The sequence below is a fragment of the Balaenoptera borealis genome, assembly GCF_965194805.1.
Source record: "Balaenoptera borealis genome assembly, chromosome: 2".
Lineage (NCBI taxonomy): Eukaryota > Metazoa > Chordata > Mammalia > Artiodactyla > Balaenopteridae > Balaenoptera > Balaenoptera borealis.
In genome coordinates, this window is record NC_138867.1 from 95,757,283 (window position 1) to 95,992,174 (window position 234,892).

The 234,892-nt window shown below is 38.5% G+C and overlaps 4 protein-coding genes across 16 annotated transcripts; 1 reads left to right on the plus strand and 3 right to left on the minus strand.

The window, feature by feature from the left end:
- Window positions 1-58,619: 58,619 nt before the first annotated feature.
- On the minus strand, window positions 58,620-105,252 carry TRIM36 (tripartite motif containing 36). Of its 6 annotated transcripts, none has more exons than XM_082376661.1 (11): window positions 103,062-105,252; window positions 91,370-91,604; window positions 84,752-84,772; window positions 83,639-83,964; window positions 81,948-82,094; window positions 77,897-77,992; window positions 68,642-68,895; window positions 68,283-68,407; window positions 64,612-64,902; window positions 61,399-61,696; window positions 58,620-59,946 (listed from the first exon to the last, which is right to left on the minus strand). In XM_082376661.1, the coding sequence occupies exons 1-11, from the start codon at window positions 103,122-103,124 to the stop codon at window positions 59,592-59,594; spliced, it is 2,211 nt and encodes a 736-aa protein (XP_082232787.1). In that variant the 5' UTR covers window positions 103,125-105,252; the 3' UTR covers window positions 58,620-59,591. The 6 variants fall into 6 exon arrangements, with proteins under 6 accessions (XP_082232787.1, XP_082232788.1, XP_082232785.1 ...); XM_082376662.1 differs by lacking the exon at window positions 84,752-84,772 and adding an exon at window positions 87,964-88,014; XM_082376659.1 differs by lacking the exon at window positions 103,062-105,252 and adding an exon at window positions 93,693-93,818.
- On the plus strand, window positions 93,717-95,698 carry LOC309622461 (uncharacterized protein). Its single transcript, XM_082378518.1, has 2 exons — window positions 93,717-94,250; window positions 95,447-95,698. The coding sequence occupies exons 1-2, from the start codon at window positions 93,718-93,720 to the stop codon at window positions 95,448-95,450; spliced, it is 537 nt and encodes a 178-aa protein (XP_082234644.1). The 5' UTR covers window position 93,717; the 3' UTR covers window positions 95,451-95,698.
- Window positions 105,253-107,301: 2,049 nt separating the features above from the next.
- Window positions 107,302-192,189, minus strand: PGGT1B (protein geranylgeranyltransferase type I subunit beta). 3 transcript variants are annotated; one of them, XM_082378354.1, is made up of 13 exons: window positions 192,016-192,189; window positions 184,435-184,553; window positions 173,033-173,100; window positions 169,102-169,253; window positions 167,628-167,760; window positions 154,600-154,645; window positions 146,933-147,117; window positions 141,284-141,392; window positions 131,063-137,083; window positions 127,600-127,649; window positions 126,199-126,332; window positions 120,205-120,290; window positions 107,302-108,921 (listed from the first exon to the last, which is right to left on the minus strand). In XM_082378354.1, the coding sequence occupies exons 1-9, from the start codon at window positions 192,153-192,155 to the stop codon at window positions 136,902-136,904; spliced, it is 1,134 nt and encodes a 377-aa protein (XP_082234480.1). In that variant the 5' UTR covers window positions 192,156-192,189; the 3' UTR covers window positions 107,302-108,921; window positions 120,205-120,290; window positions 126,199-126,332; window positions 127,600-127,649; window positions 131,063-136,901. The 3 variants fall into 3 exon arrangements, with proteins under 3 accessions (XP_082234480.1, XP_082234479.1, XP_082234481.1); XM_082378353.1 differs by having other exon boundaries at window positions 120,205-126,332; XM_082378355.1 differs by lacking the exons at window positions 107,302-108,921; window positions 120,205-120,290; window positions 126,199-126,332; window positions 127,600-127,649; window positions 192,016-192,189 and having other exon boundaries at window positions 131,715-137,083; window positions 184,431-184,487.
- Window positions 192,190-195,043: 2,854 nt separating this feature from the next.
- Window positions 195,044-226,527, minus strand: CCDC112 (coiled-coil domain containing 112). 6 transcript variants are annotated; one of them, XM_082377541.1, is made up of 11 exons: window positions 226,239-226,342; window positions 225,675-225,802; window positions 213,518-213,639; window positions 209,772-209,893; window positions 206,491-206,580; window positions 202,692-202,767; window positions 201,904-202,294; window positions 198,361-198,774; window positions 196,803-196,913; window positions 195,986-196,104; window positions 195,044-195,772 (listed from the first exon to the last, which is right to left on the minus strand). In XM_082377541.1, exons 4-11 carry the CDS (start codon window positions 209,818-209,820, stop codon window positions 195,742-195,744), a joined length of 1,281 nt encoding a protein of 426 aa, XP_082233667.1. In that variant the 5' UTR covers window positions 209,821-209,893; window positions 213,518-213,639; window positions 225,675-225,802; window positions 226,239-226,342; the 3' UTR covers window positions 195,044-195,741. The 6 variants fall into 6 exon arrangements, with proteins under 6 accessions (XP_082233667.1, XP_082233663.1, XP_082233664.1 ...); XM_082377537.1 differs by lacking the exon at window positions 225,675-225,802 and having other exon boundaries at window positions 226,239-226,526; XM_082377538.1 differs by lacking the exon at window positions 225,675-225,802 and having other exon boundaries at window positions 196,818-196,913; window positions 226,239-226,524.
- Between the last annotated feature and the right edge of the window lie 8,365 nt (window positions 226,528-234,892).

The following is a 234,892-nucleotide window of genomic DNA, read 5'->3' on the forward strand; positions in this document are numbered from 1 at the left end:
GAAACAAGCGTTGTGAAGCACAAAGAAAGAAGATAAGGGAGCACAGCTGCTACCTTCTAGACTCTAAAATAGTAACTTGTCCTGTGTATTTCTAGACTCAAAAACTGGGTACTCTGAACAGAAGTTTCAGGAAAACAACTTTTAGCTCAATATAAAATTGAGGTTATCAACAACCAGAACTGCCCAACAATAGCATGGGCTCCCATTAAAGGCTGAGAGGTCCTTTTCACTCAAGGAGTTCACGTAAGGCTGGTGACAAGGAAATCTGCCCCAGGAGAAACACACTCAAGGCATTTTAATAACAGTACAACTCATTTTGACACGAAGCATCATGCTGGTAACTTATAAGGCTCAACGAGTGCTTGATCGTCATGTATAACATGCATTTATTTAAAGTTTCTTAAACCTGAAAAAGATTCCCCACTAAAATGTACAACCAGGAAGTTCCTGTGCATTGATGAAGTTAGGACATGGGTTCATTTCTTCTGTGTGAGTGGGTAAGGTGCAAAAGGATGGCCAAAACCAAACTCATCTTCCCCAAAGTCAGCACTGACTCTTGACTTTCCTACCTCAGCGCCATTCTCCTTGTCACCCAGGAGTAAGTCCTTGGAGTCAGAGGTCCTTTCCTTTCCCTCCCAACCAGCCAGCAAGCCATTTGAATGTGGCCTCCAAAATGCTTCTCACATTTATCACTTCCTCCCTTTCTGACTGATCCTCTGGTTCCGAGAATAATTATCTACCCCTTGAATTTATGCAATAACTTCCTGACTTGTGTCTCTGACCCAAATGTACTTCCTAAAGTTCAGCTTCAATGACATTACTCGTCTGCTCAAAACTTTCCATCAAGTAAGGACAGCTAAGCCTCCAGAGACACACATTATCCAAGAATAGCCGGGTCTAATTAAGGTACAATCCACACCTCCAGAGTAAGGGGGTCTTCACAATGTCTGCCCAGTGGGATTTCAGCATGCTGTAAACCAGTGACTGCTGTAGGCCTGCCATTCTTCCCCCTTCCAAATGGGAGTTTAAAAATGGCTCCACAATTATACATGAGGGGAGGGGGCAAAAATCTTATCTCTTTAGTTTATAGGAGGAAGGAGGTGTCCATTGAACTAATAGAAACTGTTGTGAATCACCTGGAGATCCTGGACTCAGAGCTGGGTAGAGTGACTGGATTTGTGTTTGGATTGTTTCCCTTGGAGAGGAGGTGACTATAATCGATTGTAAAAAGCTCATTGACAAAGCAGACTGAGCAGAGACAATTCCAACTTTTGACAAAATCCCATTTCGTATCCCTTTTCCCGAGCACACAGGAAGACCATGTTTCCCAGCCTCCCTTGTAGTTGGATGGGGCAATATGACTGGGTTCTAGCAAACAGGATGTTTACACAAGTCAAGCAGGACACTTCCAAGCCTTGCACTTAAAAACTTCTTGCAGGACCCTCCTTTCCCCTCCACTGTTTGCAGCAAACTAAGACTGTTCAAGTCAGTAAATTTCCGAGACGGTGGAGCCTCTATCAGCCTGAGTCTCAGAGTAACCACAAGGAACAGAGCCCCTCCCCCTATTTACTCTGGTTGGTTCCATTCTGTGCTTGAGAAATGTTCCTTCTGACGTTTGACATTTCAGGGTCAGTATAGCTGGTGCTGACTAGTCCATACACAATCCCCAACCAGATATTTCATAAACTATAATTTTGGTCAAAAAAGATCCAGAAGAAAGAGTATGGTTAAAATTAACCAAATTCATCCAACCTTCAGAAAAATTCTCCCAGGGTGTCAGGGTCCTCTTACTATTAAAAGTTAGCACAGGTTCATCATCATCTGCATGTTTTACCTTAATCACCAAAAATTGCCATTCTTGACCAAAAATTAATTTCACCAAACTTGAAGCTTTTCCTTACTTCATCAAAAAAAAAAAAAAAATGGGGAATACCTTTTCCCTTGAATATCTCAGGAAATTTTTACTACAAAATTAAAGTTAAAAAGTAGCTCAAACTGTTGAAAAAAAATTTTTTTAAGCAGCTCAACTGTAAAACTCACAAGCAGGAGTCCAAAAAGAGAAGACTAGTCCACATGTTAGGTTGTCTCTAATTTTTGGTTTAAAGTGATGTGGTTTTAACATTTATAAAATATCCAATCTTATTGTGGGAGGTAGGAAAACTTACTAACCTAAAAGATGAATACGACTTGAAAAAACAGCATTGATCTGTTCTCAAAGAGCAATGTTATGTATCTTTAAATACTAAAATCAAAGAAAAAGCTAGTTACTTAAAGCACTGAGGTAGCAGTTTTTAGATTTCAGTGTCAGGCAACAGTTGTAATTTTCAACAGTATAGACTCCCCTCTGTGTTTGTATGTGGTCCTATGAGCCCTCTTTGGATTGCCCCTTGGAATCTCAACACCCATGTTACCAGAATATACTTTAACTCCAATAATCCATTACAAACTTTCAAGTAGACAGACTTCATCCACATAGACAAAGACTAACCAAAGCAAGCCAACACATGAAATGAAAAAAAAAAAAAAAGAGTTAAGCAGAGAGAAAACCACAAGAATAGAGAAAAAAGAATAAATTGGGGAAAAGAGTGAAGCAAGGGAAGGTGTGTAAACGGAGAAATGCATTATCAGCATCCTTCAAGTTACCAGGAAAGGAAACAGGAGGAAAGGATAAACAACTGAGAATGGCCACGTGGAATCAGCTGGGCAGAAGTGTTCCCTGAGTCTGATGTCCTATGAAAAATTACCATCTCAGGCTTTTGTTTCTGTCTTATACCTGGTAGGACCACAGAATTTGTGAGTAGGAAGGTCCCAAACACCATACCTACCCCTGTCTGATGCAGAAATCTTCTTAAATGTCCCTGAAATGTTTTCCACTGGAACTGGAGATTGGGTATCCCAGCATCACTAAGCTGATGAAATTTCATAGGAGCCAGAGTAAGATTGAAAATGCCAGGCAAGTGTCTGCTTTTCTTTCTTTCTTTCCTCCTTTCTTTCTTTCTTTCCTTCCTTCCTTCCTTCCTTCCTCCCTCCCTCTCTCCCTCCCTCTCTCCCTCCCTTCCTTCCTTTTTCTTTCTTTCTTTCTTTTTTCCTGATTCCCAGGATGTGGGAGTAGCGTGTGATGCATTTCCTCTCCTCCAGGGAATGTCTCAGCAAAATTACAGACTTTCAAATTTGGAAGTAGACATTGAACATGGTCAAAGAAAGGAGGACAAACAGAGAAACGAAAAGTTTAGCAACAAAATTCACTGCAAAGTGAAAATACAAGATTGTTTTCCTGAGAAACTAGGTTTAGGGCAAGAGCTGGTCCCATCCTGGACAAAAGCCTTTAAAACTTTAGCTGATGTTAATGATCCCTCAGGGAACCTCTGAGATCCATCCTCAGTCACCCTCTCTTTTCACCCTACACACTCTCTGTTGACTCTTACTGCCCTACCCTCACTCCACTGGGAAGGCTTAACCTTTCTGAGTGGCAAAAAGAACAGGGTGAAGACAATTGTCATTGACCCAAATCGATTCACAAAAGCTACCATGTCAGGAGAATGAATTCTACATCCTCCCAGTCTTGGGGTTTCATTCTAAGCAAAAATGATCACCAGGGAGAAAGAAATGGCAACACAGATACATGAAAATATTCATCTTATTTTCATGACACCAAGCCAGCAAGAGACAGGACAGGTTATAATACAGAGGAAGTTCCAAGCATGAAAACTCAATTCTGTCCTTTGTTTACAACTCCAAGACTGCCACCCCTATGATCTCACCCTAATCACATCTCACGACCCTCGCAAATTCCTTTCCAGATCCTTCTCCAAGATGGAGCCAGATTGATCAAATACTGTCCATGTATAATTATTGTTTGATTTATTTACATTTGACTTGTCTCATTATAATATCATTTTCAAGGAAGAGACCTCTCATTCCAATAACCAGCTACTCTCTATTAAGACCTCTGTCCTATCTGGCTGCACTTTGAGTGTGTTCCTTGTTTATGTCACCCTTAGAGTTACAAGAATTCAGATGCTACTCGGCCTCCTCTTCATTATCTTAGTGAACTGAGTATTTCAACTTTAACTTTAAAAACCCCAAGTACTAAGGTCTACAAGTTTACCTCTTTACAAGGCCTTTTACCAAATGCCAAACAGTAACATGTATAGACCCACATACTACTATTGCTTCCACTCTCCTACAACAGACGTCCTCCTTCTCTTTGTCAGAATCTATCCTTCTCCCAGAGCAAACTCATCCAAGCATGGTTTCACTATTGTCCTTGGAGGGATGAGGTCCAAGTCTGTATCTGAAGCACAGACCTTTCTTCTAAATGCCAGCCTCTATTTTCAGCTATTTACCTGACATGTCCCTGAGCCATCTTGCTTAGCTTGGCTTCCCTGGAAAGCAGAATCTGAGATGGAGATTTCCACGTGGTGGTTTATTGGAGCTGCTCTTAGGAATACCACCTGTGAGGGAGCGCTGTCAGCAGGGAAGAGCAAGGAGAGGTTGAACGGTGATGCAGCCCCAACAAAGGCTCCCTCAGTCCCACAGGAACCAGATGATCCTTCAAATCTGTTCCAGACTGGGGCAAGGAGGCTCAGACTTCGTATCCCAAGATCTACCAGCCCTTGATTGTAGGCCGCCCCCAGAGAAGGGGGCATAATCTTCAGCGAAGCAGTGTCCTTCATGGCGATCTCCAGGGAGGAATTCAGCTATGAGCCATGGCAGCCAACTTCCCAGACAGCTGGGGAAATGAATATCTAGCAGCTTTACCTCCTCCTGATGATCAGAAGCAGGTGCTCCTGCTAAGACCGTGACTTCTTCCCTTGCCTCATGCTATATTGGCACGAGGAGCCTGAAGTAACTAAGTGAAGTCATAGCTGGAAGTTTAATAGAGACTCTTCTTGTGTTTCCTGATGGAAACATGTCCTTCTGAGAACCAGGACTTCTAAACCCGTGAAGCCCAGGGTTGCAGGGACAAGAAACACGAATTCCCCAAGTGGGTCAATGAAGCAATGGCAAGAGGGGCCACCTTCTACCTCTATCCCCTTGGTTTCCAGACTCATGTATTCTACCTTTTTGGGACACAGCACCACATATTGGTTGTTGATTTAGAATGCATATTGCGTCCTAGAGGATGACCCCATCCTGGCAAGGTATTATCTCAAGGTTGGTGCCACAGCTGTGCCTTTGAAAGGCCATTCTGTTGCTCTCTTTGGCTGCACCTTCTAGGTGGCATGGTATATTGGGGCTGGAGGTGCAGTATGTGGTGGATACAGTGGGTCCCACGGTCAGGGATGCATTGCTTCACTTCCTTTGTAGTAAGTAGGTGCGGGTGGCACATCACAGTAACACATCCAAACGGAACTCATCGTCATCTCTATCCCCACTCCCAATCCACTCCACATCCTACTTTTCCTATCTGTCACAAGCACACTGCCATGCTGCTCAAACGCGATGTTCCCAGGCAAGCAGTGCCACAGCCTGTGTAGCCCTGGCACTGCATCTTCTCTGGCACATGATTCCATATCCCAGAATATATTCAAAGCATCCTCCTGGAGCAGAAGTTCCTCTCCAAGATAAGTAGCTTTTAATAGCATTACTATATAGAAATAACAAATATGTTATACAGTAGGACAAGAAATCAGATGAATTTTCAAAAAACAGACAACTTCAAATAAATGCGGTGTCTTAGCAGATTGCTTTGGACTGGATGTCCAGAATGCCAGGGAAGTGTATGCACTGTCCTTTCTCCTTAGAAACGACTTAAGAGAAGGAAGCACTGCTTTGGGAAAGAGCACTGGAGTAATAACCAAGAGATCTGAAATCTAGAATTGGATTTTCAATTGATAATGATGTAATTTAGTTAAGACATTGAGCAACTTAGTCGTCCATTTCCTCATCTATGACCCTACCTACAAATATCTATTCCATGTCTTCTCTTGGATACCTCAAAGGTACCTCAAACTCAACACGTCCAAAACCTACATCATAATTTTTCCCCACAATCCAGTCCTTTTCTAATATTTCCAGTTCCTGCAAATGGTACCACCACCCATTCAATAGCTCAGGCCAAAAATCTAAGAATTATCCTTGACACCTATTTCTTCTTCAACCCCTATATTAAATCTATAACCAAGCCCTGCTGCTTTTACTTCCTGAAATCAGGATAGATGGTTCTAAAATTCATCCACTCCTGTCCATCTCCTCCACTACCATCAACACGCCCACACCTACTCTAGTCCCAGCCACTTCTCATCTGGACCAATGCAGGATCCTCCCAACTGTTCTACCTGCATTTACACTGTCTCCTCCCCATTCTCTTGAGATTCTGGGCATTTAGTCTAAATGCCCCACAGATGCAGATACACACACATACACACAAACACACAGATCAATTGTCTGCAATACAACCAGAGTAACCTTTTTTTTTTTTTTTTTTTTTGGCTGTGTTGGGTCTTCATTGCTGTGCTCTGGCTTTCTCTAGTTGCGGAAAGCGGGGGCTACTCTTTGTTGCGGTGGACAGGCTTCTCATTGCGGTGGCTTCTCTTGTTGCGGAGCATGGGCTCTAGGTGCGCAGGCTTCAGTAGCTGTGGCACACGGGCTCTAGAGCACAGGCTCAGTAGTTGTGGCACATGGGCTTAGCTGCTCCGCCGCACGTGGGCTCTTCCCAGACCAGGGCTCAAACCCATGTCCCCTGCATTGGCAGGTGGATTCTTAACCACTGCGCCACCAGGGAAGTCCCCAGAGTAACCTTTTGAAAAGCAAATCCCCTCCTGCCACCACTGCCTGCTTGTTTAACAGGACCTAAGAGGCAGGACACGGCCAGGTCCCTGCCTCCCTCTCCAGCTTAGTCTGAAATCAAGCTCCCACTCACTCTGCCTCCTGGAAAGCCTCCTCTGTTATGGGCGGAATTGTGCTCCCCTCACCCCAACCTACAAAACATGCATGTGTTAAAGTCATAACCCCCAGTATCTCAGAATGTTATTATATTTGGAGGTAGGGCTTTAAAGAAGTAATTAAGGTAAAGTGAAGTCCTATGGGTGGGTCCTAATCCAACCTGACTGGTAAGTAAAATCAGTAAGAGGAGATCAGCACACAGTCACACACAGAAGAAAGACCATGTGAAGACACAGAGAGAGGATGGTCAAATACAAGCCAAGGAGAGAGCCTCAGAAGAAACCAGCCCTCCTGACACCCCAATCTCTGACTTCCTGCCTCCAGACCTGTGAGAAAATAAATTACTGTTGTTTAAGCCACCCAGTCTATGATAATTTATTACAGTGGCCCTGGCAAACATCCTCCCCAAACAAAATTCCTAAATCACATCCAAAAATAACAGCCATCAGTTTCTGAGCACATGCCTTGTGCCAGGGCCTGCCCTTGGCCCTTTGTTACATTATCTCCTTTAACTCTGACAAGAACCATTGTCCCTAATGAGAAGGAACCTGGGAAGCTCATGGATTTGCAAAGACCACCTGGCTCCAGAGCCCCTGCTCTTCCACGCACGCCATGGCTTCCTGAGGAAAACTTGTCTAATGTTTCTGGAATTCTTGGGGATAATCTGGATTATTGCTTAAAGCATGAGTGTTATAAAAAGCCAAGTCCCCTTTCCACTTGGAAGCTGAAGAGTGGCTCTCAGCCCAGCTGGTGGAACACCACAGGAATTCACTATGATGGCCATGGAAGGAGGAGGAAGGTAGTAGGGATGGGGGGTGGGGTCTTTCCTTGGGGGAGCTTTGTGATCTAGCTAAGGTTCCCCCCAGCCCTCCCTCCATCCTCCTCTTCCTGTTTATCTGAAGGCAGGCCCTCAGTGACTGGACAGCAAGGTGGCCGTGTAAAGCCATCAGGGGAGTAAGATACTATCGGTGTATTAAAGCTGAGCCTCAGAAGGTACACTTACAACCATCCATGTCCCTCTGAATTTGCCTGGGAGAGTAAAGACTGCTTTAAGGTATTGCTTGAAAGCATGGAGTTTAGAGTCATGTCAGCCTAGGTCTGAATACTACTTCTATCTGTGAGAATTTGGGCAAGCCATTTAAATTCTTTAAAGTCACTTTCCTCATCCCTACAGTAAGAAGAGCAATTATAATAACATTATTATAGGGATATCATAATAATCAAATGAGATAATAAGTGTAAAGCGCTTACACAATACCTAGCATAGAGTAGGCTTAAATAAATAGTGTCTGTTATTAGAATTAATGAGAAAACATGCTTTCACATGGGGGTCTGTCTACAGTATTGTAGCATAATTTCTTACCTGTTTCAGACATTGTCAGTGCTCCTCCCACATCCCCTCAGTCTTTCCTGTCTGCCCCTCCCCTGGTCACTGTGTTCTCTGGCCTCTGACAGTCTGTACCTGGGCCTCTCTGGGTGACATCTCAGGCTACTGGAGCGTGAAGAATGACGGGCACAGAAGTATGAAAGCCCAGCTCTCTTGCTTTGCATGAGGACAAACTCTGAGTTCCCTGGTGGGATCAAGTTGAGGATGAATCTTTGTCTGAAATGTCATCCTTGCTTGACTCTTTCCCCCTCCCCATCCTGCCTCTACCCCCCCCCTCACCAGTTTCTCCTGGGATCATTTCCTCAGTAAATCTCCTGCACATGGACCCCTGTCTCAGGGTCCATGCTTCTGGGGAGTGCAGCCCAGGAAAGATCCCATCCTTCTGGTACTACAAAGAAGACTGACAACCTTTTCAAAGGTCCAGCTCTAAACCCTGCAGAAGAGGCAGGATGCAGGGCTTGAGGAGATGGGGTCCAGGCATTTAGCCCCTCCAGGTTCAGGATGTTGGTGCTTCACCAACACAACTAGTGAGTAAAAAGGACATGGGTTAAAATACTCTCTTTTGAAATCATCATGTTTGAAGTTGAAAATTTGAGAAATGGATGTTCTTACCCTTTTGACTGCTTTTTCTGAGCCTTAGCGTCTCCATCTATGAAATTTTATACTAACAAGTTTCACAGGGAGTTTATGGGGATGCCTGTACTTGTATCTTAACAAAATATTTTTAAGTTACTGTATTTTCTTTCTGCAACATCACCTTCTCGCATTTAGCCCACTGTCATAAAAGATGCTGCAACAAACCCCAGCCAGCACATGGTTACCTAGAGCACGGAGGAGGGAGTCATGCCGTGTAAAGCACACAGAGTCTCTACATACAAGGTCTCTACCATCACAGGGACCGAGACCACCAAGGTCTACACCATCACAGACACTGTGACTACCAAGGGGACCATTCTTTCTTCCCATTGGTCTGTGCAAATTCAACAAATTCTTACTGAACACTCTCTGTGCACCAAGCACTCTGCTATCTGCGGTGGTCACTGAAACTGACAGTTTTTGCCATTGTGGAATTAAAGACAAAAATTAATAACGAAGCAAAAAACACATAATTGCTAACTACTCTAAATGTCAAAAAAGGAAAAAGCCCAGGGTGCTGGGAGGGCTTATTATCGGGGATATGACCTATGGGAGTGGAGTGAAGGAAGGCATCCCTGAGGAAGCTAAGAGGGAGGGAAGGAAAGGAGGTAAACGAGCACTGAAGGAAGCATGTGCAAAGATCCTGAGGCAGCAAGAGGACTGCACATTAGAGGAAGTAAAAGAAAGCCGAAGGGGCTGGAGCACACAGTCAAATGAACGTGGTGGGAAACAGCACTGGAGAGGTGACGTGAAGCCTGGTGGCACAGGACAAAAGACCACCAAGCACCTTCCCCGCCAATGTCCCCTGCCTAACTGGACCGCCCCACCTCTGGGATGCATGACCCAAGCCCTCCCTAGCAGGTCTGCCTGGTCTCTGAAATCTAGTGCTTTCCACCTGGGTCCTTCCTGGTTTCATCCACATCCAATTTCTAACGTTACCTAAGACTGTATTTTATTGTGAATTGATACAAAGAGTGTGGTGCTCTGATGACAGAGGTGAGCTCATAACAGGGAGGGCAGAGGCTTTCAGCACAACAATTAGTAGCCAAACCATCAACAAGTGTTTTCCAGTGATAGCGATTAGGGGTCCATGTTGAGGAGCTGTGAATTGTGCCCCCTCCTTTCCTAGAGTATATAAATGCTCCTGCAAGACTCTTCTTCTGGTTTGCCGGTAAACAAGATCAGAACACCACTTAGCAAGAGAACTCCAAACACCGGATTTTGTTTTTTAATGCCATGCGTGGCATTCGGCATTAATGCTAAAAAAAAAAAATGCAACTTTGCCAACAATAACCCACGTAAATGTGAAGGACTCTTTACAGTGAATAACATCTGTGATGATGAAGAAAGTTCAAGGGAAAAAAGCCTCAGCTGCAGTCCCGCAGAGATGAAAGTGAATCCAGGAGAGGAGCAGACCTTGAGATTCAGCGCTCTTGAAAGGCAGCATTATCTTTCGCTCAGTCAGTTTAAAATCCTCACGCTATGTTTCAGGGACAGGGACACTAATGAATCCAGTGAAGCAAGTCACAAAAACCCCAGATGGAACCGAGGCAGCCCTTTGTCCAGGTCCCATTTTCACCCTATCCCCAGCTAGGACCTCAGCCAGCTGACCTCGGGCATCCTTATGCTTGGACCACCCCCCCCCCCGGCACACCCAGCTGGACCCAGACCACCAGAGAGGAAGGTCAAGATTACTGAAGACTTCTATTTTACAAGTAACTGTGCTGCTCAAGAGACAGAGGAAAAGTAGACTACACGAAAACTGTATGAAGATACCACTTTGTCAAATTCATTAGAAGTTAAAAAAATAATAAGACAAAAGAAGGGCAGAGGCTTTTTCAATCCCTAAAGAAAAGCAGTAGAGATTCACCTGAGGCTCGTAGTACTTAACTACGAGTTTATTTTGAACCAAAGTTGATCCTTTTTTACTATCAGTTTAAAAAGTAGCTCCTAAAGAAAGATAAGCTTCATATATTCCTAATTCAGAGCGTGTTTCATGGGGCTTGCCCACGATGAGACACACATACCGCAGCTCACCCTCTGTCTCCAATGAAGGGATTATCCAGCTGGGGGCGGTGGTTTCCAGGCCCCTCGGCAGCCCTGCGCTCAGCCATTTAGCTGAGCCCTTTCTCACCCTCCATAGCAAGGGCCTACCAAGCGCGGGCAGAGTTAGTTCAGGAGACCCGCCCAGCTCCATTCCGGAGGGCTCTGCTGGGAAAGCTAGCACACTCGTCCACACTGATGCTTTCCCTCCCACTCATCCAACAATCCAGAATCATGAGATGGTGGGATTCAGAGGGGGCAACGTCCAAGTAAACATGGTACTGTCTGTCAGGGCTTTAAGACAAATCCAGCAGAGGGTCCAAAAAAAATGTGTGTGCTTCCCCACGCTTTCTGAGCTTGACTGGGGCTCTCTGTTCCCAGAGGCAATAAATTCAGGAGCAACCGTATGCTTTCTTGACCTGACAATGGGGAAACTAAGAGAAGAAGATGACAAACAGAGGTAAGAAAGCAGCAGCTGCCGAAGGATGTCAGTGCAAACTGTGGGCGGGGTCGTTGGTTTAAAATAAAACTTAAAAAAAAAGGAAAAGTAGCCAGCTTAGCCTGAGCAAGGCTCTGAGTGCCAACTTGATCTTCTGAGTTCACACAGGGTCATCGAGGGTCAGCCTCTAGAGCACCATATTGATACTATCATCCCCATTTATTGAGCACCACTGGTATGCCAAGCAGAGTTTAAAATGCTTTATCTGCATGCTGTCATTTATTTCTCACTATAACCCCACAAGGTTGGTACTTTCACTACACCCATATCACAACTGAGGAGAACGAGGCTCAGAAAGGTCAAATCAATTGCTCCAGGTCACACAGCTAGAAAGCACAGACCTTCAGACCCGGGACTGCCCACCCCCAACAAGGCAGCATCTTGTTCATCTCTGCAGCATGGCCACCACGGCAGGATGTCAGCAAACAACATGGAGCCGAAATGACACAACCCCAGCTGCTTCCAGCTCACATCACAAGAGCCCCAGGTGAGTTTACAACACCTACCTGCTGGTCGGGACAATAAATGGGTTGGGGGGGGTTGGCGGGGAGTAACACAAGGCCCCCTCTGTTCCAAGAGTGAGGAGACCTAGGCCAAGTGGCTACCAGACCCTTCGGTGGGCCAGAAGGACAGACCCCCAGGGTGGAGCCAGCTTCCAGCTGTCACATCCACAGACACATGTCACCTGGCCCTGAAGGCCAGGGCAGAAGTTGTGACACTGTGAAGGGAGAAATGAGAATCCCTCTACAAGGAGTCTTACCCTCCATTGCAGGGTGGGTGTTAAGGAAGCACATAAAGCCAGCTGAGCTGACAAGTGACAGACCACAAGAGGCCACAACTCCAGCTGCCACCTCTCACTGCCAGAGCTCTGGGGAGATGCAGCCTTGGGGAGCACAGAAGGGGGCCTGAAAGGCCAAGGAGATGCAGTACTGGCAGCAGAGGCCCTGGCCTAGGACATGCTCCACAGATGCCCGATGAAGAAATGAACAAGGTAAGGAATTCAGAGGTGCAAACGACTATGTGTAAAATAAATAAGCTACAAGGATACACTGTGCAGCACAGGAAATACAGCCAATATTTTCCAATAACTATAAATGGAATATAACCTTTAAAAATTGTGAATCACTATGTCATACACCTGAAACATATAATATTGTATATCAATTATACCTCAATTTTTAAAAATCAGTTCTGTAACAAAAAAAATTGAACAAGTTGCAAACAAGACCTTGGACCTGGATGTGTTGCCTCGAAACCCCACATGAGATGGATTGCTGGAATTCTTCTGGCCTAAAGCAGGAATTTGGGACCAGGGTTCTAGATGGGGATGGGATGTGGAAAATGGCAGCATTTAGATAATTGATAGATTAAAAAACAGAGATGCCTCACCCGAGCTCACACAGGTCAGTGAGGGAAACAAGGTAAGAAGCCCAACCTCCAGGTGCCCCCTCCATAGTCTCACCTCCCCACAGGGTTTCCACACTTGCCTAAGCATAGGGTCACCTGGGGCACTTGTTTTAAAAATATGAATTCCTGGGCCTGACTCGACATTTACTGAATCTGAGTCCCCAGGGGCCGGGGCATGTGTCTTTTTCATAAGGACTGCAGGTCCTCGTAAGAGCAGACATGTCTGGGAAACACAGCAATACTCCAGGACCTTCTTGCAATGGCCTTTCTGACATGAGAGCCTCACCAGTGTAAAAATTTTGAAAGCTATTTCCTAGCTCAAATGAATGTTTAGTGGTTTCAGGTTTAAAAAAATTAAAATACAATACAATGAGAAAGTCATTTTTGAGAGAAGAGTAAGAATTAAATGAAAATGGACCACTTAGCAATTATTTTCAAAAGTCAGATGATTTTGAAGAAAACCGCCAGCACAGCAGAAGCTGAAGGTATCCATTGTGCTAATAAATATACAAATAAAGAAGATTTATTTGGAATTCAAATAAAAGTCAAAGAATAATCTCACTTGAGACCTGCCTGTATTTTTAGAGACTGTGCTTTCTTAGGAACTTTAGACCCGAAATTAGGAAAAGTCAGTGAATCCTCTAAGTAACTGAAAAAGGTCTTGATCCCAGCCTACCTCACAGAAAGCCCCATCATCTAGGCCCTACTAGATGGTAGATTTGGGACTCTCCTCTTTCCGTCTACTGGCTGGCCTGCGGGAGGCTGGGTGAGGGAATCCCTGAGGAAACAGGCAGACCTGGAGGGTTTCAAGTCCTGTCTCCATAACTATGCGTCCTTGGGCAAGTAATTTAAACTCTCTGGGTCTTGACTTCATCACCTATAAATTAGGGTAATAATGAAAGCTCATTCTCAGGGTCATTAGAAGTATGAAATGAAGGAAGTTAACACAGAATCTGCACTTAGTCAAAGCTCCGTAAGTATTAACCAGTTTCATTACTATTTTTATTGTGAAGTCTCAGTGTTACTCAGCTTTTTAATTAACACTGGCCTCATGTGGTCACTCACTGCTAAAATATTTTCTATTCCTGGCTTCCAAATTTGCTTGTATACCCGACATCTGAATTTTTACCCAGAACTAGTAGCACCATCCACATCAGCATCACAGCTTTTTAAAATCTCTCTCTCCAGGCGATAGGTTGCTCTGAGTTGCCCCATGATAAAAAAGTACTCCTAAAGGGGACTGGACTGAATTTTCCCATATTTAACTATGCTGAAGAGTCAGATCTTATAAGTACATTTCCTGTGATGGGATTCCCTCATTCACCATTCAGCCAAGTCTTACTTTTCCCTTAAAACCTCCTGTGTGAGGTCTTTCTTCCCAATGAACCTAACCTGTGATGGGGTCGCACTTCACTGATGACCTACATTCAGCATTCATTCATTCATTCATTCCTCAACAAAGATTTACCAAACACCTACTAACTGCAACATTGCTTTTGTCTGTATCTTTCATCTGGCACTCTCTTGTGATTAATAATAATTATTATTATTATATTATTCCCTCTCCACACTAAATTGTAACTCCCTCACCATCAGAGACCATGCTGAATTCCTCCCTAAATCCCTAGTGCCCAGCAAGTGCTTTCCATACAGCAGACTTCCAGGAAAAGCTTTCTCATTGACCATGATCCAGATCCTTATCCATGTGGGGCAGTTTCCCTCATGGTAGAGAAGATAGGCTGCTCAACCAGCTTGCATGGCCTTACTAGCAAGGTATATGACCTTAAGGTAAGTCACCATGTCTCTGAGATCCCCTCAAGCCTTAAGACTTGATGCAACTTAGATCCTTGTACTTCTAAAGCTTAGTTACTTCATCCTCGGCCTCAGAATTTCCACTAAAAATGCTTCTCTCTGGGCATCCCAACATAGAGGAAAGCCAAGGGACAAAGAGACCTGTACATCCTCAGAGAATGGTTTCTGAATTTTCCCAGTGAAGTCACATATTCTGTTTCATTTTATTAAAAAACTCAAAAACATTCTGCTGCTAATCTTATCCACTTTCCATCTCATCCTTTATCCTCTCCTTCCCCCCAGGAAAAGACAAATAAAAACATATTAAGACCAAGTTGACTCCAATCAGCACCACTTTCAGCATTCCCTGAAGAACAGTGAACTCAGTAGTTGGTCAGTGACCAAAGATAAGAAAATTACAAAAGTAAAAAGACCAATATCTGTCCTGAAGTAAACTGAAAATTCCCTGCCCGTCTGATTTGTTGCACTTTTCATTCAGATGATTTGGCATCATGGAGACACAGGTTTTTACTCTGTTTATATTTCATGCCTTCAAAGGCAATTCATAAAAAGTAAAATAAAAATTTTTAAAGCATAAGTCTTGGGTGATAGGAGTTTCATTAAGCCATATTTGTTACTTAGATTTGGCATCATAAATTGTATTTGAGTCTGATATTTGACTTCTTTCATCAACTTTCCTAGACCTCTAAAATGTAGAAGTTCATATTTTCTTCTTCACTCACAGATATCTTCCAGTGACATTCTAAGTTGGTGAATAAATTATTATAGAAGTTGTCTGAATTGCACAGCCTCATTGGAGACCAAGGTGAGTCTCTCTGGAGCCACTGGTCTTCACGCTGCACTCTGAGAGCACACCGTACCCATTGCCCTGCTCACAGCCCTGTCCTTGGGAACTGCTGGTCCTGAGGCAGAGAGAACAGGGTGTGGGTGAATTTCAACAAAGTCATCACCAAGGCTAGAGAAGCAAAGTACAGGTTGTGCTCATGGTGGGTGAAAGGCATCTTTGGACTCCGAGTACCACACACTTCACTTTCATAAAATATTACTGGGATGTTCTCAGACAACAAGTGATGCATTTGATTCCCACGCTAAGCTGCCCCAAAAGGCAATGATGAGAAAGTCTGGTCATAAGCTTGGGTACAGCAAATGCAAGAAAAATCACAGGAAGTTTATATTTCCTCAACTTGCTGGCTATTTCATGCTCAAGGAACATGAGATTACATTTCTCTTTCTCTTCAAACAAATTAAGCTACAGACTCCAGTTCCTGCAGCTGGAGCCATCTTATTGCTTCCATAGCCTCTTTTTGCTTCTCTTGGCTTAAAGTCTTGTCATGGGGGTGGATCGGACCAAAAGACCTACTACTCCTCTCATAGAAATAACCTTGCAGGGCTTCCCTGGTGGCGCAGAGGTTGAGAATCTGCCTGCCAATGCAGGGCACACGGGTTCGAGCCCTGGTCTGGGAAGATCCCACATGCTGCGGAGCAACTAGGCCCGTGAGCCACAATTACTGAGCCTGCGCGTCTGGAGCCTATGCTCCGCAACAAGAGAGGCCGCGATAGTGAGAGGCCCGCGCACCGCGATGAAGAGTGGCCCCTGCTTGCCACAACTGGAGAAAGCCCTCGCACAGAAACGAAGACCCAACACAGCCATAAAATAAAAAATAAATAAATAAATAGAAATTTTTAAAAAAAGAAAAAAGAACTAACCTTGCAGAAGATACAAAAAGAACTCTTGGTCATTTTTCTAAAACCTAAATGAGCACTTGATGCTGGGAATAGAAAAACTATTTTTACTGTTCTATCCCAATTCATGTACTCTTGTCTTGCCTGGTAGTGAAATTTGTAATGTGATTATAAAGCCATGAACTTGATACAATGTCCCTAAATTTAATAACTGGGCTCTGCAAGCAAAAACAGTAGGGAAAAAAAATAATAATAAACAATTGCCCTACAGCTGGAGTCTGATCTTTTCACCCGTTCTCTCTAGTTGGGAACAATGCTGGGTAGACTGGCATTTTAGGTACCATTTGGCAAATTCATTCTAACAGAACCCACACAGCCCCCAGACCAAAAATTAGTTCATTCATTTGGTAAAAGGAAGCACGCAGCTCTCAAAAGGTCAAAGTCATGTGAAATTCTTTCATTCCCCATTTAAATAATAAGCCCAGTTGGCTTAGGGAGTGAAGACAATGCTAGGTTACAAGAAACAATATTCATTTCCCTACTGCTCTTCAGTAACATCCTCTTCTCTCCCTTCTTTTTTCCTCCCATAATTTCCTCCCTGAAACTTCAGTTTGCCATTGTCATGAATGGACCCAGAGTCCCTCAGAACAGAGTGAATGTTCCTGAAGAAAGAGGAGTGAATGGGGCCACGTGAACGTAGACAGCCACAGCTCAATTCTTCAGGCAGTTCCTTACCTAACTTCATTCCTTACCTTACAAACCTAGATGGGTGGCACAAGAAGAACAAGGCTAAAAGTAAGAAGACATTTTAATCCAAATTAGAGAAATTCATGACTATTCAGAATCATCCGGGGTTCAGCATTGCTTTTCCACCCTTCTTTCTGAGTAGCAAATAAATTCTGTCAGAGGAAGTGAGATCTTATCAGTCCTCTCTGGGAGAAAACAGACAGTTATACTTTTCCAGTGAGGAAGTGCTAATGTTAAATATATCCATATAGATATAGATATATAAATATATAGATACAAAATATATTTCTATATAAATTTTTAATATTTATAAATATTTTATAAAATATAAATATATATTTATATGTAAATTATGTTTATATATAATATAAACATAATATTTTTATATTATATATAAAGTATATGTTTTATATTATATATAAATATATAATATTTAAAATATTTTCTAAATATATATTATATATAAATATATAGTTAGATACAAAAAATACAGATAGGTAGATATGGATAGATAGATCTAGATAGATAGAGCTAGATATAGGCAGGTTGATGATTGATTGATTGATAGGTAAATACATAGATAGGGAGATCAATTGATCATCATTCCTAGGACATCAATACAGAATTGAAAAACAGTACTGCAGGCTTGTACACAAATGCGGGAACATATGACGCCAAACCTAAAGAACACTAAGCTGCTTCCTAGAGGTTTTCAGGGGGAAATATTTTTCTTCTCAAATATCATCAGGTAGAGAACACTTGAAGCCAAACCAAATAACACTGAGCTACTTCCCAGAGGTTTTCATGGAACAATATTTTTCTTCTCAAAAACTATCAGATGGAAAACCCAATGACCACACAAGGAAGACCACAGTTGGTTACAACAAGCCACTTTACCATGAACAGGTTTTCCTGTCCTCACTGAACTGTTTTGGCAGATCATGCTGTAGTGTTTGAGGAGAAAGTAGATCCAAAACAAAGACCACCTAAATCACAATGGGTACTTTCCCTCCTTTGTCTCGCTAGAAAGAAAGGAGCTCAAAAGCAAACCGACTTCCATAGTCTGAGATAACTATGTCCCACTTCTTCCTCTTCCTACTAGTAGGACTGAAGTCTCTGTTTCCCCGTTAGGCAAATTAAACTGTTATCTATTTCACTGTATTATTATAAAATGTAAGATTAATACATATAAAGGACCTAGCCCACAGTACACAGTAAATTCTCTATAATACTAGCAATAGTTATTATCTTTTGATTATAATACTTGTAGTGAAGATTCTGTAAATCTTGATATTGTCATGACAATAAGAGGTTGGTTAAAAAGATTATGTATGTTGCACCCCTATATTCATAGCAGCACTATTTACAATAGCCAAGACATGGAAACAACCTAAATGTCCATCGATAGATGAACGGATAAAGAAGATGTGGTACATATATACAATGAAATGTTACTCAGCCATTAAAAACAATGAAATAATGCCATTTACAGCAACACGGATGGACCTAGAGATTATCGTACTAAGTGAAGTAAGTCAGAAACAGAAAGACAAATACCATATGATATCACTTATATGTGAAACCTAAAATATGACACAAATGAACATATCTATGAAACAGACTCACATAGACAACAGACTTGTGGTTGCCAAGGAGGATGTATTGGGAGTTTGGGATTAGCAGACGTAAACTAGTATATATAGGATGGATAAACAACAAGGTCCTACGTATAGAACAGGGAACTATATTCAATATCCTGTGATAAACCGTAATGGAAAAGAACATGAAAAAGTATATATATATATGTATGTATGTATTTATACATATATATAACTGAGTCTCTTTGCTGTACAGCAGAAATTAACACATTGTAAATCAACTATATTTCAATAAAATTAATTTTTTAAAAAGATCAGGTATCTCAGAATTTCCAGGACAACTTTAGTTTCAAATATCTTATGCTATGGTCATACATCCAAAGTATTGTCTTAGTAACTAGGGTACTCACTGATAGATATTGCAGGTTATTTGCAATGAAAGAAGGAAAGAAGAAAGGAGAAATTAAGAGAATACAGGATCTACTGAATATGCTGGTTTCCAAACTGGGGTTCCTGAACCCCTTAGAGATTAACGAGAGCAATCTTTTTGTGTTCCTAAAGTCATAATAGACATCTTACCAACTACACAGTCACAAAGATGCTAAAATATAACCAGCACATTAGACAAGTATACTGAATGCTTTAATGGAAAAGGAAATGAGAAATGCTTTCATAAATCCAGCTTGCCAAAAAAATAGTAATAAAAAGGGTGTTTAGTGATAGAAAACTTAGGAACCACCACTTCAGATGAAGTTCTTCCATGGCTCCAGGGAAATCCTCCCCAAGCTCCTCTTAAAGTAGCAAATCAGCGATTGTCTTCTTTTTAAACCATAACTAGATGTGAAGTGATATTTTTGCAGAATTGGTTCAATAAAATCACCCTGTAACAGTGACTAGAAAATGTAAAACATGTATTTTAAGTGAGGGTGCTGGCCTCTGTTTTAATAGATAACACAACCTCTATGTCTTGAATGGGATGGTGGTTCTAACAGTTACTTTTCAGTGACGCCTGGGTTCTCCGCCAGGGCTTTTATCCTTATGCCTCCCTCAAACCACGTACCTTTGTTGTCTGGATTCAGGAAGATTCTGTGGCTGTGGAGTGAGTTAACCTCTATGGGGCAGAACTGGCTAGCGATGGGGTGGAAGTCTCCATCTCTATCCCATTCGTGACTACCGGTTGTAACCAGCAGAGCCTCAGCACAGCACTTGGAAAAGAAGACAATGGGATCCCCCTAAATACATAAACTTATAGGTCAACCATCATTATCAGCTCTTAATTGCAGAGCACCAACAAGCTGGAGCACAATGAAATTAGAGGTGGGAGAGTTAAAAACCAGAATGTCTGTATCCCAAGTCAATAAGAGCTGGCTGTGACACTCAACACACCTGCACACAAAAGAAATTCCAGGGACTTCCCTGGTGGTCCAGTGGTTGAGAATCCACACTCCCAACACGGGAGGCAGGGGTTTGATCCCTGGTCAGGGAACTAGGATCCTGCATGCTGCCCAGTGAGGCCAAAAAAAAAAAAAGAAGAAGAAGAAATTCCATCCCCTGAGATAGCCAAACCTCTCCACAGCCTAGGCTGGTTTGTGGGTCTGAGGGGTGTTGCTGTCTACCCCAGAAGTGAAGAATTGGGTGGGAAGCCAAGAAAGAGGAGAGGAGTAATGTCCCTCTGCTTTGTGTCTGCCCTCCTTTATGTGGCTTCCTTATTTTATTTAAAAGTATATCTTGGAATGCTCTGAACACACTTCTGTATTTTCTTCCTAAATGAAGCTAAATATGTCTGGACTAGAAAATATTGTATTGTTACTATCTAAATAAACAGACAGAAATTAGGGACGTACCTCCTTACAAGCTCAACAGTGTTTTTTTCTGCCACCTTCAAGGTACACTGCTGCATCGTACTCAAGAGTTTTCCCACCCGTCACAAAGATATACTGCTCTCTGGAGGAAGATGGGAAGAGGGGAAACACCCTTTCAGGGAAGGGCAGCTGCTTAATGCTGTTTTCTCATATTTATTCCCCCTTGTGACCAAAGATTATGTTTATGAGATGCCTCTCTTTTTTACTTTTCCCATTTCATTATGCTATAATCCATGAATAACCATACTAAAAGATACCATTTCTAAAGTACCTATTCCATTCCAGGGTCAGTAATAAGCCCTTTCATTTAACTTTGACAACAACCCTTGAGCTAAGTATTATCACCACATCTGGATGATGAGAAGTCAAAGGCTCAGAGAAGGTGTGTAACATGCCACACTTCACAGTCCTAGGAGCCGCCAGAGCTGGAATTCAAACCCACGTCTCTTTGTCTACAAAACCTAAGTTCTTACCACCTCACCACATACACGTGCCAAGAGGCAGACTGGCAGACATGGAGTTAGCAGGATTACAGGGGCTGGTGCAAGGGACACCCCCAGACACGTCTTTCCTGGCCAGTCATGCCAGCTGGTAAGTCCACACAGCCGAATTCCCCTCTGTCTCCCCTTCCCCGAGTGGCTAGCCTGCCTTGACCCACCCGAGTCCTGACTTTGACTTGGTGAATCGACTCCAATCTCTTTGCTTCTGACATTGGTATCTAGTTTTGGGTCTCGTTTATTCCAAATCCTCACCTCTAATCTGAGCCTAATCAATCCTTCCCAAGTAGTTTTTCCAGTTGGTCTAGAACCCCATCTCATGAATTGGATGCCAGAAACAATCAGCACATGTGAGCTAAGAAAGTCTTCCTATTAAAGACTTATGAGTGTGTGTGTGTATGTGTGTGTTAGACATAGATACAAACACATTATTTATTTAAAACAAGACAAAACAAAACAAAACAGCTAATACTAAGATGACCCCCTAACTAGCCTGAGGATAGACCTCCCAGGAATCCTTTTGCTTCCTTCAGAGAATTCTTCACAGCCCCACATGTCTGGGGAAAACGGCCCTGCAAGATCAAACCTCCTCCACACAATCCTCACGTTCTTGCTGTTTTTCCCAGGCCTAGCTTGCCATCTACTGGCAAGAAGCAGCAGCAAGAATCCAGGGGCAAGGACACAAGAAAAGAAAGACAGGAGCGGAAACTGACAGCTGCCCTCTACCAAATATTCATGTCCTTAGATCTTCCAAGGCCCAGATCTGCTGGACAACCATGGAAAGGCTGGGAGCAAGGCAAGTTCTCACTCCCAAGCTGCTGGCAATACCTGTGTCTCCCTAAGGAAACACTATGAACAAGTGAGTGGTCCTTGTGTACTTCATTGGCAGAAAATTTTCTTCCATTTAAGAAACTGCATTTAAGGGGCTTCCCTGGTGGCACAGTAGTTGAGAATCTGCCTGCTAGTTCAGGGGACACAGGTTCGAGCCCTGGTCTAGGAAGATCCCACATGCCGCGGAGCAACTAGGCCCGTGAGCCACAACTACTGAGCCTGCGCATCTGGAGCCTGTGCTCCGCAACAAGAGAGGCCGCGATAGTGAGAGGCCCGTGCACCGCGATGAAGAGTGGCCCCCGCTCGCCGCAACTAGAGAAAGCCCTCGCACAGAAACGAAGACCCAACACAGCCAAAATAATTAATTAATTAATTAATTAATTAAAATGAATAATGCTTTAAAAAAAAAAAGAAACTGCATTTAAGAAAACGCATCAAAATCTAGTAGTAAGATGGCGAAGTAGAAGGACGTGCTCTCACTCCCTCTTACGAGAGCACCAGAATCACAACTGGCTGCTGGACAATCATTGACAGGAAGACCCTGGACTTCACCAAGGAGGATACCCCACGTCCAAGGACAGAGGAGAAGCCACAGTGAGACGGTAGGAGGGGCGCAATCAGAGTAAAATCAAATCCCATAACTGCTAGGTGGGTGACTCACAGACTGGCGAACACTTATACCACAGAAGTCCATCCACTGGAGTGAAGGTTCTGAGCCCCACGTCAGGCTTCCCAACCTGGGGGTCCGGCAACGGGAGGAGGAATTCCTAGAGAATCAGACTTTGAAACCTAGTGGGAATTGATTGCAGGACTTTGACAGGACTGGGGGAAACAGAGACCCCACTCTTGGAGGGCACACACAAAGTAATGTGTGCATCGGGACCCAGGGGAAGGAGCAGTGACCCTGGGGGAGACTGAACCAGACCTACCTGCTGGTGTTGGGGGGTCTCCTGCAGAGGTGAGTGGTGGCTCTGTTTCACCGTGGGGATAAGGACACTGGCAGCAGAGGTTCTGGGAAGTTCTCCTTGGCGTGAGCCCTCCCAGAGTCTGCCATTAATCCCACCAAAGAGCACGGGTACGCTCCAGTGTTGGGTTGCCTCGGGCAAAACAACCAACAGGGAGGGAACGCAGCCCCACCCATCAACAATCAAGTGGATTAAGGTTTTACTGAGCTCTGACCGCCACAGCAACAGTCAGCTCTACCCACCACCAGAGCCTCCCATCAAGCCTCTTAGATAGCCTCAACCACCAGAGGGCAGACAGCAGAAGCAAGAAAAACTACAATCCTGCAGCCTGTGGACCAAAAACCACAGTTACAGAAAGAGAGAGAGGATGAAAAGGCAGAGGGCTATGTACCAGATGAAGGAACAAGAAAAAACCCCAGAAAAACAACTAAAAGAAGTGGAGATAGGCAACCTTCCAGAAAAAGAATTCAGAATAATGAGAGTGAAGATGATCCAGGACCTCGGAATAAGAATGTAGGCAAAGATTGAGAAGATGCAAGAAATGATTAACAAAGACCTAGAAGAATTAAAGAACAAACAAACAGAGATGACCAATACAATAACTGAAATGAAAACTACACTAGAAGGAATCAATAGCAGAATAACTGAGGCAGAAGAACGGATAAGTGACCTGGAAGACAGAATGGTGGAATTCACTGCTGCAGAACAGACTAAAGAAAAAAGAATGAAAAGAAATGAAGACAGCCTAAGAGACCTCTGGGACAACATTAAACACAACAACATTCGCATTACAGGGGTCCCAGAAGGAGAAGAGAGAGAGAAAGGACCAGAGAAAATATTTGAAGAGATTATAGTTGAAAACTTCCCTAACATGGGAAAGGAAATAGCCACCCAAGTCCAGGAAGCGCAGAGAGTCCCATACAGAATAAACCCAAGGAGAAACACACCGAGACACATAGTAATCAAAGTGGCAAAAATTAAAGACAAAGAAAAATTATTGAAAGCAGCAAGGGAAAAACGACAAATAACATACAAGGGAACTCCCATAAGGTTAACAGCTGATTTCTCAGCAGAAACTCTGCAAGCCAGAAGGGAGTGGCATGATATACTTAAAGTGATGAAAGGGAAGAACCTACAACCAAGATTACTCTACCCGGCAAGGATCTCATTTAGATTTGATGGAGAAATCAAAAGCTCTACAGACAAGCAAAAGCTAAGAGAATTCAGCACCACCAAACCAGCTCTACAACAAATGCTAAAGGAACTTCTCTAAGTGGGAAACACAAGAGAAGAAAAGGACCTACAAAAACAAACCCAAAACAATTAAGAAAATGGTCATAGGAACATACATATCGATAATTACCTTAAACGTGAATGGATTAAATGCCCCAACCAAAAGACATAGACTGGCTGAATGGATACAAAAACAAGACCCATATATATGCTGTCTACAAGAGACCCACTTTAGACCTAGGGACACATACAGACTGAAAGTGAGGGGATGGAAAAAGATATTCCATGCAAATGGAAATCAAAAGAAAGCTGGAGTAGCTATACTCATATCAGATAAAATAGACTTTAAAATAAAGAGTGTTACAAGAGACAAGGAAGGACACTACTAATGATCCAGGGATCAATCCAAGAAGAAGATATAACAATTATAAATATATATGCACCCAACATAGGAGCACCTCAATACATCAGGCAACTGCTAACAGCTATAAAAGAGGAAAGCGACAGTAAAACAGTAATAGTGGGGGACTTTAACACCTCACTTACACCAATGGACAGATCATCCAAAATGAAAATAAATAAGGAAACAGAAGCTTTAAATGACACAATAGACCAGATAGATTTAATTGATATATATAGGACATTCCATCCAAAAACAGCAGATTACACGTTCTTCTCAAGTGCGCACGGAACATTCTCCAGGATAGATCACATCTTGGGTCACAAATCAAGCCTCAGTAAATTTAAGAAAATTGAAATCATATCAAGCATCTTTTCTGACCACAACGCTATGAGATTAGAAATGAATTACAGGGAAAAGAACGTAAAAAAGACAAACACATGGAGGCTAAACAATACGTTACTAAATAACCAAGAGATCACTGAAGAAATCAAAGAGGAAATAAAAAAATACCTAGAGGGCTTCCCTGGTGGCGCAGTGGTTGGGAATCTGCCTGCCGGTGCGGGGGACACAGGTTCGAGCCCTGGTCTGGGAGGATCCCGCATGCCGCGGAGCAGCTAGGCCCGTGAGCCACAATTGCTGAGCCTCCGCGTCTGAAGCCTGTGCTCCGCAACAGGAGAGGCCGCGATAGTGGGAGGCCCGTGCACGGCGATGAAGAGTGGCCCCCACTTGCCGCAGCTAGAGAGAGCCCTCGCACAGAAACGAAGACCCAACACAGCCATAAATAAATAAATAAATAAATAAATAATTAAAAAAAAAAATACCTAGAGACAAATGACAATGAAAACACGATGACCCAAAACCTATGGGATGCAGCAAAAGCAGTTCTAAGAGGGAAGTTTATAGCTATACAAGCCTACCTAAAGAAACAAGAAAAAGCTCAAGTAAACAATCTAACCTTACACCTAAAGAAACTAGAGAAAGAAGAACAAACAAAACCCAAAGTTAGCAGAAGGAAAGAAATCATAAAGATCAGAGCAGAAATAAATGAAATAGAAACAAAGAAAACAATAGCAAAGATCAATAAAACTAAAAGTTGGTTTTTTGAGAAGATAAACAAAATGGATAAGCCATTAGCCAGACTCATCAAGAAAAAGAGGGAGAGGACTCAAATCAATAAAATCAGAAATGAAAAAGGAGAAGTTACAACAGACACCGCAGAAATACAAGGCATCCTAAGAGACTACTACAAGCAACTTTATGCCAATAAAATGGACAACCTGGAAGAAATGGACAAATTCTTAGAAAGGTATAACCTTCCAAGACTGAACCAGGAAGAAACAGAAAATATGAACAGACCAATCACAAGTAATGAAATTGAAACTGTGATTAAAAATCTTCCAACAAACAAAAGTCCAGGACCAGATGGCTTCACAGGTGAATTCTATCAAACATTTAGAGAAGAGCTAACACCCATCCTTCTCAAACTCTTCCAAAACATTGCAGAGGAAGGAACACTCCCAAACTCATTCTATGAGGCCACCATCACCCTGATACCAAAACCAGACAAAGACACTACAAAAAAAGAAAATTACAGACCAATATCACTGATGAATACAGGTGCAAAAATCCTCAACAAAATACTAGCAAACAGAATCCAACAACACATTAAAAGGATCATACACCACGATCAAGTGGGATTTGTCCCAGGGATGCAAGGATTCTTCAATATACGCAAATCAATCAATGTGATACACCATATTAACAAATTGAAGAATAAAAACCATATGATCATCTCAATAGATGCAGAAAAAGCTTTTGACAAAATTCAACACCCATTTCTGATAAAAACTCTCCAGAAAGTGGGCATAGAGGGAACCTACCTCAACATAATAAAGGCCATATATGACAAACCCAAAGCAAACATCATTCTCAATGGTGAAAAACTGAAAGCATTTCCTCTAAGATCAGGAATGAGACAAGGATGTCCACTCTCACCACTATTATTCAACATAGTTCTGGAAGTCCTAGCCACGGCAATCAGAGACGAAAAAGAAATAAAAGGAATACAAATTGGAAAAGAAGAAGTAAAACTGTCACTGTTTGCGGATGACATGATACTATACATAGAGAATCCTAAAACTGCCACCAGAAAACTGCTAGAGCTAATTAATGAATATGGTAAAGTTGCAGGATACAAAATTAATGCACAGAAATCTCTTGCATTCCTATACACTAATGATGAAAAATCTGAAAGAGAAATTATGGAAACACTCCCATTTACCATTGCAACAAAAAGAATAAAATACCTAGGAATAAACCTACCTAGGGAGACAAAAGACCTGTATGCAGAAAACTATAAGACACTGATGAAAGAAATTAAAGATGATACCAACAGATGGAGAGATATACCATGTTCTTGGATTGGAAGAATCAACATTGTGAAAATGAGTATACTACCCAAAGCAATCTACAGATTCAATGCAATCCCTATCAATTTACCAATGGCATTTTTTATGGAGCTAGAACAAATCATCTTAAAATTTGTATGGAGACACAAAAGACCCCAAATAGCCAAAGCAGTCTTGAGGGAAAAAAATGGAGCTGGAGGAATCAGACTCCCTGACTTCAGACTATACTACAAAGCTACAGTCATCAAGACAATATGGTACTGGCACAAAAACAGAAACATAGATCAATGGAACAAGATAGACAGCCCAGAGATTAACCCACGCACCTATGGTCAACTAATCTATGACAAAGGAGGCAAAGATATACAATGGAGAAAAGACAGTCTCTTCAATAAGTGGTGCTGGGAAAACTGGACAGCTACATGTAAAAGAATGAAATTAGAATACTCCCTAACACCATACACAAAAATAAACTCAAAATGGATTAGAGACCGAAATATAAGACTGGACACTATAAAACTCTTAGAGGAAAACATAGGAAGAACACTCTTTGACATAAATCACAGCAGGATCTTTTTTGATCCACCTCCTAGAGTAATGGAAATAAAAACAAAAATAAACAAGTGGGACCTAATGAAACTTCAAAGCTTTTGCACAGCAAAGGAAACCATAAACAAGACAAAAAGACAACCCTCAGAATGGGAGAAAATATTTGCAAATGAATCAACGGACAAAGGATTAATCTCCAAAATATATAAACAGCTCATTCAGCTCAATATCAAAGAAACAAACACCCCAATCCAAAAATGGGCAGAAGACCTAAATAGACATTTCTCCAAAGAAGACATACAGACGGCCACGAAGCACATGAAAAGATGCTCAACATCACTAATTATTAGAGAAATGCAAATCAAAACTACAATGAGGTATCACCTCACTCCTGTTAGAATGGGCATCATCAGAAAATCTACAAACAACAAATGCTGGAGAGGGTGTGGAGAAAAGGGAACCCTCTTGCACTGTTGGTGGGAATGTAAATTGATACAGTCACTATGGAGAACAATATGGAGGTTCCTTAAAAAACTAAAAATAGAATTACCATATGACCCAGCAATCCCACTACTGGGCATATACCCAGAGAAAACCATAATTCAAAAAGACACATGCACCCGAATGTTCATTGCAGCACTATTTACAATAGCCAGGTCATGGAAGCAACCTAAATGCCCATCAACAGACGAATGGATAAAGAAGATGTGGTACATATATACAATGGAATATTACTCAGCCATAAAAAGGAACGAAATTGAGTCATTTGTTGAGACGTGGATGGATCTAGAGACTGTCATACAGAGTGAAGTAAGTCAGAAAGAGAAAAACAAATATCGTATATTAATGCATGTATGTGGAACCTAGAAAAATGGTACAGATGAGCCAGTTTGCAGGGCAGAAGTTGAGACACAGATGTAGAGAATGGACATATGGACACCAAGGGGGGGAAACTGCGGTGGGGTGGGGATGGTGGTGTGCTGAATTGGGCGATTGGGATTGACATGCATACACTGATGTGTATAAAATTGATGCCTAATAAGAACCTGCAGTATAAAAAAACAAACAAAACAACTAATACTAAACTTTCATTGGGTTATTTGTATGGAAATATGTTAATATAAATGTTTCAGACGTTACATGAAATTTCTAAAAATCTTATATTTGTATGTGTATGGAAATATGTATGGAAATATGTTAATATAAATGTTTCAGACATTACATGAAATTTCTAAAAATCTTATATGTTCTGGTATAATGTTATAAGTAATAATCCTAGTTATTACTTTAAAATGTATATCTCAGAAATAACTAATTTTCTTTTCAACTGCATTATTATGAACTTTCATCAAATCTTTAACCGTGGTCATTTTTAAGTCTTTTGTCATTTACAGACAGTTCTGGGTGTACTCTGATGATTTTGCAAATATGTTCCTATAAAAGGGTTTCATCTTCAAGAAATTCATGGAAAAGACTCTGACAAGTACAGGTTTCTGGTAACTGACTGTACTGCTGAACTGAATGAATAAGCATTTTCAGAACTCTAATGAAAAACTGATGAACTCATAAAAGTGCTAACAAAAGATCAAGATGAAAAAAAAAATTAATTACATGGGACTGAGTGAACTGATGAGGATGAGTATAATTTTTGTGACTTTCTGTCTGAATTAAAAAAAAAAAATCCCACAAGGACTGAGAGGCAAAGAATATACAAATCAATTTTCACTGCAAAGTAAAGGAGCTGTTACAGTGGAGGATTACTGGACTGAATGTCAATATTATGACATAGTATGAGTGTGTTTCATGTTTGGTAGTTGCAATCATTGTTGCTTTTATTGTGGTCATCCATGTACAATGCTTGGTGTCAGTCTATTTATCTCTTGTAAAAATAAAATACAGTGTGTGTGTGTGTGTGTGGAAAAAAAAAAAGTACAAAAAATGGGAAAATATGGTTAATACATGTGCCATTAAGGTTTGCTATTCAAGCCACCTAAAGCAGCCATTAGAACAACAACAGCTTCTTTTGCACTGTGCTGTACACAACCAGCACTGTCTCCAGAACTTTCTATGAATTAACTTTAATCTTCATTATTTCCATGTAAAGTAACTATCCTTATAGAAATATGAGCAGAAATTAAGCAGCCTGTGCAAGGCCACAAGCGTTGCTGTAGAACTGGTCTGGTAATTCAGAGCTCACCTGGCTCTGACACCTAAGCTCTTTCTTTTGTGCTGTCTTAACCATGCACAGCCTGGTTTAAAGTTAAGTAGTAAAGAAGATAGTGGACATGAGTCAGGTTCTGTCTTTTTTTTTTTTCCTTTGGTTTTTAATGGGATCACGTTTAGTGTTTTGCCATCAAATATGATGTTAGCTGTTGATTTTGGATAGATACCCTTTTGCAACAGAGGGTTTAATTTTCTAAATCTAGTTTCCTTAATGTGTTTGTATGTTTGCAAAAAAAATATTAAGAAACGTATTGATTGTTATCAAATATTTTACAGCATCTTTTAAGATTATTATGGGATTTTTTTTGTATTAGAGATATGGCATGTTATAATCATATCTCTTTTGATAATATACCAGCCTTTCAATCTTAGGACAAATCCTACTTGGTCATGGCAGATGATTATGTGAAGATACCCTGAATTTGATTTGCTAATAGTTTAAGAGTTTTGCATCATTTTTTCTCAGTGAACTCACATATAGGTTTTTGTTTTTTCTTTCCTGATGGGTGGGAGGGTTCTTGTACAAGTCTTTTTGTGTCATTTGAGCTTAAGAAAATGAAGTAGATAACACTGTCGTTTTCAATGGTTTAAAATAGTTTATGTAGCATGGAACTTATCTCCTCTGAAATTCTAATGGTAAAATTATTTGATTATTGAAAAAAAAAAAAAGAAAGAAAAGAAAACGCATCAGACAGAAGAGGCAAATATGAACATCCTAGAGAAAGCTCCAGAAAACAGCCCAGGAGGACTTTGATGCTTCCCAGTGTTCTGGCAGATGGCATGGAGAACGCACAAGCCCACGGTGGGCCAGCGGACAAAGTGGCGAGAAAGCAGGTCATTGCTCTTCCCAGGAACTTGAACTTGTGAGCCCAAACTTGAAGGAATGCCAGTAACGCTCTAGAGCCCAAACTAAAGCCTAATGTTAACTCTTTTACTGACCTTCAATGGAAACATTCTCTGAAAAATAATAATATCCTTGCCAAGCTCATATAAAATTAGAAATTTCTGCATTAAACATGTCAAAAACATATCACGCAAATCTGATTTCAAGGCCCACACCCTTGCGACACCCTGAGCTTCTCAGTAACAGCGAGTCCTTCCAAAAACGACTTTCTTTTTCAAGCTTTGATTTTGTTCCCTAATCTTCTCCACATCCTAAGAAAAGATGAGAATAAGGAAGAAAGACCGGCCAGTCTACCTCATTGCCCTGTGCTCTCACTTGTCAGAAACTGGCCTAATGGGCTTTAAATAAATTTTAAGTGTTGGGGTCTTTTCTCTGTGTAAAGTGCATGTGAATTTCTGGTTAATCGTGACAGACTGATCACACGTATTCATTTCCTTTCCCTCCCAACACTTGACTAAAATGACAATGACAAAATTAAAAAGATATTACCCACAAGGGCAAAGAGAACGAGAGAGGAGGCAACAGCAGACGAGGGATCCTGGCACACGTGTGGAACGCTGGGCACTGGTGGACGTTACAGAGCAGTGGTATTTCCAGCTAAGTGCCCACAGGGAACAGTGCTGCAGAGAAGCACAGAAGTTCAGTCTGCAGAATCACGGAGGAGAGCCGAGTGTCTGCAGGCACCTGCAATCCAAGGCAGGTAAAGCAAGAGGTACAGGAAAAGGACTTGGTTGAAAAGTCTAGAGACAGAGCAGTTAGAAGCCATTTCTCCCCAAACAACCCCATCCCCACAGAACAAGATGACTACCTTTCTCACCCACCACCGGGCTCCCTGCCCCACCCACACTGGAGACTGAGGTTTATTCTCTGGAGAAATCAAGCCTAAGAGAGGCTCAAAATTTTGGGGTGCCAAGCAGAGCAAAAAATTCCGATAGGGCATCAGGCAAAAAAAAAGACTTCAGAGTGAACTCAGCCCTGCACCCTGAATACCAGCAACCAGGTTTACATATCACTATGAATTCAAACGGTGTAAACACTAATTATTCAGTTATTCAAAACTATGTCACAATCATGACTGATTTAACCAAAAATTGTGGAATAACTATAGGGAGGATTGAGGGAGGGAAGGTGGCAGAGAGAAGAGAAGACAGCAGAGGCCTAAACTCCTCTCACAGAAGTGTAGAGATAAAGTGAAATTGATATATTTGAAAATAGTGGTAAAAACTTAATGTTTGTAAATATGCAGGTAAACATCAGAAGAAACCATTAAAAGAGTAGAAAGTAATTGCCTCTCAGATGAGTCAAGGAGATAGAGAAAAGGGGGGCACTGATCTTCTCTGTAAGACTTGCTGTACTATATTATTTTTAAATTATGTGCATGTGTTACTTTGATAAAAATATTTTTAATGAAAACAGCTAAGGAGCTTCATTTTGCAGAGATAAAAAAAATTCCAGAGATGAATGGTGGCGATGGTTTTACAACAATGGTAGTGTACTTAATGCCACTTAAAAATCATTTAAAAGGTAAATTTTATCTTATCTATTTTTACTACAATAAAAAATGTTAATTAAAATAGCATTTGGATGGATAAAGAAGATGTGGCACATATATACAATGGAATATTACTCAGCCATAAAAAGAAACGAAATTGAGTTGTTTGTAGGGAGGTGGATGGACCTAGAGTCTGTCATACAGAGTGAAGTAAGTCAGAAAGAGAAAAACAAATACCGTATGCTAACACATATATATGGAATCTAAAAAAAAAAAGAAATGGTCATGAAGAACCTAGGGGCAGGACGAGAATAAAGATGCAGATCTACTAGAGAATGGACTTGAGGACATGGGGAGGGGGAAGGGTAAACTGGGACAAAGTGAGAGTGTGGCATGTACATATATACACTACCAAATGTAAAACCGATAGCTAGTGGGAAGCAGCCGCATAGCACAGGGAGATCAGCTCGGTGCTTTGTGACCACCTAGGGGGGTGGGAGGGAGGGAGACGCAAGAGGGAAGAGATATGGGGATATATGTATATGCATAGCTGATTCACTTTGTTATAAAGCAGAAACTAACACACCACTGTAAAGCAATTATACTCCAATAAAGATGTAAAAAAAAATAGCATTTGGTAATTAAGTCAGGTATGACTGAACCATTGACCCACTGGTGATGATTGACCATTTGTTGCCATCTACAATATGCGGCAAGGCTAAGTGGTTTTTCTTATATATGTAAACTAACAGGCTCAAGCTGGTTGGTACAGGGCATTCATTAATTTCACTGAAAAGTTATCAAATGATACAGTAAGCACATGACTGAAAATGACGAGAACAATGGGAGACAAATTTTGACCTCAAAGAGTTTAGAGTTGAACATACAGAGAAGAGCGATCAACAATGTATTGCTAGACGTAAGAATCTAAGATGTAATCTGTGAAAAGATCTAGATGGTGCCTCATAGCAACCACTCCATGAGTGCTTGTCAGTGCTGAACAGAAACTGGAAACAGGTAACTGCTCTACTGTTGGTGGTAACAAAGTTTTGTAGAAACGTAATTCTACCCAAAGGACCAGGGGAGACTTTCCAGAGGAGATGCCTTTTGAACAGAGGTTTAAAGACCATTCCAAGCAGAAGCCAGTGGCCTCTCCCAGAGGTCCAGGCTATCCAAATACACCACAAATACTGGAACTGGTGAGGCTGCCATTTAAAGCTACAACAGCTTTACCCATAAAGGCTTTGAAATAAAGTCAACAACGAATGATTTTATAGGGCAAAACAATGCTTTCTCTGACAATCTGTTACCCTGAACAGAGAGGCTGACGGTCTGAGGCAGGGCAGGGAGACAAGGGCTTGGACGGAGCAGGGTGGGGGGAGATGGAAAGGAAAAATGTTGATCAGTGGCCTAGTATTTGCTAATTCTCTTGGTCTTACCATCCAGAAGCAATTACCCTTCAACTTCACTCACCTTTCCCTAGGTTAAACAAACCAAAAACTTCGCCTGAGAAAACTGCCCAGTTTTTCAAACCACCCAACAGAAGCAAACAAGACAATTCATAAGGAGACTCAGAACACAACATTGTAAAGCAAGTATACTCCAATAAAGATGTTAAAAGAAAAGGGGGGGGACTCAGTAGCTTAGAGGAGAGGTATATGGGTATATGCATGGCACCACCCTCCTTCTTCTGCTAGTCTCAGAGTTCATCTTTAACTCATGATTTCCCTACAGAAAGGCAAGCTTTTGATTTTTATTTTGATGGGCCTCCATGTCCTAAGACACACCAAGAACATGCTTTCTAGCAAAATATTAGATCTACTATGTTACCACTAAGACCAAACAAATTGTCTGATAGAGCTCCTTCCTATGGAATTTTACATGCTTATGGAGGCACTTACCTCCAAATCATCTAATTAACCCTACCAACTGACTTTCTCCAGTCCTGACCTGAAGAAATCTCATCATTTCAGGTATTCCTGGGAATTTTGAGAATTTGGTTTAGTTTCTCTATGGTGGAGGATCCCAAGAGCACTTTGATTCTATTACATTTCTACTGTAATGTTACTTGTGCCCTCTTTAGCTCCCCATGGAACCATGAGCTCCTCTGAGGAGGCACTGTGTTGTACTCATTGTGAAAGGAGTAAGAGTGGATAGAAACACAGAAGCATAAAGCTGATGCTATGGTACCCTGTGTTAATGACCTCAGCTGACCCTGGAGGGCACTTGTAGGTGGTTCTTATTCCCACTGCTGGCTTCAGGCATCTCTAGGCCCAGAGGGTGCCATCAGGCCATGGGAGTGTGTCAACCTACTTGTATAAGATGAAGTGTGAGGATTTAATGCCCCAACGAAGGAGGAAGGTTAGTGGATAAATGTCCTGGTCTCCTGACCCTCAGTGGGACAACTCAGAGCTATGCTCCAAACAGATTTCTCACGTGGTCCCCAGCACAATGAAGATCTGGTTGTCCATGGCTCATTAATGGCTTTCCTTGTCTTGTTCCCGCAATCCCTCATAGTAATTTCTGTAACCACCTCTCAAATAAACTTCCTATATGAAGTCTTTGGAAAAGCCCAATGGAAGAATCACAGTAAAGCAAATAGCAGTTCACCATTTGGAAAGCAGCTCTAACATGTTGCTAGAGGCTGAATGGCTGACCACAGAAAATCAAGAGACCGCGTGACCAGAGCTGCCATTCAGGAGCTGGGTATGGTCAGATCCATGAAGTCCTAAGGTCAGGCAGCCACAACATGAGTGGCTGGTACAAGAGAAGTGCTACTTTTAGGATTGAGCCCAAACAGGCTGGAAGACACAACAAATTTACACAAAAAGATGATCCAGACCCTAAGCTGCCAAACTGTTGTCCCTCCCTTAGTTCTTATCTATGATCCTGTGAGAGATTCCCAAACACCAGCCGATAAAGAAAGGAAAAAATGAATAACAGGCCTGGTTCATGGGTAGGTCATAAAAATGTACTGCTACCACAGTACAGGGCACCCCGGGAAATCCTCCAAGCAGCACACATGGTCATTAACTTTGTGTGGAGGGAGACGTGATCAGAAGTCAGGATATTCAAGAACTCCTGGGCAGTGGCAACTGACTCAGTATGTTGGTCAGGGGCCTAGAAGGAGCAAGAGAACAATATTCAGAAGTAGACACAAGAAGGTCTGGAGAGGAAGCACATAGATGGATCTAGGGGAACGGGCACAAAATGTAGGTCACTGTGAATCAGATCAATGTCCACCACCAGATCATCCACCATGAGATGTTGTACAGAAAGGCTCATCCCATGGATGACAGCGAGCCTCTGTCCTTGAGCACCCCAAGCATTCACACAATAGGTTCACAATGGAGTAGTCAGGGTGGCAGGTATGGAAGCTATGCATAGGCCCAGTAGCATGGGTGCCTTCTTATTAAAGATAACTAGTTATTCCCTCTGATAAATGTTAGCAGCAGAAGCTAATGTTGAGCCCTTGATATGATACATTCCCAAGGAGGCCAGGTCATCTGGCGGCAAGTTGATTTCATTGACCTCCTTCTACCCTAGAGAGGATAGTGATTCATCCTTACTAGGATTGACGTGTGTTCCAAGTATGAGGTTTGCCTTCTTTGCTTATGTTGCCTATACCAATATCACTATCAGAGAGTTCACGGAGTATCTGATTTACAGGTGTGGGATCCCGTATAACTTCTTCTTGGACCAAGGAACCCACTTTACAGCAATGCAACAATGGACACGTGATCAGAGGATCTACTGGCCCTATCATTTACCACTCCACCTAGAAGGCTGCCTGCCTGGTAGAACACTGAAATGACCTCTTAAAGGCACAGCTCACGTACTAATTTGGGAATGACACTCAATGAAGTTGGGGTGTGGCCTTCAATATGAGGTATAAACATTGAATCAATAACTCTTAGGAGGTCAGCGTCCCAACAGTTAGAATACACTGGTCTGGGAACTAAGGGGTAACAGCAGAATGACCCTCTCTCCATCACTTCCAATGAGCCACTTGTGGATTTGGGGCTTCCTGTCCTTGCAACTTCAGGTTTTGGGGGATATAGAAGTTATAGCCCATGGGGGTGGAATACACATGTGAGGGGACACAGTGTAGAATTCCACTGAACCTAGTTACCACTGCCACTTGGCCATTTGGGGCTCCTCTATAGGAGTTCATATACTACTAGGGGTAGACGGTGATAAGGTGGGTACCACATAATGGGGGCAGGAAGGAATATGCCTGAGAACATGGGTGATTCACTGGGGTGTCTCTTAATGCTTCCACAGCCTTACAAGGGCAAAATAACCAGGGAGTCTCAGCAGGGCAGAAGGTCTGGGTCATCCCATCAAGCTAGCAATCTACAGTGAAAATGTTAACCAAAGGCAAGAAGAATCCAGAATAAGCATCTGTGAGGGAGAGGATGAATATCTTCTTAGCCTAGGGAACACTGCAGCAGTGCCCTACCAACTCTCCTGCTGTTAATTCCTTATATTAGAGATATGACTACAAACCATCTTGAAGAAGAATCAGTGCCAGAGTGACTTAATGTGGGGCATGATGGTGAGCAGTACAAGGGAGGCACCAGGGAAGGTGTATCCATGCCCTGCTCTTATCCCCTTGACACACCCTGGAGTTCATGTGAAAATGATAATTCCCGCATGGTCCATTGGCTTCCTGCATCTCTCTGAGTCTGAGGGCTTTCTCCACCTGGGAAGTGTGCTTGGCTCTCCCATGTAGGGTAAGCTGGTAGTACCAGGGAGTTAACAACCCCGGAGTGACTCAACCAATGAGAGGCGTTGATAATGACCCCAGCTTTCTCACCTTTTGGTGGCACAATTCTGAGCTGTGTTTCACACTGTTTCTTAGAGGGATCCCAATAAGACTGAGCCCCAGTTACCCCCAGATGTAACTCTTGATTAATGCCACCCAAATTGTTTTCTTCCTTTTCCTGTCTCACTTCCCCATTCCTTCTGAGTGCTTCCTAGGATCACCTCCCAAATCAACTTCTTAACTCCCAAATCCTTGACTAAGGTCTACTTTAGGGGAAATCCAGGCTAGGGCCAGAAAGTGAAGGAAATGTTGATATATCCAATTAATAGAATAATATGTGGTCAATGAAAGTGATAAGTATATAGGAATATGAAAAGACATATGCATTATAATGTTGACTGAAAGACAACTGTTTATTCTGTTTACAACCGAAAGCATGTGAAAACATATGCTTAGAAAGAGAATAGAGAGACTGACCACTGCTTTGTTGGAGCTGAAGGAAGAAAGTCTCTCAAGGAGGGAGAACAGTAGCGTCAAGGTGCTGAGGGTTCTAATGAGAGCATTGGTCTCAAAGTTCTCAGCAGTCACAAACCACAAATCAGGGGCAAGATCACCACCATCCTGGGTACTGCCAGTCCTTTTCCCCAAAGCTGGTCATTTGCTCCCAGAGAGAAGGCTGGGGAAGCTCAGCTGATTCTGCTGTGGCTTTAGAAAGCCTAGATGGGAGAAACCAAACTAACCACATGCAGTGTTTGTAAACCAACCACAGTTTGGAAGAAAAGCTTGACCTCTATGTTGGGATACTCAGTAGCAAAACTCACTACCCCACAGACTCCGAGCAATTCTGACCCACCTTCTGAGTCCAACAGGGCAGAAGGTACCTAAGCCACAAAAAAATGGCTTCTGTCAATGGAAGTTTTCCTTTTTACTGAGAGAAAACAGATTAGCGTTATGTCACAGACCAGACCATAAATGAAAAAGATTTAAAAATTTACCATATAAAAATGTAAGACAACTGGGGGGAAAAAAACACACCATAAAAAGAAAGTCAAAAGCTAAACAATAAACTGGAAAAAACACTTGTAATATATACTATGACAAAGGGTTAATATCTTTAATAAACAAAAACAGGAGACAGATGGTGAATAATCTTTATTCATAAGCTTCACCAACATATTTGAGATTGTCAGCGCTCAGCAGATATTTGGAATTCTATGCTGACCTAAGAGAAAACTTTAAATGCTTTAAGAAGTCAGCATTTATCAATGGCAGTGGAACTGCTAGATTTTGTGAAGGAATCCAGGAAAAGCATTGGCTCATTTCCATGGTTTTACACTGAGCAAAATAAGGAAAGGAAAGTGTTATGCTGGGGCTGAAGTCGTATATTTAAACATAAAGCCCTGTGACCTAGGGCTTTCTAAAAGTTAACAAAGTCCTGGCAAGCTATAGGGAAAATAAATAATAAGGAAATCATTCAATAATAGCTCTGTTTTTAATAAGCTAATGATTTGACAGTTCTATAGGTTGGTTTGTTTTGGCAAGCTTGGAAATAATCACAGAATAAAATGTGAGATAATTATTTGGATAAAAATAAAAGCAACAACAAAGCCCAAGATTTCATATAGCACAAAGGAAAACAACACCTTGTATTCCTCAGGGACTGAAAACCACACAGAAGCAGATACCCATACTGTAATTTGAGGGACCCTAGAAGCTTCCAGTGGAGAGTGTGTCCTTCATTTCCTCCACTGAAATTCAACCTTTGAAATTCAATTCACCGAGATCTCAAAGGCCTTTGGTTTCTTATGCAAATAGCAACAAAGCTATCAATCGACAGTCATTTCCAACTATCACCTTTTGGGGAGGATATTTTTCAACTTAGAGTCAGACCCCAAGGGAAGGAGAGTTGAGATGGAGATTGAGGTGAGAACCCCAAAACGGGAAGACCTGGGAGGGGGAAAATACACATTTTGAGCCATTCCAGTTGTGCCAACCAGGCTTCCGCTGGGTATGCATACTCACAGGCACATCTGGAAGGCGTATGGCTCAGAAGAAAATGCCTCTGGATTGCAGAGTAAGGTGATTGCTAAAGTGTGATTTACTGGCTTAGATAAGGCCCACCTAAAACACATAATGGACAAGCCTAGGTCTTAACTCCGCCCACTCACCCGCAGTCTTTGGGGCCTCTCCGGAGTTTCACAAACACACCCGTTTCACAAGATGAATAAAATGCCCCAGCAGTGGGTTTCCAATTTCACCACAGCCGCTGCATGCCCTTCTCTGTATTTGCACACCTTGCTGGGTTTTAACAGTGAGGACAATTGGTCACAGATCAGTTAGCACCTCAGCAAAGGCAAGAAAGCTATTCTGAGAAAAGAAAGAGAGAAAGTTTGCAAAGCCTCCAGGTGCTGACCACCTCAGAAGAATTGCTTTGCACTGCTTTGAACTGAGCATTCCAAACAGCTGAGAATTTTCCTCATTCTAAACCACCTCCCACCAACCCAGGGATATTCAGGCCATTCCCATTTCCTTCTGGGGATATCTCCCTTGTTCAGAAACCAAGAACATTAAATTCGAAAGAAAACTAACATTCTTTAGCACCTACCCATATCAGGCACTGTAAAAGGTGACTTACATGCCTTTAATCCTCAATTTATCTCCATTTTGAGTGTGGGTGTTATTGCCCCTATTTCATCAAGGGAGGAACCGGTGCTCCTAGGGCTCAAACCCCTGCCCAAAGTCAGCAACTGGGGTGGAGTCAGAAAGCAACGAAAAAAACAATCTGACACTAAACCTGAAGCCTTTTCCACTTCATCACCCTACTCTTAGGTTTGTCGCTATGAAAAAAAAATGCACCTAAACTGGGTTAAGGTCCACACAAGTCAACTTAATAGAGGAACTGGGTATACTCCTAAGATCCTCACTGGGGAAGAAAAGAGGGAGAGATGAGAAGTGGCCCCTGCACTAATTCAATATCATCGATACATTCATTCATTCAACAAGTATTTACTGAGTGTTTTAAATGCTAGAGGATGTTCTAGGTGCTGGAGATAGCCTGGATGGGGACAGACAAAATCCCTAGCCTCACAGAACTTATATTTTAGTCAGGGAGAGAGATGATAAACACAAGGAAGTCATGACAGGTGGCGACAAGGGCAATGAAGAAAAATATGCAGCGGTGGGCCAAGGGGACAGGACAAGTGATGTTGGAAGGGTGGCTAGGGCAAGCCCTTTGAGGAGATGAGCCTTGAGCACAGCCCTGCCTACAGTGAGGAGGGAGCCATCACGTGGCTGGGGAGGAGGGGAGGGGCTGGGGGAGCACAAGTGCCAAAGCTGGGAGGATTTCACTTGTCATGTTCCCGGAGCAGGAGAGGGAGGAGGGAGGGGCAGGGCTCGGAGCTGAGGGCAGAGGACAGGCCACGGGCCAGCCCATGCAGACCCATGGGGCCACCCAGAGGGTGGCTGGAAACACAGGTTGCTGGCCGCCCTCAGAGCTACTGCTTCAATAGGTGGGGCCTGAGAATGTGCATTTCTACCAAGTTCCCAGGTGATGCCGATGCTGCCGGCCTGGGGACCACGCTCTGAGCGCCACTGATGTGGAGCCTTGCAGATCATGATAAGGCTTTGAATTACGTTCTCAACGTGTCAGGAAGGCACTGGAGGACTCCAAGCAGGCGATGAAGGGAAACTGTCTGTACGGGGCAAGGGTGGAAGTAGGGAACCAGCTGGGGAGCAACGACACCAGCTCAGGCAGTGATAGTGAAGGTCTTGAACTAGGGTGGCTGGAGTGGGAGGGGGAGGGGGAAATGGTCAGACTCAGAATATACTTTGAAGGTAGGACTGACAGCACTTGCCAATGGACTGATGTGTATGAGAAGCAAAGAGAGACATCAAATGATGACTCCTTGGTTTTAGAGCAACCTGCTGAGTAACGGTGGAGGCATTTGCAAAATTGGGGAAGACAGCTTTGGGACTGGGGTTCATTTTGAACATACTGATTTTCTGAGATGAATCAGAAAATTTGAATCCAAGCAGGATAGCAAGTAGGTAAATAACTTACATGTCTCAAGCTCTGGGAGAGGTCCAGACCAGAGGTATAAATTTGGGAGGCACCATTTTCTAACCAGTACATGCAATGGTACGGCTGGATGTGATCACTAGAGAGTATAAACCAGCAACAGCCAGTACTGAGCCCCGCAGCACACAAAGGAGATGGAGAAGGAACCGCCGATAAAAAGGGAAAAACCCAGGAGAATATGAAGTTGTGGCAACCAAGAGAGAAAGTGTTTCCCTGAGAAGGGAGTGACCCAGTCCTGGTGACAGAAGAGGAATGTTGAGTGGCCGCTGGGCTTAGCAACCTGCACATGGAGTAGTTGGGTGGTGGGAGAGACAAGGCTCAAAATATATGGAGAGAGAAATGAGTTTGTGCAAAGTTCCCATTTATAAGCAGGGTGTTCATTTTCATCAACACATTGTCAAAATGGAAATTCTCTCCTGTCAAGAATATACTTGAAAAAAAAAGAATATACTTGATATTGCTGTGAAGACAATTATTAATATAGGCTATTTATTTGCTTTTTTCTGTGAATCATGTAAGATAGTTTATCAGAGTCCCTATGTTTGTTGGGTACAAACCTGCAGCAATAATACAAATGATGAAAGTACCTTTATGTCAAGTTGTATGTTCTATGTATCCCAAGTACCAATAATAAAAACAAATGTTGGTCAATTATGCTAGAGGAAAGACTAAACCGACTTTATATTCTCTCTGTAGAAAATTATATTACAGAATTTTGTCATGTGAGGAAACAAAGAACATGCAGAACCAAGAAAGGTAAGGGACAAGTTATATAAAAGTGCATCAGACACTTAAGTAATAAAAAAGACTTTTTTTGGATTTTGTAATGTTTGTGATCTCTACCAGCTTTTTAAAATTCTTAATTCGTTGTGACTTATTTTCTCATTCCACATATTTATTTTCATGACTAGTTTTGTATTCATAATTTGATACTCTTACAGAGGCTTCCCCACCCAGAAAGTTGTATAAGCTTCAGGTCCACGAAACCTGCATCCATCCCTGAATGGAGGGTACAAAAACCAGAATGGGATATATTCAAGAAATGGTGGGAAGAAAAGAAGTACAGACAGCAAGTATGAAAGCTCTTCAGTGGCATAGGAGTAAGGCCGGGGGGCGAGGGCGGGGAGCGTGGAGGAGGGGTTACAAAAGGAAAGTTAAATCATGGGAGGAGTGCCTGGGAAATGACACCACAGATGTCTCACATCAATTGGAGATCCTTGGCTGTCACATCTTCTGGAGTTTTCAGTGATGGATAACAAGGGAGTTGGGAGCTTGGAAGATAGACCACACACAACTGGGCATCACCAAAGAGCCTGTATCTCCAGAATTTCTCCTGGTACCAGCCTTACACTCTGACCTTGTGTGGGCACCAGAGAGAAAGGGAGGTTTGGCAGGAGCTGTATTCTAAATCACCTCAGGCACACAATTTCAGTGGGTTTTTAGCCATTGCTAAATGGCATTTGATTTTTGTTTAAGTAAAAGAGCCTGTTCCATCAAAATCTTATGGGCATACCCAATATATATCAGAGATTAAAACACAGAGATCAAGGAGCTGCCAGATTTGGTGTCTGATGAGGGCCCACTTCCTGGTTCATAAACAGTCGTCTTCTTGCTGTGCCTTCACACGGTGGAAGGGGTGAGGGAGTTCTCGGGGTATTTTTGTAAGGGTACTGCCCTCATTCATGAAGGTTCTGTCCTTTTTACTCCTTACTAGCCAATTCCCTGTTACTCCAACCCCCAGTAATAGTTAATATTTACGCTTAACTTTTCCTTTTCAAAATACTATGTGGTCTTTGTCTCCCGGTTGGACCCTGACCGATACAGGTGCTCAGAGGGAGGAGCCATTCTAATACACTCGCTCTCCCTGATAACAAAACCCAGAGAAGCCTTCAGCCTGGCCAGTTTTCCAAATTAAAAAAACTGAATCCAACATCCTGATGTTGTGTATAGAATCTGACACCAGCGATATTTAATACAAGGTACATAAAAGGTATAAAAAAGATTTTCTTCCATGAAGGACAATAGGTTCCATATCCTAGTGGCAAAACTCATGCCACAAAGTAAGCAAACACTTATCACAAATGTGAAAGAAAACCTTGTGAGCCGAAACTCGTCTCTGAAATGAGCTGCTCCTCCTAAAGGTGCCGCCATCTCTTATACTCACAGGAGATCTCAGTCCCTGGAAATGTCCACGCTTGGGTTCCAACCAGTACCCCAATGGGCAATAGTTACTGTTAGTTACAGGTTTCCCTTACACCACATAATTATCATTAGTTCTTTTGAGCATCCACTAATAAGTCAAAATCAGGGCAATAGTCTGGGTCCTCGGGCAAACATGAAAAGCTCAAAAGTGTTCAGCTGTGGTTTGAGGAGGGGGCACTCCTGGCTGGGCTACATTTCAGCACTAGGGGGCACTATCCTCATTTAGAATCTGCTCTCCCCTTAAACACACCTAATACATCTTTGTTGTGGCTTTATTCCTCCCAGTTAGGGCATTTGTCCAGTTAAAGGGAAGAATCCCAAGAGTAAAAGAAAATAAAAGGCCGTTCAGAGTTCACTTGGGGACTGTGAAAGACTTGCTCTCCAGCTAGTTTCAAAACTCCCAAGAGTGGTCACTGAATTCTGATTTTTACCTGAGCAGTTAGGACGTGTGATTTCCGCTGTGAATGACTCCCGGTCTTACCCATTCAGCACTGCCCCGGCCCTCATCATAACTTGTTCTGCTAACCCCAAGGCACCCCTGGCTCCCACCTAGCAGGTACATGGACCACAGTTTCAGTTCAACTCCCATTGTGACGATGAGGAAACTGAAAATCAGTTACTCTTCAGAGCTTCCAGATCCAGCTCTGAGACCAGAGCCAATGGTCTGGAGAATCCCCAAACACTGCTCGTTCCAGTGAAGTTGTATTTAAAAACATCGTAATAGAGTTGACAGAAAACGATTCCTCCAGGTGGTGTAAAAAACTTCTCCAACAGAAAGAATTGAGGCTCTATTTCCACCATGGTAATTCAGCTGATTGCTGGTACACGGATCATGTTTGGAGTGGATAGCAATTTGCATCTATATCACGGCAGTTACACTAAACATCTACTCTTTGCCAAACGCCAAGGCGAATGCAGAGAGTTCTGCAGTTTATTTACTGCACAGCAGTACTCAGCTCAGGGGCCCACACTCAGCACTGCCTCTTTTGATAACCGACACAATGGTGTCATCTGCTCACCAAGCTGTGTACCCCGCAAGGCAGTGTCTGTGAGGAGGAGGGTGCCTCTTCTAATTCACACAAAAGCACCCCATGGACTGGCAGAGGGCCTCACAGTGGAAATGGCTTACACGGTTTATCTTAACCCTCATTTAATTACTGCAGCCTCATGAGGTGGCTCTTATCATGCACACTTCACAGCTGAGGAACCCGCCTCGTTCTAGGTTTCCCACATTACACAGCCAGTAGGTGGTAAAGCAGGAATCGAACCCAGGTCTGCAGTGCCTAAGCATCTACAAAGACGTTCTGGTGCAGACGATGAAAAGCTGTATGATTACCGGTGTCAATCTGACCTCACAACATTTACATACAGTCCCAGGGAGAATAGTCGCCATGGGATCTTCCCCAAGTCCCCGTATGCCCCTTCCTCTCAACTATGCGCCAAAATAAGCATGTAAAAATGAAACCAAATAAATTGGAAGGCTGTTGCATTAGCTATTTCATTGTGAAACATCACATATAAGAAAGTACATAAAACAAATGTATATGCCACTACAGATGATCATACTAAGTGAAGGAAGTCAGAAAGAGAAAGACAAATACCATATGATATCACTTACCTGTGGAATCTAAAATATGGCACAAATGAACCTATCTACAAAACAGAAGCAGACTCACAGACATAGAGATCAGACCTGTGGTTGCCAAGGGGGGCGGGGGGAGGGAGAGGGATGGACTGGGAGGCTGGGGTTGGTAGATGCAAACTATTACACTTAAGATGGATAAACAACAAGGTCCTACTGTATAGCACAGGGAACTATATTCAATATCCTGATAAACCATAATGGAAAAGAATATAAAAAAAGAACGTACATCTGTGTATAACTGAGTCACTTTGCTGTACAGAAGAGATTGGCACAGCATTGTAAATCAACTATACTTCAGTAAAAAAAAGAAGAAACAAACAAATGTATAGTTTAAATAATAAAGTGAACACTCCTATAATCACCACCTAAGTCAAGAAATTACCAGCACTTCCGGAGACACCTTCCTATTAGTTCCTTCCCAGTCATAACTTCTGCCCACATCCCTAGAGGTAACCTTCCCCTGACTTTTATGTTAAGGGTTTATCTTTTTTGATATCCACATATACATACCTGAAGAATATGGTTAAGGTCACTTGGGCCAGAGTCTCTGCTCTAGGCATTTGAAATAAGATCCTTCCCCTCATGGGCCTTATGTTCTAGCAAATTTGTGTCTGTTTTTGAACTTGATACAAATATCATGCAGACATATAGCACCGTATTTCTTCTGCACAACATTGTGATATTCACTCACTTTGTTATATGTTAGTTGTAGTTACCTTTCATTGCTCTCTATAGTATCCCACATACAAATGTTTCATAATTTATTTCTTCATTCTGCTGTTGATGGACACCTGGGTTGTTTCCAGTTTGGGACTATGAGCTTTCTCGTACATGTATCCAGATGGACATGAGAATGAAATCTCTAGTACATAGACCTATGAGTAGAATTGCTAGACCATTAGATATGCAAATCTTCAAATTTATGACATAAGAAAACTACTGTCCAAAAATGTTTGTACCTATCTACCATCTCACCAACCATGTATGAGTTCCTAGTAATCCACAATTTTGCAAGTACTTGTTATTGTCAGACTTTAAAATGTTTGCTAATCTGATGTGTTAGTGATATCTCAGTGTGATCTTGTTTTGCATATCTCCAAACATGTATTGTTGGATTTCCTCTTTTGAGAAGTGTCTCTTCTAGTCTTTTGCTCACTGACAGTGAAATACAGAAGCAAACCTCATCTTGAGTATACGTCTGATACTGTCAGGCTACAGGCTGCCATTATAATTTAGATGGTATTTTTTTTTTTTGGGCCACGCCATGTGGCACACGGGCTCTTAGTTCTCCAACCAGGGAACAAACCCTTATCCCCTGCAGTGGAAGTGAGGAGTCTTAACCACTGGACCACCAGGGAAGTCCCTAGATATTATTGTTGACATGATGACAGTTGTACCACAGGCTGATGGGGTCTAGAATTTGCTGAGCACCTACTATATGCCAGACACTATGCCAAGGAAGCTACAGCGGAAACTCACCTCAAAAGGTAATTCCAAGGTAATTGTAAATAGAAGCAAAACAACAATGTAAAGACAACTTTTTATCATCTAATTCAAGATATTGGTCTCGCTAGAAAAATAAAATTGTTAAATTATAATGAAAAAAATTCATTTTTCTTTGAACATACTCTACTGATAGGACACTTGACTACAGGAGAACAACAGCAACAACAAAAAAATGGAAAACAGAGGAAAAAAATCTTACTTCCTCAATCTACCAAGATCAAAAGAGAATCTCATGTTATTGAAGAGAGCCAACGAGTACATTCCACTATGTGAGAGAATTATAGAGAAACCCCAGGGGCTTCTAGAGAAACTGGGACTTTGTGACATTTGCTCCCAGTTTGTGAAAGTAGGAGGGAATTAATATTGTGTATACACCAGGCATACATTACTTCATCTAATCTTCACAAACACTACAAGATAGGTATTTTTTCATCTTATGGGTGAGGAAACAGTAGTTTGAGGGGTTATGACACTTTGCGGCGGTTACTCCCTAAAAAGTAGTGGATCTGCGAATTGAACTTGTCTACCTCGCTCCAGAGTTCTTTACATGTCACCACAATCCCTAGGCAGTGGGTCCAGAAAGCATGCCAAATGAGGACATTGTTGCCAAAGTCCAGGAGACCAACTGAGTCAGAACTTAAGCAACACTGACAGGAGGCGGGGAGGTGGGGAGAATTTACCACAGAAGCCATTATTCTTTACAATTTATTAGGCTTTCAGAAGTGGGATGGCGAATTCCTGACATGATTTTCTGGTGCACTTTGATGAGCAGCTGAGGATACCAAAAGGACCCTCTCTCTAAATTACCTCTCTAACCCACTATTCTATCTTTTTTAAAAAAAAATTAATAGCTCTCCTTTTAAAATGAATTGCCTAGTTGGGGAGAGCAAGGGTCAAGAGCCCTGGGAAACTGCAGCTTAGTTTTGAGAAACTCTTGAGACCTCCAGTGTCCATGGCAAGTAGGCGGTTATATAAATGGATTTGGGACACAGAGGAGAGGTACAGGCTGGAGAAAATAAACTGTGGAACCATGACTGAAGTCACGTGCAAAGATGAGAGCACCTAAGGGATTAGGATAATCCCCAGGGCTCCACTATGTTCCTAGTGTTAATCAATTAATAGTCTGGAATTGGAAAATCCTAAAACACCAAAAGCAAACACAGATGGTCGAAAATGACTCAAGATCCTCTCCCAGAATGTCAGTAGGAGAAAAATGCAATGATCTGGAGTCTCTATTTTTCCTCTAAAGACTTAACTGTTTCTAAGAGATCTGATCTCTTCAAATTTAACTCATTTGCAATCCAATCTCTTAGTACAGGAGACCAGGATAGGCAGCCTAATTTCAGTTATCTTTTTACAGTAAGAACCTAATCCTTCAGTCTGCATTTCTTTGTCATGCTGCACCCATGTCTTCTATTAATACAAGTGTAGATTCCTCAGATGTCTAGATCCAAACCTAAAGTCATCTAACTGCCAAAGGCTGTTTCATGTCCCTATTCACGGGGAATCTAGGTAAATATCGTTGGAAATATCGTTTGAAAAATGATCATTTGGGCAAAAAATGTCAAACTCATGGGCCAACATAATCCAAGAATATTAAAAGCCATAATTTAAGTCCAGGTGAGTCAATTACATTCCTAGATAAATTAGGAACTGATGCAAATGATTCAAATAATTGCTCTTTATTTCATTTACCTCCCTCATCAAAATATTTGGACTATCTTCGATGTGATTATTTTGTTTAAATCAATATTTTTTTCATTTCAGTTGCCCCTAAATTAAACTATACATCAGTGGAATGCCAACATATAGAGAGAAGGAAGTTAATATAGACTGGAAACCTTTCTAGTTTCACAAATAACCTTTTAAAGTATAAAGTAATTTTACTAACTACATACAAATGAACTGTGAACAGGTTGGAAAACTGGAGAGAAGTGGTTGTGGCTCTTGGTTGAATTAAAACTGATGAAACAAAAAAGTCTTTGGAGGAGTTAGGGAAATGATCTCAAAGAACTCAACTGAGACTATTCACAGATTAAATTAAAATCTTTTCTGAAGCAACTTACATTTTAGGGAAAAGGCAAAGGGTACTGTAGACTAAGCAAATAATAAAGACAGATCTGGGGACTCTCACCAAGGTACACACATCTCTAATAATGGCAAGGCAAGGTGCTACCTAGAATAAATCTAAACTTTGTAGATAACGAGATTTTCCTTAACTGGAATCTAATAACTCCATCCATTTTAGAATTGATTATATAAATCTGAAAATTGTCTATGAAAAAGATTTCTTACCACCAGAATCCTTGCCAAACCATCTGCATTACAAACTTCACGGGTATGGTTTCTCTTGAAAATACTTAAACGCTGAGTCTACTAAAGATACTGAAAAGATAGAGAACTTCTCATCTTCCCAACTGACAATACATCTCTTCAAAACTCTATGTGAGCCTTGAAAAACTCAAAGGCTTTCAGAGGCAGGGCAAGTTACAAAGGTGAGAAGTGATCCTGAAATGGAAGGGTACATGCCCTGCCCCAAAGCAGAAAGGCGTTCAAATTCAAGTTTTGTTTTGTTTACAAGATAGGTATTTTTCCCATTTACAGTTGAGGAAACAAAACATATACAGGTACATTCCTCCTGGAGTGGCCACTTTCAAACCCATGTAACAAGGACATTCTCCGAAGCATTATGTACAAGAGACTAGAAAATCTAATGACCCAACAATTAAATTCTATGCAGTCATTTAAAACTTGTTTTCTAAGAGTTAATGATAGAACCTATTTTTTCAATTTTTGTCATCATTTTACTTGCAAACATTCCTCAGTATTTAAATGGGTTTAACAGGAAAGTTGGATACTGTTTCAATAGTTAGATTTTGGGATAAGTTTTGAATTCAAATCCCCCCTCTGCCACCAATTAGCTTTGAGACCCTAGGGAGGTTATTTAATCTCTAAGTTTCCTCACCTGTAAAATAGGTAAAATGATACACTCTTGTGAATGTTATGAGAATTAAAATAAGATCTACATAAAGCAATATGCATAAGTTCCTATAATACAGCAGTCAACAAATGATAATAAATAATAAATTCTAACGAATCTTTTAGCTAATCGTGGCTATATTTCACAATTACCTCATTCTGGTATTACCAAGGACCAAGGGTTAGGATCAAGCAAATTCTATACAAGACACATTCTGGCAGATATATGTTGAGATTGGTTGGTTTGTTTTAAATAGATGTGTTCTATAACCCCTACACTTAATTTGGGACGTCCAAACTCACTCTATTATACTGTATGACCCAGTAGCTTGGAAATTTCAATTGAATGTTTACCTAAGTGCCCGAGCTGATTCAAAGCTTTTTTAAAAGATAATTTTGGTCTTACCTGTAAATCTCATGAGGCCAACCTCAGATGACAGTTCCCATTCCAGTTGAGCTGAGACTGCTAAGTTTTCACTGCAAACTTTATGCTGTCATACCTCCTACCCCGGCTCCCCAGCCATACACGCACAGAGGAACCGTCCTGCTCTCTCCAGCCCGGCTACTCACACTGTGATCTATAGATGAGCACTGTTGGCTTCACCTGGAGCTAATTAGCAATGCAGAGTTTTAAGCTCCCTCTCAGCCCTCCTGAATAAAAATCTGCATTTTAACTAGATCCCCAGGTGACCCATATGCATGTTAACACTGGAGAAGCACTGCCCCACAGTTCCTGCTGCTTTTTAATTAACAAGATCATCAGCAGGTTCCAGGAGCCACTGAGAGATACACAGTGAACTGAGTTTATGAGACCCTGAATAGGTGACACAGACTACATGTCCTTTTCCTTTGTGTTTTATGTTCTCTTGCTCATTTTTATGTAACAGCAAAGAAACACACCTGGACCATATTATCGTGACCTCACAGAAAACTGAATTGTCTGACTGGCTGAATTATACCTCAAGTTAATTATTCATTTACAATAGTTCCCCCCTTATCCACAGTTACACTTTCTGGTTTCAGTTACCCACAGTCAACCAGAGTCCAAAAATATTAAATGGAAAATTCCAGAGAGAAACAATTCATGAGTTTTAAATTGTGCGCCGTTCTGAGTAACATGATATCTCACGCTGTCCTGCTGCATCCTGCCCAGGACCCTCAACCATTGACATTGTCCACTCTTGACATCTAAGATCAAGCACGATATGATCATGGCTTGATGATCCAGGATCACCCAAAGCAGATGATCCTCCTTCTCTCGTATGGTCAGAAGATCAATAGTAGCCTAATGATATTCACAACGCCTGCGTCACTCACATCACTTCATCTCATCATGTAGGCATTTTAACATCTCACATCATCACAAGAAGGATGAGTCTGTAAATAATATATTTTGGGAGACCACATTCAGGTAACTTTTATTACAGGATAGTGTTACAAATGTTTTATTTTATTATTGTTGTTGTTAATCTCTTACCGTGCCTAATTTATAAGTTAAACTTTATCATAGGTATGTATGTATAGGAAAAAAAACATAGTATATATAGGGTTCAGTACTGTTTGCAGCTTCAGGTATCCCCAGAGGGTCTTGGAACATATCCCATTTGGATAAGGGGGGACAAGGGGGGACTACTGTACCTCTCCAGTTTGGTTTTGGACATTAAAAGAAAATAACATCAGTTGAAAACTCTGAGTCCCCTAGTACAATTTTGTATTCAAATATATTCCCATCATTTGTAAAAGATATCTTATGAGGTTAAATACTATTTTCAGAAATGCTATTTAAAAGCAGAATGTATATGTGAAGTCACCATATAGTGAGTACTTACTATATACAAGACACTGTGCTAACTATTTTGTATACATTATCTTATTTACTTAAGTACACAGTGCTAGAACTATTTCACAGATAAGATGAAGCTCACAGGTTATGAACTTGTCTAAGATCACACAATTGCTAAATGACAAACCTCAGATATAAATCCAAACCAAAACTTCATACTAAACACTACTGCTCTGTCCATGTGATCCACAAAATTCTCTGTGAGACTGAGCCATGTAGGCAGTAAATGCTGTGAGAATTCCTGCAGTCAAAAACACATCAAATATCTAATTTTGCGTAATGGAGTATCACCCAAACTTATTTGCTCATGGAGTCCCCTCCTTTCCCCCAAACCTATAAACTACTGTTAGATCACCCTTTAGACATGTACCACAATGTACTAACCTTTACAACATTTTAAAATGTTTTTAGAACTCTCTGTCACTCAACAGTTTTAAGGCATATTAGGGACGCTCCAAGAAGGAATTCAAATGCTTACATGTCAAACATATGGGCAGAACTGGTAACCCAAGAAATTTTACCAGGAAAATAACTTCTGGAATACAAATATTTCCACTTAGTCAGACGTGCTTTGTTTAAAATATGGAGGGACTATCTAGGGCACAAAGAATCCAAATGGGAAAACAAATTAAGGTGTCATACAGCACCTTAAAACACTCAGATTTTATAAAATACTGAATCTACTCACCAAATACAAGTTCAATTTACCCCTGATTTTCCAAAAAATATCTTCTACCAAACAAAGTACATCTCTACACTATACTATAGCTCCATCATTTAAAATAAACAAATAAAACCTTAAGAGTCAAGGAGGGACTTCTCTCGTGGCACAGTGGTTAAGAATCCGCCTGCCAACGCAGGGGACACGGGTTTGAGCCCTGGTCCGGGAAGATCCCACATGTTGCAGAGCAACTAAGCCCCTGTGCTACAACTACTGAGCCTGCGCTCTAGAGCCCGCAAGCCACAACTACTGCAGCCCGTGTGCCACAACTACTGAAGCCAACGCGCCCTAGAGCCCGTGCTCCGCAACAAGAGAAGCCACCGCAAGGAGAAGCCCGTGCACTGCAACAAAGAGTAGCTCCCGCTCGTTGCAACTAGAGAAAACCCACACGCAGCAACGAAGAACAAACGCAGCCAAAAATAAATAACATTAAAAAAAAAAAAACTTTAAAAAAATGAGTCAAGGAGTTATTTTCTAGAGCATTATAAAATGAAGATCTGAAAAAGATACTAATTATATGGATCCACCATTCCCAAAATAATACTTTATCTAGTTTCAAGATGGCAAAGTCCTATCCACCGCCTCCTCTTGAAAATCACCCCCAAAATGAACAAGAAACTGAAAAGCAAACTCAATTACAGTGCAACTAGGAGACATTATAACTGCAAACTATAATGAAAAGAGAACAGATGGAGGAATGGCAAATGCCTTAGTGAAGGAAGGTCAAATCTAAATGCTTGCAGAGGGAGCAGCCCATGAGAAGCAGGCTGATTAACTCACACAGACCCCAGACGGGCTCAGGAATTGCAGGGACCATGTACCACAAAGGCAGAGGTGAGTCACAGGGCTGAAAACCAAGGGAGACTCAAGGTGCTGGGATCCAGCAGTGATAAAAACTGGGTAAAACTCCTGCCCTCGTGAAGCTGCGTTAGAGGATGCAGGCAAAAGTTAAACTTATAAGTGCTTTGGAAAACAAAGCAGGGAATGAAAAGTATGGGGGGGGAGGATGGTGTGGGCACAATTTAAATAGAATGGTACCTGATTCTCATTGAGAAAGTGACATCTAAAAAAAGACAAAGGTAGGGAAGAACGTGTGGATACCTGGAACAGCAGGAGTAGTATGAAATGCTTCACTTTTTTTCAAAAGGCTTATTCTGATTTTTTAATCGAGAAAAAGTAACGGTGTGAGGGCTTGAGGTATAACATTGTTAGTCCTCACTCATATCTGGTTGTCTTCTTCCTGAGCACTCAGAAGATAACACACCCATGCCTATTAGTTAGCACCATGCAATTAGTTCTAGCCAATAAAACATGAATGGAAAGCATGTACTGAGGAATTATTATCTGCTGGGACTCCTCCATGCTCTTTCCCTGCTGTAGTAACTTTAGAAACCATGAGCTTGGAAGGTGGTGTCACAGAATGTAGGGATCCTGATCCCTGTATCATCAGTGGAGGAGAGCTTTACTGATCTACAATAGATTTTGTGAGAGCAAGAAATAAATTTTGGTTAAATCCAGAGGTTTCAGGGTTTATTAGTAGTAGAACTTAGCTATCCAACTAATTCTTGGCTAAAGAAAGAAGACCTGTTAGGAAAATATTATAATGATCAGGTTAGAATGTTGGTAACTGTGGAGGTGGGAGAAGCTGGATTCTGGGTATTCTGAAAGTCGAGCCAACAGGGACTGTTGGAAAATTAGTATATATAAGGAACAGTTAAACCCCACCTTCCAGTTTCCCAGCTCCACCCTATGTTATCAGATGATGACCCTCCTTCTCACCTCTCTCCTCATCCACCTGAGCCTCAACCACCACCACCACCAATCACTTCAAAAGAAGATAGAAGAGAAAGTCTCTGAAGAAAATTGGAAGAGTTCCTTATTCAGGGACAGTAAGTCCTCAGTTCCTAAGGATCACTATTCCAACAGAAGATTGAAGAACTCTTCTTTGGAGAAAAATGGATATCCCCAGAAGAAAGACCTGCAGAGTGATTTGGGGGATCTGGGGGGTGGAATCCAACAAAAGCCACCTCATCACTTGATTAAGTGATAGTGAAGTCCAATAATCAATAATCAGCCTTTAGTGCTTCAATCTTTAATAGAAATAGCCAAAAACATGTAAACAGTTGAGAAAATGCTCTAACAGGGAAGTCAGGAAAAAAGAGTGGAAAACTCAAAGGAATAGAATAACAAAGGGAGGAAAAAATTTTTCAAAAAAATAATTTAAAGTCTAAGAGTAGTAAAAAAAATACTGTGTCAGTGAAACAAGAACAGGATGCTATCAAAAAGAATAAGAATATGAAGTAGTCTAATAGTCACTAGTAAGACAGTTTCAAAAAGGTAGTGATATGAAATTAAGGGGAAGAAATCACCAAAGAAATAATACAAGAATGCTTCCCAGAACTGAAGGAAATAACCAAATTTCCAAAACATGGAACAGGGGAAAATAACACACACTAAGAAACATTATAAATTTTCAAAACAACAGAGAGAAAAACAGAAGCTAAAAGCTTCCAAAGAGGAAAAACAAGTCACAAACAAAAAAACCGATAATCAAAATGGCATCAGACTTTAATAGCAAGACTGGGTGCTAGGACACAACAGAACAATGCCTTGAAAAATAGGAAAATGATTTCAAACGGTTAAGTGGGAGGTTAGAATAAAGAAATTTTAGAACGCAAGATTTCCAAAAATTCTACCTTCTCCAAACCCTTTCTCAAGATACTTACTGGAGAATATGCTCACTAAAACTAGGGCATAAACCAAGTCAAAGAAAAACATAGGATCCAGGAAATGGGGTTCAACTCAGAAGAGAAGGATGGGTTATTCCTGGCATAAGGGCAAAGGGAAGCCCCAAGAGAGCTATGTAACAAGCTGAGGAACCAACTAGCCCATATTGGAACAGGATGACAAAGAGCTCTAAGAAAGATTCCCCAGGAAAAATAAAAACATAGAAATATGTTTGATCTGTGAAAATGCCATATTAGAGGCATTTTATAGAGCTTATGGAAGATGTAGGACAATTTAGCTAGAGAGCCAAAGAAAATTACGTAAACAAAATAGGCACTTATTAACTCCAAGGGAAAAAAGAAGTTGTACAAGAAAGGTAGACATAACAGACCTACTTAGCTGAATATCGAACAATATTTACTTAGAGAGTTAAAATCCTCATTTAATATTATAGGATGTTGGTAAGTAATGTCTAAAATTATTAGGAGAAAATGAACATTACTATAAATGCAGAAAAAACAAGTAAGAGTTAATGTCACAGACTCTAGGGAGCTGGAAGGGGTAGAGGTGGGGGATTGGGAGCCCTCTGTTTTTTGGTATGCATCTTTTACCGTTATTGGACTTTATAAACCCTGCATTTATTATTTTGGAGATATATAGATATACTATATACATATTACTTAGAAGAGATAAAATAAGAGATAAAATACTTTTACAGCAGCTAACAGTACTCACGACTCTACCAAGGAAAGAAAGTTAGAAAATCAATGTTGCTCCAATAGTCTTAATAACACATGACAGGTGTACTATTCCATAGGACGTTAGCTCTGCACTTAAAAGACTTAAGGTCTTTTAAGGAGACCAAGACTTAGAAAAAAAGAAAACAGATCTTCAGAAGCAGTCATATAATCTGGCCAGTGAGCATAGATTCAAACTCATCTGAACCACATTCCAACATAAACAAAACTAAGGAACTTTTTTAGGTCTTCTAAAAGCATGCAGTATGGCATTTGAAAAACTAACAAACCACTGCATTCAGATAAGATAAACAAAGGAATCTAGGGGGAAAAAAAGTATTTTTTATTATCCACAGGCAGTCAGACTATAGTCTATAATTCACTTATGGCACATTTCAATTTTATTTTGACAGTATGTTACAAACTTACTTCTACATGCAGGCATCAGTCTAGCCAGAACTTTAAGGGCACGTTTTTCTTAACCATAACACTTATTCTTCTCTATCCGAAGATATTTCAGACAAGAGATGGCAAACTCAGAAAAGAAGCAACTCCATTAGTCTCAAAGATGAATGATCTCAGCATAGAATGGCCAACGGGGAAGAGACATACTAAAAAAAAAAAAAAAAAAAAAGCTAAAAGGAAAAAGTGCATTAGCTTTCTTAATCTTTAGGAATCAAAATGCTTCCTTTCAAAAAAAAAAAAAAAAATGCTTCCTTTCATTTTTATGTGTTTTAGCATTTCAGAACATTATAAATACCCTCATTTAAGCGGCCAGCCAGCACAATGGCCCATAGCCTCCCTTCTTTTCCCTCAAATACACCAAACTCCTCCCCAATTGTGCCAGTTATTCTCCCTCTATGCCACCCGCACAACCACCACCAGATCCCTGCCTTCCCATCTCTGCCCCCAGGAAGATGATCCCTGCTGTGTGCATCTCTAGAGAGCACTTGCTGACTGGCTGCCAGTTGGGTTTGGTCAGCAGGCAGCCCCAGCAGATCCAGTGGAGGATCTTTCTTTCTGACTCCCTCCCTGTCTTGGGCACCACATCTTTGGCAACCGCTGCATCCCACGGCAACCCTTCCTTCCTGTTCTCTCTCCCTGAGATCTAGTAACACTATTTCCCCTTGTCCCCCTTGCTCTAGAGGCGGTAATGGCTTCAGGCTGTGGCTAGTCTATCCCAGCCTTTCACCACTGCTCGTTTCTTCCTTTCAGGCTGCCCATATCTCTAAGCAACTCTTCCATTAACTTCTTCAGAACTCTGACCAATTCATTATCTCAAAGCCTTTTTGCACTTCATGTTCACTATACCTTACATGTTCTTCACTTAGCCCTTCTGTATACTGGCTCCTTAGAGATCAGGTGTCAAGCTCCTATCACCTTCCTCAGAGGGGCTTCCCTGACCACCAAATCTAGTATTAGCTCCCACCTCAAGCACTCTCTTAGTCCCTTCCATTTTTATCATCTCTCTTTCCTAGAAATTCAGTTCCTAAAAGTAGGAACCTAACCAGGCTGTCTAGTTCACCTTTTACCCAGTGCACAGCATGGAGTCTAATAAGAGCAGGAGTTAAAGACTTCTTGTGAAATGACGTGGTTTCAAATCAAACTTTAAAAAAAAATTCCTTCAAGTTTAATTTTTAAAGCAAAAGAGTCCCAAGACAATCTCCAACTCTTATGGGATGTTATTCCCATAAGCAAGTAAAACTCATTTAAAATGAATACAAATGTTTGGTAGAACAGCATTTCTTAAGACTATTCCCGCCTATAACACTAGTTACTAGATTGTTTTCTGTAGCAATCCAATGATTGATTATATTCCCACATGGGATACACTGTCAGGGCCTATCAGATAACGGGGGCTAGTCCAAAGATTTAACAGGCTCAGATGGTGTTCAATCCCCCAAAGGTAGCTCTAATTCCTACTACTTTCAAGAAAGCAATTGTGAATATGAAAATTAAGTTATTATACAGTATCATAGGGATATGCATGAGTCAACTCTTATTTATTTTAAAATTAAGACCCATCAAGCATTTGTAACAATTCCCTGCAGTTCAGACTTAACTACCAGAGCCCCATAACCCAAGAGTATGAATGTGAACTAAAGGGCCACTCATCTAAACCAAAATCTGACCTATTATGGATCAGAAAAGAAATATTAGACAAACAGATCAGTTTAGACAGTTGATCCTTCTACAACACAGGTTTAAACTGCATAGGTCCACTTATACGTGGATTTATTTTCAGTAAACATGTTCTACAGTACTACACAACCCCCGGTTGGTTGGATCTTCAGATGTAGAACCGAGGATGCAGAGGGCCAACCATAAATTTATACTCGGCCTTTCAACCGCATGCAGGGTGGACACCCCTAACCCCTGCATTATGCAAGGGTCAACTGTAAATTAGTTTCATGTTACGCTTTTCTAATGATCATCTCCACAAGAATTAAAGCTAGTAAATCCCCAAAATAATTTTATATAGAACTTTAGCTCTAAGTTAATATATTCAGTCAAACATCTTTTCATAAACTGTTCCTATTTTCCGTATAAACACAGAGAATTCCTGGAATGCAGATTTCAATAATTATACTTAACTTACTTTAAGTTTTTATTAAAAATGAAAGAAGTCCAAGAGAACAATTTATATGCAACTATACAATGTTTTAAGTGGCTTTCCTATTCCTATTAAAGCTTTATATTTAAAATGTCTACATAATATGTGCTTAACAGGCTTGACACTATCAAACTTTACCACACATGTGACTTTAGCAGCTTTATTGCACAATGATCCACGTTAACACTGCATATTTGTTTAGTTCACCCAATGTCATAAAGTGCTATTCATAGGTGGGAAAGGAACAAAGCTTACTAAACACTGAAATTCTCCATGATATTTCCTACCTCAGTCAGGGAAAAGAAAGCTAATTTAGTGTTACCAACCTGAATAGCAGATTTCCATTTACATACATATATAACCAGAAAGAAAAAAAAAAAAAACCAGATCTAAGAGTTTTGTTTAGTCAATTAAAATATGTCAAAAGAATTTCAAGATGATTAATGCTAAATGCCTAACAGTCTAGTTTCTGAATACTCCAACTTTAAAAAAACTAACCAGTTTAAATAAAACCACCCAAGAAAGAATCTTTCAAAAATGAAGATAAAATTTAGATATGAGATTCTTCAAATTCAAAGAACTTTTAACTTTAAAAAAGGGTACACACAGTCATTATGATTTTAATTATTATTCCTAAACAATTAAATTTGTATTTTTACTTGCTTATATGACAAATGCTTATTACCAATGAGCCATAGAAAATGCCATACAACTGACCGGATAGTTACTTCACATTTTATAATATGTTTAATGACACTAAAAATGTATCAAGAACTTTTCAAACATGTAAACATAAACCAGGACAATCTGATATATAATATTTGTGCCAAAGAATGAAAATTACAAGACACAAAAAGAAAGCAAAAGAATATGACAATTATCAGTGTATCTTCACTAATATTTATGAAAAATAATGATTTGATATAAGCGCAAATATTTTCATAGAGAAACTAAAAAAAAAATTGAAGAAAAAAAATTTCCCCAAAAATCATATGAAGTGAAAAGCTTCGTGTGTTAGCCAAGAATTTTGTGTTTCCTGCAAGAAACCATGTTTCCTACACATGCAAGTATGGGCATTACAGCTAAGAGAACTCTTAAAAATGTCCTTAAGAATACAGTTTGTGGTCTTAAAAAAAACCCAGCAGTATTCATTTTCCAGGCAATATATTCTGAATATTAAATACATAATTTTCCATTTAAATATACTACCGTTTCTATGGCCTTTTTTTACCTATCTATACCTTTGTTTTCCGATTAAAAACGAATGCACAACACAATGCTTAGTACTAATTTCTATCCAGAAGGCATTTAAAAAATATCTTCTCTTAGGACATAAACATGATATAAAAATGAAAAACCAAACACAAAAGAAGCATAATAAATACTTTTGTATCCCTTCCCCCAACCCCGAAACAAGGAATGTAAGTATCAGCAACGCAAGCTGACATAAATAAATTAGATTTCCCGGGGGTAAGAAGATAATCCAGTTAACCATTTCAGTATTAACTATGAAAAAAGTATCTTTTTCCCCGGTGTTTGTAAAAGGCAGGAAGCCTGTTTAGGCTTTCTGTTTTAAGAAGAAACATACACAAAAAACAAGTGTAGCGACCAGATACTTAGATGATATGTAATTAGTTACAAAGGTTAACACCAAGGCATTACTTTGCTCACATTTTTTATCCTAAGTCACATCAGATGCTTAAACTACATGGTCTCTTGGTGTTCTAGATATGTTGCTGTGATGGGTTCTTCAAGCTGAATTCCTCCACTGCCCATTAATGCAAATGCTGGATACATAGTATGTGAACAGTCCACTTGGCGCTCATAAAGGCATTTCATGTGATCCATATCATAGAAACCCACTTTGCCTTTATCGTAGTCGAGGAAAACCCCTATACTTGTTGGCATGGGGAGAACTCGATTTTCAGGTTCATTAGAAGAAGTAGGTGACTTGGGAATAAAAAATTTCTTCATGCCTATAGTAACTAACGTAAAGGGTTGTGAAGAATCAAAACAGGTATCCTCACTTCCGCTGTCATGCCCACTGTCTTGCTCGTATCTAAAATACAACACAAACAGACAAAGCAGAATCTTATCTGTATCAGCATAGGCTTTCAAGTAGCTTCGAGACATTTCCACAAGATAATATACATTGAGTTAAAATTAAAATCAATTGTACATCAAAACCTTTCTGGTAAACCATAATCAATTGAAAACATAAGGACTTCACATTGCCACTTAGAATTACGCCACAAACTCAGCCCCAAATTCTGTCATTAAGTAGCATCCATTTTTACCTATATACCTGAGAACCTAAAAATAATAATTTTGGCCTATCAAAAATAAAGCAGGGGGAAGGAAACTGAAGGGACTTGACAAAGATTAAATATTTCTAGCACAAAAATCATATATAAAAAAATTAAAAACCAAGACAGGCCCCCTAATCCAAGGAATTTTCAGACTAAGTAAAATAAATGGGCACTGCAAAATAATGCAGGAGAAAAAACCATGTTTCATTCTCCTGCTAAGAACTATATTTCCTGGTTGGGAGTTCTACATGGATCTATGATGCAAGCAAGTATTATAAAGGTTTTTTTTTCCCCCCCTTGATTATAAAACAGTAACACCTTGAAGAAAATTTTGATACAAAGTTCCTTCCATTTTTTCCCTATGCATAGATTGCTTCTTATATATTTGTGATAATACTACATCAACAACTTTAATCAGGTCTTTTCACTTCTAATATTTCTCATGTTGTAAACTTTTTTAGCATTATTAACAATAATCTACCAAGTAGACATACCACTATGTTTAAGTGACTATTTTCCTATTTCAGTTTTCGCTCTTATTTCAATTTCTCATCTTAGTGCAAAAAGTTTTTCCTATCACTCAGATTGTTAATCTGGGATTTCTGTAGACATAAATGGTCAAAAATTACTTGCCTGGACTGGTGCACACTATACCATCTAACAAAAATAAACTGTACAGTCTCCACTAAATAGTCAAACTCAAGAAACTGGAATTCTCTGCCATGGAAACACGTTTAACATGACCCAATTTTGTAAGTACTTACGGGACAGTTTAAAGAATTGTATCCCTTAACAAAAGAACAACTTAATATCAATTGTGAAATATGGCATTTAGAGGCATTTCACTATTTATGCAATTTTATCACATCATTAAGGTAATTGATATGAAAGACTTTGAAAATTCTAAATTGCGAAGCTATACCATAATCAAGAGGTGTACCCAAAACAGACTTATTTCCTCACAGCATGAGAAATTAACTGCTGAATCTCATTATTCACTGTGTGAATACAAGACAACCTGACTCCTTTTCTTAGCCAGCCACATAAGCACAGCCAAAACACCTGAGTCTAAGAAATGTATACTCTAAATACTAAATACTCTAAATGCAACAAGTAAATCCAAGTCTATTTTCAGTCTCACCTTGCTAAACCAGGATGTTTACTTCCTAAAGAACTAAAGAATTATCAGTAGAAGAATCTACCTTGGACTAACTGCATCCCGGGGAGACCGGAGCCATTCTTGTAGTTTATCACTGGAAGCAACTCCCACTTTTACCAGGTATGAATATGGTTCTACACGGAAGGCCCAAAAGTGTTTCCCTTTTGTAATTCCAACATCTCCAATGATGTAGTCTAAGCTTGTGAAGTAACCCACTTGGATCCGCTCCGCAGCAAGGAGAAGATTAAATCCAGCTCTGCTCTCTACACGGTCTCTCTTCAAGTTCAGCAAGAGGTGTTCATTATTATAGCCACATTTTTCATCAAAAAGGAAACTGAAAACTGTAAATAGAGCAGAAAATTAGTCTGCAAATTATTAGCATTTCTACAATCTATGGTTAAATTTAACAGGTTTTTCAAACAGAAATTACTAAAAAGATATAGGAAGAGGAATATATCATTCTACCCTACACAAACTATGACAAAACAAAACCCCAACTTAGAAATAATTTCCAGTAAATTCTCTGTACCTGAAAATCTTCATAAATTTCAAAGCAGAAGAAACATTTTAAATGCATGAGAAATTTATGAATGTAGTTCCTTGGAATAGATATAGCAAATCTATCCTAAGTATTTTACAGTCTTGAATCTGTCCTTTTATCCCTAAAATAAGGGGCTGTACATTTTCAAAAATATCTATGTATTTTATTAAAACTTTATTCCAAATTTTATAAATATGGAAACTATTAGCAATTTTAGTAAGGTCTTTTCCTTATCAATCAAGATGGCAAACATGAGAAACAGTGTACAGTGTAAAAAAAAAAAAAAACACACACAGGCTTTGGGTTCAGAGAGACCTGGGTTTGATGCCTGGCGCAAGCATTTAACTAGAGTTTAACCTAAACTTTGATTTCCTCAACTACAGAATGGAGATAATGTTGCCGGTGAATTTAACGTTCCTTCTTCGTCGCGAAAGAATTTGGAGAATTCCAAATTCAAGAAGTGGATTTATTTGTAGAGAAACACACTCCACAGACAGAGTGCGGGCCATCTTGGAAGACAAGAAGCAAGAGGCCTCGAAATAGGGCGTGGTAGGTTTTTACGGGCTGGATAATTTCATAGGCTAATGAGTAGGAGGATTGTTCCAATTATTTTGGGGAAGGGGCAGGGATAGCCAGGAATTGGGCTACCACCCCCTTTTTTTTTTTTTTAACATCTTCATTGGAGTATAATTGCTTTACAGTGGTGTGTTACCACCCACTTTTTGACCTTTTATGGTTGGCCTCAAAACTGTCATGATGCTGGCAGATGTGTCATTAACATGCTAATGTATTACAATGAGCGTATGAGGCTCAAGGTCTACTGGAAGTCGAATCTTCCGCCATCTTGGACCTAGTTGGTTCTCACTAGTTTTCATCATGTACTATGGGCTATGTCTTTCTTTTAAAGGTTGTGCCCTGCCCCTTCCCTCCTGTTTCAATAACACTATTCTTCTATCAACTTAAACCCATTCAGCCTAACATTTAGTGGCTGCTAGCCCAAAAAGTGGAAACATTCCAAACGCCCATCAATAGATGAATAGATAAAGAAAATGTGGTATATACATACAATGGAATACTATTCAGCCTAAAAAAGTAAGGAAATTGATACATGCTACAACATGCATGAACCTTGAAATAAGCCAGTCACAAAAGGATTATGTGAATCCATTCACATGAGGTACTTAGAATAGGCAAATTCATAGAGGCAGAGGTAGAACAAAGGTTACCAAGCTCTGGGGGAAGGGTGGATGGGGAGTTACTGTTTAATGGGCACAGAGTGTCAGTTTGGAAAAATGAAAAAGTTCCAGAGATTGTGAGTGGTGATGGTTGCACAACACTGTTGAATGTACTTAATGCCACTGATCTGTAAAAATGGTTAAAATGGCAAATTTTAACTATATAATACCACAATTGTAAAAAACTGTCGGCTAACAAGCTAAAACTATTCTCCATATGTGATTTGACCAGTCTTCCTGGGAATGCCTAATGCCCTGGCATGGCATTTCACACTTTCTCTCAATCTCAAAAGTCTCCCAGTTTGCAAAATAAATTTAAATGGTCACCCTATTCATGTGGTTTCTCTTGGAGAAAAGAAAGACAGCTTTTAATGTTTCCTTTCCTCCATCCCCCTTCACTTTGTCACTGAAAACAGTAGCTACTTTCAGGTTTCCTTTTTCTTCCAATTTCAGTCAGAGACTAGAAAAGAAAGCGGAAACTACATAAACAGTAGAATATTTACTTAATACTTGCAAATGGATCCTAAAACTCTCTTTTGGATATTATTAAAATTCAAGAAAAATAATTTGAGCCAACCCTATTTATTTGTATTTCTTTTTAATTAGTCACAATGTACATGAAAAACAGAGTGAATAGTACACTCTGGACAAAAAGGGAAGGATGGGCAGAGTGCACAAAATACGGGTACATAAGCCACTAAAAATGGGCGGGAACAATGAGGTCTAAAAGCCAAATGAAGGAACCTCTGAGGCCGTGACCAACTGGGCAGAATGATTTCCTGCTCACCAGGATGAGCACAACTTTGGTTCTAAATGTCCCTTATCCATGGAGACACTGTAGTGAACATCAACTCACCTGTAAGTCATTCTCATTCTATAAAAATTTACAGGTGCTGTTTAAGTAGAATCAGTGGTTATTAACTTGGAAGGGGGAGGGAGGATTGCTGGGCAGGAGGAGCTTTTAGTGTAGGAAAAAGCTATCCATGTGGTTCTAATACCTGCCTTCCATCCCCATGTGCTCGTAATTACTGAGTGAGAAAAGCCAGACAAGTCAGAATTAGGTAAATTAAAATTATTCTTCACGTTATTGTACCAATAAATTTTTAAAATATCTGCCTAGATCCTATGTTAATAGAGATTTCTATAAACTGATCAAAAATACAGAATTATACTATTTAATACTTGTAAGGTAGCATTTATGCTATTTTAATCCCAAATTAATAGCCCTGCTCACTCAAATGTCATGTTTTTCTGTATCTGATGTCAGTCAGAAATCTAATCCTGTTCTCAGCCTAGATGGTGAAATTCAAGTATTCAGTCTATTTCTAAATCCTAGCTGGGTATGGAATCTACTTTTCTAGAGTATTTTACAGATGAGAGGTGGTTTTAATGTAGGTCTGCATGGACACATTAACTGGTTTATTTTTTATCATGGTCTCTTCCAACTCTATGCTTTTCTTATTCCCACTATTCACAATACCTGGAGCTGGAGGAGTATGAAGAATCAATTCCCTGCTGCAAGGACTGCAGATTGAACCCTTGTAGGCTCTTACTCTGAAAGCATAGTTACAATTACTTTCAAGATCGGAAATGACTTTACTTGTGCCACACACTTCTATCTCATTCCAAGACAACATTTCCTCATCTCTATTAATCTTCCGATATTCGAGGACATAGCTATCAGCTTTATCCTTTTCTGGATGGTGCCAATTTATCAAAGCATTGTTATAAACTTTGCTCTGTTCCTCATTGATCTCTGGCACATCTATGCCTGAAAGAATTATGAAATAGAAAACAATGTTAAAATATTATTTCAGAACCTTTATTTTTCCTTTTATTTCAGTAAAAATGATTTATTGAAAATACTTAAAGGATTTCTCTGCTGTTCAAGAACTTTCTACATTTATAATACTGTGTATAAGAAAAAGAATAAATCCTGCAAATACAACAGGATGTTGGACTTTGAGGACACGCTAAGTGAAATAAGTGAGACATAGAAAAACAAATGCTGACTGCGTGATTCCACTTTCGTGAGGTATCTAAAGTAGCCAAATTCATAAAATCAAAGACTGGAGTGGTGGTTACCAGGGGCTGAGGAGCAGGGAGAAATGGGCGCTTATTAATCAACAGGCATAAAGTTTCAGTTAAGCAAGATGAATAAGTTCTAGAGATGTGCTGTACAACTTCTGTCTACAGACAACAATACTGTATTGTATACCAGAAATTTAAGAGGCTAGATCTCAGGGTAAGTTTTATCATAATAAAATTTAAAAAGGAAAGTAAATTGAGATTTTAAAAGGTATATTTATGTTTATAACTGAAAGGGGAAAGAAGAATGAAAAATAAGACAGACAAAATAAGTAAAACTCAATTTTAGCTTTACATATTAATGCTGAAACACCATAAATTAAAATTTTTAACCACATACTCTTCAATTTCCATCTACTGAATAACAACCCTAGACTTGAAATTTATAATATGTGTCCTCCTATAAATTATTTTAATAAATACTTTTAAATCTAAGTTTGGTCAGTATAATAATAAACAAACTTCAATAAAACATTATATAGTTCTCTTTCATATTATCTTCCACAGAGTTGCAAAGCAATTTATTTATTTATTTTAAAATTTATTTATTTATTTATTTATTTGGCTGCACCAGGTCTTAGTTGGGCATGCGGGATCTTCGTTGCAGCGTGCAGGATCTTTAGTTGCAGCATGCGGACTCTTAGTTGCGTCATGTGGGATTCAGTTCCCTGACCAGGGATCGAACCCAGGCCCCCTGCATTGGGAGCATGGAGTCTTAACCACTGGACCACCAGGGAAGTCTGGCAAAGCAATTTAAATGACTTTTTCTTGGTATAAACAAGATACATATTTTTTTAAGAAAATCAGAAACTACATAAAACACACACAAATTAAGTAACTCAAAGATTATCACTACAATAATTTTGTGTAGCTCCTGCCAGTATTTTTCTCCCAGTGGCATTCCACTGTAGCAACATTTAACTATTTTCAGAAACATGTTTCTAATTTCTCACTAAAAATACAATGATTAAAATATCACAGCTAAATCTTTGTGCATATTCATAATCTTTTCCTTAGAATAAATTCCAAACAGCTTAACTGCTTTGGTCATATGGTAAAAATAAGCTATAGGAGTTACACATGCACATGCACACATAAATAAAAGCACATTTATATCAAATCACAGAGAAATACACGAAATGAAAAGCAGAAGTCTCCCTCTTCTCCTTGTCCTCCAGCTATGTACAAGCAGTGTACAGCACAGGTATGTCTATGTGTGCATTTGTGCAACTGAATGTTATGCAGCCATGGGATCTGAAAAGCCATCCAAACTACATTTTAAAGTTAAAAAAAAAAAAAAGCTAGTTAAAGGATAACATGACTGGAATGCTCTATGTGCGTGCAGGAAAAAATGAGGAGAGCATCCACCAGTAAGAAGCTGGGTGACCAGCAGCTTTCCATTCTGACCCACCCGTTTTACTGGTCCTTTGTTACGCACTGGTATAACCCGAGATTACCCACACTCAACTTCCTTTTTCCAAAGACTGTTGTGGGACCCCCAGGGAAGGGAGGACCTTGTACTCCTAAGTAAACTAGCGTGTATATAAAAAACAATTCAAGTATACATTTTGGAAAAAGAGGAAAGTACAGTACATGAAATAGAATCAGCATTTCAAATATCACCACATATTTGGAAAAACAAGATCATCATAATAGACAAGAAAAGTATGTACCTGACAGAGATTCAGGTATTGATCGGAAGAGAAAGGTGGTCATAGTAATAATCCTTCAGTGTGTTTAACTTTTAAACAAGACAAATTTCCTTTGACTGAATACAAATCTATGCATCTATACCTGTACAGTAATTAAACTGTAAGTGTACTTTTCCAAGGACTGTAATTGTTCACCATTATTAGAAGAGAAATCTGAGGGAGATGAACAAGGTGAGAAGAAAAAAGGAAAGGAAGACCTCCCTGCTGCGGAGCAGCAGAACACAAACACAAGCAAATGTTAGGGGCCGAGCTGCCCGCCCTAAAACTCATATGTTGAAGTTCTAGGCCCTAGTACCTCAGAATGGGCCTTTATTTGGAGAGAGGGTCTTTAAAGAAGTAACACAGTTAAAAACAGGTCGTTAAGGTGGAGCCTAGTCCACTATGACTAATAGGACTGGAGTCCTTATAAGAGGAAATTTGGACTCAGATATGTATAGAGGGAAGACCACGTGAAGACACGAGAAGACGGCCATGTGCACACCTAGGAGAGAGACCTCAGAAGAAACCAACCCTGACGACAGCTTCATCTCAGACTTCTAGCCTCCAGAATCCAACAGGAATTCCCTGGCGGTCCAGTGGTTAAGATGTGGGCTTTTACTGCCAAGGACCTGGGTTTGATCCCTGGTCGGGGAACTAATATCCTGCAAGCCCCAAGGTGTGATTGATAGATAGATAGATAGATAGATAGATAGATAGATAGATAGATAGATAGCTAAATAAATAAATAAAACCTTTTACTGCCAGAATCCTATGAAATTAAATTTCTGTTGGTATGTCACCCAGTCTGTGGTATTTAGTTTTGGCAGCCCTGGCAAACTCATACAGCAATGTAAACACTTAAACATCTTAGAATCATTTTTAGCCTGGAGATATCATTTCTAGGTTTCTGCCCTAGGGAAACTCATACACACGCACAAAGAAACACTGACAAAGATGTTCAATAGAGCATTGCTTACAACAGATAAAAAAACAGGAACAGACTGTCTCTTAGTGGGAAACTTACTTACATAATGGAATACTGTAAAGTTAACATATAGCTGTAAACCAGAACTTCATGTATTAACAAATATTTATCTTAAACTTAATTTCTCAAAAAAATAATTTACAAAAAAAAGATACATACAATGTGGTGCCATTCACACAATGTTTAAAAACATACAAACCAAAAGAATCTAGCTTCTGTGCATAAAAACATGGTTATAAAAACATAAATGGCATATGATTTTAGCGTATGATGGTCTGGGCAACTGAGATGCTGCATTATAATGTCAAACTGAAGAGAATTTGTGTTTCTCCTACACAATGTGAATTCAAACTAAAAACATGAAGGTATGCTGTTACTAAAACTCACCACTAGAGAAAAAGGACAATTCTCCAAGAAGTTCTGTTTGTTTAGATGTATTAACAACATAGTCTTCAAAAGAAGTCTGAGCCGCAGGTCTAAAGCTCTTCAAAGATTCTGTAGCTTTCTGTATTCTACAGACAGATATAAAATATTTTATACAAAAATGATTCTTTAAAAAGGCAAATCAGACTAAATATTTTCAATGAGATTAACAAAAGAAAACTTCACTCAACAGTCAAGCTAAGAGTGAAGCAAGAGATACTGCACATAACACAGCACTCTGAACCACTCAGAGCTACAGCTGAAACATAAAGCAGCATTTAATGACACTGCTAGAGAGAGACTGTCAGTTCAAAGTTAAATACCTGAGGTGGAGCTGTTTTGCGGTCTGAACAAAGCAAGACTGATCTGTCTCTTTCAGCACTTCTTGAGCGTATCCCACGAGTCCGTTGTTCTCTAGCAGCCCCTGATACTCTTCCATTTGAGTCTGAAATTTGTCTAATCTTAGTTTCTTAGAAGCATCAATTGCCTTCAAAACAGATGATTTCCTCTCTCCTAGGATTTCAAAGAGCTTTCCAAAATGTGTAATTGCTTCTTCTTTAGCCCGCTCTCCATTACACTATTATAAAACAAGCAAAGCGTTACCTCATCTGCTAAATCCAAATGTCTTTTCAAGAAAGAGTCGCAATTCAACAAAACGAACCCAAATACTGGAAAGAAAAAGATTTTGTCTGACTCCTTGATGTTTTCAGAACAATAATTTGGCATCAAATATGCTTACTAAGGAATGATCAGCAACTTTGAGACATACTTTGTAATTTTATAATACTATATTTCCTTAAGCTTTCAATCTCCAAAGTCCAGCAATAAACAACTTATTCAATGAAATAAGAAAGCAACATTCAATTTGTATACAAAGGAACTTGAGGCAGAAATGAACTGATTTAACCAAAGACACAGGAAAATACAATCTTGCACTTATTTATTTTTATTCATTTCTAATTCAGGAAATTTTATCCTTTCTACCATATACCAATTTTTTAAAAAGTTAAACCACAGCTATGAAACTCAAAAAAATTACATCCTATACTAAGTAATAAAAATGTAACTCTTCTCTTCAAATTAATATTTAGTTATATATAATTATAATTAAACTGTAATTTAATTAATATTTAATTATAAGTTATGCAAATTAACTTTTTTATGCTTGAGTTTTTCTTTTCTGAAAACTAGGGGTAAGAGAGACCATTTAGGTTTTTCTGAAGATTGAAAAAGATTATTTACATAAAATGCCCACCACAACGTCACATACTCTCAATAAACATTATTATCACTGCACACATAGCTATTCCTATACTTTGCCAAAAAATGATCCTCTCTATAGTGCTTATTAAACATTTTGCATGTCCACAAAATCACACCTTGACCTGATTTTGAAAATAAGACCAGCAAAGCACTTACAAGCATTTATCATAATAGACTCATAGCAGCAGCCAACAGAAAAGAGTCTTCAAGAACATTCTTAAAAGCTGACAATATATGGTAGAAGTGCATTGCGCATTTTCCAATGGCTTCTGGCCAACATTTAAAATGAAAGGAAATTTTTTCCAGGTTGCCTTCTCTGATTCCTAACCTCAACAGCCAATTTTTTAAAAGGAGGATAGGAGGAGAGAACAGAGGGTGGTGACATTCTGGTAGTATTTCAGTGACATATCACATTAAGTTCAGAAATATCATTATACATAGATCAAGAGGAGACTTTTTCCAGCTAAGTATAATTATAGATAAAAAGACAGTGTCACAGTCTTCACTGAGTAAAATTCAAGAATGGAGATAAATTTTCTACTGCAGAAGATTCTTACTGATAAGCCTACAAACGCAGCTTAGGTCAAAGGTACAAGAAGGAGTTAAATAATTTCTCCAGAATCCCAAGGCATCAATGCCTACATGAATACTTGATGCCTGAGTTCTTCAGTTTTCAACCTACTGAATGACAAACTCAAAAACAAGCACTGGGTTTCCTTATCTCAGAAGTAAAGGCAGCCTGACTGAGAAAACCAATAAAGACAAATCTAAAATAACCACAGACACAATCCCTGAAGCAACCTACTATCTAGATGATAATGTGCTATGTGTTCAGGGATTATAGTAAACTGAGAGAGTTTGTCAATCAAATACAAATGCGAGAAACAGAATCCTACTTTTAAATTACATGAAAATGCAATCAGTGACTATCAGAAAAATAATATTTAAAATATTAAAGCAATATTGGTAATATGGAGATTGGTTCAAGATGGCAGAGTAGAAGGATGTACTCTCACTCCCTCTTGCAAGAACAACAGAATCACAACTAACTGCTGAACAATCATCAACAGGAAGACACTGGAACTCACCAAAAAAGATACCCCACATCCAAAGACAAGGGAGAAGCCACAATGAGATGGTAGGAGGGGTGCAATCACAATAAAATCAAATCCCATAACTGCTGGGTGGGTGACTCACAAACTGGAGAACACTTATACCACAGAAGTCCACCCACTGGGGTGAAGGTTCTGAGACCCACATCAGGCTTCCCAACCTGGGGGTCCGGCAAGGGGAGAAGGAATTCCTAGAGAATCAGACTTTGAAGGTTAGTGGGATTTGATTGCAGGACTTCGACAGGACTGGAGGAAACAGAGACTCCACTCTTGGAAGGCACACACAAAGTAGTGTGTACATCAGGAACCAGTGGGAAAGAGCAGTGACCCATAGGAGACTGAACCAGACCTACCTGCTAGTGTTGGAGGGTCTCCTGCAGAGGCGGGGTGTGGCTATGTCTCACCATGAGGACAAGGACACTGGCAGCAGAAGTTCTGGGAAGTACTCCTTGGCGTGAGCCCTCCCAGAGTCCGCCATTAGCCCCACCAAAGAGCCTGGGTAGGCAGGCTCCAGTGTTGGGTCACCTCAGGCCAAACAACCAACAGGGAGGGAACCCAGCCCCACCCATCAGCAGAAAATCGGATTAAAGACTTACTGAGCTCTGCCCACCAAAGCAACAGCCAGCTCTACCCACCACCAGTCCCTCTCATCAGGAAACTTGCACAAGCCTCTTAGATAGCCTCATCCACCAGAGGGCAGACAGCAGAAGCAAGAACTACAATCCGGCAGCCTGTGGAACAAAAACCACATTCACAGAAAGATAGACAAGATGAAAAGGCAGAGGGCTATGTACCAGATGAAGGAACAAGATAAAACCCCAGAAAAACAACTAAATGAAGTGGAGATAGGCAACCTTCCAGAAAAAGATTTCAGAATAATGATAGTGAAGATGCTCCAGGACCTCAGAAAAAGAATGGAGGCAAACATCAAGAAGATGCAAGAAATGTTTAACAAACATCTAGAAGAATTAAAGAACAAACAAACAGAGATGAACAACACAATAACTGAAATGAAAAATACACTGAAAGGAATCAATAGCAGAATAACTGAGGCAGGAGAATGGATAAGTGACCTGGAAGACAGAATGGTGGAATTCACTGCTGCGGAATAGAATAAAGAAAAAAGAATGAAAAGAAATGAAGACAGCATAAGAGACCTCTGGGACAATATTAAACACAACAGCATTCGCATTATAGGGGTCCCAGAAGGAGAAGAGAAAGAGAAAGGACCTGAGAAAATATTTGAACAGATTATAGTCTAAAACTTCCCTAACATGGGAAAGGAAATAGCCACCCAAGTCCAGGAAGTGCAGAGAGTCCCATACAGGATAAACCCAAGGAGAAACATGCCGAGACACATAGTAATCAAATTGGCAAAAATTAAAGACAAAGGAAAATTATTGAAAGCAGCAAGGGAAAAACAAGAAATAACATACAAGGGAACTCCCATAAGGTTAACAGCTGATTTCTCAGCAGAAACTCTACAAGCCAGAAGGGAGCGACATGACATACTTAAAGTGATGAAAGGGAAGAACCTACAACCAAGATTACTCTACCCGCCAAGGATCTCATTCAGATTCGATGGAGAAATCAAAAGCTCTACAGACAAGCAAAAGCTAAGAGAATTCAGCACCACCAAACCAGTTCTACAACAAATGCTAAAGGAACTTCCCTAAGTGGGAAACAAAAGAGAAGAAAAGAACCTAAAAAACAAACCCAAAACAATTAAGAAAATGGTAATAGGAACATACATAGCGATAATTACCTTAAAAGTGAATGGATTAAATGCTCCAACCAAAAGACACAGCCTTGCTGAATGGATACAAAAACAAGACCCATACATATGCTGTCTACAAGAGACCCACTTCAGACCTAGGGACACATTCAGACTGAAAGTGAGGGGATGGAAAAAGATATTCCATGCAAATGGAAATCAAAAGAAAGCTGGAGTAGCAATACTCATATCAGATAAAATAGACTTTAAAATAAAGACTATTACAAGAGACAAAGGACTCTACATAATGATCAAGGGATCAATCCAAGAAGAAGATATAACAATTATAAATATATATGAACCCATCACAGGAGCACCTCAATACATAAGGCAACTGCTAACAGCTATAAAAGAAGAAATTGACAGTAACACAGTAACAGTGGGGGACTTTAACACCTCACTTATACCAATGGACAGATCATCCAGACAGAAAATTAATAAGGAAACACAAGCTTTAAATGACACAATAGACTAGATAGATTTAATTGACATTTATAGGACATTCTATCCAAAAACAGCAGATTACACTTTTTCTCAAGTGCACATGGAACATTCTCCAGGATGGATCACATCTTGGGTCGCAAATCAAGCCTCAGTAAATTTAAGAAAATTGAAATCATATCAAGCATCTTTTCTGACCACAATGCTATGAGATTAGAAATCAATTACAGGGGAAAAAAAGTAAAAAACACAAACACATGGGGGCTAAACAATATGTTATTAAATAACCAAGAGATCACTGGAGAAATCAAAGAGGAAATCAAAAAATACCTAGAGAAAAATGATAATGAAAAGACAACGATACAAAACCAACGGGATGCAGCAAAAGCAGTTCTAAGAGGGAAGTTTATAGCTATACAAGCCTACCTCAAGAAACAAGAAAAATCCCAAACAAACAACCTAAACTTACACCTAAAGGAACTAGAGAAAGAAGAACAAACAAAACCCAAAGTTAGCAGAAGGGAAGAAGTCATAAAGATCAGAGCAGAAATAAATGAAATAGAAAACAATAGCAAAGATCAATAAAACTAAAAGCTGGTTCTTTAAGAAGATAAACAAAATTGATAAACGATTAGCCAGACTCATCAAGAAAAAGAGGGAGAGGACTCAAATCAATAAAATTAGAAATGAAAAAAGAGAAGTTACAACAGACACTGCAGAAATACAAAGCATCCTAAGAGACCACTACAAGCAACTCTATGCCAACAAAATGGACAACCTGGAAGAAATGGACAAATTCTTAGAGAGGTATAACCTTCTAAGACCAAACCAGGAAGAAATAGAAAATATGAACAGACCAATCACAAGCAATGAAACTGAAACTGTGATTAAAAATCTTCCAACAGGGCTTCCCTGGCGGCGGAGTGGTTAAGAATCCGCCTGCCAATGCAGGGGACACAGGTTCAAGCCCTGGTCCGGTAAGATCCCACATGCCGTGGAGCAACTAAGCCCATGTGCCACAACTACTGAGCCTACACTCCAGAGCCCGAGAGCCACAACTACTGAAGCACGCACACCTAGAGCCCGTGATCCGCAAAAAGAGAAGCCACCGCAATGAGAAACCCGCACACCGCAACGAAGAGTAGCCCCCACTCACTGCAACTAGAGAAAGACTGCATGCAGTAACGAAGACCCAACGCAGCCAAAAATAAATAATAAAATAAAATTAATTAATTAAAAAAAAAAATCTTCCAACAAACAAAAGTCCAGAACCAGACGGCTTCACAGGTGAATTCTATCAACCATTTAGAGAAGAGCTAACACCCATCCTTCTCAAACTCTTCCAAAAAATTGCAGAGGAAGGAACACTCCCAAACTCATTTTATGGGGCCACCATCACCCTGATACCAAAACCAGACAAAGATACTACAAAAGAAGAAAATTACAGGCCAATATCACTGATGAATATAGATGCAAAAATCCTCAACAAAATACTAGCAAACAGAATCCAACAACACATTAAAAGGATCATACACCGTGATCAAGTGGGATTTATCCCAGGGATGCAAAGATTCTTCAATATATGCAAATCAATCAATGTGATACACCATATTAACAAATTGAAGAAGAAAAACCATATGATCATCTCAATAGATGCAGAAAAAGCTTTTGACAAAATTCAACACCCATTTATGATAAAAACTCTCCAGAAAGTGGGCATAGAGGGAACCCACCTCAACATAATAAAGGCCATATATGACAAACCCACAGCAAACATCATTCTCAATGGTGAAAAACTGAAAGCATTTCCTCTAAGATCAGGAACAAGACAAGGATGTCCACTCTCACCACTATTATTCAACATAGTTTTGGAAGTCCTAGTCACGGCAATCAGAAGAAAAAGAAATAAAAGGAATACAAATTGGAAAAGAAGAAGTAAAACTGTCACTGTTTGCAGATGACATGATACTATACATAGAGAATCCTAAAGATGCCACCAGAAAACTGCTAGAGCTAATCAATGAATTTGGTAAAGGTGCAGGATACAAAATTAATGCACAGAAATCTCTTGCATTCCTATACACTAATGATGAAAAATCTGAAAGAGAAATTATGGAAACACTCCCATTCACCATTGCCACAAAAAGAATAAAATACCTAGGAATAAACCTACCTAGGGAGAAATAAGATCTGTATGCAGAAAACTATAAGACACTGTTGAAAGAAATTAAAGAAGATACCAACAGATGGAGAGATATACTATTTTCTTGGATTGGAAGAATCAATATTGTGAAAAGGACTATACTACCCACAGCAATCTACAGATTCAATGCCATCCCTATCAAATTACCAATGGCATTTTTTACAGAACTAGAACAAAAAATCTTAAAATTTGTATGGATACACAGAAGACCCCAAATAGCCAAAGCAGTCTTGAGGAAAAAAACGGAGCTGGAGGAATCAGACTCCCTGACTTCAGACTATACCACAAAGCTACAGTAATCAAGACAATATGGTACTGGCACAAAAACAGAAATATAGATCAATGGAACAGGATAGAAAGCCCAGAGATAAACCCACACACCTATGGTCAACTAATCTATGACAAAGGAGGCAAGGATATACAATGGAGAAAAGACAGTCTCTTCAATAAGTGGTGCTGGGAAAACTGGACAGCTACATGTGAAAGAATGAAATTAGAACACTCCCTAACACCATACAGAAAAATAAACTCAAAATGGATTAGAGACCTAAATGTAAGACTGGACACTATAAAACTCTTAGAGGAAAGCATAGGAAGAACACTCTTTGACATCAATCACAGCAAGATCTTTTTTGATCCACCTCCTAGAGTAATGTAAATAAAAACAAAAATAAACAAATGGGACCTAATGAAACTTAAAAGCTTTTGTAAAAGAAAGGAAACTACAAACAAGACGAAAAGACAACCCTCAGAATGGGAGAAAATATTTGCAAACGAATCTACAGACAAAGGATTAATCTCCAAAGTATATAAACAGCTCATGCAGCTCAATATTAAAAAAACAAACAACCCAATCAAAAAATGGGCAGAAGACCTCAATAGACATTTCTCCAAAGAGGACAGACAGATGGCCAAGAAGCACATGAATAGCTGCTCAACATCACTAATTATTAGAGAAATGCAAATCAAAACTACAATGAGGTATCACCTCACACCAGTTAGAATGGGCATCATCAGAAAATCTACAAACAACAAATGCTGGAGAGGGTATGGAGAAAAGGGAACCCTCTTGCACTGTTGGTGGGAATGTAAATTGATACAGCCACTATGGAGAACGGTATGGAGGTTCCTTAAAAAACTAAAAATAGAATTACCATATGACCCAGCAATCCCACTACTGGGCATATACTCAGAGGAAACCATAATTCAAAAAGACACATGCACCCCAATGTTCATTGCAGCACTATTTACAATAGCCAGGTCATGGAAGCAACCTAAATGCCCATCGACAGACGAATGGATAAAGAAGATGTGGTACATTATACAGTGGAATATTACTCAGCCATGAAAAGGAACGAAATTGGGTCATTTGTAGAGACGTGGATGAATCTAGAGACTGTCATACAGAGTGAAGTAAGTCAGAAAGAGAAAAACAAATATCATATATTAACGCATATATATATGCATTAACCTAGAAAAATGGTACAGATGATCCTGTTTGTAGGGCAGAAGTTGAGACACATGTAGAGAACAAACGTATGGACACAAAGGGGGGAAAGCAGCCGTGGGTGGGGGTGGGGGTGTGATGAATTGGGAGATTTGGATTGACAAGTATACACTGATGTGTATAAAATGGATGACTAATAAGAATCTGCTGTATAAAAAAATAAATGAAATAAAATTAAAAAAAAAATACTGGTAATATGGTGCTAATTCACATAATTTTTCAATGATTTTAACCCATTTTTGAAAAAAATTTGTAAGAAATGACAGTCTCATACTAGCCAGAATATTTTTACATTTAATTACAAAACATAAAGTGATCAAGGGTAATGGCTCTTCAGTTTATTTCAAATAGAGAAAAGAAATAGGGATCAAAATCAATGAAGACTATTAGGAATTTTAAAATAACCCAGTTCTATCCTCTCTTACTATATTTTTAAAGTGCTATCAGTTTTTAAAATTTTTTACTGAAGTATAATATGCAAAGAGGAAAATGTACATGTAAGTGTAAGGATCAATGAGGCTTTGCAACCACACCCATGTAACCAGCATCTAGACTGAACAATATTACCAGTATCCCAGAAGCCACCCTTATAACCTTTCCAGGCACTAATCCTCCCTCTCTTCAATAACTCCTATCCTGAACAACACAGTCTAGTTTCACCTGTCTTGGAATCACCCAGCATGTACTCCTTTGTATTTTGCATCTTCCTTTCAATATTAGTGCCAGACTTATCTACATTGTTGCACATAGTTGTAGATATTCATCCTTCACTGCTATTTATATTCCACTGTTAATGAACATTTGAGTACTTTCCATTTTGTGGCTATCACAAATAATGCAGCTAAGAACATCTTAATACATGTCTTCTGGTGAACATATGTGACAGGAATATACTTTGGAGTATCTGGAAACTTAAATAAACCTGGTCCTACCGACACATAGTACATTTTTCAAATGCAATCTGTTAGTTTTATAAGATACAGATAATCATAAAAGCTATTATTTTCCTTATATTGCTACTTTGGAGAACTCGTTAACTGCCACATAAAGAATGTCATTCTTTCCTCTGTGTTCCAATATCATTTACTCACAACGTCTATCAGCACGGATCACATAGCATTATTTTTTACATTTGTCTTCTTAGTCCCAGAAAAGCAGGAGTGAAATCTAACACAACTTTGTACTCCCAGCTCAAATAATACCCTCTGGATTTTATGAATGAATAAATGAATGTCTAAATGAATAAATGAAAAATATGCAAACCAGCTTATCACTTACCTCCGTTTCTTTCATTAACAAGTTTAGTTCAGAAATCTGACTCTTCACCTGGCTCTCCTTGCCAATAAGGTAATCAATATCTTTTGAAAGCTTTTCCTATTGGAATATATTAGAAACAGAAATAGAAGTGTAACAAAGGCCTTCCAGAATTTCTTTTAACACAGTACCCTCTTCTCTAGCCTATGATGAACAGACAGTAAAATCAACAATGGTAATTATCATTATTAACCCAGGGTAAACAGTCACTGGCCTTGAGCACACAGGCCTAAAGATACATGAGGGATTAGAAGCAGTTAGAAAAAAGAACAAGGTAGTGATGCTCAGATTAGTAAAAACTCTTGAATACACAAATGGCATATTTTTGTTGTCTCATCATCACTCCCAGAATGCTTCCTCCCAAGGCTTCTAAGTAAATGGAAGGGCAGCAATCCAAATAGTGTTGTCTTCCACCAGATTTTATAATTCACTCTCTCACACACACACCCCACACACAACAGGAAAAACAACAAAGACCCTTCCAAAATAATCTTCATAGTCCATCCCAGCCTAGACGGTCATTAAACAATTACACAATACACAATAATGAAAACACAGATTTATAAAAATAGGTAACTTCAAGAGCTTATTGAATAGTTTGTTCATAAAGTAGTCATTTTGAAACTGGTATAGTTTATCATAGAGATAATGTCATAGATTTTGGTGAGATCACTAGTGTAGCCCAGAAAACATTAATATACCTGAAATACATTTAAAAACAAACAATAATACCCTGACGCACCACGGGGTACAAAGTAGTAAGAGACAATGTATCCTGAGACTAAGAACAAGAACATCCAGAAAACACTTCCCATGCTGTTGCCCTGACAGGAGGATCTGAACATTTCTTGCTCACAACTGGTGACTAAGCGTTGAAAAGAGTTAGGAAGAAGAGGGGCAAAGCTCTTAGGAATTAAAGAAGTGAGTCTCCTTCTTATATCATGGTCCTCTTTTTTTACTTAGACCATGTTACAGGGTAAGAGAACGTATGCAGAAATCAAAGTGACAGGTCTCCAGCATGGCCCATCTTTAACTCTTTGGGACACCCAGCAATCAGACCCAGTGAGTTTCCTTGATGGCTCACTGGAGGGACAGAGGAAAGACCTGTTAGGCAGAGGAACAAGATTTCTGAGAACTCAAGGCACGACGGGACCAAGAAGGAAATCATAGGATGTTAAGGACAGGAAGAGACATTAAAATCCTGCATTTTAATCCAGCATTTTACAGATGAGGAAACCAAAGCTCACTGAGTACAAATATCACATAGTCAATAGCTGAACTAGAAACCTCCTCACCACACATTAACCATGATGTCACAGGCTGAGAGGTGCTTCCTCAGCACCAAGCTGCAAGGAAGATGATAGTTCCTCCGATACCACCGCTGTCAGGCCCATGTTAGGACCAGACCTACGGGGTATGAGTGCTGGCACTCTTTTTAGCTATAGTAGCAAAGAAAGGAATTTGGCCATTTAAACTGAAGTAGGGCTTAGTTCTGAAACAGCTTAAGTTAACAGTGCTAAATAGGCTAGAGAAGAATAGAGGACAGAATTCAGAAACACCGTCCAAGGTCTAAGTGGTTCCAGTGAGCTGTGATGCTTAAACCAAGTCTCTGGCCAACCACAGCCTTTATCTGAGACGGCTCCAGTCTTCTCAGTCCCCTTAAACTTAGGCAGTCTGTGTTAAGACTAGATCTGTCTTAACCAAGAATCAGTGGTCCATTTATTCATAATCCTCCAAAAAGTATATGCACCAGACACTGATACTAGGCATTTTATCCAGGAAGTTCATCTAACGTGAGAAGCAGGTTTAAATCCTTTAGTTCTATCAGGACCCCAGTTCTCTAGGAACTGATCAGAGGCTAAATTCTCAAGGACCCCAAAGTTGCTCAAAGCTTCCTCTAGAGCAGTGGTTCTCAAATGCTGGTGTGCATCAGTCTCCTGAGTGTCCATAAAGAACACAAGAGGCCCAAGGTCATGAAAGTAGTACAGGCCTGGCTTCCATAGTTTTACCAAGCGTTCCAGGTGATTCTAACACCCAGCAGAGTTTGAGCTCTCTCCCTGCAACACTCAAGTGAGTAAAAATGAAAATGATATTATAAACCTATGTCACCTAGATCATGAAGGCCTCTGGCTTAACATCTAAAACAAGTAAAAAGGAAGATCTAAGGAGATCTGTTTGCTACTTTCAGCAAAACTGAATAATTTTACTCTTACTAAAAAGTGAATAAATTGAAAAATCCATTATGGAGTCTCATTTTTAAAAGTGTGAAACATAAATGGGAGAAATTAACAACAAGGCAAAGTATAACTTAAGTGTATGCTATTGTCAAATATTGATTCCAAGTAACAGAAAAGAAAATTTTGGACAACTTATATAATATCCAACCAATAAGAAACAAACAAAAAGGTGTCAAAGTTAAAATTAGCAAACAGTGTTATTGCCACTGTGAGGCACAACAGAGAAACAAAGACTGGATTTACTCACTCACTTGAAACAACTAAAAAAACCTAACAGAATAAATGAAACAGCTCTCAAGACACTGGACATCAAGAAACAAAAAACAGTGTCCCTGAGGGATGGGAAACAAGATGAGCCTATGATTGCTCTCAGCTTATTGTCAGGAGAAGGCTTCCCAGGCCTGGTGCAGAGAACTCAAATGGGGCCCAGGATCTCCCGTGAGATGAGGCGATGAAGCTGGGAGTCTGGGGAGGTCAGAGTTTATAAAACATGACACCTAAGAACAGGTGGCCATAAAGAGAAAGAACTCCAGAGATTTACCAAGCAGCCCCCTTGCTTATTCATATGAGCTTTGATCAATTTTTATGTGTGAGGAAATTGCCACAGGCCAGGGCAAGTATCACCCAAAAGAATTAAAAGGAACAATTTCAGAGCTCACACATGCCGGAAATAGTGCCTGTTCCCCACCAGCCAGACTAAAACAAAAAAAAAAAACCCTCAAAATTCATAGGGCATTGGGAAGAGTAAACAAATGGCTTTACTTCAATAATCACATAAAATTAGTCCTAGAACAAAATGCTGCTCTGTCCTAACAAAGCTTAACAGCAAGACCAAAAAGGAACAAATTGTTCTAACTTAATCACACAACAGAAGAAAACTCAAGAATATCTTTAGGAATATAAAAATATCCACTGCCCAACAAGGTAAGCTTTACAATACCTGGCAGCCAATCAAAAGTTGGCAGGCTTGCAAAGGAGGAGGGGAATACAACTCATAATGATAAGAAAAATCAGTCAAAATTGACCTAGTAATGACACAGATAACAGAATTAGTAAATGAGGACAGACAATGAAACAACAATACTTGTAACCCATGTGTTCAATGTAGAGGGAGGACTGAGCATGTCAGACATACAAAATACAAAATATGAAACTGTATGTATAGATGCAAAATAGATACAGGTCAAAAAATGCATACACATATTGTTAAAGGAATCAAAAATTTAAATGGGTAGTAGATTTATAAATGAATTGATTCCCTTTTAAAAAGGAAAAAAGAATGAAACAAAAAAAATAGCATTATACCACTGCCTACTTGGCTGTAGATTATCAAATTTGAAAGTTTTAAAAGGGCCATGTATAAGGTTAACAGACAGTAAATAGTTTTAGCTGGAACCCACCAGAATAAACAAAAATGTTTATACTAATTCTATTGGCAGCAATAAGAATCAAGTGTCTTAAAACAGCTACTACCCTTCAAAGTGTGTCACTCCCATAACCACACTCAATGTCGTGGCATTGGGCTTATGTAGGGATGGATCATAATGAAGTGTCCTTCATCCCTCTCTTTCCTCAGAACTAGATATCAGTAGGACAAAGAGTTCCCTGGTCAGAAATACTAACAACCTAATATTAATAGATCATTAAGTAACACTTTAGATTATTAACTAATTTCAGTAAAACAGACCACACAATATGCACAATATGATTTTATACAGAAAAAGTTAAAGTTCTAAAGTTATAAAGGATCAAAATTTAGTTCTAAAAATAAGTTCTACCTTTAAGGTTTTGTAGGCACTGCTCATAGTGGTTACACGGTGGTTGGAATGATTACCACCCAACTTACAGAGATGACAAACTGGCCTCCTACATAATTCACAGTACATATTTATTCTCTCCGTTTCATGTTCTGGGCACATTAAAATCTATTGAATAAAGAATAAAAGTGGGATTAAGGGTCTTCATAGCTTACATGGCACTCAAAAGATTTCAAGTAATTGGATAAAGTCCCAAAACACAAAGATTTGCTTTATGATATCACTAAATAAAGCCATTTAAAGTAATGAAAGTGTAAAAAGAAATAAAAGCATTTGGTACATTACATGAGAATTCTCTACATTAGAATTACTGTTTTTCAATTTGAGGGTTCAAATGGTCAATTAATTATGTGTTATTTCCTCTAAACTTGGTGATAAGAAGGGAAAAATTTACTTCCTATAAGACTTAAGTGAAATGCTTAAACAAGCTAGAAAGGTCCACTGATCATAATGACTACGTAAATTCTTAATGATCATGATCAATATTTTTTAAGGTATCATAACAAATAACTTATGAGGACCCATAGCCTCATTATCCTCACAAGAAATCTGTTACTAAGAGAGTCTTGGAACACTTTATAAGCTTCCAGATGTTTGCTTTTACATATTGATTGCACGCACATTGACCAAATTTAGAACTGTGTTCTCCTGATTTAAGTTTCTACCTTTTTGTTTACTCTGTAAACTATCATCATAGTTACACTGAATTTTTACATAATATAGCTGTTTTCATTTGGAAAAGAAGGAGGATTCTTTTAAACTAGTGTGTTAATGGAAATCAAAAAGCTGCCCATTACTCCAAAAGATTAGATTTTAAGCAACTACAACTGGTCTGATAACTTAGAAATTTTTTTTTAATTCCATTATAAAAAGTCCTAATACCAATGTGTAGCTCCAGGAGAAAAACTGGAAAAGATTTCAAATTTCTAAGCATGTCCAGGTTCCTACATTCTCAAAGCCATTACATTTAAAATAGAATATAAAGTCAGGCTTTCTGCAAGGAATGCAAGAACTCAAAATTATAAGGCAAATATTCTATAGGATGAGACACCTCTTTAGAATTTGACTATAGTGAATTACACTATTCACTATTTTGTTTCATCTATAACTTCATTCATTCATAAAGTTCTTCTGTACGTTACTATAGAAATTACCCAGAATATTTAAGAAATGCAAATTCCACTTCAAATACTATATAACCATTATATCATAAGCTTCAGACTATTAGGCTGTAGTTACTCTTATTTATTCATAATACAATTTTAGGTAACCAAAAATGTCAGAATGTTTCCCAATCACATCTTTTAGACAATTATGGATTTATCATATTAAAGCACAAAAGCTTTTTAACTTTAACCATTTCAATCTTAGAGAGTATATCTGACATCACCTTTCCTCTCTTACTCAGTTATCATTACAAACATTCATATATTGTATTGTATCACAATGTATTGTAATAGAGTGAACCATAATATTGCCTTCTAAGCTCTGGAGATGTTTAGCAACATACTAAATAACTCCAACTACTAGGCCTTCATTTCTTGTTCCAGCTTTTAAAGTTATTGCCCTTCTTACTGTCAGGTTCTAGACTTGTTACAATTTATCTTATCATATTAAGTTTAATACTCTAACTTAATAGAAACTTCACTTACCTTGGGTCTAAAATTCGTAGTTGGGCCCACATACTCATGCTGCGCTTTTACAGTACCCCAAGGATGATAAATTTTGAAGCATTCATTGCAGTAGCTTGCACTACAGTCCATGCAACTTTTTGTGGATTCTTGAGGTGGTGGTTTACAAAGGTCACACATAATGGCTGTGGCTGCCCTCGCTGCCTGACGATACCTTTCAACAATAGTTTCCAAAGTGAAATTTCGAAACAGACCGTTGATTCCCCGTTCTCCAAGATCCACATCATGTTCACAGCCAGGACAAGGAAAAGTAGTTGTCCTAGGGGTCAATGAATTGCGCTTCCAGCCTGTGTAATTAGTTAAGTCCTTGTTTAGTTACATCAGTAGGAAAATGGATAGAATGAAAACTAAGGAGTCATGTTTTGGAAAGATACATATCTACAAATATATTGCAAAAACATAATACTCAAAGTGGCTCCATATAAATCAATTTATGTACTGAAAATGCTTTTTTTAAAATGGCTTTTCCTTGGCATACAAAAGATAAGCCCAAGTTATTAAACAGTGATCAAATCAAAAAGGAATGAAATTATTCTATAATAAATCCCATATAAAAACCATATTAAATCAAACAGATATGTGGACAAAACATATAATACAATACTACACAGGGTCAAGATCTTTTGAAATTATACAATTAACACTTATAGATAATTTCATATATCATTCCCAAAGGAATTTGGCTTGCATTTAAATGAACACAGCCTTGGCTCATTGATAGGAACTGAGTTTATACATAAAAGAGCAAGAGTCCTTAACCCAGCCAGGGTCCATTGACTGACTCCAGGAAGATTCAAATAGTTTGGTAAACTATTTGAAATTATATGCAAAATTTTGCATGTATGTATCCACACATATTTTCTGGTTAAACAACCCATAGCTTTTATCAGGTTCTCAAAAGAATATGTGACCACAAAACTGTTAAGAACCACCGCAAGAGAGGGTATCCCACTGTAGTATTGTTTTATCTAGAAAATTCAGTAGGCAAAATCATTAGTTAATTGAGTGCAATCTATAAAAGAGTAAAAAGCTCATTCATAGATCTAGAATCTAGTGACTTTAAGAGGAACCAACCATTTAATATCTTCTTACGACCTGAAAAAAAGAATCATTAAGATTATTTAATTCAGTAAGCCAGAAGATACACCAAAAAAATTACAGATAACTTTACAATATATAAATAATACAATGCATGACCTTAAACATCACACTCTTCTTCAGTATTATCCTGATTTTAACAAATCAAGAAACCAAGGCATGACAGTCCTTACCCACAGGTTCACAAGAATCTGGGGTGGTCTGTTTAACACAGGTGTATGCCTATCATGTTCCCTCCTCTTCTGTATAAATTTGAGTACGTAGCCTTGGTTGCCCACAAAATAACTTCCTAAATATAAACACAAACTTTTTAACCTACAGCCTTCTTTCATACTACTATGTAACCAGTACCAAAAGTGAATGGTTAAACTTAGTATACGACATTTAGAAAAGGTCTCTAAACAGCTATATTAATATTGCCTTGGCAACATTACTATCATCACTGAAGACTGTCTTAAAAGATGTCTGGCATATCACTACATAAATCACTACAGGTAAAATTTAGTGATCAGCCCACGATATTATTCATTTGAAGAGACTTTACACCATGCAAAATGGCATTAGGCCCCCAAAGCTACTTATGCAACAAACATGCAGCTGCACTATTTTAAATTTTAAATATTTTCAAAATATTTAAAGATATTTTTAACCTTCACATTTTAAAATATACCCAAAAAAGCATACAAATAAAGCTGCCCCATAAAAACTTGAAAATCCTACATAAAATATACTCTTGTAATAATTCTAAAAACATGCAATACAGTACAAGATATTTCACAGCACAGCAGGCACATAATAAAGTAAGCAGCAGGGCTACTTTTAAAACACATGCCAATGAAAATTTTGTTTAGTGAAAAAACAAGCCAAATAATTCTGGAAGTGATATAGTACAGTGGTCAAGTTTAAACAAATGGAAATTCATATTTACTTGCATGCTTCCACACATGAACTAGGTGATAGAAATTTAAATGGATAACTAATCTCAACAGTCAATGTTTTTAAAAAAATGAATTATTGGTTTTATGAATAGAAGATTGTGATCAATTAAGTAATGGGGAAAAACAAAAGTAAATTATGCCAGTAAAATCACACTTTAACACTATACACTGGTGACACCCAGATTTTGGCCTCATGTTCAGAAATTTCAGAAAAAAAGTTTTATCCCTTTTCTGTAAACCTCTTTTAACTTGTCTTTATAATAAAAAAAAAAAAACAAGGTGTAAAGCATCACACTGAACTCCTTATATCAGACAAAATATTAAATCAATATATCTGCTAAAGAGCTTTTATTTCATCTGTCTTAACTTCTACCATTGTTTTCATAAAAACAATCAACAGAATATATATTCAGGGCAATAAAGAAAACAGGACAGATCTAAGGATACTCTGGGAAGTAAGCTGGATGGAAAAAAATCAAGACGGTAGAATTAAGAATAAAACATAACAGAATCAATCTTTCTCTATAACTCTGCTAATATAGTAAACATTAGCCAAACGTGGCTATTTAAATTTAATTAAAATTTAATTTAAAATTCATTTCCTTAGTTGTAGTACCCACATTTAAAATTCTCAAGAGCCACATATGGCTAGTGGCTACCATCTTGTATGGTGCAGGGTCAAACATTTCTATGATTATAGAAAGGTCTATGGGACAGTACTACCCAGTAGCATGATATAATGGGGAAAAAAAGTAATGATGTCTTAGAAAGGTAAAGAAGCAATATAGGCCAAGCAATGCAATTTTCTATGTCAAACTCCATTTGCGGGGTCAATAATAGTTGCTAATTATCTGAACACTGCCACCTCACAGAATCAATTCTTTCCCCCATACCTTTAACTTCAAAGACAGATTAAACTCGTTAAGCATAAACCATGACACAATTATAAAATGAAGACGCCAAAAAAATTTCAAACTCGTTTATAGCAAATCCCCCCCAAAAAGTCAGCTTTCCATCATATGTTTTACCGTTTAAATGATCAAAGAGAATAATAAAGTATTTCAAAACAAAGAGAGTCAATTCATAACAGGTTCCAAACCTGTGCCAGCTGCAACTTCTCCCATATCCTGGCTGCAAACAACTTCCCCACTGTTACCACCTGGACACGTTAAGTAGACTATTTCTCCTCATGCTGGACCCTCATGTTGGGCTTCCTGGTGTTGTGCATTGGGCTGATGCCTTATGCTTCCACCTTAATGCTTCCACATTCTGACCATCTGATGCCTATGAGTTACATTTACCCTTTGAGTATTAGCATTTTCAAACTGCAAAAACTTTTTCTCGACTACCCTCTGAATCAAAAGTAGGTAACAAGGTAATTTTTTAAGCAAACTGTTCCTATCTTTCCTCCTAATTATTAAATTTCAACACTTAAAATTCTCAGGGACTCACTAAAGCCTGTAAGAGAATGGATTACATGTGGCTTCTAGAAGTGGCTGTAAGATTTTAAAATCGAGGCATGTAGAAGAAGGTGAGGAAACCAGAAAAGGGATACATTTCAGGTGTTTATTTTCTCCACTAAAATTTAAGGTATCACCAGCATTCCTGAAAAAAAGTAGCCAATTTTACTTTAAAGGTCAACTGGAGTAAAAAAAAAAAATTATTTTAATAAAATGGGTTGGCCCACCTTTCACACAAAAGCAATGTACATTATTTACCCACAAGTGAGACCTGACTGTTAAAACTCTGATCCCAAATACCTTAAAATAAAAACAAAAAAATACACCATATGCACAAACAAGCAAAGATTATGGTATTAACTACAAAAATTATCAATACCTTTAAGTAAATTTTTAAATACAGAAGAAAGTACTGGCTTATTTAACCTCCCAAAGGGTAATATGGCTGTTAACGTAAGCTTTGTTCCACTAAGTAAACGTAAAGCATTTTTAAGGTAACATTAAAAAAAAACAAGGGGATGTCATTTTCTTTAAAAATATCCCATCATGGATATGTGTGTGTGTGTGTGTATACATGGCAAAATGCAAGCACTAATAATCAGAGCTCCATTTTAAAACATCAGAAATTGCTTGGAAATTTAGTCCTGTTGACCTTTAAGTCATGCCAGCCAAATTTGTTCACTTTCTACATGATTTTGAAGACTTGACCACTGATGTTTATTTTTAAAAAAACTTTATCTATATAAAGTTATTTGATTTAAATCTAACACTATACTGCCTGCGGCCACACAAGCAATAAAGCATTTTCTACCTCTCCACCCCAAAGATCTCCGTTGTGATGCTGTGAACAATGAACAGAAAGCTGGATTTAGAATTTAATTTCAAAGAGAAGATTCACAACCTGTTAACAAAAGATAAAGCAGTAACTGCGTCCTACACATAATACAATTATTGAATTAACAGTAAAAAAAAAAAGGTTTTTCCTGGTACACATGGTATTTATATAAAGCCACCAATGTAAAACAGTCATCAAGCTTATCCTCTCACAGTTCAGAATTAATCACTGTTGGTGCATCACTTAAGAGACCTATACTTTATCCTATAGATTTGTATTTTTAAACAATCATACTTCTGGAAACTGTTGAATATATAAAGTAAAAATCAAGCATCTTTTTTTTGGTTTTTTTAAGTGATCTAAATCAACACAGTAAGTAAACATTACTAACAATGATTGTATCTTAATGACAACAGGTAATACAGAATGGGAGAAAAGCTTGTATATATATGACCAAAAGTGAACAGTTACATAGCTCTTTTATTTTTACACAATTTAACATGCTAGTGTTATACACACAAATCTTACTCTCCTTTCAAGGCATCCTTCTATTTTAAAATCTGTCAAATGACCCACGCAATGCTATTTGAAAGGAATATGTGTGAAAGTGTAAGCCACATACGTCATTTTACATTTTCCAGTAGCCACAAAAAAGTAAAAATAAGTGAAATTAATTTTAGTAATACATATTTAACACAATATATCCAAAAACTATCATTTTAAAATATAATATAAAATTATTAGAGATATTTTATATTCACTTTTTCACTCTAAGAGGTACAAGTGCATATCTCAATTCAGACTAATGTGTTTCAAGCACTCAACAGCCATATGTGGCTAGTGTACTGGACAGATCTGGAATTTTTGCTGTGAAGATACCCAGAGTGCTACTACTCTTCCACAAGGCAGCCATCATATTCTGCAGTCATCCCTTCACCAAGTTAAATATTCTTATTTCCTATAATTGATCTCCACAGAGAAGCTTTCTAACTTGCCCCCCATTGAGGACATAATACAGCTTAACAGGGTTCTTCCTAAAGAAGAGGGAGGAACATCTCGGTAAATCTATTTCTGATCTCTTGTTCTGGAAAAAATGCCATCATTGATAAATATAAGCCATCATGGCATGCTCTGTACAAATCTTATAGCAAACGTTTGTCATTCAACATCCACTCAACACATATTTATTAAACATCTACCAACTACTGTGCTAGGTAAGTTCCTGAAAACAGAAACAGTTAACTATTTTTCATCTATATTTCATTCATACTTTATATCGATCACAAAAAAACTAACCAAATCTTAAGATTCAAAGCCTATATAAAACACAGAATTTCATGAAATACACATGTGACCTCAATCTAATGATCAGTAGAAATACTAGTATTTAACTAGAATTTTATTTAATGGTCTGTGCTGAATATTAATATACAAAAACTGAATCTTGTTGGTCAATCAAGCCAGGGTCCCTAATTATCCAATGAGGATCTACCAACAGAATATGAATTTTTATCTGGTAGAATGATTTCAAGCTATCACTGTCTTTCCTCCCCTCCTCAGCATGCCAGTTTCCGAACAGGGACGAAAACATAAAAGTGATGACTTCGCAAAGAGCATGACCCTCTCCAACCTCATACATCCTGCACTCCCGCAGTTACCTAATGCTCCCTTTTTTGTATATACGTATAATTTTTATGTGTGTAAAATATCCTCCAAGGAATTGGTGATTACCATTTTTTAAAAAATCATGTTTTTAAAATACCATAATACCACTCTTAGAATAAATCTCCTCTTATCCACTCTCTGATGGAGCACATAGACACAAATATTGCTCAAGGAGACTCCATATCCCAGCATGGACCAAAAAAGATGACATTCTCTAAAATGCAAATGAGGAGAAAAAGATTCTTCTCTGACTTAAAAAAAAAGGGTTTTTTTTACAGTATTAAAAAGTTACTCCTATACTAAGGAGGGAGAAATGGACAGAGTGGACAAAAGGATTAAACTGAAAACCTCAAAGCCCAAACTGGGCAGAGCGGAAGCCCTGAAGTCTGGTGCTCACGGCCGCTCGAGGACTCTCCTCCATAGGAAGGAAGTGCTGAACATGATGCTGTGGTATTTCTACCCAAACCTCTGCCTCCCCTTGACCCTTACTGCTGATTTTGGCCCTTAACTTCCCAGTGGCCCTGTTCCCAATGATTTTAAATTAATTTTGATCTACATTAATTCTGCAATAGATGTTCAGAAGAAAGAAACATCATCCCAAGAGGAAAAAATTTAAACACCGGCTATATAATAATAGTATAGGACTTCCCTGGTGCCGCAGTGGTTAAGAATCCGCCTGCCAATGCAGGGGACACGGGTTCGAGCCCTGGTCTGGGAAGATCTCACATGCCACAGAAGCAACTAAGCCTGTGTGCCACAACTACTGAGCCAGCGCTCTAGAGCCCGTGAGCCACAACTACTGAGCTTGCGCACCATAACTACTGAAGTCCGTGTGCCTAGAGCCCAAGCTCCACAACGAGAAGCCACCGCAATGAGAAGCCCACGCACTGCAATGAAGAGTAGCCCCCACTCACTGCAAATAGAGAAAGCCCGCGCGCAGCAATGAAGACCCGACGCAGCCAAAAATAAATAAATTCATTTTTAAAAAAATAAATAAATTTATTTTTAAAAAAATAAATTTATTTCTAAAAGTAAATAAATTTATTTTAAAAAATAAATAAATTTATTTTTAAAAATAAACAAATTTATTTTTAAAAAATAAATAAATAATGGTATAGTACATGTGCTATACATCTAATTAGATCTACTTCTACATACTACTACAGAATTCCACTACTGTTTAGCTGATGTTCAAAATTCTTATTTTAAAATTTGGATTAAAAAATGGCTGAAGAATAAAATGGAATAAAATGATACCAAATAACATTCCTCTAAAAAGTCTTCTAGAACTGGGCATTACGTAGTCTCATCCCTTAATTCTGCATATTTATTTACCTATTACCATACATAGATGGTTCCCTAGTAAGTACTTCAGTAGTCCATTATTTCATTCCTCATATAAAGGACTTCACAGGGTCAGAACACCCCCTAAAATACAGGCACAGTTAATAATGGGTTTAATACAAAATTCGTGTTCAATATCCAATATCCATTTTAAATGCATACCAAAAGACAATAAAAGTTCATTTTGACGTTTTAAAAGTTCATTTTAAAAGAGAGAGGGATTCTTTTCTAACTATAGTTTTAACTTATTCACCTGGAATGATTAACCCCCAAAACAACGAAAATAATTTCCCTTCCACAATTATCACTGAACATATAACCAAACTCCACCACCCCAGGTTCTACCACATACCTGGTCTGCTAATTCTGTCAATTTTATCCATACTAGGGGAAGGAAGCCGAAGTCGAGGACTGCTCTGATTGGAGGTGTCTGATCCCACGTCATTGAATGAATCATCAAGCATCAGTAAGAGTTCTTTTACACATTTATGACAGATACTATGTTGACAAGGGAGAATCAATGGGTGGGTAAACAGCTCCTTGCATGCCGGGCAAATGAGCTCTCTTTCGATATTCTTAATGGTAACCTTAAGTTGAGAAAAAGAAATCAGAATCAAAGCCTTTTAGTGTGTAAATACATTAACATGCTTATACCTCTTGTATAAGTACATGTGTTTACCTTTCAAAAAAGAATTAAACAGATTTTTTTAAAGTCTGAAGTTTCGTTTTGGCTATGAAAGTCTATACCATTAATTATGTCCCCCTCATCATCCAATGCCTAGTGGTGAAGGGACATGAAATGGTTAAAGAAAAAAAAAAAGAGAAAACCGGAAGTATGAGAAAAATTAGCATAAAGTATTAGGGGACCATAATATTTCATCAATAATTATTAAGTTATTCAAATCATTATTAATTAACTGATTTAGGAATTCAATGAAATCCTGAAAGTAGATTACTGCAATAAAAATTAAGTATATAGCACTAAGAATAGGATTATTTCTATTTAGCACATTAGCTCTGTAACTGGCAAGTAACAAGAGCTGGTAAAAACTGGGTTAGCCATTATGTTCATGGAACTCTACTTGAAATCTATTTACAAGCTGAATTATCAGCAACTTTCTACATTAAATGTGACCATTTTCCATGTGCTGCAACTGTAATGTAGGTAAGAGGTTCTCAGGCTGCATATCAAAGCAGTTATCTTAAAAGCACTTTATGAATACTAAAAGGGTATAGGGGATTAGAAGGAACCATTATAAGCGCTCTCTCGATACTACAGGCTTGCAATATTTTCAGTGAGAAACATTTAGACTCATCACAACTAAAAAGGTCTGATGACCTCATACCAGTTTTCCCATCCTTTGCCTGTGTAGTTTTTCCCCACGGACCCCAAACTTCAGGTGCTATGAATCTATATTTAGCATTCCTGCAATTTTAATGATGGTATAATTTTAAAGTACTCGTAACCCCGTACAATCATTTCAACTACTGGAAACACACAGAAAATTAAAACTGAATTAATTCACTTGTTTTAGTTAAATAAAAATGCATGCGAGTATTCCCCTTAAAACGACACCAAGTGCTTTAATAATCCCTGACAATAGCACTTCAGCCAACTGGCTTTATCACTGTCAATGGGTCTTGCGATGCAGCGTTTCTTGATGCATCACACAAATGTTTAAAAAAAGCCCACATCACGTCATAGTTTTAGTAAATTTGGAGGATATCCACACCTCACAATTCACATCAAAGAATACAGAATATTCATATCCTCTCTCATTTCGTAAAGAATTTGACATCTGATTCAAAAGGAAATTATTGTCCTGAACGTTCAAAACAGGCTCTCACGCCCCATTTTATGAGAGGTTTACTTCCCACTGAAAGATCTAAAATCATTTCCACTTTTCTTGTACACAGAGCAGTGCATAAGCTTTCTAATCACAATGGATATAAAGCAATTCTTACGCAAAAGAAAAATTTAGTGCTCATTTTACATTCACTGAGAGGAAACAATCTGATTAAGAGAAATGTGATGTGCTGGCTCCCCCAATTAAGCTATTTCAAAATAAATGAGGTTCGACGGGAAACTAGCAAGTTGGAAAGAATTGCATATCCGACCCCTTGAAACAAAAACACTTGTACCCCGACAGCTGCTGGAGTAAGCCCGCCTCCCGAGAGCAGGCAAAAGCGGGGAGGAGCCATTGCTCGAGGCGACTGCGGGCCCGAGGGTCCGAGGGGGACTGGAGAGCCGGCGCCACCGCGCTCCCAGACAAAGGAAGGCGGGACACGCGCGGGACACGCGCCCCGGGCCTTGACGGGCACCCGACTCCCTAAAGCGAATTAATTCTACAATCTGAATACCATTAAAGAGCCCCGCCCAAACTCCCCGAGGTTCTCAGGTGAGCCATCACCGCACAGGAGTGGCGCACTCTTCCGGGTCCCGGTGACCCCGAGTCCGACCGTCCCCACTGAGGGGCAGAAAGGAGGTGCCCCGGGCTGCGGAACCCTGCCCGGGGCGGGAAAGGCGAAGAGGAAGCGGGGCCACCACACGTCCGCCCTCGCTCCTCCGAGGGGAGAGGGTCCCTCACGGCTCAGGGCAGAGGGGAAAGAGAAACCCAGGGGACCCGGCGCGCCGCCACCGAGGCGTTAGGCGGCCGTCCCTCTCCCACACTCACCAGCGAGTCTGAACCATCCCCCTCCATGGTAGCCTTCTGCCAGGTGTCATCAACCGCAGGATCCAAACAGGCAGACGGGCGGCCCCTGGCTGGGTCTGGTGGGCGGGTCCCTGTGGCTGCCGTGGAACCTCGGTTCGGAGCCGGAGGGCGAGCTGGTCAGCCAGACCCGACCAGCGGACCGACGCGGCGAGGAGGCCAGGGCGGGCGAAAGCAAAGACGCGGAGAGCTGAGCTTTGCTCCCTGCGATGGCCCCGTGAATCCCGCCCTGCATCCGGCTGCAGCGGCAGCTCCTGCGGCCTGCGGCTGGGCGGGCAGCCACGCGGAGACCAAGGCCAGGGAGCCGCGGAGGGCGGGGCCTGGGCGGGGCGGCGCCGTCGCCCGGGCAACAGCGCCCACCGCACAAAGGAGGAGGGGCCGCGGGCGGGTGGGAGACCCAGCGGCGGAGCAGCAGGCGGGGGTGTGGCAGTCGGCGGGGTTCCAGCTAGCTCCGCCACCGCCTTTGACCCTTCCCCGCCGCTCCATACTGCCGCCCGAGCCTCCACCTTCGCCCCCTGCCGGGTAGGAAGCCTCGGAGGGTCGGAAGTGAGGGCGGGGAAGGGGCGGTGGAGGCCGAGGGCCGAGCCGGGGCGGGGCCGCGGTGGAGCGGTCCGGCGGTGCTGCCCCTGAACTACTGCCCTGGCCACTGCTCCGCGCCGACCCTCTGCTCTTCATTTTGCTTTCCGTGCGCTTTGCTAAAGCGCGGACTAACCATTCAGAGACAAGCTCCATTTCCTGACTCTAGCCGGGGCGGCGGGGCGAGGGCTGGCCCAGGCCGCCTTCCCGTGCCGTCGCACCCGGCACACAAGAGTCGCGCGCGGGGGAGGCGACCAGGGCGAGACCCGGCTCACCCCACCCCAACCGGGGCCGGGGGTTTCCCCTAGAGGGTCCCTGTCCCCGCCCCGCTCTCCTCCTTCTCTTCCGGCCCCATTCGTAGCGTGAACTTCACATTCCCTGACTGGTCACCAGCCACTCGTTGTCTGCTTCTGCTTTTACACACCAGGGCGCCGCGCTGCCAAGCACGGCACGTTCTTGCCAAGTGGCGCGGGGACAAGCCGCAGCGTAGGGGTCCCTCTCCCGGGTACTGGCCGGGAATTAGAGGCGGCAGCCCCCTGCCCCGCCTGGTGTTGCGTCCCGCCGCCGCCGCCGCCGCCGCCGCGCGGTTCCCACCCCCGGGCACAGAGGGTGCGGGGAAATCGGGACAGCTGGTTGGTCTTTAACGGCTCCGGCACCCACGCACCCAGGCGGTGGGCGCCCGCCCTGTGTTCAGGCACCGCTTTTCCAGCTCGGAGACTAGCCGCGTCAAATTCACCTGCTGCGGTTCAAGCGCGTTTCTTCCAGATTTCAAGGCAAACCGAAAACACATTAACGTGGGGTTGTTGGAAGCCGTATTGTTAGATCACGCCACCGCCCTCCCAGCTGGCTAAATAATTCCATCTCTTATGTATAGACTGAGAAAACAGAAGCTCTAAGCAGCTGGGCGAAGGGACCACAGAGCTGTAGCGCGGCATCCCGTTTAGGTTTTGACACGCTTCCCACTTTTATTTCCCATTTGGGACAAGTCTCTGTCTGTGGCAAGTTCCGCCGTCTTCCCACAGCTCTGTCAGCAGTAATAGCCTCTTCTCCAGCCGACAATTAAATAACGCTGTGGCAGTGTAGAATTAACAACAGCAAGGGACCGTAGCAATTGTCTTTAATGGAATACCCTCAATTTACAGATGAGGTGCAGAGAGGATGAACACCTTGCCAAATAATGACTGGACTGTTCTGATCCAGATTAATGCCCGCTGCGTGGCCGAACATGCTGGAGTTGAGGCTGCTTCCTCCCCACGGGTTCTGAAGCGTCCTAATCAGAAGGGAACTGAGGAAGATAACAAATGCGTGTGTAATTTAGTTACCTATATGATGTCCTACACCATGTTCCCATATAGATTTTAAAAGGCTCGACCATTAAAAAGCATTATAAGTCGGTTTCTGTTTTTAATTCTGGTCTTTGGGTTCAACAATACCCCTTTGGCTGTAATCTCACATCAGCACACTTGAATAGCGCTTTGGTCTGAAACTAACGAAAGTACAGAGTATAAGAGATTAGAAGGTTTCATAAACATGAACTAAAGAAAAAAACTGTATAGACAATACTTGCCTGAAAATAAATTTGAAAGCCCTTCCATTATGCAAATCAAATGACAATGAGTTATTTTCCACCTGATTCTCAAAGTTCAAAAAATATGTTAATACACTTGGTAAGAATGTGGGAAAGTAGACACTTTCAAACTTTTTTGTAACAGTGTAGATTGGTCCAGCTTATTTGAAGGGAAATTTTGTAAAACCTATCAAAAAATTTCAGTGTTTCTACCTTTAACTAAACAATTCCACTTCTAGTAACTTTCCCACTGAAAGACTTGCATTGTACACTAAAACGTGTACAAAGATCTCAGGGGGACTTCATAGAAATTAAATATCAACCATCCATAATGTACATCCATGCCATGAAAAATATTTCAGCATTGCAGCAGTTAAAATGAATGCACTGATGAGAAAGGATTTCTAAAATAGTGTAAAACAAATACAAAACCATATGGATTCTGTATGTTGCCACTTTGGGAAAAAAAAAAAAGGTGAGACAGGCAGGCATATTGCTTACATAGGCAAATAAGTAAATAAAAGTAAGTCTGAAATGGAGCACAAAAATTGGTAACAGTGTTGTGGAGAAGTAAGGGGATGGAGTCGGGTGCAGAAGACACTTTCCACCCACATTGTATTGTATTATTTGCTCTTTAAAATATGTGTATGTTTTACTTCTAGAAACTTTTTAATGTAACTTAATCCATAAACTTTTAAATCCATATTTATTTAAACTATTTAACCCATATACTTTTAAAAGCAAAACGGTGGAGGGGGAATATTGGTAAGATAGCAAATATGAAAACCACCAGTCTAAATGACCACTCTCCCATTTGCCTAGTCATTTCTCCCCCCTTGGCTGCCATGCTTTGGGGCATCTCATCACTTTCTCTCAACATCCATCCATCTCAGCCTCCCAGTTATCAAAGATACCAAGAGCCTTCCCAGTTCCTCAACTTAAAATCTTGTGTGGTTTGGGTTTTTGTTTTTGTTTTTTTAATTCTTCTCTTTCCTTTCCCCGTACCTCTCTCTGACAGCCTTCAAATCCTCTTACAACAAGTCAAAATGAATCTAGTATAGTATGGAGGGCCTAGAATTACCATGCTTCTTCTCTGTAGACATTTGAAGGCGTTTATGTAGGAATGACATGAAAGATGTGTTTTGTTTTGTTTTTTAAATCATTATTCCCCCAATTTGTATTGCATATACCATCCCTTGGTGCCTGCCCCTCCCCAGTTTGGAGTATCCTAGCACCTTCTTTTCCAGTAGTTTCTTTTAAAACATGGGTCAAAATTCAACACAAGGAAGCCTCTTCCACATCTATCACCCCCTCCAGTCCACAGACCTTCAATACTCCTGCCTATATTATGATATCTTGTGCTTGGTGGTGTTGTGTAATTGCTCTTCTATCACAGGGGTGTGAGCTGTCTCAAATCTATCTGCTTCATGAAGTCCAAAAGGTCAATTTCTCCTCCTTCACCTGCCATCAACCACCACTCCCGAAACACACACACACACACACACACACACACACACACACACTATTCAGGTCTGGTAAAATAGACGTTCAATAAATGTTCATTACCTCACACTTAAAATATAAACCTGATACCCTTTAGTTTCTACACTATTCACTAAACTGACCTGCTCTCTTTCCACACTGACTCCTAATACCCAACAAGAGCTTAAATTCCTGGCCAAGTCAGGTCCTAATGACCCTGGTGCATATTTGCGTCAGTGCCGTGAGGCACCACTGGCTCTTAATCTGTTTGGTCTGAGGTCAAACAGCCAGGGTACTGTTCTGTTAGTATAGCTTGAACAGAACAAGCAACAAGGTCCCATGGCCAGCATACTTCTAAACCTTGCCCCCTGGTGGAAACAACCTGGGTTTTCAATTAAGAGAGCCCCTGGACTTAGGGGAAGTAAAGAAGGTGGCAATGAAGTCAATCGATGAAGTCAATCACAGGGTTTCACAGTAGACTGGCACATGCACTGTCTAAGCTGCTGGGTATCAGGAGGGACAACAAATGACATTTACCAATTATTGACCCAAGCATCTGACAAGCCAAGCTTACCTGTCATAAAGTGTTTCTGTGGGAACAACCTCAGGGGAGAGGAGTCCAGCAAGCCAGGAAGTTCGGATTTCCCTTGCCGAGCCAACTCCAGCTCATCTTTCAAGGTGCAAATCTAGAGCCTCCATCCTCATTAGTCTAGTTCTCATTGATCAGCTCCCTTTACTCTGAGTTCCTCTAGCACTTAGAGTCTTACCGCTCAGTTTAACACCATTACATGCTCTCATTTCGTACACTCATTTTTGATGTTTTGTAAGCCTTATCTTCCCATCCATTTCAAGCTTTTGTTTGTTTAAGAGAAAATCCAGGAGGCATTTATCTGCTAACTGGTAACACCAGACCAACAATTTGAGAGTTGATGAGAGATACAGTGCTGCTCTGGCAGACGTTTCCCCATTAAAGGCAGGAGTGTATTGGCTGCACAACTGGTGGGCAAAGGGGTCCCTTAGCCAACTTGGGGTGTGAACAATATCGATAATATTCAGAGGTTGTTAGCAGGTCCCCTTTGACCGCATCTTATTATTCCTACACTTAGGGTTGCTAGGTTTAGCAAATAAAAACACAGGACACCCTGTTAAATTTGAATTTCAGATACATAATGAACTTTTTTAGTATATGTCCCAAATATTGAATGGGATATATTTACATTAAAAAATCTGTTGTTTAACTGAAATTGAAATTTAACTCTACATCCTGTATTTTATCTGGCATCTCTACCTCCCATTGTTAATGATCATAGTTTGCATATAAGGTGTCTCAAGACCCAACCCTGTTGTCAAAGTAGCTAGATGTAATAGCTTTACTTATTGAAGGCCTACTATGTGCCAATAACTGTATTAGGAACTTCGCACAAAATATTCATTTAATCCTTGCAATAACCCTGTGAAATAGGTATAATTCCCTTCAGAGGGGACATGTAACAGTCACAAGTCCTCTCCACCTCTATCCGGAGATCAAGTAATACCCTCAAGGTCACATGGCTAGATACCAAGAGCCAAGATTCAAACCTGGGTCTCACTCCAGCATCCCTACTCAGGCCCACAGGAGTGTCTAACATGCAATTTCAATTTCATAGAAAATATGATTTAAACATTCTTTGACAAAGGAGTTTCAGAGACAGTTTTTTCCCCCAAAATTATCTTTCGAGTAATGTAGTAAAAACATCAGAGGAAAATTCTGATATTTATAAAATTAGCTACATTCAAGTGATCCTGCTATCATCTAAATCTTCTCTTCGCCTTTCCTCCTCCCCACAACACACACACTTTACCCAATCCCAAGATATAAAAAAATATTTTAAAGGATACTTTGCAGTGGGCACAACATTAGTATTATCACCCAGTTTAGATTCAGTTGTGTGAGCAACTATCTATTGAGCCTTCTGAAACAGATCATTTGGTGGTATTTTTGTTTTGGTTCCAGGAGATGTTTAAGACTTTACGTTAGTTGAGATGTGAGGATTTTCTAAACGTAATTCTTTCAGAGTATAAGCATCTTCTTGAAAGCAAATTTTGTGTTTATAAAAGTTCTTGAATCTTTTGTGCCTCAAAGACATTCAAAGTTAAAAGTAATAATTCACCAAGTAATGGACTCATCGCCTGTTTCTCTATTAAAATTAAATGTAAGCTTTCCAAAGCCTCTTTATTTTGCTCAAACTATTGTACTCCTTGGATGTGCCTGAACAGTAACTATTGAACTGTGGGAAACAAGAAGTGCTTTCTGGCTGTGAATATATAAAAATAAGTATGTTTAAATGCTAAATAAGGAAGCATACTGAATTTAAATTCTTCTATGTTCCTTGTCATCAAATCTTCATTATATGATTCTAGAACAGTGTGTGACAGTGTGAAGAAAAGAAGTGTATGAAGATGATAAAAAATTAATAAGATAAATCTTTCTAGAGATCAAAACAGTTTGAAAATACTGCTTTGTGTAATCCTAGATATTGATCACAGAGTTGGAAAGCTCTCTTTTAGCCCAAAGAGATGAGTTACAAAAGAAAAACCAAACCAAACCAAAACAAAACAAAACAACAAAAAACAAAACCTCAGAAAGCAGCTTCCAGAAACGGTACAAATTTCTGTATTTCTGTGATAGTGAAATATAAGCAAGTCCATTTACATTGATTTTTAAACCTCTTGAGAATTATCATAGGTATTAACCATACTCATAGGGTATTGTTTGATGAACAGAAAGACCACAATGGTAGAGATCACTGTGTACTTTAAATATTAAAGTAATCATCACAATAGAGTAAAACTAGATGATCAACTTTGTCATGTGGGTTTTATATTACTCTAAGATGAAAGGCTCACCTCCCACATTCAAGAACACAGCAGTAAGCTAATTTAATTTGAAATAGACACACAGCAAACTGCTGCCACTGGGAAATGCAGTAGATTGGAGGTGGAAGTGAAGTTCCACCTTTTACTCTGTAAAATTTTCTGTAAAGTTTGAATATTTTGCAATGAGCATGTATTAAACATTGTAAAATTTTAAAGCCGTCAGAGACAAGTGAAAGAAATTATGATGATGGTCAACCCCTCAACTTTGAAGGAAGGGAAGGAAAGGGCAGGGGGTTAGGAAGACAAGAGCCTCTGCTCTTTTTTTTTTTTTTTTAACTCCATGAGCTTGGTGTAATTAGATCAGTTTCACATTATTCTTTACCTTACCAACTTGAGCTACAAAGTGGAACCTAACTTCTCAGAGGAAAATAAAGCAAGTCAAAGGTCCGGTAGTCCATGGCTAATACTCAGCGAGGTATTCTGTGTTCAAATCCTGTATAATCACATATATAAGCAGGGTTTTAAATAGAGTTAGGAGGCGGAGCTGTGAGGAAAGTGGGCAGAGAATAAGCTTGAGTTGTAATCGTTAGGAGGCTACTCCTGACCCCTCACGCCCCACCCCGCCAAATAAAAGGCAGAGGGAGGAACTGTCCTAAGATCTCACTGTGAGAGCCTACTTTCCAACTCAAGACATTTCACAGGGATACCTGCCTCTCTAACTTTGGAAGTCAGCTGAGCTCCTGCTCCTGCTTTTGCTGCAGGCCCATTACTGAAACCTAGTGAAGAGGGTCCACCTAATGGAGAGCGAGGCAGAGAAATTCAGTGGATGAAGCCAGAAGGTTACTTGGGTTTTGTTTTTTCATTACAGTGAGCATATTGTGAAACACAATGCTAATTCTGAGAGGTTTTTGTTCACCTGACTTTATTATAAGAAGTTTTAAGGGTTCACTAGTGATTCTGCCCTACTCGCCCATTTAGTATTCATGAGAAGTTCACCTGCCTGCTTCATAATCACGTGGGATGTCAACTTGCAGATCCCTGGGTCCCACCTCAAAACTATTCTCTCCGTATATCAAGTGTTGCCTGCTATTGAAGGAAAGTATTAGGCAACTAATACAATTCTGGCTTTCTCTGAAGAATGTCTGAGCACCACGGGCCTAAACTCACCTCTCCATCATCCTATTCCCGATCCCATCAAGAGTGGTACATTTATTTTGCAATCAACAAAAGGCATCCTCTTTCCTTCTCCCCGCCCCCCCCCCCCCCGAGTTCCTAGGCAACCAGGGTCCTGCTGTGTGCTTTAGACAGCCAGTTTCTGGCCCTCTGGCGGCAAGGCTCCTCGCTCAGAGCCAGCACTTCCTTCTGGACTTCTTTCCCCAGGGTCGGTCCTCCAGAGGGTAGAGAGGGTTGTAGTACGCATCCCAGACGGGGCGGGGAGGGGGAAGGTGCTGGTGGCCAAGGGGAAGCTGTTTGGGGCGACAAGGAGCTTGGAGATACTGGTCAGGATGTCCCTATGCATGTGCAGGAGGCCCCTCGAATTGTAGGATGGAGCCCCAGGATTCGAAGAAAAGTAGAACCAGGGTCCTCCATTTGTACTTCTGGTCCGGGGTGTAAATGATAGGGACGGCCCGAAGCACAGCCTCTACCTTCGAAATGTTCATAAGTATTCTGTTTCGGATGAGTGTATTCCGTGTTTGCAGAACAGGAGAGAGAATTCAGGGAGGCTCACAGTTCGCCGGGGATGCTTCCGTCTGGGAGGGCGTTAACCGGCTCCCCAGCACCGGGAGCCGCGGGACTGTCTGGCCTGAAGCATCCACGGAGTTGGGGTTAGTGAGGTATGAGACTGGTGTTTCAGGTGCTCGCACCAGAGCTACAGATCATCCTTCTCCTTTCTGATGACCTTGCGCAGGGCCTCCTTTTCTCGTCTGTGCCACAACCTTTTCTCGAAACTCCAGGTGCAGAAAACAAACGCGGACGCCGTTTCTCGCCTTCTAGCCACAGGCGAATCCCGGCAGGCCGCGCACCGCGCAGCTTTCGCATTTCCCGACACTTCCCGCCTGTAAACCAATTAGGTGCCTCTCCAGGCACTTTCTCTGATGCAGCGCGGAGGCCCGCCTCCCCGCAAGGCTTTCAGCTTAGGCGCGGCGCCACCTGGCCCGGCCGAGGGCGCGGTCACCACGCGCCACCGACAGCGCCAGCCTGGGTTTCTAAAGGGCTCCGGGACAGGTGCCTGGCTGAAATCCGGTGCCTTAGCATCTCCTCCCCACCAAAGGAAGGATGTTTGAAATGTTCCCGACCTGGGACAACGGCCAAGGACCTGGAAGGAGTGCTGATAATGCCAAGGCTTGGCGAACGGGGGTTCTGCTCCTATTTATCCGCCACAAGGTCGGACTGCTTGCTGAACCCGATCCCACCCTCCTCGCCTATTCACCGTCTGGTCCGACCCTCCCTCCTCGCTCCGCGCCTGGACGGGCGAGGTCAACCCCTCGATGTCACCACGCTTAGGAGCCCTGGGGGCGTCAAGGAGAGCCCCCTGGCCAATGCCCGGCCCTCCTCCCCATCTTCGAAGGCTGAGATCTTGACCCTCGCCGTCCCGAGAGCCCCCGCGGTCGCCCAGCGGGCCAAGTGCCTTTTGGCTCATTTCAGAAATGCCGCGCAATTAAAAAAAAAAAAAAAGAAGGCGTCTACTTTGCGTTCTGCAGCTGCTGGGGCGCCCTGGCTGAGAGCGCGGACCTGGGACTGCAGCCCCGCCCTCCCCGGCGGCTTCAAGGGCCCGGGACGCCTACAGCCACAGGCCGTGTAGTGCCTGGAGTGGGGGCGCAGGCCGCGGCTCCGCGCGCCCCGGCACTTACCTTGCCTCTGGCTAGCAATTCCATGATGTAGCCAAATTCACTTATCTCCCCCGACTCAGACATGGTTACGACCCTTCGCAAACTCGGGAGGAACCAGGCAGGTGCATCGAATACGTTCTTTTTCTCTCTCTTGCTCTGTTTTTAGTCTGAGTTTTGCCAAGCGCCCCGCTTGTATGCTGTTAACGAGGAAAAATGAGAAAGCGGGGGGAAAAAGCAAAAAAGGGGTTGGGTGGGATGAAGGCCATAGAGGGCTCCTGGGCAGCCACGTCTGGCGTTCTTAGCTCCGGGCAGGGCGACGTAAAGGAACAAACGAGGGCGGCGGAGGCGGTGGCGACCGTGAAATCCTCACCGGGCGGAGCAGGGCGCGGAGGCCCCGCCTCCTCGGGGGTCGCGGCCCGCGCCTCCTGCCGGGGGTCGGACGGCTGCGGAGACAAACACCTACACAAAAGCTTGTCTGCTCCCGGCGTGGCGCCGCCCCAGCCCGGACACCCACTGGATAGTTAAAGCCGTCCTTTATGCGATGGCTGAGACGGTGGCTGTCTGGAGCTCTCAACGCAGAAAGGACCAGGAAAAATCCTCATCCCACTGTCTGGAGGTGCGAGGGCAGAGAGAATGAGTGCAGAGCAGGCACAACAAAGGATCTGGCTGACAGCGCCGGAAAAAAAAATAAGTGAGGGCCCAGGAAGCGGCAACGCCGCATCTCAAGTCAGCCTTCCTGAAATCCAATAGGTAACAAAGACCAAGCCAGCGCTTCTGAGACGAGAACAAACACCAGGATTGTATTTTAAACACTCTAAGTGTGTAAGGTCGATTGTATCTCTATATCCTCTTGATACTCAACTTTCCTTTAATTTGAAAAAAAAAAAAAAAAAGGATTCCTGCCAGCAAGATTCCTGGACATTCTCACCCCTAGTTACTGACTCACTTTCCAATTATTTATTTCATTGATTGAGTTAAACATTCAGTGCATGTTTCTCACATTTTATACTTCTTTTTAAAATAGCAGCTCCCCTAGGAGGCTGCAGCTGAAACGGCCTCTTAGTCTTCTCCCTGCTTCACTCATACCTGACTATCTTTGCTTCTCTTGAGAAGAAAACTTGGCGGAACAAAGTCAGGACTACTCTATTCCTCCACTATAGGCAGCCTCTTATCGTTCCTGAAAAGGAGGAAAGTGATAAGGGCATGAGCTTTTCTTTAAAAAAAAAAAAAAAAAGAAAGAAAGAAAGAAGAAAAGAAAAGAAATGCCAGCTATGATTAGATTAGACACAACTATAAGATTTACTGCAAGAATGAAACCATTTTCCTTAGGGATTTTTCTTGTTTGCCTTTTCTTTTGGTCATTTTCTGATTTCTCTTCTCTGGTCCAGAAATCCAAAAGTATATAATGATTTCTTTCTTTTTTTTCCTGCACATAAAGCTCCAATAATGTTGCTCCTTGACTCTTCTTCCACTAGAACTTTGCTCCTTCTTCAGTGTGTTAACTTTTCTCTCTGAGTTGGTGCCGATCGCCTCTTACAGCAAGCAGCAAAAGTTAATGTGTTGGGTGTTCGCAGTTGGGCTCAGTAGGAGATAAGACAAAATCATAATGCTTCTTGTTTAGAAGCTTCTTGTCCTTCTCAAGTTCTGCAGAACCTTGTGTATGCCCTTTGCTTCCATAAGGAAAACTAAACAGAATTCAAGTAAGGTCTGTAGCATCCATGAATGCATTCCTCCCCAATATTAGCAATACTTGACAGATTGCCAGAAAGAGGTATTGCTTTAAAAGAGAAAGTTTTTCACACCCAGAAAGAATTTGGGCACATAATAAAAATCACGATGTTAGAGCCAAACTAGTCTTATGTCAGGCATGACAAGCAGGAAGAAGGGAGAGACAAAGGAACAAAAAAAGCCAAATGTTTCCCCTTAAAAAGCTTTCCCCCAAAACCCCATCCAATGACCTCCACTTACATCTCCCGTGTGAGAACAAGGACATATGTCCACCCATAGTTACAAGGAAGGCTGGGAAGGTGATTATTTTACTCTGGGAACATTGCCACTCTAAACAAAATCAAGGATTTATTAGTGAGGAAGAAGAAGAAAGAGATATTGAGCAGGAAACTGTCGGTTTCTGCTACCCCTGGGGTAAGTCCATTCAGTTTCCTGAGTTTCTTTCTTCTTTTTTTTCACTTTTTTGGCTGCACCACGCGGCACGTGGGATAACCACTAGACTGCCAGGGAAGTCCCAGTTTGCTGAGTTTCAATTTTCTCTTCTGTAAAATGACTGGTTTTGAACTAAATGGTGTTCCTCTTCTGGTTTTGAACTAAATGGTCTAACCTCTTCCTGCTCTTAATGCTAATGTCTCCAATCTAAGGATCCCTTTACCATCTGGCAGCACTAGCTGCTCCTCTTTTCCCTGAATAAGTTGCTGTTACAAAAGATCTGTCCACCCGATCACTTGCTATTAGGAAATACTCCAGGCAAAATATGCTTAACAGTTGCCTGGATTCCCACCCAAGGCCAAGATGGGGCTGGGGGCAAGGGTCTTAGAATCAGCTGCTGTAGTGGCAAGAAGTGGAACTGCCCATGAGAGTCCAGATAGGTGCCCACAAGTTGGACACTGAGCATTTACTCAGATGCCTGGTGGTACTTACCACTCTTTATTTAGTCACTGAGTGAACAGCACTATGGAGCATTAAGAACCTTTCAAAGATGACAGGCATACAAAATGAAGACTGCATTAACATTTCCCTTGAAATTCTCTGTACAGACTTCAAAGACACAGGATCAGTCAGTAGGTGCCAAACAAAATTTGCTTTATTATTTCTCTTACTTCTAAGAACAAAATAAGATTAATATCATACAGATTAATATCTAACTTCATTCCCCATAGGAACCAAAATTAAGAAAAAAGTTAATTCACATTTCTCAAAAATAATAAAAGTAGCATGACAGATGCTGCTTCACATGGAACTTCCCCACCTAAAAGAAGATATTTAATAGAGGGATTACGTGATGTGTGAATTTTTCACACTGAGAAGTCTAGCAATATTAAAGAGTCCCTCACTGTGGGAAATCTAATTGTCAGTTTCCATCTAATGGAGAAAACTTTTCAATATAACTGCTTAATTGCCATGCGGATTACTGAAATAACTCTAACTTATAGAGAGCCACAGCTTTTGCCTTCATTTTCATCCATGATACCCTATTTTCCCCTCCTTATAGTAAACAACATAACACAATAGTTTTAACAAATAACACACAAAATACACATTCCAAGTTTTTCTTAGCTGTGGACACAAATAAATAATTGTACAAATTTAGAAGTTGAAATCTATGATGATGAATGTTTAGCAGTTTAAGAGTTAGAGACTGGAATTAGTAATATAAAAATATCCTGGTTTTAATAGACCCTCATATTTACTTCAACAGTCTTTATTTCAAAATTGGAAACATAAAATGTAGCTTTCTGACACAAATGCATCCTAGCACCTATATCTAGAAAGGTCATTTAAAATACCTAATTTTTTAACAGCTTTATTGAGGTATGATTTACATACCATAAAATTCACCAATTGTAAGTGTACAGTTTAGTAATTTTTATTAAATTATGGAGTTATGCAATCATCTCATAATCCAGTTCTAAAACATTGGAATATCTCTCCATTTATTGAGATTTTCTCTTATTTCTCTTAGCTGTGCTCTATAGTGTTCAGATATATTGCACTGCTTTTGTTAAATGCGTTGCTAAGTATCTTATTATTGTGAATGAACTTGATTTCTTAATTTCATTTTTGGGTTGTTTATTGCTTGTACACAGAAATGCAACTAATAATTGCATAATAAACTGTATCTTGCAATGTTGTAAAATTCAATAATCCGTAATTAAAGAAAGTTTTACTTTTTCCTTTCCAGTCTGTATGCCTTTATTTTTCTTGCCTCATAGCTCTAGTTAGAACCTCCATTATAATACTGAATAAAAGTGACAGGAGTTGACATCCTTGCCTCATTCCCAATAGTAGCAGAGAAACAGTCCATCTTTAACCATTAAATATTGGTTTAGCTACATTCCATAACTTTTGATACATTGTGGGTTTGTTTTTATTCATTTAGAAATATTTTCTAATTTTTCCTTGTGACAGGCCATCTAGAAATATGTTGTTTAATTTCCAAATTATTCCAAATTTCTAAATAATTTAGATTTCCCATATTTCTTCCTGTTGATTTCTAATCTAATTTGGTTTTAAACAAAGACCATTTAAAAAATTTTTTTCAATGTTTTTAAAATATATTGAGGCTTTTTTATGGGCTAACATGGGAGTTAGCAAACCTTCTCTTACTGGGTGAGATATTAGTTAAACATTTAGCACTTGCAGCAATACAGTCTTTTTGATGAAAGCACAGTCAACAATAGATAAACAAGTGGGTGAGGCTATGTTCCAATAAACATTTATTTATAAAAATAGGCAACTGAATAAGCACATGAAAAGGTGCTCAACCATCATTAGTCATTAGGGAAATGCAACCCAATACCACTTCATACCTACTGGGATGCTTATAATTTAAAAGAAATGGAAAATAAGTGTTCGTGATGATGTGGAGAAATTGGAAGCCTTGTACATAGCTGATGGGAATATAAAATGATGCAGTGGGAAACAGTTTAGTGGTACCTCAAGAAGTTAAACATAAAACTACCAGCAATTCCACTTCTAGGTAGATACTCAAAAGAACTGAAAGCAGGGACTCAAAGAGATACTTGTTTGTACACAAGTGTTCATTGCTGCATTTTTCACAATCAACAAAAGACATAAACAACCCAAGTGTTGATCAACACATGATTGGATAAACAAAATGTAGTATATACATATAATGGAATTTTTTTGTCTATAATATGGAATGAACTTCTGATATATGGTACAATATGGATAGACCTTGAAAACATTAGGCTAAGTGAAATAAGCTAGACACAGAAGGACAAATACTACATAATTTTCTTTATATAAAATGTCTAGGATAGGCAAATTCATAGGGACAGAAAGTAGATTAGACAGACCGGAGGGAGAGGGGAATGGGGAGTTACTGTTTAATGGGTACAGAGATTATGTTGTGGATGATGAAAAATTTGGGGTATAGTTAATGGTGATGGTTGCACAACATTACGAATGTAAATAATGCCACTGAACTTCACACTTAAAAATGGTTTTAAAAAATTAGGTGTCTGGCTCTTGAGTTGTAGTTTACTGATTGTTTCCTAAAATATTATCTGTTTTGGGTAATATTCCATGTATGCTTAAAAGGCATGTGTATTCTTCTGTTGGGTGGAGCATTCCATGAATCAGCTAGGTAAAGTTGGTTTTCCATGTCTTAGGTCTTTGTTCTTCCTCTGTTTCTCCTCTACTGTATTCTTTTGCGTTAAATTTTTTTTAGTGAACCTATTTCATTCTTCTGTTGATTTTAACAAAATTACTACTTCTTAATAGTTACTCTAGGAATTATGATATAAGTATTAACTGAGCGCTATCTACTTTAGGTTAATACTGACTTAATACCAGTAAAATACAGCAACTTAACAATACAGTTCCAATCCTCCTCCCTCCACTGCCATACATATTATGTATATATAACACCTATGTATGTTATAAACCCAAGAATACATTCTTATAATTACTGCTTTACACAATCTAACACAAGATTGCTGTGTTTTTAAAGAAATTAAGAGAAGATGAAAAAAATATATGTACACAATTTATTTATTCACAGTTTATCATTTCTGGTACCTATCATTTCCTGCTATCTATAGTCATTTCCTTTCATTCTGAAGACCTCCTTTAGTATATTTGTAAGACAATGTGTTAGCAATGTTTCTTCAGTCTTTTAATGAATCTGTAAATCCAAAATAATCACAATAAAATTACTTTCAGGATTTTCTAGGAACATGTCAAGTTAATTCTAAAATTAATTCAAAAGACCAGTGGGTAAGACTCTGTACTCCCAATGTAGGGGGCCCGGGTTTGATCTGTGGTCAGGGAGCTAGATCCCACATGCATGCTGCAACTAAGAGTTTGCATGCCGCAACAAAGAAGTCCGCATGCCACAACTAAACATGCCACAACGAAGATTCCACATGCCACAACTAAGACCCACTGCAGCCAAAATAAATAAATATTTTTTTTTTTAAAAGAGAGAAATGCACAAGATTGGCCAAGATAATTTATAAAAGTACAATGCTGTAGCAAATACAAAAATGAAGCCATAATAATTAGAACAACTGGTATAAGAATAGACGAATAGATCAATAACACAGAATAGAAAATCTAGATTAAAACTTATGATTAGATTTTACATGATTTCTGCTTATTTACTAAGTAATAAAGGTGATATTTCAAATCAGTGATGAAAGGGAGGAGATCGAGATGGCAGAGTAGGAGGATGTGGAACTCACCTACCCCCACGAACACATCAAAAATACAACTACATGTGGAACAATTCTCACTGAAAACTAACTGGAGACTGGCAGAAGGACTGCTGTACAACCAAGCCTGTAAGAAAGCTACACACAGAATCAGGTAGAAAGGGAAGAGAAAGAGTCAGGTTGGGACCTGCGCTCCTGGGAGAGGTCTCAGAGGAAAAAGGAGATTACACAGGTGGAGATTTGCCCTGGGAGTGAGTGGTTCAAGCCACATATTGGGCGCCTTGGCCCTGGGGTCCAACACAGGGAAGACAAGCCGCTTGCCTGGTTGGAGGGCCGGTGGCACTAACAGGAGGGCTGTGGGAAGCCTGGACTCCACTTGTGAGGAGTGCGCAAACACTTGCTTGCTCTTGAAGCAGGGTAGAGACAGTGGATTGAGACAGCATACCACTGCCCCTGCATGTACCCCAGCCTGAGATGAATGATAGCTCCAGACACTCGCATCATGACACAGCTCTACACTAGGGCAAGGTCTGCCAAGGCCCAAGGAGAGAGCTCAGCAGTGAGACAAAAATGTGGCTGATGTGACGTCTGAGCAGGGCGGGGGCAGCCATTACTGGTGCTTACATAGGCAGCACATCAGAAGCAGTCTGGGTCTCTGACCCCAGCCGAACTGCGACAGGCCACACCCTGACTCATGCCAAGTGCCCACACTAGCCCCTCTTGCTCCAGCACTGCTTCCCTCTGGGGTGAGGGTACTGGTGCTGGGAGGGGAGAGAGCACACACTTAAAGGGAACAGAACCGGCTCAGACCCAATCCTCAAGACTTCTGCTCCAGTAACTTGGGACCAACCCCACCCCTGATAGGGTGATGATGGTCACAGAAAAGTCGGGAAGACCTAGCTCACACCTGGCTCCAGCCCTAGCCTCTCCATCTCAAGCCCCACCTCCTACCATGGTGATAGCTACCGGCACACCCTGGGGAAAGATGTGACTTGTGATCACATGAGATTCAGCTTCCCCCACCAAAGCCACTGGGCACACACAGACTGAGTGAGGATGCTCCCGCATAAGGACACTACTTCAAGACCACAATAGGTAACTGTTTCACCCAATTTCAGAGTGACAAAGAAAGTCAAACAAAATGAGAAGACAACGGAGTTTGTCCCAATTGAAAGAGCAAGAGAAAACCCCTGGGAAAAAACAAGAAATGAAACAGAAATAAACAATTTACCAGACAAAGAATTCAAAGAATTAGTAATAAAAATGCTAACTGAAGTATGGAAAAGGATACATGAACACAATGAGAATTTTAACAAGGAACTAGAAAACATAAAGAAGTATCAGTCAGCGCTGAAAAATACAATAACTGAAACGAAAAACATACTAAAAGGAATTAACAGCAGACTAGGTGATACAGAAGAACTCATAAGTGATCTGGAAGATAGAATAATGGAAATCACCCAATCAACCACCAAAAGGAAAAACAAATTTAAAAAATGAGAACAGTTTAGGAGGTCCCTGGGACAACGTCAAGTGTACCAACAATTGCATTATAGGGGTCCCAGAAGGAGAAGAGAAAGAGAAGGGAATTGAAAATATATTTGACAAAACCATGGCTGAAAACTTCCCAAACCTGAAGAAGGAAAAAAATATCCAGGTATAGGAAACAGAGGGTCCCAAACCAGATGAACTCAACAGACCCACACCAAGACATATCATAATTAAAATGGCAAAAGTAAAAGAAAAGAGAGAATTCTAAAGGTAGCAAGAGAACAACAAAGAATCACACACAAGGGAAACTCCAAAAGGCTATCAGCTGACTTCTCTGCAGAAACGTTGCAGACCAGAAGGGAGTGGCATGATGTATTCAAAGAACTGAAAGGGAAAAATCTGCAACCTAGGATACTCTACCCAGCAAGATTATTATTTAGAATTGAAGGAGAGATAAAGAACTTCTCAGACAAGCAAAAACTAAAAGAGTTCATCAATGCTAAACCTACTCTAAAAGAAGTCTTAAAGGGTCTTCTATAGGAAAGGCAAATACATAGTAAAGGCTGAAGATCAACCACTTAAATAAGCTAATATGAAAATTAAAAGACAAAAAAATTATAAAATCAACTATAATTATAATAATTATTAAAAAGATAAACATGAAATTGTTAAATATGACATCAAAAACACAAAATGGGGGCTTCCCTGGTGGTGCAGTGGTTGAGAATCTGCCTGCCAATGCAGGGGACACGGGTTCGAGCCCTGGTCTGGGAAGATCCCACATGCCACGGAGCAACTGGGCCCGTGAGCCACAATTACTGAGCCTGTGCGTCTGGAGCCTGTGCTCCGCAACAAGAGAGGCCGCGATAGTGAGAGGCCCGCGCACCGCGATGAAGAGTGGTCCCCACTTGCCGCAACTAGAGAAAGCCCTCGCACAGAAACGAAGACTCAACACAGTCATAAATAAATAAATAAATAAATAAATAAATAAAACAACGTGAATTTCTTTTAAAAAAAAAAACACAAAATGTTGGGGAGGGGAGTAAAAAAATGTAGATCTTTTAGAATGTGTTTGAACCTGAAGGACTACTTGTTTGAAACAAGTAGACATAGTTATAGGTCAACATATATGAACCTCATGGTAACCACAAATCAAAAACCTACAACAGATACACAAAAAAAGAAAGAAAGGAACACCAGCATACCACTAAAGAAAATCATCGAAACACAAAAGAAGAAACTAAAAGAAGAAAAAGAGAAGAAATACAGAAACAACCAGAAAACAAGTAACAAAACAGCAATAAGTATGTAGCTATCAATAATTACTTTAAATATCAATGGACTAAATGCTCCAATCAAAAGATATTAGGTGGCTGGTTGGATAAAAAACAAGACCCATTTATATGCTGCTTGCAAGAGACTCACTTCAGAGCTAAATACATACACAGACTGAAAGTGAGGGAATGGAAAAAGATATTTCATGCAAATGGAAATGACAAGAAAGCAGGGGTAGCAATACTCATATCAGACTTTAAAACAAAGTTTATAACAAAAGAAAAGGAAGGGCATTAGGGATCAATACAAAAAGAGGATATTACACTTGTTAACATATATGCACCTAGTACAGGAGCACCTAAATATGTAAAGCAAATATTAACAGACATAAAGGGAGAAAGTGACAATAATCCAATAACAGTGGACTATTAACACCCCACTTATATCAATGGTCAGATCTTCCAGACAGAAAATCAATAAGGGAACAGTGGTCTTAAATGATACAATAGAATAGTTGGGCTTAAGAGATATCTATCGGACATTCCATCCCCAAATGGCAGAATACACATTCTTTCAAAGTGCATATGGAACATTCTCCAGGATGGATCACATGCTAGGCCACAAAACAAGTCTCAACAAATTTAAGGTGAGAGAAATTATATCAAGCATTTTTTCAGACCACAACAGTCTTAAACTAGAAATCAATTACAGGGAGAAAAATGGGGAAAGCACAAACACTTGGAGACCAAACAACATGCTACTAAAAAAAACAATGGAACAATGAAGAAATCAAAGAGGAAATCCGAAAATACCCCAAGACAAATGAACATGGAAACACAATTTTCTAAAATCTATGAGATACAGTAAAAGCAGTTCTAAGAGGGAAGTTTATAGTGATACAGGCCTACCTCAAGAAATACCAAAAATCTCAAATAAACAGCCTAACCTAATTACAAAAAGAAGAACAAAGTCCAAAGTCAGCAGAAGGGAGGAAATAATAAAGATAAGAGAGGAAATAAATAAAATAGAGAACAACAACAACAACAAAAAAAAAACAATTGAAAAGACCAATGAAATCAAGAACTGGTTTTGTGAAAGGATAAACAAAATTAATAAACCTTTAGCCAGGCTCATTAAGAAAAAGAGAGGATGCAGATAAACAAAATAAGAAATGAAAGAGGAGAAATAACAACAGATATCACAGAGATACAAAGAACTATGAGAGAATACTACAAACAGTTGTATGTCCAAAAACTGGAAAACCTAGAAGAAACACATGAAATGAACACATTTCTAGAAACATTCAGTTCCAAGACTGAATCAGAAAGAAAAAGAAATAGACAATCTGAACAGACAGATCACTAGTAGTGAAATTGAATTTGTAATTTAAAAAAAAAATCCCAGCAAACAAAAGCCAGGACCCGACAACTTCATAGGGGAATTCTATCAAACATATAAAGAAGAGCTAATACCCATCCTTCTCAAACTATTCCAAAAAATTAAAGAGGATGGAACACTCCTAAATTCATTCTACAAGGTCACCGTTACTCAATACCAAAACCAGACAAAAATGCTACCAAAAAAAAAAAATTTACAAGCCGATATCTCTGATGAATAGAGATGCAATAATTCTCAACAAAATATTAGCAAACCAAATTCAACAATATATAAAAAGGATCATACACCATGATCCCACCAAAAAACTACTAGAGTTCATCAAGGAATTCAGTAAAGCTGCAGGATACAAAACTGATATACAGAAATCTATTGCTCCTCTATACACTAAAAACGAACTATCAGAAAGAGAAAGCAAGAAAAAAATCCCATTTAAAATAGCATCAAGAAGAATAAAATACCTAGGAATAAACTTAACCAAGGAGATGAAAGACCTAAACTCTGAAAACTATAAAACACTGATGAAGGAAATTGAAGATGACACAGAGAAATGGAAAGATATCCCATGTTCTTAGATTGGAAGATTAATGTTGTTAAAATGTCCATACTACCCAAACCAATCTACAGACTTAATGTCATCCCTATCAAAATACCCATGACATTTTTCGTGAAAGAAAAATATCTCTTTCATAGATGCCACTAATCTCATTTTTGAGGTCCTATCTTCTAATACCAAAGGTCCTATCTTTTAATACCATCACACTGGGGGTTAGTATTTCAATACAAGAAGTTTTTTGCTTTTGTTTTTTTAAAATTTATTTTATTTATTTATTTATGACTGTGTTGGGTCCTCGTTTCTGTGCGAGGGCTTTCTCTAATTGCGGCAAGCGGGTGCCACTCCTCATCGTGGCGCACAGGCCTCTTACCATCGCGGCCTCTCTTGTTGCGGAGCACAGGCTCCAGACGCACAGGCTCAGTAATTGTGGCTCACGGGCCCAGCCACTACGCGGCACGTGGGATCCTCCCAGACCAGGGCTCGAACCCGTGTCCCCTGCATTGGCAGGCAGACTCTCAACCACTGCGCCACCAGGGAAGCCTACAAGAAGTTTTGAGGGGACACATACATTCAGTCTAAGGCTGAAGATTTTGTCTATTGATTTTGTTTCTGGTCACATTGTTGGGCTCTGTTACTATTTCTAATAGTTTGTTAGTTGATTCTCCTGGAATTAAAAAAAAATTATCTGAATAAACATAGGTCATTTTTCTTATTTGTTGCCAATATTTAGAGATTTTTTTTTCTTATTTTGTTATAACTTTCATTATAATGTTGGATAGCAGAAATGATAACAGTCATTCTAGATTTATTTCTGACTTTAATGGAAACCATTCAAATAATTCACCTTTGTACCTGCGGATCTTGTGGGTTGAGGATTTTGGGTTAATAATACCCTTTATTGGGTTAAGAAGGTTTTTTCTATTCCTACTATGCTAAAAAGAATTTTTTTATTAGATATACATGTTGAAATTTATCAAATTCTTTTATGAGGCATCTATTTACATGACTGTATGATTTCCATTTTTAATCTAGTAATAGAGTGAATTACATTAATTTTTTTTCCAGTGTTGAACCTCTTCTGGGATAAATCCTGCTTGGTTATAATACATAAATCTATTAATACATTACTGAATCTGATGTACCAACATGTTCTTCAGCATTTTTGCTTTAATGTCCACATTTGTCCCAACTGGTCACTTTCTGGTGGCCTAGGATTCTTCCTGTTCCCTGTATCTGCCCTGAGTCAGTAGCACATTTGCAGTCATTTCCATTTTTAGGTAGTAGCTTTTCTCTGTTAACATTATTCCATCTGCTTTGCATACTTCAGGATTCCTTATAATAATTTCTGGCCCGTCCTGTGTATCCATTTCTGTTTTCTAGTACTACTATGAATTTTTTAAAAAAACAAAAAAAGATCTGTCATTTCCACGAATTTGGAATGGGAGGGACAGAGGCCTTTGCATGGCTCTATCTTCCACCTTGTTCAAAATTCAAAATTGATGCCATTTTTAGATTCTTGCTGGAACCTGATTATTTCTAGTACTCTCCAATCAGTTTAAATACCACCAGAAAACTAAGCACATCTACCTAACATTTTCTTCCCTTTCCATAATATGCTTTTTGGTTTAATTCCATAAAATGTTAACTGTTAGGAAGAAAGGCAGTAATACATTAGCCAAAGTTGTCTGTTATGGAGATATGTCACAATATGCCTTTCCTACACGACTTTTCAACACCCATTTGGGACAAATTCTTAAAATTTCTTCTTAGAATGAACCAACTTGGTCAGCTACCAACATTTTTTTTCTCCTCTGCATCAGAATAAGGATTTTTTTTTTTTCTCCAAATGAAATGCTGGTTACCTCAGCAACATTAAGAAGAGTTTTCTTTTTAAATCCCCTTTCCCTTGAGGTAAAAAGGATATTGTATTTTCTAGCAGTTTCTTTTCTTTAGAAGTTTATCACAGACAATGTGTGGCCCAAAGAGGGGGGCAAACTGCTTTGGGGTGGTTTGTTTAAGGACAGAGGATCAATTCTTGTCTCAGAGTTTCCCAAATTGCAAAGTTGGAACTGCGTGCGCATATCCTAAATTCGTCCTCGGAGGACACTTATTTCTCTAGCAAGCAAGACTTGGCCCAGGAGGAAGCCTAGGATGGCCAACTCAGGCTATCTTAGGAGACTGCGGTTGCACAAGACTCGCTGCTGAGCGGAGACTGCACTGCCTGCATCCCACCTCCATTCACTGAGTCTTGATATGTATACCAACAACACTCATTCATTCATTAAATATGACTGACCGCCTACTGTGTGCCTGGCAGTGTTCTGGCAGTGCAGATTCAGCAGTGAACAAGATAAACAAGGTTCTTAAAATATAAATGTCCTTTTAATACCATGCTGTGTTTTGAAAGCTTCAATTTTGTATGAGATTTTTTGATGCTGAGGTAATATGATCTTGGTAGGGAGGGCAGAACCTTTTTTTCCTGCAAGGTACACTGTGAAATGATATACCATTTCTTTCCTAGGAAATGAGATATGCACAGAGATCATTGGTTTGTTTGTCATTAGATATGCTAGAACTATATTGGATAACCAGGTTTCTCTTAACTAAGGTCCTAATCACTAATTCCACCCCTATCCCCCAACCTGTTCACATTGGGGCATAATTCTTTGGCGGATGACACCTTCTATAGGTACGGGGAAGGGAGGGTTAAGAGAGAAAACTGCCTCTGATCAATACAGCTGCATCATCATCATAACTAATTTAACCACATACTCCGTTTTTAGTTTCTTTGATCTGCTTCTATCATCATGCCTGGTTGTGTTACTGCCACAGAAGTTTGCTCTTTGCGAGGCTAAAGAATCTCCTTGCAGGACCTCAGTCATCCTCCTGGGGCAAAGGTCCACTTGTATTATTCCTCCTGCCTCATAGCTCAGCATCGATGTTTTTTAACCATCCTGAAGGATCTTGAGTACATTGTTGCTTTGAGATGTTATAAGCCAGGGATAAAGGAAGTTACTTATTAGTGCTGGAAATAAGATAAGTGGGCTGGTTCTAACAACCATCTTCCTCTAATAATTCCTTGTTTATTTTAGAGGGTTGTTTGTTTTGTGAGACTTAGGGGAGTGAAGATATAGGAGGAAGGAGAAGGGATCATTTTCAGGACCTCAGATTCAGATCTGGTATTGGTTTTGGTGGCAGTGAGTGAGGAGATGGGGGTGTATTCTGAGGAAGAAATTAGTGTAAGATTATCACGTAGCAGAGTTCATTGGCTCTGGCAAAAGTGATAAAGTGTGGCTTTGTTTTATTTTGCCACAAAGACATATTTTGAAAATCTCCTTCTTGTGTCACTGGTCCTCAACAAAGAACACAGCTCATATCTCCATTAATTTGGAGTTAAAAATGTTAACAACATCAATACTGGCCACTGACTTACTGCTTAACCTAAGTATTTGCTAGGGCTTCGAGCACTGCTGTTCTATTACAGAGGGGAGAAATATCTGGGAAGGAATTTGCAGAGTAGAATAAAATGCTAAGAAAGGGATTCTATAAGCATCATACTATAAAAATAGTGTTGACCTTGAGCAGTAGGAAGGACAAGCTTTTGGCCAAGAAGCAGGCACATTTTCACCTACAAACTGGCCAGCCAAGGCAGAGGGAAGCTATGGTGTATGCTTAAAAGTTTTAAAAGAGCACCTTTTTCTGAATAAGATTAATGGCACAACGGGAAAGCACATTGAGAATTGTATCTATGAACCTGTCTGCTGCTTTTCTGTAACTACGATATGTACTCCCTTCCCACAGAACATCTCCTTCAGAATCTGGCTTTTCTTGCTACCTCAGTTCTCCTCACCGACTTGGCTTTACTTCACCTGCTTCTTATTTGAATCCATAATTGAAATGGAGGGATCTGAGTCTTTCGTGATGTGAAACAGATATACTCTCTTTTAAGGGCTCAAACCACTTTTGCGGCCCCTTTCCTAATGCCCACAGGTCTTCAACTACGTCCCGAAGCTCCCAGGAGCTCCAAGGTTCCCCCACAGACACTGCTGCCCATGTACCCTGGCAAAAGAAAGTGGGGAATTCCATAGTTTGACTGGCGTGGCCAGTGTCAGAAGGTAATTACAATCAGTAACAAACTGAGAATAAACCGCAATACCCCAGGCACAGCCTCAGGCTCTGACTCTGAACTCCTATCTCTTCATTTACTGAGACATGCACAATTTTGAATTCTATCAGGGGAAACATTATTATGACATTTCCCATTATAGAGGATTCTACTATGATTTTCTTTCTAACATAATTTCTGGAACACAGTGACACTATTTATAAGGTATTTCCCTAGAGAAGCAGCAATATAGCTACATTAATATAAATGAGAAGAATATTTGCTGCAGGTATATCTATTTTAGAGTTCCGTCAGCTTGCTAGGGGGGAACGCTGTATTTCACACAGGCATTTCATAGTATATTGTTTACTCTTAAAAAGGAAAATTGTTAATATTTATCTTCCAGTATCCTTTCATGTAAACATTCACAATACGTGTTTTACTATGTGTAATGGTACCTAGCTGAAATCTTTCTATCTCATGATTCCAGAAGGAGTTTTAAGTTTCTTTTTTCAATATTCCAAATTTGGTTTACCTGTATGAAAAGAAGTACTTTCTATTTAACTGTAAAAGTACTCACTGAGTAACAAACTCTAAATAATTTGTTACATGTTACCCCATTATTTTGTTAACAATGAGACAAAAATGACTATCATATATAAAGTATCCAACACCTACTAAGCCCACAAATATATATTCAATGAATGAATGAACATATCTACCTTACAAATGGAGAAACTGAGGTCAAAAGAAAGGTTTTAGCCATAATCATGCATAACTCAAGAAATCCCCTGAAAATCTGATTCAAATATTCTTTTCCTTTCTTTCCTTAAAAGACAAGTGAAAGTTCTAATAATGGACATTTACTCTTTGAAAGGGAAATCTGAGAGTAATGTTTTGTAGATAAAAAACCTTCAGATTAAAATTTCATAATAAAAATAAGGAAGCAAATTATTTCATCTAAACACCACTTTTGTCTTTCTTTTACTCTTAATTGTAAAATTCTGAAAAAAACCATTTAAATACTATGAAGTTACAGAGTCTCATCAATTATAACTCGAAATTGTGGATAAGAAAAAGCTGGAAATCTTAGTAAAGTTCTAACTTTTTAAAAATTGCATATTCCACCTTGTATTTTCTAAATGACTACTGCAAGTGGGAAATAAAACCAGAAATACAGCCTTGTCTTCACCTGCTACCAGCACCACAGTTCTAGTCTGAAAAACTATTTTATGGCACTTCAGTCCAAAATTTATTTCCTCCCCCTTCTTTGTTACAAAACCTTGATAAATGTGCCCAACTTAACAAACAAATGAACAAACAAAAAACAAGCAAAAACCCAGCCTTCTTTGCAGCTAGGGGTAGCCAATGAGATGTCACTGGAAGTTGTTAGGTGGGGCTTCTGGGAAAGCCCTCTGCCCCCTCCTTCCTTCTCTTCTAACTGAAACATAGTTCTGAGGCCTGGCATTCCAATCCCCATCTTGGATTCCTGAGGAGAACCTGAGGATAGAAGTCATGCACTAGGACGACTAGAGAAGAGAAAGAGACGAGCCCAAGTCTCTAGGAATCGTGGGGCTTCCATTCTAGCCTTGGACTACCTACCGCCCACCTTCTTTCACTCAAGAGAAAATAAAACTCTAACTTGTTTAAACCATGTTATTTAAGTTTTCTGTTACATGCAACCAAATCTAGTCCCAACTGATAAAGCCACATTATAGCTATTTGACCTTCAGCTATTCATTTAACTTCTCTGTATCTCAGTTTATTCATCTATAGAAATGGGCACAATAATAGTCCTGGCTCAGAGAGTTGTTATAAGGATTAAATGAATTAGTACATGTAAAGTGATTAGAATTGTAACCAGAGCAGACTGACCGCTCAATGAATCCCATCTGTTACTGTTATTCACTTGCACCATCTATAATATCATACCTGGAGTTTAAATGTGAAGGGAGAGGGTGTGTGAAGAAACAAAGTCACTGCATTTGTTTCTTGCCCCATTCTTCAGGGACAGAGACCTGGGCAAAGAGCATAACAGAACCCTGATAATACGATAATGCACACTTCTCAATTAAAATCACTTTACAGATTACCAAGCACCTTCAGATAACTGAGTTCCTCTAAGCCTTACCAGAGCTCTGAGATGAGGGTGAACGTTGACGCTTGTTTGTGTTGGCAGGTCATTAGCTGACTGGCTCAGTGGCCAGAGTCCAAGTTCACCGTTCCAGTGAGGGCCAGTTGGCTGGATTCCATTTCATAGCCCTAGATTGTGCAGCATACTTAGCCGTGGTTAATTGCTCTCTGATCATGATTCCAAGTTTAAATCGTGTGGGAGAAGACATGAGGGAGTATAACTCAGCCGTGCTGGAGAAACTGTCTGCCTTCTCCACCTGCCAGCAGGTACATGTGGGTTGTAAGTGAGGCTTTTTTTTAAAAGAGAGATTTCCTGAATCTTTTTCAGAAATCTGACTTTTTTTCAGCTAGTTTATTTAGAAAGCTTCTGAGCCTTAGGGTTTTGGGTTTTTTTAAAGAATTTATTTATTTATTTATTTATTTATTATTTATTTTTGGCTGTGTTGGGTCTTCGTTGCTACGTGCGGGCTTTTCTCTAGTGGCGGCGAGCGGGGGCTACGCTTCATTGCAGTGCACGGGCTTCTCATCGTGGTGGATTCTCTTGTTGCAGAGCACGGGCTCTAGGCACGCGGGCTTCAGTAGTTGTGGCATGCGGGCTCAGCAGTTGTGGCTCGTGGGCTCTAGAGTGCTGGCTCAGTAGTTGTGGCGCAGAGGCTTAGTTGCTCTGTGGCATGTGGGATCTTCCCAGACCAGGGCTCAAACCCGTGTCCCCTGCATTGGCAGGCGGATTCTTAACCACTGCGCCACCAGGGAAGCCCGAGCCTTAGGGTTTTAACTTGAGAATGCCTCTCAGATTAGCTCCACTCTAATCTTAATATAATAATGATAACAGCTGATATGTACTAAGGCACTCACTCTGAGTCAGCACTATAGTAAGCACTTACTCTTACCATCCCATTTGATTCTCACGAAACTCTACAAGGTAGGTACTATTATATCCGCCCTTCAGAGAAGGTCATCCTAAGCCACAAACAGTGGAGTGACTTGCCCAGCATCACCGGGAGAGGCAGTGGCAGAGCCAGGAGAGAGCCCATGCTTTTAGCCAGCACCTTGTATCTGTCTTAGAGTCATAAACTCTCCACTTTCTGCCTTTACTCTCCAAGCTTCAGCCCCTGTGGAGGGAGGGCAGAGGTGTGATTCTTTGACCAAGTGCCTTTGATTGTGGCCATATTTTTATCACTTGTTATTCCGTATTCCACTCTCTCTTTACTCACAAATGATGGTAAAATCTCTCAGGCAGTGCTTCTACCAGATCAAATTCCAGGATTGTACTGTTTTCTGTGCTGGGGGTGCTTACTGCCTTTGGTTGATCCTTCATCTGAGCTCACTATCAAAAGCCCATGAGAACCTCTGGTCTGCGTCTCCAAGTCAGCTTCTCCAGGGAGATTTTTTTTCTGAAGAGTCCATTCCTGCTAGTGATACCCAACTGGGGAGAAAGATTTCCTGTAACACATGCAAGAACAGAGCCTATTTCCTTGACCCTAACTGGCACTATCAATGTAATAACAGCGTTTTGGCAGAGTCAGGGAGGAAGTGACACAGAATTTTTAAAAATCAGAAAAGTATAAAAATGTACTTTACTTCTGTGATCTTCCTCCCAAAACCCATAAACCCAGTCTAATAATGAGAAAAACATCAAACAAATCCCAACGGAAGAACATTCTACAAAATACCTGACCAGTACTCCTCAAAACTGTCAACGTTATGAAGAAAAGTCTGAAAAACTGTCACAGCCAAGAGGAGACATGATAACTAAATGTAATGTGGTATCTTGGATGGGATCCTGGAACAGAAAAAGGACACCAGGCAAAACCTAAGGAAATCTGAATAGAGTTAATAATGATAAGAATGCATTAATATTGGTTAAGTAATTGTAGCAAATATACCTTGCTAATGTAAGATGTTAATAATATGGGAAACTGGGTGCAGAGTGTTTGGGAACTCTCTATTTATCTTTGCAATTTTTCTGTAAATCTAAAACTTCTAAAATAAAGTTTATTAAAAAAACAAAGCAAACATGGGCAGTGTTGTCATGTCCTATCGTATATGTAAAATTCTACTGGGCTGGCTGACATACTGTCCTCACATTTATAGAAACCCTGAACCCAACACCCCTCCTCTCCTCTGAAGAGCTTTATAGAGGGCACTTTATAGAGAGAGACACCTCAGTTTTTGTTATTTGTACCAATCTACATGGCACATTTTATGATCCCCGTGTTATAAAGTAATGAGATCTGGCACATGCAATGGCTTGCTCAAGGTTACCAGGATGGGGGCAGAGCTGGGCGTGGAGCCCTGTTTACCTTTCCTGGTACCACTGCAGGCTGGGCAGGGAAACCAGCTTAGATGAATTCAATTCCATTCAATTCAACCGACGTTAGCTAACACGTACTAGTATTGTGAGCACTGGGAATCTTAAACTGAATGAAATTCAGCTCCCTGCTCAAGGGCCATGTTGTGGTGCAGTGGGGAGAGACAACTACATCAAGAGTTATTTTCAATACAAGAAGCTAAGTGCCAAGGCAGACACGTGGAGAGTGTTGAGGGAGCCGGGAGGAAAGGCTCCCCCAGACAGGAGTTGGCTATTTAGCCCTAGGAAAAATCTCAGCCTGAAGTGCAGGTGAGCCCTGATTAGGGAAAATGTGTTTCTTGGTTCCTTAGGGGCCCTGTTGCATCTGATTTCTTACAGTCCCAAAGGCTCTTCTGAAAGTTCACTTGGTGGCAGGAGTGGGACAGCAGCACTGAAGCCCATTTTCTGGCAGGGCATAAATCTTACATTCAGTGGCCCAGATCTTGTGAGAACATGAAAGGGCTTTGATATACACGAATAGCAAAATAGCAAAAAAAAGAAAAAAGGCAAAAAAAGTTACAGTCCAATTTACTCGGCTTCCTCCTGTGTCTGTGAGGAATAAATGAAGGGAGATCCGTGCAGGATTTCCTTGACTGTGAGGTATGTTGGCATTCCTAAGAGAGTGTGACAGCCTGAATTTTCTGTTTGTGCTTTTAGTGACTGATCAGCTAGTCGGGACAACGTAAATTAATGCTATTTTCTTATACCCTTTGATAGTGGGGCATAGGCATTTCTTCTGTAGGTTGTGAACCACTCCCTGGGCCCATTTCCTCCCTGTGGGAGATTTGAGGAGCCATGGTAACTCGTCAGTCCCCTAGGCCATGATCTGAGGCACTGTACAAAGCCCATTTTGCAAACGCAAGAGATTTTTTTCTTTCTTTTTAATAGTGAGTGTCTGAATTAAAGAAGCAATTTCCCAAACTGGAGGTTCCAAATCAGTTGTTTCTGCTAGTTTTATTCTGTATATTTTTGAAATTATTTGCTCCCTCTCCATGTTTTCTGAAGATGGCAAGCAGCCAGCTGTTGGGTCCTCTTCTGTCTCTGCTTGGAGTCTTCTCTGTCACCACCAGGTCCTCTCTGGTGTCCTAGAACTTCCTGCTCTCAAAGACGATGCCCACGTCATATCCTGAGAGAGTTAACATCCTTCCCTTCACACTCATTTTCCTAAACTCAGAAGAGAAAAGAAACTCTATATGCTTGGCTTTGTTCAGCAGCTGGTGTGGTCTCACAGGCTGCAATTCCTTGGTAAATTACCCCAATGATTGTTCAGCCATCAGGGGGAAATTCGTCTTTTATAACATCTTCCTTTAATGAGTCTTCCTAACACCATGAAATGACCTTAACACCCAGAAGAGGGTTTTAAAAATGGTGTGTAGAAAAAGCTGGCTGAGGATGTGGGTGGAGGTAAGTTCACAATACTTGGGGAAGAAAAAGGATACAATACAAGAATGTGATTTTTAAAGTGGATGCAGACCAGCTAGGAGTCAGGATTTTTTTTTAGTATTTTTAAGGAAAAAGTGATCAGTCTTTAGTGTTACATTTTTGGAAAATAAGCAATGAACGGTGACTTAGTAGACAGCAGTCATATCAGAAGATGTTTTTCATCCATAACTTATTTGATATGATTTAATTTCTCTTTTCAATAACTTTGTTACATTTAAAGTATATTAAATGTAACAAAGATAGAACATAATTTTACATCTGGCCTGAGGGATAAGAAATGGGTTTACATGCTATCCTGCATTTCATGAAACTGGCCACAAATCAGAAGAATAAAAACAGAAATATTTTGAAATGATTTATAAATATTATATACACTACTGTTTTAGGAAAATTACTTTCCAGTAAAAATGGCCAAGATTCACTGATTGATTTTTCCAATAAGCATGACTTTCACACCTACCATGTGCTGTGTCACAACTTTGAAATTCAAAAAAGAAAAAGAGATGAATAAACCAAAGCTGCTGACAGCAAGCGCTCACGGTCTGCCTGAGACAATGGACAGTAAACAGGTAATTACTGCCCAGCGTGGGAAGCTCTTTAGCAGAAGCACATAAGCAGAACCAGGGAGCAACAGGGTAGGAGAAAGACCATAAGGGGCCAGTGTCTTGCTCTGTCTAATTCAGCTGGGCAGGTGAAATTGGACTTTTAAGTTGACAGTTGAAGGATAAGTAAGAGTTCAGAAGGGCAGGTAGAGGACGTTCTAGGCTGACAGGCGGTCTGTGCAAAGTCAAGAACAGAGAGAGCAGAGTGCCTTCAGGTATCACGGGTTGGGCAGAGGGAAATGACCAAAGGTGAGGTTGGAAAGGGAGGCAGGGCTTAGGTCTCCAGGGCCTGACACAGCATTATGCTAAGGAGATACATGTTACCCCGCGGACAGCACTTCTCAAACTTTAACGTTCACAAGACTCACTGGGGAGCTGATTAAAATAGATGCTGATTCTATGGGTCCGAGCGTTACCGTTTCTAACAAGTGCCAGGTGATGCTGCTTCTGCAATGAAGTGGTTTTCAGGCCTCACTGAGGCAGCAGATAGTCGCCAATTCCAACAGCTGGAATGGGTCACCTGTGTGCTAAGATATGCCACCTTTAATCCTTTGAGAGGAAGGGTTTGGGGTGGGACCTCGGCCAACAGAGCCTCTAGGATTGTGCCCATAAGCTGCCTCCTGGGCTTACTGTGGGTGCCCTAGCATCTTTCCTGTGTGTTCTATGATGTGAGGAGGGTGGAGAAGCCAAGCCAGTCCAAACAAGCAGCTCTGCACTCTAAGAACCACAATCTGGTTTTCTACGGAGAAAACACAGTGCTGCAACAAATAGCCCGTTACCCAAAGCAGCTGATATTGCTTGTCGGCGTGGCCCAGAGCCTTCCCTCCTCAAGCATTAAGCGTTAGGAGGTTGAAATCTTGGTTCTAGTTCACCTCTGCAGGAGACTCAGTTCATCCAGGCTGTGGTGGTGTCTGCGGCAGCCCAGCTCTACCAGGCTCAAAGTTTCCACTACGCAGGGGCAACAAAGGAGTGGTGGAAATGAGAAATGAAACTCTTGTCCTATGACTTTCCAGATATAATTGTTTAATTATTTTTTATAAGTTATTTTAAGTCATTCCTTAGTCCTTTCTCAAATTATAACAGAGATGATTAAATTGGCCATTTTTCCTAATAACCGGTAATAGAAATCTGGAAAAGGAAAATGCCAGGCTGCGTAAAATAAATGAAAACTTGAATTTCTGCTGAGTTGATTGGTCTTGAGGTCACCATCATATGTAAGCGTGTGAGTATAAACACATTCACACGTATGTGGTTGCATGTGCAGGTCCTTTTATAGAAGCTGGTCACACATGTTGCCTCTGCAGAGGGCTGCAGAATGGGGGTTGGTGTGGGAGGAGAGTTCTTCATCAGCAGTACCCTTTTTGTCCTGTTTAAAGTTTTTCTGATATAATTGCTTACCTTTAAAAAAAAAAAGAGAAGACAGATGTCTCAGTGGTTGAAAAGCATGATGACACTTGCAGCACCCTTTAGTCTGCTAGTTTGGGCAGTAACACTTTCCTCCTGGGTCACCTCGTCTTGAAGCTCTTCTTGTTCTGTGTGTTTAAGGGGAAAAGATGAAAGTCATCAGGTCTCCCGAAGCTAAATTACCCAGAGCCTGAGTAATTTATTAAGGAACTAAACCTTTGAAATAAATTCCTTGTAAGTCAGAATTTTTTTCAATTGTGTCCTCAGTTGACAGTTTCTGTCCTCTCTTCAGAAAACGGTGAAACATAATTGAAATGAGATGTAAGATTACAAAATAAAAATGAACTGGAAGGAAAGACATATCTTTTTAACACAGGCAAACATCTTCATTGATGCCCTTCCTACCACCTCCTCTTCCCCAAACACACTATGACAGATCTCTGGGGAAAAGCATATTCCAGGTAGATGCCATACTGACTATTAACATTTAATGGATAACTTTCATTATGGTATTATATATTTATAAGCAGAGAAGAAGCATCGTGTCTTCCATAAACACTGAGTATTAAACACACAAGTTATAACCCAGTTTGCAACCTGCTCTGACTTAAATAAAATCTCATTTTAGTGAATTGGTGTAAGCTCTCTGAAGTCATTTAGACACTAAAGTAATATTGGTACACGCCTGTTGTAGAAATGAAAGCTGAAATAATTTGGTTTGGAGCTCTACGTTCTGTAATCTGTATTTCCTCTCCTCAGAGGAGGTAGTACAATGTTTGAAAAAAACTTAGAAGTAGTGCTTCCAGAAACTCATTTGTCTACTTACATATTAATAGGCCTTCCACCTAGAAATTCTTCCTGCATTTTTAGGTTTCATCTAGGAGGGATTTAGAGATAAAATCTAAATATTTCAATATAGTAATTAACATCGAGCCAGTCCCCACTTCCTCAATGTTTTCAATAAAAACATCTTCCTTCTCCAGTGTTGGACATAACCTCATCTAGCTAGGTCTGCCAGAGAAAATCCAAGAGCTGCTGGGATCCTTACCTCTTTTGTTCTCTTCCAAATCTTCAGGCTTCTTAGTACTGATGGACTTCTGGGGTTGGGCAGGGCTGGGCGGGGCCGCGTGGGGCCGCGGGGGGAGGGGCAGGGGGAGGTACATATATATACTTTGCCTCCTAAAGACCCTGCTCCCAATTACCATTTAAGAGACATACATTTGTCAGCCTGAAGTCACCTTAAGCTCATCTACTCTCCATGTTAGAATGGACCTTTTGAGTTATTTAATAGTGATTCTTAAACCTGGCTTCTCATCAGAATTACCTGTGGAACTTAAAAAGATTCCTGTCTCTACCATAACCTTCTGAATGAAAAGCTTTGGAGGTGAGTCTCACCTTTTTAAAGTGCAGCTCTGAATTTGTCAATCCAAATTCTGAATGTATCTCTATAATATGAGAAAAAAATTTTGTATAACACAAACCATTATCACAACTAACAAAATTTAAAATAATTATTTAATATCACTAAATATCTAGTTCATATCAAATTTCCCTAGTCCTCTCAAAAATGTCTTTTGAAAGTTAGTTTGCTTAAATTAGGACCCAAGCCCAAGTCAGGTCCATGTGTTCCTGTGTCTCTTACATTTCTTTTAATCTAGAACAGTCTACCTTATCCCTCTCCTTCCACTTCCTTATGCCATTGGCTTGTTGAAGAAACCAGATTTATCTTTAGGATGTGCTACCTCTGACACAGCTGGATGCCTCCTCGTGGTGCCATTTTACTTTTCCCATTTCACTGGTGAGATCTAGACATTAGCTCTACAGATTGACTAGCTTCAGTCTCTGCTGTTTTTGGCAAGGATACTTTGTAGCTAGTACTGTGTACCTCACTGAGGCATTAATCAGGAGGCTCTTACTGTCTGATTGTTCTCCTTTTAGAGACTGCAGGGTTGATTAGTGGATTCAGGTGCTGGCAGCATGAGCCTTCCATTTTAACATTCTCCATCACCTTTTCTCCCAATGGTTTCAGTATCCACTGATGGTTTTAGCCTAGAATCTATGAGCATTTGCAAAATAGTTCTTTTCTGCCCCCACCATTCCTTTTACATTTAAACTGAGAATTTTTCTGAAAACTGGATCTTTCCCTCATCAACTAGGATGATTTGTTTACTCTGAAAATGCAGGTTGTTCAAGAACAGGCAATAGGAATGCTGACTTTTAGAGAAATGGGGTAATGCTCTAAAATAATGGTGTCTGTTTTCCTGTTTTGACACTTCCTTGTCCAAACTGACTGTCACCTGAAAGTGAGTCTAGCTATGCACTGCCAGCCTGCAGTCCTCTGCTTCCTCCCTGTCTTCCAGCTGAGCTTACCTTCTCCAGGGCAGGGAGCTTACTGGTTCCATTCCAGCTTCACACAGCTCTGACGTTGCAGTCCTTTATCTTTCTCACATACTGATTCATTTATCAACTCCACTATTCGAAAAATATTATTTGTTGTGCATGTTTAAAGTTTTGAGCAGTCCAGTTACTGGTGGAGCCAGAATGTGACTAAGGAGGGGTATACATTAAGATTAACCCCTAATCCTCACATGCTCTAAAGCCAGCTCAAATGATCACACAATAAAGAGTCGGTGATATGCAAATCAACTTCAAGGCAAGTCCCCTAGGCCTCCCCTTCTTACGCTGGCCACCCCCTAAGCCCCCACTAAACAGAAATTCTAGAGTTGGCACTGAATCTAAACCTTATTCCACAGAACGGCTCTTCAGCTATTTGAATATGATAAATATGGCCCATTTCTCCTTGCCCCCCTAGAAAGCCTGATCTTCCCACTTCTGACCTTTTTAATATGTGGTACCTTGAAACCAACAGTACACAGTGGTGTCATCACCTCCTTCATTTTAGCTGCCCTACTTCTATTAAAATGATACTTTAATAGGCAGGGATAGTAACTTTGAAAAACTGTGATTTTTTTTGCCTTTGCATTTCCTGTTCCACCAGAGGCACTCATTTACCTTGAGAGGTTTAGCATATTACAGCAATGAGGAAGAGAGGGAATAAGCAGCTTTAGAGTTTGCAGCAAAATAAGAATCATTAAAGCTAGCCTTTGTCACTTGAGAAAGGATTTTATAAATTAAACTCCAGTTAAGGACTTCCCTGGTGGCGCAGTGGTTAAGAATCTGCCTGCCAATGCAGGGGACACAGGTTCCAGCCCTGCTCCGGGAGGATTCCACATGCCGATGAGCCACTAAGCCCGTGCGCCACAACTACTGAGCCTGCACTCTAGAGGCCGCATGTCACAACTACTGAAGCCTATGCGCCTAGAGCCCGTGCTCCGCAACACGAGAAGCCACCGCAATGAGAAGCCCGCTCACCGCAACTAGAGAAAGCCCACGCACAGCAACGAAGACCCAATGCAGCCAAAAATAAATAAATTAAAAACAAAACCAAAAAAAGCCCTCCAATTAACATGTCAAGGCAATGGTAGAGAGAACTCAGAAAATGAAGAAAGTCCCCGCCACAAACGAAGGGGAGAAATCTTACTTACTCCCAGCCCTGGGAAAGTGTGGAAAGGATGAAAGAGATGGGCAGAGGAGAGGAGGTGCGTGGAATGCTAGTAGGTGTGAAGGAAACTAAGGACGTAGCGGCTGGTAGTCTGTCAGTACTGCCCTTAGATCCGGGCAAGGGGGCCCCATTCCACTGCTCCCCAAAAGACTGGTGGGCCCCCTTTCTAGAGCATGCCCCCAGCTACCAGAGATCGTGGAATTCCCACGTGAGCCCACTTCCAGGGCCTGCAAGGGGTTCTCTCCTGGGTCCTTTTTGGACTGTGCTGCCAGGGTGTGTGTACACACTTGGGTCCAAGGTGTGATGATGGAGCAGCTGCCTGGGGGAGTTGGAGATGATATAGAGCTTGTCATAAGCATAAGGGAGCCCCTCAAGGTGTGGGAGGGGGCCTAGGGTGGGGAAAGAGGGCTGGCCATGGGCTGGGAACCCTGAGGAGGCCAAGATTTCTAGATGTGAGCCTCAGTTTCCTTTGAGATGCTCGATAGGGTGATGTTGGTAGGGTAGGAGGCTGGACACGTATGTGGGCGAAGATCACCTGACTCAGACTGTGTGGAGTAAAGAGAACCTGTGCTCAGATGCAGGAGGTGCAGGGGGTGGAGAGAGATCAAGTGGGTGTGAAAGAGCCACCCCCTACACTCCCTCCAAGAAGAAGAAGTGGATGTGTAATCTGTGGATCTCTCTAAGGACTGCAGGGAGCCAGGGCGGGCAAGCCAGCAAATCAGGGAGAAATCTTTCCCCTTTGCCTGCTCTGCTCCAGCCCAGCAGCACCGACTGCCAAATCACGGCCTGGGGTGGAAAGTGAAGTTAATTGTGCATTTATGCTATTCACAATTATTCGGTATGACTTGCTTTTTTTCCCCCCAAATCTGTTATTATGATATATTTGTCAGTCTAGGAGGATAGAACATAATTTTCTGGTGTGATTTGTAACTCTTAAATATTTAGACATGTGGTACGTGAGGTGGCCTTCTGACCTGCTTCTCCAGGCTTCCTAGAAGAGGCTGCAGTCCTAGGAGAAATAGTTTTAGCTTACCTCTACATCCAGGGTGGCTCAGTACCATTGAAGTGGGAGGGGAGGTTACTAGATATATGAAATGAAGACAGTGTTTCAGGAATAAAGACCTAGGAGCTTCTGCATAGGCCCAAGAGATGGGGTGGGGTGTGTGTGTGTGAAGGAGACAGGAGGGTGCAGATACAGCGTCACTAAAATCAGGGAGATTGGCGGTGGCCTGGGATTAGAGCAAAAAGGCCACAGTGCTGGGACTGTGCAATTAGTGGCAAATGGCAGCAACCCACCTGCAAAGGCCACACGAGACCGGCGGCAGACACCTTAGTAGACACCAGATCAGAGCAGCAACCTGCAACAGAGGCCCCCACGAACTGCCAGGAGGCACATATACTCAGCCAACAAGGAGCAAGAGAGAAAAAAAAAACACTGATATCAGAAGAGACTGAGATTGTTTGTTAGCTGACAAATATAAATGGCCCCGCTCTTTAGCCTCCGCTACCTCTTGACAGATGAAGATACGGGCAAATGAAGATTGGGTCCATTTGAGAAAATAAATGTCATATTTTCTTTGCATAGCTGAGCATTCATTACATTTCAACCCTATTACCACAGACTAAGATCACATTAGCTTTTTTGGGGTGGGAGCAAAGATCACATTGTTGAATCGCACTCAGCTGTTAACTGAAACTTCTTTTTAAAATTTACATTTGCAAATAATTATGGGGTTCTTACTTGCTTCTCCTACCCAAGCTGCTTTTTCTAAATCAGTGATTGGTTCTCAAATTTCAGCGTGCACCAGAGCCACGTGAGGGCTTTCAAGAGTTTTAAGATTTTCTCATACAGGTTTTGGACGTCAAGTTTACATATACGTTTCTTGTTTTTGTTTCTTTTTTTGCAATCATAAAAGGGATCTTCTCTTCAAGAACATCTTCTAACTAGTTTAGGTTTATATACATAGTCTTTTATTCTTTTTAGTAAACATTTTTATTGAACTGTAATTACACATACAGGAAAGTGCACAAATCATAAGTGTACAGCTTGATAAATATTCATAAAGTGAATGCACCTATGTAACCAGCACCTAAGTTATGAAACAGAACATCGCCAGCACCACAGACTCTGCCTTGTACTCTTCCAGTCCCTGTGGAGCAAAAGAAACCAGCTGAAAACTAATGTTTCGATTATGATTCCACTTACAGAAAGTTCAAAGCCAGACATAACTGATGGTGACTGAAGTCATGATAGTGCTTACCTTTGAGGAGGGAGGTAGTGATTGAATGGGGGCACTGATTTCTGACACCATAGACAATTTTGCCCATTTTGAACTTCATCTAAATGGAATCAGAGTGTGCACTCTCTTGTGTCTGGTGAAGGCTGATAGCTGTAAGTTACTTGTATGCAATTGCTACTTTACTAAGTTCTCTTACAGCTTTTCAACAAATTCCTTTGTTTTCCAGATATAAAATCATATTCAAAAATAGTTTTCCTCTTCCTTTTCAATTCATGTCTTTGTTTTCTTTTGTCTAATCTCATTGACTAAATCCCCCAACACAAAGTTAAATAGTAGAGGAGATAGTGGGCCTTGTTCCTGACTTTAGTATCGACATTAAGATGCTGGCTTTTGGGCAGAGGTACAATGTCAACGAATTACTCATCAATTTCTACTTATTGAGTATATTTAACATAAATGAGGCTCAATTTTGTCAAGTGTCTTTTCTGCAAAGATGGAGATAATCATATGATTTTTCTCCTTAACTCTTTTAATATTATGAATATTAATGGATTGTCTAATAATAGTCTTGCAGATTCCTATAATAAATCCAACTTACTCATGACTTAATATTTTTTGAAAGTGTTGTTGAATTGTTTGCTAATGTACTGTTAACATTTATGTACTGATATATTCATAAGTGAGAACGGTCTATAATTTTCTCTTTGGTACAAACTTTGTCAGGTTTTAGAAACAATGCTTATCATGTTCACTTTACAAAATGAATTTAGAAGCCTTTTTTGTGTTTTTTGCCCTTTGAGGTTCAAGAGTCTCTTTATAGCCCCTGGAATTGTTTAAACAACATTAGGATTATTTAATCATGACAGTTTGGTAGAAATACCCTTGAAACAATCTGGGCCTGATTTTTTTTTTTTGTAAAGAGTCCATTTGTTTTGAATTTCTGTATCTACTTCGGTAATCTTGGCAATTGGCATTTTTCTAAGAAAGGTTATTATTTTCTAATTTATTATATAAAATTACTCAAAGTAGTGTTATAATTTTGAAAATTTTCCTGTTTTATGGTTATTTCTCTCTTGTCATTTAAACTTTTGTGTTTTTGTTTCCTCCCTTTTTTTCTTGAAAAGATTGTCTGGTGGTTTGTCTATCTTGTCTTCCCTCCTTTCCCCTTTTTATTAAACCCTTCCTTCTACTTCCTTTTGGTTTGCTTTTTCCTCCAGTTTTTAAGACTCGATTGTGTAATTCTTAGCTTTTCTCATTTTTATTGATATTGCTCTAAAACTATAAATTTCCTGTCATAATGGCTTTTTTAAAATCAATAAATACTAGGTTTTCATCAGTCTTGTGGTCATGTCCTTCTGGTGTGCTTCCAATGTCTGTGGGGATATTGGGCTGCTTATTCTTTTATTCCTTAAAACAACTTTGAATGGGCTTTGACTGTAATCCTTCTCAGGTTTTGGTTTTGTTTTTGGGTGAAATGAGTTTTCCTGTACTTTAAGGAGGAAGTGGTGCCCTAGGATGACTTTTCTTTGCTCTATCGCCCTAAAGTTCCTGTTTCATTTTCACAAAGTTATTTAAAAAATTATCTATGTCCACATATAATGTCTAGGTATACTGACTTTCCTTCCCAACATTTATCTGGACTCTCTCTTCTCTTTGTCCTATTGTACCTATCCTGCCCAATTTGGATTCTATTTCTAGCTAGGCTTTATCTCATTAGTTTTAAGATGTATACAGGACAGGGCCCAGACTGCTCTAGCACAATCATCAGACCATATCATATTGCTCTAACACTTACCTGCAAATGGGGACCTGTAGAACCCCTCCCAGTTTCAGCTTTTGTTCTCAGACTGGCCCACTGTACTTTCTAGTGAGAAAATGGGGGCAATGTTATAGTTCTATTCTCAAGGCTGTCAGAAACCAGCTGCCTGCCTTTCACTTCCTCCCACACAGATGCTGAAACTATGTTGGTCAGTGGTTTGTCCTTATAAAACTGTATTCTGAAGTTCATGGGGACACCCTGTCATCTAGTTTTGTAGAATAGCTATCCTAGTTACTCTGGATTCGAATGGGGAGATTGAGAAACTACAATGCTGCCATCATCTTCCTCGAGTTTAAACTGTGGGATCTCTATTACAGAAAAGAGAGGTTTTAAAAACAATTTTATGATGGTTATGACACAAATTATAATTAGGAATTTACTTTATTTCAGGAATTTACTTTATTTACTTAGTACTATGCTAAGTACTTTATATGTATTACCTCATTTGATCTTCAAACAATCTTGTGAGTTAGATTTTTCCCCCCTCATTTTATCAAAGGGGAAGTTAGGGTCCAAGATTACACTGGTGAACTGGCAGATCTAGGATTTAAACCCAAGTCATCTGACTCCAGAGCACCTCCTTACTACACTGACTCTCAAAGATTATCAGGCCCGACAGTTTCAGACTATGTACCACTGTCGGCAAAACTTCTATTTGAATTTGAATATTTATAAATAATTATTTAAAGATCTAATTAAAATGTACACATATTATAGGTCAAATCTAAAAGCACTGTAGATGATAAATAGGTTGATATTCTGTTATATGACCTGATGAACCTTGTTTTCATGCATATGCTCAAAACAAGGCCTCTCCTACCATAGTCTAAAAAATACCATACTGGAGTTGGCCGTACAGCATAGGGAACAGAGTTACTGAGACTTCATATTCCCCTTCTTATTCTATCACCACTGCTAAAGAACCAAGTATATATATGAAATAGTGCTTATAATTTATTTTATTAATACTTTTCTTGTAGGTAACTATTTAGAAAAAGTTGGTAATAGTTTCTCCACAATTCACAATGGGCTGGTATTTTTTTGGTCAATATGCTGCTTGGAATGTGAACATTCACTGGTCCATAAAGTTTCACAAGGAGGTCTCCCACGAGTATATCAATTAGAATCATATTGTAATATATAATCTTATGCTATTAAATTACACAAGGAGTTAGAAAATATTTAGTAGTTTTTTGAAATACTTTGACCTTGGAATTCTGCTTCATATGAATACGGCTACTATTACTAACTTTTTAAGCTTCCAACCATGAACGGCAATTCAGGAAAAAAAAAACTGGGGCTTTTTAAATAGTTCTAAAGCCGTTACATATATGCCATTTTAACTCCTGATGTCTACAAAATGAGTTAGTTTGAGATGTAGGTGTCAATTTGTCAGAATTTAAACTGGTACAAACTGGAATAACTCATGGAAGGATGACATCTGTTGTTAGGCTTATTTTATCCCCACCATCTGAAAACTGATTTTATTTCTAATTAAAAAAAAAATTTTTTTTGACTTTGGCAAATTGGGATTTAAAACTAAGCATGCCAATAATAAATGAATCATTTCTCCAAGTATATACTAGGTTTCCTTTGGGAAGGACCATTATTTAAGGGTATTTCTTCTCCACTCTAGGAAAGAAATTAAAATAAAAATTTAAATATTACAATACCTAAACAGTGATACTAGTAACTTAGTTTTTACACTGATACTTGTAAAACTAATAATCCAACATTTATTATCACCAAGACTTTAAATGAAACCCAGTCCCTCTGGTGAAGAGATTTCCTTCTCCATTTCAGCACTACTCTCATAACTTTGAACGTCATAGAGCAACAGTGACAGATGTAATTTACTGATAAATTGATTACTAATAAAGATGAGTTTTTATACTAACTCCTTTACAATTAGCTAGGTCACAGAATGAAGAAAACAAAACAAAGAAAAGCAAAACCCCAGTCCTTAACCCCTAAATGGTACATTTCCTTCCCACTTACCTGAAAATACAAAAATATGAATGACCGTGTATGGAGCTACACCATTAACTTTACTTGAGTGGTGCTATTTTTTTTACTTAAATGTTTACTTATTTCATTTGAAAAAATTAGAAAATCATCAGTTTGAAATTAGAGTAGCTAACACACTGGGGCAACAAACTAAAAATAAGAATCCAAATGGCTAAAAATAACTCAGTTATAAAAGTACAAGTATAATTTACAGTATCACATATCTCAGAAAAAGAAACAAAACCATTAAATGGCTTTCCTTCTAGATAAGACTTTTTTCTCTGCAGAAAGGAAAAAAAGCAACTAATGATTTGAGAGTAAAATCAAACATAACTGTTATTTACCCCAGCAACATCTAAAATAAATGACCCACACAGCACAAAACTTTCCCATTCACAATCACATACAGTTATATTACTTGTCCCTCAGTTACATAATAGTCTTCTTAAAACAATCTCCCTTTAGAAAATTATTGTATTAGTTAAGCCTATTCATTCTTGCTATGAAGTTAATTTCATTTGTATAGGCCACAAAAGTTTAATTGGCACATTTTACTTAAGTCAAAATAAGTCTTCTTTTTAAAAATTATGGGATCATCTGTTTTCAAAGAATAATCCCAGATGCTTGATTCATTAAAGCAATGTTCTACCATCAGCAGTCAAGCTTTTTAAATGATCACTAAGTGTTCACCTGAAGATTATCAATGCTATGTGAACTGTAAACTCCTTTTGAAGATTTGTATTTATGATACAATTTTGTACTGAAGAGCTTTTTAAAAAGATAACCTTCATACATACAGTTAGTTTGCCTCAAAGAACTTAGAAATACAGTATATAAACATTTAAGAACCACAACAGAGTCCACTGTGGTTCAAACTTCAACAAAGATTTCCTTGAAACCTAGTACGAAGGTTACTGGCTCAAGACCATATACCAAAGTGACATCAGCACAAGATTCAATTGTAAGACTCTACCTCTTAAAAAAAAGAGCACACTTGGTTATACATGGCTTTTAACCTTGAGCTACAGTTAGGCTACAAATCCCCCCCACCCTCCCAATCTAAAGTTAGTCATGTGGAGATGTGTACATTCTCTGAGCACTGTTTAGAGTCCTTGGTTTTCCAGCTCTGATGGAGATCTCGAAGGCGCTCAGAAGTCCGTGTGCTTACGTTCAGGGCAGGATGAACTTTACAAATGCCACTTTCCTCCATTAGTGACAGGCCACAAATTCCAAAGTATGCATGCAAAGCATCTGAAAATAAGGCAGTTTTATCACAACAGGCATTCTTATTTGTACAAAATATTTTAGCTACTTATCAGCCCATCACTACATTAAAAAGAAATTTAGAAAAATACTAAATACAGTTTTTGAAATATTTGCTTTCTCAAAGTCTCAAACCCCAAATTTTTAAAAACCAGGTGACCAAAATCAGATGATACATTATCAAGAAAACATCACTAACAAAGAACAGTTCCTAGCTGAAGAAGTGACATTACCAACATCCTCTGTGATTAAAGAACAAAAAGGAAAAGTACCAGTGATATAAAAGACTTCTCACTCTAATGGGTTTTCCCTTTTGCTTACTATAGAATATGGAAACAAGGAGCTTTATATCATAAACAGAAATTTTTTTCTTAAAAGTGAAAATAAACCTCAGAATCTAAGTAGCATTAGCCCTCCCCCTTAAGTTTTACCTCTGACAGTTCCTAAACCATATACGATGACAATACTATGTTAAGTGAAAGAAGCTTAGGCAAAATAATCCATTCTGGAATGCTGTACCATATTTAATTTCCCTATTTCAGGTAATGTCAGTCATTCTAAAAATATCTGATCTGACAATAAAAACAAACTCACACATTCTATTTGGTCATAATAATGTGAGTGTTCATACCATAACAATTCTTCTACAGTGGCCTCACTACCGTTTCCCATCTTTCAGGGGGCAGCAACTTTCTTCCATTAAATGGCTACTGAACTCACATGGCTGTTGCTTGCCTGAGACTGAAAGAGCTCAGAGAACTGCAGTTATGGGAACACTACAAAAAGCAGATTTTGTAGCAGTCAAAATTTTTTTCTGTTTTTGAGTTTGTCATCATTTATGGTCTCATGAGCTATTAAAGTTCAAAACATCTTTTGTGTCAAAAGAATTAAAGAGAAAGTTTTACTTACAAAAGTATCATTTACTTTTCAAAAAAGGAATGACAGATAGTTGTGCTTACTCAATGTTATTTGTGAAAAAGTTATTTCACCAATCAAGGTCCATGTTAATCCCCTTTTATGTCTTTTTCAGAGAATACTTAGGTTTCTTCTAGCTCATTTTCCTCTAATTTTCAGACCACAAAAAATAAACTTGATTTTTCCTATACTATTACAGTTTTCTTGCAGTTTTTCTAAAATTAAAAAGCAACATTAAATTTTATTGTGTAGAAATAAGGAAACATTTCTAGGAAAAGAATGCAACAGAAGGGCTTCCCCGGTGGCGCAGTGGTTGAGGGTCTGCCTGCCGATACAGGGGACACGGGTTCGAGCCCTGGTCTGGGAGGATCCCACATGCCGCGGAGCAGCTAGGCCCGTGAGCCACAACTACTGAGCCTGCGCGTCTGGAGCCTGTGCTCCGCAACAAGAGAGGCCGCCATAGTGAGAGGCCCGCGCACCGCGATGAAGAGTGGGCCCCGCTTGCCGCAACTAGAGAAAGCCCTCGCACAGAAACGAAGGCCCAACACAGCCAAAAATAAATAAATTAATAATAATAAAAAAAAAGAATGCAACAGAAAATACACTTAGAATAAATAAAATAGGATCTTACACTTTCCAGTAATGTAAGAATAATTTTTTTTCTCAAAAGGATTTTTTGTAAAAGCTAATGAAATAGAAGTTAAACGTTTCAATCCTCAAAAACAAATTAAAAAAAACTCTTTGTAGGTAGTGACGTATTCAAGCACTTTAGATGCTGAAATATATATTTTCCTCATAATAAAACTTCATTCTTTTCATAAGTTTTTCCTATAAATGTATATAAAATCTCTGTCAAATCTGCTACTAGATTGATTTATTAGAACCAAGAATAAGCTAATTTTAAAAACTCTTACTAAAATGATTTTTATAACAGCTCTGGGAACAGATCTTTTCCACATAAATTCAATTTATCATACAAAGACTTCCTATGCTCTGTAATGTACAGGATCTGAAGACATTGTAACATATCTATAAAAAATATTACATCCAAGTATTTACTCAAATGTTAAACTTAACAACTGATCTCTCTAGGAAAAAGCTCCAAGAATTTTCTTTTAAAAAAGCTACTGTAAAAAATAAAAATGTATCTCAATACGTTTATATAACAAATGCTTTTCAAGAGACTGTCATTTCCCTATTCCCATTATTTGTTAAAACAGTACATTATTTTTTAAAATAGTACCATGTACTGATTGAAAACAATGGAATCAATACCAAAAGAATTGTTTTCTTGAGGCACTTTTCAAACATATTTATAGCTATGTGTTATAGATACCAAATTTAAAAATATTATTTTGCTTTAGAAATTAAAAGCATTGTACATTTTTTTAAAAAGAAGTATATTTTGCATGAAAATACATATTAATATGGATGTCAGGAAATATTCCTGCTCACTTCAGGTAAAAAAACATGATTCCATGCGCCCCTTATCTGTATCTCGATTCAGGTACATATTCTGACCGTAACTGTTCCATGACAAGAGAGGAGGTGAAGAGGTTCTAGACTCATAATGAAAACCATGACACTACTGCAATGCTGCAAAAACAATCCTTCCTTCAATCCACTGTCATATATTTATAGCTAATACTTAGTCAATTTGCTTATCAAAAGTGTCAGTGTTCTGACTTATTGTTAACAAAGTCTTGAATTGAGTTTTTTGGAAGTTATAAATAGATTCATTTTGCTGGTGGTGAACCCTAAGGGAGAAGGGCAAGTAGCTTGGAGAATGATGCTAGAGGTGGGAGAGGAGCCAAATCTTGGGAGGGCCTTGTGTGCCATGCCACCTGACTCTGAGTGCTAAGAAAGTTTTTGAACAATTTTAACAGACTTAATAGAAGAGTTTAGATTAGAGGTTCTCTTTTGCATCAGAGATCCCTTTGGGAGTCTGAAAAGAGCTTTGGCCCCTTTCCTCTCATTTAAGCAAATGTACATACACACACACAAAAGTGTCACTAGGAGGGGCACTGGACTAGAGGAAGACTGGTAAGACATCTGCAGAATCCTAGGCCTGAACTTGGGCCTAGTGCCACCAAAGGTTTGGGGCAGGACATGGAGATGATGAGCTGTGCTGGCAGGCTAGGCCTGAGGGGTCTGTAGATGGCATCCACGTAGTTACTGACTTTATTATATTAGAGCATGCGGCTTAGACTATGGCCTGTCTAGGTTTGGAAAATAGCAGAATTATCCACATATTTTGAAGAAACGTCATTATTTCTGAAGAACTCTTTTAAAAGTACTTATGAAATACAAGAATCCTCTGTTCTTCACATCCATGCCTTTCCTGAGCTGGGAAAGCATGGAATATTATATTGTCTGAATCTATTTGGTTCCTGAGTTTTACAGAGTGAATGGTTTGAGAGTTCATATAGCAAAAGTATTCATCTAAAAAAAATAACCTGAATCTGCCAAAATTCAGAGAATAAGAGTATGGACAGTGAGGGACACCTGTATTCAGGATTTGAGATTTCTGATTTAATGACTTATGAAAAGGGTAAGAACTAGCTCCCTTTTGGATTTAAGAGTAATTTATTCTGCAGAGCTCAAGTGATAGCTAGTAATCCTAAAGATCTTGGATGAACCAATTCTATTTTGGACAGGGACCATTCAGACCATCTGCCTTACTGCCCGCAACAAAATGAAACACTGCTAAGTGAAATATATGGAAAAAAGGGCAAACTATACCAATACATCTTGATAATCAAATCCTTCCTTTACACCCCAAAGACCCTAAATCTACCGTAAACTTAAACAATTTACCTTTTTAAAAACATTATTTAAAGTAAGTTTACAACTGTGCCTATATTTTCTATCATATGCCCTTTCTGACAAAGATGCTTGAAGATCTACTCAAAAAATAAACAAAACAGGGGCTTCCATGGTGGCACAGTGGTTGAGAATCTGCCTGCCAATGCAGGGGACACGGGTTCGAGCCCTGGTCTGGGAAGATCCCACATGCCGCGGAGCAACTGGGCCCGTGGGCCACAACTGCTGAGCCTGCGCGTCTGGAGCCTGTGCTCCGCAACAAGAGAGGCCGCGATAGTGAGAGGCCCGCGCACCGCGATGAAGGGTGGCCCCCGCTCGCCGCAACTAGAGAAAGCCCTCGCGCAGAAACGGGGACCCAACACAGCCATAAATGAATAAAATAAAATTTAAACAAAAAAAAAAAATAAATAAAACAAAAGTTGCTCTGGATTTATACAAAAAATAAATTACCTGGATGACTATCTGGCCACTTGGCAAATCCCCCTACGAGGCGATCTTGAGTTGATAAGATATAATTTCTATTTTTCTCGAAGTTGGTATACTGGAAAATTTTCAGAAGCTGAAATGACATGACAAATATAAATTTATTGACATAAAACTTTCATATTGATCTTTGGCTCAATTTTCAGATATATGTAATTTAAATATGCTTTTCACTAATTAAGTAAGGCTCTCAGAGCAAGCCTAGGGGGCTTAAGCATTTAAAATTCTCAAGCACATTAACTTTCTTTTATCATCTTATCAAATATACTCTCCTTTTCTTGACCCACTCACTATTTCCTTCTTTTGAACCATACCCAACTGACTTCTCTGCATCACATTTAGCTACATTCAAAACACAACTTCCCAGTATGTTCAACTTCATCAGTTATTTTTAAAAGGGCAATTTTATTAACCTATATTCTAACTCTTATGACAGGCTTTTGAACTATTAGTTACAAATTGCTGGTAATGAAAACTAAAAATATTTCAAAAAAGAGCAACAAAAATTATTAACCACGTGCTAGAGACAGTTTTGTTTGAGAATAGTAAAAAATTAAAGCTCTTTAATTAGGAAAGATACAAGGTGAGACAAATACAATTTTAGCATAAAAAACTATGCAGCTTAAAGATTTAGGACATGTATTTGTCCTTTCTCTGAAGATCCCATTCAATAGAAAAAAATAAAGGATTGTCAAACTGTGAAGAGAACAGGGTCGGGGGGTGCTGAGCAGTAGATAGGAAAGTTCAATAAGTGTCACAAAGCAGCTGAAAGTGTGTCAATAAATCAGAGAGCCACGAAAGGTATTAATGATTAATAAAGAAGCATTATTTCTCAAAAAGAGAAACAAAACCAATAATAAGGTTATGGTACAAATAAGAAACCAACTTATTCATTCATTTGGTTTAATTAACAGAATATAAGCAGAGACTCTTTAGACTCCTGATGCTAGAAACATTTTTCATTAAGTGGCAAATAGGTCATTACACAGAAAGAAGGAACAATAATCTTAACACTGTACTTGGTTTAGCAATAAAAAATATTTATAAGCCCTAATATGTGATTACTGGTTTTCAAATTTTAAAATCAACCTACAGGCAAAGCATAAAATATTTGATCACTGTTACTGAACAAAATATGAATGTTACCTAAGTTGACGTTGTAAAAGTAAAGGTAAACTGAAAGGTTTAGAAGGGAGAGGAAGAGAAATGGTTCAGAACTAAAAAAAATATATACCAGTAACAATTTGCTGGAAAAAGGGGAGGCCAAATCTTCATTTTTCATAGTTGGGAATATGTTTTCATAGCTGGGATAATGTCTAAAGGTGTTAAGTCAAGAAATCAGCATATTTAAAGTTATTATTTAAAGTTATCCATAAGAATTAAAATTTTTAAAAAGGTTTAAAAGTAGTTGCCTTTAGAAAGTTGTCAAAGACCACCAAGGTCATATCAAAAAGACTCAAGAAACAACTTGAAGGGGCTCCTACTGGCTAAAGATGGGACAATTTGAGCATTAAAAAGAACAATGTAATGGACTAAAATGGATAAAATATATTAAAATCTATGAGTTCACAGTGATACTCAAAGGGTAAAAAAGAAAAAACCCTAAAACCCAATTATTTTATTGGAAAACTTTAGAGGATGCTAGGGAACCAACTCACTGACTGAATGAACATTATTAAAATTAAGAGAAGAATCATCTGCCTTTCTCTGTACAACCATACCTTAAAGTGAAATTCTTCTTTATAAAAGAATCCTAGTTAATAAATTTAGAGGGAATGATAGAATATCACCATTTAGCAACCCCCAATGACATAATGGACCTAAGTAATGATCCTCAACGGCTGCTAAAACCATTCCATATGAAGATGATGCTTTTATACATCAGCAACAAACAATCCAAAAGGAAACTAAGAAAGCAATTCCACTCATAATAGCTTCCAAAAGAATTTAAATACTTAGGAATAAACCTATCTAGGCAGGTGAAAGATCTGTATACAAAAAACTATAAAACACTGGTGAAAGATTAAAGATCTAAATAAATGGATAAACATTCCATCATCATGGATAGGAAGACCTGACATTGTTAAGATGTCAACACTACTCAAAGCAATCTACAGATTCAATGTAAACTCTATCAAACTTTCAACAGCCTTTTTCCTAAGAAATGGGAAAGCCAATCCTTAAATTCACATGAAACTGAAAGGGGCCCTGAAGAGCCAAAACAATCTTTAAAAAGAAAAATGTCGAGGACTCATACTTCCTAACGTTGAAACTTACTACAAAGCTACAGTAATTAAAACAGTAAGGACCAATGTAATAGAATGGAGAGCCCAGAAATAAACAGGCAATTTTTGACAAAGGTGCCAAGAACATTTAATGGGTAAAGAACTGTCTTTACAACAAACGGTATTGGGAAAGCTGGATGTCCACATGTAAAAGGATGAAGCTGAAGCTCTTGCTTTATACCATATACAAAAATCACCTCAAAGTGGATCAAAGACCTACGCTCAAGAACTAAAACTATAAAACTGTTGGAATAAAACATTGGGGAAAATCTTCATAACATTGGATTTGGCAATGATTTCATGGAATAACAACCAAAAGCACAGGCAACAAAAGAAAAAAATAGATAAATTGGACATTTCTCCGAAGAAGATACACAGGATGGCCAATAAGCACATCAAAAGATGCTCAATATCACTAATCATTAGGGAAATGCAAATCAAAACCACAATGAGATGTCACCGCATAGCCATTAGGATGGTATTATGAAAAAAAAAACAGAAAAAACAAGTATTGGTGAGAATGTAGAGAAATTGAAACCCTTATACATTGCTAGTGGGAATGTAAAATGGTGCAGCCACTGTGGAAAATAGTTTGGTGGTTTCTCAAAAAATTGAACACATAATTACCATGTAATCCACAGATTCCACTCCTAGGTAATTATCCAGAAACAGATATTTATTTTACACCAGTGCTCATTGCCACCGTATTTACAATAGCCAAAAGGTGAAAACAATCCAAGTGTCCATCAACAGATGAACAGAAAAACAAAATGTGGTATATACATACAACAGGTATATTTACTCAACCATAAGAAGGAACGAAATTTTGATATATGTGACAATATGGATGGAGCTTGAGAAATATAAGCCAGACACAGGACACAGTAGATTATATGATTCTACTTATATGATGTACCTAGAATAAGTAAATTCACAGAGACAAAAAGTAGAATAGAGGTTAGCAGGGCTGGAGGGATGGGAGAATGGGGAGTTATTGTTTAATGAGCACATTTTATGTTTAGGATGATGACAATGTTTGGGGTATGGACAGTGGTAATGGTTACACAACGCTGTGATTTGTACACTTATAGTTAAACTTTATTACATTACATATATTTTAACACCATAAAAAAAGTGAACAAAGAAGGCTGATGGGAACTTTATAATGGATTAATCAGTTTTGACAACTCTGGAGCCCTTTGATCAAAAGGAGAGACAGCCAGAGATTATATTATATGCCTCTTGATGTGACGCAATAGGAAATATATATCATCCTGACTTGATATTTAATGATAAGGAATTATGGCTGATTTCTTAGAAGTGACATTACGGTTCCATTTTTAAAAAAGCTATTTATGTTTAGCGATTATACTGAAAAATTTCCAGATAATATAGAAAATGGTATCTGGGATTTGCTTTAAAATATTAGTCAGTGAGGGTGAGGGAAGTGGGTAGGTATATGGATGAACGAAGGCTGGCTTTGTTTGGGATGAAAACTGTTGAGATTGGTTGATGAACATATTAAGGGTTCATTATACACTATTTTCTCTTCTTTTGAGTATGTTTGAAATTTTTCATAATTAAAAAAATTAAAATGGTGCACCTGAGGAATGGCACTAGAAGTGAGAAGAGAGACAGAGGCTACTGCCTTCACTTTAAATTGTTCTATTTTCCCAATTCATTTCAACCACATGTATGAATTTTGTTTAAGAGAAAAAATTAGGATATTATAGTTAAGTCCCCACAAACGAACCTTCAAGTTGTGAACATTCAAAGATGCGAACGTGCATTCACACGTCCAATCCTGTAAGTCAGTTCACATGTCTGGCGTACATTGTCACATGCGTGCATCCTCTACAAGTGGTTGTGCTTTTTGTGTACTCTACTGTACAGTACTGTATAGAGTACAGTAGTACAGTATCTTTATTTCAAGCTAGATCTGCAAGAGGACGACTTCATTGAATTCCTTGCTGTGCAACATGAGAAGTTTACTAATGAAGACCTGATGGAACTGGAGGCCCAGAGAAAGGATAAAGAGAGACAAGAGGAAGAAGTAGTAACTGAAGAACCGAAGAGATTCATGATGCAGGAAATGGCAAGGGGATTTTCTTTATTTGAGGAGGTACTGTTAGTTTTTGAGGCACAGGACCCGAATGTAGAACGGTACACGAAGGTTGCAGCAGCCGTTCAGAATGCAATCCAGTGCTAGCGTGTCATCTGTGATGAGAAAAAAAGAGCTACTACCCAGACATCACTGGATCGTTTTTTCAAGAGGGTAGATAGAATTGAATCCAGCAAGGAACCAGAACCTGTGCCATCCACATCAGGCATGAGTGAAACTGCAGCTTGCCCTCCGTCTCCTATTGCCGACGATCCCTCAGCTCTACCATCTCCCACCTCCTCTCCCTCCTCCAGTCAGTAACTCTTCTTGCCTGTTCACTCAATGCCAGCCCATGTGCCAGCTGTTGTACTGTACTATTGTACTTTTCAAAGTACTATACTGTAGGATTAAAAATGTTTTACTTTTTCTGTTTGTTTTTTACATATTATTTGTGTGAAAAGTATTATAAACCTATTACAGTACAGTACTATAGAGCTGATTGTGTTAATTGGGTACCTAGGCTAACTCTGTTAGACTTACGAACAAACTGGACTTACGAACGCACTCTCGGAATGCAACTTGTTCATATGCAGGGGACTTACTGTGTATAGATGATGAACATAGACTTTGGTTAGATTCCTGAATATCAGGCCTAGGTGATATGTTTTTAAAGGCAAAAAAGGCAATTTTAAGGTATTGAAAACTTGTGGGTACTCAATGGCTAATAAGCTTATGTATTTAGGTACATCAAAAGGTAGCAGAGATGGGGAAAATGTATGAACATATTCATCAATAATTTCAGAAGGCTTACACAAATAAATTAATACAAAATAGAAAACCTTAGATGGTTTTTAAAGGAATGACCCATGGTTTATCTTTTAAGATTAAATTTTCCCATAAATCCTTTACTGGTATGTTCAGACAGATCTCCTCACTAGATAGACCACTGATCAGTTCCAGGTACAAGTTTTTTATGACATTACACCTACTTTCTTACATAGGTTCTGGGACACTAGAGCTTTATAAGAATAGAAATTTTTAAGTAGCACAACAGATAACTGAATTCTGTGGAAAAACCATACAGAGACTAGCTTTGCCAGAGCAAAAGGAAAAACCTTTTGCCCTAAAGCTAACAATATTTAATGAACATTACAAAGACCAAACCCTTTAAGCACAGTTTTTTTTTATTAACAAAGAGTAAAGGTTTCTCATTTTTATTATTTCTCTTACCTTTAGAGTTGCTCCCACCCAAAAAGAATAACAGGTGTCGACAGGCTTATTAGGTCTTCCATGATAACCGTTTTGTTGTCTCATTATACACCACCTCTTTATCCTGTTCAATTCTTTTTCTGAAAAAACTTCTTCTAGTTTACCCATCAGGCACAGTGATGCAATGCCACAAAAAGTTGATCCTCCTGTTAATTAAAACCACACAATACTTTAAACTTATTAGATGTCTAGGAAAATAATATGAAATGATTGAAGAAAAAAAGGGTTAAATAACTCCAGAAAATAGTGAAATAAAAGTAAAATTAAAAGACAATTAATTTTACTTTTATTTCACTATTTTATTTACCTTAATTTCACTATTTAAAATAACCACTAAGCACTGGAGTCTTCAATATGAACTTGATGAAATAGAAAAAAATTTTAAAATAACTTAAAGCTGTAAGAACAATTTTTTAAATGAAGAGATTTAGAAAGTAGTTCAAAATTATATGGTTAATGGGAGAGTTGAAACTAAAATCTAGAACTCCTACTCCCTACTACTCTATCACCTGAGTCTGATTTTAATTCCCTTAAAGACAGTATATTGCTTATGAATTGAGGTTCCATCTGCCTAAAGCTGCAGACTGATTTTCACATATAACATAAACTAGAAGCTTATATGTCAGCTTAAGAAATTTAAGGAAGAAAAGTTTCAGCAAAAGGAAAGAGTGTGTGTGTGTGTTGGGGATGGGGGTAGTGTGGAGAAGAAAACTGTATCTGGAAGTAGATGCACAATACATGTCCATGCTCACTATGATAGACTGACTAATGCCCCCCAGTGATATCCAGGTCCTAATCCCTGAACATGGGCATGCTACCTTATATGGCAAAAAGGACTCTGCAAATGTGATGGAAGTTAAGGATCTTGAGACAGGGAGATCATCCTGGATGGGGTGTACCCTAAGTGTAACCACAAGTGTCCCTATAAAAGTGGGGCAGAGGGAGATTAAACTACAGTCAAAGAGGAGGCATTGTGACTATGGAAGCAGAGACTAAAGTGATGAGACAAGAAGTCAAAGAATGTCAGCAGCCACCAGAAGCTGAAAGAGACAAAGGAACAGATTATCTCCTGGAGCCTCCAGAAAAAACCTGCCCTGCTGACACCTTGATTTGAAGCCCTGTAAGATGCAGTTCAGACTTCTGGCCTCTGGAACTGTAAGAGAATAAATTTGTGTTGTTTTATACCCCTAAGTTTATTAAAATGTTATAGCATCAATAGAACCAGTATAGTCACAAAGGTAATTACTTTCCTCGGGAAATGAAAAGTCAGTATTTTTCCATAAAGGAAAAAACAACAACAAAAAAACCCCCACCGCTTTCCATTGGCGTTATCTGCTGTCAACTCCAAACAGTTTGAAAATACTTATATTTCCAATTTATTACAACTTGACCTAGTGATTTTTATTAATTCCATCTCTTTAAATAGATTGTTCCTAATATGCCTCATCCTGTAACTTTCCTTTTGGTGTTACAAATCTTGGTTGCATTCTCTGGCAAAGGAAAAGTGAGCATTCTCTCTAGAAAATGTAAGGCAGCTATCACATTAAAAGGGTCACTGTCAAAAAAATAAAAATAAATAAATAAAAGGGTCACACTGTAAGAACTATTTAGTCTTCAGAATTTTTCCCAATGGAAAAAAATAAGGGAGATCTATGTTAGTCATGAGTGAATTAAAACAAAAAACAAATTTATCATAACCTTTTAGAATAATTTCTATTCAGCAACTATCAATCTTATTTCCCCTTCAATGACCTACTAGTTTCAATTTCTCTTTCATGACAAGCTGGCCATGACTTCAGGTATTATTACATCATTAAATATAAAGCCTCTAAGAGAAAGTACATAGTCTTTAAAACTATCTACCAAGAAATAAAGACACATTTAATTGTTACTCTCCAAAATAACTGTTCGGATTTTTTAAAGCAAACTGGCACAATTCAAAATAAAAATACTCTTTCCTTTGCCCAAATGACCAGATTTTGAAAATGACAATTTCTGAAGTAAGCTTGGTCTCTGAGTAGCCAAACACAGTCATTACAAAGTCTATTCTTTAAGCTAAAATTCACTTATCAACATTTACCCCCGAGAGGTTCCTGTCTAAACAATTTTTAAAAACCAGTACTTAAAAACCTGGATTAAAAGTAGGATGTTAGAAAAGCGTTAGAGGCAGACACAAAAACAGCAAGAAAAGACAGGTAACATTCTGACAATAAGTACAGTAAGAAAAAGCACGCATAAGAACTCAACTAGAATATCCTTTTGGGGCTAAATAGGATTAGGTCAATGATTCCTACAAGCTTCAAAAAACTTCGAGAATGTTACGTCACTATATAAAGTACAATTTAAGAATTCCTTCTCCTAATAATGATCTGAATTCATCAAGAAAAGATTAAATTCTGTTCATCATGCCCTGGTTGAAGGTTATGAAAATAACCTTCTTTATCGAAGGCATGTAAGAGTACGAGAATATTAAGGCACATTCAAATAAGGGAGAGATTTCCACCTGAAATTGCTGAAAGTTTGCCACCTAAGGTGAAATGCTTCAGTTATGTGGATAATTAATGTACACAGAATACCACAGTCATAAAAAAATCACAGCTGGGAGGGACTGGTTCTCTCTTTACAACCTACCCCAGTTCTTCCAGTTGCAGGGTAAAGGAGGTGTTCCTGACTCTGGTTCTGTTTGCTATGCTTTACTTATGCTTTAACTTATTGTTCCCATAAGGTTTTAAAGCTCGTTTTTAAGCATTCTCTTAGTATCTATTTGTATATACCAAATAATTTGAAAGAATCTATGTGCTCTGAAATGTGTAATTTAAGATGGTAAACAAACATACAGCTAAAGTAGAAGGCTAAGTAAACAGGTACACAAATAAGTACACCATTTTACTCTTAAACACCACATGAAAAAGGTAAAGTGAGGTAGATTCAAGGGAGTCGAATGCTTAGACGAAATCAGGCCAAGTAAAGTTTAATACTTCTCTTCTGGATTGAGGAGTAGAGATATTCTAAAAGAATCACGGAATCAAATTAATATATCTGAACTTTTACATTATGAATCTCAAGAGGAAAAGTAGTTTCAATCCTAGCAAAGTAGGAAAATCTAATTCTTCCAAAACACATGAACATTTTCCCCTAGAACTGTAATATCATAAAAGAATCACTAGGATAAACAGAATCATAACATTTGATAATCATGGCCTAGAAGGGTACAATGTGCCTATTTAGTTTTCGTGACAAATGGACTCCAGGCTAAGCAGGTGTTGGAGAACAGCAGTTGAGTTAAAAAGAAAAAGAAAACAGTATATTAAGTAGCATTTAGACCGCAGAATTAGGACAAAAAGCACATGAAGAAACTTGATTAACATCAAAGTGTAGCAGAAGTACACATTCTAAATTCAGCCTTCCCAGCTTTGGGATGCAGAGTGGAATACAGCATAACTAACTCATCGAATATGTACTGAACAACTACAATGTTCAAGGGCATATGGAGTATGACATAAATAAGACACGATCAGCTTACAACCTAGCAGAGAAGGTAAACAGAGTAAATGGTACGAACCAAGTATTACGGGAATATAGAAAAGGGAGAAATTGCTTAGGGCTGGGGGGACAAGAAACAATGAAAGATTTTACAAAGAATGTGACAGTGAAACTAGGCATAGAAAGATGGGTAAAATTTGAAGTTTAAGAAAAGGCAAATGAAGAGAAGCGAGTAAAGGGGAAGCATTTCAAGTATAGGAAAAAGAACATTAGCAAAGTCCAGGGGTGAGAAGGCATGTAAGAACATTTGGAGAATACATTTTCTCTGCAACCTAGAGCGCATGGAAGGGATCTCTCACATGTGTATCTACAAAGCTAGGCTGGCACTGGACCATGGAGAACTAAACTAAGGGATTTAAATATGGGCAGAATGGTACTGCTGAACAAGCATAGGGTTTCAAGACACTTACCTGATATGTGAGCCTAGGAGTTAAGTTACTTACCTTCTCTGAGTAAAACGACAATAATCACTGTGGTGGTTTTATGCTGTGTTAACTTGGCTAAGCGAGAACTGTTTCCCAGAATCCCCTTCTTTATGTGGTCTGAAGCTAGAGAAATCTGTGTGAGATCTCTAAGGTGGAAGTGAAGCAGTAGCCATTGCCCTGGTTGTGGGCACAGGAGGTGAGAGACAAGGGTAGAGGTGCTGTGAGTCTAGCTTGCCCTTATTCTCCCATATACTTGGAATCCAAGTTCTTTTTACTTCTTGCTCTAGTGAAACCAGGCCCACAAATGGATGTACGAACAAGAGCCTTCCAGTTATATTCTGGCAGCTGGATGCGCCTGGCTCTCCAGATTCCCCTGCAAGGTCTCACTTGTCCACCTGTGCCAGTGCCTCAGGAGAGCTTGTCAGTGACTCTTCCCTGATCCACCTACTACCCCTTTCAGGGCCTTCTCCATCTTCTTCCACAACCATGTAAAATCTTACTCCTATAATAAATTCCTAGTCTTTAATATTCATAGTGATTTTGCTTCTGACTGAATCTAACTAATACAAAGATGTCCACTCTCGGAGGGCTAGTGTGAGGATTAAGTGAGAATAACTGTTAGCTGGCACAGAGCAGCTGCTTAATAAATAAATTCTTTTCCTTTTAAGTCTGTAAAAGGTTATAAACTGGTGACTAATGGAGGACTGGTGTGACTGGCAAGTTAAGAACAACAACAAAAAAAAACAGAACAGGAGATTAAACACCCCAAATTCTGGATTTCTGGCTCTGAAAAATCAGTAGGTCAGAATAGTTCCACATTCCTGAATAGCAAAAACAGACTTGGAAGGAAGGAAAGAGGAGAATGATGGTTTTTAAAAATGTGCAGCTTGAGAGATACAAAGGTAGCTAGCTATGCCTGGCAGGCACACAGAAAGGCGGTGTGCAGCTCAGAAGCAACAGTATAGATTTGGAAACAAAGTGTGGGTGCCATCACACCAGGGATGATTGATAGAGAACCATCTGTTAGTTCATTTAACTATGTGCCATATGCTACAAGTGTGGGAGATACAACAGTGAATAAAACAGGCCAAAACCTCTGATCTCGTGAGGCATCTATTATGTGGAGACAGACAATAAACAAATAAATAAAATAAAAGTGATATGGAGAAAAATAAAGCCAGAAAGGGAGACAGAGAATGGGGTATGTATCTGTGGTTGGTTTGCAATTCTAAACAGGAGGTATGTTTGTGGGTGGTTTGCAATTTTAGAAAGGGGGCTTATCCAAAAATATCATTTGAGCCAATACCTGAAGGATGTGAAATGAAGCCAGGTGTTTGCTAGGGATGGGAGTGGAGGATTCTATATAGAAGGAATAGCAAGTATAAGAGTCCTGATATTTAGAAAGATGAATGATCCAAAGAAGAAAGTTGGACTAAGATAAAGAGGTGAGAGGAAGAAACAAAAATGGTGAAGGAGCCAGAAACAACGTGTCAGGAAGAAGGACAAGAGCAATGTGATACTTCAAGAAAGAAGGGGAAGAGGCTAACAGCTTCATTTGCTTCAATAAATAGAAGATGAGGAATAAGAAAAAGACACTGGATTTGAAATGTAGATCATTCATGACTTTAAAAGAAATATTTCATTTAAGTTGCTGAATCTTACACAGAAAAATTAAAGAACAGCCATTTGTGTAGAAGGGCAAATAGTATACCTGGACCACTATTCTAAAAAGATTAATAAAAGAAGAAAAAGGGAGAACACCATGACTTCAGAGTGCCCAATCTGCAGGACTACTTTTTAGAAAGAGGTTTCTCTTGCCAGTGTAGACAGTGATAAGATAGGGAAGGGAGGCTATACCAAAGCCTTCTAGAGTAGTACTTCTCAGCCTATCTAACCTCACAGCACACAAGAACATTAAAACGTCTGACATTTGTAGGACACACAGCAGTGACCTGAGGAGCGAGCTCCTGGCACCTAAACGGGAGCTCTAGACACCCAGGTCTTGGCTGCTCCAAAGGCTGAGGCAGCAAGAGCTTGACATGCCTATAGCCCATTTGCAGCACACCCGGTACTGTGGCACCCTGAGTAGGAAGCCCTCCTCTCGGCCTTTAGACCTTAAACCTACCAAGACAAAAAGAGTGTAAAAGGAAGATGTAAGCTTTTTGGCATGAACCACAGCCCATCAATGATGATCTTGCTGGGTGTGATCCTACTCGAGTCATACTGACTCCAAATCACTGTTTGTGTGACTCAGCAAGACTTTTTTTCCATCAGAGAGTATCATGTTTGAGTGGCCCTCTCTGTTTCATATCCCAGAGAACATAATCCCATTTTCTGGGGAACAATAGTGTCTGTTCCACAGGTCTCCTGCACTGTGAAGTATCTCCTCAGCTTGTCCATTAACATCCTTTACGATAGTGAGCCCAGACCTCGTCTTCTCAGAAATTCTTATAGACGCCAGATTTCCTCTTTGTGCAACTACAAGTATATCCCTCCTTACCAAGTGGTGATGACCAGTGACATAATTGCTACTGCCACCCCCAATCTCATATAGACATACACAAGAATTATGATGTCCTAATTGTAGTACGACTTCAGAGGAAAATCCAAGACAGTTTTCTATACGCCCCGTAGTGACACATATACTCTACAAATACCACCGAAGGAGGGAGTGAAAATGTCAGAGAGGGAGGAGACACCTGATAGGACAGTTCCTAGGGAAAGCACAAGGAATGTGTTTTAAAAAAATGTTTATACACGGTTTACAGTTTACAAACCAGTTTCCCTCATATCTCTAACAATAATTTTAAAGAAAGATATAATTATTTCTATTCTGTTGATGAGGAAATCCTCAGAGATTAAGTAAGGGGCCTAAGCCACATAGCTAGTGTTAGGGCTGAGACCTGAATGCTCATGTGTTCTTTCTACTCTATCGTGCAAGCAGAGGGATGGACACACAGGTGAGCGCAAAAACACTGCTGTGATGAAGAGGAAACAAGGATTTCACTCAGAGAGCCTCCCTGATCTGGGCTCTTTTTTTTTTTTTTTTTTTTAAAAAAGGAGCATGGAAGTACATTTACTTCTACATGATATATTCCACTTCAAAGAGTTCAGGCTATTGATGTTTTGACAAACTGAGTGACTATGGCTCACTCTGGTTCTGCCAAAATTGAGGAAAAGTGTGAAAGGAGAGACTGTATTAATGTACGTAGTGAACATATGCTATGTGGCAAAATGTTTTATCACTATGACTTAGGACAATTATATTAAGGAAGGTAAAAAAATTTTTTTCTTCACAAATTCATTGATTCATGTTTAATACTCTGTATCTAGCTTTTTAGTATTATACCAAAGAAGAAAACGTGCTGTTTTCTAACAATATTTTAAATCATCCCAAGATGTTTTCATGCAACTAACAGCTGAAATGATCACCAGAAAGTACTGTATGAACATTCTGGTCTGAATAATCTCTGAATGGTTACTGACCTAGGAGAGGCTCGAGTTGGCACAGCAGTGTCAACAGAGAGAAGTAGGAAAGAAGACAGTCAGGCTGCACCAAGAGTTGAGACAGACTTCTGAGGTCCTACATGTTGAAGATACCATGATGTTATTTGAAGGAACAAAAGAAACTACATGTCCATTTATTTTAAGATGCCTTACCATGAGATTCAAGTCCAGCTCCCTGTGCCAACCCATTGTCATAGGACTGAAAAAGAAAAATATGTTCAGTTTAATAGGGAAATAATAATAAATAAATAAGTTGTCATTATGCTAATTTTTTGTCTCTTGATCTAATTTTAGTTCTCCTTTATATTTTTCAAAATATGCACTCTTTCCCACAATGAAATAGATCTAGGCATTTTCAAGTACCTGCTCTTGTCTTATTCACCAAGCCAAATCAGTAAATGTATGCACTAGGCATATTCCGAGAATAGACTGTTCAAAGATGGCACCTACATATTTAATTTCTACCCAATAAGAAGCCCCAACCTTTATTCCTCTCCCACTTGCAAGAATATATGAATTTAAGGAAAGTGTAAGGATTTTATACTCCTATAACATTATAAACACAAAACAAATCTATTTTGAGGCTCTTGGGTAGCCGATGATAATGGTGCCTGCCTAAATTTGAATCTCCCCACATATCCCACAAAATCAAAACAGGATAAGAACAATACAACTACATAAAACAGAAACCTTGTCAAAGCTAGAAGACATGCTCAAGCTTCAAATTTCCTGTCTATAGAAAAAGAAGCATCAAATCCCATACTCCTGACATACTTTTGCAGAGAGCAAGGGCAATCTATGAAAACTTGTGAGGAAGAGAGAGGAGGGGTGCTAATGGCAGGTCTGAGATTACCTAAAATCACTAGCTTAAATCACTAGGAAAAGCCTGAGTGTGAAATACAGGCAATCCTTGCTTTGCACAGTTCCAATATACACAAATTCCAGGTACCCTGGCTTAGTTAAGTAACATAGTATGGTTCAAATTTCAGTAATAACAATATATTAACTGTGAGCAACTGCATAAAGTACAAACTTGCTGCTAGCTCCTCAGTCCACAAACCATTACATACATAATAGATGTGTATCACAATCAGTGACCAATCACGTCACCTTTTTCAAAGTCTGTGAGTAACTGGTCATTGCACATGTTATTCAGTTCACACACAGACAGCAATGTATGTGGCTGTGCTGTCTCTTTGTCTTTTAGTAATAAACCCACATGATGTTTCAAAAATATAATCAAAAAAGGAGACTGGCTACCAAAGATGAAAATGCAGTAAAGAAATGAAAAGCAGTAACACTGAAAGTGAAATTGAGATCAAACAGAGTAATAAAAGAAACAGCTACCATGACAGTGCTGGCTGATTGAAAAATCAAGTGAAGGCGAAATATCTACATAAATGAGGAAAGTGGCTCTGATGAAAAAGATGGAGATGTTCTAGAGAAGAGATGCTGGCAAAAACTTCACATAAAAGGAACTCTCAGATATTTCACAACAATGAAAATGCAAAGGACAGAATGTTGGAAGCTGATACAAATTTAGAAAGGAGTATGATCATTTACCAAGACAGAAAAGTGTCTGCTCCATATTATAAATTATATAATGAGAAGAAGACAAACAGTGCTGTTCAAACTACTATTGATGAATTTTTTTACACAGAAAACACTTTAATTTTCAATATTGCTAATGTTTTAAATTACGATGTACAATAAATAAACATTGGTTTTACCATTAAAACATTCTGTGTCCATTTATAACAGTAATAGTTTTTAATGTTTTGGCAAAAAATTATAAAGGTCACAGAACAAGTGTCATTTTTCCCACTGATGATTAAAATCACTTTGCATCATTTCAGCCTGCAAGAGCATCATTACAGTCTGGCACTACCAGGCGAAGCGAGGATGCCTGTACTGTAGGAGCTCCGGTAACACTGAACAGTGACTACAGAGAAGAGACCGAGGAGAGTGTGCAAGTCAAGGTGGCAGCATTCAATGGGCATAAGTCTGGTGAAGACAGTTAAAAAAGGAAGGGAGAAGGGCCCACTGAAGACCAAATAAATGAAAACTCCAAAGAGCAAAATGCAAAAACCCGGGAAACAAAAGAGAACCTTTCTCCTACCAGAAAATCACAGAACTCACAAACCTTCCCCAATCACTAAACAAACAAACAAAAAGACACTCTAAATTAAAGAAATCATACTTTGTTTCTCTGCGTTGAAAAGAGGGCACTCTTAAACTAGGAATTCTTGTAAGAAAAAAAAAATCCACTAATGACTAAACAGTAAAAGGCAAATCTACACAAAGTAACGCTGAGATGAAAACACAACCATCAAAATGAAAACATCCCAGCATAGGAAAATCTGCCTTCACCTCCAATAAATGGTGATAAAGCAAACGAAAACTGTAATACAGCACCCCAAACTCAATTGCATATCCTCAAATAAGCATTTGGGAATATGAAAAGAGATTTAATGTTAAAAAATGAAAAGGATAAACAGTAGGAAGAAATAAAAATTAAATGATTTCAGGAAAACACAGTAAGGGACATTTAAGAAAGGCTGAAAAGAGCAAAGAGAATAAAAATGAGATAAAGAAGTAAAAAGGGTCAGAGAGAAAGTGGTTGAAATGAAAGCTAAGCAAAGAAAGAAAACACACAAACTTGGAATACCTAAAGAAAAAGGAAAAGTAATGGACTACAAGTAGGGGTCAGCAAACTGGGGACTACAGGTTAAATCTGGCCTGTGGCATGGCTTTGTACAGTCTAAAGTTAAGAAAATGGTCAAACTCATTCCTAATAAAATAAATGCAAATTAAAAACACTGAGATACCATTTTTCACCCATCGCATTGGTAAAAATAAAAACTGTGTGACAACACATTCTACTGGTGAGACTGTGTGGACACAGGCACTCTCATACACTGGTGGGAATATAAATTGGTTCATACCTTTTGTAGAGAAAATGGGCAATATCTGATAAACTTTATGTATGCATTTGTTTTTTTATACATCAGGTTCTTATTAGTTATCTATTTTATACATATTGGTGTATATATGTCATTCCCAATCTCTCAATTCACCATACCCCCCCCCCCCCGCTTTCCCCCCTTGGTGTCCATACTTTTGTTCTCTACATCTGTGTCCCTATTTCTGCCTTGCAAACTGGTTCATCTGTACCATTTTTCTAGATTCCACATATACGCGTTAATATACGATATTTGTTTTTCTCTTTCTGACTTCACTCTGCATGACAGTCTCTAGGTCCATCCATGTCTCTGCAAATGACCCAATTTCGTTCCTTTTTTATGGCTGAGTAATATTCCATTGTATGCATGTACCACATCTTCTTTATCCATTTGTCTGTCGATGGGCATTTAGGCTGCTTCCATAACCAGGCTATTGTAAACAGTGCTGCAATGAACACTGGGATGCACGTGTCTTTTTGAATTATAGCTATCTCTGGGTATATGCCCAGCAGTGGGATTGCTGGGTCATATGGTAATTCTTTTTTTTTTCCCTTTATGTTTGTTTTATTTTTTCATTTTGAAAAAAGCATAACATATGCTTTTAAAAAATTATTTTAAAAAAACTCTAAAAAAGCATATTTTAAAAAATTTATTTTATCAAAGGTATACACATCCACCATTTAGAAAGTTAAATGGTACTGAAAAATTTACAACAAAAATTTATAACAAAACAGTGATTCCCTGCATCATTCCTCACACTCCTCCAGTACCCCTTTCCAGAGGCAACCACTTTTCAGTATTTGGCCATTTCTTCTGGAGTATACATCTTGGTGCTTCCAAATAATATGCCTAGATCATATTGTTTTAAAATGTGACTTTTAGACATATTCTATCATTTATTATGGTAGATAAGCATCCAACTCTCTTACACCCCATTCCCCTCTGTTCCTGTGCCCCATGCTCCAAGGATACTACACTTTGCTTAAATCAATTTCTGTGATTATGTAACTTGTCTACGAAAATACAATTCACAGTTGAGCATCGTGGACTATGGTTGTTTCTTTTCTTCTTATTTTTCCTGAAATTAACTGTTACCTTTTCCCCCATCTGTGTGTTTTACTTTGTATTGACCGTCTAACAGACACACCTTCTGATAGACACAGTCAACCACCATTAGACACCTACCAGTGTCTGTCTTTCTCTTGAATAGAGCCCCCCACTCCTCCACCCTTGTCCTATCTGGGTTGAGTGCTCTCCATACTGTTGCAGAGCTGTCATCTGGGGACTTCCCTTCACTATCAACCTTGGAACTTCCTATGTTTTTCACCTGAGTTGGATTTCTTATCTCTTCCTCTTTCTTGGTTTACTCTTTTGTTTAGGTGGAGAACATCCTCTAGGAGTCAAGGCAAAGAAGGATCTTCCCTTTGTCCCAGTGTTGTGAAATTTTACAATAATGTTCCTGGGTTTGAGCCTATTTTCATCCATTATAATGGGCCCTCACTGATCCTTTCAGGATATCTGGAAACTCAGATCTTTCCCTTCTGAGAAATCTTCTTGAACTTTTTTTTAACATCTTTATTGGAGTATAATTGCTTTACAATGTTGTGTTAGTTTCTGCTGTATAACAAAGTGAATCAGGTATATGTATACATATATCCCCATATCCCCTCCCTCTAGAGCCTCCCTCCCACCCTCCCTATCCCACCCCTCTAGGTGGTCACAAAGCACTGAGCTGCTCTCGCTGTGCTATGCAGCTGCTCCCCACTAGCTATTTTGCATTTGGTAGTGTATATATGTCAATGCTACTCTCTCACTTCGCCCCAGCTTACCCTGCCCCCTCCCCGTGTCCTCACCTCCATTCTCTATATCTGCATCTTTATTCCTGTCCTGCCCCTAGGTTAAGAAACATTTTTTTTTTTTTAGATTCCATATATATGTGTTAGCATACGGTATTTGTTTTTCTCTTTCTGACTTACTTCACTCTGGATGACAGACTCTAGGTCCATCCACCTCACTACAAATGACTCAATTTCGTTTCTTTTTATGGCTGAGTAATATTCCATTGTATATATGTGCCACATCTTCTTCATCCATTCATCTGCCGATGGACATTTAGGTTGCTTCCATGTCCTGGCTATTGCAAATAGTGCTGCAATGAACATTGGGGTACATGTCTCTTTTTGAATTATGGTTTTCTCAGGGTATATGCCCAGTAGTGGGATTGCTGGATCATATGGTAGTTCTATTTTTAGTTTTCTAAGGAACCTCCATACTGTTCTCCATAGTGGCTGTATCAGTTTACATTCCCACCAACAGTGCAAGAGGGTTCCCTTTTCTCCACACCCTCTCCAGCATTTCTTGTTTGTAGACTTTTTGATGATGGCCATTCTGACCGGTGTGAGGTGATACCTCATTGTAGTTTTGATTTGCATTTCTCTAACGATTAGTGATGTTGAGCAACTTTTCATGTGCCTCTTGGCCATCTGTATGTCTTCTATGGAGAAATGTCTATTGAGGTCTTCTGCCCATTTTTTGATTGGGGTGTTTGTTTTTTTTAATATTGAGCTGCATGAGCTGTTTATATATTTTGCAGATTAATCGTTTGTCCATTGCTTCGTTTGCAAATATGTTCTCCCATTCTGAGGGTTGTCTTTTCGTCTTGTTTATAGTTTCCTTTGCTGTGCAAAAGCTTTTAAGTTTCATTAGGTCCCATTTGCTTATTTTTGTTTTTATTTCCATTACTCTAGGAGGTGGATCAAAAAAGATCTTGCTGTGATTTACATCAGAGTGTTCTTCCTATGTTTTCCTCTAAGAGTTTGATAGTGTCTGGTCTTACATTTAGGTCTTTAATCCATTTTGAGTTTATTTTTGTGTGTGGTGTTAGGGAGTGTTCTAATTTCATTCTTTTACATGTAGCTGTCCAGTTTCCCCAGCACCACTTACTGAAGAAATTGTCTTTTCTCCATTGTATAGCCTTGCTTCCTTTGTCATAGATTAGTTGACCATAGGTGCATGGGTTAATCTCTGGGCTTTCTATCCTGTTCCATTGATCTATATTTCTGTTTTTGTGCCAGTACCATACTGTCTTGATTACTGTACCTTTGTGGTATAGTCTGAAGTCAGGGAGTCTGATTCCTCCAGCATCATTTATTTTCCTCGAGATTGCTTTGGCTGTTCGGGGTCTTTTGTGTCTCCATACAAGTTTTAAGATTTTTTGTTCTAGTTCTGCAAAAAATGCCATTGGTAGTTTGATAGGGATTGCATTGAATCTGTAGATTGCTTTGGGTAGTATGGTCATTTTCACAATATTGATTCTTCCAATCGAAGAACATGGTATATCTCTCCATCTGTCTGTGTCATCTTTGATTTCTTTCATCACTGTCTTAATAGTTTTCTGAGTACAGGTCTTTTACCTCTTTAGGTAGGTTTATTCCTAGGTATTTAATTCTTTTTGTTGCAATGGTGAATGGGATCGCTTCCTTAATTTCTCTTTCTGATCTTTCGTTTTAGTGTCTAGGAATGCAAGAGATTTCTGTGCATTAATTTTGTATCCTGCAACTCCACCAAATTCATTGATTGGCTCTAGTAGTTTTCTGCTGGCATCTTTAGGATTTTCTATGTATAGTATCATGTCATCTGCAAACAGTGACAGTTTTACCTCTTCTTTTCCAATTTGTATTCCTTTTATTTCTTTTTCTTCTCTGATTGCCATGGCTAGGACTTCCAAAATTATGTTGAATAAGAGTGGTGAGAGTGGACATCCTTGTCTTGTTCCTGATCTTAGAGGAAATGCTTTCAGTTTTTCACCATTGAGAATAATGTTTGCTGTGGGTTTGTTGTATATGGCTTTTATTATGTTGAGGTACTTTCCCTCTATGCCCACTTTCTGAAGAGTTTTTATCCTAAATGGTGTTGAATTTTGTCAAAAACTTTTTCTGTATCTATTGAGATGATCATATGGTTTTTATTCTTCAATTTGTTAATATGGTGTATCACTTTGATTGATTTGCGTATGCTGAAGAATCCTTGCATGCCTGGGATAAATCCCACTGGATCATGGTGTATGATCCTTGTAATGTGTTGTTGGATTCTGTTTGCTAGTATTTTGTTGAGGAGTTTTGCATCTATATTCCTCAGTGATATTGGTCTGTAATTTTCTTTTTTTGTAGATCTCTGTCTGGTTTTGGTATCAGAGTGATGGTGGCCTAGTAGAATGAGTTTGGGAGTGCTCCTTCCTCTGCAATTTTCTGGAAGAGTTTGAGAAGGATGGGTGTTAGCTCTTCTCTAAATGTTTGATAGAATTCACCTGTGAAGCCATCTGGTCCTGGACTTTTGTTTGTTGGAAGATTTTTGTTGTTGTTGTTGTTGTTGGAAGATTTTTAATCACAGTTTCAATTTCATTACTTGTGATTGGTCTGTTCATATTTTCTATTTCTTCCTGGTTCAGTCTTGGAAGGTTATATCTTTCTAAGAATTTGTCCATTTCTTCCAGGTTGTCCATTTTATCAGCACAGACTTGGTTGTAGCAGTCTTTTATGATGCTTTGTATTTCTGCAGTATCTGTTGTAACTTCTTTTTCATTTCTAATTTTATTGATTTGCATCCTCTCCCTCTGTTTCTTGATGAGTCTGGCTAAAGTTTTATCAATTTTGTTTACCTTCTCAAAGAACCAGCTTTCAGATTTATTGATCTTTGCTACTGTTTTTTTTTTTCAATTTCATGTATTTCTGCTCTGATCTTTATGATTTCTTTCCTTCTACTAACTTCGGGTTTTGTTTGTTCTTCTTTCTCTAGTTCCTTTAGGTGTAAGGTTAGATTGTTTATAGGTTTTGGATCATCGTGTTTTTGTTGTCATTTGTGTCTAAGTATTTTCTGATTTCCTCAGTGATCTCTTGGTTATTTAGTAACATATTGTTTAGCCTCCATGTGTTTGTGTTTTTTTCGTTTTTTTTCACTGTAATTTATTTCTAATCTCATAGCATTGTGGTTGGAAAAGATGCTTGATATGATTTCAATTTTCTTAAATTTACCAAGGCTTGATTTGTGATGCAAGATGTGATCTATCCTTGAGAATGTTCCATGTGCACTTGAGAAGAAAGTGTAACCTGCTGTTTTCAGACGGAATGTCCTATAGATATCAATTAAATCTATCTGGTCTATTGTGTCATTTAAAGTTTGCATTTCCCTCTTAATTTTCTGTCTGGATGATCTGTCCATTGGTGTAAGTGAGGTGTTAAAGTCCCCCACTATTATTGTGTTACTGTCGATTTCCTCTTTTATAGCTTTTAGCATCTGCCTTATGTATTGAGGTGCTCCTATGTTGGGTGCATATATATTTATAATTGTTATTATCTTCTTCTTAGATTTTGGTCCCTTGATCATTAGGTAGTGTCCTTTCTTGTCTCTTGTAACATTCATTAATTTAAAGTCTATTTTATCTGATATGAGTATCGCTACTCCAGCTTTCTATTGATTTCCACTGCACGCAATATCTTTTTCCATCCTCTCACTTTCGGTCTGAATGTGTCCCTAGGTCTGAAGTGGGTCTTTTGTAGACAGCATATATATGGATCTTGTTTTTCTATCCATTCAATGAGCCTGTGTCTTTTGGTTGGAGCATTTAATCCATTCACATTTAAGGTAATTATCAACATGTATATTCCTATTTTCTTAATTGTTTTGGGTTTGTTTTTGTATGTCCTTTTTTTCTCTTGTGTTTCCCACTTAGAGAAGTTCCTTTAGCATTTATTGTAGAGCTGGTTTGGTGGTGCTGAATTCTCTTAGCTTTTGCTTGTCTGTAAAGCTTTTGATTTCTCTGTCGAATCTGAATGAGATCCCTGCCAGGTAGAGTAATCTTGATTGTTGGTTTTTCCATTTCATCACTCTAAAATATCATGCCACTCCCTTCTGGCTTGTAGAGTTTCTGCTGAGAAATAAGCTGTTAACCTTATGGGAGTTCCCTTGTATGTTATTTGTCGTTTCTCCCTTGCTGCTTTTAATAGTTTTTGTTTGTCTTTAATTTTTGCCAATTTGATTACTATTTGTCTCGGCGTGTTTCTCCTTGGGTTTATCCTGCCTGGGACTCTCTGCGCTTCCTGGACTTGGGCGGCTATTTCCTTTCCCATGTTAGGGAAGTTTTATACTATAATCTCTCCAAATATTTTCTCGGGTCCTTTCTCTCTCTTCTCCTTCTGGGACCCCTATAATGTAAATGTTGTTGCGTTTAATGTTGTCCCAGAGGTCTCTTAGGCTGTCTTCATTTATTTTCAATCCTTTTTCTTTATTCTGTTCCGTGGCAATGAATTCCACCGTTCTATCTTCCGGGTCACTTATCCATTCTTCTGCCTCAGTTATTCTGCTATTGATTCCTTCTAGTGTAGTTTTCATTTCAGTTATTGTATTGCTCATCTCAGTTTGTTTGTTCTGTAATTCTTCTAGGTTGTTGTTAAACATTTCTTGCATCTTCTCGATCTTTGCTGCCATTCTTTTTCCGAGGTCCTGGATCATCTTCACTCTCATTATTCTGAATTCTTTTTCTGGAAGGTTGCCTATCTCCACTTCATTTAATTGTTTTTCTGGGGTTTTATCTTGTTCCTTCATCTGGTACACAGTCCTCTGCCTTTTCATCTTGTCTATCTTTCTGGGTATGTGGTTTTCGTTCCACAGGCTGCAGGACTGTAGTTCTTGCTTCTGCTGTCTGCCCTGTGGTGGATGAGGCTATCTAAGAGACTTGTGCAGGCTCCCTGATGGGAGGGACTGGTGGTGGGTAGAGCTGGGTTTTGCTCTGATGCGCAGAGCTCAGTAAAACTTCAATCCACTTGTTTGCTGATTGGTGGGGCTGAGTTCCCTCCCTGTTGGTTGTTCGGCCTGAGGCGACCCAGCACTGGAGCCTACAGGCTCTTTGGTGGGGCTAATGGTGGACTCCGGGAGGGCTCATGCCAAGGAGTACTTCCCAGAACTTCTGCTGCCAGTGTCCTTGTCCCCGCGGTGAGCCACAGCCTCCCCCCACCTCTGCAGGAGACCCTCCAACACTAGCAGGTAGGTCTGGTTCAGTCTCTTATGGGTCACTGCCCCTTCTCCCTGGGTCCTGATGTGCACACTACTTTGTGTGTGCCCTCCAAGAGTGGAGTCTCTGTTACCCCCAGTCCTGTCAAAGTCCTGGGATCAAATCCCGCTAGCCTTTAAAGTCTGATTCTCTGGGAATTCCTCCTCCCATTGCTGGACCCCTAGGTTGGGAAGTCTGACGTGGGGCTCAGAACCTTCACCCCAGTGGGTGGACTTCTGTGGTGTAATTGTTTTCCAGTTTGTGAGTCACCCACCCAGCAGTTATGGGATTTGATTTTACTGTGATTGCGCCCCTCCTACCGACCGTCTCACTGCAGTTTCTCCTTTGTCTTTGGATGTGGGGTATCTTTTTTGGTGAATTCCAGTGTCTTGCTGTCGATGACTGTTCAGCAGTTAGTTGTGATTCTGGTGCTCTCGCAAGAGGGAGTGAGTGCATGTCCTTCTACTCTGCCACCTTGAACCAATCCCCCCGTATGCATTTACTTTTTGATCAAGTAATTCCACTGCTAGGAATTTATTCTGAAGTTATATCCCCAACAGTACATAAGCACAGATGCAGAAGGTATGAATTTTAACATTGTTCACATTTGGAAAATACGTAGCCTATATATAGAGGAGTTGGAAAAAGCTATGACATGTGCACGTGATGGAGTACTACAAAACTGTTTAAAAAAAAATGTGGAAAATTTCTATGACCTGATATAGAGTGGTTTTCAAGCTATATTGTTAAATGAAAAAAGCAAACTGCAAAAAAGTACTCTTTTGAGTAAGAAAGCAGAAATACAAATGTACATATCTGTTCATCAAAAAGAAGTACAGGGAGGCCTAACCAAAAACTAATGAGAACGTTTACCTACAGAGTGAATGGGAACAAGGTGGTAAACATGGGAGTTAGGAAGGGGGTGGAGATAGAAGGAACAGGAAGCCCTGTGAGTTACACATCTCTGAATGTAACTTTTTGTATAGTTATGACTTTCAGAACCGAGTTAATATTTCACATATTAAGGAAATAAAATCAACAAAGTTGGGGGAGAATCCTAAAATAGAATCCAAACAGAAACAAATAAACAACTTTATTTCAAATAAATTAACATAAACAAACTAAAGGTTGGGGGTGGAGGGAATAAAAGAAGTAACTCAAGTGTTTCTTAAATATAACATTTTGACTACATACCTTCAGGCTCTAAACAAAAAGAACCAATGCAGTCTGGATAATAGGAGCCAGGTTTGTCACTGTCTGAGAAGGGAGTTACAAATGAAAAGATGAAGGTTAAAATGAACCTAGTGGTACTGGATTAAAATTTGAGGTATTAGTGTGAACTCATGGTTTTTGATTGATTGACAGATAGATAGAGAAAAAGATATAGATGTGTATAAGTGTGTAAGGGGGGATGTCTGTGTATACATATATACATTTCCTACCTCTGAGAGAGGGGCCAGAAGCAGTGATATCCCAGTACCAATAAGCACATTTTGTGCCCAAATCGTGGTTTCTAAACACCACCCTCCAATAAGAACTAGAACTCCTTGAAGAAATGACTAATTTCAGAACTGAGGCTGGGAAATTAAACTATGAACCTGGAATATCTTGTGCCAGAAGACAAGGAGGTGCTCAAAGAATGAAGGGGACATATCAAAAGGGCACAAGGGGCTTTTGCTGGCTGAAGGGGTGAAGGGGTGAAGGGGTTTCTGCTGGCTGAATCTGGGACAGCATCAAAATAAATAATGATAGTTACAGATAATAATCCATTGAGTAAAACAAGAATCTAGAGTGCCTGTTTAAATTAAATAAATAAATAAGTAGATAAAGGTGAAGGGAAAGCTTTTTGTAACTGTAGAATTTTAACTGATAATTACAGAATGAATGATAGAGCTGGAAAATCATCAATGCATACTAATACTAGTGGATAAAAGTTTGATGAGGGACAGGATATTTATAGTCTCCAAGTATCTCACCATGAGATACTACATAATTACAAAGGGAAAAATGCTAACTTTACAGAGGAAAATCTGGCATACACCACCTTAACCAAGTGAGTAAAGTTAACATCACCAATAATAGAGCAAATCAACATGTTGTACCTCCAAATACAATGCACTGAGAAGAACATGGTGTTATTTCTGCAATATTCATGCCAAAATGCATATCTCCCACCTCTGTCTGTAACATAAATCTCCTTTCCTCTTAAAACTCCTTTTATAAAGCAGAAACTAACACACCATTGTAAAGCAATTATACTCCAATAAAGATGTTAAAACTCTTTTAAAAGTTTCCTCTTTCTGCCTCCACAGGCTTTTAAAAACCTGTGCTATTATAGATTCTATAAAATCTGATTCACATTCACACATTCAATTAAAAATAACTCCATTCCTCTAAGAACTTACATTTTTGTTCTGAAATATGGACTAGTGAAAGTTGAATTAACAGCCTAAAATATTCTAATCTATAAAAATTTCATATTTAGGAAGTAAAATAGACCTGGGAAGCAGCACCTCTATTTCTCTGGTTGTATATGAGAGACTAAAAAGTAAAGCAAAGGATAGTTCTGGCTGAGACTAAACTCAGTTTTCCTTACTATTGTTGATAAAAAGACTAAATTGTATTGCGTGAAAGAATAAAATTTCTACTCGATATTCTCCTTAAAATAAACCTTAGATTAAAAAAAAAACCCACATAAAAGTATTAAGAAACCAAAAGTGATCCAAAAGTCTATTGTCAGCCCAGTCAATCTTGCTAGTCAAAATGGCTTAAGGAACTCACAACTCACACCCAATATAGGAATAATCTCACCAAGGGCACTGTAATTCTCCTTTATGCTTGGCTGCGACTTCCCAATGATCCCTACTAAGATAGGTTATCAACATTTACCTTTGAGATTTTACTATTTTTTGCTTCTAAGGCTGACCAACCTCTTTCTCCTAAAGACAGTTTCTTTGGACACAATCAGATTACATTTAAAATTTAATGGCTAAAGAGTCAAACTTTCCTTGAATATTATTCTTAAATGGCTATTCTGATATATGATGTACCCAGAAAGCAATCTTATTATCCTTATTTCCAAATTATTGCTAGAAGAGATGAGGCATGCCCCAGCCCCCATATATCAGCAGTAATAACTTAAAACAAAGAGTCAATTTATCAACATAACTCACCATACTTCTTCTAATATAGTTGATGGCTTTTTTCATATCCATGCCAGACCAGTTGTTGAGCATATAGCAAATACAGGAAGCACAGTATACAAATCGCATGTCATTTTCACTGCCTTCAGGTACTGCACAAAAACTGAAAATAATAACCATATGATTCACTGTACTATAATTTATTTTTTGGTAGGGGGGTTAGAAACACCTACTTCATGTCTTCACTCACAGAAAAAGCTATCACTAAATACAGATTTAAAAACCATATACTACTTGTATTATTCAATAAAGGACTATTAATCTGAATAATATAAAACTATCTCTAAATCAACACCGTACTCCCAAGTTCAATTTCTGGGTAGCTTAACACACTACCACAGTTACTCTTTCCCAGATGCCACCACTCAGAGTAAGTTTCTTTTCTCTCAGCCATGGAAAGCTATGGCACAGTGGCTTCAGAATTAATAGCAGAAAAAGTAGCAGGGACCTACTGGGTAGTAAGAAATTCTCAAGCCCAAGTTCTGCTTATGTGAAATTTCTTCTCAATGTATATATAGATAACCATTAATTAACTGATCATATTGTTTTAATTTTCACATATTTAATTAGTTTTAGAGAAGTACATAATAGTTTGTATTTTATGTCTATTCTTTTATTTATAAATAAGGATAAGATAACAGTGACCAAAGATTATAATGAAATATTGAGAAATTAGTCACATGTACTTGCTGAGGTAAATATTTAGTTTTACAGTATTTCCAATTAATGTCAATTTACCTTATATGTTTCCACTAATTTTCCCCTCATCAACAGCAGTGTTTTTAATACTGACAGGAAAATAGAGACAGCAGTAGATGGAGTACAGATATAACAACGTGGCAGGATTTGTTTGCAAAGTCTTTTCTTTAGACAGCATCACTACTGCTTTATCACTTCCCAGACTTAAAAAAAAGTTTCACCTTAAAACTCTTTTGTTAGACACACCACTCAAACCATCAAATATTAATGAACTCACTACTTTTTCTATCCTTTAATAATATCACAGAAACTACCTACACTAGAATATAATAATATTCAATGTTCATCCCTTTTTCCCCCATCACTATGTCTTAAGGCATAAAAGTTTAGACTAAATGTACGTCTGCTTAAAAATGTCCATTGTTTTTACCCAGAAGGTAAATTAAAGTAGATCCTTATCCGGAAACTATTAAACCATTTATTTATGGATCTATTATCGCCTTTAAAAAAAAGAAAAATGAACGAAGAAAGAATGGAATTGTTATTGTGATTACTTTTATTTTCATTCACATAAGAAATATTTCACTGATTAGGCACTTAAACCATATGTATACAGTGAACTTTAGGTGGTTCTAATAAGAGTTTATGATAAACTCTACAATTCTAGTATAGTATTATATCTATTTTTAATTCCAAATGATTTTTCTTAAAAAAAATAAGACAAGTAACAAAAAATGACCCATACCTTCCATCTTCTAGCTGAAGGGCTCTCAAGCCTGCTAAGCAAGCTTCTTTATTTACTCGGCTTAGGTCATCTCCAAGAATAACTAAGCATGAAAGGCCAGTGTAGGTCATTGCTATGTGGCCACTATCATAAGGATGAGCTGTTCCCGGATTCTAGATTAAAAATTAATATAATGTTAATTAGAAAACTGAAATGAGATCTTATTTCATTATGCAATTTGACAAGAGGTTTCAGTAAACAGTAAAATTAAATGTTGTTTATACTGATTTGCACAGACATCTGATAGAGACAAACAAAACTCAATTTCGTGTATGTCTCAACATAAGTATTATTGCATACTTTCCAGGCTACATAATTTTCAATTTTATCCTCAAGTTTATGGAAGTAGATCTGATATTCAAATAAACCAAATTATTTCAACTTCCTATTTGACCAACCATATCACTTATAATTTAAGTCTTATAAAGTTAGAAAAGCATGTAGAAATAATTATTTTTTATGCTGTACAAATTCAAATTAAATACCACAGTAGTGATCACCATTTAAAAATCCTACAAAACAATACAGTTGAAAAACATTATTCTATTCTCATATGGTTTAATTATTTGAGTCTCTAATAATATTAACACTTAGAATAACAAATGACAAAAAAATGCAAAGAAGAGCTCAAGATACTAATATTGAAAAATTCTCTAGAAATAAAACAATCTAACTTTTAAAGTTTAAATTACCAAATGAGTATTGATTGCAAAAAGTCTTTTGTGAAGACTGTTAGACTAGTAATTGCCCAGGCAGAGCTGGGGAGTCAAACTAGGAAACTCATATAACCAGAATATTTATTGGATTAGTTTCACTGATTTGACTGTTTCAACAAAACTACCAACAGTTATCAAAGATCTCTTAAGGTTTATAAAATATGTGACTCCTTGTAGGAAATCCTGTAGACTCTAGTTGGCACTGGCACAGGTAAAATTAATTTAAAAACTTATTAAAGTAAAAGTAAAAATGTAAAACCAAGTAACTTTACATTCTGCAATACACAAAGCATTTAAAGTTTTATAATTATTTTCAAATAGTCAGCCAATCCTGTTCGGTTATTTTAAAAAGATGATTTCACTTAAAAAATGTAAAACTTCACATTGTACTATTTCTCAGTTTAAGAAAGTTTTAATTTTGATAGACTAAGAGTGCATTTTAAATTCATCTTTCTCACAGGATTTCCTTCTGTTTTAGTTTGGGCTCATCAATAACTGCTTCAAATACTAGAATAACTGCCTATAACACTAGAAAGTTAAAATGAAGCTTGTACCAAGATTTTGGTTAAAATAGACTCCTCTGCTTTCTACAATAAATGTTAACTTCTACACTACTGTGAGGCATCAAATCCTGGCTCCACTACTCACTGCTGCATTTTCTCATTCTGGAAAATGGAGATATTAGTACCTACTTCACAGGGTTACTGTGAGGATTAAATAAAATTACTGTCTATACAGATGCTAGTTATCTTACTGATGATGCAAGTGCAAGGCAAATATCAAAAGGGCCACTACTTCTTTGGAGTCACGACTCAAGGGTCTTGAAACCACTAGTGACTTAATCAGAATACTTTGCTGCTCACTGACCTTCTGTAGTTCTTCACAGAATAAGTTTGCAAAGGTGTTCAATATCCTCTATAATCTGAACTCACCCCACCTATCCAGCCTTACATATACAATTCCTTATATGGTCTCACAAATATGACAAGCAAATTTTCACTGTGGTATTTCTTTCATTCTGAACTCCTCCTTAGAACTCAAGCTTTAATACTCCTGGATATCCTATTCCACATTTATAATCACCTTCTTAGAAGTCCTGTAACATTTCATTTTTTGGTACTCAAACTAAATATCTGCTATGTTAAAAGCACTGTGGGGAATCCGAACAGAAATCAAATGTGGACCTTAACCTTGAAGGGAGAAGAGGGCTACTTGAATTAAGTACAGTACAAAGTAGAATACTGTATGTGTCATGATGGAGATACAATAATACATGGATAAAGGATTTTTTTCTGCAGCAGAAGAGGAGCTTGGTTAGGTACAGATGAAGAGGAGGCTTTACAGGTAGAAGAAAAAGTAAAAGGAAAGCAGAGAAGGCAGATTCCAGGCTATGTAGTATGTGTTAAGGACAGTACATAATTTAATAGAGAATATGGGATTTGCTGAAGGAAAACAGTGAGAAAAGGGGGTTGAGAAGATCCATTAGTGTTTCTCAAAAAGTGTTCTATGGCCACTAAAGGTCCTGGACATTTTTCAGGTAAGTGAATGGTCCATAGGTGGTTTCAGAAGAAAAAGCAATGATACTATTTATATAATGTATTGGAAAATCATATGTGCCTCCTCAGATTCTCTTGGCTTCATCTGTCTCCTGGATTCTCAGCCACCACCCTAAGTGACAACTCCTTGTGGCCCTATATGATTCCACCTAGAGTCTCTAGCTCCCTCTACCACTCAAGATTCAGATTAATGCAACACAGAATGGAGTGAGACCAAGCTTCCCCAGAAAATGCCAGGGTCTCGATGAATTAAGGGCCCAAAATGGGTTTCAGGAGACACTGTGAATCAAAGGCAAAAAATGGTTTCTTCTTACATTTTATCCTTGTTGTTTCGAAAATGCCTTGGGAGGGGGTAAGGGGAGTAAGGGGGCTGTCTCTTAAAAGTAATTTTATCAAAGAACTGTTTTACCCCAACAAGTGTAAGTATACATCTGTATAGTGTATGGTGCTGTATAATGGTCATTATTATCAGTGTCATGACTTTTAGATATCCTGTCCATTATGACTAAATGGAGAGCTACCTCTATTCAGGACTGGCTTAAGTTGGAAAGTATTATATGTATGGGGAAAAAGGACAATTTTTATGGATCCTTAGTTTCTAGATTCTCTGTTAAAAGCAGTTGGCATACATGATTGGAGACACCTTAGCAAAGTCATATGACTTTGACACAGGCATTCTGGTCTACAGCTTAAGGCAGAGGAAGATAGTTGAAGTAGTGCCTCTATCAAATCATGTCACCTTTCCAAAATCACTGCTATTTATTCCAAAATTTTGAAGCAGAGTGTGGAAAAATTGGCAACGTGTCATTTACCTTCAGCTTGGAAAGGGATATAAATCTTGATGTACTCAGTGTAGCCAGATATTGGCTTGTAACCGTTATATAAGCAGACTGACCCCCATCAAGGAAAAAGTTTCTATTTTGTGAGGTCTCTTTCCACAAAATGATGAAGTTCTTCTCCGCCTTCTATTGCAGAAAAATATTTTATACACAGATGAAACACCTACAAAAGTTTGTTTGGGGTCTGCTTCTTTGAAGAAGGAAAAAAGCTTCTCATATGTTAGGATTCACTGCTTTCTATACCTGCATGTGCTGGGACCAAAGCCTCTTCCTATAACCCTGAAGACAGTCTGCCTACCGTCAGGAAGGTCATCATAATTCATCACTACTTGGGCCTCCAATCACTGCTTAGCAAGAGCTTTCTCTTTCATTCCTAAGAAATGTGAACCAAATATAAAGTCCTTCTATAACACATGGTTCATTGGTTTCTTAGAGAACAAGTATCATGTTCTCGAGTGCTTTATTTACATTTTCTCCAATAAATCACCAATAATTTTTACACACACACACACACACACACATACACAACGACAGTAAGAAAGACATAATTTTTTAACAACAGGAATTTCTGTTCATTTATATACTGTGCATTCTTCCAGGAAGTAAGGTGGGTATAGCTTTCCCTTAAAAAGTTCCAGTTCATAACACACGGTTTATTAGACAGTATTTAGCTACACTGAAACTTGGAGGCCTGGTTCTTTCTGTTACTTTCTTAGTTTTCTTTCTTACTAAAATCTCTCCGCTCCCTCTCCTCCTTCCTCCTAATGCAAAGAGAACTAACCTTTGATGGATTGAATGGAAGACCCAGGTATGAAGAGCCTCGGAAACCACAGCGATTTAGATTTGATCCTGGAAAATAAAAATATGTACTTATTTAAAGTGTACCTTATTTTTGTACAGATTCTAAAGCAGTTCAGTTATACAGTCTCTCCGAAACAGAGTATTTTAGTACCAAAGTTTTGTCACTGTCTCCATTTTCATGCTAGCCAACACTGAAGGTCTGCTCTAGGAGCTTTATGGGAATTTCTTCATTTAATTTCCAAACCAGTCCAAACCAAAACAATGACCTCCTACCAGGTACCTTTAATTTAAGCCTAACTCACTGAGTACAAAATGCTTTCATACTTTTCCTAAATGACCATTTTCATGTGATCAACATATTCAATCCCTCATGCTACAGAACAGAAAGCAGAAGCCCAGATGTTAAGTGACATGTTCAAGGTAATAGCTGGTTAGCAACATAAAAGGATCTAGACACCTAATGTCCCATCCAGTGCCTTTTTACTTATCTCATGGCTTCTTTATAGGGGAGCAAGGTAAAGGTATAAACTGCTCTACAGTCACAGAAAATACATGTACTTTGTGTTTTAGTATTAGACAGACCTTCATTCTAAGTCCAATACTTTGCTTTGAAGTACAAAAGAACACTGTAAGTTAGCACTTAGTCTCTAGTTATTCAAAGTATGTTTACTCACACTGATATTTTTCTTACCTAAAATTTTTCATTTTTCAAGATGTCAATGGAATATAACTGGGAACTTAACAAAGAAAATATCTACATCCATGAAAAGGGAACTCTTGTGACTACTGCTGGGAATGTAAATCGTTGCAGTCACTATGGAAAACAGTATGGAGGTTCCTCAAAATATTAAAAATAGAACCACCATGATCCAGCAATTTCACTTCTGGGTATATATATCCCCCCCAAAATGACATCATTATCTCAAAGAGATATCTGTACTCCCACGTTCATTGCAGCATGATTCACAACAGCCAAGACGTGGAAACAACCTAAGTATCCAACGATGGATGAACGGGTAGAGAAAATGTGAGCTATATACAGATAAGATGTCATATATGTTACACATACACAGACACAAACAGACACGCACACACGGGAATATTATTCAGCCATCAAAAAGACGGAAATCCTGCCTTTTACAACATGGATGAGCCTTGAGGGCATTATGCTAAGTGAAATAAACCAGACAGAGAAAGACATATAGTGTATGTTCTTACTTACATGTGTAATCTAAAAAAGCTGAACTCATAGAGAGTAGAATAGTAGTTGTCAGGGCTAGCAGTGGAGATGTTGGCCAAAGGGTACAAACTTTTAACTATAAGATGAATAAGTTCTGGGGATTTAATGTTATGTACAGCATGGTGGTTATAGTTAACAATACAGTATTGTATACTTGGAAGTTAAGACCTTAAATAGTAGACCTTAAATTTTATCACCACACACACAAAAAGGCAATTATGTGAAGGGAATGGAGGTGTTAACTAACCTTATTGTGGTAATCATTTCACAGTATATACGTGTATCAAATAATCATGCTGTACACCTTAAATTTATATATATGTCAATAATATCTCCAGAAAGCTGGAAAAAACAGAAATTAAAAAATGTAAATGAAAAAAATGGTCATACCCACAATAAGAAAATAATTATGGTTTTGAGAACTATTATAAAATCAGCATGATAAAAACAGAAGGTAGGAATGTAGTACCAACAGACTGTACATGCATTGCTAATAAAAAAATCAAGTTGACTTAAAAACAGGTTCCAAGGTGAGGAACTAGCTTCATATCTCTTATGACTGGTACATGACTAATCATAATAACTGGTTTTCAGGTACTATAAACTATTCAGCTTTATACCCCCTGAAATACTTAGAATGGTAGCTTATACATTAATTCTTTGAGTAATTTAGGAAACTATCCCTAAATTTAAAACTCTCCACCAAGCATCTTCCCCCATTAACGAAAAAAATTATTTAAAAAAGAATGCTATCTAATGGTGATAACGATTTTGATGAACATGGTTCTCTTATCTTTGCTTAAGAATTTTAAATTGGTAAGCCATTTAAGACTTGCCAATATATAATGAGTTATAAAAAGGCTCATACCTTCTGACTGGTAATGATGCACCTGAAAATCCACTTCAGTAACTTCAAATATGAGATGGTCATATGCACAGAAACACTCACTATGGTATTATGATGGTAAAAATTTTGAAGTGACACAAAAATCCAACAGGTTAAATATAACATACTATACTCAAAGGAACATAATACTGCTATTAAAAGTAATGATTAGGGAAAACTACATAGTAACATGGAGAAATATATATGCTCAAGTTAAGAGAAAAAGCAGGGGGGCTTCCCTGGTGGCGCAGTGGTTGAGAATCCGCCTGCTAATGCAGGGGACACGGGTTCGAGCCCTGGTCTGGGAGGATCCCACATGCCGCGGAGCAACTGGGCCCGTGAGCCACAACTGCTGAGTCTGTGCGTCTGGAGCCTGTGCTCCGCAACAAGAGAGGCTGCGACAGTGAGAGGCCCGCGCACCACGATGAAGAGTGGCCCCCGCTCGCTGCAACTGGAGAAAGCCCTTGCACAGAAATGAAGACCCAACACAGCCAAAAATAAATAAATTAATTAATTTAAAAAAAAAGAGAGAAAAAGCAGGATACAAAAATATATGTGTATTATGTTTATAATTAGGCGAAGTGGGCTTATCATCAAAGCCTGGAAGAGAATAAATAAAATAATACTGTGTGGGAGGATATGAATAAAGGTGAATTTTGTTCTCTTTATTAGTCATTGTTGTCATCACAAATTACCACAAACTTAGCGACTTAAAACAACACCCATTTATCATCTCACAGTTCTATAAGGTCAGAAGTCCAAGGCAGGTCTTGCCAGGCTAAAAATCAAAGTGTTGGTAGGGCTACATTCCTTATTAGAGACTCTGGGGAACAATCTGCCTCCAAGTTCATTCAAGTTATTTGGCAGAATCAAGTTCCTTACGGTTTTAAGACTAAGGTCTCCATTCCTTTGCTAGCTGTCAGCTGGGGAACCCCCTTAGCTCCAAAAGGGCACTCTTGCTATTTCTTGCATCTGGGCCCCTGTATCTCAGAATCAGCAATGGTGCTCAAATCCGTCTCATGCTTAGACTCTCTCTGGCGGCCCCTTCTGCAGCATCTCTCTTTTGCCCTCTTTCATCTGCATTTCTCTGACTGACTCTTCTGCCTTCTTCTCTACTAAGGGCTTATGTGATTATACTGTGCCTGTATGTATAACACTCATTGACAATCTCCACATTTTAAGGTCAGCTAATTAGTAACCTTAACTTCACCTGCAAAATCTGTAGAACTCAGTGTTTGATTAAATAACCAGGGAACATGAATTTTGGTGGGAGAGGGGGCAACATCTTTAGAATTCTGCCTAATACTCCTTCCATACTCCAAATTGGATGTAACACTGTACTTTTAAAATCTAAAATTAAATTATCCCTTCCTTACCAAGCCATGGGTGCCTTTATCCTTTTAGCGTCACTTGTTTTAATCCACCTTTAATTGGGTGAGGGGTAGTGTCAAAAGGTATATTTTCCTAGGCCCTATATTTGATCTGATGCCTAAAATGTTTTCCTATTATGACTTAAATTTTTGCAATCAGTTTTATTTCCTTCAGACTGCCTTTTTAAAAATTATCCTTTCAAGCTACTGATTTGCTGATAGCTTTCTATGAAAATAAAATCCTATTTCTACTTTTGATGGAAGAAAGCTCTGATTCCATGTTTCAGGTCTGAGTTTATACTTCCCTTAGGAAGCCTTTCTGGAGCCCCCACTAAGTTAGTTAGGTTAACTAAGTAACTCAGTTAGCCTCTGTCAGCCTTACAGAGGCTGACATATAGTAAGGGCTTAATAAATATCTGTTTCTCAATGAAATTATTTCCTTAGAAATAAATGAATGGCATTTCTATTTGCTCATTTCTATGTTTTTATGTTACTTAAATTATTAACTTTTCTGAAAAGTAGCAGAAATATTGATGCTCAAAAATACCACATAAGGTTAGGAGCTGTGGCATGGACACTTGGAATCAAACTCAATATCCTATTCTTGCTAGCACTGTGTTCTATAGGCAAGTAACAACCTCTCTGAGCTGGTTCCCTCCATTTTTGAACTAGGAACAGTAATACACTACAATCAATATTTAGCAGGGTTCTTCTAAAGGTTCAAGGGCATGTTTAGATGGTGTTCAGCACAGTGACTAAGGCTCAATAAATAGTAACCATTTAACATCAGCTAATTAGATGTTATCAAAAGTGAAATAGGAGGAAATTAACAGCTTCTGTTACAATTTATCAAGGAAAGTTTCTTTAAAATAAAAATACCTTTTCTTCCATTTTCAAAATGGAGTACATATCATCATCTTAAAAAATTCATTAGGCCATTCTTACTGGTTCCTGTCAAGATTTGTCTGCTATTGTGCGTTCTTTTATAATTCTAGTAATCTTACCTGTTCATGATAACTATCAAAGTATAAACATGCAATTTATTCCAAATTTACAACTGCATGCATATTCAGGATACAGTTTAAACCTCTTTGGAGGTTTTTAGATAGCACCATCTCGTGTTCCTATTCAGTAGTAACGAAGCGAACAAAGTGTGATCTGGCTGACCAACAGAATCAAGTACAGTTTGAAAAAATATAGATGCTCTTGGGTCCTAACCTCGGCCCACATCAAAACTCTCACAGTAGGGCCTGAACAATCATATATAAGAAAGAAAAATAATCCCTGTCTGATACACAGTCAGAATTGAGAACCACTGATTTGGTGAATGCATCCATAAAGTCAAACTAGTTTCCTTGTTTTATGGACGCAGTCTAGATAGCTATGTATCAAAAAAACCCAGATTACTTTAAAAAATGAAACTGGGTCGATGGAAAGAAAAGGAAAATAGCAAAAATGGGCATATGCAGATGGATATAATACATATATGTGCATTTATGTGTGAGCACGTAGAGGGATGTGTTATTAGAGAATATAACATGTTTAGCTATCAACCATAAGGAAAACAATCCTTTTATCTGCATGCTTGCACATGAAAGACAATTATTAAGCTACAAGGCTGACTCCTGCTTGATGACTGGGTCATATCTCATTTACAACCTAGGATTTTACTACTAAGCTCATATAAACACCAATTATATGTCAAGCATCACAAAGACAATGCATTTAGATATTCTCTAAAAAGCAAAGAAAATGATTATAAACCCGTAGAATGTAAAACTTTAATGAGTTTAAAAAGATTTATTTTAATCAGCAGAGTTATTTTGCTTTTCATAAGAAAATGTGTTTCCCCTCTTTTAGGAGAAAATTTTATTGTGAATGATAAAATAAAAATACATTAAAAATTATATTTAGGTGTTTCTAATAAAGGACAACTCTTGGGCTAAAATATCATATTACTAATGGTGGTCATGCTGCTTAAATATAGTTCAAAACTTGTTTTGGTCATGTTCTTAACTTTCTAATTCTCATTTTGAATGTTAGGTTTTTGCACTAAGCAAAGAGAATTCAAGTGAGGAATGTGGTGATTTTTTAATGTTAAAATGGACGTTTATATTTTATGGCTATAGAAGTAATTCCTCACAGGTCTCAAGAAACACAAGGTTTCCTAGTAAAAGGACACACCTTACACAACTGTTTCAGGATGTCAAGAGAGACCCAGACAAGGTACATAAAATATTATATAATTTTAAAAGTCTTTTTTTTAAATCTATTTTCTAAATTTCACAGATTAGTTTTAGAACAGGGCAATTAAACAGAAGGCAGGTGGGAGATTTTCTCTCATAGAGATTAGAAATTTAATAGTGTTTCATCCAACCAAATGGTAAACTGATTATTTGGAATTGCAGGTGGACTGTGAAAAGACCTGTAGTATAGCCTACCAGACATGTGACTAGGGGCAACTGGGGACATCAACCAACCAACCACTGTGAGACTATCTTTGCAAAAAGTTCTTGATCTACAATGCTTCCCAAACAGGTGCTCTGTAATTTCTAAAATCTGCAACATGCTCAATTTAGCCACATGAAACTATACTTACATTTTCAGCATGTTGTTAAAAAAAAAAAAAAGGCACAAGTTGACTGTTAAGTCTACTAAAAAACTAAAATCATTAAACAGTTTACCTTTTAATATTAAACCACCTTATCTACAATTCCAAACACTTAATTCTAATGTTTTATGAGCTCTGTTACAGAAGAGATACCAAATTTATTTTCCTTTATCACCATAAGACAGCCTCAGAGTTCTCATGAAAAAAATCCATATCTTACAGAAAAACATACATGATAAACAGAGCACCTATTCATGGGACTAGTATTAGAAAAACTGAAAATTAGAAACGGAAAACTGTACTCTAATTTTGCCCCTAGCATTAACTAGCTATATGATAATATCCTCATTTGTAAAATGATGGACTATAATATTCCTTGTTTGGTTCTAGTTCCAAAATTCTCTGGTTGTGTCCCTGATCAGAGAGGGTAACACAAAATTCCCAGCCTGATCCCTTGTGTTTCCTAAATACTTCCCGATATTGATGAGAAGGGCCCCAACTCTCCAATGGTCTGACCGCACACTTATTACTAGGATACCACAGGGTCTTTACAACCCTGGAATTAAGTGGAAGGCCAGGGTTAATTGTGATTAAATATTCACAATGTACTTAAGTTCCATTCATGATAGTCTCCACTAGAGACCTATATACTTCACCAGTAAAGCAGCACTGGGACCTGGAGTCAGAAGCCAGGGATTTCAGTCTGACTCTATTACTTTCCATCTGTGTGTGGCCTCGGGCAGGTCTCTTAATCACTCTGCCTCTCATTTTTTTCTCCACTTCTGGGGAAGGCAGATTAGGGGAAGAACAAATTTGATGATGTCTTTGAAAATTACAAAATATTAAATAATGTACAGCATTGCTTCTGCCATTAGCAAAATATGGATATTTGTGTATAATATAAATGGGTTTAGTTTTTATTTTTGTTGTGTTTTGAAGAGCGGTTAAGCTAAAGTTTTTTATGTTGAATTTTAATACAGAAACATATTTATTGTAAGCATTCAAACAATGCAGATATATAGAATAAAACTAAAGTACCTTATCCTGCCATCCCGTACCTCTGTTTTCATCTACTTCCCCCTCCACAAAGACTGTCTATGCACGCTTTCAGAGTTTTTCCTATACATTGATGTTAATAGATCAGTAAAACAAAACACCCCTGTACACGTTGGCATTTATCATTTAACTACATTTGATGAACAGTTTCATGTCGGTACATATATAGATCTACCTCAGTCACTTTACTACTGGGCTGTACTCTTTACTGGACCATAGTTTATTTAACTGTTTCACTTTTGGTGGATATTTATTTTGTTTCTAATTTGTTACTGTAACAAACAATGCCAAAACATTCTTCTATACATATTTTTGTGCACATGTATTAGTTTCCTGAGGTTAGTAACAACTTACCATAAATCTGGTGGCTTTAAACAACAGAAATTTATTCTCTCATAGTTCTGGAGCCCAGAAGTCCAAAATCAAGTTGTTAGCAGGGTTGGTTCCTTCTGGAGGCTCTAAGGGAAAATCCATTTTATGCCCCCTCTTAGTTTCTGGTGGCTGTGGGGAGTCCTGATGTTCCTTACCATGTGGACCCATCGCTCTAATCTCTGCATCTGTCTTCATATGGCCTTCCCCTCTGTGTCTCAAATCTCCCTCTCCTTTCTCTTGGAAGGACACTGATCTTGAGATCCTTACCTTAATTATACCTTATTCCAAATATGGTCATATTCTGAGGTTCTGGATGGGCATATATTTTGGGGGCCATTATTTAACTAACTACAACACACACGAGAATATGTGAGGATAAAAAGTTACACTGCTAAAATGCTCTTCCAAAGGCTGCAATAATTTTTACTTCCACCAAAAGAACTGATTCACTTTGTTATAAAGCAGAAACTAACACACCATTGTAAAGCAATTATACTCCAATAAAGATGTTAAAAAACAAACAAACAAACAAAAAAGAATATTAAAGTGCTCTTTTCCTCACATTCTTACCAACTTTTAAAAACTTTTTGCTAAATTGATTTGTTACATAAAAAATAATGTTAACATCCTTGTTTCTATTGCATCTCCCTAATTTCTAGTATCGATTAATCCTCTTTTCATGTATTTAATGACTATCTGTACTTCTTTTGCGAACTACCTATTCATAAATTCTGAAATTTTCTAAATGGCAATGTGTCATTTTTTTTTTATCTTTAACAATTCCTTATAGTTTGGATATTAATATTTTGTCTGGTATATATATTGGCACAATTTCCTCCAAGTCCGTCAGTTATCCAACTTTATCTTTCCCTACATAACATTTAAAAATATTTATTTAGTCAAATCTACCATATTTTTCCTTTATGGTCTCTGGGTTTTGTTTAACACTTTTAAGATTTTTAAATTCCCTAAGATTTTATGTGATATCACAAAGTAGGACAAATACAGAGCTAAGAGTTACAGAAAGCATGTTCTATTCAGTCTGCAAATGCCTTATGAATGAGAAAATATTTGAGGAGCCAGAGGACGCTCTAGGCTAAACGTGAAAATACAGAAAAGAAGAAAAGTAGGAAAAGGTGTAGGTAATTTAGCAGTCCAACAACTGTTGATAATACAACAATGCTCTAGGCACCAAAAGGGAAAAGAAATGTAAGACTGACGCATTCACTGCCCTCCAGAAGTTTACAATTCAGATGTAAGCAAAAATATTTTAAGCAACAGTTAAGCAACAATGACTAAAAAAATTTAAAAATTAGCAATGGGCTTCAATCCAATGAAGTCCATGTAGTTGAAAGTACAATGGGAAAGAGAATTCTGATGGATCTTAAGAGATGGTGAGTACACCCTAATTCAAAAAAATTTTTAACTTTCATCAAAGTATAATAAACTGCTTAATGAACTTCTGCAAAGTAAACTCACCTGTATAACTAGCACTCAGCTCAAGAAAAAGCACATGACCAGCAGCCTAGAAGCCCCATCCTACTTCCTTCTTGTCACTCCCCAAAAGCTCAGATTCGTTTTACCTACATTTTCACTTTGTATTAATAGAATAATACACTATATACTTCTTTATCTCAAAACATGTTTGTGACATTCATCCAAATTTCTGCATGTAGGTCTAAATTGTTCTTTCCCATTACTGTATACTATTCCATTGTGTGAATTGTAATATATCATTTATCTATTATACCAATGATGGGTAGTTTGTATATTCCTACTCTGGAGTCCTGTGAAAAATACTGCTATCAACATTCTAGTACATATCTTTTGGTGAATACATTTTTTCATTTCTGTTGGATACCTACTAGGGAGTAGAACTGCTGGTTCATAGACTGTACATATGTTCAGTTGTAGTAAATATTGCTAAATAGCAGTTGTAAAATAGTAGTTACAGTTGTGCAACATTCTCATCAACATTTGTTATTTTCCATTTTGGCCGTTCTAGTGAGTATGTAGCAAACACAATTATTAGGGATAATATGAAAGTCCAGATAACAGCAAAGCTCTCACAACAAAAGATCAAATAATGAGAAAAGTAAGAAGGCTTCAAAAAGAATATGGATATTAATTAGCTGGAGCCGGCAAACAGTCCTTAAAGGTAGATAAAAATGTAAGAAAAAACAGAAAGTAGGAAGCATAGTGAATAAGTGACTAGTGTTCTGGTAATTGTAACCTATAGCATGAGTCTCTCACTAAAATGCTATGGTCCTTACATTTCTAGAGAGACAATAGCTATTTTATTCCAAGGAAATGAATATCATAAATAATTTTTTTAAATAATATATATTTTAACAAAAACTTATACAATAGCTTTCCTATGTACTACAGTGTATAATTTCGTATCTGTATCAGTGAAATATATTTAAGAAAATACAATGTATAATTTGATTAGGACATGTATTTTTAGTAAACAAACAAAAATTATACATAATCTATAACAAAGCTACCTTACATCTGTCTAATATCTAACTTTTTAAAAAATTCCAGACTTTCACTTAAACTAGTGGAAAAAAAAATCCTGATTAAAAAAGGAAAACACAAATTATTCCCATATTGTAGGTCACTAGAACTGTGACCTCACCTCAGCCAGAAGCTCCCAGGGAATGAGAACCATATCTTATAATTTATCACAGCTCTTCTCCACAGGTTTAGCAGAGTACTCTTAGCAAAACATTCAATAAATCCTGCTCACCAACATGTTAGAATCTATAACTACTCACCAATATATCATATATGCTGCTTCATGTAGTTGGTGAAAAGTGATTAGATATTTATGTAATAAAATTCTGATAGATCTAAAAATGCTTAATCATTTTTTAACCAGAATTCATCAACAGGCACAGATTTTTTAAATTATGTATTAAAAAATACTACAAACTTCAAGAACACTAAAGTAGAAAGCCACAAACCATGTCCAACAGCATCTGCTAATAGATCAAAGCACTTTATTTCTAAATAAAGCTTTAGCTTATTATTTCCCCAAAGTTCACCTGGGTGAGATTTATACATGATTACTCCAACCAATGAACCACACAGTTAATTTATAAATGCTGACTCTTAAATGAAAGGTAAGTAGTGACCACAGACAAAAATTGCATGATTTTCTGTGAGTTTATCTGCTTGCTCTAATTCAATTCAATGTTAGAATTTCCAACATTTATAAGTTAAATAGATATTAGGTATTTTACACTTAATGGAGTGAACAACAGAGTTTATAAAACTTGTGTGTATTTAGTTGATCAATAATTTATGAATTTTGAGAATTTATTTAATTGATCAAAATGTATAAAGTTTGAAGAAGCATAAAAATGACTGAAGTATAAATAAGAGCTCTAAGAAACCATTAAAGAAATACTAATGGAACATTAGAGGGAAAATGGCCAAGAGACTGGAATGAAACTTTCTGACAGCAAAGAGTTTTTCACTGAAGAGACAAAAAGAATGGTTGGGAATGAAAAATAGAGTGAATGCTACAGAACTAATCAAAAATAAATATGGAATACAAGTAGTCAACAAGCAGTCGTGAGCGTGGAAATACGCAACACAGCATGGTGTACAACTGTGAATCTCCATCCAACCTTAGACATCGCTAAATTGTTCTCTCTAGAGATTAATGACTGGACTTGGTCAGCACTGTGTTTGAACAGAAAGGAGTGTTACGAGGAAAACACAGATGAATAAAATATGTTAATAGTTTAGGAACAAATACTAAGATGTCCAAGTGCAACACATGTTATGCCAGGTACAACTAGTCACACTAAAAACAAAATGCTAAAAACTCACTCACTGTCTTCTGTGGGAAGGACCTGCAGGGAGTAAATCCACTCGATTATATCATCCTTGTTCACCACATCTAAGGAGTCCAACATATCCAGCCCGGAGAGTGCAAAAAATGCAATAGTCAACCTAAATGAAAAAAATATAAAATTCCATCTTAACTATCAAACCAATGAAGTCTTTCTGGTTCAGGAAAATAATAAACTCATTCCAACTTTACAATAATTTAAACAATATTCCCAACTTGCAAAAGCCGAAAAAACCAATTTATTCTTATAATTTAATAGTATCAATCAAACCTTTGTTTTAATTTTTAATAAAGGGACATTTAAGGGTTAAGAAATCAACCCTACTCATCTGAAGTATACATGAATTCACTGAAGCCAGTTTATGAGCAACCTGAAGGCTAAAAGTAGATTTGAAAAAGAGAATTCCCTGCACCTAATCAGTATATATAAGGCCAAAAAGGTGGAAAATATATAAAAATCTCGATTTTCACTGATTTGCCAAGAGCAATTATGCTTGCAGCTGGTGCTTAATTCTTAAGGATGGTAGAATAAATCTATCATTATTCAAATTTGTTTATGAATAATGTGACCCCTTGGAAAAAACTTATAATGAATTTTGGGGAATAAGGAACACTTTAAAAAATGCAAATGCATTTCAATTTCCATGTTCCTAGAGAGGAACATTTTTGATGAAATGGAACACTATAAAGCAATATCCTTCCCCTCCAAGATTGTGCACTAAATCAGAAATCTAAGCCTTGTGCTTTCGTATAAAAACTAGTCCCCTTAGTGGTTGCTTTTTACTTAAAGAGTTTGTTTCATATAATTCCTTTCCTGTTGAGATACATTCTACAATGTTGTTTGATTGAGCATGGTTATCTCGTTTCCATATTCTAATAATTCCTATGACTAATACTGATAAACTAATACTTCAAATTATCTGGTCTAAAATCTTCTAGCAGAGCCACTTGATGCATTCTATAACCTTCTAAACAGAGATTCCAAGAGAAAATTAAGCCTTAATGCCCTAAGGCAACCATTGTATGTAATTAACCTCTCTCCTCTGCATCTAGAATGGTATTACCAACTTTAGGAGAAATGAGAAAATAGTCACTCATTTTTTTAAAGGGTATAATTCTCTCTCTGATCCCTGGTTGAAAAGGCTGGCATCCATTAGATAACAGGAGGAGAAATCAGAGAGCAATTTAATTCCAACCAAAGCTTAAAGGCAAAAACTAAAACTAATGAGATACTGGTACACTCAAGAACAACACATTTTAGGAAACTCACATTATCGAGAGATTATTACTATGTATTAGGCACTGGGCTAGGAAATTTCTCATATATTATCTCAATTTAATTCTAACAAATCACTGAAATCCACTTGAATTAGGGAAGTGATTTATCTGGATAAGATCAGGAATAAATTAAGGGCAGTGGAACACCTTTATGTGGGAAGCAGTAGTTCAGAGCCCAAATCTGCAATAAAATGAGCTAGCCTCAAATCCTAGGTTGGTCAATTTCTAGCCATATGTAATCTGGTTAGGTTACCTAACCTTTTCTAAGTCTTTTCTAAGTCAGCTTCCTTATCTGTAAATCATTAAACTTCACACAGTTATTGTGCTTACCTGCTCAAAAGCAAGCACTAAATAAGTGGAAGCTATTATTACTGGTATTTCCCTGATTTGAAGGGACAGGACTAACTTACACTATATAGGCCTTTTCATTAGTTGGCAACTTCCACCATCCCCCCAACCGCTCTTCTCCAAAACAAAATATTTTAGACATGGGGAATATTTCTACCTAACCGTACCCACATGTGAAAATCACTGTTCTTGGTGCTAATTATGTTTCATGAGGTAAGGTCTGCCTTGTGCATGATATGCACTCAAATAATTTATTGAATTACCTAACAAATAAAAGACCTGCAATACTACATCTAGCCCTCCTGGAGAGCTATCATAGGGTTCAGTTTGGCTGTAATCTATAAAGTGAATGATGACAGTCTGGTAAAATTAAGCATCTAATACTTTAGTTTATTAAATCATTATTACAGAGAAAAGCAAAAGGAAGAGAGATAAAAGTGAGGAACAACATGAGGTGTTGATAAAACAATCATCTTCCTGTTACTAAAAAATATTGTAAGAAAACATATCCAAAGGGCTATAAAAATAAGTAGGTATTATTTCCTAAGTTAAAAGCAGAAATTATCTAGTCCATCTCTTTAATTTTCTAGTTCAAGATAATGAAGTCCAAAGAATTCAAGTAACTTGAGATTTCAATGCTAGATAACCAATGAAAACTACTCAAGGAATTCTGAGTCAAAGGGGGTGTTTCTCAAAAACAAACAACTTAATACACCACCAACAAAACCAGGAGAGGCCTAGGCCTTACTCCACGACAAAGGTATCATAAATTCTAGATGGAAGGTAGGGTCTGGGACCTGGTGTTTGGGTAAGTGGGGACGGGGTGGAGGATGGGGAGCTTCCCAGATGATTCTAAAGGGCAGCCAGGCTTTAGAAGCACAGCGATTCTCCACTAGGGCAATACTGTTCCCCAGCGGACATTCTGAAGACAATTTTGGTTTTCACCACTAGGGAAGGGTGCTATTTGGCATCTAGTTGGTAAAAGCCAGGGATGCTGCTAAATGTACTATGATGCACAGGACAGCCCCAGTCAACAAAGAAGTGTCTGGTCCAAAATGTCAACAGCGCTGATGTCTAGAAACTCTCCTCTAAAGTCATACTGTTATCTGTATATAAGAGATACCTGAATGATCTGTTTTTTTGTTTTACTTGCTCCACGGTATGGATGCAAACACCAGAAATCAGTCATTTTAAAGTCCTGCATACTTAACTATTAAAAGCTTCTCAAAGTCCAGCATTTTCAACTCACAGCAGTTTAGACTAAGGTTTATAGGATTAACAACGTTATAGTGAAAAGCCTGTTTATCAAGTTAAGCACCCAGCAGTGGCTGGCAGACAGAACCAAGAAGTCAGTTTGGAGCAAACATCCAGACTTCCTCTAAGGATAATAAAGTATTCCTTTTCCGACCACACTAGAGTTCTCAAGTAGTCCTAAAACACTGAGAGGGAGAGAATTAAATAAGTCACAAGGAATAAAAAGGAATTCTGGGCTGTGGGCCTCTGGGAGAAATAATGTAGGGTTTTATGGTGCCCAGTTGACTGCTGCTTGGGGTAGAGACTGCTAGGCAACCTGCCTTGGTTCAGGCATCTAGAGGGGTAATCTTGCCAATGCATGCACCTAAAATCAGGCCAGAGAAGTGATTTTTACTTTATTACTTCTTTGGAGAGCATCTGTTTTCTTCCTTTCTTCTTTTCCCTAGAATTGAACTCTGAAAAACTGAACTAAGCCATGTCTTCCTGCCCCTTCTCCTCCTCTGAACAGTACATATAAAAAGTTTATCTTACTTGGATGAACAAGTAACATCCCGCCACCGCCCTGCCCACACCCCCATTGCCCCCAACCCCCCCCCCCCACCACAATCAAGTTGCTTCATCAGTAGATCAGTTTGCAGGTAAACTAAATGATGTTTCTAAGCGCTACTACAGATAACATCCTCTTCCTTTCTAAATCTGCTCCTTTGGCCTCTTGTTCTCTAGACCAGTTGCTAGTTCCAACCCTAGAATTCTGGGACTCCTCCTTCTTTCTTCATCCCCTCCTTTCTATCCCTAATTTTGCTGTTCCAGCACTTGACTCCTGGACTATTGCAACAGCTTCCTAATTGGTGTCCCTGGTTCTGGTTTTGCCCCACTTGGTACAATAACCAATCTCAAATCCAATGATCACTCTAAAATGCATATCTAACCAGGAAGATCCACTGCTTGGCAACTGCCCGTCACTTAAATGATATCAAATTCCCAGGTTCTTGACATGGCAAACAAAGTCTATGTCTAACTCTCCATACTAAATTCCTACCACACCTGCCTTACATTTTGAACCACTATCAGAGAACTGAGTGGTGTTTCCCTGCTCAACACTCACTTATCTATCTTTATTGTCTTTATTTATTGTCCTTTTGCCTATAATCCACCCACCCACACAAAAACTCAACACATTCTTTAATATTTAGCTCCAGGGTTACTTCTTCCAGGAAGCCTCAGACTCTTCCACGAGTGTCTCTTCAGGTTGATCACTAGGTGCTTCCGGAACGCCCTGTGAATATCACAATCACGGTGCAAACAAAATCAAAGTGGGCCCGGGGATCAGCAGCATCAGCCTCACCTGGGAGCCTGTCACAGCTGCAGCATCTCAGACCCCACCCAGACCTACACAACAAGAACCTGCATTTTAACAAGATCCCCAGGTGATTCATATGCACATTAGAGCTGGGAAGCACTGTTGTATTAAATAATCTGTTTGTACTTTTGTTTCTCCTATTAGGCAAACCGTCTCAAACTTTAGTGTGCATCAGAACTACCTGGGATGCTTATTATGAAGCTAGACTCCCAGGCCCATACAGAAAGTCCAATGCAGTAGATCTGGGGAGGGGCTCAGGTATGCGTATTTTTATAAGTACTCTGTTATCACTGATTAAAAGCCTCCCTCACCAACACACTTTGAGAGACACACTGCCAGACTGTGATATACTTCAGATAAGGGAGGGAACAAAAGGACAGAGAAGTTGCTGGCTGGTAGGCAGCTAAGTGGTTACGACACAGGATACAGAGGGGATATGGAGGAAACCAGAATAGAAAGATTGTGAATGTCTTGGGGGGGGAAAAATCATCGAAACCCTTCCTCTAGAAGAGTTGGGTCTGTAAAAATAACATAAAAGAAAATGGTCAATATTTTGCTCCTCAATTTAAAAAGGCCTACTCTAATGCCTACTGCCCAAACACAAATGACAACAATATCACATAACCAAAAAGCTCTCTAAACCACTCATGAAAAGAAACCTGTTAACTGACAAAGCTCACAATCCAAGGTCTATATTCACTTGAGTTAACTAGTAACCATCACTTTTCCTAAGTTAATATAAGAGAAAAACCTCGAGTGAATCAACAAACAGTATACCTTTTAATTTTCATAAAGCCACTGCTATTAGGAAAATTAAAATTATTCTATTGATCTGGCTAAAAGAAACAGGGAAATAGAATAATTTTTTCAAAATGGTGGGTCAGAAAATAAGGGTCTAAATGTCTAGTTCAATATTAGCCTTCCTAGGAGTCAGCTGTTTCACATCTATCAGTAAAAAGAAATGAACATGGGAAAACCTGAATCATTGTTTTATACCTATCCCCATACCCAGATACATGTTAGTCCCTCAATAAATGCTTGCGGAATTGAACTGTAATACTAGCTAAGAATTATGACTTAGTTAATACATTGTTTTATCTTAAAACTCTGCTATTAGTAAAAATTTCGTGACCAGTCACCTTTGCTTAAAAAGTTGGAGCTTCTTCACAAGCATCTTAAAGTCAATTATGAATCACATACACCACAAAAGGACTTAATGCTGAACTAAGGAAAGTAAAGAATGTGAATCAGGAAAGAGAAAAATTGAAAAACTTTTTAAAAAATCACCACAAAAACCAGTATGTGCATATTATCTTAAATGTGGTTATGAATTGAGCCATTAAAAAAAAAACAAAATGATAAAACATACTTAAGTGACAAACATGAGGCATAAAAAGGACATAATTAATATCTCTTAACTAGTGCACTGTGATATTACATATCTATTACCTAATATACAATGCCTGGTGTAAATCCTAAAATCATACTAAGTTATTAAATCTATTGTTAAGTTAGTTGTTTAATCAGACAATTTTTGCTGTTTTACTTATGCTGTGAGCAGGATTACAGTTTACTGCCAACATGCGTTAGTCTGTATGATTCTGTCCTTGCTGAATTTTATATAGACCAAACACACTAGCATTTTGAAAATGCAACCACAGACCTGTGACAGCTACAAGCAAAGTTCAACTGTTTAACAGTCAAAATAGGATGGATTTTTTTTTATCCAAATGCTTTAAATTCACATAAAATTAATCCTCATAAAATATAAATGTGATTTATCAATATATTTCTAAACATCCCACATCATTACAATCAATGACTGAGTCTTGGAAATGTTAATTTAGATCGAGGTATGGGCTCTGCTAGTCAATCAATATACATGGATGGAGAAAGGAATATAAATGATGCTTCACTCTTTCTTTAGCAAAAATCTGTTCATCTTTCAGGGCTCAGCTCGGAATAGTTATTCAACAAATATGTACTTATTGCCTTCTCTTATGCCAGATATCAGTCAAGGTTCTAGTGCAATGTTGTCCAGTAGGACTTGTTGAGATGACGTAAATGTTGAGATAGAAACAAAAGCCACAGGCCAATGTGGTGACCGAGCACTTGAAAAGTGGTATCTACTGAAATCAGAGGAAGTGAATTTTTAATCTGATTTAATTTTAATTAATTCAAATTTAAATATCCAAATGTGGCTACCAAATTGGACAGGGCAGCCCTGGTATTACGGAGTTAAACAAGAAAGACAAAAATCCTGCCTTCATGAAGTCTACAATCCTGTGTGAAAGAAGGGTATCATCAATATATAATTTCAGGTGGTGACTGGAAGTAGTCTCCTTTGGAAAGGGTGATTAGGGAAGGTCTCTCTAAGGAAATCCGGGTTAGGAACCTGCCCTACTGAAACTGCCTGTACGTCTTGTTTAGCTGTCCTCCAGCACCTACCATAATAAATATTTCTTGACCATGTATGCGAAAGTAATCTATAAAACTTCCAAAACTGAAGTGTTCAAAATACACCACAGACTCAGTTACGAAAATACGGAAAAGATCTGAGCAAAACCAATTGGCTCTCTCTTCCAAGCCAGTCCCGTGAAGCTTTGGAGTCTCACTTCTAAACACAGCAGTGCAAAGTAAAGATCGCCGCCTCCTTTCGTTATTCTCATCCCCAGACGTTTACTCTGAATGACTAATTCACAGTTTCTTAGCCTCTGCCAGACCACAGTCCTCAGACCACCCCAACTCACAATGCTATTGCAAATAAACTTTAACAGGCTGCTTCCAGCAACACTGTACCTCTTCCGCCAATCCTATCATTAGATTTACGATTCCTGGAAAGTTCTTATCTACGCAAACCGTAGAGGCTCCCTACCGCTCCTATACACTGAACACCGTACAGGCATTCAATTAAGAATTAATGACTTTATGGACGAAAAGGGAAGCACTGGAGAGGCTATTTAGGTAAAATACGATGCCAAACCCTTTGTCTTTTTCTATTTATACTCGGAAGCGAGGCCAAGGGACTCACAGGTTCGGAGCAGGGGTAAAAAGGAAGCTCAGAGTTGAGACGAAAAAATGGTTGAGAAGTGAAAAGGGCGGAACCTGTAGATTCCAAAAGCCCTCGACTTACAGCTCGCCCCAGCCCTCTCGCCGTAGCTCGCGGGAGCGAGGGTGACTGCAGCCCGGCCCGGGAGGGGAAGCAGTGCCGGGTGGGCGGTGGCGCAGCCCTCAGCGGGCGCCCACTTAGCCATCAGGCTCCGCAGCGCCTTTCCGGGGGGCCGGGCCCTGTGTCGGCCTCGCTGACTGTGGCCACCAGTTACCTGCTGGTCTCGAGCGAAGAGTAGCGCTCCGGCAAGACCTGGAGGCAACGCTGGAAGAACCGCACGTGCCGGTCCCGTAGGAAATCCAGCCGCTCTCCCTCTCCACTCCCCGCCGGCCGCTCGTCCTCCGTGGCCGCCATGCTGCTACGGAAACGACGTCCGCCGCGACCCGGAAGCAGTTGGCTCGCGGCGCGAAGAAAACCCAAGGGGCGACACCTGGGGGTCGGGTGGGGAGGGGGTGTGCGCTCTCCGCTTCCCACTTCGGTGATTGAAGCTACACGCTGTCAACGGAAGGCCTTACGCGGCGCTTTCTCCCTCCTATTTCTCCGTAGGTAGCGCACGACCCCGCCTTTTCTACTCTAAGCTCCAAAGGTTTGGAAACACCTCGCAAGCCTTGTAAAAATCAGCCCACAAATCCACAAATCCTTCCAGAACTTTTATCTTCGATATTTGGGAGGAAGTGCAAGGTCAGTAGCTTCAAGTTCGCTTTGAGAAAAGTAATGCCCTAAAGAACATGAAGATGGTACATATGAAAACAGAGATGGGCCAGTATAAATTTGCCAACAGACTCATTTTTGGAAGGCCACAGTTTTAAGCTGAATGGATGGAGAAACTCAATCTACAAATCAAATTATTTGGTTATGGGGATAACCAAATGCTTATTGAATAATTATCGATGTTACAAAAGTTCAGAGACGTTCCTAGTCCTATAGAATACCAGGAATTGCGCGCGCGCGCGCGCACACACACACACACACACACACACACACACACCCTGTTCACTCGCATGCGAGGGTTTGTATCATTTGCTTTCACGGGACAAAGATTTTACTCCTTGAGTCAATGTGTCATCCAGCATCAATGTTGGATCAATTTGCAACGGAAAATAAGCGCAACGTGTTCTCTACGCATATGCTAAAAAATGAAATAACATAGGCTTCTAGCTTTTTTTTTTCTTCTTCAAAAAGAGGTATTTAAGTTGCTTCAACCATATATTCTTCCCTTTAAAAGTTAACGATTCATTCTTGGGGGAAAAAATTCCACGCAAGGATCAGGCCTGAACTTGGTTCTTACAATCAACTAATAGAAGTTTGGGCATAATTTCAATTGTTAGCTTTCTTAGAAAATGTATTTCTTAAAAAACATACCATGTGGGCTGGAGTTATCCTAATTCACCAATCCAAAGCACCTTGCATAATGTTAGGTACTAGTAACTAATTATTCACAGGTACTTCTGCATGTCTTTAACAAATATTGCATTAACAACTGCCAGGTAGGGGCAGAGGGCTGTCCTTGGTGCTTCCCTACAAACACAGAGGCCAACAGTCCTTGCCCTTTAGGTGTGCCCAGTTCAGAGGAGTTTTCACTCTATTATTACAATGAAGATCTTTCTCTCTCACTTACACATATACACCACAAAATGTCTGAAGATGTTCAAAGTGAAATTACATCACACACATATAACTTAACTAGAATCAATTATGCACATTCTATATAAGCTCAGAAAGATAATCCTATTCAACCTGGCCCTTAAAGGGAAGCCAATATTTCATCTGATTCTCAGCCCAAGAACCACTAATCTGATCCAAATCTGGAGGAAATACTTCTATGGTGGACTCATTGAGAGATAATATATCTCCTAGGTAAGTAATCACCCACCTTTTCATGGGTGATTCTGACCATACAAGATTTTTGACATACATGTGACAGAATCTAACCCCCTACATAAAATGTCACTCTACATTATTAGTTAAGAAGTGTAAATAGCACAAGTCTTCAAAGTATTGGAATGATAGAGTATCTATAAAATTGAATACTATTTATCCATTAAATGATAATGTTTGAACTATACAGAAACATAGAAAAATATGTGATGTAATGTTAAGCGATTACAGTGTAATATCTAAAATGTATTCTAAGACTACCTATTTAAAATATGTAGGTGTATTGTTGGAAGAAATTACCTTAGGGTAGTGGAATTATGGGTGCTTTATAACATTTTTCCTTTAGTGTTTTTTTCTAAATTTCTTATTAATATATTTTTTAATCTGGCATAAGAAATGTTTATTTGACATATCTTCTGTGAGCCTGTAACTGAAGACATTATTAATTATGTTTATTCTACGTCCTTTATACAAAGGATCCATATGATAAATTCCTCATTTATCAACAGATTCAGTTGGAAGGACTAGTTTCTTCAAAATACTTCCATACTTACTTTTATTTAAAAAACAAAAAACAAAAAATAAAACAAAAAGCTATAAGAACCATATCACCCAGTAAGCTTACCTTAGATGCAGGAAACTAAAAGCTGTATTTGTGTACAACAAAAAGGAACACGTTAGAAAGTAATGTATAAGAAACCTTTACTTTTCTGTATCTTGTCGCTGTTCAATTCTGTTTTTAAATTCCCTTGTCCTGTTCTTTTATTTCTAAACTGCCTCAAATCATTTTAAAAAGTTAAGGAGAACAAGTACAATAAATAAAATGGGCATTCCTGATTAAGGATGTTTTATATTAATTCTCTCACTTTGCACCAATAATTGTATAATCAGAATTCAGTTTCCAAAATTTGGAGGCCATCTACTTTGAATATTAACTTTGAAATAAGAAAAGGTTTTGACTACTACTCATAGTAAATTTCTGAGTCATTTGACCTAAATGTATCAAATTACAATTAAAGATACTCTAATATAAAAGTTATAAGAAATGAGTTTCTATATTTATTATGTATATGATGCCTTTCCTATAAGATGGGAACTAATTAAAGTTAGGAACTAAGATTTTTTTAATATGAAAAGTTGAGTCAAATTAAGTTCAATTGTGTTTTCATTTACAAAAGTTTGGAAATTTTAAAATTAACTCTTTTGACCAAATATATTAGTCTAGCAATTTTAAAACATTTTAAATACCACTAAGAGAAATCATAGTATTCTAAAGCCAGCTTATTTCAGATGATGTTTCAAAACAGAAGATTTTCATATTTTGAGGCAAACAAAGCAGAAAAGAAAACTGCATCAGCCAAGAAGATGTGAAAGACACAAGATTTTATAAATGTGTGGAGTCCAGAAAGGCTGAAAGGAGATTTGGAATAGCTAAAAGAAACCAAAAAGATTAAATATCAATAATACAAATAATAGGGTATATATGAGATGAGAGGCATATTTTTAAAATAAATATTCTCTATATAAAACAAAGCATGCTTCAAACAAATACAAAATATTTGGTACACAAAAATGTAGTAACTGACAAATTACCAATTTGTTAAACTTAGAAAAAGTACCAACTTATTTCATAACTCAAAAAAAAAAAAAAAACTTTACATTTTTGTTACTCAAGCTAATTTAGCTCCAAGTTATAAATCTTACAATTTTGGTTTAAAAATGTTACTCTATGATTGCCTCTATTTTGCTATGCCATGACAAAAACAAAGTATCTTTCAAATGTTCTAAGTATTTAAATGAAATACTGTTTCTAACATAGACTTATTCAAGGAACTTTTACATCAATAATAGGCCAACTTACACATTAATTACCCTCTTAGTATAAACAGGAAATACTAATGACAATGCCTCATGGAACTTACTACCTGCCAATTCACATGCAACACAATAATCAATCTGACTAGGCTAGTGATATTTCAAGAACACAGTCACTCTCTCCTGTAACGGAATATGCTAACGTTCTCATCAACTGAATGCCAATTTCATAATCCCATATTCTTCTCTAAACTCCTTGTCTCCAGGTTGGAATAGCCCTAAGGAGAAGAAGAAAAGAGCAATTACAAATATATAGGATATTTTTTTAAAGTCCTGATTAAATGTTAACTTTAAAAAAGTATATAGATTTGTTTTATCAACTTTTTATTATAAAATACAATATACATACATAAACTGCATAAAATATATACAATTTATATGCAGTTTATTAAATTATTATAGAGTGAACACCCATTCTAACTCCTTTTTACCTATGTGGGATATGTAGAAGTGGCCCAGAGCCTGTTGGTCCTATCTTTTTGGTCCGTTCTTCCCAACCTTTAGTAGGTTTGTAAAGTCTAGAGGGATCTCTACTAATGTTGTTTTCAACCTGTAATCAGAAGTAAAATGAGTGCCAGTTAATTTATATGAACTATTAAGTTTGTACTTGTAAGATACTTAGTTTTAAGGAAAGAAAGCAGTTTTAAGGAAAATACTTGATATTCGCTAGACAGAAATAAAACCGTTTCAGTAAACTTATAATTGTGCTCATATAGCTAAAATAAAATTTGGATTATATCAATCTATTAATAAAGTGTTAATTTAGGTTTTTTTTCTAGTTCAATTATTTTATTCTACTTCCACTGTTGTTGTATTTTTTTCTATTTCTATCATGAGGGAAATGTAATGCAGCAAAGTATGATAGTGATATAGCCAGACAATAAATTTAAGATAAATGAACACCAGTAAGTCCTTTGTTTTATCCATGAGAGTCACCAGTATCTTTATCACCAATGCAATTAAACAATGCTCATAGCTGCTATAGGTCTAAAATATAGGCTCACATAGGAAGAATGAAGAAAAGAATGAAGAGTAGGAAGAGAGAAGGAATTTAGGGTAAAAGAAAATGAGGTGCTTATAATGTGAAATGGTAGAATTCAAACAACAGCTGCTTAAGTTGTACCAAGTTATTTTTTGTAATATGTAAATAAGTATGAAATAAAGGAGATGGATAAAAAGAAAATGGATTTTATGTTTGTATCCTTACAAATCAATGAATTAGGATAATAACAATGAAAATAAATTAACCTCAGTACTGAGTACCTTTTCTTTTAATTTTGCCAGTTTTCTTTGTTTTTCTGCCCTTTCATCTTCCTTTGATTGTCTATCTAGAATTTTCAATTCAAGTTTATGTAAATCCTAAAAGACATATACCAACAAAAAAGATAACATTAAGAAATTAAAATTAGTGAGAATTTGTTTCAAAGTTTATTAAAGTAAACTTTAATAAAGTTTAAATTAAAATTAAATTACCTTAAGTAGCAATACTCCTTTAATATCAACTTTATCCAAAAAAAGCTAAGAGCTTTATTTTCTGAATATAAATATAATACATTCACATCCTTTCTGAATCACCTTCTTTTAGGTGTTTCTTGTTTTATTTTATGGCTCAGTCTAAAACTTCCTTTCTTTTAATGGGTGAGTTAGCCTATTTTCACTTATCAATACAGATATGTCTGGTTTTAGACCTCTCATATATTTTCTGTATAACAGGTTTTCTTTTTTTTCTAAGCCTTTAATTATGTGACCTGCTTGCCTTTTTGGGGAGTGGATCTTTTGTTATTTAGGGAGATTTTTATATATGAACCGAAAGAAATCCCACTAGTAATGTGTTTTTTTCTATTATTTTTCTTTGTATTTCCCTTATTTTTTGCTTTGTGAGGGTTGTTCCTATGTATTCTGACGCATATAACAATTCATAACACTTACCTCTCATTTGTACTTTTTCATTTTAAAGTACCCTTCCTTGTCTTTTTTAATACATTTGGACTGAATTCCGCCCTGTCTGATAATAAGATTGCAACTTCTTTCTTTGATTAGGATTTTTCTTATATACATTTGTTTAAAATCACCTATAATCCTCCCTCTCAGCCATAACCTTGATTCCTTTAAGTATATGTTGAGTATCTATAATGTGCTAGACCCTAGGGTAAAGGATGAACAAAAAGGGCAAAACCTCTGCCTTCATGGAGCTTACATTATGGTAGGGAGATGGACAGTGAACTAGTAAGCAAATCACCTATGGGGAAAAGCCAGCCAGTTTGGCAGAGAAAACAAGACATTCATGGCCTGGCCTGTGGCTACCTTTCCAGACTTGTCTCCTGCTGGTTCCCATCTCCCAGATGATGCCCTAAAAATACTGAAGTGTTTACAGTTTCCCCCACAAACTACTCTGTTACACTCCTCCAAGCTGCCCATTCATGTTCACTCTACTAAGAAAGATCTCCCCTTTCCTTCCCCTTTCTTCTCTTCCAAGACTCAACTCAAGTATCACCTTCTGTCTCACACTCACAGTTATGGTAAGCTTTCCTCCTTGCACATCCACCTCCGAAAGTTCTCTGTCCACACCTCAGTCACCACACTGTTTACCATATTATACTGAAGTCCTCTATTTGCACACCAGTCTTTCCCAGTAGACTATAATCTACTAGAAAGCAGGGAGCGTGGCCCACTCATTTTGGTGTACTAATGCTAGGTCCAGGCCAGATATATAAGAAGGACTCAATTAATTTTTGCTGAACTGAACCTGGAAGTAATACCTCCATGTGTATCACTGAAAAATTATTTAGGAAATGTATTTACTCACTCTTTCTTGAAACCTGGAAATTTCATCAGCAGCGGTTTTTCTTTTTTCTACCTTTTCTGTCTTTTCCCTAATCTCCTTTTCAAGTCTCAAAAATTCTTCCTGTTCTTTCTTCTGCTGGGTATAAGTTTCTAGCAGCAATTTTAGTTTACATTGGCGTTGACGTTCTTTCTGCTGCTTTTTCTCCTTCTCTTCCTCTTCTTTTAACTGGGAAGCATATTTCATTGACATTTCTACACTTTTCTGTTTTTTCCAAGCTTCAACTGCCAATTTCTGCTTCTTTCTTTGTTCTTCTTTTTGCTTTTGATTATCTTCCTGTTTATTATGAAAAAGCATTGGTATGTTCTCTGCTTTTTCCTTTAACTTGAAAATTTCCTCCTTTTTTTGCTGCTTTTTGGTTTTCCAATTCTGAATAGACTAAATGGTTAAAACATAGTAAGAAAAAATATTTTTAATAGCCAAAAGCATTTTATTTTTTATTTTATTTTTTTATTTGGCCACACTGCGCAGCATACGGTATCTTAGTTCCCCAACCAGTGATCGAACCTGGGCCCCGGCAGTGAAAGAGCTGAGTCCTAACCACTGGACTGCCAGAAAATTCCCGCCAAAAACATTTTAAAATACAACCTCAAATCCATCTTTCTTTCTACAATAGTGATGCAGGATGCTAGTTGCTTAGGTTTTAAAAGTGTTTTTTAAACCAACGCAGGTTTTTTCTACTTCTGTTTGTAAAAAATTTAATGTATCTTTTAAAACACTGAATAATGGCTATTCCATCGGCCTTTCTCTTCCTCTTTTAATCCCCAGGTGCACAAGGACAACACCTCATGAAGTATCCTCCTCCCCTTTACCTCCTTCATTTGTGTTCAGGGGAAACATCCCTTTCCTCTGATCATTTCACTTCTGCTTCCAAATCCTCTTTCTAGGATTAGAATCCTTTCTGAGTGACCTATCTCTGGTCAAATATCAGAAGAGGAATTAAAAGTGGGGTAGTTGAGAGTTATGTGCTCTGAAGCCAGGTATCTGGGACCAAATCCTGGTTTTGCCATTTACTAGGTGTAACCTTGGACGAGTCACTAAATGTCTCTGTCCTCATTTTGTTCATCTGTAAGTGGCAGGCAGCACTTCTCAAATAGGGTTGTTGTGAAGTTTAAATGAGTAAATGCCTGGCACATAGTGCTTCATAAGTGTAAAAAAAAAAAAAAGTAAAAGGTAAAATAGCTTCAGATCTTTATATATGGTATGTAAAGATTATTTAAAATTCTAGCAGCCTTCTCTATGCCATAAAGGAAACATCCACTGAATTACTTTCCCCTCAAGTTGGGAAATCATTTCCTCATCTTTCCTTATGGTATATCATTCATTTTCATTAAATAAATCCTTATGCTATGTGTACTATATGCAAGACAATGTGACGGGAACCATAGATGATTAAAACAATACCAAATGCCATCTAGTATAGTGCTACTCAAAGTACTGGTCCACAACAATATCAGGAATTCATGCCAGAATGTAAATCAGTGTACTGCTTCCTCAATGAGAAAGTTTTCTATGAAAAAGCAGTCACCTGAACTAAATAGTGTGCTTACTGGGTAGCTGATTCTCATGCAATCATGATAACTCATTGAAGACCAGAATAGTTTGCAAACTAACATCCAGTCCATGCACCACGTTTGAGCAGCATTGCTCGAGGTGAGATATGTACATAAATACTAGAATACAGAATGTGCCATCGCACATCACACAAGACGTATAAACAAGTACTAGTGAAATTCTGAGTGGACTATTTATGTTTGAGTGGGCAGAAAGGAAGCAGCATCTGATCTGGGCAGATTTGGGTAGGTTGATAGTGGAAGGGGGAAGAAAGAAGGAGGTTCCAAAAAATGAGAACAAGATAAGCAAGGGTAGTTGGGCCAGAAAGTTCATGGAATGTCTGAAAATAAGTGTGTTCATTTAGGCAAAACACAGGATATATTAAAGGAAGTGGGAGATAAAAATGGTAAATTTCCTACTCAACATTTTAAACTCAACAGATTTGAAACTGCATTCCTGATGCTGTACCCCCAAACTTCCCTCTTCTCTTCCACCATGTCCTACTTCAGTAAATGACACCTCCACCTTCACACCCCCTCTTACCTCACCCCTACATCCAATCAATCATCAGATATCAGGAAACAGAGTGGCTGGGAATAAGAAGAGAAAGCTGGAATCCAGGTGGTTTACCTTCATTACAAGAAGCAGTGTGTCTGTTCCTTTTCCCTAGAGAGGTGGTTCTCAAACTTTAGCTTGTTAACAGAATAACCTAGAGTACTTGTTTAAACACAGATTTTGGGGCCCCGCCCCCAGAGCTGAGATTAGGTCTGGGGTTGGGGCCTGCTAAATTCTAACAAGTTCCCAGGTGATGCTGACTTCGCTGGTCCACAGACCACTCTGCTGGCCTGTGGACCTCAAGTTTTCAGTATCCTGGAGAAAAAAAATCCCAAATAATTCTTAATTGCTTGTTATTTTGAGTTTTTAAAAATGACTTATGTTTCAAAGTTTTTCTTAAAGTTTCAAGTCTCAACCTTACGAACATTCAACTTATTTTGGACAGAAACAACTGCAACAACAAATGCCAGCTATTTCTTCTAAAACTTTAGACTACACGTGGAATCAAATATTTCTTTAACGCTCCTTAGGTATGTTGTTTGTTGAATTGTCATACCTTTCTTGTTAAAGCAATCGAGTTAAAGTTTATCTAGCTGAAGTCTACAAAAAAGTGACTCAGACTTAGACTATCTAAACCCATGGTTCTTGACCAGGGGCAATTTTTACCCTCCAGGGGACATCTGGTAATGTCTGGAAATATTTTTGATAATCACAATTCAGGGGGTGCTACCAGCATCTAATGGGTGGAGGTCAAGGATGCTGCTAGCCATCCTACAATGCACAGGACAGCCCCCAGAGCAAAGAATTATCCAGCCCAAATGGTCAACAATGCCAGTGTTGAGAAATCCTGATCTAAACCAGAGCCAGAATAGTATTTTTGTGAACATGGAACTTTTTAGGTATTTGCTGCAATTAAGAGTTACCCCTTTACTCTGGAGTTGCCAAAATTTTGAGTCTTTTAAAATAAACAATGAGGCTGAAGTGCCAAAACTAAAAGAAACTTTTGAGTCAAAGAGTTTTCTTTCTACTGCCTCTTTATTTTCTGTTGAAAATAATGTGGCCTTTGCTGGTAAGATGACTTTTATCAAAAGCCCGGGTAAATCTGCATTTCCCACACTTCTAGTGGACACAGAGGGTGTTGCCCACTGTCAGACGTTTTCTGACCCACTGTATTATTTACTGGAGTAGATATGCTGGATGTTGAGGATGTCCAACTATAGTTCCACTAAAATGACTTCACTTCTCAATGCCTCAGTTTCACCCTCTATAAGATGGCGGGAAAAACTGTAACATACCTCATGGGGTTGTTGTAAAGTTAATAATACATGTTAAAGAGTTTAGCACAGTCCTAGAACACAAAAATATACAACAAATAATAGCTATTATAATTGTTATTACCTCTTTTTTCCTTTCTTCTAGGGCCAGAAATTTTTGATACCATTTCTCATGCTGTCGAACTTCATCCTGTGTTCTTCCAGGAAGGTGTTCAAGAACTTCTCCCATAAATGCTGGCTTCCCTTTATGCTTGTTTCTCACCTTTACAAAGTTCTGGTGATCATAATCATCCCAGCCCCCTTGTCGCCCTCCTGCTTGCTGAAGGAATTTTTCAAACTCTACCACTTCTTCTGGAAGAGTACTTGGTGTTACTTTGTCCACAGGAACTTTGCTCGACATTGCTCTGAAAGTTTTCTCTGTTTCTGAATTATCCAAAGCCCATGTGTCAATTTTTCTTGATATGGCACACAAGTCATTATTAGTTGTTTTCTCTTCTTTAATAAGCTCTTCATAGCTAAAATTTTAAAAATAAAGTTTGAAAAATAAGATACAAACCAATCCATATTAACCCTTCATTTTTCTTCAAATTTTATTATGCCCAACTCTTTTGATGTCATCTTCTCCACCTTACATTATTAACGTTTATAAATCTAAGCCTTAAAAGAGTTTCCTCAGAGAAAAAACAATCTTTCAAATTCTTATTTGAGATTTTATAGTGTCCAAATATAAATGAAAATTCACTTCAAACATGAAAAGCAGTCTAAAACCTAAAGCAAAAGAAGTTTTATATTGCCTTTGTGTAAGACTAGTATTAAATACATAACAATAAAATAGTTTACATACAACAACCTAGTAAAGAGTTATTGAAAAAAAGGTAAATAATTGTATATTAAAATGTATTTAAAACATACATCAACCTCCGCTCTTCCTTAAAAGTGTTAATTGCATTTTCAATTTCTTCCATCATTTCTCTGAGCTTTTCAACAACTGTAAAAAAAAAAAGGAAAAATTATGTTATGTCATATTTTATTATGACTAAGAATTAAAAATTAGTTAGAAAATTAGAATGTTCCCTTAATTTAAAAACATTTCTTAGCCTAAAGGATAAGAAAAAAATGTGCTTTTAATGTGTACAGTAATCAAGGCAATATGGTACTGGCACAAAAACAGAAACATAGATCAATGGAACAAGATAGAAAGCCCAGAGATAAACCCACATACCTATGGTCAACTAATCTATGACAAAGGAGGCAAAGATATACAATGGAGAAAAGACAGTCTCTTCAATAAGTGGTGCTGGGAAAACTGGACAGCTACATGTAAAAGAATGAAATTAGAATATTCCCTAACACCATACACAAAAATAAACTCAAAATGGATTCGAGACCTAAATGTAAGACCGGACACTATAAAACTCTTAGAGGAAAACATAGGAAGAACACTCTCTGATGTAAATCACAGCAAAATCTTTTTTGATCCACCTCCTAGAGTAATGGAAATAAAAACAAAAATAAACAAATGGGACCTAATGAAACTTAAAAGCTTTTGCACAGCAAAGGAAACCATAAACAAGACGAAAAGACAACCCTCAGAATGGGAGAGAATATTTGCAAACGAATCAACGGACAAAGGATTAATCTCCAAAATATATAAACAGCTCATGCAGCTCAATATTAAAGAAACAAACAACCCAATCCAAAAATGGGCAGAAGACCTAAATAGACATTTCTCCAAAGAAGACATACAGATGGCCAAGAAGCACATGAAAAGATGCTCAACATCACTAATTATTAGAGAAATGCAAATCAAAACTACAATGAGGTATCACCTCACACCAGTTAGAACGGGCATCATCAGAAAATCTACAAACAACAAATGCTGGAGAGGGTGTGGAGAAAAGGGAACCCTCTTGCACTGTTGGTGGGAATGTAAATTGATACAACCACTATGGAGAACAATATGGAGGTTCCTTAAAAAACTAAAAATAGAATTACCATATGATCCAGCAATCCCACTACTCGGCACATACCCAGAGAAAACCGTAATTCAAAACGACACATGCACCCCAATGTTCATTGCAGCACTATTTACAATAGCCAGGTCATGGAAGCAACCTAAATGCCCATCGACAGACGAATGGATAAAGAAGCTGTGGTACATATATACAATGGAATATTACTCAGCCATAAAAAGGAATGAAATTGGGTCATTTGTTGAGACATGGATGGATCTAGAGACTGTCATACAGAGTGAGGTAAGTCAGAAAGAGAAAAACAAATATCGTATATTAACGCATGTATGTGGAACCTAGAAAAATGGTACAGATGAACCGGTTTGCAGGGCAGAAGTTGAGACACAAATGTAGAGAACAAACGTATGGACACCAAGGGGGGAAAACCGCGGTGGGGTGGGGATGGTGGTGTGCTGAATTGGGAGATTGGGATTGACATGTATACAATGATGTGTATAAAATTGATGACTGATTAAAAAAAAATTTTTTTTTAAATTTAAAAAAAAGAATTTTTATGATTGCAGTTTTTTGATTACAGATTTTTTCCTATGCACATATCTTAAATATTATGTTTTCCAAAAAAATGTTTTATACCACATATATTTTTTTGTGACATGCACTTTTTCTTTAACAAAATGTTGTAGTTAATTTTCCATATCAATATACATATGGCTACTTCATTCTTTTTATGGCTACATGGTATTTCATTGTCTAATGCTACCCTAATTCATTTAATTAATTCTCCAACTGATGAACCTTTAAATAGATGCAATGCTGTAGTAACTATCTTTGCATACATATTTTTGCATGCTCAAATAAATATTTTTATTTTATTTTTAATTTTTATTTTATATCAGAGTATAGTTGATTAACAATGTTGTGCTAGTTTCAGGTATACAGCAAGGTGATTCAGTTATACATATACATGTATCTATTCTTTCTCAAATTCTTTTCCCATTTAGGTTATTATAGAATATCGAGCAGAGTTCCCTGTGCTATACAGTAGGTCCTTGTTGGCTATCTATTTTAAACATAGCAGTGTGTACATGTCAATCCCAAACTCTCAGTCTATCCCTGCCCCCTCAAATAAATACTTTTAGGGGATAATTGATAACCTTAAATGCTAAATCAAAAAGGTATGCCCACTTTACAGTATGCTAAATACTGTCACACTGTCCTTCAAAGAGGCTCTATCTCTTTACAGTTCTTGGGAGTGCTCCTTCCCACGTAATTCTAGCCAGTTCAAAAATAAACAAAACTTTATTGTCATTGATTTAATTGATATTTTTGTAATAATTAATAAGCCTGAGCACTTTTTCACATGTGTTTTATATTTCTTTTGCTATAATATGCAACTTACAATCTTTGCCCATTTTTCTGTTGCTCTAATTTGTAGGCACTCTTTACACATTATGGATATTAGCTTTTTAAGTTACATATATACTGCTAATATTTTCCTAATTTGTATTTCAACTTTGCTTATGGGTTTGAGGTATTTTTTAATTTATTTATTTATTTTATTTTTGGCTGTGTTGGGTCTTCGTTTCTGTGCGAGGGCTTTCTCTAGTTGTGGCAAGCGGGGGCCACTCTTCTTCGCGGTGCGCGGGCCTCTCACTATTGCGGCCTCTCTTGTTGCGGAGCACAGGCTCCAGTCGTGCAGGCTCAGTAGTTGTGGCTCACGGGCCCAGCTGCTCCGCGGCATGTGGGATCCTCCCAGACCAGGGCTCGAACCCGTGTCCCCTGCATTGGCAGGCAGATTCTCAACCACTGCGCCACCAGGGAAGCCCCCAAGGTATTTTTTAATAGTCAATTATGTCCACTTTTTTCTTTATGGTTTCTGATCTTTGTCATTCTTATAAATTATAATACAATTACAAAAATATTAACCCATGTTCCTTTCTAATATTTTAATGGTTTCATGTATTAATTTAATAAATAATAATTATATTTACTATTTTTTATTGCTTACTATGTTATAAGCAGTGCATAAATGCTTTATGTGCATTGTCTCACTTCATTCCTGCAACAACTCTATGAGTTAGGTTGTATGATTATCTCCATTTTAGAGCTAAGTAAATGAAAGCTCAGAGATCAGGTAACTTGCCTAAAATCACTTAACTGATAGTTCAAGGATTTGACCCAACATGTGTCTGATTCTTAAGTCCATACAACTTGAGCACTTTACTGTATTGCTTTGATCTCTCAGGAATGAATGTTGGCTTAAGCAAGGAGATAAGGATACAATTTTGTTTTTCACAAATGACTAGAATTTGCCCCAATACTACTTAGCCATTCCCTTAGGTATCTGAAATGCCTCTGCAAGGCAATAATTTCAAAAAGCAAATGATGGGAAAACACTAGGCTAAGAATCAAGAAATCAGTCTTTTTTTCCTCTTCATCAGCTGACTCTGAATCTTTGCATACCACAGATTCTTCATCCTGTATGTGACACTATTATCTGTTCTGTCTACTTCATAATTTGTAAGGGTTTGATAGCATCTTAAAGATAAAAAAAATACATAAACACCAGATATTACAGTTTTCTGATGTATCCTTATTAATCCCTAACCAAAAAGTAGGGCTTAGCTCCTCCATTAATGCCAAATAGAAAAACTCGTACTAGAAAAGTATAAACTTTTCTAATGAACAAAAGAAAAAACTAATACATAAGAAAAAATATAAAATCTAAATTTACTTACAGTCAGGTGTAGGCTTCACATCTTTTAACTGATGCTGAAGTTTCTTTACATTGTTGTGAATTTTGGCCAATTGTTGCTGGATTTTTACTCCTGTAAGGCAGAAGTATGTACTTTAAAATAACTCTATGACAAATGTGGTTCAGGATTCTTCACACAAGACTGATCACCACCATTTAGTAAATGATAGTGAAGAGCAATTAAATAATGAACAAAAGATGGTTATTTATAAGTGTCAAAACAGCCTGAACAAACTCTTGCTCTAACTAAAGCATCTCTCAATTTCCTCTAATGTTTTAAAGCACAATAGGCTAAATCTTACTATAACCTGTGCCAAGGAAATGTCCTTGGAAATATTTTTTTGAACTCTAGAGACTGAGTTATTGGACACTCAAATACACGGATCAGTAGCATAGGTTTAGTCATGTTTTGTTCTTTAACAGTTTTTCTCTTTCTCTTTTAATTTGTTATAATTTATGGACATAGATTTTGACCTCAACTATTGTTGGAATATTAAAACTGTCTAACCAATATTAATTCTATGAATACTGACAAACTTCCTAGTGAGAATTAACTTCATCTAACCACATCCTCTAAGATGGGGCTGGTGATACCCACTGGTGTCACAGTCATGGCCTTGAGGAGATGTCTCAGGTGCCATTTACTGGTATGTATGCTACATGTTGCCAAGCTCAGCCAAAGGACCAGTCTGAAGTAAAGTGTTAGGCCCACAATAAGAGCCTGAAGAACAGAAGAGGGTCTCAAAGCCATTTTCAGATGTTCCGTATCAGCAGCAGGAAGACTGGATTCTTCTTTCGTATTTTCTTTCTGAAGTTGTAATCTTACTTTAATATTTACTTAAATTATTAGGCTAAAGTCAAATATTCACATTCATATACATATTCATATAATAATAATATTTTATCATCTTTGGGTATTTTACTTATGCACCCCCCTTATTTTTTTGCAACTTTTCCACAAATGAACATGAAGCACCAAAAGGCTCTGTTCAAAAGTCCTTAAAAGCAATTATTTTTTAAAAAGTTTACCTTTAGGCCTGAAGCCAGTGCTAATATTCAAAACAAACCTCAAATATGTGTATGTGACTTTGGCTTGTTCTATTTTTTATTAAAATTCAAGCGTTCCATAAAAGTAGAAACTTTATCCAACGTATTTTATAGTCTTACTGTTGAAACTTTAGGTCAAGAAACTTCCCTAGTAAAGTAATCAGGAAAGTGTTTTTTGTTGTTTTATTTTTGCCGTAGTTTGATCAGCTATAGTGATACCGCTACAGGGCAAATGATCTTTTTATTTTTTTAATTAATTAATTAATTAATTAATTTTTTTTTTTGGCTGTGTTGGGTCTTCTTTTCTGTGCGCGGGCTTCGGTAGTTGTGGCTTGCAGGCTCTAGAGCACAGGCTCAGTAGTTGCAGCACACGGGCTCAGTTGCTCTGTGGCATGCGGGATCTTCCCGGACCAGGGCTCAAACCCGTGTGTGTCCCCTGCATTGGCAGGCAGATTCTTTTTTTTTTTTTTTTTTAATTTATTTATTTATTTATTTATTTATTTATTTATTTATTTATTTATTTTTATGGCTGTGCCGGGTCTTCGTTTCTGTGCAAGGGCTTTCTCTAGTTGTGGCAAGCAGGGGCCACTCTTCATCGCGGTGCGCGGGACTCTCACTATCGCGGCCTCTCTTGTTGTGGAGCACAGGCTCCAGACGCGCAGGCTCAGTAGTTGTGGCTCACGGGCCCAGATGCTCCGCGGCATGTGGGATCTTCCCAGACCAGGGCTCGAACCCGTGTCCCCTGCATTGGCAGGCAGATTATCAACCACTGTGCTACCAGGGAAGCCCAGCAGGTGGATTCTTAACCACCGCGCCACCAGGGAAGTCCGGGCAAATGATCTTTTATTAATTCATTTGGAACTGACATTCTGCACTGTAGGCAAACCATTCAAGTACAATATTACACAAATTCAGGCTAAAATTGTGGCATGATATTTGATGTAAGGAATATGTATTTAGTACTCCTGAGCTGTAATATGTGAAGGGGAAATTTCTATATCCTTATACTAACACAGTGCATTCATTTTTCTCCTAGATAAGATAAACACAAAGTGTGAATAAAGAAGAGGCAAAATTGTAGAAGGGAAATAAAATGATAAAAATAAAGTTGCCTTAAAAGGGGGAAAATCAAATAACTTAAAATGCACAGAATGGAGACACTCTATTTAATGGCATGACTGAGAGACAGAAAGATCAGCCTTGCTGTTGTCTGCAAAAGAACTGAGGGACATTAAGAAATATTAAACAAGGGATGTTTAGATTCCTTTATGAATCAAAGAGGAGAAATGGAAATTTGGCATCTATGTTAGGTCTTATCATTCCAACACAAGAGGGAGAATGATTCTTGCCACTATCTCACAAAAGATGACTTTTTAAAATAGCACAATCTTACATTCTGAAAGGAAAAACTTATTAAAATATTCTTTTAATTGACTATAAGGGAGTCCCATGAGCAGTATAATCTCTATATAATAAGTCTTAATATTTTATAAAGCTTAGTGGGTTGATAACCATTATTTTTCCTTTAATCAAAGCTAAGATGTTTTTATTATAACATAAGGACTTTGCAGCATATAAAATCTACTCTACAAGGAAACAAAGTATTCTTGTAGAATTCTTTTTTAAGGCCAACATTTAGTACACTGTTAACAATGTTAATATTCATAACAAACAACAGAACATATTCACTGTACAACCTCTAAGGCACTTTCTTATATATTATTTCATCAGATGCACAGACAGCTCTACTACGGTAGAAATGGTAGGTTTTATATCACAGACAAGTAAACTCCAGTTTAAGCAATTATGTGACTTGACCACTTCATACCACTAAGTACAGGTTCTGAATCTGTTGATGCTTACTTAGTCCAGGGCTCAGTCAGTAAGATCATGGTGATGAGCTAAGTAAGATCAGATAGCCCAGGAATCAATTTCCCTTTACTTTAAAAAAATTTAATAGCATTAATTGATTTGACAACCAGAAAACAAAACCCTCTTTTTCCTATTAAAATTAAAGAAATATACACAGAAAACAATCCAGTCAGAATAACTAAATAGTGACCCGAAAAAATAAATACATATCCTTAAAAGACAAACTCATTACCAGCTAGAAAGTATCTTGAAAGAGAAAATAACACAGTCAATGAACAAAGACAAAGCACAGGGCAAAACTATAACTTTATATCTCAGGTTTTGTTCATCAAGAACTCAACTTACTGTCTGTTTTCCGGCTGTTAATCAATTTATTTTCCAATTCTTCCAGCATACTATGTTCAATTCTGAAGTCACTTTTTTGGTTGTAGAAATGATTGTGTTTATCTTTTTCTATGTTAATAACTCTTTAGGGAAAGAAACAAATAGTGTAAATATGATTTAAGTATATTTTTAATTGTTTAAAATATGAAGATACTTACAATCTGTACTTTATATTTGGATTAACTCATCTAAGGATTCAAAATATAATTACTTGGATCAATAAGGCTAAGGAGTCAAAATAGTAGTTAGAAACCTGTTAAGTTCAACTAAAATCAAGAGTAACTTGAATTGTTACTTAAGTTACAAAATGTTAATTTAAGAAAATTTAATCCTAGACTTGCTTTGAAAATACATAAACTTTTGGCTATTGATTCCAACTCAGTCTCACCGTGGGCTGAAAACTGTCACCACTGCGGATGGCTGCTTTCAATAGGAGATACTGTTAACTTTGCAGCCAAGACATCTAACCTCTCCAGGCATGAACATCCTCACCACTAAAAAGTGAGTAATAACAACTCAGGACTAGCCAACAGGGCTGTGATTAATACTGTATGAGATGACATATGTGAGGGATCTTTATATAGTAAAATGCACTATGGAAATGCAAGTCATTAATATTAGTAAAACTAAAACTTCAAAAGGCAAACAATCTGGGAATTTTCATATATTTAAGGGATACTGTCTACATTTACTTCAAAGCTTCCTTCGTCTCATCCTTGCTCCTTGGCTTTAGTCCATCCACCTATTGGTAGGTAGGACTTTTAATGTGAGCTTGAACCCTGGGGTAAAACAAAACAATTACCATCAAGAAACTTTTTTTAGTTGGACAAAGAAATTTACTTCCTCAACACCTGTTTTCTTTCTCCCACAAGGTGGAAATTAATATGACTACTTCTCCACTAATCCTGAATTTAATGAGTGGTGGAGTATCTCTGGCCACTGACTTAATTTCATATAACCCGAGGGGCAACTATCTAAGGTAGAGTTTCCCAATCTTTTTCACTTGCCACACATAGAGAAAAATTTAATATTCATAAGGCATACTGGGGTAAACAGATGAGAATGTCACAGGCCCTACCTGGCTGCCCCAAAGGCTGAGGAGGTCATAACTTGCACGTATGTTGGGAAAGGAAGGAAGGGGTAGAACAGAGACGTCAAATAGATGTCAGTCTGCAGGTCAACTCTAACAGATTGAGGGTGGCTACTGGAGTCCTGCGCTGAGGACTCCAGCCCATCTAGTCTCTGGTTGGGGTGGGGGAAGTTACTGTGATCAAATAGAAATGTCTGTCATGGACACAGGATATGCGACGCCAGTAAGTAAGTTAAGTTTTGATATTCCTGGATTAGAAATATTAACCTATAAAGACATTCAAAATGTAATAATGGAGACAACTTGCCAAACATATGAAAAGGTGTTCAACCTCACTCATAGCATGAGAAATGAATATTAAAACTATACCATGGTAACACGGTATACCTATCAGACTAGAGAAAAAAATCACAACTTTAAATAATATATTCTGATGATAAAACTGTGATGAAATGGGTCCTCTCATATATTGTTGGTGAAATCATAAATTGCCTATGGAAGACAATTTAGCAATATTCATCACATTTGCAAATTCATATACCTTTGACCCAGCATTTCTACTTCTAGGAATTGTTCCTAAAGATACACTCACACATGTGCAAAATAATGTGAACCTTTGAAACTGCAATTAATTCAGCATTATTTGTTATCACATAAGATTTGCTATAACCTAAATGTCTATCACTAAGGGGCAGGTTAAATAAATGATGGTACACTCCTACAGTGGAATACAATGCAGTAGTACCGTGTTCTACATACTGATAAGGAAAGAACTCCAAGATACACTCTTTTTTAACAAAGGTTTTATATGAAAATGTTAGATATACCCAAAAGTAGAGAATGGTAAACTGACTCCCCTCAGATAGCTTCATATGATATATACCTCATATCACTCTGATTCACTCAACAATTTTACCTTTTTCCTCTCTTGGTTCAGCTACCTTTTCTTATCTTTTCTCTTCCGTTTTTGCTTAAGTATTCTAAAGTAAATCTACTACATTATGTAGTTTCACCCCAACATACTTCAGTGTGCATTTCTAGAGATTATGGATACTTGACGTATATAATTATAATGCCATTGTCATGCCTGACAAAATCAATAATTCCTTGGTATCTAGGATATATTCTTAAGTTAAAAAAACAAAACAAAACAAGATGCAGAACAGTGTATACAGTATGCTACCATTTATATAAAAAAGGAACCATCTGAATATGTCTTTTTATTTCCTTATAAGTACATAAAATATCTGTGGAAGGATACACAAGAAACTAAAAATACTGGCTATCTGAGGGGAAGGGAAGTGTTTGAAACAAAGACCTTCCACTGTGGACTCTTTGATATGAACTGATTTTTGAATTATGTGAATGTATAACCTATTCTGAAAATAAAACAATTATATTACAAATGGTGTTCTTTCCTTTGTATCCAATGAGAATTGTTGGATTCAATTTCAATGGATTTTTCTAATACTCTTTCAATGAGTTTTTCTAAAACCTTACAACAGATGAAGGAAGATTAATCAGTTACAAAACCTACACATACTGATAGACAAGGTATCTATCTATACTGGCGTAATCTACTGGTTTGCTATATATATGGACATTAACCGCCTGGTGGATTACCCTATCTAGAGAGAAACATGACCAGAATTCTTAACCTAGAGTCCAATTCTATCTAAGGTAATGCATTTTGGAAATTTAAAAAAATTTGTATTTTATCAAATTCTGAGTATTAAAAATACAAGAATTATACAAATACAGTGAGAATTCAATCTCACAAGACTACAGTATGGTATAACTTTTCAAAATTCAAACAGTACACTTTTTATTGGTAGAATTTCTAAACAGACCCAACTGCCACTAATTCTGGTCCAGAGACTCTTTCTTACAAATGACTCCTTTTCTCTTGGTTCCTTAGCAAGGTTCCTGATTTTGTATAAACTCAGAGCAGTGTTTTTACAAAGCCTCCAACTATAGGATAGGGTTGGGTGTTCTGAATACTAATTCTTTTATCTTTACTCATGATATTCATCATATCATATGGTGCTACTGATAATGTTAAACATTCAGTAACTATCACTGGTTATTTTAAAAATACATATACGCTAAAACTTAAAATAAATGCCAACTTCTCAATTATTCTAGTCATAATGTGCAGGATGGATCTGAAAGGGCAGAGACCAAGGAAGGGAAACCAATGAAAAGGCCAATAAAAAAAACTCAAGGGTACAGCACAGACTTTTCATTAAAATTATTCACTCACTCAGAAAGATTTACTAAGTGCTCACCTTGGTTAGTAAAAATGTATTTAATCTGTTACTTGATATATGTGATCTAAAGAAATAACTTTTGTTTTTGTTGATATACACTGTCTCAAAATGGTAAAAATAAATAAATAAAATTTAAATAACTCTACTTAAAATTAACTTTATACTAAATAGTTTATTATCATTTGTCTATTTCACACTTCTCACCTTTCTCTTGTTTTACATCTGAAAGACTAGTGACTAGAATTTCGTAACTTAGTGTGGGATTGAATAGGGTGGAGTAAAATTTTTATACTGTTCACCATAAAATAGCTAGTAATGTTATTTGAAGATAATGTTTTTATACTTACTGATTTTTAAATTTTTCTGCTGTACGTATGAATTCTGCTTTCTTAGTCCGACTAACTTTCTGCTTCCAGTTTTGAAGCTGAAAAGGACGAATTCCACCTGAAGTACCAAAACAGCCATCATTCTGAATAGAAAACAAAAATAAATTTATCCTCAATAATAAAAGTGGTAGGAGATGAAGGTGGAATTTTTTTCAGAGAAAAAACATCAATGATGGAGTTTCTCAGGGGATAATTTGGGGGCCAATCTTATTTAATTTTTAAAAATGCATTTTGTGGAAGAAGGAATATCTATCTTAAAATGCTAAATTAGTAAGTAAGATATGTAAAGTCTTCAGGGATTTTCAGAAAAAGATCTAATTCTTTCATTCAATCAGTCATTTACCAATATGTATTGAACACTTATGATGTGACAGGTGCTGCACTAGACACTAGGGAAACAATGATAGCCCATGATAATATGGCCCTTGACTTAAAGTCTAGTGAGGGGAACAGACTTAAAAAGAAAAGAGTAAATAAGCAATAAATTAAAAAAAAAAAAAACAACATGGTAAGTGCTATTAAGGAAATAAACAATGTTGAGATGAAGATAATGGGGCAAAGCGTCTTTTTTTTTTCAGTTAGAATGGCCACATAAGGTCTATTTGAGGGGATGATGTTTAAGGAAGAATGGAGCCAGCCATGCCAAAAACTATAGGGAAAGGTGTGCCAGGCAGAGGGACTAGCATGTGCAAAAGCCCTAGAGCAGGAAAAACCTTGGCTAGTTCAAGCAGAGAAAAGGCAACTGTGACACGAGATTAGTAAAGTGCAGAGTAAAGTAGGAGATGAGGATACAGAGGTAGGCAAGTGGCACATCACACCAGCATTTTAAGTCACTAGGGGAGTCTGGATTTTACTGAAGGGTTTAGAGTAGGAGAATGCCACAATACACTTAATTTTTAAAGGAAATCCTTCTGGCTATTTTTTTGGAGAATAAATTGATGGAAGGTAGAGGAGGAGGTGAGGCAAGACTGGAAGCAGGAGAATCAATGAGGCAGGTGACGCAGCAACACAGACAAGGAAGGATGGTGTTCAGGGCTACCAGGGTGATGGTGAAGATTAAAAGTAAGAAGACTAAATATATCTGGGAGGTATAACCAAGAGGAATTGCTGACAGCCTGGATGTGGGAGATAAAGAAAAAAGGAAACAAGCCTTTAAATTTTGAGAAGCAAGCAAGAATAAAGTAATGAATTTAGGGAATACTTCTAAAATTGAGATATAATCCACATACCATAAAATGTATACATAAAGTTTACAATTCAGTGGTTTTTAGTATATTCACAAAGTCGTGCAACTATCAACACTATCTAGTACCAGAATATTTCCATCATACCAAAAAGAAACCCCATACTCATTAAGCAGTCACTCCCCATACCCCTAGGCAGCCATTAATCTATTTTCCAACTCTATGGATTTGCCTATTCTGGACAATTAATATAAACAGGATCATACAATATGCAACCTTTCTGTCTGGTTTCTTTCACTCAGTATAATTTTTTTTTAATTTATTTAATGTATTTATTTATTTTTGCCTGTGTTGGATTGTTGTTGTTGCGCGGGCTTTCTCTAGTTGCAGGGAGCGGGGGCTACTCTTTGTTGTGGTGCACAGGCTTCTCATTGCGGTGGCTTCTCTTGTTGCGGAGCACGGGCTCTAGGCGCATGGGCTTCAATAGTTGTGGCTCGCGTGGTCTAGAGTGCAGGCTCAGTAGTTGCAGCGCACGGGCTTAGCTGCTCTGTGGCATGTGGGATCTTCCTGGACCAGGGATTGAACCCGTGTCCCGTGCATTGGCAGGCGGACTCTCAACCACTGAGCCACCAGGGAAGTCCCTAGTATAATGTTTTTTAAGATTCATCCACGCTGTACCATGAATCTGTACTTCATTCCTTTTTATGGCTAAGTCATATTCCATACGGATCTAGCATATTTTGTTTAACTACTCATCAGTTAATGGACAATGGGGTTACTTTCACTATTTGGTCAATATGAATAATGCTACTAAGAACATTTGTGTACAAGTTTAAGTATGAATATATGTTTTCAATTTTCTTGGGTATATACCTAGCAGTGGAATTTCTGGATCATAGGTAACTCTTTTTTACTTTCCCATTTAAATTTTTCGTTTTTTTTTTTTTTTTTTTTAAGCTCTAAGCATTCTTATAAGTCCCTTATCAGATAAATGATCTGCAAATATTTTCACCAATTCTGAGTTGCCTTTTCACTTCCCTGATAATGTCTTTTGAAGCACAAAAGTTTTGAAAAAGTGCCAAACTGTTTTCCACACTGGCTGCACCATTTTACATTCCCACCAGCACTATATGGGGGTTCCAGTTTCTTCACATCCTCACCGACACTTGTTATTGTCTTTTTTATTACAGTCATCCTAATAGATGTGAAATGGTATCTCACAGTGGTTTTTCATTAGTCCATAATGACTAATGATACTGAGCATCTTTCCATGTACTTATTGGCTATTTCTTTGGAGGAATATCTACTTATATCCTTCCCTATTTTTAAAATTGGGTTGTGTTTTTATTTTTGAGTTGTAAGAGTTACTTACATATTTTAGATATGTCCTTATCAAAATATGATTTGTAAATATTTTCTCCCATTCTCTGAGCTGTCTTTTCACCTTCTTGATAATGTCCTTTGAAGCACAGAGTTTTAAATTTTGATGAAGTCCAATTTATTTTATCTTCAGTTGCTTGTGCATTAGATGTCATATAGAAGACACCATTACCTAATTAAAGGTCATGAGGACTTACATCTAAGTTTTCTTCTAAGAGTTTTACAGTTTTATCACTCACATTTAGGTTTCTAATCCATTTTGAGTTAATTTTTATATGTGGTGTGTGGGAGAAGTCCAACTTCACTCTTTTGTATGTGAATACACCATCTGTTGAAAAGACCATTCTTTCCTTATTGAATTATATTAGCACCCTTGTTGAAAATCAATTGCCCACAAATGTAAGGGTTTACTCTTAACTCTCACTGGTATGTCTATCCTTGTGCCAGTGCCATACTGTTTGATTACTGTCGCTTCATAGTCAATTCTGAAATTAAGAAGTGGGAGTTCTCCAACTTTGTTCTTTTTCAAGATTGTTTTGACTATTTTGGGTCCCTTGAATTTCCCATATGAATTTTAGGATCAGATTGACAGTTTCTGCAAAAAAAAACAAAAAAAAGGCAGCTGAGATTCTGATAGGGATTGCATTGAATCTGTAAATCAATTTGGGGAGTACTACCATCTCACGAATATTAAGTCTTCATATTCATGAACACAAAACGTTCGTTTAGGTAGGTTTTCTTTAATTTCTCTCAATGATGTTTCTGAGTTTTCGAAACATATGTTTCAAAAACTTAAACGTGTTGCACTTCTTTTGCTAAATTCATTCCTATGTATTTTATTCTTCGTTATACTATGGAATATTAAATTTTTTAAATTGAAGTATAGTTGATTTACAGTATTGTGTTAGTTTAGATGTACAGCAAAATGATTCTTACATTTTTTTCACTTTCTTTTCAATTATAGGTTATTACAAGATATTGAATATAATTCCCTGTGCTATACAGTAAATCTCTGTTGTTTATCCATTTTATATATAGTGGTACGTATCTATTAATTCCATACTCCTAATTTATCCCTGCTCCCCCTCTTTCCCCTTTGGTAACCATACTTTTTTTGTTGTTTTTGTTTTTTCTGTGAGTCTGTTTCTGTCTTGTAAAAATTCATCTGTATTATTTTTTAGATTCTGCATATAAGCGATATCATATACTATTTGTCTTTCTCTGTCTTACTTCACTCAGTATGATAATCTCTAGGTCCATCTGTGTTGCTGCAAATGGCAATATTTCATTCTTTTTTATTGCTGAGTAATACTCCAAAATGGCATTATTTTCTTAATTTCATTTTTGAATGGTCCATTACTACTGTATAGAAGTACAACTGATTTTTGTACATTGCTCTTGTTTCCTGCAAGTTCCTGCAAACAGCTGAACTTGTTTATTAGCTCTAATAGTTTTTTTGGAGGATTAGTTAGGATTTTTTATATACAAGATCATGTCATCTGCAAATAAGGATAGCTTTATTTCTTCTTTTCCAATCTGAATGCTTTTTGTTTTTCTTGCCTAGTTGCCTGGCTAGAATCTCCAGTGAATAAAGTGGTGAGAGTGGATATTCTTGTCTTATTCCTGATCTTATGGGGAAGTCTTCAATCTTTCGTCATTAAGTATTATGTTAAAGGTTGGTGTTTCATAGATGCCTTTATCAGGCAGAGGAGTTTCCTTCTATCGCTAACTTGTCGAATATTTTTATCATGAAAGAGTGCTGGATTTTTTCAGTTGCTGTTTCTGCATCTATTGAGATGATCATATGGTTTTTGTCCTTTATTCTATTAATAAGTTCTATTATGTTGATTGATTTTCATATGCCTGGAATAAATCCCAACTAATCATGGTGTAAAATCCTCCCCTATGTTGTTAGATTTGGCTTGATAGTGTTTTGTTGAGAATCTTTGCATTTGTATGCATAAGAGATACTGATCTGTTATTTTCTTTCTTGTGATGTCTAATTTTGGTATCAAGGTAACAATGGCCTTATAGAATGAGTTGAGAAGTGTTCCCTTCTCTATTTTATGAAAGAAATTTGTTATGAACAAAAAAAACCCTGACATTTATATTTACCTCTACATTTGTCTTTACTATTATATATTATAAATATATGTTTATATATACCTTTATTATAATATTATATTATATTATCATACATTACCTTTATTATTATATACCTTTATATTATACTGACTTTTATATTTACCTCTATATTTACCTTTACCAGTACTCTTTATTGATATTATTCTTCATTTGGATTTGAATTATTACCTAGTATCTTTTTACTTTTGCTCGAAGGACTTCCTTTAGTATTCCTTGTAGGGCAGATATGCTGGCAATGAATCCTCTCAGTTTTTTAAAATCTGGGATTGTCTAAATTTCTCCATTTTTTTCACTAAAGATTTTTACATTTTACTTGAGAAATGTGTGTAGAGAATACAATTTTTAAAAATTTGTTCATTAGTTTATAAGTATAATATAATCTTGATCATATGGGGAAATTATGTTTAGCTGAGGAAAATATGCTCCAATTCTGAGAAATACTATACAGCTGACCCTTGAACAATACAGATTTGAAGCAGGTGCACTTATACACAGATTTTTTCCAATAAATATACTGGAAAAAATTTTGGAGATTTGTGACAATTTGAAAAAATAGATGAATCACACAGCCTAGAAATATCAAAAAAATTAAGAAAAAGGTATGTCATGAATGCATGAAATATATGTAGATACTAGTCTATCCTTACATAGGCATAAGGTGAGTGATAGTCATATAAAATTAATAACGCATTAGTTTTCTTACTGTTTTATAACTTTGCTTTCAAAGAATTACATTACCGTACAGTATGCTTTTCTCTCTCTTAATTGGAGAAAGTGCCTAGCAGCCTATCATCACAGGTAAGTGGTTTTTGAAAAAAATGGAACAATGTTCCCAGTGTTACATTATGAATATGATGATAATATTGTACGCCATAAAAATTTTATAATGATTCATTCGCGTACAGGCTAGGCTATTGTGAAGCAAACATATCGACTATATTAGGCTACCATAAAGCAATCATATTGCTGCTTCTTCATTATCAGTGCATGGACCATTATATTTGTAAATAAATATGAATTTCTTCTTCACATTGTTTTCATTTTTGATGTCTAGTGTTAGTAATATGTACAACATCTATAGTGTTTTGTATATGACAATACTGATGTAGATACTGACTGGCAATTCATCTTATAAACAAATCACGTAAACTTACAGTATCGATAAGTACAGTACAGTACTGTTAATGTATTTTTGCCTCCTTATGATTTTCTTAGTAACATTTTACTTTCTCTAGCCTATTTAATTGTAACAATACAGTATAATGACTTACAAAATACGTGTTAATTGACCAAAAGATCAACAGTAGGCTATTAGTAGTTAGGTTTTTGAGGAGTCAAAAGCTATATATAGATTTCTGACTATGCAGGGGTTGGTGCCTCTAACCCTCGTGTTGTTTAAGGGTCAAGTGCACTTACTTGTTCTAGTTATGTGAATTCCAGGGATGTGGACTTCTAGGAGAATTTACATGGGAGCCAATAGAGGACCTGTGCATATGTATTCAATTTTCCATAGTCTACCATTATCCATTATATTTTACTGCCATTATATTTTGGGGACAATAGAGTGAAGATGTCCTTATAATTAGTGGCAGCAAATTTTGTAACCTAGGTTTCCATTTTATATGTTTTTTATGAAAAGTAACTTGGCAAACAATAAAGTCTTTGGGTTTTACTATGCTGTAAGAGATAATACTATCTATATTTTTAACAAATCAACTCACTTAGAGCTTGAGTTAGCATGTTGCATTGGCAGAAACACTATGCTGGAAACAGAGCATCTATTGAGATGTATATCTAATAACAGAAATCAAGGCAAATTATTTAATATCTTTAAGTCTCAACTTTATTTTTAAAGTTAGTTTTATGAAAATATTTTATTAGATAAACTCCAAGCTCCCTTTGAATTCCAATCTCCTTTGATATTTAAATTGAGATATAATTGACATATAACATTATATTAGTTTCAGATGTACAATATGATTCAATATTTGTATATATTGCAAAATGCTCACCACAAGTCTAGTTAGCATCCATTACCAGAGTTACAAAATGTTTTTCTTGTGATGAGAACTTTTTAGATCTACTCTCTTAGCAACTACTGTTAACTAGTCACCATGCTGTACATTACATCCCCAGGACTTATTTATTTTATAACTAAGTTTGTACCTTTTGACTACCTTTATCCATTTTGCCCAGCCCCTATCCCCTGCCTCTGACAACCACCAACCTGTTCTTTGTACCTATGAGTTTAATTTTTTTTTTTTAGATTCCACATTTAAGTGAGATCATATGGTATTTGTCTTTCTCTGTCTGACTTATTTCACTTGACATAATGCCCTCAAGGTCCATCCACATTTTTGTAAATGGCAAGATTTCCTTCTTTTTATGGCCGAATAGTATTCCAGTGGTGTGTGTGTGTATCATATTTTATCCATTCATCATTAGTGGTCATAGGTTGCTTCCATTTCTTGGCTATTGTATATAATGCTACAGTGAACACTGGGGTGCATGTATCTTTTCAAGTTAGTGTTTTCATTTCCTTCAGATAAATACCCAGAATCGGAATTGCTGGATCATATCGTAGTTCTATTTTTAATTTTTTGAGGAACCCCCATACTGTTTTCCAGAGAGTCTAAACCAATTTACATCCCTACCAACAGTGCACAAGGGTTCACTTTTCTCCACATCCTCACCAACACTTGTTATTTCTCGTCCCTTTGATAACAGCTATTCTAAAAAGTGCAGTTTTGATTTGCATTTCCCTGATGATTAATGATGCTGAGCATCTTTTCAAGTACCTGTTGGTCATCTGTATGTCTTCTTGAGGAAAATGTCTATTCAGTTCCTTTGCCCATTTTCCAATCTGATTTTTTTTCTGCTATTGAGTTGTATGACTATATACTTTGGATATTAACTCCTTATATGATTTGCAAATGTTTTCTCTCATTCAGTAGGTTGTCTTTTCATTTTGTTGATGTTCCCTTTGCTGTGCAGAATCTTTTTAGTTTGATGTAGTCACCTTCATTTTTAGACAATTATTTTTCTGGACACAGAATTCTTGGTTGAGAGTCCTTTTCTTTCAGCATTTTGACTATGTCTATCATTCCATGCCTTTGGAGTCCAAGGTGTCTGTTGAGAAACCAATATTTACTGAGGATCCCTTGTATATGTTGAGTTGCTTCTCTGTTGGTGCTTTCAAGATTTTCTTTTTGTCTTTGTCTTTTATTCAGTTTGATTATGACATGTCTAGGTATGGATCTCTTTGAGTTTATTCTACTTGGAGTTCACTGAGTTCCAACAATGTGTAGAGTCATATTTCACCCATCATTTCTTCAAATATTCTTTTCCCCCCTTTTCTCTTTCCTCTCCTTCTGGGACTCTCATTAGCTGTGACACTTGATGGTATCTCACAGGTCTCTAAGGCTCTGTTCATTTTTCTTCATTCTTTTTTTCTTTCTGTTCCTCAGTCTGGATAATCTGAATTGACCTATCTTCTGGCAGCTCAAATCTAGTGTTGAGTCCCTCTAGTGAATTGAGTTCTTGTATTTTTTAACTCCAAAATTTCTATTTGATTCTTTTATTATAATTTTTCTCTTTATAGATATTTTCTATTTGGTGAGACACCATTCTCATAGTTTGTTTTATTTCTTTAGAAATGGTTTCCTTTAGAGTTTTGAACATATTGAAAGTAGATGATTTTAAGTCTTTGTCTATTATGTCCAACATTTGGTCATCTTAAGGAACAATTTCTTTTTACTGTTCTTTTTTCTTTTTAATTCTTCTGTGTGTGGACCATACTTTCTTGTTTCTTTGCATATCTCATAATTTGTCTGTCAAATACTCAACACTTTAAATAATATAATGTGGCAACTCTGAAAATGAGATTCTTTCCCCTCTCCAAGGTTTGTTGTTGTCACTGTTTGTTTAGTCATTTTTCTGAACCAATTCCGTAAAGTCTGTATTCTTTGTTTGTGTGGCACTGAAATCCCTGTTTCGTTAGCTTAGTTGTCAGTGAACAACTGGTTGGTCAAAGATTTTCTTAGATGTCTTGAACATCTAAGTCCCCAGTCTTTGCTGAGGTGGTCTGAGTACATGCTGGAGCGTGCCATCAGTACTTGGGCAAGCAGTTTAAAACTCTACTTTAGCCTTCACTACCTGTTGCACAGAGTTTCAAGACCAGCCAAAGGTGAGAGCTCAGGCCTTCTCTGGTTGCATTCATTTCCTATCACTACTATAACAAACTTACCAAAAATTAGTTTACCACAAACTTAGAGGCTTAAACAACACAAATTTATTCTCTTACAATTCTGGAGGTCAAGTCTAAAATTAAGGTGTTGGTAGGATTGTGTTCTTTCTGGAGATTCAGAGGAGAATATATTACTTCCTTACCTTTTTTTCAGCTTTTAGAGGCCACCTTCATTCCTTGGCTCATGGCCCCTTCCTCACATAACTTCACCCTCTTGCTTCCACTGTTACCTCTCCTACTGGTTCTGATCCTCCTGCTTCCCTCTTACAAGGACCTTTGTGAATATATCGGCCCACCCAGATAAACTCCCCATCTCAAGATCCTCAACTTAATCATATCTGCAAAGTTCCTTCAATCATGTAAGGTCACATAGTCACAGGTGCTGGGGATTAGGATGTGACTATCCTTGAGGGGGGAGGGGGATTCTGCACTCTACCACATACACACAGCCCTATTCATGTGTGTGATCTTCTAGAGGAAATCCATTTTGAGTAATCATTTAAAGTCAGAAAAGTAATGTGCTTATTACTGAAGGACCACTCCAGGCAGCCAAATGCCATAAAATACAAGTCATCACAGGAAGGGCACTAGAAACAAAACAAACAGAAGACACAGCTCTATCTTGGTACAACCAGAACATACACTAGTGTGATACTGCTAGAGATACTTCAAAAAAGTTATAATTCAGCTGCTGAAAAGATCAAGAGGGAAAAGGCATCTGAGAGGACAATCAAGAGATTCATAGTCTTCGGCCTTGAAAGGCAATGGCTGAGGAGAATTATGAACAAATAATATACAAGTATTAAAATGCATAGATAGGGTACATTATTTCTTTTCAAAATGAATGAGAAATTTATGGGATTCCACACTCTATGGAGGTTGTAAAATAAAACACAATATAAAATAGTTCTAAAACTTCAAAGATAATTATTCCAAAATAATTTAAGGGAACAGTTATGGACTGAATTATCACCCCCCAAATTCACAGGTTGAGGCCCTAGCTTTGGAGGAAGTAATTAAGGTTAATTGGGATCATAAGGATAGAGTCCTAATCCATTAGGACTGGTGTCCTTATAAAAAGAAGAAGAGACACCAGAAAACTCTCTCTCTCTGCGTGTGCACATGTGAGGACACAGCAAGAAGGTGACTGTCTACAAGCCAGAAACCAACCCTGACAGCACCTTGATCTTGGACTTCCCAGCCTGCAAAATGGTAAAAAAGTAAATTTCTGTCATTTAAGCCATTCAGTCTGTGGTATTTTGTTATGGAAGCCCTAGCAGGCTAATATAGGAACTTCAGATATTTTGGAGGACATCTCTAATATCATGAGGAAAATTATCTCTTCTCAGGAAAACATTAGTTGGTTTCACTGTTAGAATCAATAGGAATACTCATTCATGAAATCCTATGACAAATATCCAAGTTCAGTGCGAGGCTGTAGAATTTGAGTGTACAGTGCGTATGTGTGTGTATGTGTATGTGGTACGTTGGGGGGAATACACAGAGGGATAACACATAGTTAAACTCCTCAAAAAGCAGTATGGTACAGTAGAGATTCTAATTGTGTTTGCTTTTTTTTAAACCCAAACACCCTTGAGAAATTCTACCTCTCTACTGCTGTGACTGTCAACCATGAGGCTCTGCCCTCCCTAAACTGGTGAAAGCATATAAAGTGGGGTGTCTCAACCTCAGCACTACGGATATTTTTGACCAGGTAATTTTTTTTGGGGGGGGGAGCTGTCCTTTGGCCTGTACCCACTAGATGCTAGGAGCACACACAAACACCCCACAGTCCACCTGCAGCTGTGACAACCAAAACTGTCTCCAGACATTGCTGAATGTGAGAAACCGATGTCACAGTTGAAACAGCTCCACAGGTGATTCTGATCCAACACCAAGGAAGGCAAACCTCTGAGAATCACTGTAGTCGGCAAGAGTGTGCATCAATAACGGTATTAGGCAACTTGTGAGAAATGCAAACCAGGAGGTAAAACATGGTTATAAGAATTTAGAGAACAAATCATTTTCAACTAAAGTAAGCCAGAAAGGTTTCATGGAGAGAGCCACCAAGAGGGCTAAAACACTAGGGCCATACATTTTAAAAAATATTTTTAAAGTATTTAAAATATATCTGAAAAAAATATATATCTATTATGTATTTTTCTGTATTTTATATTTTTTTCCTGAGACATTTGGGCCAGAGTTAGAATAATAAAAAGAAATACAGAGGATGTGTGAGAAAATTTGTCTGAGGTGGAATTTCCTGAATTTCTTGAAACAGGTAAAGACACTGTATTTCCTTAGAGGAAGAAAATGATAGAAGCTGTCCTCAGCTCCTAACAGCTTTCTTTCAGGTTTGGACTAAGCCACAAATATTTAATGAGCATCTACTATGTTCCTGGACTAAAGAGGCACAGTTTTTGGTGCTGGGAATACAAGAGTGAATAAACTTCCAAAAGTTTCTTCCCTCATAGAGGGCAGGGTTTACGTTCCCAGGCAGGGTGGAGAAAAATTAAAAAGTAAGCATAAAATATGTAATATATTATATGGTAATAAGTGCTATGGAGAAAAACAAAACCAGAAAAGACAACAGGGTGTGCTGGGAAGGGGGATTCAGTAAGGGGAGGTCAAGGAAAGAATCACTGAGCTGATGGCATTTGAACAAAGATATCTGAAGGTGGTGATGGTGCTGGCCATGAGACCATGAGGAAAGAGATTCCAAGCAGAGGGAACAGCAACTGCAAAAATCCTGAGGGAGAAGTGTGCTCCACCTGTCTGAAGGACCACCAGGAAGCCAGTATGGCTGCAGCAGACTCAGGGCAGGGGACTGGGGATGAGGTGACAGGGAGGTGGTAGGGGCAGCTCAGAGGCCCTGTGGACCACGGTAAAAACGTTTGCTTTTACTCTGAGGGATCTGAGCAGACAAGTGTCATTATTGGACTCAATCATCTGACTGTTGAGAATATTTCAGGAAGGCAAGAGTGGAAGAAGAGAAACCAACTAGGAAAGTATTTCTGCTGGGGGAGAAATGATGGTGTGGACCACCATGTGAGGTGGTGAGAAGAGTGGGATTCTGCACTTATTCCTTAGGTAGAGCAGACGGGAACTGCCCATGCTCTGGGGTGTGGGCTGTGAGAGAAGGAGAGGAGTCAAGATCTTTGACCTGAGCAGCTGGATCCAACAATTCTCCTTGGGGGATCCTCTGGTCCTCACTGCAGAGAAACGGGTCCTGAGAAGATCTCTGGCAGCCTCAGACCATCCCATGTTTGACTCCTCCTTGTATTCCCAGCGCTGATACAATAATACAGCAGCCACCAGTCACTGGGCACCGAATCTCTCTCCAACCAAGCATTGTACCAGGGGCTTCCCAGACAATGTGCACGGCTCGGGAAGGTGCATATTATCAGTTCCAACGTTTCGAGAAGAAACTGAGTCACCGAGAGGTTAAATATGTTCCTATCACACGCTAGGAAGAGGCAGAGCCAGCGTTTCCACCCAGATCTTCCTCCACTCCAAAACCACAAGAGAGGCGGCTCCGTAAAAGCAGTTAAACGCACAAGCGAACAAAGCGAAACGCTGGCGTGTGCCAGGCCCCGAGCAAAGGGAGGCTAACACCGCGTCTCCCGCCTCCCGGGGCCGCGCTACAGAGCACACCTGTTCAGCCTGGGGCCCCGTCCAGCCTCCGGCGCCTGCAGCCCCCCGGCCCACGTCTGCCTCCTCCATTTACCTGTTGCGGCACAGGCGTTGCTCCCACGCGGGTCCCGGTGGCCGCGCCCGCCCCCGCCACAGCCCCCGCTACAGCTGTGGCCGCCGCCGCCACCACGACCGTCGTCAGGGCGGCCATTTTTCCACGCCGAGCCGCTCGGTGCGCTGCGGCCCCCCAGGCCTGGGGTGGAGGGGTTCGGGCGTGGGGAGAGCCTGGCTCCGCCGGGGCGGCAGGGCTCCCCCGGGCGGGAGAGCGCCGCCGAGATGTGGGACGGGGCCGGAGCGCAGGGCGGGGCGGGAGTGCAGGGCGGAGGTGGGCCGCGGTGCAAGGCGGGGCGGGGTCGGGATCAGGGCGGGGCCCGAGCGCGGGCGGGAGCGCGGGCCGGTGGCGGGCTCGGCTTCGCTGTGCTCTGCGGCGCGGTTGTATTACAGTGCACGTTATCTACTCTTTATTTGGCAAAAAATCTTTCTCCCCGGCCCCTGTCCCTTAACCGCCGGGAAAATTCATTGTTTTTCACTGTCCTACTTAAATTTATTCGTGTTATATATAGATATATGATATACATAGATATCTATATATCCATAGAGAGATATACTTTACATAATAGAACTTCTTTCTAGGTTTCTGCTAAGTTCTGGTGAAACTGAGTCTAAATGAAAAAACATTATTGATGAGCCTGAACGACAGACCATATTTCACATTTTCAAACAAAACAGAGCATGCCCGGGCTTCCCTGGTGGCGCAGTGGTTGGGAGTCCGCCTGCCAATGCAGGGGACACGGGTTCGAGCCCTGGTCTGGGAGGATCCCACATGCCACGGAGCAGCTAGGCCCGTGAGCCACAACTACTGAGCCTGCGCTCTGGAGCCCGCGAGCCACAGCTACTGAAGCCCGTGCGCCTGGAGCCTGTGCTCTGCAGCAGAGAGAGGTCACTGCAATGAGAGGCCCGCGCACCGCAACGAAGAGTGGCCCCCGCTCGCTGCAACTGGGGAAAGCCCACGCACAGCAACAGGGACCCAACACAGCCAAAAATAAATAAATTAAATAAATAAATTTATTAAAAAAAAAAAAAAAACAGAGCATTTCCTACACTATCAGGTATCAGACGCAGGGATGTCACACTCCTAGGACTTGGCCATTGAGAAGAGAGACTCCAAAGATACAGTGTTGGGAAGGTGGCAAAGAGCCAGAGATGACTCCTGCAGTCAAGGCATTGGAAACCAGTGGCAATTCAGCTGATTTGTGGATGCATTGCGTTTTCCTCCTTTAAACGAATGTATTCATCCATTCATCGATTCATTAATTCAATCAATATCCAGCTGCTACTATATGCCACACCTTGAAAATTAACTGTTGAATTAGACACACACACGAAGTTCCTTCTCTCCAAACTTCTACCAGGGAATTCAAACAAGTAAACAAACAGGGTATTTATCGAGCACTTACTTTGTGCCAGCACTGTTCTAAACAATCTAGTGAAGTAGGTACTATTATCATTTTCATTTCATGGATAATGTTAAGTAACACAAGACCATATACAAGTAGGAACTGGGATACAAGCCTAGCTGGCCTAACTCCAGAGACCATCCTGGTAGAGACGTTGAACAGGCAGATGGAGCCCAGGAAAGAGACTAGAGCTAAATAATGAATTTGGTCTTCATCTCCATGTAGAAAACATCTTAAAAGACTGAATGAGATCACTCAGGGAGAGTATAAATTGAAGTCTGGGAACTGAGGCCTAGAGCCCTCCAACACAGATGACACAGACAGGAGGAGTTGATAGGAGAGGTCTGTGAGAAGGGAGGAAAGCCGGAATCCTATGGAAGAAAGTGTTTCAAGAATGATCAACTGTGTGGTCTGCTGCCCAGAGGTTGAGTGACATGAAAACAGACAGCTGATGGTTGGATTTGACAATGAGGAGGCCACTGGCCACCCTGACAAGAGCACTGTCAGTGGGGTGGTGAGGGCCAAAGCCTGGCTGAGACAGTTGAGGAGATGATGAAGGTGAGGAGTAGAAATGATGTCTTTAGACAACTATTTTGATGATTCTGTGATGCAGGTGACCAGTGAAATGAGGTGGTAGCTTGAAGATGTGTGATCAAAGAAGATACATGTGTGTGTGTGTGTGTGTGTGTGTGTGTGTGTGTGTGTGTGTGTGTGTATGTTTCAAGCTGGGGACTAGTGGAGGGCATCTGTACCTTGGAGTCTAGGTCACAAATGGAAAGCTTGGTCTCTGAGAGGGGCACCTGCTCTTCCTTACTGGAGGGTTGCAGCACAAGGTGGCTGGTAGATTTGGAGACAAAAGATGGGCTGCTCTCCTTTCCCCATGCACTAGAAGGAAGAGGGAAGCTTCAGGGTATTGAGAAGGTAAGATCTCTTTAATTTATGTACTTATCTTTCACCCAAAATGAGGTCTGTTGTCACAGCACTGAGTTCCTGTAACTGTTAGTCTAGAATAATCTGGTAGCCTCAAGGGAAAACAGTCAACCAATTACTTGAATTGAGTGGTCTCTGCCGGGGACAACACTGGACTGGATACTATAAGGGAATATATTAATAGTAACAACACGCAAGATGGCCGCTTTAAGATTTTTACTGTTTTATTAGGATGAAAAATTCCAAAAAACGATTAAGAATCTCGTAAACAGAAAACCAGAGCAGGCCTTTGCAACATGAAGATTAGGCAGCTGCCTGGGTCCTCACTTTGGGGCCCTTTCAGTGGCCAGAGCTACAGAATATATTTTCATTGTATAGTTTCATTTCTTACATTTTGTACTAATTCTAACGTTACATCAGAAGTTTGTCATTCCTTAATTTCTTTTATATTTGTATTTCTTTTCTCTTAAACACTAAAAATCTTAGAATTTCCTTAGAATATCAACATATTTACTTATTTGCTTTTTCTTGCAACAATTATGTAGTTTCAAATTACAATTCTGATATTACCACTAACAGTAAACCTACTGAATGAAGTTTAAGATCATTTTGTAGTTCTTTTTGCCCTTAGAATATGTCCTGCACAGGATATTCAGTCAGAGTGTTGTGTTCAAGAGTTTTCTGAAATTTCTCTTTTCTGGGTGGTAAAAGAATCAATTTTTATGAGTCAGATTCTTTTGATTGTATTTGTCTTCACTTTTAGTGTTTCCTCTATTTTTTTCTTTTTGGTATCCTTTTTAAAAAATATGTAAAACATATGTAATATATGTAAAGTCAAAATGATATGACATATTTAAGGAAGTCTTGCCCCCAAACACATCCTCTCCATGGCCTTTTCAACTGATCCTCTATATGTGACCATTTTTTATTAATTTCTGGCTTGCTCTTTTACTTTTTTTTTGCAAAAATGAGTATATATATGTGTTCTTATTTTTCCTTTTCTCTTACAAAAACATGTAGCATATTGTATTATTTTCCTAGTGCTGCCATAACAAAGTATCACAAACTGGGTGGTTTAAAACAACAGAAATGTATTATTCTCTCACAGTTCAGGAGGCCAGAAGTCCAAAATCAAGGTGGCGGCAGAGTTGGTTCCTAAGGAGTTGGTTCCTGAGTTCCTTCCTCTCAGAGTGAGTTATCTGTTCCATGCCTCTCTCCCAGCATCTGTGGTCACTAGCACCCTGTAGTATACCTTGGCTTGTGGAAGCATTACTCTAGTCATTGCCTGTATGGTTGGATGGCCTTCTCTCCTATGTGTCTGTGTCTCTGTGTCGAAATTTCCCTCTTCTTATAAGGACACCTGTCATTGGATTAGGGTTCTCCCTAATCCCGTATGACCTTATCTTTACTTTATTATATCTGTAAAGACCCTGTTTCCACATAAGGTCACATTCACAGGTACTGGGCATTAGGCCTTCAGCATATCTCTTTAGAGGACACAATTCAACTCATAACACATATATAATACTCTACACCTTACATTTTTTCACTTAACAATATATCTTATAACTCGCTTGATGTAAGTTCACAGAAACCTTCCTCATTTTTTTAATGGATGCATAACACTCTATTTTACTCAACCAGGCATCTATTGACAGATGTTTGGGTTATTTCCAATCTTTTGCTGTTACAAGTATTGGGGAAGAAAAAATTTTCCTCTACCTTTCTAGGTTCTTCTGAGAGTCTAATAATTAAATTGACATGACACAGATTTAACAGGAGACAAATTTTAATTTCATACATATGGGAGTTCACAGAAACATGAGACTCAAAGAAATGACCAAAGCAGGCAGCTTTTATACTTTTTAGACAAAGAAACAATAAATTTGTGAAGAACTGACAAAGACACTTAGGCTTGGGTATTAATTAGTGAAGAAACTAAGCAGAATTAGTTTACATAGCCTTTTCCACCCTGAATTTTCTATCCCTGGAGGTAAAAATGTCCCTACGTCTTGGTGCTCAGAGGTTGCCTTTCAGATGGGAGATTTATTTCCTGCTTTCAGGCGGAAAGAGGGCAGGGTCAGGGTGTCCATCTTGCACTGGCTGTTTCTCAAGTAACTTGAATTCAAAGCAATCAATATGCCAAAGTAGCATATTTTGGGGTGGCCCGCCCTGAACCCCATCACAAATAATGATTAGTATTTCATATTTGGGGAAGTGTATCTTCAGTGGAATTGCTGAGTCAAGTGATAAATGCAAAGGCAATGTAGTTAGATATTGTTAAATTCCTTTCCATAGAAGTTGTACCATTTTGTACTCCAACTAGCAATGCCTGAGGGTGCCTGTTTCCTTATTATTTGCCATCACAGTATTTCTTCAAGTTTTTGTATTTTGGGCAATCTGAATAGGTGAAAAATGGTATCTCTCAGTAATTTTAATATACCTTTCTTTTGTTATGAATGAAGCCTTTTTTCGTAAGTTGAAGAATGTCAGCTTTTTCTTTAAACTCTGTTCACATCTTTCCCCAATGGTATTTAGTCTTCCTCTTCCCAGTTTCTTTTTTTTTTTAAATAAATCTTTATTGGAGTATAATTGCTTCACAATACTATGTTAGTTCCTGTTGCACAACAAAGTGAATCAGCCATATGCATACACATGTCCCCATATCCCCTCCCTCTTGAGCCTCTCTCCCATCCTCCTTATCCCACCCCTCTAGGTCATCACAAAGCACCAAGCGGATCTCCCTGTGCTATGCTGCTGCTTCCCACCAGCCAACTATTTTACATTCGGTAGTCTATATATGTCGATGCTACTCTCACTTCGCCCTCCCACCCCATGTCCTCAAGTCCATTTTCTATGTCTACCTCTTTATTCCTGCCCTGTAACTAGGTTCATCAGTACCATTTTTTTTTTAGATTCCATATATATGCATTAGCATATGGTATTTGCTTTTCTCTTTCTGACTTACTTCACTCTGTATGACAGACTCCAGGTCCATCCACCTCACCACAAATAATTCAATTTCATTTGTTTATGGCTGAGTAATATTCCACTGTATATATATGCCACATCTTCTTTATCCATTCATCTGTCGATGGACATTTAGGTTGATTCCCTGTCCTGGCTATTGTAAATAGTGCTGCAATGAACACTGGGGTACATGTCTCTTTTTGAATTATGGTTTTCTCAGGGTATATGCCCAGTAGTGGGATTGCTGGGTCATATAGTAGTCCTATTTTTAGTTTTTTAAGGAACCTCCATACTTTTTCCATAGTGGTTGTATCAATTTACATTCCCACCAACAGTGCAGGAGGGTTCCCTTTTCACCACACCCTCTCCAGCATTTATTGTTTCTAGATTTTTTGATAATGGCCACTCTGACCGGCGTGAGGCGATACCTCATTGTAGTTTTGATTTGCATTTCTCTAATAATTAGTGATGTTGAGCATCTTTTCATGTGCCTCTTGGCCATCTGTATGTCTTCCTTGGTGAAATGTCTATTTAGGACTTCCGCCCATTTTTTAACTGGATTGTTTGTTTTTCTGATATTGAGCTCCATGAGCTGTTTGTATATTTTGGAGATTAATCCTTTGTCTGTTGTTTCATTTGCAAATATTTTCTCCCATTCTGAGGGTTGTCTTTTTGTCTTGTTTTTGGTTTCCTTTGCTGTGCAAAAGCTTTTAAGTTTAATTAAGTCCCATTTGTTTATTTTTGTTTTTATTTCCATTACTCTAGGAGGTGGGTCAAAAAAGATCTTGCTGTAGTTTATGTCAAAAAGTGTTTCTCCTATGTTTTCCTCTAAGAGTTTTATAGTGTCTGGTCTTACATTTAAGTCTTTAAGCCATTTGGAGTTTATTTTTGTGTATGGTCTTCCCAGTTTTTAAGAGCTCTTTATCAATTAGGTGATTGTGATATAATTTTTTCATATAAATTGAAAATATTTTCTTCTAGGTTTTTAATTTGTTTAGTGACTTTTGCTTTTTTTTTTTTGCTTTGAAAAAGTTCTTTCTACTTTTATGTAGTCAAGTTTGTCAATGTTTTAGTATTTTCTTTGATGCTTCTGGATTTGTAATCATAGTTGGAAAGGCTTTTCTCACTCCCAGTTTATAAAGAAATGAATCCTTGTGTTCTTGTGCAGTTTTACTTTTTACATTTAGATATCTGGATAATTTGGATTTCATTCTGATATCCAGGATGAGATATGGATTCAATTTTACTTTTTCCCAAAAGGCTATCTAGTTATGCCAAAACTATTTATTTAAAAAAGTATATTTCCCCAGTGATTTGAGGTGTCACTTAACTTTTCACATATAATTGTTCTATTTTGAATTTTTTGTCTATTCTATCATTCTGTATATCTAGTTATGTATCAGTGAACATGCTTTTTTATTTATAGGGAAATTATACAGTGTTTTAATATCTTACAGGGCTAGTTCCTCTCATTGTTCTTGTTTTTGGGTTTCCCTTCCTTTTCCTGCTTACTCATTTCCCAAAAGAACTTTAGAATCAATAGTCTACTTTAAGAGAAAAATCTCAATATTTTTAATGGAATCACATTAAATTTCTTTATTAACTTGGGAAGAATTAACATTAAGTATGATGTAGAGTTGCCCTACCCATAAACAAGGGATGCCTTTACATTTGTTCAAGTCTACTTTTGCATCTTTGAAGAGTAAACATTTTAAGCTTATTCCTAAGTTTAAAAAAAATATTCTCTTGCAACTACAAGTGTGATTTCCCCTCCCTTGATATCATCTAGCTAGTTAATCTTTGGGTATATGAAACTATTGATTTTTCTTTATTAGTTATTTATACTGCTACTTTAATCAATTCTCTTAATTTTGGTTTTATTTTTAGAATGATTATCTCAGGGTTTCCTTTTATTCTGTTACATTATCTGCAAACAGAGATCATGTTATCGCTTTCTTTCCAATTCTCACACTTCTTCCAGACAGGAGGATGGAAGAAGGCTGTCAAACCTAAATGTCCATCAACAGAGGAATGGATAAAGAAGATGTGGTACACATATACAATGGAATATTACTCAGCCATAAAAAGGATTGAAATTGGGTCATTTGTAGAGATGTGGATGGACCTAGAGACTGTCATACAGAGTGAAGTAAGTCAGAAAGAGAAAAACAAATATCATATATTAATGCATACCTGTGGAATCTAGAAAAATGGTATAGATGATCTTATTTGCAAAGCAGAAATAGAGACACAGACGTAGAGAACAAATGTATTCATACCAAGGGGGAAGGGGGGGGGGTAGGAATTGGAAGATTGGCGATTGATATATATACACTATTGATACTATGTATAAAATAGATAACTAATAAGAACCTACTGTATAGCACAGGGAATTCTACTCAGTGCTCTGTGGTGACCTAAATGGGAAGGAAATCCAAAAAAGAGGGGATATATGTATACGTATAGCTGATTCACTTTGCTGTACAGTAGAAACTAACACAATATTGTAAAGCAACTATGCTCCAATAAAAATTAACTTAAAAAGAAAGGCTGTCGGGCTTCCCTGGTGGCTCAGTGGTTGAGAATCTGCCTGCCAATGCAGGGGACACGGGTTCGAGCCCTGGTCTGGGAGGATCCCACATGCCGCGGAGCAACTGGGCCCGTGAGCCACAATTACCGAGCCTGCGCGTCTGGAGCCTGTGCTCCGCAACGGGAGAGGCCGTGATAGTGAGAGGCCCGCGCACCGCGATGAGGAGTGGCCCCCGCTTGCCACAACTAGAGAGAGCCCTCACACAGAAACGAAGACCCAACACAGCCATAAATAAATAAATAAATTTAAAAAAAAAAAAAAAAAAAAGAAAGGCTGTCAATTTGGGTTCCCCTGAAGTCAGATCATGAAACTAGGACTTAGAAGAGGCAAATGTTTTGTTTTAATAATTATGTAGAGATCACTATTGCAAACTGAACAATGGTGAAGCAGTTATGATCCATCCCAAAGCTACAGAATAGTATGCTGAAAATGTGTGGAATTGCTCCAGACAGTTAGGCAAAATCAAATATACTCTTATGCCTGGGCACCAGATTTATTCTTTTATATAGGCTTAATTATTAACAAAATATTTGTATTACTGTCTTAAACACACTAACAAATGGATAATTTTATGGTGAGCTATAGAATTCACCAGTATAAACTGACAGGGCTGGAATAAGTTTGCTTCATATTGACTTCTGAAATCAGAATAAAAGCTAATCAATAAGGGAACCCTCTTGCACTGTTGGTGGGAATGTAAATTGATACAGCCACTATGGAGAACAGTATGGAGGTTCCTTA

Bases quoted from the DNA above. Each gene is read 5' to 3' on its own strand.
- TRIM36 (XM_082376662.1), bottom strand. From the start codon at position 103,124: ATGTCTGAGTCGGGGGAGATAAGTGAATTTGGCTACATCATGGAATTG. The intron at 83,965-87,963 runs GTGTGGCCGCAG...CTAATTACACAG, and splicing joins TAGAAAATGCTTTATTGCTT to GCTGGAAGCGCAATTCATTG. The intron at 59,947-61,398 runs GTAGATTCTTCT...GTTGTATTTTAG, and splicing joins CGGGATGCAGTTAGTCCAAG to ATACGAGCAAGACAGTGGGC.
- CCDC112 (XM_082377537.1), bottom strand. From the start codon at position 226,355: ATGGCCGCCCTGACGACGGTCGTGGTGGCGGCGGCGGCCACAGCTGTA. The intron at 213,640-226,238 runs GTAAATGGAGGA...TTTTCTATTCAG, and splicing joins CAACGCCTGTGCCGCAACAG to AATGATGGCTGTTTTGGTAC. The intron at 198,775-201,903 runs GTAATAACAATT...TTAACCATTTAG, and splicing joins TAGAAGAAAGGAAAAAAGAG to TCTATTCAGAATTGGAAAAC.
- PGGT1B (XM_082378354.1), bottom strand. From the start codon at position 192,155: ATGGCGGCCACGGAGGACGAGCGGCCGGCGGGGAGTGGAGAGGGAGAG. The intron at 154,646-167,627 runs GTGAGTTATGTT...TTTCTTTTTCAG, and splicing joins ACTATATTAGAAGAAGTATG to TCCTATGACAATGGGTTGGC. The intron at 141,393-146,932 runs GTAAGAGAAATA...ATGTCATTTCAG, and splicing joins GGGTGGGAGCAACTCTAAAG to CTTCTGAAAATTTTCCAGTA.
- LOC309622461 (XM_082378518.1), top strand. From the start codon at position 93,718: ATGGTAGCCTTCTGCCAGGTGTCATCAACCGCAGGATCCAAACAGGCA.